Raw genomic sequence first — 250200 nt, 5'->3', positions numbered from 1 at the left:
CTAAAACTCAAAGAGCGCTTGGAGAAGCATCCTGGGTAGTATGACTGCAGAGGCGAGATAGAGAAGGACGTGGCTCTATAAAATGCTGCTCTTTTCTCTTTTCCCCCATCCCTCCATCTGCACCTTGATGTCTGATGAAGGAGAGAACCCCACCCTGAAAACATGTCTTCTTCAAGAGTTTATGAAACGGCGAAATATCAAATTCCCATATTTTGGTTTTTAACTGTTTGTCCGAAATATTCCCAGACTATTTTTACCACTATGAACTTAAAATGGATATATTTTATTAAATTAGGCGATTCAGTGTATTTGTTTTCAAAGGACATAAGTTATCTTATATCTTCCTAGGGCCCAGTCAGTGCTGAGTGGAGACATTGAGACATGTTTTATTGAGAGGAGAGCGGAGCTGAGTCGGTCCACTGGCCAGATTGCAGAACTCTGCTCTAACTGAATCTTACCGCCTTATGGCCGATTGACGTGATAAAAGGTCTGGTCTCGCATGGCTGCGTAGGCGACCATTAAATGATTGCCACTTTAATTGGCTCTGTTAATGCAGTCATTTGTAAGATGGCACCACGGGCCACGGGCCAGCCACAAAATGGCTGCCATCGGCTCCCTCAGCTAATCTCTCCCTCTTCCACAACAATCCATTAATGTATACCTTAATTCCATTCCACTGACCCAAGTCAATGTCCATAGCCCATAGCCCATACACCACCAGAGGTAGTGGTCCCCGTTTGTATTGATATAACTCTCTCTGGCTGGGAAGTTTATTTGCATCGTAAATCATCATTATCTCTCCCATGTAAAGTAACAGAGATGGCTTTTCTCAATGGAATACCAGGTGACAGTATTCTGGTAGATATTATGAAGAGCCACAATGCTAACGTCAAAGGAGCCATGTGGGATCACATTTTTCAAAACTCCACTGTAGGCCTCTCATTGCCGTATCCTTTGAATAAAAAGCCAGACTTGAGGTGCAGATGTTCATGGAATGAGAAATCTGAAATCTCCAGTATGCTTCTTTAGTTTGATTCATTCGATATGTTCATTTGTCATTGTGTGTAGCTAGCTAGATGCAGAGAGCTGAGTCATTTCAATATACAGTACCAGTCAAAAGTTTGGACATACCTACTCATTCAAGGGTTTTTCTTTATTTAAAAAAATGTTCTACATTGTAGAATAATAGTGAAGACATCAAAAGTATGAAATAACACATATGAAATCATGTAGAGTCGTAACCAAAAAAGTGTAAAACAAATCAAAATATATTTTATATTTGAGATTCTTCAAAGTAGCCACCCTATGCCTTGATGACAGCGTTGCACACTCTTGGCATTCTCTCAACCAGCTTCATGAGGTAGTCACCTGGAATGCATTTCAATTAACAGGTGTGCCTTGTTAAAAGTAGTTAATTTGTGGGATTTCTTTCCAACTTAATGCATTTGAGCCAGTCAGTTGTGTTGTTACAAGGTAGGGGTGGTATACAGAAGATAGTCCATATTATGAACAGCTCAAATAAGCAAAGAGAAATGACAGTCCATCATTACTTTAAGACGTGAAGGTCAGTCAATCCGGAAAATTTCAAGAACTTTGAACATTTCTTCAAGTGCAGTCGCAAAAACCATCAAACGCTATGATGAAACTGGCTCTCTCTCCGGCACAGGAAAAGAGGACACAGAGTTACCTCTGCTGCAGAGGGTAAGTTCATTAGAGTTATCAGCCTCAGAAATCGGCAATTAACTGCACATCAGATTGCACCTCACAGAGTTCAAGAACAGACATATCTCAACATCAACTGTTCAGAGGAGACTGCGTGAATCAGGCCTTCATGGTCTAATTATTGCAAAGAAACCACTACTAAAGGACACCAATAAGAAGAAGAGACTTGCTTGGGCCAAGATGAGCAATGGACATTAGACTGGTGGAAATTTGTCCTTTGGTCCTTTGAGATTTTGTCTTTGTGAGACGCAGAGTAGGTGAACGGATGATCTCCTTGTGTGTGGTTCCCACCGTGAAGCATGGAGGAGGAGGTGTGATGGTGTGGGGGTGCTTTGCTGGTGACAATGTTGGTGATTTATTTCAAATTCAAGGCACACTTAAACAGCATGGCTCCCACAGCATTCTGCAGCGATATGCCATCCCATCTGGTTTGCGCTTAGTAGGACTATCATCTGTTTTTCAACAGGACAATGACCCAACACACCTCCAGGCTGTGTAAGGGCCATTTGACCAAAAAGGAGAGTGATGGAGTGCTGCATCAGATGACCTGGCCTCCACAATCACCCTACCTCAACCCAATTAAGATGGTTTGGGATGAGTTGGACCGCAGAGTGAAGGAAAAGCAGCCAACAAGTGCTCAGCATATGTTAGAACTCCTTCAAGACTGTTGGAAAAGCATTCAAGGTGAAGCTGGTTGAGAGAATGCCAAGAGTGTGCAAAGATGTCATCAAGGCCCTTGAATGAGTGGGTGTGTCCAAACGTTTTACTGGTACTGTTTGTCTGTGCGACTTTGTTCTGTTTGAAACAAACTATGTTGCAGTTTTACATGTGAGGGGATTTCTTTAAAAAGTATTTTTTACAAAAACTACAAGCAAAATAAAACTCCAAACACTGTGTTTATGTACACATGTATTGCAAATGATATTTTGTATGTGTATTATATATCTACTCACCTGTGAAGTGGTCATCATCACAGTGTATTTACTTCTGTGTTATTACTGTTCTGTGTTTAAAGTTAGTATTTTCCAGATATGCCCAGAAGCCTTCTTGTATCAGGCTACACTACTGTACTTTATCAATACTCTGTACTGTATGTAACTGTTACTCTGGACAAAAGAGAAGGTTTCTCATTCATCTCGGCCCGATATCAAAGGTTTATATCAAATAAATATATCATATTTAACTGTTGATCCTCAAACTCAATATACTTTGTCTTTAAACAAGTCACCCCCAGGCTTCACGTTCGTCTATTCTTTCAAGGATGCTGATGCCATTAGTAACGCAAGGTGATTCTGCTTTGCTTTTTGAAACATGACGGATGATTCAGCCGACTCTCCCACTTCTACTCACTCTTTCCTCTCTCTCTCTCTCTCTCTCTCATTCTCTCACTTTAAGGAAGAGAGAAGGAGCTGGTGCTCTCAGCTCAAGTCTTCACTGAAGCACACACACACACACACACACACACACACACACACACAGGCAGGTGGGGCGAGCTGAGGAGAGGCAGGGGGTGGGGGGCTGCGGCGAAGGCTTCTCAGTGCATTAACTTCTCTGGGAGTTATTTGCCCGAGGTGATTAATATGTTTGTCAGCGCTGCTCTCTGAGGTAGGGAGGGGGAGCGAGAGAGAGAGAGAGAGAGAGAGAGAGAGAGAGAGACTTGGCCCGGCAGCGTTCACCACAACAACGACCAGGGGGATTCACACCACCGCTCTTCTTCTTTCTCTTCTTCTTCACTCTCCATCCCGCCTTCCCTGTCTCTTTTGTTCCATCCTTCCTCTACAGAAGGCTGTCTTTATTCCTGTGTTTGTTTGTGGAGCAGGGCTTTAAGGGCCCTCCCACGTGAGCCCGGTGGAACGTCCACTACCGGAGACAAGAGGGAGGCATTATTGGGGCTGATTGGTGAGGCCATGGCACAGCTGTGCTGGTTTCTGGGTTCCTCTCTCAGGAGGACCGGGAGGAGCAGGGAGTAGGAGGGGGTGAGGGACTACAAAGTGCTGCTGAAATTAAAGTCGGCCTCTGTGTTCTCCCTCTGAAGATCGACACACCAGAGGCTCATCTCTCTGAAATGAAGGGGTTCTATAGCCCGTCAACAGAACCCCTGCTGTGTGCAGCAGAACACTCTCCCTCTCCAGGAATTTAATGCAGTTTATCCCCATTTCTCTCTCTTTCTCTCTCTCTCCTCTCTCTCTCTCTTAGCTGCTAAACTCTAAAACTGTCTTTTATGACAGCACTTTACATTACCTAGTGGTAACCTATAACCTACAGTATGTAACATTACTAGCCATAGGGTATAACCTCTAATTACAATGTACCTGCTATGTACTGTAAGTACAGGCAATTAAAAGGTACTTACCACTGTTAATTCATTTAATTGTACGAAAATTACAAGAAATTGTGAGCATAAAAAGTTGCAATTGCTCCATTGCTGCATGTAGTAACTCCTAGCCTGTTACAGGTTAATGACACACAGGGTATTTAAGCAATAAGGCACGATGGGGTGTGATATATGGCCAATATACCACGGCTAAGGGCTGTTCTTAGGCACAACGCATCGCGGAGTACCTGGACACAGCCCTTGGCCGTGGTATATTGGCCATATACCACAAACCCCTGCGGTGCCTTATTGCTATTATAAACTGGTTACCAACGTAATTAGAGCAGTAAAAATACATGTTTTGTCATACCCGTGGTATACACCACTGCTGTCAGCCAATCAGCATTCAGGGCTCGAACCACCCAGTTTATAATCCTCTGTTAGTTATTATGTAATGTATTTTTTATTCACAGTCTTAACTCATGATCTCAACGTCAATGTTTTTTTTTATGTTAAACAAGTTAAAACATGACTGATTTTACTGATGTTTATAGTTTTTATATTGTTGTATTGATTTGATTTTTGTTTTTGTATTCATTGTGATTGTGATTGACTTTACACCTGTCCATATAATTTGAAAATATATTAAATGTCTTAGGTGCTCCTGTTTGGAATTTAATATATGAAAAAATATGCTGTTGAAAAAATATTAAATATAAAAGTATACAGTATATGAAAAAAAAGTATCCATTAACATTGACCTGTTTGTTTTTTCTATTATATTCTAGTAAATAAAACCAAAACTAGAAGGATGACAACATGGATGAAGAAAGAACACAAAAAAACAAGATAAACGAAATCAACAAAAATACAAAAAGAGAGGACATTGTCAGGATCCCTTCTATCAAGGCTCAAAAGGGGAGAGTGGATGGAAGATGTTTTGGCCAAGCACCATAACAACGGCCTAAACCACTGCGCCTGGAGTTTTAGGGGCGGAGCGAGATATAGCTTTCCCCTGGGACAAGCCTTGCTGGGCGGACGAGACCAAGAGAAAGGGCACCATAAAACTATTTTATTTTTCTAAACTTTTTTAAGTTTATGATTTCCAAAAAGAGCAAAGAGTAATGTATGTAAATATATTATTATATGTAATGTATAAGTATGCTTAAAAAAATATGAGGGGGAAACAAACAAACTAAAAAAAAGAGATGTATAATGTGTCTTTGGGAAGTTCAGGTGAATGGGAGGTGTGTGGGGGGGGGCAAGATGCTGATGGTAAGGGACTGCTTGTCTGCCTGACATGACTCATATGGACGTCATGGTAATGACATGGTAACACCGTGGTGACGCCGTAGCAACAACCCCAGATGGCAGGCGAATGAGTGCTTGGCTGCGTCTTCCATGGAAAGGGTAAAAAACGGATGACATCACACACAAACTCTGACCACTAATGGGCCACATTTACAGGTCAGCCTCTGCAGTTAACTTGCAGTTTAGAATTAATTACTTTCTGTGGGTCATGGTGAAAGTTAGGGAGTGAAAACAAGAAGTTATGTCATATAATGGGGGACATTTAAACTCTAGTGTGGAGCTAAACTCTCTGAGCTTCCTTCCACTTTAAAAACTGCTCTTCTCTACACGTTGCGCTTCCAGTTCACTTTGTATCTCTGTAGCTTGAACTAAAAGACCCCCTCCAATGTCAATGGAAGAATAAGAAGGTGTGTGTTCAGCAAGGAAGCAGAGAAGCCTGTAAAAAGCCAGGGAACACACACTGAATTGTATTTAGGTGTCCAGGGGGGCATGTGGAGTTAGAGTTAACATGGACAACGGGTTGGAGGTTAAAGGTCAGGGGTTAGTATCAAGAGGTCATGTCTGTTGCCGTCCACAGCAGGCCCCTGAATCATGGCGTCGCTACCAAAACATGTTGTTGTGTAGTTGTGGTTGAGGTGGCTGTGCTGTGTAGTAAACAAATCACTTCTTTTGTACATCGTGTTGGGGTGGGGGGTGGTGGGCAGGTTGGGGATCGAGCTACAAATTAGAAACATGGGAGCTGTCCACTCCCAATCGTCACTTGGGACGCGTCCCAAATGGCACCCTATTCCCTATATACTACTGTTCAAAAGTAGTGCACTATGTGGGAAATAGGGTGCCATTTGGGATGTAGTCTTTGACACCTCCATCCATCTTAGGTATGGGCTCCAGCTCATTCTGAGAGGGAGAGGGAGTGGGAGAGAGAGAGAGAGAGAGAGAGAGAGAGAGAGAGAGAGAGAGAGAGAGAGAGAGAGAGAGAAAAGGTTCTGTCAGAACAACATTTTATTGAAGTCTCTTTAAACCTTTCTATTTATATCAAACTCTACTTGAGTGACATCCTTCTATACTTAAACATTGTACTAATAACATGCTGTCAGACATGGTGGGAAAAAGTCCATTGTAGCCATTTACTAATGTTGTATTTATTGTATTACTGAGTAAGATAAAAAAAAACATTTATAAATGATGAATATAAGTATATCTATTTGTGATCTGCAACCCTTGGAATTAAATTAGCTTTTAATTTTTAATTTTATCAATATTTGATTTCATGACGCAGGACTTAATGCACTGTCGAACATATCGAGAGATTTATACTATAATTGTGTGGCATTATTTCTGTTTGTCTATTTATTGTTCTTCCTTTGGTTCAGCTATTGAATGTAACTTCAAAAACTCTTGGACTTTTTATGTAAATGTTGTTCTTTTTTAAAAACAAACCAACTGTACTCTGTAACAATATGTATGTTGTACATTACACAATGATAATATAGCAAACGATTCTTCTACCATAATGCTGGACTTCGGTCACGTAAAGGCCAAAGTGACTGGGGAAGGTATTATGTGGAACACACCAGTGCCCTGCAGACAGACTCACTCCAGATAAGTGTAATCATTACTGGATCAGTCAGAACGCTTCTCACCAAGGCTTTTAACATTTGATGAGAACAAGAACGCCAGGAGAGGAGAATCGCAGAGCCGCATACTGTCCTGTGTGCCAGATAAAATATGTTTTTCAAATATAGTTTTCTTTCTTTCTTCTTCTCTCTTCTGAGGTGAAAGAGAGAGAGAACGAGGGATTAGCGCTGCAGAGGGGGTGGTGGGGGGGGGGCTGACTGTAATGACACAGTCAGTCCCACAATGACAGCGCTAAGATAAAACCTGAGGTGTGTTCGAGGGGATTTTGGAAGCATATTCCAGAGGGGGGTTGAGGATCCAGTTTTGAGGACAGGGAATGAGGGGACACCCTATCCCTCTCCTCTCTGAGCGGAGGACAGGATGGTACTGGAAAACACTGAGCTCTCTTTCCTTTCTGAGTTCACCACTGCCTCTGCTGCAGATCAAGCTTCTCTATACCACAATGAGCTGCTTGCTCTGACAGGCTGGCCTAAGGATGTTTCCCTGGACTCAGGTGTGACTGTATCTGAGAGGCTAGCCTAAGGACGTTTCCCTGGACTCAGATGTGACTGTATCTGATAGGCAGGCTTAAGGACATTTCCCTGGACTCAGGTGTGACTGTATCTGAGAGGCTAGCCTAAGGACGTTTCCCTGGACTCAGATGTGACTGTATCTGATAGGCAGGCTTAAGGACATTTCCCTGGACTCAGGTGTGACTGTATCTGAGAGGCTAGCCTAAGGATGTTTCCCTGGACTCAGATGTGACTGTATATGAGAGGCTAGCCTAAGGACGTTTCCCTGGACTCAGGTGTGACTGTATCTGATGGGCTGGCCTAAGGACGTTTCCCTGGACTCAGGTGTGACTGTATCTGGTGGGCTGGTCGAAGGACATTTCCCTGGACTCAGATGTGACTGTATCTGACAGGCTAGCCTAAGGATGTTTCCCTGGACTCAGATGTGACTGTATCTGACAGGCTAGCCTAAGGATGTTTCCCTGGACTCAGATGTGACTGTATCTGACAGGCTAGCCTAAGGATGTTTCCCTGGACTCAGATGTGACTGTATCTGACAGGCTAGCCTATGGATGTTTCCCTGGACTCAGATGTGACTGTATCTGACAGGCTAGCCTAAGGATGTTTCCTACAGCTGAATGGATGCAAGGTTCCACAGAAATAAACCTATTTTGCTGCATTATTTGTCTCTGAGACGACAGAACGGGAATCGTAACAAGTGGACAGGGGGACAGCTGTATGTTGACAGGTCGGGGAGGCAGGTAGCCTAGCGTTTAAGAGCAAAGGGCCAGTAATCAAAAGGTCACTGGTTCAAATCCCAGAGTCAACTACATGAAAAGGCAATGTACCCTTGAGCAAGGCACTTAACTGTAATTGCTCTCAATAAGTGTGTCTGATATGAACATATTAGCTGTATGTGGCACAAATGATGAGACCTGAACCAAAAAAGTGTGTGCGTGGTAACACATATGTGTTCTAGAGGAAAATCCCCTGTCAACCTCTCACCACTCTATCAGTTCTTGCAACGCTCAAGGGACTCTTGCTGTCAAGTCTGCACTGGCACTGAGAGAGACTGGGACCTGATGTAATAAAAAAATCAAGCAAACAAATCAAAAAAAATAACTACGATGTCAATCTAACAGAGATCTGGGAGCCGCGACCTCTGGGGTGTCACAGAGACAAATATTCTGGTTCTGTTGTTCTTTGGTCTGTTTGAGACTTTCTGTTCTCATGTCGACCTGTTGTCCATCCCTGATGATAGAGATGTGTGATAAAAGCAGTGTTAAAACTACTCCTGCACACACGTTTGCTTCTGCACCCTTGTAAATATGTAGGTCTATCGGAACTTACACATACAAATAAACAAGCATAAGTGAATGTTATTGCAGGGAGTATTTTTTTGTCTTTGAGCATAGAATATTGGTAAGAATTTGTTTTATTCCCAGCACCACAGAAATAGGTGGTGGTGGTTGTGTGTGTGTGTGTGTGTGTGTGTGTGTGTGTGTGTGTGTGTGTGTGTGTGTGTGTGTGTGTGTGTGTGTGTGTGTGTGTGTGTGTGTGTGTGTGTGTGTGTGTGTGTGTGTGTGTTAATGTTTGCTCTGAAAGGGATGAAAATGTTTTTATTTAAGTGTGTGGATATGCCAAACAGCAGCAGACTTCACTATAGCTCTGTTACAGTCTAAGGCTAACAACTGTACTGTGCCCCCCACCCCCTACTCCTAAACTCACCTATACCCCTTTGCCCTCTAACCCAAAGCCCAGGTCCACCACTTATCTCAATAATATACGGCTTCCCGAAAATCCACATGCTTCCTTACAAAACCCTGATTTGTTTGTAACCTAAACCCTGTCTCATCTAAAATCAGACCCTGACCCTGTCTCATCTGAACCCAGACCCTATCTCATCTAAAACCAGAAACCTCAGTCCTAACCAAACCCAGTTCAGACCCAGTTTATCCTATAGTATCTGATACAACTCTCAACCCACTAAGCCAAACCCACAGACCTACCCCCCCCCCCCCCCCCCCCTTATAGCTTATCTATCACCATGATAGTTCCCTACGCCCTCTGCAGTCCCCCAAAGCACAAAGGTTGGAGTGGGGTAGAAGTAAGCCCTGTGAAAGAGAAACCCTTCCATTCTGTTTGTGTCTGTCTATCTATCTGTTTACGGCTTATGAACTTTGTGCTTTTGTATTCCGAATGTACAGAGCCCCCCCCCCCCCCCCCCCTTCCCTTCTCTGTCTATATCAGAACGTTGTATAACTGTATATTCAAAACAAGGACTCTTCATGTGCAAACACATCTATTTCTTTCTTCTTCTTTTTGGTAATTGTTCCAAGGTCAAATAGTTTAAAAGATGAGTAGGTAAATGAAAAACATAAATAAAGAGATATATTGAACAATTTAAAGAGACCACATTTTCAGCTGTACTCTGTACTCATCTGTACTCTATCTTCTTGTTTTGTCCTACTTTCTGTATGCTTCCAATGTGCTTCAGAGATACAGTACTATTATGATATTGTTAAATTATTATCACAATTATTATTGCAGTTATTATCATGATTACTACAGTTATTAATAAATATTTATTTCCTCGACGAGAGACTGATATCTTGGTCAAATGTGTGTGTGTGTGTGTGTGTCAGAGATAGGCAAAAGATGCATTCAAATCTATAATGTTAAAAATACAAGATACTCTAAAGACCAATGTACCAAACTAAAATAGAACATACTTTTGAGTTGATTTTAGATAAAATACAGATGCATACAGGTAGGTATTTAGTATTTTCAAAATACCAAATAAATATGCAAGTACACACCATTACTACAACGACATTCTCAGTAACAGTAGCAAAAGAACGTTGGGCTCACTTAGACTGTAATACAGTATGGGGTTGTTTATCTACCTTAGTTGAATGCTCTGACTCCGAGGATGTGAGCAGAGTGGAGCTGGAGTGGAGCAAGGAGTAGAGCGTGTGTAATTTGGTTAGAGTGTGGAGCAGATTTCAAAAATGTTTGAGTGTCTCTCACTCCAATGTCACTCCGGTACTGCTCAGCCACATGCTCTGCCCAGCATTTTTTATTTCCTTCATCACTGTTCTTGTAATTAGGCGTATTCTATTCCTATTATTTAGCTTACCCAACCATTAATGCACAGAGATGTTGATATGGGTATACCAAGAAATAGGTCACACAGCCTGTGTAATTGAAAGTAAGACAACGAATGAGCGCATGCTGCAGCACCGAAGATGTTTAGATTTCTATACAGGCTGTTGTTAAGAAAAGAGGAAGTTTGCTACAGTGCTAAAGTTCTCTATCAACTGTAAGAGGTGAGCCCAACAGAACCAGTGACTACTGAAGTATCCGATCCTCAATAGATTAGAGAAAATCAAGTCGTTTTTTAACACAGCGGCCACATATCATCAGGTAGGTCCTGGTTCAATAGCCTACAACGTGGAATGTTGGAATGTTGAAAATGAATAGAGCGAATTTGGAGCGACTGTTATGTTTTTTTCAGAAAGGGAAAACTACAACAGGGGAGGATGTTGACTGATGAATGGGATTTTCGACCACTCACCTCCGCTCACATACTCTGCACTGACTGTAAGTCATTCTGCATAAGAATGTCTGCTAAACTACCAAAATGTATATATAAATGTAAAAATTAACAATTGCAAAGCAGACCGGGTATTATTATTGGCCTTCTTCAGGAGCAGAGTTCATTATAATAATACCCAGCATGCTTTTCACGTGTTCATTTTCACATATACATTAACATTTTGGTCATATAGCAGACACTCTTATCACACCATAGTGCCATCAGACTTCTGATACCGATGCTGGGTGAAAATTATGAACCACTATAATTTAATACAAATACTTATAATATAAACCATTTTTAAAACATACAAATTACAGGTCTCAAACATATCGTGTTACAAAATACATTGGATTCTAGTTCAGGTCAGTGAAATACAAATGACAAAATACTCAAAAGTAATTTAAATACTTCCCATCTCTGGTGTGTGTGTGTGTGTGTGTGTGTGTGTGTGTGTGTGTGTGTGTGTGTGTGTGTGTGTGTGTGTGTGTGTGTGTGTGTGTGTGTGTGTGTGTGTGTGTGTGTGTGTGTGTGTGTGTGTGTGTGTGTGTGTGTGTGTGATTCAATCAGTTCAAGCGTTAACCCATGATAACCCACAACTGCAGGTAACTTAGTGCGGCAGGTAGCTTAGTGGTTAGAGTGTTGGGCCAGTAACCGAAAGGGTTGCTAGATCAAATCCCTGAGCTGACAAGGTAAAAATCTGTTGTTCTGCCTCTGAACAAGGCAGTTAACCCACTGTTCCTAGGGTGTTGTTGTAAATAATAATGTGTTATTTACTGAGTTAAATAAAGTCAGTGAAAAGATTACACCAAAATATAGTTATCTCCCTAATTTTTTGTTCATCCTGTATATCCTTATAAAATATCCACTGTCTCCAAGAATGCAATGCCTTGTCATTTTAAGGACTTAATTGCCTTCAGAATTACAAGTTAACTGTAGCTAAAATTGTTTATTTATAGTTTCTTGGTGACTTATAGCAACTGGTCCCCCATACTAACAAGTGTACACACTACCTTAAAAGACAACGGCAACAAGAGCAGCCGCTCACCGATTTGACACCTCTGACATCGACTAAATATAAATAATAATACTGCTATGCAGTTGTGGGTTATCGCAGGTTAACGCTGAAACTGATTGACTCTAGGGGTTGGATTCAATTCGTATCGGCGTAGTGGCGCAGAAGATCCGCGTTAAAATGTAAGGGTAATTTCCGATTGAGCAGCGTTTACTGTGAATGCAGTATCCGCGACAACGGGAACATTGCCTTTAATTGTCAATTGCGCTATAAAGCGGATCTTCAGCGCTATGGATCGAATAGTTCTAGGCTTTAGATCAGCGTGTTAAAGTATTGTGGTGTACAAACGACCCAGGTTCGAAACCAGTCGGTCACAAAGACAGACAAGGAACCTCATTATATTGATAAACGTCAGTCAGTCTACAGTCTGTTGATGCCAGTGGAGTCACAGCCCAGAACAGTCGATGCCAACTCAAGTCCCAGTCCCACAGACACGGAGAGAGACACTGAGCCTGCGAGAGGGATGATGTGGGTTTGATACCTATTTGTCTTCACTCCCCTCGGGGACGCAAGACGGAGTGCTCCTGTCCATTTCCATGGTGATCATTTACCTAAACAAAACAAACGCTTCATCGATCCCCTCAATCCTTTTTCAACGCAACAACCACGGAACGCACATACACATACACACACACACACACACACACACACACACATATACCGGTACACACGTGTGTACACACACACAGAAACACACACATAAAGAACAAACAGCCCACTCCACCTCACAGCATTGATCCCCCTACACACCACTTTGTCATCCCCTATAAAAAAAATCCACTAAACAAGCTGCTGTCTCACTGCTGCCAGAGAGTACTGTACACCATTACGCTGTTTTAGCAGGTTGTGTTCTTCCACACCAGATTAGAGAACTCTCACTTAGCTAGCGTTCTCTCTCTCCCCACCATCCTCCTTGCTAAACTAACCCAGTGGTCGGGACGGGCGGGCGGGCGGGCGGGCGGATGGCAGAGGCAATAGCGGCGTCATTTAATTACCCAATAATTAAGCACATTAGCTAGCCCTCACTATATAAACCAGCCGCGGGTAACTGCCCTTATGGAAAAACCACATGATTTCATATGTGGAATATCTCATGACTTCACACACGTGAAATCATGTGAAACCATAGCTGTGTTCGAATACTCATACTAACCATACTATTTGTGACGTAAATTGAGTATGTAGTATGCTTATTGGCCATATTATGGATATAGTTAGCATGCCAAAATTTCACGGATGTAGTACTACATTCACCAAAATACGAAGTATTCAAGCAGTGGACACTATTTCCATGCTTTTAGGGCCCATAATGCAATTCTTCAGAAAATTGGTGTGGCTTCACGAAGTGAAACGTGAAAATATGCAGCCGAAGTCCAACGAGAACTTATACAAATTCATTGCTTTAACTAATTATGACAAATGTTAAGAAAATATTGAGCAATGTAGTAAAGTAATGACTTTTCAAATAAGTTACCTTCCACGTTATGTTGGCTGACAATTTGTTCGCTACGCTAGCCTTACGAACTGCATAGCATATCATTACAGCAGTTGCTTGTATGTACCGATATGTTAGCTTTCTACCTAACGATAGTTGGCTACTAATACATCGAAATTGACAGTATATTAACTATATGCTATCTAACCAATTACCCAATGTGGTATAGTCAATGTGCGTTCTCAATGGATATTATTAATGAAGTCGTAAGATGTCTAGCTAGTAAATACTTATGCCAACAAGCTAGCAAATAGTTGGATATCAACAGCATCAACTTCCGGTACACAAGCAATGCACTGGTACACTCATGTGAAAGGACACCGTTTGTTTACAGTATACTAAAATGAACTAATAGTATATAGTATATAATCATTAAGTATGTAGTATACAATATTTTAGTATTGGTATTTGAACAGAGTTCATGTGTTTTTGTAACACTTCACATGTGATGATGTGGATTTTCACATGTAATCACATATCCTTTCACATGTGGATTCACATTTTCATATGGAATTTCACAGGTGATGCTCTGCAAACAAAAACGTATTTATAATACACCCACTGTGCTTTTAAACTTACATATTTGATATGACTACATTGTGTTTTAATGTAAACAGTGCCTGGGATTTGAACTCACAACCTCTTGGTTCACTGCATTGCAATCGTCCTGCTACACAACCATGTCTGTGTCCATAACTGATTCCACCAGTGGAGGTTCCTCAGAGGAGGCCCAACCTCCTCAGTGAATTACAGAAAAAACTGAATCGTGAAACATTAAAAAAGTTATAATTTTTAGATAAAACTATACTATATATATTCACATGTCACCAAATAATTGATTAAAACACACTGTTTTGCAATGAAGGTCTACAGTAGCCTCAACAACACTCTGTAGGGATAGTTTCCGTCATCCTCTGAGTACATTGACTTCAAAACAAAACGTAAGAGGCTCGTGGTTCTCACCCCCTTCCATGTACATAAACAGTCATTATGACAACTTTCGGAGGACGTCCTCCAACCTATCAGAGCTCTTGCAGCATTAAGTGACATGTTGTCAGCCCAATCAAGTATCAGCGAATTAATCTAGTACTGAAAGCATAAGCTACAGCTAGCTAGCACTGAAATGCATAACATGTGGTGAGTAGTTGACACAAAGAGAGAGAAAGAGAATAGTTGAACAGTTTTGAACCAATTAATTTCTTAGAAGCAAGATAGTGGGAATGCTATAATATGTTGTATTTTTTTATTTCACTTACTTAGCTAGCAAATGCAGCTAGCTAGTTTACCCTACTCAAACACCCGGCTCAAATAGAGAGGGATGCTATGTTAGCTAGCTGGCTATGGCTGTCCAACACTGAAATACTTCCAAGTCAAGGTAAGCTTTTGGTTTTATTAATTTATTGCCACCGCGACCTCCGGTGCACCTGCTAAACTGCTTGCTGACTGTATACTGTACTGCATGATTGTTGCGGGTTTACTAATGCGTTAGTTCTAGTGGCTATGTTGACTATAGATAATATGGTGAAAACGATGTAGGCTGTGTGTAGCGGTTAAAAGTTATGACATGAAGGTTTGGCTTAGAAAGATTTTTTCGCCTTGTCACAGGCGGGGAGGCAGTGGAGCAGGTAGACAGCTTGAAGTTCCTCTGTGTCCAAATCACTAAAGACTTAAAATGTTGCCTCTTCCCCCTCAGGAGATTGAAAAAGCATATTGACTGGCTGCATCACTGCTTGGTATGGCAATAGCACCTCCCTCGATCGCATGACGCTACAGAAGGTTGTGCGGACAGCCCAGTACATCGCTGGGGCCGAGCTCCCTACCATCCATGACCTCTATATGAGGCGGTGTGAAAAGAAGGCCCGGAAAATCTTCAAAGACTCCAACCGTGCTGCCGCACAGCAACAGGTACCAGTGAATCAAGTCTGACACCCACAGGCTCTTGAACAGCTTCTATCCCCAAGCAATATGACTGATAAATAGCTAACAAAATAGCTACACAGACTGAGTCAACCTTCTATCTTTATCAACCTTTTATATCAGTCTTTGCACTGTTTCTATACACACTCACAGGGCCCTACACACTCACACATACTGTCACTCCAACACACACACAAACACTCACTCCATCATTTTCTCACTCACACATAATATGCACATACACTTATATTGATTCTACACACCCCTGTTTATCTTAAATCCTGTTACCTAGTCCCCTTACCCCTATACATATCTACCTCCATCACTCCAGTATTCCTGTACATATGGTATTGGTACTAACTTTTAAAATATTTTGTGTATATAGAATGCTTACTTACTTACTTTAATGTGTATTTCATATTTCGTATTCTTATTTCTCATGTGTTTTTTTTCTAGTAATACATTGTTATTGATTATTGTGTTGTTGGGTTTTGAATTTGCAAGAAAGGCATTACACTGTGCACTCAAGTCCACAAGTGAAAGGAAAAGGTGAGGAGAGTGTGTAGAGAAGGAATTACACGAGGATCAAAGGGATCATGCTGTTTGTATGTGGCTGCTATGAAACTTAACTGTGTTTGCGTGTGATCAGGAGTGTATAAATTCTGCCGATTCTGTTGAAAAAATGTCTTAAACAGAAGCAAAAAGAACAAAACTGGGATAAACATACCTGAATTTGTCCAATAGAGACTCTTGTTTGCAACTGTTGGACAAATTAATACACCCTAGATCAGCTAGATGCAGGCAAGAGTGTGCTAATCACTGTGTGCCTGTCACCTTGATTACTCAAATATCTCTCAACCTGTGTACTTATGTTGTAAACTTTCAATCATAAGTTAGGTTGTAGATACCTCATGATGTTAATACGGAAAATTAGACTATGACGCAGTAGCCTAAACCTATCAATGTTACATGTAGCTGGGTGAATGGAATACTGTATGAGTGACAGTTATCCCATATACTGTAATAGAAATAAGGCCCATGCTCATAAAAAGAATGTATCGTCCTCCCTCATCTTAAATGGCACCGAACACCACAGGATTCAATTTATATTCCTACACTTGGGTTTTAAAGAAAATCTCAGCTTTGTCAAAACTACACTCAAGAAAAACAATTATATTTATCACAGTGATTCAGGAGTAACATTAAACCAGAATAATATGCCACACCAACATTGCACAGCTGTACAGAAAACCCTCAAATTGCTGAAATTCGTCAATTCAAATCAACGATAAGAGAATAGTCAGAATAACTGACAACTAAAATAGCAGTGCAGCTGGCAGTCTTTTGCTAAGTGAAGAGATATATTATAGGTAATGAATGTGTAGGGGAATGCTACAGACTGTGGCACAACAGAAAGGTCAGTGTACCTCAAATCCAGAGGTTGTGAGTTCAAATCCCAGGTTGGGTTACACTTTAGCTGAACAGTGATAACACATGCAATTACACATGTGAAAACTTGATCACATGTGAAGTAAAAAAAAAATGTAAAAAGTGTTCAGAAAATACATGTGGTGTTCCAAAAACACTACACTGTAAGCCATTGCTGTTCATTTCGTGCTTTTGTGTTGTTGTAATTTTAAGGTATATTTCTACAGTAAAGGCATTTCACTGTACTTGTGCATGAGACATTGAAACTTGAAGACAGGGGTGAGCCATCAGACCCCAATATAATCAAACACAGCAAAACACACACACACACACACACACACACACACACATACACACACACACACACACACACACACACACCACAACACACACACACACACAACACACACACACACACACACACTCACATTCCTTCAGGGTGGAGCATGAAGCGGCAGACAAAAGCATTGTACCCCACAGGCCAGACTATTAGGGATAATACACCGCAGCCTCCATGTATTGTTCCTCTCACCATGATTACAGAGACCAACATGTAACAACATCTCAGACCCCACTATGTTACAGTCCATGACACAGAGAGAGAGAGAGAGAGAGAGAGAGAGAGAGAGAGAGAGAGAGAGAGCAAAGCAAAGCATTAATACTACTCAGTGATGCAGTAAATTAATTTTCAATTGCTTCTCTGGGTTCGAACAAAATTGTTTTGTTGAGGGGTGAAAAAGAGATTAAGGTTTTAATTATACTTGGTAATTCATTCCACCAAATAAATCTGTGCTAAAACGATCTCTTCTGAGGCGGCCGTGATGTGTCAGGCATATCCCGGGCGCGGTTAATAAGACACGGTTATTAAGACACACACACACACGCATTCGCGCGCACACACACACACACACACGTGTGCACACACACACAGGCACGCACACACACATACACACGCTAGCCCATCAGTCATGTTTAAAGCTGTGCAGCCTCTTCCTCTGTACTGCACTTTAACAACTAATAACACTTCCTGTTTCTAAAGACAACAGATTAATCAAGGAGGCACCCAGGCTGAGGCAGAAGTTGGAGGGGACTGTTAGTCTATCTAAGGCCACTAATTATCTGGAATTTACTTAGTTTAATAACATCATTATTACAAATGAATTGCTTCTCAGTCACACCTTGGGATATCGTGAAAACATATGATATATAGCTGATTGCATTTATATAGTCAATTTCACGAAGCAGTTTTACATTTAAAAATTGGAGCTCACCTAACACCAATTGTCCTATCTGAGGAAAAAAAGTGTTTAAATTATATCAGCCATGTTTGTTCGATAATCAATTGATGTTTTGATCTAACTTGATCGTGATAACTGCTGAAAGTGTTGCTGAGTGTGTGCCCAACAATTAGAGAGGAATTACTGACAATTACCTCAGACACCTTCTGACACCAGTCAGCTATGTTCAGGTGACAAGCAACTCCTATTGGAAAAGGTGTTAGCCTTCAACCCTCAGCCTTTTGCCAAATTGTTTGAATAAATTAAATCGATGTAAATCTTGTTTGGGTTTTTGCACTCTGGAGAGAGGTTCTAAATAGATGAAGGTAAGTGAGAAGAGAGAGAAAGAGGGGGATCGAGAAAGAGAGATAGGGAGAGAGAGAGTCAGAGGGGGGAGAGAGAGAGAGAGAGAGAGAGAGTGGAAGAAAGAGAGGTGATGATCGGGGCTGTCAAACTCTAAAAATAAGTCATCTCGATTTTCTGTATTTAATCGCATTTAAACACAATTTTCGAATTTGCTTAAATTTTGTCCTAAAGAAAGATGTTTCCATTTAACGTGCATTTGATTGTAAGGGAAAACAAAATAATCTGTATTAGAATGTTTTAATAGCAATTATGTCTACTACGGCATTTGTGAAAATGCTATAGCAATACAGTGGTAGAGCAGCCAGCCATAATTCACTTTGAACCTTACTGTGTGCTTACAGGAAGTTGCAACAGCGCGACTTTAGAGCATTAGAACAGCTAAAAGCCACAAAATACACCTGAATGGATTTCTTCAAATATGTAAATGTCACTAAATACTCCTCAGTTTCATCAGCTGTCCGGATGGCTGGTCTCAAACGATCCTGCAGGTGAAGAAGCCAGATGTGGAAGTCCTGGGCTGGCGTGGTTACACATGGTCTGTGAGGCCCAGTTGGACGTACTGTCAAGTGTCTAAAATCACGTTGGAGGCTGCTTATGGGTAGAGAAATTAAGCTTAATTTCTCTGGCAACAGCTCTGGTGGACCTTCCTGCAGTCAGCATGTGAATTGCACGCTTCCTCAAAACTTGAGACATCTGTGGCGTTGTGTTGTGTGACAAAACTGCACATTTTAGAGTGGCATTTTATTGTCCCCAGCACAAGGTAAACCTGTGTAATGATCATGCTGTTTAATCAGCTTCTTGATATGCCACACCTGTCAGGTGGATGGATTATCTTGGCAAATGAGAAATGCTCACTAACAGGGATGTAAACAAATTTGTGCACACAATTTAAGAGAAATACGCATTTTGTGTGTATTGAACATTTCTGGGATCTTTATTTCAGCTGATGAAACATGGGACCAACACTTGACATGTTGGGTTTGTATTTTTATTCAGTGTAAATAAGAGTCTGGTAGCAGCAATTGTGATTGTGTGTGTGTGTGTGTGTGTGTGTGTGTGTGTGTGTGTGTGTGTGTGTGTGTGTGTGTGTGTGTGTGTGTGTGTGTGTGTGTGTGTGTGTGTGTGTGTGTGTGTGTGTGTGTGTGTGTGTGTGTGTGTGTGTGTGCTAAGGTGTGGAAAATCAGAGCAGGTGGTCAGTCCAGTTCAAGTCTTCAGCAGTGTGATGGCTTGTAGATAGAACTGTCTCTGAGCTTGTTGGTATCAGACCTCATGCTCTGATATCGTCTTCCCAACGGTAAAGGAGTGAATAGCTCATATCTGGGGAGTGCTGCGTCCCTGATGATGATGATCCAGAACTTCCACAGGCACCGTTTCAAGTAAATGTTCTGCATGGGTGTAAACCCTGCCCCAGTGATGTACTGGGTCATCTTCACCACCCGCTGGAGTGCCTTGTGGTCGTGTATGGAGCAATTCCCACACTAGGCCGTGATGCAACTGGTCAGGATGCTCTCGATGGTGCAGTGGTAGTATTTGGAGAGGCTGCTTGCCGAATTACTTCAGGCTTCTTAGGAAGTAGAGATGCTGTTGTTCCTCTCTTGACAAGAGTGGTGGTGTTAATGGTTCATGTCAAGTCATCGTGATGTGGACACAGGGGAACGTAAAACTTCTGAGTCTCTCTACTGCAGTCCCGTTAATGTTTCCTTTGTTTTGCTGATGTTGAGGGAGAGGTTGTCCAGGCACCACAATGCCAGTTCACTTATCTCGTCCCTATACTGTAGGCTGAAACTACAACTATTCTGAAACTATTATCTTTTACTACAAAATAAAATAAAAACCATCATAAATTATGTCAAGTTTTGGATTTTTTTCTTCTAAACTTTGGGCAAAAATCAACTGTCTGGCAGGTAAATTCTGCCAGTAGATGTCAATGTTTCAAATAGGCCTAGCTTGTCTATCACTATCACTAGCTAACAGGGAAGACATCCGAGGGAGAGCACGGAGCGTGACTGGGCCAAGCTAGAACAGCCTGTGAAGTTGCTGGAGTTCGCAATCAACACTGACCAACTTCAAACTGACAGCCAGTCACTGACAGCTTGCCAGATGGGCCCAAGTGTGTCTCTGACACTTTGCACAATAGAGATGGAGCTACTGATGAGGGAAGCAGAGTCTTTTGTAGTTCAGCAAATCAGAGCATACAGCCATGGAGCAGCAGGACCCCAGGAAGATTCCAGCACAATGAATCCAGCAAGCATCTCGACCACAGTGCTTCAGAAATATATAGCTTCCTCGCATCGAAGATTGTGTCTGAGGTCACTGTCCAGCCGGAGGGTAAACCTGGCAGGGCATTAAGTGCCCTGTGTGAACCTGGGGGGCATGTTTACAGTCATCTCTCCAATTCTGGCAGGCAACAATGGTTGTTTATCCAAAGCTGTGCCCTGTGGCAGTGGATCTGGTTTCTGCTCCTGCATCCCAAGCGTTCATGGAGAGAATATTCTGTTTGTGGACTACTGTCATCAGGCTTGAGAAACCAGATCACCACCTCTCTGGAATGCAGTCTTCTTGAAAATAAACCAGAAAGTCTTGTTTGGTTGAACAGAAACACACACAAGCTGGCTGGGTGTGAACTGATAGATTTGTTGTATTGTTTTCTTGACTCTATTTAAAGGGCATCGTCAGTGACATATATTAATACTACAGAACTGTGCCATGACTTTTAAAACTTTTATTTAACTAGGCAAGTCAGTTAAGAACAGGGCAAAACAACAGATTCTTACCTTGTCAGCTCAAGGATTCAATCTTGCAACTGTTCAGTTACTAGTCCAACACTCTGACCACTAGGCTACCTGCCACCCCTACTTCATTTGCTGTTTTTTCCCCTCTCTATGTCCGTCAGATAAAGGTAAAGGTACTTGATTATTCTTACATCTACTACTAAAGTTTTAAAAAGCGTTGGATTGGTGTAAACATAGAGAGTTTCCTTCTACCATATTTATTGCACCAGTCTAGGCACTTATCTTTTAAAACCAGTCACATTAAAATTGATTTATCATTTAAAGCTAACCAAACATACTGTATGTCCTGACCATGGAGTTGTATGGAGTCCTCTAGTGGCCAAAAGCCTGTGTTAACATGGGCAGCGCCATTGAGGACTTCCAACTTCATTGGCTGATCCCTCCTGATGACCCGGTTGGCATGTCCTGATGACCCCGTTGGAGGGATCAGCCAATGAATTGTAATTGTGAAAAAGCAAATGTACTATTTCAAGATGGTCTCAAGGGCACTGCCCATGTTCTCACAGACACCAACATGACACAGGTATAGAGATGGTATGTCTATCCAAGTCTATGGTCCTGGCCCATCAACTTATGTATTACTGCCCCCAAGAGGCAAGTAGTGACATCCCTAAAAAACTAACTAGGCCTACAACACATAAATGTTTCCTAGCCTCTCATGCATAAGCTACTTTCTGTCCCTAACACTAAAACAAAATGTTTTTAGCAAACTGAAACTAAATAAAAAATAGTCAATCAAATCTGTTAGCTAACTGAAAATGAACCGAATTTAAAATAAAATTCAAAAAATGTCTAGAATTAAAAACTAACATTAAATCACAAAACTATAATATCCTTGGTGGCCATGTTGCTGGGGATCAGAAATGTCCCATGCGAGTGAAACAGGTTAAAGTTTCCAGGGTGAGAGTAGCGCAGAAAGTGTCGTGCTGAGGCAGGGCAAAGGTTGAGGGAGTCTGAGAGGGTCCCTGTGAGTAGTAGGCCAGCAAAGAGTGTGCTTTAGTAAGGTTGGCTTCTTGGTATTTATTGCTATGGTCATTAATTGTACCTAGAAGAAATCCTAGAAGATTGAATTTGTAGTAGCAGCAGCAGATACAGTTGAAGTCAGAAGTTTACACACACTAAGATTGGAGTCATTAAAACTTGTTTTTCAACCACTCCACAAATGTCTTGTTAACAAACTATAGTTTTGGCAAGTCAGTTAGGACATCTACTGTGTGAATGACACAAGTAATTTTTCCAACAATTGTTTACAGACAGATTATTTCACTTATAATTCACTGTATCACAATTCCAGTGTCAGAAGTTCACATACACTAAGTTGACTGTGCCTTTAAAATTATGTCATGACTTTAGAAGCTTCTGATAGGCTAATTGACATAATTTGATTCAATTGGAGGTGTACCTGTGGATGTATTTCAAGGCCTACCTTCAGTGCCTCTTTGCTTGACATCATGGGAAAATCAAAAGAAATCAACCAAGACCTCAGAAAAAAATGTGTACACCTCCACAAGTCTGGTTCATCCTTGGGAGCAATTTTCAAACGCCTGAAGGTACCACGTTCATCTGTACAAACAATAGTACACAAGTATAAACACCATGGGACCACTTAGCCGTCATACTGCTCAGGAAGGAGACGCGGTCTGTCTATTTGAGATGAACGTACTTTGATGCGAAAAGTGCAAATCAATCCCAGAACAAAAGCAAAGGACCTTGTGAAGATGCTGGAGAAAACAGGTACAAAAGTATCTATATCCACAGTAAAACGAGTCCTATATTGACATAGCCTGAAAGGCCGCACAGCAAGGAAGAAGCCACTGCTCCAAAACCGCCATAAAAAAAGCCAGACTACGGTTTGCAACTGCACAAAGATCGTACTTTTTAGAGAAATGTCCTCTGGTCTGATGAAACAAAAATAGAACTGTTTGGCCATAATGACCATCGTTATGTTTGGAGGAAAAAGGGAGAGGCTTGCGAGCCCAAGAACACCATCTCAGATGTGACGCACAGGGGTGGCAGCATCATGTTGTGGGGGTGCTTTGCTGCAGGAGCGACTGGTGCACTTCACAAAATAGATGGCATCATGAGGGAGGAAAATGACGTGGATATATTGAAGCAACATCTCAAGACATCAGTCAGGAAGTTAAAGCTTGGTCGCAAATGGGTCTTCCAAATGGACATTGACCCCAAGCATACTTCCAAAGTTGTGGCAAAATGGCTTAAGGAAGATATTGGAGTGGCCATCACAAAGCCCTGACCTCAATCCTATAGAAAATGTTGAGGGCAGAACTCAAAAAGCATGTGCGAGCAAGGAGGCCTACAAACCTGACTCAGTTACACCATCTCTGTCAGGAGGAATGGGCCAAAATTCACCCAACTTATTGTGGGAAGCTTGTGGAAGGCTACCCGAAACATTTTACCCAAGTTAAACAATTTAAAGGCAATGCTACCAAATACTAATTGAGTGTATGTAAACTTCTGACCCACTGGGAATGTGATGAAAGAAATAAAAGCTGAAATAAATCATCCTCTATACTATTATTCTGACATTTCACTTTTTTTTTATAAATTGGTGATCCTAACTGACCTAAGACAGGGAATTCTTCACTATGATTAAATGTCAGGAATTGTATTTGGCTAAGGTGCATGTAAACTTCTGACTTCAATTGTATGTATTTTGGTGTCAGAGATTTTAGTGCAGAAGAACAACAGGGGGTTTGAGAGAAGGTGTTCCAGCATCCCAGGCCAACAGCCTTGCGTAGGATCTGTTAGGGCCAAAGTAGTGAGAAGGGGTGATGGGTTTATTGGGGATCGTGTTATAGATCTAGGTTTAGATGCTGGTGCAATGTCTTTTTTTTCCTATTTCCATTTTTTGTGTGCAAAATAAACAATGCACTTTCTGAACTGTGAAAGACAGCAATATGCAACAAAGCGTCTAGTCTGCCGGAGAGCCACACAAACAACAAAAAGAAAAGGATGATGGTTGAGCACATCATTTCTCCACTCCCAGTTCTACAATCTTCGGAATAGCTTGTGACAACCAAGAGCTGCACTGTTAAGAGGTTACTGTGCATTTGTCATTAACTTAATGGCAGTTGGTATCCAGGAAGTTCATGTTTATTTTTGAATAACTTCCTGTCAGCTTGCTGCAATAAATTATTGTAAAATTCACAGTAGCTTACTGTGGCTGATCTATGTCATACTCACTGACCTGATGGTGTGGCAGGAAGGTCAGTTTGCTGCCAACAAAGAGGTTGATGCCAAGTGAGTCCCAAGTGTGCTCACAACAAAGAATGCTCTGTAATGGTCAACTAATGTTAAGCTATCTTGTAATCAGAAAGTTAGGTGAAGGTATGGTAAGTTACTAGCAGCTAGTTGCAGGTAAGTTACCAGCAGTTACTGGCTATTAAGTTACTGTGCATTTTACAATAACTTACAGACAGTTAGGTAAAGCAAAATTCAAAGCAACTTCCAGGCCACTTACTTTCATTAAGTTACTGTGAAATGCACTGTAACCTCTTAACAGTGCAAGTCTTTATTTTCCCATGCTTTTTGTAACCTGTTGTTTAACCTACTTTCACTTCAACCAGTAGCCTGTAGTGTACCATAGAATTACAGGAACTATTTAACAGAGTAACATTTCATGGCATAAAGGAAAACATGGTGGAGAAGTAAAGGACAAGGTGGTTCTTCAAACAAAACTATCACAGCAGTGAAGAACCCTTCCTGGGCAGTAAATAACCTTTCCTGGAGAATTGTTACCCATATCACCCTCACTCCTGACAAAGACCACCACAAGAGCCTTTTTTTGTGTAGCGCTTGCTAGGTAGATATCATGAGTAAAGAAAAGCATGAGCGGAGGAAAGAAGGTGATTCAGAAAAATAATGGAATGAGCAGAGGGAAGGATCAAGGGAGAGAGAGAGAGACAGATAGAGAAAGAGAGAGCAAGAGAGAGAGAGAGAGAGAGATAAAGATCATCTTTAGAGGGAGAGATAATGAAGGTGGTGTGAGTAGCAGTGAGAGTAGAGGTGGATTACTCTGATTACTGTAAATATTTGCTCGAGGCTCAAGAGGCTGTCAGAGAATGAGAGTGCATTCACCTGGTAAACAAACACGAGGACACATATACACAATCACACATGCATACACAGACAAATAGGAACACACAAACACAATAGCTGATTCATAAGAAACAAGTAAGTACTCCTCTCTGACAGCTCTCTGCACACGCACAAAATGCTGGGCTAAAAACAATCCAATTTGGCTTATTTGGTAACCCAACGCTGGGTAAATATTGGACAGAACACACAGAGGGTCATTTTGACCAAGCCAGTTGGGTTGTGTGACTAGCCTAACATGTTGGGTTGTTTGGATTACCAAGACATGGGTTAATTTATACATAAATAGTTTTTTTAACCATCATTTGGTCTTTTTTTAAATGTAATCCATAGGTTACTTTCAGGGGGCATGGCCTATTTGGGGTGTGACTTTCAGATAATTATTTCTGGTCACCTGTAAGAGTAAATGTAATTCCTGTTAATCATATTAAGTTTGTAAAAGGCTAATTTCAAAAAACATTTATGTTCATTACATATTCTATTATAAAAATCATAAACAATTTATTAAAGGTCATGAACAGTCAAAATCATGTTTTTTCATGTAACATTATGATATTTGGATGAAATCTGATTAAAGTATGATGACTGAAGTGTGAATAATGACTGTTGCGTCGACATTGATGTTTGATTATGAAGTTACTGGTCCCCTCCCCCGTGTCAAACACTTATATTCAGGAGGTGGGATTAATAAGGAAATAGGGTGACATCACCATAACTATAATTTTAATACACCAATGGTAACATGATATTCTCTTATCTAATTTAAATAATTACCGCTTTGTAACCAACAACGGCGAAGGTATGTTTGCAGAGGGGCGTGGTTTATATAGCTAGATAGCTAATCTTCTGGTGCCAAAATTGTATTGTTGGATGTCAGCAAATATAATTACAAGTTTACAATATTAATCTATGGCAAAGATACTTATATGTTTCCCCTTTCATCTGTGTCTGGTGTTAGCTAGTTACTGGCTAGCTAGGTCTTCAGCCAGCATGGAACTAAAGGGGGGAAGGGTTATTTAAAACTCTGATGCAGTTTGTCAGTGCTGCTGTGAATCACATCTCAAAATACACTTCTTATGCAATTAAAGTCATACAATATCAAAAATAAATAACAACAGCTGTGATGGAAAAATGAAGTTTCAATAAAATGTTCTAAATGCAGACAGATAATTTGTTTGTTCAATATGGTGGGACTTTTATTGTCTGGAAAATGTATTACATGAGAAATGGTGATGGAAATGTTTTTATGTGCAAATATTGATTTAATAACCATCATATTGAAGTCAACGATGACATGCTGTGTGGTCCTCCCACTATGACCCGGGAAAGCATGCAGTTTATTATGCTACAGATGAAAGAAATTATAATGAATTTCACAGGGTAGTGAAAGTGCAAGGTGATCTTGATGCTCCTGTCCAATAAATATCAATGGTCTTATTATGGTGACATGATGCTAGATACTTGACTAGTGTTTGACAAATTAACATAATCTCGCTCTTATCCATAATAGTCTAATCATGTAGACTAGCCTACTCACACAGACTACCTGCACTGAATCTGCAAGATGTTGGTTAGAGCGCAGGTGCCAAGACTATAGTAGGCATATTTGCTATTTAATGTAACGGTTTTGGTGACAAAACTATCAGTAGAGTTGAAAATGTGATTGAAACACATTCAACTTTAGATCTTTATTCAGTACATGAAAACGTAAGCGAAAAATTACATTTTTTTTTTTTACATGTCATCACGCATAGATTTTTATCCGCAACAAGTCAATTTGGTGGAAACATACCACTGGTGGGGATATTTGCATATTTTCTTTGTACAGATTTTAGAATGTTCGCTTGAAATTATGTCGCCAATTGGTTGGAAACCTAGCTACTGATGCAAATTCATTGTTGTTTGAGTTGCTTTGTGTATCACCAAACTTGCTTGAGAGGATTTTACTGCAGCACTGCATCTAAGTTTCTTGACATAGGTACTTCAAAGAGCTGTCAGTCAAGGCAAGCTCATGAATATAAGCTCCCCGCCCACTCAGCCTGTCTTTTCAAACGTCCTGGTAGTTAGCTGTGAGAGAAAAAGTCATTCTTAAAACATTTTGGGTATTTCTATCCTCAAAACAATATTAGGGGTAATATTTTAGCCACTCAAAAGGCTGTTTTAGATGGGAATCAGAATGACTGTTCGGGACCATTAAGATATGTATCACTAACCTTACCACCATTTTGAAATACTTATCCATACTAACTCTAAGCAGACCTCCAGTTGTCCTCCAATACACCTCCCACAAAAACAAAACAACAATAAAAGAACAGAAGAATAAATCCTTCCCCTTTCCCCTTAGATAATTCCAGCATTAATCTGTCCTGTGCTTTTACATAGTTGAGAGTGCGACCTTATTGGTGCCTCGGTAGTGGCCATTCTCCTTAATGCAGATTATTGGTCAGTGGCTATGTCTCTATGCAATACAAATACAAAATATATTCATAGTCTTGGCCAGACTTGAATCTGCTCTTAATGACTTAATGAGAAACATATTTTATTTTTTACATATGTATACTCTGACAGTAAAGGGGTCTGGTTTGCTACATGTTCAGCTCCCATACCCATCCCCATCCGCTGCGGAGTGAATGTCGGTAATATGTGTCCATGCTATGTGCAGTCAACTTTACTGAACAAAAATATAAACCCAGCATATAATGTGTTGATCCCATGTTTCATGAGATGACATAAAAGATGCCAGAAATTTAACAGATGCACAAAACGCGTATTTCTCTTACATTTTGTGCATACAATTTGTTGATCACCTTGTTAGTAAGCATTTCTCTTTTGCCAAGATAATCCATCCACCTGACAGGTGTGGCATGTCAAGAAGCTGATTAAAAAGTATGATCATTACACAGGTGCACCTTGTACTGGGGACTATAAAAGGCATTCTAAAATGTGCAGTTTTGTCACATAACACAATACCACAAATGTCTCAAGTTTTGAGGGAGCGTGCAATTGGCATGCTGAATGCAGGAATGTTCACCAGAGAAACTAATTGTAATTTCTCTACCATAAGCCACCTCCAACGTCATTTTAAAGAATTTGTCAGTACATCCAACCGGCCTCACAACCGCAGACCACGGCTAAACACACCAGCCAAGGACCTCCACATCTAGCTTCTTCACCTGCGGGACCATCTGAGACCAGCCACCTGGACAGCTGACAAAACTGTCTGTAATAAAGCCCTTTTGTGGGGAAAAACCTATTCTGATTGGCTGGGCCTCGCTCCCAAGTGGGTGGGCCTATGGCCTCCCAGGCCCACCCATGGCTGCGCCTCCTGCCCAGTCATATGAAATGCATAGATTAGGGCCTTATGAATGTATTTTAATTGATTGATTTCCTGATATATGAACTGTAACACTGTAAAACTGTTGAAATTTGTTGCATGTTGCATCTATATTTTTGTTTAGTATAGTAATGTTTAGTATAGTAATTAGTGTTTGTGAAGTAAATATAGTAATTATTATGAATTACTGTCTAAGACTGGTTGTGCCTTGTGAGACAGATGAGACACTTCTAAAGTATACATCAGCGGAGACTCCTCAGACGTGGAAGGGGAGGACCATCCTCCAGGGAATTTCATAAAACGTTGACTTTTTTTTAAAGTTATAATTTTTAGATAAAACTATACTAAATTTAATCACGTCACCAAATAATTGATTAAAACACACTATTTTGCAATGAAGGTCTACATTATCCTCAACAGCACTCTATAGGGCAGCACTATGGTGTTGCCGGGGGAACAGCTAGCTTCTGTCCTCTGAGTACATTGACATCAATACAAATCTAGGAGGCCCATGGTTCTCACCTCCTTCCATAGACTTACACAGTAAGTATGACAAATTCCCGGAGGACGACCTCCAACCTATCAGAGTTCTTGCAGCATGAAGCTAGAGAGAGATTGTCTTTTTTTTTTCATTTTCAGTTTCACTTACTTAGCTAGCAAATACAGCTAGCTTGTTTAGCCTACTGAAACACCCTACTCAAACAGAGGGATGCTATGTTAGCTAGCTGGCTATGACTATCCCACACAACACTGGAACTCTTCCAAGTCAAGGTAAGCTTTTGGTTTTACAAATTTTTTGCGACCGGGCCCGCCGGGGAAACTGTTTACCTTACGGCATGTTTGTAGGGGGTTTACTAACGCGTTAGTTATATTAGCTATGCTGACTGACGTTACTTTAGCTAATATGGTGACAATGATGTAGGCTGTGTGTAGCGGTTTGGCTTGGAAATATTTTTCACATGCAGCTGCACAGGTCTTGTGCATTGAAGGGAAGAGGTGAAAGGAGGAGAGCGCATAACGTAGATTGCGAGAAGGAATACAACATGGCTGCAATGAAATCGTGAGCTGTGTTGACGCGTGATCAGGGGTGTATTCATTCCGCCGATTCTGTTGAAAAACGTTTCTTAAACAAGCAAACGGAACGAAACGGGGATAAACATACCTGAATTTGTCCAATAGAAACTCCCGTTTGCAATTGTTGGACTAATGATTACGCCCACTGTCAGCTAGATGCAGGCAAGAGTGTGCAAGGCGGTATTGAATGTCACTGTCTGTCCATGTGTCACTGTCTGTCACATCAAATCCTTCCTCATCTGAAACGGCACTGACCGCCACTGGTATACATTGATCATTTGTCCTGGCCAGCGTGATAGGCCTACATTTAGTTTCCTTATTTTTTGCCAAAGGAAATGAATAGGTTAGTCCTCTCAGGGTCAATAACAAGAGAAAAACTACATAAAATCACTTCAAATCAAATCCAACTTTATTTGTCACATGCACTGATGTCACGCCCTGACCATAGAGATCCTGTTTTGTGTTTCTATGATTTTCTATTTCTATGATTTGGCCGGGTATGGTTCTCAATCAGGGACAGCTGTCTATCGTTGTTTCTGATTGGGAACCATAAATAGGTACCCTTTTTCCCACCTGTGTTTGTGGGAAGTTAACTTTGTTTGATGGCACATAGCCTTAAGCGTCACGTTTTGTCTGCGTCATTTTTTTAATAAAGTAAAATGTACGCTCACCACGCTGCACCTTGGTCCTCATCCTTCAACAGCCATGACAGCTGAATACAACAAGTGTAGACTTTACCGTTAAATGCTAACTTACAAGCCCTTAGCCAGCAGTGCAGTTCAAGAAGAGTTAAGATAATATTTACCAAGTAGAATAAAATAAAAAAGTAACACAATAAGAATAACACGATTATATACAAGGGGCACCGGTACCGAGTCAGTGTGTGGGGGTACAGGTTAGTTGAGGTAATTTGTACATGTAGGTGGGGGTGAAGTGACTATGCGTAGATAATAAACAGTGAGTAGCAGCAGTGTTCAAAAGGAAGGGGGGGTCAATGTAAATTGTCAGGTGGCGATTTTATTAATTGTTCAGCAGATTTACGGCTTGGGGGTAGAAGCTGTTGAGGAGCTGCTTGGTCCTAGACTTGGCGCCCTGGCACCGCTTGCCGTGCGGTAGCAGAGAAAACAGTCTATACCTTGGGTGACTGGACTAGACTAATTTTATGGGCATTCCTCTGACACCGCCTATTATATAGGTCCTGGATGGCAGTAAGCTTGACCCCAGTGATGCACTTGGTTATTCACACTACCCTCTAATACGCCTTACGGTCAGATGCAGAGCAGTTGCCATACCAGGCGGTAATGCAACCGGTCAGGATGCTCTTGATGGTGCAGCTGTAGAATCTTTTGAGTATCTGGGGACCCATGCCAAATCTTTTCAATCTCCTGAGGGGGAAAATGTTTTGTTGTGCCCTCTTCACGACTGTCTTGGTATATTTGGACCATGATAGTTTGTTGGTGATGTGGACACCAAGGAACTTGAATCTCTCAGTCCGCTACACTACAGCCCCGTCGATGTTAATGGGGGCCTGTTCGGCCTGCGTTTTCCGGTAGTCCACGATCAACTTCTAAGTCTTACTCACATTGAGGGAGCGGTTGTTGTCCTGGCACCACACTGCCAGTTCTCTGACCTCCTCCCTATAGGCTGTCTCATCATTGTCGATGATCAGGCCTACCACTGTTGTGTCGTCAGCAAACTTAATGATGTTGTTGGAGTCGTTTTTGGCCACACAGTCGTGGGTGAACAGGGAGTACAGGAGGGGAATAAGTACTCACCCCTGAGGGGTCCCAGTGTTATGGCTCAGCGTGGCAAATGTGTTGTTGCCTACTCTTACCACCTGGGGGCGGCCCGTCAGGAAGTCTAGGATCCAGTTGCAGAGGGAGGTGTTTAGTCCCAGAGTCCTTAGCTTAGTGATGAGCTTTGTAGGCACTATGGTTTTGAACGCTGAGCTGTGGTCAATGAACAGCATTCGCACAAATGACAGTGTGGAGTGCGATTGAGATTGTATCATATGTGGATCTGTTGAGGCGGTATGCGAATTGGAGTGGATCTAGGGTGTCCGAGAGGATGCTGTTGATGTGAGCCATGACCAGCCTTTCAAAGCACTTCATGGCTACCGACGTGAGTGCCATGGGGCGGTATCATTTAGGCAGGTTACCTTCGCATCCTTGGGCACAGAGACTATGGGGGTCTGCTTGAAACATGTAGTTATCACAGACTCGGTCAGGGAGAGGTTGAAAATGTCAGTGAAGACATTTGCCATTTGGTCCATGCATGCTTTTAGTACACGTCCTGATAATCCGTCTGACCCAGCGGCTTTGTGAATGTTGACCTGTTTAAAGGTTTTGTTCTCATCGACTACCGATAGCGTTATCACACAGTCATCCAGAACAGCTGGTGCTCTCTTGCATGCTTCAGTGTTGCTTGCCTCGAAGCGAGCATAAAAGGCATTTAGCTAGTCTGGTAGGCTCACATCACTGGGCAGCTCGAGTCTGGGTTTCCCTTTGTATTCCATAATAGTTTTCAAGCCCTGACACATCTGACGAGCGTCAGAGCCGGTGTAGAAGGATTCAATCTTAATCCTGTATTGATGCTTTGCTTGTTTGGTGGTTCATCTGAGGGCATAGCTGGATTTCTTATAAGCATCCAGATAAAGCGGTAGCTCTAGCCTTTAGCTTGATGTGGATGTTGCCTGTAATCCATGGCTTCTGGTTGGGATATGTACGTACAGTCACTGTGGGGACGACGTCATCGATGCACTTATTGATGATGCCGATGACTGAGGTGGTGTACTCCTCAATGCCATTGGATGAATCCTGGGACATATTCCAGTCTGTGCTAGCAAAACATTCCTGTAGTGTAGCATCCGCGTCATCTGACCACTTCCGTATTGAGCGAGTCACTGGTACTTCCTGCTTTAGTTTTTGCTTGTAAGCAGGAATCAGGAGGATAGAATTATGATCAGATTTGCCAAATGAAAGGCGGGGGAGAGCTTTGTATGCATCCCTGTATGTGGAGTAAAGGTGGTCTAGGATTTTTTTTTTCTCTGGTTGCACATGTGACATGCTGGTAAAACTTTGTTAGAACTGCCTGCATTAAAGTCTACCTCAGACGAACAATACCTCAAGACTTCACTGTCCTATTTGGAAAATAAATGAATTAATAATTAAATTAATTAAGTAATTTAGGCATTATTATAGTATATTAAAAATATAATTAATTCAACTCTCCACATAATTCTCCAATGAAAAAAAATTCTAACAGTTGCTGCCATATAACCACTGGAGTACCCTACAGTTCTGTTGTACTGCACGCAACCCACATGTGAGTTGCACTCAGGGCGGTATAATGTCTTCTAACCTCAATACAACATCCATCCACTCTGCGCACCGGTAAAGCCAAAGCAAGTGTGTCCATTTATTCACTTGAGTTTATTGACTACATGTTCAGTTGGCCTAGCTACATTTCTTGTACATTCCACCTAGGGATTCAGTTAATAAATTCATTTTGATATAATTGTCCAACAACAAGCTGGAAATAATGATTGAACGGTGCATAATTGTGGGCTTTGCGTACATAGCCTGCCTATTTGTCTGTCTCTTTTACAAACTCGTTAGTTGCCTAAATTCCTTCAACTTTCATTCAACCAATTCATTAACATGAATCATTGTACTTTTTATGGGAGAATAAAAATATTATATAAATCAACGTGATGATATCATGTTGCCAACATAAATAAGAAAACGGAAGGGAGCGAGAAAAAGAGAGAGAGCGTGGAACGGAAATAAAAGTACTGTGAGCTTACAATTTCAGCGTCTTAGGCTGTAAAACATTTGATATTTTCCAGTCTTCGTTCACATATAGGCCACTTAAATTCTTCCCACCTACTCAGGCCTTTATAGCCTATCACTAGAGAGCATTTGGAGAAAAAACATTCATATCATAGCAATCATCATGTTGTCTTGTTCCCTTGTGTCGTGTCTTTGGCATCCTTAAAAGTGAAGACTTATTATATCAAATCAATTCTCTGTAATTATTATTACGTGATTAGTTTAATCATGCAAATGTAATTAACTAGGAAGTCAGGGCATCAAGGACATTATTCAGATTCCAAAGTTATAATTTTCCTAATGTAACTCTTCATATATTTTAATATCTGATCAATAAGTCTAATTCATTAATTATTCTTTACCTCACGTTAGTCTCAATCCAACCATCATAAATTGTTGGTTATCTGCACGAACCCAGCCTTTACTAAGAATCATCCATACTAGAGGTCGACCGATTATGATTTTTCAACACCGATACCGATTATTGGAGGACAAAAAAAGCCGATACCGATTAATCAGCCGATTTTTTTTTATTTTTTATTTTTATTTTTATTTTTTTTATTTTATTTTATTTTTTTTTTTTTTTTTTTAGTTATTTATTTGTAATAATGACAATTACAACAATACTGAATGAACACTTATTTTAACTTGATATAATACATCAATAAAATCCATTTCGCCTCAAATAAATAATGAAACATGTTCAACTTGGTTTAAATAATGCAAAAACAAAGTGTTGGAGAAGAAAGTAAAAGTGCAATATGTGCCATGTAAGAAAGCTAACGTTTAAGTTCCTTGCTCAGATCATGAGAACATATGAAAGCTGGTGGTTCCTTTTAACATGAGTCTTCAATATTCCCAGGTAAGAAGTTTTAGATTGTAGTTATTATAGGACTATTTCTCTCTATACGATTTGTATTTCATATTGGATGTTCTTATAGGCCCTTTAGTATTGCCAGTGTAACAATATAGCTTCCATCCCTCTCCTCGCCGATACCTGGGCTCAAACCAGGAACACATCGACAACAGCCACCCTCGAAGCAGTGTTACCCATGCAGAGCAAGGGGAACAACTACTCCAAGTCTCAGAGCGAGTGACGTTTGAAACACTATTAGCGGGCACCCCGCTAACTAGCTAGCCATTTCACATCGGTTACACCAGCCTAATCTCGGGAGTTGATAGGCTTGAAGTCATAAACAGCGCCATGCTTGAAGCATTGCGAAGAGCTGCTGGCAAAACGCACGACAGTGCTGTTTGAATGAATGCTTACGAGCCTGCTGGTGCCTACCATCGCTCAGTCAGACTGCTCTATCAAATCATAGACTTAGTTATAACATAATAACACACAGAAATATGAGCCTTAGGTCATTAATATAGTCGAATCCGGAAACTATAATTTTGAAAACAAAACGTTTATTATTTCAGTGAACTACGGAACCATTATGTATTTTATCTAACGGGTGGCATCCATAAGTCTAAATATTGCTGTTACATTGCACAACCTTCAATGTTATGTCATAATTACATACAATTCTGGCAAATTAGTTCGCAATGAGCCAGGCGGCCCAAACTGTTGCATATACCCTGACTCTGCATGCAATGAACGCAAGAGAAGTGACACAATTTCACCCGGTTAATATTGCCTGCTAATTTTTCTTTTTTCTTTCAAATATGCAGGTTTAAAAAATATATACTTCTGTATATTGATTTTAAGAAAAGCATTGATGTTTATGGTTAGGTACACGTTGGAGCAACGACAGTCCTTTTTCGCGAATGCACACCGCATCGATTATATGCAACGCAGGACACGCTAGATAAACTAGTATTATCATCAACCATGTGTAGTTATAACTAGTGATTATGATTGATTGATTGTATTTATAAGAAAAGTTTAATGCTAGCTAGCAACTTACCTTGGCTTCTTACTGCATTCACGTAACAGGCAGGCTCCTCGTGAAGTGGGTGGTTAGAGCGTTGGACTAGTTAAACGTAAGGTTGCAAGATTGAATCCCTGAGCTGACAAGGTAAAAATCTGTCGTTCTGCCCCTGAACACCGTTCCTAGGCCATCATTGAAAATAAGAATGTGTTCTTAACTGACTTGCCTCGTTAAATAAAGTTGTAAAAAAAAACATTTAAAAAAATTGGCCAAATCGGTGTCCAAAAATACAGATTTCCAATTGCTATGAAAACTTAAAATCAGCCCTAATTAATCGGCCATTCCGATTAATCGGTCGACCTCTAATCCATACACCAATTATCTTATTCATTTATTTAATAACTCACTAAATAATCACAGAAATGCATGAACACACAAACAGTAGATGTGGTTATATACAAGGAAATGATAGGGGAGGTTCCCTAGTGGGCTAAACCGATATGACGGCTTGGTGGACAAAGGTAAGTGGGTGGGGACTGAAAAGGGCAGGAAAGACAAAAGGAGTCACTACACAGTTGATGATTATATTAATTGAAATGCTGATCCTTTGCACATGAACACTCACTCAATCAGGAAAAATTGCAATCAATATATATTTACGCCCAGTGTGTCGTCGTTATCTCTGTTGGAATCGTTAGTCGTTCTGTTGGAGAGTCAGTTCATCATTGTCGCTCTCTCTCTGCTTTCCTGAAGATCAAAGTCTTTCGTGGTTAGAATGGGTATTTCAGAGTACCATTCAGAATGGTATTCTCATAGAATAGATGTTTCGGCGGTTGTCGATCTTCACATCCCAGGTTGACCTAATTTCTAGCTGCTGACTAGTTATTTATTATTATCTAAGATTTGCTCTTATTCTATAGAGATCGATAGTCTCAGAGTTGAACCATTTCCAGCCGTGTAGCCAATTCTCCACATGGTATGGTTAGGTATTCAACAACCATTTCAACCTTAGCTTATACTGAGGTTTTGTGGTCTAACCTCAACCTGTGCCCCTCGGTGTCCATCGAGGTACGCTTGGTCTGAAGAGGATTTGCTCAGGTGGGTTTTTTATTCGTAACAATAGAAAAGGCAGGTCTTTGACGCCAGATCATGTCTGTGCTCACGGGGGCGGGCCAATGACTTAGTTAAACTTTAAAGGGAATACCATACTTCCACATTAAAGGTTTAACATCACATTATATAATTTCACAAATAGTTTCATCTTTACTCATTCATTTTATACAAGAATTAGATGCAAACCCCATAATTGAGAAATGTACATATTCAGAGATATAGTTATGTGTGTTTCCTGTCCTCTCTGAGGTCACCAAATTAAACACACTTGTCATACCTGTCTCTTAAGTGTCCACTGACCATTCCCACCTTCGCACAAGTGGACATTTTGTATCAAATTTCCATTTTGGGGATTTAGGGGTTCGCCATGTGAAATCCTTTGTTCTCTATATGTGTCTCTCTTTCTGCATGGCCAGGGGGAGAGAATCTCCTCCAGAAATGTACGACCTGAAATAACAGAACCTGGGTGTAGGAGAGAGGGAGAGGGGGATGCCACGATCTATACCCAGAAAGGGCCATGTCATGACAGCCCCCCCCCCCCCCTGGTGGTTTGGATCTTGTGATTATCCTACAAGTTACAAATCAACATAAAAATAATGATCACGTTATGTCCTGTTTGTAGATTATCGTTGCATTTCCCCTCTGGTGGTTGAACTTGGTAGGCTCTCTGAAAGCGGAGCATCCATCACAAGGATGGGCAGTGAATGTCTGGTTGGTGATTGCCATTGCGGTCCCCCTCTAGTGATTTACCTTGGTAGGTTTCCTGGAAGCTGCAAAGTACCACAAGGATAATAATGTAATTATATATATTATATATACCAGGGGATGTCCTGGTTGGTGATCGCCGTTGCGGTCATCCCCCTCTGGTGGTTTACCTTGGTAGGCTCTCTGACAGCGGGGCAGGCCGCCACATGGATGGGCAGTGGGTGTCCGGATTTGGGATTGCCGGTCCGGACTCGTCGTCTGGTCTTCCAGACTGTAAGATCTGTGCAGTAACTTAGACAGATGTTAACAACTCACACACACTCACAAAATATATATAATTACATTAATTCCCCAATGAGTGGCGTTGTGGCACTAAGTGATGGTTGTAGGGGACTTTGTTTGTTTATGGCTCTATCATTTCCTAAGTGTCAAAGAAACTGAAGCAAAAAGGAATGAAAGCATAAACAAAAGATATACAAAATATAGTTCTCACACCAAAATCATCTAATTGGATTGTATGCTATCTATATCCAATGTCCTGGCTAAATGACTATATCTTGGCATTGTCTATAAAGTCACGTCTAGGGTTTTCCTACTTGGTGTGTTGCTTAGGCACTATCCTAAGTTGATAACTATATGATACGTCTACAGCTGTAAGGCACTAGTTCTGGGCAGTCTACAGGGATGACCTATGGACTTCTGGGAAGAAAACTGCTGAGTACTGTAGCTGTAGAGTCAAAGGCCTCAAAGTAAATGTTCAACTTTACTAAGGCTGGTATTTTGCTCAGACCCTTAAGTGATCCTAGCATAAATCCTAATTGGATGTTCCGTTGTACATGTGCGTTTATGCTTACACAGGCGCACATGTCAAGGGAAGAAAACCAAGTATCCTGGCAGACTACAACTTGTTCAGAATGAGTCTGACGTAATCAGGTAATTTTCATGTCAATTCCTGGAGTTTCATAGCTATGTTATCCATGGAGGAGCTAACCTCATGACGGATGTACTCTCTTTAAGTATTGGACCAGTCATACGTGGTGTGAATATGGTTCATGAATATGGTTCATATGGTTCATCAGAAGTTCCTCCTGAATGGAGGGTTCTATTTATTAATGTCATGTGTGTTAACCATTGGAAGAGTGCACTGGAGATTCCCTTCGCCGTGTTGCACTCTGAGTGACTCCTATGTTGCTGTTGTCAAGGGTAAGTTGATTGGTTAGGTCTCTAACCTTCTTACTGATTGTAGCTGGACTGACTGTTGCCCCCCCCCCCCAGCTGGTGGTGTTGGTATCCGAGGCACAAACGAAAAGGTCGGACCATATGTACGAGTTGTGTCAGCGGCCGCGTTGTTATGAGAATGGCTGTAAAAACGCTCAAAACGCTCAGCGGCTGTCGAGGCCTGTCAGTCACCACCGCGTCCACGTGTGGCAACCTCTTCAGTACTTGCGAACTGAGACGAGGATATCGGTCTGTGATATCGCAAAATGTTTACCAGTGGGAGTCATCGGGTCAGTTGCTGGACTGATGCCATTAGTGTCATTGTAAGGGGTGACAGTCCCCCACAGGTGTATATCACCATTTATGTTTTTCTTGCTGAGACGGCCGCAGTGCTTGCGGAAGTGTCCGAAGGGCAAGAGAAGTTAATCTCAACTACCTTATTGCACGACTACAAGGAGGAGGGAAGTTGCTCATTCACAGAGACAGCTGGCTCGAAATCATGAAAATAATGGTCAATCAGGTTGGCTGATGGATTCTGTCGAGATATCGTAATATCTCCTTGGATCGGATTCTGCCTCAAGAGGTTTCTAAACTTCTTTTTCCCAAGGGGTGCTTTTGACAGATACCCCTTGTGAATGACTGCGTTGCAGCTAGCATTAGGGACAAACAGTGTGGTCAGTGGAGAAGGCACTGTGGCCTGTGACCATACCTGGTTGGTTTTCCAATCCATCAGTGGGAGTAACCGATCCATCAAGTCTGCTCCAAGTAGCAGCGGTTCATATTCGAGGCTGGTAACATACACAGGGTGAACGAGCGATACGTCCTGGAAGTGTAGTTTCAGCATGACTCTCAATGTGAGAGGCGAGGTAGTCTGAGACCCCTCGAAGTGTAGTATCGCATCGTTTCACTCTTAACCAACGTTTAGTTGGTTTCAAAGCCCTTTGTTTGAGAGGTGAGCGATATTGTTGCACCCGAATCAATTAGCGCATGACAAGTTAAGCAGTCCTCCAGGACTGTTTCCAGGCATGGGCGTTTAGATTCGTGTTTAGTGGACATATTCCCCACAGAGTGGAGTGGTCGTTCGCAATGACGTGATGTGCCATTTCTGTTCAAGGTGAAAGCAGTTTGACTTTCTGGTTTTGAGTGTGCTTGGCTTTAACGAAGCGTTTGACCTTTTTCTTCACAACCTTTGTATCAGAGTCTGTAGACAAAGCCCATGGGCTTTTTTCTTGATCACTCGGGCCCTGGATAGGGTCTCGAGTGAGAGCGGGAGCGGGAAAGATTTTAATTTTAATGTCCTTGTTAAGGGTGTTAATTCCTGTGGACCTGGTGTCCGGTAATTCCTCATCTAGTCCTTGTGACTTATCTTTTACACTTTTTTTCAAAATGTTCTCACTTTAGTTCTTCACGTAGTGGAACTTCTGGAGAACATTGGTCTATGTTTTGATCATCCTTCAACCCTTTGTTACCCTTGTGCTATGACACTTTTTGTGGGTTGGGTGCAGGACCGTAGGGAACCGGTCGATTGTAGCGGTAGTCGTTTTGATGGCGACGTACTTTACAGTTATTTAGACAGCGGACGTTATTGGAATCGTGGTTTCGATTTTTTGAATTTTACCCCTTTTTCTCCCCAATTTCCTGGTATCCAATTGTTTAGTAGCTACTATATTGTCTCACCGCTACAACTCCCATACAGGCTCGGGAGAGACGAAGGTTGAAAGTCATGCGTCCTCCGATACACAACCCAACCAAGCCACACTGCTTCTTAACACAGCGCGCATCCAACCCGGAAGCCAGCCGCACCAATGTGTCGGAGGAAACACCGTGCACCTGCACCCGGCCCACCACAGGAGTCACTGGTGTGCGATGAGACAAGGATATCCCTACCGGCCAAACCCTCCCTAACCCGGACGACGTTAGGCCAATTGTGCATCGCCCCACGGACCTCCCGGTCGTGGCCGGTTACGACAGAGCCTGGGCACAGCTGATTGCACCACCCGGGAGATGAATAGAATTCTGGTGTTTGATTCTAAAAGAGACCACAAGGTTGTCTTTGGATTACATCTTAAAACTAAGGGCAACCATGGCATCCGTGACAGAGAAGGAGAAAGATCTGATGATTCTTATGTTATTGCACACTGTCAGTGTGAACCAGAGTGACTTGACACAATGGGCCAAGCAAGCTGTGCAAACATAACAGAAACAATACAGGACGTCTTATTTAATGAAAGGGGTTGCAGTCTGCCATGAAGCATTCATCTATGTATGTAAGAGTCTAGCTACAGTTTCAGATATTATACGTTTCTAATGCCAGAAAGTTGTTTTCATTGCAAGTTAAAGCTTGCTGTTAGCTAGCTAGCTGATGTTAGATGGCTGGCTTGCTAGCTAACATTACGTGTAAGATCTGTGTGTAGTGATGTTATCTCAGAATTCCATTTCGCATTGCAAGTTATGGCCTTGAACCTATTTGGTTCACTTTAGCTAGCTATGAAAATTAGTTTGTATTGCTAGTACTCTATGGATTGGGATTATGGTTCATTGTTTAGCTAGCTACATGTCTAAAACACAAGACCCCAAGTTAAAGCTTACTGTTAGCTAGCTAGCTGAAGACCCAGCAAGTTAGCCAGGTCTGTCTGACGGTGATGACAGCTATCTATTGTATAATAATGCAAAAATATTTGTATCTGGAATTTGTCTTTAAGCATCAGTAGAACACACCTGACTCTCCTCCACCATTCATACAAGGATAATGGTCTAATGCCTCCCATCAAAAAGAGAGCTGGCCCAAGCATGGACAAGTTACACCTGAAGCATGTGGACTTGCAGCGAATGGTGAACTTCATCAACAACTACGCAGTAGATAATGCAATAGTATTGCCACGATGCCACCCAGGACACAAACACTTTGGTGGAAAGCTGCTGCCATCCCATGTGACAAAGCAGCAGTCTGGTGTCTCTACAAGGAATTGATGACAACACTTGGTATGTACAGCATAAACAACACGTTTTGATTATTTAATTGACCTCCAACATGATTGCCACTACTTTTATTGAGCTCACATTATTTCTGTATTTTTCAGAGGTATGTGTATTTGGGCTTTCATTCAGGAATCTGTGGAGAGAATTGCTACCCCACATCTTAAGCACTAAGCCCAGGACAGACCTGTATTGGCAGTGCCAGATGATCAACTATTAGGTCTTCAGATCTGCCAATCTGCCAGAAGCTGTTAAATCAGCCAAGCTGAAGAAGCAACAGCAGCATCTCTTGCTTGTTCAGAGTGAGCGGTCTGTCTACCAGAAGATGGTGGCTGACTGCAAGACCACTTGTCAAGGCCTGCAGTTGTCTCTGGTGGCCCCTACTGAACCAGCAAGCAAAGACATCAGGATGCATTACAGCTTTGATGTTTGTATATATATCAGTAGAACACGTAGAAGTAATAACACAGTAGAACACACACACACATATATATATATATATATATATATATATATATATATATATATATATATATATATATATATATATATATACATACAGTGGGGCAAAATAGTATTTAGTCAGCCACCAATTGTGCAAGATCTCCCACTTAAAAAGATGAGAGAGGCCTGTAATTTTCATCATAGGCACACAAAGTATTGAGACAAACTTTTGTTATTGACCAAATACTTATTTTTCACCACAATTTGCAAATAAATTCATTAAAAATCCTACAATGTGATTTTCTGGATTTTTTTAAAAATACTTTTTTCTGTCATAGTTGAAGTGTACATATGATGAAAATTACATGCCTCTCTCATCCTTTTAAGTGGGAGAACTTGCACAATTGGTGGCTGACTAAATACTTTTTTGCCCCACTGTAGTTGTTTAGCTAACTTAGCTAGCTAGCTAGACTAGCTAGCTCCTTAGCTAGTTTCTGTACATAAGTTACCAAACAGAAACTAATTTGATTTCCCCCCTATTGTAACACAGTAGTATTTTAGCCAGCAATACATAATATGGGTTTCAGTAGATAAACTAAAGTTAGCTAGCTAGGTGGCTTGCATGAAAAATAACTTACTTAGCTAGCCACCATATTTGTCATCTACACTAGCTGAGCTTCTGTTCTGGCTAAATACAATGCTTTGTTTCAAATCCTCTTCACTACATTCCAGTTGAAACATGTACGGTTGAATGTAGAGGTTGACCGATTAATCGGAATGGCCGATTAATTAGGGCCGAATTCAAGTTTTCATAACAATCGGTAATCTGCATTTTTGGACACCGATTATGGCCGATTACATTGCACTCCACGAGGAGACTGCGTGGCAGGCTGACTACCTGTTATGCGAGTGCAGCAAGGAGCCAAGGTAAGGTAATAGCTAGCATTAAACTTATCTTATAAAAAACAGTCAATCTTCACATAATCACTAGTTAACTACACATGGTTGATGATATTACTAGTTTATCTAGCTTGTCCTGCGTTGCATATAATCGATGCGGTGCCTGTTAATTTATCATTGAATCACAGACTACTTTGCCAAACTGGTGATTTAACAAGCACATTCACAAAAAAACACTGTCGTTGCATCAATGTGTACCTAACCATAAACATCAATGCCTTTCTTAAAATCAATACACAACTATATATTTTTAAACCTGCATATTTAGTTAATATTGCCTGCTAACATGCATTTATTTTAACTAGGCTAATTGTGTCACTTCTCTTGAGTCCTGTGCAAGCAGAGTCAGGGTATATGAATGGCTCGTTGCAAACTGTGTGAAGACCATTTCTTCCTAACAAAGACCGTAATTAATTTGCCAGAATTGTACATAATTATGGCATAACATTGAAAGTTGTGCAATGTAACAGCAATATTTAGACTTAGGGATGCCACCCGTTAGATAAAATATGGAAAGGTTCCGTAGTTCACTGAAAGAATAAATGTTTTAATTAATGATCTAAGGCTCGTATTTCTGTGTGTTATTATATTATAATTAAGTCTATGACTTGATAGAGCAGTCTGACTGAGTGGTTGTAGGCAGCAGCAGGCTCGTAAGCATTCATCCAAACAGCACTTTCCTGCATTTGCCAGCAGCTCTTCGCTGTGCTTCAAGCATTGCGCTGTTTATGACTTCAAGCCTATCAACTCCCGAGATTAGGATGGCAATACTAAAGTACCTATTAGAACATCCAATAGTCAAAGGTATATGAGATACAAATTGTATAGAGAGAAATAATCCTATCATAACTACAACCTAAAACTTCTTACCTGGGAATATTGAAGACTCATGTTAAAAGGAACCACCTGTATATAGATTTTCTTTAACTGTATTATTGACTGTATGTTTTGTTTATTACATGTGTAACTCTGTTGCATGTGTCGAACTGCTTTACTTTATTCTTGGCCAGGTCGCAGTTGTTAATGAGAACTTGTTCTCAACTTGCCTAATTGGCTAAATAAAGGTGAAAAAAGCATGCATTTGCCAACATAATGTTTCAGTTATTTCTTAACTTAAGAGTGGAATTATTTTCTATCACCTTCACCTGACTACTTCATGGTCACCATTTTGTTTTTTGATCCTTCTCTCCCTTCTCAGGTAAAACTAGGCTTTATGAGACACCCTTTAAGAGCTTTTGTGCACAAACCCCTCAAGTGTTATAAATGCAAAAGATTTGGGCATGTATCAAGTGTATGCAGATGGGAGGAATATTGTATGCCAGTTGAGGTTATATGCTGCAACTATGGTGTCAAACATGCACCCGAGTCCTCAGATTGCCCTAGTGTGAAGGAGACAGAGCTGGCGAGAATAAGGGCTGTCCAGTGTGTCTCCTATTTGGAGGCGGTGAGAAGAGTGGAAGGAGCTAGTGGTGTTGAAAACACAATGGTAATTGAGATTGCACCAATGAATGTTTCTCAGAAATCAATGGATCCTGATATAGTACATGCGAAAAAGGTGGACTTTGTAGCATTTATTGCAATGGTCATACACTGCACAGTACAAACAAAGAAGAAATCTGAGAAAATTAGAATTACTGTGCAGAACGCCGAGGCATTACAAGAAATCCTATTGAAGGAGGGATGTGACTTGTGTATTGATGTGACTTGAAATGGAATGTGACTGAAGGTGTGGGATGTCAATTTTTCCCAGTTTTTTTCCTACAATGGATATTTTTTCTTTAGTTTACCACCCGTACATTAGGTGGTGGCATGCACCTCGAGCAAGAAGAAGAAGAGAAATAATAATAAGAAAGATAATGTTGAACACTGACAGTTTTGTAGTTTTTATTAGGCTTACACAAGAGTATGAGTTCCTCAAGTGCCTATGCATATCCCAATGTTGGGAGAGTTACCACTTAAAAAAATAATGTTATTACATTTACATAAAAATATGTGCAAAAATATGGAAGTAAAATACAAATGGAGGCTAAAGAAGACTGTCTGAAAGCCACGCCTCCTGAAAACAAACAGATGACCCAAACCTAACCATTAGTTAGGTTTTTATTCACTTTATGCTGGGTTGACCAGTGGTGTCCTTTTTTATGTAATGCATAGGTTATTTTCAGGAGATGTGGCCTATTTGAGGCGTGGTTTTCAAATAGTTATTTTTGGCCATTTTAAGAAGTTTATACCCTGCAACTGAAAGTTTTCCATCAATATTTCTGCATGTTATACATTTTAATATATGTTTTGGAATATTATTTTTTATCAAATTTTATTGGTCACACACACACACGTGGTTAGCAGATGTTAATGCAAGTGTAGTGAAGTGCTTGTGCTTCTAGTTCCGACAGTGCAGTAATATCTAACAAGTAATCTTAACAATTTCCCAACAACTACCTAATACACACAAATCTAAGGGGGTGAATGAGAATATGTACATATAAGTATATGGATGAGCAATGGCCGAGCGGCATAGGCAAGGTGCAATAAATTGTGTAAAATACAGTATATACATGTGATATGAATGTATATAACTGGAGTACTTCTCCTGTCCTATCCGGTGTCCTGTATGAATTTAAGTATGCTCTCTCTAATTCTCTCTTTCTTTCTCTCTCTCGGAGGACCTGAGCCCTAGGACCTTGCCTCAGGACTACCTGGCATGTTGACTCCTTGCTGTCCCCAGTCCACCTGGCCGTGCTGCTGCTCCAGTTTCAACTGTTCTGCCTGTTATTATTATTTGACCATGCTGGTCATTTATGAACATCTTGGCCATGTTCTGTTACAAACGACACCCGGCACAGCCAGAAGAGGACTGGCCACCCCACATAGCCTGGTTCCTCTCTAGGTTTCTTCCTAGGTTTTGGCCTTTCTAGAGAGTTTTTCCTAGCCACCGTGCTGTTTGGGGTTTTAGGCTGGGTTTCTGTACAGCACTTTGAGATATCAGCTGATGTACGAAGGGCTATATAAATACATTTGGTTTGATATGAGTAATGTAAGATATGTAAACATTATTAAAGTGGCATTATTTAAAGTGGCATTGTTTAAAGTGACTAGTGATCCATTTATTAAAGTGGCCAGTGATTGGGTCTCAATGTAGGCAGCAGCCTCTCTGAGTTGGTGATTGCTGTTTAGCAGTCTGATGGCCTTGAGATAGAAGCTGTTTTTCAGTCTATCGGTCCCAGCTTTGTTGCACCTATACTGACCTCGCCTTCTGGATCGTGTGAACAGGCAGTGGCTCGGGTGGTTGTTTTCCTTGATGATCCTTTTGGTCTTCCTGTGACATCGGGTGCTGTAGGTGTCATGGAGGGCAGGTAGTTTACCCCCGGTGATGCGTTGTGCAGACCGCAAATATTCTAACAAAGTGGTAACAATCCCAATGTTGGGATAAGCACTTGAGGAACAAAACAGATGAACCAGAATGACCCTTACCCTCATTGATGGTCAAAAATAACTTTCTGAAAGCCATGCCCCTAGTAAGCCACATCTTCAGTCTTCAAAAAAAAAAACGAATCTATGTGACTCATCTGGCTGGCTCAAAATAACCCAACATGTGTTCTGTCCACTATTTACCCAGCATTGGTTTGTTTTTAACCCAGCATTTTTTAGAGTGCAGGGGCCTTTCTCGCTGTGAAGAATAGCTCTATTTACTATCAGCCTTCTATCTCACTCACTAACACACACACACACACGCCTCAGGACAGGCCACGTGCTTTGCAGGAATTTAAAATGGTAGAATGGAATCGAAGAATGATGCCAAAGTTCTGTGGCTGGAGCTGTGGCTGAACAATTTGTTAGGGTAAGGGTTAGTGGATAGTTAGTTTGAACATCTATAAACCATCCGTAGGGGATCCTCCAGATAAAGTGTTACCCTGCATGGTGTTAGTGTCAGACGTAGAGGACAGACTAGACCGTCTGTTACTCTGTCTAAGTCTTTTAATAAGGGAGTCTGACATCGCTGCAGATTGCTCCTCCAGGATCCCTCCTCCTTCAACACACACCCACACACACACAAGCAGAGTGTTTAGTCATTTATATCTGCGCGATTAAGTCCCTCCGAGGAAGAGCCTCAGTGGCAGACAGATTCATTTCACCAAATGAGCCCATATTGTCAGGCATAAGCGACCGCTTAGGGCCCTCGACCTTATTGTTCTGGGCCATCCTGTCGCAGAGCTCTGTGTGTTTATACATGTGTGCAACAAGATCTCATGTTCTCCTTGGTGAAAAATATACATTGATTTATTCAGGCCGCATCACATCCGGCCGTGATTGGGACTCCCATAGGGTGGCGCACAATTGGCCCAGCGTCATCCGGGTTTGGCCGGGGTAGACCGTCATTGTAAATAAGAATTTATTCTTAACTGACTTGCCTAGTAAAATAAAGGATAATTAAATACAATAAAAAATGTCATTGTATAACCCACCAGGGGCAGATCTGGTGTTTTTAGATCAAATTCAAGCTATATTAGATCAAATCCAGACAGGAACTATTATTTTATTTAGCAGGTGAGCTAAATCATACATTAGATAAGGTTGACAGACATAGCAATAAAACATCTTCTGAACCCAAAATGTAAAAAATAAAACCTTTAACCTTCCAAATGTGTCATGCCCTGACCATAGAGAGCTTTTTATTCTCTATGTTGGTTAGGTCGGGGTGTAACTAGGATGGGTCATCTAGGTAATTATATGTCTATGTTGGCCTGGTATGGTTCCCAATCAGAGGCAGCTGTTTATCGTTCTCTCTGATTGGGGATCATATTTAGGCAGCCATTTACCCTTTGTGTTTTGTGGGATCTTGACTATGTATAGTTGCCTGTGAGCACTGTAGCAGCTTCACGTTTCGGTTTGCATTTTTGGTTTTCTTTGAGTTTCACATCACAGGATGGAACCATATTACGCTGCATCTTGGTCCACTCATTATAACGATCGTGATAAAATGTAGACATAGAGGATAGAGAAAATCCAACCCACGATATAAGGCATACATTAGGGGAATGATAATCTCATAATCAACAAAAGCTAAATATAATTTCAAAATTAAAATTAAATAAAACATAATGTAAACTGCTATGTTAGAAAAAGCCCATGAAAAAATATTTACAAGGAAAAGAAGAAAATACACATTTCTGAACTTAAACAGGAATATGATATTTTACTTTTGAAGACAGGTTGAACTAAATAAAGCATACCTCTTAATGGCAAATAAACCTGGTAAATATCTCACAGCTCACACAAAACAAATACACACTAAACCAGTTCTAAATTTAAAAGATAAAGGTACAAATGAGGTCATTGGAAAAAACAACGTGATTAATGACCATTTTAAAAGTGTCTATGAAAATCTGAATTTATTTTACCTTTATTTAACCAGGCAAGTCAGTTAAGAACAAATTCTTATTTTCAATGACGGCCTAGGAACAGTGGGTTAACTGCCTGTTCAGGGGCAGAACGACAGATTTGCAAAATCCTTCCGGTTACTAGTCCAATGCTCTAACCACTAGGCTACCCTGCCGCCCCAATTAAACATCAGTTGGACGGATCATATAGCTTTCTTAGATTCAACAACCCTGAAGCAATTCAATATGTACCCATTGTTCAGCAGAAACCAGAGATCACCCAAAAATAAATATTAAATACTGTTAAATTTATTTATTATTGGAATGGATGGCTTTCCCATAGAACGTATTCAACGTTTTGGGACAAAGTAGCACCCCTACAAATGACAACACACACTCAATTTAGTACTTCCTAGTTCCATGTATCAAACGGCTATTTCAGTTAGAATAAAACCAGGAAAATCTACATAGTCCCCTACAGATTATAGACCCATAAATTTAACAAAGTCTGACAATATAATAATAACAAAGCTTTTATGCAATAGAATGGTAAAAGACTTACCAGATGTGATACATATCAATCAAACAGTGTTTATTAAAATTAGACCGTTACAAACAAATACAAGATCATGTGTCATTTTAACACAATACGCAAAAAAACAAGATCTAGATTTGTCAACAACTGCTGTTGATGCTGAAAAGGCTTTTGACCAGCTTGAATGGCCTTTTCTATTCAAAACTTTGGAAGCTTTCAACTTTCTAGCTGAAATAATAAATACAAAATATTATGTAAATGTCCTAAAGCAAAAATATACACAAATAATACATTACTTGATGAAACTGCTTTAGAAATTTAGATTTATTTAGATTATTTAGAAATAATTAGACAATACCCAAACGTAACAGTATTGGTAAACATGAATATAAATTAAACTTATTTGCAGATGATATCCTGATATACCTGACCAATATTTAAAACTCAATTCCCCCTTTGCTAAAAATATTTTCAGAATACTCTAAAATCTCAGGATATAAAATGTATGTGGGGGAAAAAATGATGGAAAATAATAACTCTACAGCAATCCATTAAGTGGACCACAAAAAATATAAAACACTTAGGATGCACAATAAATGACAACAAACAACAAATGTATAAAGATATCTGTATTTCATAACTTAACTACAGTATATGAATGCAGAAGTAATTAAATGGAACAATCTTCACATAAATCTTACAGGAAGAATAAACCTCTTTAGAAAGGCATGTTATTTATTTTCGGTAATACCAAAGACATTCTTCAATTACAGACTTTATATGGGCAAATAAAATTCACAGAATATAAAGGAAAGTGTGATTTTAACCTTCTAGACTTGGAATTGTATCAACTTGCTAACCAAGGCTTTGTCCTAAAGAGGAACAATGGGTACATATTGAAGATGTGCCTAATCATCCCCAGAAAAACTTTACATGTCTATTTTCAAAGGATAAAGATAAATACATTAACAACTTCAACATTAACAACTTTGGGATTCATGTCAGACCTCGACGGTTGAAAGGTCCCAAACAGTCATTCGGATTCCCATGTAAAATAGCCTTTTGAGCGACTAAAAGGTGACTAAAAGGTTGATGTGACTAAAAGGTTAATGAAATCCGAGCAAGGGTAGCATTCCAGAGAGACATCGAAGATTGTAACGTTCTTTGCTTCACGGAAACATGACTCACTCGAGACACGCATATATTCCCCCCCAAGCAGACACATCGATGGCCCTGAACAAACTTTATTTGACTCTATGTAAACTGGAAACCACATATCCTGAGGCTGCATTCATTGTAGCTGGGGATTTTAACAAGGCTAGTCTGAAAACAAGACTCCCTAAATTCTATTGGCATATCGATTGTGCTACCAGGGCTGGTAAAACCCTGGATCATTGTTATTCTAACTACCGCGACACATATAAGGCCGTCCCCCACCCTCCTTTCGGAAAAGCTGACCACGACTCCATTTTGTTGCTCCCTGCCTATAGACAGAGACTAAAACAGGAAGCTCCCGTGCTCAGGTCTGTTCAACGCTGATCCGACCAATCTGATTCCACACTTCAAGACTGCTTCAATCACGTGGATTGGGATATGTTCTGCATTGCGTCCAACACCCACAACAACTATTAAAACATTCCCAAACCAGAAACCATGGATTGATGGCAGGATTCGCGTGAAACTGAAAGCCGAACCACTGCTTTTAACCAGGGCAAGGTGACCGGAAACATGACCGAATACAAACAGTGTAGCTATTCCCTCCGCAAGGCAATCAAACAAGCTAAGCGTCAGTACAGAGACAAAGTAAAGTTGCAATTCAACGGCTCAGACACAAGAGGTATGTGGCAGGGTCTACAGTCAATCACGGATTACAAAAAGTAAACCAGCCCCGTCGCGGACCAGGATGTCTTGCTCCCAGACAGACTAAATAACTTCTTTGCTCGCTTTGAGGACAATATAGTGCCACTGACACGGCCCGCTACCAAAACCTGCGGCCTCTCCGTCACTGCAGCCGATGTGAGTAAAATATTGAAATGTGTTAACCCTCGCAAGGCTGCAGGGCCAGACGGCATCCCCAGCCACGTCCTCAGAGCATGCGCAGACCAGCTGGCTGGTGTGTTTACGGACATATTCAATCAATCTTTATCCCAGTCTGCTGTCCCCACATGCTTCAAGAGGGCAAACAGTGTTCCTGTTCCCAAGAAAGCTAAGGTAACTGAGCTAAACGACTACCGCCCCGTATCACTCACTTCCGTCATCATGAAGTGCTTTGAGAGACTAGTCAAGGACCATATCACCTCCAGCCTACCTGATACCATAGACCCACTCCAGTTTGCTTACCGCCCCAATAGGTCCACAGACGATGCAATCGCAACCACCCTGCACACTGCCCTAACCCATCTGGACAAGAGGAATACCTATGTGAGAATGCTGTTCATCGACTACAGCTCAGCATTTAACACCATAGTACTGTCATTGCGTTGGCCTGGGGGATAGGTTTATGACAGTCATAAATACCTCTTCCTCCCTTTTTCCTCTCTCTACCCTACTGAGGTTACATTTGCAAAACCCTTGGTTAAAATAGAGATTCTGAGAACGTCAGAAGGTGGGGGGAAATTAACTATATTCTGGTAATCCGACCAATGGAACATATGCGGTGGTACTTAATGAATATGATGTCAGTTCGGTTATCATCAGAGACATTCTCATCAATGATAAGATGACATAAACTCTACAGTGGAAAGTCTACACATCAGAGTTATCGGATTCACATGGAATTGTTGTTCAATTTAAATGTTTGAATATTAAATTATTTGTGATGGGATGAAATGTGATTTTAGCTTCTAAAATGTGAGATTTGGGTTTTCATAAGACAAGTCTCTGCTCAATCAGTGGCCCGCCATTGTGAAGGGACATGAGCTATAAAACATTTCAAACACGCCCTCCTCTCCCTTACTATATAAGCCCTTGACGACAATATAACCTCCTGTTCTGAGGATGTAGGACGACGGTCCTATGTCAGAATGGTTCAGATAATAACTACAGAAAGAAGCCAACATCAGCGTGAGCTTTGGTTGCGAATGGTATGAACTTTGAACTCTTATTCACTACAGAAGTGATACATCATAGCCGTTGAGTTAGCAACAACAGATGCAACGAGCGTTAGGAAGGAACAGACAGTGTCCCGTCTATCACCCAACGACGTTACTACAACGTATTCAATTGACAAACAGAGACATTCTTCAAAGGACTTGGTTTGGCAACACGGCCTTCCATCTACCACCAACCTACCGAAGCACAGCTCAGAGTAAATATTTATTGCATTTTCCCTTTTCCAAATGGGCGGTAATTTAGAATGCATAAGATACTGTAATTACGATAGCACAGCTTCTCCCTGTGTCCCTCAGTCTTCCCGCTCCTTCACTCAAACCCAGACCCTTTTCTTTTGTGTAACAAGCTGTCATATCTGTTCCATCCGCAAGGGCCGTTTTCCTTTATGACGTAATGTGTAATCAAGTTATGATTTTATTGTGTGTATGTGTAATTCTGTGTGATTAGTTAGGTATTTAGTAAATCAATAATTAAACCCAATTTTGTATTGCTGACTCAAATTGTTAGCCAGGGTTCGTGCAGATAACCAAGAATTTACAACTTTCAGATGAGACTGAATTAAGGTGACGATTAATTTTGACTGCTATTGATGTAAAATATTACTAGGTCTTTAAGAGTTTATTCGGAAGATAACAGCTCTATAAATATTATTTTGTGGTGCCCGACTCTCTTGTTAATTAAATTTACAGGATTAGCTCAATCAGGTGATATTAATTACGGAGAAATTATTTTATAGAATAGCATGTCATATCACTTAATCCGGCATTGTCAAAGACACAACAGTTCCCTCCAAACTTGTCATCAAGCTCGAGACCCTGGGTCTCAGCCCTGCCCTGTGCAACTGGGTACAGGACTTCCTGACGGGCCTCCCCCAGGTAGTGAGGGTAGGTAACAACATCTCCACCCCGCTGATCCTCAACACTGGGGCCCCACAAGGGTGCTTTCTGAGCCCTCTCCTGTACACCCTGTTCACCCATGACTGCGTGGCCATGCACGCCTCCATCTCAATCAGCAAGTTTGCAGACCACACTAAAGTGCTAGGCTTGATTACCAACAACGACGAGACGGCCTACAGTGAGGAGGTGAGGGCCCTCAGAGTGTAGTGTCAGGGAAATAACCTCACACTCAACATCAACAAAGCAAAGGAGATGATCGTGGACTTCAGGAAACAGCAGAGGGAGCACCCCCCTATCCACATCGACGGGACAGTAGTGGAGAGGGTAGTAAGTTTTAAGTTCCTCATCATACACATCATGGACAAACTCAATTGGTCCACCCACACAGACAGCATGGTGAAGAAGGCGCAGCAGTGCCTCTTCAACCTCAGGAGGCTGAGGAAATTTGGCTTATCACCAAAAGCACTCACAAACTTTTACAGGTGCACAATCGAGAGTATCCTGTCGGGCTGTATCACTGCCTGTTACGGCAACTGCTCCGCCCACATCCGTAAGTCTCTCCAGAGGGTAGTGAGGTCTGCACAACGCATCACCGGAGGCAAACTACCTGCCCTCCAGGACACCTACACCACCCGATGTCACAGGAAGGCCATAAAGATAATCTTGTACAACAACCACCCGGGCCACTGCCTGTTCACCCCGCTATCATCCAGTAGGCGAGGTCAGTACAGGTGCATTATAGCAGGGACCGAGAGACTGAAAAACAGCTATCTCAAGGCCATCAGACTCTTAAACAGCCACCACTAACATTGAGTGGCTGCTGCCAACATATTGACTCAATATAATGTTTACATACCCTACATTACTCATCTCATATGTATATACTGTACTCGATACCATCTACTGCATCTTGCCTATGCCGTTCTGTACCATCACTCATTCATATATCTTTATGTACATATTCTTTATCCCTTTACACTTGTGTGTATAAGGTAGTTGTTGTGAAATTGTTAGGTTAGCTTTCGCGTTGGTTATTACTGCATTGTCAGAACTAGAAGCACAAGCATTTCGCTACACTCGCATTAACATCTGCTAACCATGTGTATGTGACAAATACAATTTGATTTGATTTAAAACAAAAATGACGTTTTCTCTCATGTCAAACTAACTGGAAGTCTGAAAAGACAGGCAGAGTTGGCGGGGATCTAGTTGGCTAAGGAGGGAGCTTACCTTGACTAGAGGTTCTTTGAAAACGCCTATGTCAAGCAACATGGACGCAGTGATTAGTGTTACAGTGAGATCATCTTTAAAAACCTCTTTAGCTGAGAGACGTTTTGCACTGTTTTGCTATGGCTTTATTCATCAATCTAGAAATAAGGCAATATTTTGAATAGTGTAGTAGTGTTTCACCCCTTCCCTCCTCAAAAAGCTATGGCCTTTGGCTTTCACCTGGAATTGTTTATTTTTGTCTGAGAGAGAAAAAATTCAACCTGTATCATCTAGTACATAATAAATGTATAATAATGAATTAATGACGTGAATGAACAAACCTTTTCATACTTTATAATATGTCTATATATAGTTAAATCAGTTTTAGGAACATCTACCCAAAATATTTCACCTTTATTAATTTACCCAAAATATCATTACATTTTTGAATGTCTAAATCAAACATTTTGGCCATTTAATCAGTGTTTCCCCCCTATTGATAAGTAAAACAAAATTGGACTTCCACACACAATTAGTTATTTACTTATTTTAGGTTTAAGGAAGTGTATAGGTCACATTCTTTATCGTACATCTATGAAAGTTATATACTCAGAGCAACTTGCTCGATAGGAATCATGCCTGAGTTACGAGCGAGCCGCACTAAAGAGATGCTTTTCTAAGGACCTGATGTGGCGAAGAGCTTACAAAATGGATTGTAATGATGCAGCTAACCTCTGGACAGAGCCAGTGACACGTTTATTCCACAGAGAAGCCTCCGAGTGTCCTAGAACTGTCTAGTTGTTTGTGTTCTGACTTACAAAACAGTGGGAAATGAATAAAATCAGCAATGTAAACATATTATCAGTAATTACGAGTAAATCTAGTGCCCCAAAACCAGGCACTGTGGTCTTTGAATCCAATTTGCTGATACAAAAAGCAACTCAAACAACACTTAAATTGCATGCAATATCCAATCCTGTTGTACATCACGGTTCCACAAATGATTTGTTTATCCTGTTTTGTTACTGTTACAGCAAAAATATAGACAAAATGTTGGCTATATAATTTAGTAGCGCAAATGGGATTGGCAGCACTGTTTCTCAAGCTAGCTAGCTGCCTAAAATATAGTTGTAGGTTTCCTCTTTCATCTGTGTCTGGTGTTAGCTAGTTACTGGCTAGCTAGGTCTTCAGCCAGCATGGAACAAAAGAGGGGGAAGGGTTGCCCAAACTCCGACACAGTTGTCATGTCATTAAAGACACATGCCAAACAGGAGATTGTAACAAACTTCTTGACAGTCATGATATATAAACATTGTCATACTGTTAATATATAAATATGTAATGTACTCTGCAAAGTTTCAACTAAAATTGTCTAAAATGTACTTGCTAGCTAGCTTGATAAACAGTGCTGACTATTCAATTTGGGCTAGCTAGCTGAATTATATAGCCAACTTTTCTCTATATTGATTCTGTTGCAATAACCAAACAGGATAAACAAATATTTATTACGAAGCCACTCCTTTGTTGCCCGGGCGATGTGTTTGGGAGCATTGTTATGCTGAAAGACCCAGCCATGTTTCATCTTCAATGCCCTTGCTGATGGAAGGAGGTTTTCATTTAAAATCTCACGATACATGGCCCCATTCATTCTTTCCTTTACACGGATCAGTCGTCCTGGTCCCTTTTCAGAAAAACAGCCCCAAAGCATGATGTTTCCACCCCCATGCTTCACAGTAGGTATGGTGTTCTTTGGATGCAACCAGCATTCTTTGTCCTCCAAACACAACGAGTTGAGTTTTTACCAAAAAGTTATATTTTGGTTTCATATGACCATATGACATTCTCCCAATCTTCTTCTGGATCCTCCAAATGCTCTCTAGCAAACTTCAGACGGGCCTGGACATGTACTGGCTTAAGCAGGGGGACACGTCTGGCACTGCAGGATTTGAGTCCTTGGCGGCGTAGTGTGTTACTGATGGTAGGCTTTGTTACTTTGGTCCCAGCTCTCTGCAGGTCATTCACTAGTGTGGTTCTGGGATTTTTGCTCACCGTTCTTGTGATCATTTTGACCCCACGGGGTGAGATCTTGCGTAGAGCCCCAGATGAAAGGAGATTATCAGTGGTCTTGTATGTCTTCCATTTCCTAATAATTGCTCCCACAGTTGATTTCTTCAAACCAAGCTGCTTACCTATTGCAGATTCAGTCTTCCCAGCCTGGTGCAGGTCTACAATTTTGTTTCTGGTGTCATTTGACAGCTCTTTGGTCTTGGCCATAGTGGAGTTTGGAGTGTGACTGTTTGAGGTTGTGGACAGGTGTCTTTTATACTGATAACAAGTTCAAACAGGTGCCATTAATACAGGTAACGAGTGGAGGACAGAGGAGCCTCTTAAAGAAAAAGTTACAGGTCTGTGAGAGCCAGAAATCTTGCTTGTTTGTAGGTGACCAAATACTTATTTTCCACCATAATTTGCAAATAAATTCATTAAAAATCCTACAATGTGATTTTCTGGATTTTTTTTCTAATTTTGTCTGTCATAGTTAAAGTGTACCTATGATGAAAATTACAGGCCTCTCTCATCTTTTTAAGTGGGAGAACTTGCACAATTGTTGGCTGACTAAATACTTTTTTGTCCCACTGTATGTTAGCTGACATGAGCTAATTGAGTGACTGACAGTGACTGACGCAAGTAAAACTGTAGAAAACAACTGATGCACAACCAAATTTTGAAATTGCACCTTGTCTATTCTACTTTTAAAAAAAACTCTCAACAGTAAGTTGACACCCCGAAAATGTACTAAAATATTTAGCTTATTGGTAGGGCCCTGAATGCATATAAAGAGAACAGAAGCTAACAGCTTTATCAATTTAATTAATTAATTAAATTGTTTATCTAATGTACTTTATTTATTGTAGCTGTCTCTCAGGCCACTCAAGTGACATCATTTAATGTTTTTTGTTTGCCATGGAGATGTGACAATCAGAGGGTACGTCCCAAATGGCAAATGGCAACCTAGTCAAAGTAGTGCACTACATAGGATATAGGGTGCCATTGGGGCATCTGGTTACCTGTACTGTACAACATGATTAATGAGGACATTAACAACATTAATTAGTAGCTTGATTAGAAAACAAGTCTGTTTCATTACTCCAAGTCTGTGTCCAAAATGTTTCCCTATTCTCTACATAGTGCACTAACAGGGTGTATGTGTGTGTGTATGTGTGGTGCTTAGCGTATTTATTTACTTAATTATTTAGTGTTAATTAAGTTGGAAACCTGAAGCATCTGCTGCAGAGGGAACGAGACTGCAGCGAGCAAGGAAAATGTCTGCCTTCCTACCTCTATACACATTCACACACAAATCAAATGACATTATATTCATCACATGCTTCGTAAACAACAGATGTGGACTAACAGTGAAATGCTTACTTACTGACCTTCCCAACAATGCAGAGATAATGAAAATTGAGAAATAATAGAATAGTAAAACACGTAATAATACAAATAACAATAGATACACAATGAGTAATGATAACTTGGCTATATTCAAGGGGTACCAGTACTGAGTCGATGTGCAGTGGTATGAGGTAATTGAGGAAGATATAACTAGGAATAAAGTGACAGATAATGAACAGTAGCAGCAGTGTATGTGAAGAGTCACAGTTAGTGCAAAAAGGGTCAATGCAGGGTAGCTATTTGGTTAATTATTTGACTAACTATTTATCAGTCTTATGGCTTGGGGGTAGAAGCTGTTCAGGGTCCTGTTGGTTCCAGACTTGGCGCATCGGTACCGCTTGCCTTGTAGTAGCAGAGAGAACAGTCTATGACTTGGGTGGCTGGAGTCTTTGACCATTTTTAGAGCCTTCCTCTGACACTGCCTGATGTAGAGTGTGTTTACGGACATATTCAATCAATCCCTATACCAGTCTGCTGTTCCCACATGCTTCAAGAGGGCCACCATTGTTCCTGTTCCCAAGAAAGCTAAGGTAACTGAGCTAAACGACTACCGCCCCGTAGCACTCACTTCCGTCATCATGAAGTGCTTTGAGAGACTAGTCAAGGACCATATCACCTCCACCCTACCTGACACCCTAGACCCACTCCAATTTGCTTACCGCCCAAATAGGTCCACAGACGATGCAATCTCAACCACACTGCACACTGCCCTAACCCATCTGGACAAGAGGAATACCTATGTGAGAATGCTGTTCATTGACTACAGCTCGGCATTCAACACCATAGTACCCTCCAAGCTCGTCATCAAGCTCGAGACCCTGGGTCTCGACCCCGCCCTGTGCAACTGGGTACTGGACTTCCTGACGGGCCGCCCCCAGGTGGTGAGGGTAGGCAACAACATCTCCTCCCCGCTGATCCTCAACACTGGGGCCCCACAAGGGTGCGTTCTGAGCCCTCTCCTGTACTCCCTGTTCACCCACGACTGCGTGGCCACGCACGCCTCCAACTCAATCATCAAGTTTGCGGACGACACAACAGTGGTAGGCTTGATTACCAACAACGACGAGACGGCCTACAGGGAGGAGGTGAGGGCCCTCGGAGTGTGGTGTCAGGAAAATAACCTCACACTCAACGTCAACAAAACTAAGGAGATGATTGTGGACTTCAGGAAACAGCAGAGGGAACACCCCCCTATCCACATCGATGGAACAGTAGTGGAGAGGGTAGCAAGTTTTAAGTTCCTCGGCATACACATCACAGACAAACTGAATTGGTCCACTCACACAGACAGCATTGTGAAGAAGGCGCAGCAGCGCCTCTTCAACCTCAGGAGGCTGAAGAAATTCGGCTTGTCACCAAAAGCACTCACAAACTTCTACAGATGCACAATCGAGAGCATCCTGGCGGGCTGTATCACCGCCTGGTACGGCAACTGCTCCGCCCTCAACCGTAAGGCTCTCCAGAGGGTAGTGAGGTCTGCACAACGCATCACCGGGGGCAAACTACCTGCCCTCCAGGACACCTACACCACCCGATGTCACAGGAAGGCCATAAAGATCATCAAGGACATCAACCACCCGAGCCACTGCCTGTTCACCCCGCTATCATCCAGAAGGCGAGGTCAGTACAGGTGCATCAAAGCTGGGACCGAGAGACTGAAAAACAGCTTCTATCTCAAGGCTATCAGACTGTTAAACAGCCACCACTAACATTGAGTGGCTGCTGCCAACACACTGACACTGACTCAACTCCAGCCACTTTAATAATGGGAATTGATGGGAAATGATGTAAATATATCACTAGCCACTTTAAACAATGCTACCTAATATAATGTTACTTACCCTACATTATTCATCTCATAGGCATACGTATATACTGTACTCTATATCATCGACTGTATCCTTATGTAATACATGTATCACTAGCCACTTTAACTATGCCACTTTGTTTACATACTCATCTCATATGTATATACTGTACTCGATACAATCTACTGTATCTGCCTATGCTGCTCTGTACCATCACTCATTCATATATCCTTATGTACATATTCTTTATCCCCTCACACTGTGTACAAGACAGTAGTTTTGGAATTGTTAGTTAGATTACTTGTTGGTTATTACTGCATTGTCGGAACTAGAAGCACAAGCATTTCGCTACACTCGCATTAACATCTGCTAACCATGTGTATGTGACAAATAAAATTTGATTTGATTTGATTTGATTTGATTTGATTTAGAGGTTGGCCCAAGTGATGTACTGGGCCCTACTCACTATTGTCTGTAGCGCCTTGCGATCGGATGCCAAGAAGTTGCCATACCAAGCGATGAAGCAGCCAGTCAAATTGCTGTCAATGGTGCAGCTGTAGATTTAAATGAGGATCTGAGGGCCCATTCTGCATATTTTCTGCTTCCATAGGGGGAAGAGGCGTTGTCGGGTCCTCTTCACGACTGTGTTTATGTGTTTGGACCATGATAGCTCCTTAGTGATGTGGACACCGAGGAACTTGATGCTCTCGACCCGCTCCACTACAGCCCCGTCAATGTGAATAGAGGCGTGCTCGGCCCTCCGCACACACATATATACACACACACACACACACACACACACACACACACACACACACACACACACACACACACACACACACACACACATATATATACACACACACACACACACATACAGTCCCTCCGCACTACACAGACAGGTGAGGTGGCATCCCGAACCAGTTGATTACAAAATAATACAACAGGAGCTGAAGACAGAATACTCCCTGATAAATATTTTAACGTCCCAATTAATGAAGTCTACAGGGGACTCAGGAGAGGAGAGAGCAAGCCCAAAGTGACGGTGGCATCTGGCCGTGGCGAGCATTAAAAGCCTATTCCGCTGTTTTAACACCCATAAAAGAGGCGTTAAAAATGGGAGGCCCTGCTTTACACCTCCCTGTTGTGTACTTCCTGTCCCCTCGATGAGAACGCGCACACCACACAAACACACACACCCAAATGTGGTGGATCATAAACGCTTTATGGCGCTAAGGCCACTGGAGAGAGTCCCCCCATCCTGCTCACAGCACACACATTCATACACACAAACACACAGACATATACACACCATTATACACACACATTCATACACACAAACACACATTATACACACAAACACATAGATACCATCTTTGTCTCCAAGCCCCATGCCACTAATCGGCCACAATTAAAGTGGAATCAGCCAAAAGTCTGTGTGTGTGTGTGTGCATCTGTGCGTCCGTGCGTGCGTGCGCCAAAATAAACCTCAGGGACCGTACCAACCTCATAAGCCTGTAGAATATTACAAATAGATAGACAGAGACTGACTGATCTCCTTCATTCTCTCTCAACATGTGATACCATTAAATAACGTGCAAACATTTGAGCACATGTGAAAGCCGAAATGTCAAGTTTCATTTAGAATACTTAACTTTACATTTACATTCATTCATTTTTTTTGTTTCCTGCAGGTTTGATCTAGTTTATGGTTTTATCCAGGGACAACCCAAGGACATTTTAAGGACTTTCTCAGAACATTGTGTCATGGTGCCCTGGAGTTTTTTGTCAAGTTATGGTGAAAATACAGTAACTCTACAACTAGTTACTGTAATTTCACAGCTAAATCAATGTGTTAACATTTATGGACAGTACGCTGATTACTTTTGGAAGAGTAACCTCTTAACAGTGCAGTTCGTAAGTTCTTACAAAGATTGCAGAAATGACAGTGTCAAAATAGGTTCTAAATCCATCAAGGTAGCAATAAAATCACTTAAACTGGTAAAACATTTCCACTGATGGGTGGCACAAATACATATTTTAGACCATGCCCCGAAATATGCTAATGAGTCCCCTACAAGCACATTGCCCCACCCACATTTCAAAGTGCAGTAATGATTGTACCTAATCAATCCTGGGTTAGTAACCAAGTGGGAAATAGAAATGTATCACATACGGTTGGGAAAAATCCACTAGAACAGCCCTCAAAAAGTAATTACTTGTGGGAAATGAGGCTATAATCCCTGAGCTCCGTCAGGCATTTATAACTTAAAAACGGATAAATTCCCACCGCCCACATAGTTACGAATGTAGCATTATATTGAATATATTGAGTAGAAAAATGTACCATTATACTAGATTGTCTGCACTGGTACCCTAAAAAGTTATTTGTTTCTGGCCATTTTGAGCCTGTATTCCAACCCACAAATGCTGATGCTCCAAATACTCAACTAGTCTAAAGAAGTTTTATTACTTCATTAATTAGCACAACAGCTGTGCTAACATAATTGAAAACGTGTTTTGTAATGATCAACTATCCATTTAAAATGTCACGTGTGCTCTCCGGCCTCTAGGTCACCAGGCTGCTCATTACGCCACCTGCACATCATCAGACTCACCTGGACTCCATCACTTCCCTGATTACCTTCCCGATATATGTTACTCCCTTTGGTTCTTTCCCCAGGTGTTATTGTTTATGGTTTGTGTGCTGTTAGTGTCTCATGTTTTGTATTATGTTTATTTTATTAAAACACTCACTCCCTGAACTTGCTTCCCGACTCTCAACGCACATCATTACATAAAATTATAAACTTGGATTAGCTAACACAACGTGCCATTGGAACACAGGATTGATGGTTGCTGATAATGGGCCTCTGACTATGTAGATATTCCATAACAAATCTGTCGTTTCCAGCTACAAAAGTCATTTGAAACATTAACAATGTCTACACTGTATATCTGATCAATTTGATGTTATTTTAATGTACAAAAAATTTGCTTTTCTTTCAAAAACAAGGACATTTCTAAGTGACCCCAAAATGTTGAACGGTAGTGTATATAGCAAAACACTATTACTGTAGAAATGTACTGTAAAATGACAAATATTTACCGCAAAATTAACAGCAATGGCCAACAGTGTAGTTTTATGTTATCACATGTTTAACCACATGATTTCACTTGAAAACATGTTTTTGGATGACTTCACATGACATTTGAAATGTGAAAATGTGTTCATGGAATACTTCATGTGTCATTTCAGGTGATAATTAACATGTGAAATCATGTGAAAACGTGTTTTTGGAACACGTGGCATTTCACACTTGAAAACATGTGTTTTTGGAACACTTCACGTGACATTTCACGCAAACACGTGTTTGTGGAACACTTCACTTAACATTTTCATGTGAAAACGTGTTTTTCAACCACCATACAGTGCATTCGGAAAGTATTCAGACCCCTTGACTTTTTCCACATGTTGTTACGTTACAGCCTCATACGAAAATGTATTAAATTCATGTTTTTCCTCATCAATCTACACACAATATCCCATAATGAAAAAGTGAAAACAGGTTTTTATACATTTTTGCAAATTTATAAGAAATAAAAAACAAATACCTTATTTACATAATTATTCAGACCCTTTGCTATGAGACTTGAAATTGAGCTCAGGTGCATCCTGTTTGCATTGATCATCTTTGAGATGTTTCTGCAACTTGATTGGATTCAATTGATGGGACATGATTAGGAAAGGCACACACCTGTCTATAGAAGGTCCCACAGTTGACAGTGCATGTCAGAGCAAAAACCAAGCTATGGGGTTGAAGGAATTGTTCGTAGAGCTCCGAGACAGGATTATGTTGAGGCACAGATCTGGGGAAGGGTACCAAAAAATGTCTTCAGCATTGAAGGTCCACAAGAACACAGTGGCCTCCATCATTCTTAAATGGAAGAACTTTGGAATGACAAAGAGTCTTCCTAGAGCTGGCCACCCAGCCAAACTGAGCAATCAGGAGAGAAGGGCCTTGGACAGGGAGGTGACCAAGAACCCGATGGTCACTCTGACAGAGCACCAGAGTTCCTCTGTGGAGATGGGAGAAGCTTCCAGATGGACAACCATCTCTGCAGCACCATAAAGGCACCAATCAGGCCTTTCTGGTTGAGACGGAAGCCACAATGTACATGACAGCCTGCTTGGTGTTTGCCAAAAGACACCTAAAGCACTTTCAGACCATGAGAAACAAGATTCTCTGGTCTGATGAAACCAAGATTGAACTCTTCGTCCTGAAGGCCAAGTGTCACGTCTGGAGGAAACCTGGCACCATCCCTACAGTGAAGCATGGTGGTGGAAGCATCATGCTGTGGGGATGTTTTTCAGTGGTCGGGATCGAGGGAAAGGTGAACGGAGCAAAGTGCAGGTTCACCTACCAACAGGACAACGACCCTAAGCAGTCTCTGAATTTCCTTGAGTGGCCCAGCCAGAACCCGGACTTGAACCCAATCGAACATCTCTGGAGAGACCTTGTACTGAGTAAAGGGTCTGAATACTTATGTAAATGTGATAGCCCTGTTTTTTATTTAATAAATTTTCAAACATTTCTAAAAAAACAATTTTTGCTTTGTCATTATGGGGTATTGTGTGTAGATTGATCAGGGGGAAAAAAACAATTTAATCAATTTTAGAATAAGGCTGTAACGTAACAAAATGTGGAAAAAGTCAAGGGGTCTGAATACCTTCCCGAATACACTGTAGGTGACATTTTACATATGAAAACGTGTTTTTGGAACACTTCACATGTGAACATGTTTTTGGAATACTTCACGTGACATTTCACATTTGAAAATATGTGTTTCTGGAAGACTTCATAGCTGACATTTCACTTTTGAAAATAAGTTTTTGTAACACTTCACATTTTACATGTGAACACGTGTTTTTGGAATGCTTCACGTGACATTTAACATGTGGAAATATGTGTTTTTGTAACACTTCACATGTGAAAAGTAGACCCAACCTGGGATTTGAAATCACAACCTTTTCAGTGATGGTACACTGACCTCTCAGCTGCACCGGAAAGTCTGTAGCATTACCATACAATTCATTACCTATACTCTTTTGCCCAGAGTGCCATCTGTACTGCAATCGGTTATTCTGACTATTCTCTCATCATTGATTTAATTGAATTATTTCAGCTATTTTAGGGTTCTGTATAGTTGTCTAATGTTGGTGGGCCATATTATTCTGTTTTAATGAGTGTATTTTTAACAAAGCTGAGATTTACTTTGAAGTCCAAAGTGTAGGAATACAGGTGAAATCAGTTATTGACACAGACATAGTGGCGTAGCAGGAAGATTGGAATGCAGTGAACTAAGAGGTTGTGAGTTCCAATCCTAGGTAAAGACATGTTGAATAATAATTACTGCATTATTAAACATACAATGAAGCCATGTGTGTTAAATATGTAAGTTGAAAACACTGTTTGTTAAAAGCACTGTGTGTATCATAAAGACTCATTGAGGGCATCATCACATGTGAGAATTTTCATCCACATGGTTATACGATCACATGTTAGGTGTTCCAAAAACACATGGTTTCACATGTAAATATCCACATAATCATGTTTTGCATTCCAAAAACACGTGCAAAACGTGTGGAAATGTCACGTGAAATCATGTCGTTTTTCCGTTAGTCTCTCTCTCTGTCTCTTTCCCCGCTATCTCTCTCCGGTTTAATATTTTTCTTGCATAACTGAAACTTTTAATCATTCAGGCATTTTTGTTCCTTGTTATTAATTTTTTTCTGAAAAAGGACAGAGAGAAAAGAAGGGATGTGTACCAGGCAGGAAGGCAGACAGCGAGAGAGAGAGAGAGAGAGAGAGAGGGAGGGAGGGAGAGAGAAACGAAGGGATGTGTACCAGGCAGGAAGGCAGGCAGCGAGAGAGAGAGAGAGAGAGAGAGGGAGGGAGAGAGAAACGAAGGGATGTGTACCAGGCAGGAAGGCAGGCAGTGAGAGAGAGAGAGAGAAGGAGGGAGAGAGAGAGAGAGAAAGAAGGCTTTTGTCTGGAAGCTCTGTGGATGGTAATTGACCAGTGCTGCTATCACCATCAGGGCCCGGAGACGCTGTGTCTTACATGGAATGGTGACATACTGAACAAAAGGGGTCAAAGGTGAACCCAGCCTCAGCCAATGGCTATAAAGCTTAAAATCACTGTTTCTGTAACTACATCGCTGTCAACTGGCACATAATCCTGAGGAATATTACAAAAAATTATGACTGATCACATTAAACCTCACCTCTCTCTCTCTCTCTCTCTCTCTCTGTCACAAACTCCCTGACTGATGTAGAGACATTAAAGAGAAAGGGAGTGGATCTTTTACCTGCGCTGATTGCTGTTGCATAATTAACAACAATGCTCACATCTGCAGACGAAGAGTGGAGAACAGCACTGCACTGCACTCTCTCCCTTTCTTTCTTTGTCAACATACCATTTCTACCCCTGATATAAATACACAGATGCACACAAACACTCACACACACGCTCACACACCTGACAAGCGGCATTGATGTCGTCTAGTGCACACAGGGTGCTTTCCGTGGAGCTGACACAGCTGCCGCTGTCCCTGTATCGATTGACCAGAGAGAGAGATAGGGAGAGAGAAATAGGGAGAGAGAGAGAGATTGGGACTGAAGGAATAGCCTGGTTGGTGTGCGCTGTATTGATTCTGCATTAATATGACTTAAATAGTCACTGTCCCCAGGATTTAAATGGGAGAAATGCGGTGACCAACCAGACCCGCTGGAGCAGAGAGTGTCTCTCCAGTAAAGAGTGGTCTTGTCCGGCGAATTGACGTCTCATCCCCATGTGAATCATAGGCGAGCAGGAGTTCAATCTTTAATATAACATAAACCATAATGAAAAATAAACCCACAAGAATATATGTTTAAAAATGCAGGGATACATTGAGGTAGAGCCTACTTCTCACATAAAATATTAATGTTGCGCTGCCTGCCTTGGGAGGTAGATTATTTATTAGGCTATGTCGGCATATGCTAATACATATACTGCGATGTGTGGGTATTCAAAGTGAACTCTGAATTAAAAATGTATATTGCTTGTGGCCCTCATATATATACTCCTTCGTATCCAGCGCCTTGATAGCCCCCCGTACTTCACCATCGAACAGAACCCCCCCTGGGGACCTGTTGTTATGTTCCCCGGTGTGAACGTCACAGCCGTTTTGATCATAGGTGTGCGTGATATATTTTAACTGCCTGGTTGAGTTGCGCACTAGTAACTAGTAACTATAGGCCTACAGAGGCTAGGGATGTGACAAATTGAAAAAAAGGTTTTCCATAAAAACAATAAGGACATTTTATAAAATTCCATGTCAAATCCTATTGCGTGGTACGACCGCTAGGGTGCAATTAAGTTTTACTGCAGTCATACAGTAGGCGGCATCTGGAATCTGCTCGGGTAGGTTACATTTTGTTCTGAACACAACAGTTAACACTTCTTAAGGTTCCTCCCCTTTTTTTCAAATTTTTGCCTAAAATGACATACCCAAATTTAATTGCATGTATCTCAGGACCTGAAGCAAGGATATGCATATTATTGATAACATTTGAAAGGAAAAACATTGAAGTTTGTGGAAATGTGAAATTAATATTGGAGAATATAACACATTAGATCTGGTAAAAGATAATACAAAGAAAAAAACGTGTTTTTTTTTGTACCTTCATCTTTGAAATGCAAGAGAAAGGCCATAATGTATTATTCCAGCCCACGCACAATTTAGATTTGGTCCACTAGATGGCAGCAGTGTATGTGCAAAGTTTTAGACTGATCCAATGAATCATTGCATTTATGTTCAAAATGTTGTATCAAGACTGCCCAAATGTGCCTCATTGGGTTATTAATAACTTTTCAAGTTCATAACTGTGCACTCTCCTCAAATAGCATGATATTATTTTACTGTAACAGCTACTGTAAATTGGACAGTGCAGTTTTATTAACAAGAATTTAAGCTTTCTGCCAATATCAGATATGTCTATGTCCTGGGAAATGTTTTTGTTACTTAAACCGTCATGCTAATCAGATTAGCGCACATTAGCTCAACCGTCCCGAGGGTGGGACACCGATCTGTAGAGATCCTTAAGAGGTTTTAATTAATGTGATTACCATCTTGTGGGTTGACAGAAATACTAAGTGTTAACTGAGAAGTAGGCTTACAGTTGAAGTCGGAAATGTACATACACTTCAGTTGGAGTCATTAAAACTTGTTTTTCAACCACTCCACAAATGTACTGTTAACAAACTATAGTTTTGGCAAGTCAGTTAGGACATCTACTTTGTGCATGACACAAGTAATTTTTCCAACAATTGTTTACAGACAGATTATTTCACTTATAATTCACTGTATCCCAATTCCAGTGTGTCAGAAGTTCACATAAACTAAGTTGACTGTGCCTTTAAACAGCTTGGAAAATTCCAGAAAACGATGTCATGGCTTTAGAAGCTTCTGATAGGCTAATTGACATCATTTGAGTCAATTGGAGGTGTGCCTGTGGATGTATTTCAAGGCCTACCTTCAAACTCAGTGTCTCTTTGCTTGACATCATGGGACAATCAGCCAAGACCTCAGAAAAAAAATTGTAGCCCTTCACAAGTCTGGTTCATCCTTGGGAGCAACTTCCAAACGCCTGAAGGTACCACGTTCATCTGTAACAACAATAGTACGCAAGTGTAAACACCATGGGAACACGCAGCTGTCATACCGCTCAGGAAGGAGACACATTCTGTCTCCTAAAGATGAGCTTACTTTGATGCGAAAAGTGCAAATCAATCCCATAACAACAACACAGGACCTTGTGAAGCTGTTGGAGGAAACCGGTACAAAAGTATCTATATCCACAGTAAAACAAGTCCTATTTCGACATAACCTGAAAGGCCGCTGAACAAGGTAGAAGCCACTGCTCCAAAACTGCCATAAAAAAGCCAGACTTCGGTTTGCAACTGCACATGGGGACAAAGATTGTACTTTTTGTAGAAATGTCTGATGAAACCAAAATAGAACTGTTTGGCCATAATGATCATTGTTATGTTTGGAAGAAAAAAGGGGAGGCTTGCAAGCCAAAGAACACCATCCTAACCGTGAAGCAAGGCAGCATCATGTTGTGGGGGTGCTTTGCTGCAGGAGGGACTGGTGCACTTCACAAAATGGATGGCATCTTGAGGAAGAAAAATTATGTGGATATATTGACGCAACATCTCAAGACATCAGTCCGGAAGTTAAAGCTTGGTCGCAAATGGGTCTTCCAAATGGACAATGACTCCAAGCATACTTCCAAAGTTGTGGCAAAATGGCTTAAGGACAACAAAGTCAAGGTATTGGAGTGGCCATCACAAAGCCCTGACCCTGTAGAAGATTTGTGGGCAGAACTGAAAAAGTGTATGTGTGCAAGGAGGCCTACAAACCTGACTCAGTTACACCAGCTCTGTCAGGAGGAATGGGCCAAAAATCACCCAACTTATTGTGAGAAGCTTGTGGAAGGCTACCCAAAACGTTTGACCCAAGTTAAACAATTTAAAGGCAATGCTACCAAATACTAATTGAGAGTATGTAAACTTCTGACCCACTGGGAATGTGAAGAAAGAAATAAAAGCTGAAATAATTCTCTCTACTATTATTATTATTTCACATTCTTAAAATAAAGTGGTGATCCTAACTGACCTAAGACAGCGAATTATTACTAGGATTAAATGTCAGGACTTGTGAAAAACGAAAAGGTGTATGTAAACTTTCAACTTCAACTGTACCTGGCAGTACAGTATATCATGAGTAAGTATTTCATTTGTACCTACATTGAACAAAAATATAAATTCCCCATGTAAAGTGTTGGTCCCGTGTTTCCTGAGCCCAAATAAAAGATCACAGAAATGTTCCATATGTACAAAAAGCGTATTTCTCTCAAATGTTGAGCTTTTCTTTTTTTGCCAAGATAATCCATCCACCTGACAGTTGTGGCATATCAAGAAGCTAATTAAATAGCATGGTCATTACAAAGGTGCACCTTGTGCTGGCAACAATAAAAGGTCACTCTAAAATGTGCAATTTTGTCACACAACACAATGCCACAGATGTCTCAAGTTTTGAGTGAGTGTGCAATTGGCAAGCTGCCTCCAAAGTTGTTTTAGAGAATTGTGTATTGCGTCGTGTGGGCAAGCTGTTTGCTGATGTCAACGTTGTGAACAGAGTGTCCCATGGTGGCGGTGGGGTTATGGTATGGGCAGGCATAAGCTACGGACAACAAACACAATTGCATTTTATCGAGAGCAATTTTAATGCACAGAGATACCGTGACAAGATACTGAGGCCCATTGTTGTTCCATTCATCTGCAGCGATCACCTCATGTACAAGGACCTGTACACAATTCCTGGAAGCAGAACATTTCCCAGTTCTTCCATGGCCTGCATTCTCAGACATGTCACCCATTGAGCATGTTTGGAAAGCTCTGGATCAACGTGCATGACAGCGTGTTCCAGTTCCCGCCAATATCCAGCAAGTCTATGCTAAGGAGATGTGTTGTACTGCATGAGCAAGTAGTGGTCACACCAGATACTGACTGGCTTTCTGATCCATGCCCCTTCTTTTTTTGAATGAATCTGTGACCAACAGATAAATGTATCTGTATTCCCAGTCATGTGAAATCCATAGATTAGGGCCTAATGAAGTTATACATTGTTAAAACAAAAATGTTATTTTTGGTCTGAATGGAAAGCTAAGGTGAGCAGTGAGGTAAAGGTTAGGGTTAGAATCACATCTCAAGAAAAGGAATTGTAGAAATAGACGGGGTTTATGACTTTGTGACTGAGGTAACTAGTGACGACTAGGCACAACTCCAATATAAAATGTTTTTTCTCCAAGTTGCCAGTATGTCACGGGTCCTACTTATATCAGAACACTTGTAACAGCCTAATCATTACGAAACTTCTATTCGATCAAATAAGCTACACTTAGGAAATAAGCCAATTGACTCTCTCATTGACCTCCCAGTTACAATATCCCTCTTGCTTTGCCTTTTCCTTTCTGGATCAACGATAATGGGTCATACGAAAGTGACTCACCTTTAGACAGGCATATTTCTATGGCAACGAATCCTTCAGAACTACCCTGTTCCAGGGCAGGCTAACTCACAGCTACCTCCACTTACCCTGCATGAAATCACTGAGCCGTGATTTAAGGAACGTGAAGCTGGTTAGAAAACCCTGAATAGATCTAGCTTGTTTCGTAGAATACTCCTCGGCACTGGTACCAGGCTGTATCAACTAGCTACGTTTGCTCTAAGTACATTTAGCTAGCTAGCCAGCTGGCTAGCTATCAAGCTAACTATAGATTAACATTAGTGGTTACCACAATTTATTTTAGCTACAACTTGCTAAGAAAATCCAAACTAGCTAGGTGTTTGCAGACAGTAAGATACAGAAATGAATTGTGTAATTATAGAATGCTCATGGATATATATATTAATAAGCAAAGTGGAAAGCAGCATTGTTGTCACCAACATATTGTTGCATCTGCGGCATTGACCATGCAGACTATCACTGCAAGTGGTTGTGACCGGTTGAGTGAAAGGGGGCGGGGCTCGGTGTGTGTGGAAGGAGATAGGAGAGAGATGACTCAAGTAGCAAACAAATCAAATATAAAAACAGACATTACACACGGCAGAGTAGCGTAACACGTTTAACAAATCAAACTTTGACACACACTTATACAAGGTGGAGTAAAAACCCAAACTGGTCCGTGCATCAATACCGGTATATAGTAAAATACGGTATACCACCTGAAGTGAGAGTGTGGTTATGATTATTTAAAAGTCATGGATTTCTCTATATGATAGCTTGAGAGGAGAGGATTACCATAAGGGTTGAGGGTCAGGGTTGAACTGGGAGGTGGACATGACGCTAGTGTTGAGGCTTGGGTTTTGGTTGAACACTAAACCTAGCATTTGAAGCTCATTACAACACCCAACACTGCCACTCAGAGGGAAAAACGTTTCTTATACTCTTCACTCTGCATTGTCAGAGAATCTTCCAACCACAACTTCAGCATTTCACCTGTAAGTAAATACAGGACCATTTTACTCCAATAGAAAAAGATTAGAGTAAATTCAGAGAGTTAAAGCTAACAGCTCTACTGGTTGGTAGTACAAAACGTAGACCCCATTGCTAACCACCCCGTACAGACAGTGATATCTCCCTGTGTGACTGATGTGGTCAGCTAAAATGGTGTCAGCCATTTTAGCTGCCATCTTTCTCTATGCATTTATGCTGTGCTTGGGAGATTCCCTGGCTCCGGCATCTGCTGATTACCCCTACACACTAATCTATTCTCATAGCTTATTTATACTCGGTTCACTCTACCCCCACGGGTAAAAGCTTTTTAAATCACTTATCTTCATCAAGGGAAGAGAGAAGGAGAGAGTGAGACAAGGAGGAGGGGAGCAAAAAAAGACTACTGGTGTTTCCTTTTCTTCCAGTTTTTTGATGCTTGTATTTTGCAGCTCATTCTTGCTAGTGGCTAAATGGCTGGAGGCCAGAGATACTGAGGCGAGGGTGTACGGGGTGTGTGTGTATGGGGGGTGGGGGGGTAGTGTAGTGCTGACAGTGTGTTTGTGAAGTGTGTGTGTGTTGAACAGGAGGAGTGCTGGGATTGAGCCAAGACAGGCCAGGATAGGACAGGGAATTGGTCAGGATCAAACACAGAGCTGCTTTACCAATCCAAGCCACAAGAGGGCAGATGAAGACCTCAGCAAAACCAGGAGCCTATAGAAATGATTCAATGGTTTTACTGTCGCAAAACAGTTATGACATTTCAGAATTGCTCTTATTTCTGTGTGTGTGTGTGTGTGTGTGTGTGTGCATGACTACTGCATGCATATGTGCCTATGTGGGCATAGAGAATGAGAGAGAGGGACAGAGAGAGGGACAGAGAGAGGAAGTAGTAACTAAGAAAGACAGAGACATAATATTTGCTGTCTACAGGTTGGGTCTGGGTTTGGGTTGGTGTGCTTTGTTCTCCCAAGCACATTCCTCTGTGTCCACCGAGAAAGTTTGGCAGGTACACACCATCAAATAGCCAGGAGAAATAGAGACACACCCTATATAATACAGGCACACACACACACACACAACTAAACAAGCATGCAAAACCACCATATATCTCATGCACCCTATCACTCAAACAACAGAACATTATTTATTTGTCTTTTTAATGAATATGGTCCATATACATACTCAACTTGATCGTATCAAAACTACTTTTAAACAATGCATAGTGGCTGAACAGCCTTAGTCAAACAGTCTACTATAGAAAACATGTATGTCTGCAGGCACTAAAACATTTTCTGGCAATTCTGGTCTCGGCTAAGTATTTCCTGGGATCTAATTCCAGACCAAATTCAATGTCTGGCCTTTCTCCCTAGATCATCTTTTCATGTGATGGTTTGGTTTGAAAAGAGGCCCTTCAGAACCATGAGGGACAGTCAACTAAGACCCATGGATCGTTGGTAGAGCATGAAAGCGTTGTGGGTTTGACTCCCACGGTGGACCAGTATGAAAATGCATGCACTCATTAAGTAGCTCTGGATAAGATCGTCTACTAAAATATAAATGTTAAAAATGTGTGAGGGTTTGGTTTGCACAAGGACCGAACTAGGACCCATTGATTGGGTATAAGGGTTTGGTTTGGAACGGGGCCCAACTAGGACATAGGTTGTGAGGGTTTGTTTTGGTTTGGAACAAGGACCATCTAGGACACAGGGATAGGGTGTGGGGGTTTGGTTTTGAACAGGGCCCAACTAAGACGCAGTGATAGGGTGTGGAGGTTTGGTTTGGAATGGGGCCTTGGCAGTTAACAGTGAGCTCTAGGGACGTCAACTCGTATAAAAATATAATATTTCTGAAATCACCCTGGACATTTTCAATGACTCAAGGTTTCATGGAAAGTGAATACTGGCTTGTGGAAAAATATTTTGTTTAAGATATTCATATTTTGGTAGATATTTTCTACACCACTGAGGTCTAACACGTTTTTATTGACAATAGTAGTATATATCAAATACTTTGCACAACTCAATAATATACATATTGATTGTTGCTCAAATCTAAACAGCACCATTGAACAGTTAAAGCACCATGTAGTATTATTATTGAATATGTAACTGATTTAGCCCTATGCGATTATCATTTCCATTTTTGCTAAACCGATATTGTATCTTCAGTAAATCTGAGTCTATTGTTGTATTATGGAGACTGGGTTACATCCACACTGGACCAATGTTGTCAATATTGGCGCTGGGTTTTTTATTCAAATAATCAAAGGGCAACCCCACCCTAGTACAATAACTCCACAGACAGGGCTGACTACAGTCTACAAATGTCAGACAGACAACACTGCAGAAATGGAGTGACCTTTTCTATCTGAATGGAGAGGTTTGCTTCCAGGTTTTGAATGTCCACAGTCACTGAACAACCAGAATGCAGCTATGTGAATGAATGTACAGCTATGCCATGCTTTGTCTCATTCACTTCTAGCACCTGTTGCTTTATCTAGTCCAGGTTGTATGAAATGTTTTATGATATATGAAGTATACCTGTGTAGTTCATCCAGTCAGTGAATAAAGCCTGAATAACAAGATATAAAGTGCTCCATCTCCTGTTCACTGTGAATTGGTCCTTTATGGAAGTTTTTCCTGGGTAAGCCCTATCAATACTTGTTTTAGGATATGTTTACAGTGTAATTTAATAGCAATCTTGGTGTAACTCAAAAATATGATTTATCGCTACATCTGCATTTGAAAGCTATGAGGGGTGCTCTTAACCTAACATATGGTTTATCTGAGTGCAAACTTGGTAAGAATTATAATACTTTCCATCACACAAAATACATAATTCATAAAATGGTCTTCATCCCAAATGGCACCCTATTCCCTATTTAGTGCACTAATTTTCATCAGGCTCCATAGGGTTCTGGTCAAAGGTAGTGCAAAATATAGGGAATAGGGTGCCATTTGGGATGTACACTTAGTGCTGCCAGGGGACATGGAGTACTTTTTAAGGTTTACTGGCCAAAGGGACATCCGTACAGCTATGTGATGGCTGCAGATGTAGGACACTTCTTCACACCCTCAAGGCACTTTAAACTCAACAACACAACAGTGAGAATCTTGAATTCTTTTTGTTTGGTTCCTGACAAAACATCCAAAAGATCCTCAATCTTTATTGGACTGTGTGTGCAACATGTTTTTGCTAGATTAAGACTTGGCTTGGTTTACTTCTCAAAATATATATTTTGCCATCTGGATTATGTTATATAAAATACATTTATTAAAAGACACAATAAGAAAATTAAGGAGATATTCTACTATGAACTGTGAACCAATCACTCTTCTGATTGTGTCTCCATCTCGTTTCACACATGTCCATAATATCGCACAAGCCCACAACCCTGTCTGCATCTCAAATAGCACCCTATTCTCCCCTATATAGTACACTACTTTTGACCAGGGCCCATATGGCTCTGCTCAAAAGTAGTGCACTATATAGGGAAAAGGGTGCCACCTGGGACATAGACGCAACCATCCCCCTCCTCCTACCCCTCACTCTTTGGCTTGATGAGGTGTCCATTGAAAGTGACGTAGGTATCAAAGTCATCGCTGAAGATGGCGTTCTCTCTCTCCCCTTTGAACAGCCTGACCCACACCTGGTCCTCTCTCTCCAGCTCTAGCATCAGGCTCTGGCTCTGCATGATACTCCGGTCACTGGGCTGAGCGTACAGGATCACCACCTCCCTCTCGTTATGCATCACGTGCACATACGTCTCCTTCTGGTTCCACGTGTGCACGTTCAGGCTGAAGTAGTAGATCCCTGGCACGTAGCAGTAGAACTTGCCGGTGAACATGTTGAAGTGGCCGTAGAGGTTGACGAGCTCGGTGTCGAACACTAAGGTCTGGTAGTAGTCGTTGGAGTGGATGGCCTTCTTGCGGCCCACGGAGAAAGCAGCGTACTGCGCCTTGCAGGGTTCACCCGGGGTCCCTATGCTCCCTTTGGTTCCCCTGATGCCATTGGGCCCTCGGGGACCGGACTGGCCAGACTTACCGGATTTACCGTACGGTCCTCGCTGGCCGCTGTCCCCCTTCTCACCTGGAGGAGGAAGAAGTAGAAATGTTAGTAAAACTTCAGTACATGCAACTTTTCAAGGCAATAAGAAGAGGTTACCTCAGGTCAGTGAATGCAGTCAAAGGTCGTGGTTTAAGGTAAGACTACAGATAAATTATTGTGTTTGTGTCTGACACAGATTTGCCCACTGCTTTGCATAGCTAGTGGTCATTCACCATAACAGTTACAGTACCACATCTGTTTTCACATTCTCAGCATCCAAGATGTACAACATGGCAGATACAAATACCCACAGCTGTTGTCCCCTCTCCTAACCCAGTGGTTCCCAAACATGTTTTCGCCCAAAGCCTTTAATCGCCTCATCCTTATCCCCCAAGACACAACTTGAGTCCCAAATTACACCTTATTCCTTATATAGTGCACTTATTTTGACCAGGGCCCATAGGCACTATGTATGCAATAGGGTGCCATTTGGAATGCAGACACAGTCCAGTTTCACAGCCCACCAGTGAGTCCTAACCCACTACTTTTCCTAACCCTGGGGAACAATTTACTTACCCACAAACCCAAAGCGTTTGTCCACTCTCATCTTTGTGGAGAGTCACCAAGCTCATCCTGCTTGCCAAAGACCCTGCATGCCTGTGTGGTTTAGCCTGACCCTGAACTGATCTTGGCAGAGACATTATTCTGGTTAGAAAGGTATGAGAGGCTCGCTGACTCTCGAAAGCCTTGTGTGTAGTTGCTAGTTGCGAGCTTCAGTTGCTAACTTTAGACCCATTTGCTATTCGGCCCTTTACCTTTAAGGCAAATTAACCAATCTGCTTTCTGCTACACTGGACCACTAATTTGATGTTCTTGCAACTCTTTAAATGGAAAGTGCTGTCCCCCAGTGATTCAGGTTCTCCAAACGGTTGAAGTTAAGTTCAAGTTAATTGCGTCCACCAACCATCTCTCCTCAGAAATTGAGCCTGGGAACAAGGTAAAGTTTAAGTACGTAAATTCACTTAACTTAATGTGGTTGTCAGTAGTAGTGCAGGTGACCAACCTACCTTTGAGGATGGTGATGTTGATCTGTGGCACCGCTTGGTACTGTGGGTACTGTTGTGGGTAGTGGGGGTTGGAATAATGAGGAGGGGGCTGCTCTCCAGGGTCACAACACCGCCGACAGTCTTTACCCCTCACTTCACTACCAGGGGCAATAGAAAACAACGTCAATGGATACATCCCAAATGGCAACCTATTCCCTATTTTGTGCAATACTTTTGGCCCATATAGGGACCCTGGTCAATAGTAGTGCACTATATAGAGAATGGGGTGCCACTCAGAGGGGTAGTATATAGGAGTAGTATGCAGTAGTACCTGACATCTCTGTGGTAGACCCTGGTGTTTGTCCTGGGGTCTGTCCTAGGGTCTGTCCTGAGGTCTGTTGTCTCACTGTCCCTGTCTCTGTTCTGGTCTTGTTCCTGGTCGTAGGGGGTCCGGTAGGGTTCACCTGAGACCACCAACAGGAGCAGTACCACCCACGCACACAGGGCAGAGGGCGTATGCCCACCCCGCACTGTCATCTTCGGGAAACAGGAAGTGACATCAGTCATAATCAGGAAGTGATTGAGCTCATATGGTAATTAACTCCATATCTTCTCCAATGTACTTTGAGAAGGAGATGAGGAGAGAGGACACAGGAAATCAAGGAGATACAATTGAGATTCATCCATAAAAAAAATGTATGGTTGTTCTGCACTTTAGTTTTGCCATGAATGGACCTCTTTCTTTCTTTCTTTAGGACAGTGATTACTACATAATCGGTGAAGTTGGGGACAGACCCAGTGTCTCTGGAGACAGAGTGGTTGGCCTGCTACATAATGTGTTTGTGGGATAAACCAAACTCATATATTCTCATCTGTTTTCACTTGGATGGCTATGACACCTCAATATGACAAACAACAACAGTGTGCGTCCCAAATGTCACTATATAGTGCATTACGTTTTACAAGGGCTCTGGTCAAAAGTGGTGCACTATATAGGGAATATGGTATCATTTGAGACGGAGACAGACTGTACTCTCAGAGGGTGAGCAAGCTCTGTACTGGTGGTGCCCCGATCCCGCAGCTGAATCAACTTTAGGAGACGCTCCTGGCACTTGCTGGACTTTCTTGGGCGCCCTGAAGCCTTCTTCACAACAATTGAACCGCTCTCCTTGAAGTTCTTGATGATCCGATAAATGGTTGATTTATGTGCAATTTTCCTGCCAGCAATATCCTTGCCCGTGAAGCCCTTTTTGTGCAAAGCAATGATGACGGCACATGTTTCCTTGCAGGCAACCATGTTTGACAGAGGAAGAACAATGATTCCAAGCACCACCCTCCTTTTGAAGCTTCCAGTCTGTTATTCGAACTCAATCAGCATGACAGAGTGATCTCCAGCCCTGTCCTCGTCAACACTCACACCTGTGTTAACGAGAAAATCACTGACATGATGTCAGCTGGTCCTTTTGTGGCAGGGCAGAAATGCAGGGGAAATGTTTTGGGGGATTCAGTTCATTTGCATGGCAAAGAGGGACTTTTTCAATCCTATAGAAAATTTGTGGGCAGAACTGAAAAAGTGTGTGCGAGCAAGGGGGCCTATAAACCTTACTCAGTTACACCAGCTCTGTCAGGAGGACTGTGCCAAAATTCACCCAACTTATTGTGGGAAGCTTGTGGAAGGCTACCCGAAACATTTGACCCAAGTTAAACAATTGAAAGGCAATGTTACCAAATACTAATTGAGTGTATGTAAACTTCTGACCCACTGGGAATGTGATGAAAGATTAAATAAATCATTCTCTCTACTATTATTCTGACATTTCACATTCTTAAAATAAAGTGGTGATCCTAACTGGCCTAAGACAGGGAATTTTTACTAGGATTAAATGTCAGGAATTGTGAAAAAGTGAGTTTAAATGTATTTGACTAAGGTGTATGTAAACCTCTGACTTCAACTGTATACACTACCGGTCAAAAGTTTTAGAACACCTTCTCATTCAAGGGTTTTTCTTTCATTTTAATATTTTTACATTATAGAATAATAGTGAAGACATCAAAACTATGAAATAACACATAAGGAATCATGTAGTAACCAAAAAAGTGTTAAACAAATCAAAATAGATATTATATTTGAGATTCTTCAAATAGCCACCCTTTGCCTTGATGACAGCTTTGCACAACATTTGCAATTTACAAATTAGGCTATTTGGCAGTCTTATTGGTTAGGGGTAGAAGCTGTCTCGGAGCTTTTTGGTCCAAGAGCCGATGCTCCGGTATCGTTTTGCAGAGGGCACCAGATTGAGCAGTCTATGGTTTCGGTGGCTGGATTCTTTGGCAGTTTTTTGGGCCTTCCTCTGACACTGCCTGGTGTAAAGGTCCTAGATGGCAGGGAGCTTGGTGCCAGTGATGTACTGGGCTGTCTGCACTACCGTTTGTAGCGCTTTGCAGTCAAGGGCGGTGATGCATCCAGTTAAAATGCTCTTGATGGTGAAGCTGTATAACTTTTTGAGGATCTGAGGGCCCATGCCAAATCTTTTCAGCCTCCTGAGGGGGAAGAGGCCCTCCCATGTCCTCTTCATAACTGTGTGGGTGTGGGTGGACCATGTTAAGTCCTTAGTGATATAGACGCCAAGGAACTTGAAGCTCTCAACCTACTCCACAAGAGCCCCGTCGATGTGGATGGGGTGTTCGCTCCCCTCTTTCTCCAATAGTCCACAATCAGCTCCTTGGTCTTACTGATGTTGAGAGGGAGGTTGTTGTCCTGGTACCTCACGGCTAAGTCTCTGACCTTCTCCCTGTAGGCTGACTCATCGCAGTTGGTGATCACGCCTACCAATGTCGTATCGTCAGAAAACTTGATGGTGTTGGAATCATGCACAGCCACACAGTCATGGGTGAACAGGGAGTACAGAAGGGGACTAAGTACACACCCCTGAGGGACACCTGTGTTGAGGGTCAGCGGATGAGCTTGGAGGGTACTATGGTGTTGAATACTGAGCTGTAGTCTATGAACAGCATTCTCACATAGTTATTTCCTGTCTTGTCCAGGAAGGAGAGGGCAGTGTGAAGTGCAATTGAAATGGCGTATTCTGTGGATCTGTTGGAGTGGTATGTGAATTGGAGTGAGTCTAGGGTGTCTGGGATGATGGTGTAGATGTGTGCCATGATCAGCTTTTCAAAGCACTTCATAAATACAGAAGTGAGTGCTACAGGGCGATAGTCATTTAGGCAAGTTACCTTGGAGATCTTGGGAACAGGGACAATGGTGGTTAGCTTAAAACATGTTGGGATTACAGACTGGGACAAGGAGAGATTGAAAATGTCTGGGAAGACATCTGCCAGCTGGCCTGTGCATGCTTTGAGAACGTGCCCTGGGATTCCATCTGTGATTCTTAACCTGTTTAAATTATTGTTATCATGCCAGAGTTGGGAAGACTAAATAACACTGGAGAATTTGCTATATATAATCAGAAGGATAGAATTATGGTCAGATTTGCCAAACAGGGGGTGGGGGAGAGCTTTGTATGCATCTCTTTGTGTGGAGTAAAGGTGGTCTAGGATTTAATTTTTAATTAAGTTTGCCTGCATTAAAGTCCCCGGCCACTAGGAGGGCTGCTTCTGGGTGAGCATTTTCTTCTTTGCTTATGGCCTTACAGAGTTGGTTGAGAGGGGTTTTAGTGCCAGCTTCATTCTGTGGTGTTAAATAGACGACTACGAATAATTTGGATGAGAACTCTCTTGTTAGATAGTGTGGTCTACAGCATGTCATAAGCTACCCTACCTCAGGTGAAAAATACCTTGAGACTTCTTTAATATTAGACATCGCACACCAGCTGTTATTGACAAATAGACACACACCCCCTCCCCTAGTCTTACCAGAGGTAGCATTTCTGTTCTGCCGGTGCATGGAAAATCCCGCTACCTCTATATTGTCCGTGTCGTCGTTCAGCCACGTCTTGGTGAAACATTTGATGTTACAGTTTTTGATGGCCCTTTGGTAGGATAATCTTAATCGTAGGCCATACATTTTATTTTCCAATGATTGCACAATAGCAAGAAGAATGGATGGCAGTGTGAGTTTACTCGCTCGCCTACGGATTCTCAGACGGCTGCCCGATCTGCGGCCCCTTTTCCTGTGTCTTTTCTTCACGCAAAAGGTGTGAATCTGGGCCTGTTCCAGTGAAAGCAGGATATCCTTCTTGTCGGACTCGTTAAAGGAAAAAGTTTCTTCCAGTCCACGGTGAGTAATCACTGTTCTGATGTCCAGATGTTATTTTTGGTCATAAGAGACGTTAGAGGCAACATTGTGTACACAATAAGTTAACAAATAAGTTACACAAAATTCTCACCCAGAACAAAATAACAAAATATCACAATTGGTTGGGAGAATGTAAAAAGTCAGCCATGTTCTTCGGCGCCATCTTGACATACATACAGTGGGGCAAAAAAGTATTTAGTCAGCCACCAATTGTGCAAGTTCTCCCACTTAAAAAGATGAGAGAGGCCTGTAATTTTCATCATAGGTACACTTCAACTATGACAGACAAAAATCACATTGTAGGATTTTTTATGAATTAATTTGCAAATTATGGTGGAAAATGGAAGTATTTGGTCACCTACAAACAAGCAAGATTTCTGGCTCTCACAGACCTGTAACTTCTTCTTTAAGAGGCTCCCCTGTCCTCCACTCGTTACCTGTATTAATGGCACCCGTTTGAACTTGTTATCAGTATAAAAGACACCTGTCCACAACCTCAAACAGTCACACTCCAAACTCCAGTATAGCCAAGACCAAAGAGCTGTCAAAGGACACCAGAAACAAAACTGTAGACCTGCACCAGGCTGGGAAGACTGAATCTGCAATAGGTAAGCAGCTTGGTTTGAAGAAATCAACCGTGGGAGCAATTATTAGGAAATGGAAGACATACAAGACCACTGATAATCTCCCTCGATCTTGGGCTCCACGCAAGATCTCACCCCGTGGGGTCAAGATGATCACAAGAACGGTGAGCAAAAATCCCAGAACCACACTGGAGGACCTAGTGAATGACCTGCAGAGAGCTGGGACCAAAGTAGCAAAGCCTACCATCAGTAACACACTATGCCGCCAAGGACTCAAATCCTGCAGTGCCAGACGTGTCCCCTGCTTAAGCCAGTACATGTCCAGGCCCGTCTGAAGTTTGCTAGAGAGCATTTGGATGATCCAGAAGAAGATTGGGAGAATGTCATATGGTCAGATGAAACCAAAATATAACTTTTTGGTAAAAACTCAACTCGTCGTGTTTGGAGGACAAAGAATGCTGAGTTGCATCCAAAGAACACCATACCTACTGTGAAGCATGGGGGTGGAAACATCATGCTTTGGGGCTGTTTTTCTGCAAAGGATGACTGATCCGTGTAAAGGAAAGAATGTATGGGGCCATGTATTGTGAGATTTTGAGTGAGAACCTCATTCCATCAGCAAGGGCATTGAAGATGAAACGTGGCTGGGTCTTTCAGCATGACAATGATCCCAAACACACCGCCTGGGCAACGAAGGAGTGGATTCGTAAGAAGCATTTCAAGGTCCTGCAGTGGCCTAGCCAGTCTCCAGATCTCAACCCCATAGAAAATCTTTGGAGGGAGTTTAAAGTCCGTGTTGCCCAGCAACAGCCCCAAAACATCACTGCTCTTGAGGAGATCTGCATGGCGGAATGGGCCAAAATACCAGCAACAATGTGTGAAAACCTTGTGAAGACTTACAGAAAACGTTTGACCTCTGTCATTGCCAACAAAGGGTATATAACAAAGTCTTGAGATAAACTTTTGTTATTGACCAAATACTTATTTTTCCATCATAATTTGCAAAAAAATGCATTAAAAATTTGATTTTCTCATTTTGTGTCATAGTTGAAGTGTACCTATGATAAAAATTACAGGCCTCTCATCTTTTTAAGTGGGAGAACTTGCACAATTGGTGGCTGACTAAATACTTTTTTGCCCCACTGTATATACATACATACAAATGCATATATTTTAAAAATATATATTTTTCCTTTATTACTCTCCAAACCCACCACCCCTCCCCCAATTGGAGCAAACTAGTGAACAACAACGCTGAGGCCTGTATTTCCAGCGTATACATACTATACACATTTTATGGACACAACCTATTACAATAGTTATGTTTTGTTTGTTTTTACTCTTGTCCTTCCTCTACGCTCAACCTCTCCTATCCATGTCTGATGTCCATCCAGTTTGATTTCTATTAGCCATAGCTTTCAAACTGTGTTCTTTCACAAAAGTTCTTAACCTATATACGTTTTACAGACACAGTATGTTTTACATTAGTTATCTTGTTGTTATTAGTTATTAGTCCCAACCTTCAGCTCCATTCAACCCCTCCCGTCTATCTCTTAACACCATTCATATTGGATTTCTATTTGCCATATATTTTTCAACTGTGCTGTGATGTTTCACAAAAGTTCTGAACCTTTCTATTCTCATTGTTTCGACAGATTGTAAATTGAAAACAAAAGTTTTCGCAAAAAGTATTATTATATTATTGATCGATTGACTATGACTTTTGAGATCACCCAGTAGTGCTATCTGCAAGGTAAGCTCCAGGTAAATATTGCAATTCTTCAGGCTTTCCTGGACCTGTGATCAAAAACAAGCTACAAATGGACAGTACCAAAACAAATTATCTAATGAATCTGCCTATTTGCAGCAAAATCTGCAGAGCTTGGAAGATTGTATCCCCCATATAAATACATCTATTGGTTGCAAGAATTTAGTATAATAATTTAAATAGAAAAATTCTAAGTTTTGAATCCGGTGTCATTTTGCGTATCAGTTCATAAACCATGTGCCATGGAATCGGCACGTCAAAAATCTCTTCCCAACTACTTTGCAATCTATATGGCACGGCTGTCAATTTTTGGGGTCCTTAAATGAAACTGGTAAACTTTTTTATTTATCACAATTGTCTTTAACCAATTATGGTCTTTAATGCAGGTTTGACAGACAAGTTCCTTACTTTTTCCCCCTTCCACTTTCCTCTTCCATTTTTGCGGTAATGCTACAATTAGTTGGCTGTAATTTTGGGTATTGCAGACATTTCCATGTTTTTGTTGTCTGCATGTGTGACATAACTCACCAGTCGTATTTATGATATAATTTACAAAGATTATACCTTTTTTAAACATATCATAAAATTTGTATATTTGAGTTTAACCACAATATTTGTTGTATTACTTGTTCTGTCTTTTCTGGTTGTCACGGCTGTTGAAAGGAGAGGACCAAGGTGCAGCGTTGTGAGCGTACATTTTCTTTTATTTAATCTAAATAACGCCGAACAAAACAATAAACACTACAAAAACAAACTGTGAAGCTCAACGGCTATGTGCCCTAAACAAAGTCAACTTCCCACCAAGACAGGTGGAAAAAAAGGCTACCTAAGTATGGTTCTCAATCAGAGACAACGATAGACAGCTGCCTCTGATTGAGAACCACACCCGGCCAAACACAACGAAATAGAAAACATATAAATAAAGAAACTAGAATGCCCACGCTAGTCACACCCTGGCCTAACCAAAATAGAAAATTAAAGCCTCTCTATGGCCAGGGCATGACACTGGTGGATTACATTGAAATTGCAACCAACTTTCTAAGGCTTGTCTTAAAAAATAGCAATATTTGGGAGATGATTTCCTTTTCAAATAACTGAAAGTGAGAGATTGTAATCTGAATAAAGGGAAAAGGGCCTTTCTTGAATATAGGGTGAGACATTCTTACTAATTTGCTAGAGATCCAGTTCCGATTTAAGTATAACTTTTGTATGACTGAAGCCTTTAGTGAGAAGTCTAATGCTTTAATATTTAATCATTTCTGCCCTCCTCCTATTCATTATATAAATATGCCCGTTTAATTTTGTTATTTGTTAAACATATTTCCTTTCTCACGAACAAGCATTTTCTCTTTCCCCAAGTAGGCATCCTTTTGTATTTCCCAGTAAGAGTAACACTCAGTCTTTCTCTCCACATGTTGAACACAATATACGTGTGTGCTTTCTGCAGATGTATTTATTGCATTCTACACAAGTGGTGCTGGTTTTATTGTCTCTTCGACAATGGCATCTTTTCCATTTCTTGTCAACACATGTATCCACTGCATCCATCAGAGATCTGTTGCTCTCGCATTGAGATGAAGCTTGGGAAAGCTCCTTTTCACCCAAACATAATTCTAAAAGTGCAACCAGAACCATTCAAAACAAAACACATCAAAGACACTTGTTTATTTTGGACCTGCGCAAATATCTATACACACGAAAGCCTCCTGGTCAAAATGACCCACAACATCATGTTCGTATACAAAATCTACACAGATATTCCACAACACATCAGTGTGTCCACCTTTTGAAGTTAGGTTCATGACCATAAATTAGGAAAAGTAATTTAATTTCATGAAGAAAAGGAGAGGTTAACTAGTATTTTAGACAACTCAAAGGTGGAAATGGGTCAAATTGACCCGCAACATAATAGGAGGGTTAAAAAACTAAAAGAGCATATAAGCAAATAGGTAAACTGGGATATTACTCAAGAGTTAATAAGGGTGATTTTTCCACAAATAGAAAGGTATTTAACCTTTTCATGGTGGCAAGATCTTATTTATTTTTGCCAACTTTCTATTAAAATGTATTGGAGTGAGATCCTTTCTTTCTTTCGGGATATGTATACCGAGTATATCCACATCACCATCAGACCATTTTATTGGTAAACTACACGGTAATGTAAAATGTATATTTTTTTGTGATCCAATACGTAATACAGTACATTTGATACTATATTAATTTGGTTGTAATCCAGAGAGGTTAAAAAAATGATCTAGATCCCTATGGAGGGATCCAGGTTGTGGATTTAAAAGAAAACATGAATCATCAGCGTACAATGACATCTTCGTTTTTAAATCCTGTATTTCTAATCCCTTGATATTACAGTTGGATCTGTTTTTGATGGCCATAATAAATAGATATGCCGATAGTGGACAACCTTGTTTTACTAGTTTAAAACTTTCTGAGAAGTAGCCATCATTTACTATTTTACACCTAGGGTTATTATACATCATTTTAACCCATTGTAGAAGAGATTCTCCAAAATTTAAATGTTCCAGGCATTTCTATATAAACTCCAGTCGTACTATATAAAAAGCCTTTTCAAAGTCAGCAATGAATAGCAGTCCTGGTTTCCCAGATTTTTCAGTGTTCTATTGTTTCCAGTTTTTGACTTATATTATCTCCAACGTATCCTCCATGTAAAAAACCTGTCTGGTTAGAATGAATAATGTCCAACAATATACATTTTGCAAGAATTTCTGCATCACGACACTGAAGTGTAACGGGCCTCCAATTTTTATATTTCCCACTTGTATCCTGTTTCAGTAATAATTCATTCATACATTCTTGTTGAGTGTCTGATAATCTACCATTTACATAGAAGTTGTTATAACATGCTAATAACGGTCCTCTGAGTATATCAAAAAAGGTTTGGTATACCTCAACTGGTATGCCATCCAGCCCTTGAGTTTTCCCAGACTTAAAGGCTTTAATTGCGTCGATAAATTCCTCCTCTGTAATTTCACCTTCACATGAGTCTTTCTGTATGGCTGTTAATTTTATATTATTAATTGAAACAAATCTATATAATTAGCTTCATTTAGAGGAGATGGAGGAGACTGAAATGAAAACATATGCTTAAAGTACTTTGCTTCCTCTTTCAAAATATAATTTGGTGAATCATGGGTAACTCCATCGTTTGTAACAAGTTTCAGTAAATTATTTTTGGTAGCATTTCTATGTTGAAGATTAAAAAATAATTTGGTGCATTTTTCCCCATATTCCATCCAGTTTGCTTTAATATTATAATATATTACCATTTATTTTAGTTTTTCCTCTAACCTATTCTGAGCCTCTATGGTACAGTTTTTATTGCTCTCCATCTGTTATGTTAGACCTGTTTCCTTTGTTAGTATGGACTCCTTTGACCTACATTGCTTTTGTTTTAGAAATGAATACTGAACACTTTAAAAGTGTCCCATACACTAAGGGGATTTGCTGTACCTATGTAATGTCGGAAAAATTAAGTTATAAATTCCTCTGTCCTAGTTAAAAACAAGTTATCCGATAGGCTTTGATTACATTTCCAATATCATTGGTTTATTGGTTTGACTTGATTTTGTACACTTGGGGCCTGTTCAGGAGAATGGAAATTTACAGAATGTTCAGATAAAAATGTATTGTGTACATCAGATATGATCGTTATTATTACATATATATTTATGTTTATTTAACTAGGCAAGTCAGTTAAGAACAAATTCCTATTTACAATGACTGCCTACCAAAAGGCAAAAGGCCTCCTGTGGGGACGGGGGCTGGGATTAAAAATATAGGACAAAACACACATCACGACAAGAAAGACACCACAACACTACATAAAAAAAGACCTAGCACAGGCAGGAATATGTTCCAGGATTCTTCCGATGGCATTGAGGAGTACACCACATCAGTCACTGGCTTCATCAATAAGTGCATCGATGACATCATCCCCACAGTGACTGTACGTACATACCCCAACCAGAAGCCATGGATTACAGGCAACATTTGCACTCAGCTAAAGGGTAGAGCTGCCGCTTTCAAAGAGCGGGACTCTAACCCGGAAGCTTATAAGAAATCCCGCTATGCCCTCCGACGACCCATCAAACAGGCAAAGCATGAATACAGGACTAAGATCGAATCGTACTACACCAGCTCCGATGCTCGTCAGATGTGGCAGGGCTTGCAAACTATTGCAGACTACAAAGGGAAGCACACCCGAGAGCTGCCCAGTAACACAAGCCTACCAGACAAGCTAAATTACTTCTATGCTCGCTTCTTCTGCAAGTAACACTGAAACAAGCATGAGAGGATCAGCTGTTCCGGATGACTGTGTGATTACGCTCGCCGCAGCCGATGTGAGTAAGAACTTTAAACAGGTCAACATTCACAAGGCCGCAAGGCCAGACGGATTACCAGGACGTGTACTCCGAGCATGCGCTGACCAAATGGCAAGTGTCTTCACTGACAACTTCAACCTCTCCCTGTCGGAGTCTGTAATACCAACATGTTTCAAGTAGACCATCATAGTCCCTGTGCCCAAAAACACTAAGATAACCTGCCTAAATGACTACCGACCCGTAGCACTCACGTCTGTAGCCACGGAGTGCTTTGAAAGGCTGGTCATGGCTCAAATCAACACCATTTTCCCAGAAACCCTAGACCCACTCCAATTTGCATACCGCCCCAACAGATCCACAGATGATGCAATCTCTATTTCACTCCACATGGCCCTTTCACACTTGGACAAAAGGAACACCTATGTGAGAATGCTATTCATTGATTACAGCTCTGCGTTCAACACCATAGTGCCTTCAAAGCTCATCACCAAGCTAAGGACCCTGGGACTAAACACCTCCCTCTGCAACTGGATCCTGGACTTCCTGACGGGCCACCCCCAGGTGGTAAGGGCAGGTAACAACACATCCGCAACGCTGATCCTCAACTCGGGAGCCCCTTAGGGGTGCGTGCTCAGTCCCCTTCTGTACTCCCTGTTCACTCATGACTGCACGGCCAGGCACGACTCCAACACCATCATTAAGTTTGCCGATGACACAACAGTGTAGGCCTGATCACCGACAATGATGATACAGCCTATAGGGAGGAGGTCAGAGACGGGGCCGTGTGGTACCAGGACAACAACCTCTCCCTAAATGTGATCAAGACAAAGGAGATGATCGTGGAGTACAGGAAAGCAGGTTGAGAGCTTCAAGTTTCTTGGTGTCCTCATCACCAACAACCTAACATGGTCCAAACACACCAAGACAGTCGTGAAGATGGCACAACAAAATCTATTCCCCCTCAGGAGACTGAAGAAATGTGTGATGGGTCCTCAGATCCTCAGAAGATTCTACAGCTGTACCATCGAGAGCATCCTGACTGGTTGCATCACTGCCTGGTATGGAAACTGCTCGGCCTCCGACTGCAAGGCACTACAGAGGATAATGTGTACGGCCCAATACATCACCTGGGCCAAGCTTCCTGCCATCCAGCCTCTCTAGTCATAGACTTGTCTCTGCTACCGTACGGCAAGCGGTACCAAAGCCCCAAGTCTAGGTCCAAGAGGCTTCTAAACAACTTCTACCCCCAAGCCATAAGGCTCCTGAACATCTAATCAAATGGCTACCCAAACTATTTGCATTGCCCCCCCCCCCCCCTCTCTCTTTACACTGCTGCTACTCTCTGTTATTATCTATGCATAGTCACTTTAATAACTCTATCTACATGTACATATTACCTCAATTACCTCGGCTAACCGGTGTCCCCGCACATTAACTCTGTACTGGTAAACCCTGTATATATACTCAATATTGTTATTTTACTGCTGCTCTCTAATCATTTGTTACTTTTATTTAAATCTTTGACCAGAGTCTGCAGTGTGTGTGTAAGTGCATGAGTGCTGGAGGCGAGCAAAGGCTCAGGAGAGAGGAGGGAGTGTGGCGGGGGTACCTGTACCAGACAGGGGTAGACAGGCTAGACGGTGAACCGATCGCCAGGTGGAATCCAAGCAGCAGTGCAGCAGGCAACGGGAGTCGGTGTCACAGCCACTTGGGAGAAGCTTTTTTTAGGAGGCAGATTCCTTGTAGAAAACCCCAGCTAGCTAGCCAGACTCTGTCCACCGTTTTTCTTCCACGTGAAAAAGGAGGTCGTTAGCTAGCTATATCACTTCAGTTTCGGCGAATGGTCCTTTTAAAACGTCCAAACAAAGTTGTCCTGTGGCTGTTGTATTTTGGAGATTTGCGAGGAGGATATCTTCTGATGTGATCAACGCAACAATATTGTTTCTTATTGAGGTAGCTTACAATTTTAGTGTCCTGGCTGCATGTCAGTTCAAGTTGGAATTGATATGATGATGATTGTAATAAATTAATATAGCCAAAGATTATCATGCTTCGCATCTTTCTCTGATAAATCTACTGTCAGATAGATTGACATATTTATTAGAAGACGTGTGTGCTCTATTGATGCTCTATTCAAGTCACGTCCTTTGCAGTTTCTTTCTCAGATTTGTATTCAAAAAGTTTTAACAAGTAGTCACCTGAGATCTGTACTCAAATATATTTTTTTACGTAGTTGCTTTCGCAGAGTTGTATTTAAAGTTTTGGGGATCTGCATTCAAATAGTTATAGTCACCTCCAACATAACTAGAATTTCGATATCATGGATGGTCAGTCCTTGCATCCATAGCGTTGTCTATGCATTTGACAGTGGTTACATTTCTCCAGGCCCATCCCTCACCTTTTTACCAAAACAGCGGCAGGTTGGCCACTTTGTTTTTGTTTCATTAAGGATTCTAGCTTTAAGGTAGTGATAACCTAACTCCCTCGGACCGCCCTGAAGATCAGATACAGTGTGTTTGAAGATTACCTGAATCCAAAGGTCAAGTTAAGGGTCACTGCTCTCTTATCCTTGATAGGAATGTGATGTTACTCTTTGGATCAGGACTATGGGATGAGAGAAAGGGTAGAATCCACGCCCCAACGAGGGCAAGGTGGATACAACTCAATATTAGGAAGGTGTTCTTAATGTTTTGTACACTCAGTGTATATTTGATGTAGACATAACAAGAAATATTGCAACGTCATACAATAAGTTGTAATACAATGCAATACAATGCAATATATGATATTTAGACTGCGATGCATCTACAAATATAATGACGAGAGGACATAACCCTAACCTTAAAAATCCACTTTAAAACAGCCACTCACTTAAATGGCCACTGATCTTTTTTATCCTCAATCAAATAATGACTTCCTCTGCAATTTGACAGAAAGTTTCACTGCGTTTTACCAGAGAGTGAGTACCAAATGGCACCCTATTCCCTATGTACAGTAGTGGCCCCTGGTCAAAAGTAGTGCTCTATAAATGCAATAGAGTGCCATTTGGGACTAGACTGCGGTCCATTATCAAAGGAAGTGGTCAATTGCCTGTGATCCATTCAGTGAAATACAGGGTAGAGCATTACCTTTCAGTGTAATGGTAGGGCTTGATTGTTTTTCTTATCCAATTAGGAGATCGTATCCCTCTAAAGTCTGGAATTACAACACACACACATATGCATGCACGCACACACAAACACACTCTCCTCTCTCCGTAACAAGGTTATTGCTAGCATCACAGCCGCTTTTAACCCGGGGGTCACTGTTTCAGGGTTTGATTTTGTTTCCTGTGATGCGATGTGGTTGAAATGGTTTTCCAAAACGAAGCCATGCGGTCAGCTTTTAAAGCAACCACTTTAGAAAACATAGCATCACACACAACCACATCAACACACACAAATATGTGGCACAGACACACGCACACACGCACCCACCCACACACACACACACACATGTACACATTCAGTAAGTAGAGCTGTGCTTTTGAAGTCAACAGGCCAGACAGAACACTACTACCAATTAACCATTGAACAAAATATCTGTGAACCACTGTGGTAGTAAATCAGACAGAGGTTGCGTCCCAAATGGTGCCCTATTCCCTATATGGTGAACTACTTTTAACCCCTATGGGCCCTGGTTAACATAAGTGTACTAAAAAGGGAATAGGGTGCCAGACAATCAACACAAATAGAAGGGACTGTTTGTACTGGCCGAGGAGGTATATTCACGGTCTGATAAGGTACAAGTCTAAGAATAGATAAACAGTAGCTACGTTGTTAACAAAGGATGGAAGAAGAAAGAAAAGACACCAGCGAATGAAACAAGACAGAAGATATCAAAAGTATAATCAGTTTGTGTGTGTGTGTGTGTTTTCATGCATGGGTGTGAGACTGGATCTCCTCAAGAGCACAATAATCTTGCTGGTGCGTCTGGAGAAGTTCAAAGCAGCGGCATCATGCACCTATGATTTTAGAGAGGGCACGAGGTATGTGAGGATGGAGGGGGGCTGGTCCGGAAGCATTTTTCAAACCCCTGAAACAGCTCTAAATCCAAAGCCATATTCATTATGCCTAATTCTATGTAAAAACATGTATAATTTTCTACATAGGTTATCTAAGCATATCTCTTTACCTGTTCAGTTGTCATTTGAATGAATGATGCACATTGATTCTGTAAGAACTTTTACGCCTTAGAAGAGTTTATTACAACTGCCACACTGGTATATAGCAACATAACCCCATAATTAAAGAAATGTTTGTATTTTCTAAAGTCTAGCAACCTTGCAAGAATGCGTGCCAGCGAAGATAGTTAAACAAGATACTCTAACTGGTAGCACAGTAGCCTTTAGGCAGCACAGAAGCCAGTAAATGACTGTAGATTTACAGGACCTTTAATGTAACACAAATTTACAACATATTACTGGAACACCTGACTGCTGTATTTCTAGAATTAGTGTAGTGGAATGCCATTGAGCCCGCATAATGCATTGCACTTTACAGTACTGTACTGTAATATATAATTACAGTAGCTATCTGTAAAATAAAATGCTGTAAATCTACAACAATTTGTTACAGTGTGAGGTTGGGAGTTTGGGAACCTCTCTAGCTAGCTAGCTAAAGTCAACTTCATAAAATTGCTATGTGGCTAGTATTACAGTGAAACAACAAAACGTTTTGGTTTTATTTATTCATCAAGAAGGAATCAATAGAGATAAATAGTAATGGCGTCTTTTTGTAGGCACTATCTCCACCATGGTTCGTTGGACAAAGGCTATGGGAAAATGTATTGAGTTTTTGTAGGGTTTTTGGATAAACGCTGAAAATTAGGTCTGTGGTAAACACAGGCTTAGGAGATCTTATATGTTTTGTGAGATAATCTTCACCAGCTAATGTAACCTTTTGTGAATTTTGAAGTATTTCTGTAATACAAAAAATCACAAAGCACATAAAATGATTCGTATTTCATAAATGTCATGTTAACTGACTGATATTATCTCATAGAACAAAACGTATAAGATTTCCTAAGCCTGTGTTAACCTCAGACCTTATTTTCGGCATTTATCGCAAAAACCTATTCTTTCCCCATTGTTTTTCCTGAACGAACTAGAGGTAACTCATTTCCGTTTTTTTAGGACAACAAGCTGGTGAGCTCTGTATGCTACATAAATTGATCAAATTCATTTACAAACACACCTCCTGCGAGTCCTGCCCATCACTGGCAGTTAAAATCAAATCAAATAATGTGTGTGTCACTTGACACTCTCTCCTCCCCTGACGACACTGTCTGCATGCATTAGATTATCTAGCTCGCTGCCTAGCATATCTTTGCTCCATGGTGCACCTTAGAAGGAACCACTTACTGGGAGAATAGGGAGGGGGTACACTTTGCCTGGTCCGGAAACAGTGGTTGTGAGTGACTATTTACAGCAAACCAGACATCACTTTATGCCTCTCCTAAATCATGTTAGCAATATAGATCTGTAATATTCAAAGCTGATATCTAACAAAACCAGTGTTCAAATACTAAAGTATGCACTTTCTGAGTTTTCTCATAAGACAGACATGATTTTGAACAAAGGACGATTCCTCATTTTGTGTTTGAGTTGGTGTTCCTCTTCAAGCCCCTATCATGTTTACAATCCCACTTCCGATATCTTCCTAACCATCCCCCCTCTTTCCTCCGGATCCCCTCCAGAGATGTTTACACTACAGTGGCAGACACACAAACATGCTGTATATATGCACAAACACTGTATATATGCACGCACGCACGCACACACACACACTGTACATACACACACACACACACATGCATACACACACGGACATACGCTTCGGACCAGCAAGTTTAGGGAACATGAGAAAAATGGTAAATCTCCAACCACAGTCCTGACCTTACTGTAAACTGTGTTGCATAACCCATAGTGTTATTACTTCCCATATCTCCAGGGAACTCCGGCTGTGTGTGTGTGTGTGTGTGTGTGTGTGTGTGTGTGTGTGTGTGTGTGTGTGTGTGTGTGTGTGTGTGTGTGTGTGTGTGTGTGTGTGTGTGTGTGTGTGTGTTAAGCATTTATAACAGATTAGTAAATAGTTTGTTTATATTTTATTAATCCAGTCATAAGATGTTTGATATAGGTCCTTATAAACCATTTATTAAACAGTAGTTAAATATTTTGGGGGGGCCTCATCTAAAGTTTGGGATACTTACACTTTACAAATGTTTTGGGTGACCAATGTAATTTCTAACAAAAATATGGAAAGATTAAATCGTCTGTGACAGTAGAAGAGTCACGTTGTCGTTTTGAGATAGGTTCCCCTGTCTTACTCTCTGTCATGTTTGGGTGTTGCTTGTTATCATTACTTCATGTCTTAAAGTAATGATGGACTGTCGTTTCTTTGCTTATTTGAGCTGTTCGTGCCATAATATGGACTTGGTCTTTAACTTCTTGGTGACAGGGGGGTAGTATTTTCACGTCCGGATGAAATGCATGCCCAAATTCAACTGCCTGCTACTCATCCCCAGAAGATAGGATATGCATATTATTAGATTTGGATAGAAAACACTCTGAAGTTTCTAAAACTGTTTGAATCATGTCTGTGAGTATAACAGAACTTATTTAGCAGACGAAACTCTGAGGACAAACCATTCAGATTTTATTTTTTTGAGGTCACTCTCTTTTCAATGAGGTTTCATTGGGAATACAGATTTCTAAGGGTCCTTCTTGCAGTTCCTATCGCTTCCACTGGATGTCAACAGTCTTTAGAAATTGGTTGAGGTTAATCCTTTGTGTAATGAAGAAGTACGGACATCTTGAACGAGGGTCACTTGAAGTGTACTGTTAGATAGAGACGGGTGACCAGAAAGCTAGCTACAGTTTGTTTTCCTCCTGTATTGAACACAGATCATCCCGCCTTAAATTTTATCAATTATTTACGTAAAAAAATACCTAAAGTTGTATTACAAAAGTAGTTTGAAATGTTTTGGCAAAGTTTACAGGTAACTTTTGAGATATTGTAGTCACGTTGGTCAAGTTGGAACCGGTGTTTTTCTGGATCACCGCTCCGAATAAATGGACATTTTGGATATATATCGACGGAATTAATCGAACAAAAGGACCATTTGTGATGTTTATGGGACATATTGGAGTGCCTACAAAAGAAGCTCGTCAAAGGTAAGGCATGAATTATATTTTTATTTCTGCGTTTTGTGTCGCGCCTGCAGGGTTGAAATATGGTTTCTCTCTTTGTTTACAGAGGTGCTATCCTCAGATAATAGCATCGTTTGCTTTCGCCGAAAAGCCTTTTTGAAATGTGAAATGTTGGCTGGATTCACAACAAGTGTAGCTTTAATTTGCTATCTTGCATGTGTGATTTAATGAAAGTTTGATTTTTATAGTAATTTATTTTTGGCTCTTTCTGCATTTTCTTTTGGTGCTCTGAATTTGGCTCTCTGCATTTTCCCTGGCTTTTGGTGAGCGTCCCACATATCCCAGAGAGGTTAACGGGCATCCCACATATCCCAGAGAGGTTAACGAGCGTCCCACATATCCCAGACAAACCGCGGACCCAGCTTCCGGCAGAGAAGGCGAAGGGGCAGGTTTCGGGTCGAGAGCCAGACCCTGTCCCCTGGTGCGAACACTGGGGCCTCACTGCGGCGACGGTCTGCGCCAATTTTCTGGCGCCTTATGGCACGCTGAAGGTGGACGTGGGCTGCCTCCCAGGTCTCCTCAGCGTGCCGAAACCAATTGTCCACCGCAGGGGCCTCGGTCTGGCTCTGATGCCAAGGAGCCAGAACCGGCTGATACCCTAATACACATTGAAAGGGAGTAAGGTTAGTGGAGGAGTGACGTAGCGAGTTCTGAGCCATCTCTGCCCAGGGCACGAACTTCGCCCACTCCCCCGGCCGATCCTGGCAATAAGACCGCAGAAACCTACCCACATCCTGGTTAACTCTCTCCACCTGCCCATTACTCTCGGGGTGAAAACCTGAGGTAAAACTAACCGAGATCCCCAGACGCTCCATGAACGCCTTCCAGACCCTTGATGTGAACTGGGGACCCCGATCAGACACTATATCCTCAGGCACCCCATAGTGCCGGAAAACGTGTGTAAACAGGGCCTCTGCAGTTTGTAAGGCCGTAGGGAGACCGGGCAAAGGGAGGAGACGACAGGACTTAGAAAACCGATCCACAACGACCAGGATCGTGGTGTAACCCTGTAAAGGTGGAAGATCGGTCAAAAAATCCACCGACAGGTGCGACCACGGCCGTTGAGGAACGGGTAGAGGTTGTAGCTTACCTCTGGGCAGGTGTCTAGGAGCCTTGCACTGGGCGCACACCGAGCAGGAAGAAACATAAATCCTCACGTCCTTAGCTAAAGTGGGCCACCAGTATCTCCCGTCAAGACAGCGCATCGTCCGACCTATCCCAGGATGACCAGAGGAGGGTGACGTGTGAGCCCAATATATCAATCGGTCGCGGACAGCAGACGGAACGTACAGACGACCAGCTGGACACTCAGGGGGAGAAGGCTCTGCACGTGACGCCCGCTCAATGTCCGCGTCCAGCTCCCACACTACTGGCGCCACCAAACACGAAGCTATCCCTCCGGTAGTAATTGGAAAACCCCAAAAAACGCTGCAACTCCTTTACCGTGGTTGGAGTCGGCCAATTACGCACGGCTGTAATGCGGTCGCTCTCCATCTCCACTCCTGAAGTGGAAATCCGATGCCCTAGGAAGGAGATGGATTGTTGGAAAAACAAGCATTTCTCAGACTTGACATATAGAGGTTAACGAAATAGGACTATCTTCTGTATATCCTCCCTACATTGTCACAATACAACTGATTGGCTCAAACGCATTAAGAAGGAAAGATATTCCACAAATTTACTTTTAACAAGGCACGCCTGTTAATTGAAAAAAGTGACTACCCCAAGAGTGTGCAATGCTGTCATCAAGGCAAAGGGTGGCTACTTTGAAGAATCTAAAATCTAAAATATATTTTGATTTGTTTAACACTTTTTTGGTTCCTACATGATTACATATGTGTTAATTCATAATGTTGATGTCTTCACTATTATTCTACAATGTAGAAAATAGATTTTTTTTTAAATAAGAAAAACTCTTGAATGAGTAGGTGTGTCCAAACTTTTGACTGGTACTGTAGACGGACGGACAGACAGACAGGCAGGCAGGCAGACAGGCAGGCAGGCAGACAGACAGACAGACAGACAGACAAGCAGACAGACAGGCAGACAGACAGGCAGACGAAAACAAAAACACAGTCATGGTAAGCACAAATCACCCAGAAAAAAATGTTATATTCATCCACAAATTAATCCCGAATCAATACTTTAAATTGCCTGAATGGCACCAGGCATTTTTTTTCAGTAATGAGGCCAGTGTTTGAATTCATTTGTTGTTGTAGAGAGGAGGAAGTAGAACCCTTCAGGAATTTCACAGTTTCCCATAATTTAGCCGGGTTCCCATTACAATATGGAAGAGCGGTTACATAATAATCAGATTTAGCCTTTTTGATTGGTTTTACACAATGATTCCTCAATTGCTTAAAAGCTTGCCAGTCTGGGCCAAGCATGTGCTCCTGGCCTTTACCCATGCATCATCTCGTTTTACAAATCAAATTGTATTGGTCACATACACGTGTTTAGCAGATGTTATTGTGGGTGTAGCGAAATGCTTGTGTTTCTAGCTCCGACAGTGCAGTAAAATCTAAAAAGTAATATCTAACAATTTCACAACATATACCCAATACACACAAATCTAAGTAAAGGAATGGAATTAAGAATATATAAATATATGGATGAGCAATGTAGACTAAGATACAGTAGAATAGTATAGAATACAGTATATGCATATGAGATGAGTAATGCAAGATATGTAAACATTATTTAAGTGACTAGTGTTCCATTAATTAAAGTGGCCAGAGATTTCAAGTCTATGTACATAGTCAGCAGCCTCTAATGTGCTAGTGATGTCTATTTAACAGTCTGATGGCCTTGAGATAGATGCTGTTTTTCAGTCTCTTGGTCCCAGCTTTGATGCACCTTTTGATGCAGGCAGTGGCTCGGGTGGCGGTTGTCCTTGATGATCTTTTTGGCCTTCCTGTGACATCGGTGCTGGAGGTGTCCTAGAGGGTAGGTTGTTTGCCCCCGGTGATGCGTTGGGCTGTAAAAGTTTGTGAGGGTTTCAGGTGCCAAGCCAAAATTCCTCAGCCTCCTGAGGTTGAAGAGGCGCTTTTGCGCCTTCTTCACCACACTGTCTGTGTGGGTGGACCATTTCAGTTTGTCAGTGATGTATACACCAACGTACTTGAAGCTTTCCACATTCTCCACTGTGGTCCTGTCAATGTTGATAGGGTGGTGCTCCCTCTGCTGATTCCTGAAGTCCACAATCATCTCCTTTGTTTTGTTGACGTTGAGTGAGAGGCTATTTTCCTAGCACCTCGCTCCCAGAGGCCTCAACTCCTCCCTGTAGGCTGTCTCGCCTACTACTGTTGTGTCGTCTGCAAACTTGATGATTGAGTTGGAGATGTGCTTGGCCATGCAGTCATGTGTGAACAGGGAGTTCAGGAGGGGGCTGAGCACGCACCCTTCTGGGGACCCAGTGTTGAGGATCAGCGAAGTGGAGATGTTGTTTCCTACCTTCACCACCTGGGGGAGGCCCGTCATGAAGTCCAGAACCCAGTTGCACAGGGCGGGGTTCAGTCCCAGGGCCTCGAGCTTAATGATGAGCTTGGAGGGTACTATGGTGTTCAATGCTGAGCTATAGTCAATGAACTACATTCTTAAGTATTCTCCTTGTCCAGATGGGATAGGGCAGTGTGCAGTGTGATGGTGATTGCATCGTCTGTGGATATATTGGGGTGGTAAGCAAAGTGAAATGAGTCTAGGGTGATAGGTAAGTTAGAAGTGATATGATCCTTGATTAGTCTCTCAAAGCACTTCATGATGACAGAATTGAGTGCTACGGGGCGATAGTCATTTAGTTCAGTTATCTTTGCTTTCTTGGGTACAGGAACAATGGTGGCCATCTTGAAGCATGTGGGGATAGCAGACTGGGATAGGGAGAGATTGAAAATGTCCGTAAACACACCATCAAGCTGGTCTGTGCATGCTCTGAGGACTCCTGGGCCGGCAGCCTTGCGAGGGTTAACACGCTTAAATGTCTTACTCACGTCGGCCACGGTGAAGGATAGCCCACAGTCCTTGGTAGCGGGCCGTGTCGGTGGCACTGTGCTATCCTCCAAGTGGGCGAAGAAGGTGTTTAGCTTGTCCAGAAGCAAGAAGTCGCTGTCCGCGACGTGGCTGGTTTTCCTTTTGTAGTCCATGATTGTCTGTAGACCCTGCCACATACGTCTTGTGTCTGAGCCCTTGAATTGCGATTTAACTTTGTCTCTGTACTGGTGTTTTGCCTGTTTCATTGCCTTGCGGAGGGAATAACTACAGTGTTTGTATTCTGCCATATTCCTAGTCACCTTGCCATGGTTACATGCGGTGGTTTGCGCGTTCAGTTTTGCGCGAATGCTGCCATCTAGCCACAGTTTCTGATTAGGGTAGGTTTTAATAGTCACAGTGGGTACAACATCTCTGTTGTTAAATTCAGTCACCGTATCAGTATATTCGTCGAGATTATTCTCGAATGCTGCCCGGAACATATCCCAGTTCGAGTGATCAAAACAATCTTGAAGTGTGGATTCCGATTGGTCAGACCAGCGTTGAATAGTCCTTAGCACGGATACTTCCTGTTTTAGTTTCGCCTATAGGAAGGGAGGAGCAAAATGGAGTCATGGTCAGATTTGCCGAAAGGAGGGCGGGGGAGGGCCTTGTAGGCATCCCAGAAGTTGGAGTAGCAGTGGTCGAGTGTTTTAGCAGCACGAGTACTACAGTCAATGTGTTGATAGAACTTCGGCAGCCTTATCCTCAAATTTTCTTTGTTAAAATCTCCAGCTACATTAACAGCAGCCTCAGGATATGTGGTTTCCAGTTTGCACAAAGTCCAGTGAAGTTCTTTGATGGCCGTCGTGGTATCGGCTTGAGGGGGGATATACACAGCCGTGACTATAACCGAAGAAAATTATATTGGGAGATAATACGGTTGGCATTTGATTGTGAGGTATTCTAGGTCAGGTGAACAAAAGGACTTGAGTTCCTGTATGTTATCACAAGTACACCATGAGTTGTTAATCATGATACTTACACCCCGCCCTTCTTCCTGGAGAGATATTTATTCCTGTCTACGCGATGAACTTAACCTGTTGGATCTCTAGGGGCGCTATTTCATTTTTGGATAAAAAAACGTTCCCGTTTTAAGCGCGATATTTTGTCACGAAAAGATGCTCGACTATGCATATTCTTGACAGTTTTTGAAAGAAAACACTCTGAAGTTTCAGAATCTGCAAAGATATTGTCTGTAAGTGCCCTAGAACTCATTCTACGGGCGAAACCAAGATGATACGTCAACCAGGAAATGAGCAGAATCTCTGAAGCTCTGTTTTCCATTGTCTCCTTATATGGCTGTGATTGCGCAAGGAAAGAGCCTACACTTTCTGTCGTTTTCCCAAGGTGTTTACAGCATTGTGACGTATTTGTAGGCATATCATTGGAAGATTGACCATAAGAGACTACATTTTCCAAGTGTCCGCCTGGTGTCCTGCGTGGAATTCGGTGCGCAAACGCCAGCTGCTTGTACTTTTCCATTTGATTGAGGGGAGAAACCATGCTTCCACGAACGATATATCATTGAAGAGATATGTGAAAAACACCTTGAGGATTGATTCTAAACAACGTTTGCCATGTTTTCAGTCGATATTATGGAGTTAATTTGGAAAAAAGTTCGCGTTTTGAGGACTGAATTTTCGTTTTTTTTTTGGTAGCCAAATGTGATGTGCAAAACGGAGCTATTTCTAATACACAAATAATCTTTTTGGGAAAAACTGAGCATCTGCTATCTAACTGAGAGTCTCCTCATTGAAAACATCCGAAGTTCTTCAAAGGTAAATTATTTTATTTGAAGGCTTTTATGTTTTTGTTGAAATCTTGCGTGCTGGATGCTAACGCTAATGCTAACGCTAAATGCTACGCTAGCTAGCCACTTTTACACAAATGATTGTTTTCCTATGGTTGAGAAGCATATTTTGAAAATCTGAGATGACAGTGTTGTTTACAAAAGGCTAAGCTTGAGAGATGGCATATTTATTTCATTTCATTTGCGATTTTCATGAATAGTTAACGTTGCGTTATGGTAATGAGCTTAGGTCTGTAAATAGAATCCCGGATCCGGGTTTGGTCGACGCAACAGGTTAAAATCCAACTTGCTGGACCGACTTAGACAGTATATCCCAAGAGAGCCTTGTTTCCATGAAACAGAGTATGTTACAATCCCTGATGTCTCTCTGGAAAGAGACCCTCGCCCTGAGCTCATCAACTTTATTATCCAGAGACTGAACATTAGCGAGTAATATACTCTGAAGCGGTGGGTGGTGTGCGTGCCTCCTAAGTTGGACTAGAAGACCACTCCGAGTACCTCTCCTCCGCGGCGTTGTTTTGGGTTGGCCTCTGGAATCAGTTCAATTGCCCTGGGGGGTGCGAACAAAAGATCCGCTTTGGGAAAGTCATATACCTGGTTGTAACGCAAGTAGTGCTGGTGAGTTACCACTGCTCTGATATCCAATAGTTCTTCTCGGCTGTATGTAATAACACAAAAAAAATCTGGGCTAATAATGTTTCCTAAGAGCTAGAAGCAAGGCAGCCCTCTAATGTCGGCGCCATTTTAGGATCTCTAGGGTTGGGCCGCGTAGGCTTTGTCACCAGCTGGGTTAGTTTTAGATCATTAGACATGTTTTTTAGATTGTCTGAAGCCTGTATTTCCCAATCATAATTTAGGTCACCACGGATGATAACTGCTGATTTAGTAAAAGAAGACAACAAACTAATTATTTCCTTTAGTGCAAAAAAGGTTAGCCGAGGGAGGACGGTAGACCCCACCAGAGATTCTGGGTTCAAGCCCAGGCTCTGCCGCAGCCGGCCGTGACCGGGAGGCTCATGGCGCGACGCACAATTGGCCCAGCGTCGCCCGGGTTTGGCCGGCAGGGATATCCTTGTCTCATCACGCACTAGTGACTCCTGTGGCGGGCCAGCCGCAGTGCACGCTGACCAGGTGTACGGTGTTTCCTTCGACACATCTGGCTTCCGCGTTGGATGTGAGTTGTGTCAAGAAGCAGTGCGGCTTGGTTGGGTTGTGTTTCAGAGGACGTGTGGCCTTCGCCTCTCCCAGGAGTTGCAGCAATGAGACAAGACAGTAACTGCTACTAATTGGATACCACGAAATTGGGGAGAAAAAGGGGGTAAAAAATAATAAGAAAAGGGAAATATGAACACAGGGTTCAGGTCCTAGATTGTATGGGTGGAGCCCATCATCCCTGTAGAGCATCTTTTATTTCCAAAAGGTGTCAAAAATTGAGGCTTATCCTCTCAAGCTCTGTCAGTTTGGATGGGGAGGGTCGATGCACAGCTATTTTCAGGTCTCTCCAGAGTTGTTCGATTGGGTTCAAGTCCGGGCTCTGGCTGGGCCACTCAAGGACATTCAGAGACTTGTCCCGAAGCCACTCCCACATTGTCTTGGCTGTGTGCTTAAGGATGTTGTCCTCTTGGAAGGTGAACCTTTGCCCCAGTCTGAGGTCCTGAGCCCCCTGGAGCAGGTTTTCATCAAGGATCTCTCTGTACTTTGCTCTGTTCATCTTTCACTCCATCCTGACTAGTCTCCCAGTCCCTGAAAAACCTCCCCACAGCATGATGCTGCCACCACCATGCTTCACTGTAGGGATGGTGCCAGGTTTCCTCCATACGTGACACTTGGCTTACAGGCCAAAGAGTTCAATCTTAGTTTCATCAAACCAGATAATCTTGTTTCCCATGGTCTGAGAGTCCTTTAGTTGCCCTTTGCCAAACTCCAAGCGGGCTGTCATGTGGCTTATGAGTGGCTTCCGTCTGACCACTACCATAAAGGCCTGATTTGTGGAGGGCTTCAGAGATGGTTGTCCTTCTGGAAAGTTCTCCCATCTCCACCGAGGAACTCTGGAGCTCTGTCAGAGTGACCATCTGGTTCTTGGTCACCTCCCTGAACAAAAATCCATTCTCCCCCGATTGCTCAGTTTGGCCGCCCGGCCAGCTCTAGGTAGAGTCTTGGTGGTTCCAAACTTGATGAAACGTTCTTTGTAATCTCTGAAGGTAGTTGCTGCCAATCTGGGGAAAACTCAGTTTCCCCTTATGGCGGAAAATGGTAGACATCATTTTCGAAAAATTCTGTTAAACTCCACTCAAATAAAATATGTTGTTGAGGAATCAGCTAAAAGTCAATCACTCCACACAGTGTGATAGTTAGTTAGATTGAATCTCACAGTTCGTAGGATCACCACAGTTATAGGCAGCAAGCCAGAACACAACCACAGACTAAACTCCAGCCAGCACTAGGACCCACAATAAACACAACCAAGGCACAAAACTGGCAAAGAAATCTACAGCAGGGAGAGAGTGGCAATTAAATGCTGGGGTCCATCAAAGAAGCAATGCAACGGAGGCCATGTTACCAGAATGATAGCCAAAAGAGAAGCACCTTGGAGGGGATGTATTTTCCAGTACAGGACGGTGGAAAGCCGGGAGGGTGGCAAGTACTACACTGGGCCGAGGAGAGTCCAAAAAGTGTAAATCCAAGTGGATTTCAAGTTTGGAAGTAGTCCAAAAACATTGAAGACACAATGTCAAGTGGAAGGATGGAATATGTCCATATATAGTTATAATCTGTTGTTGGATCATCTACCCAAAATATGTAATCTTCTTAATTACTTTGCCAAACATATCATGACGATAGTGGTACTCAAAATGTGTTACATTTGTGAACGTCTAAATCAACATTTGGACCAGTTTAACAGCGCTGGTCCCTCCTATAGACAAGGGAAGAATAGCTCTGTAAAGGGCTCAATTATATAATTCTAACCATACATACAATGTTTCTGCCTCCAACGTAAAACAAGTGTTTGACTTCCACACAAAATTACTTCTTTACTTATTTTAAGTTTTAGGAAGTGTGTAGGTTTTATTCTTTATCGTAGAACTATGAAAGTTATGTATTTAGATCTGCATGCTTGAGACAAATTCAGCAATTGTCTGTGCTGTGAAGCAGTCAAGCTGGATAAATGTTTTTCTATGGACCGCCCCTTTGACATAATGTTGCAGTATATAAATGGATGTAATTATGCAGTCAACCACCAGAGGGAGGCAAATACAAGTTTATTCGATAGAGGACATTTACATGGTCCTAGGAAGGTCTGGACCTAGGATCACGGGAGACACTCAAGTTTCTGAATACTATATCTCTTGACACATTGATGAAAATAGTAATGGCCTCTAAACCTTCAAGCTGTATACTGGACCCTATTCCAACTAAACTACTGAAAGAGCTGCTTCCTGTGCTTGGCCCTCCTATGTTGAACATAATATACGGCTCCCTATCCACCGGATGTGTACCAAACTCACTAAAAGTGGCAGTAATAAAGCCTCTCTTGAAAAAGCCAAACCTTGACCCAGAAAATATAAAAAACTAAATTGGCCTATATCGAATCTCCCATTCCTCTCAAACATTTTTGAAAAAGCTGCTTGCGCAGCAACTCACTGCCTTCCTGAAGACAAACAATGTATACGGAACGCTTCACTCTGGTTTTAGACCCCATCATGGGACTGAGACTGCACTTGTGAAGGTGGTAAATTATATTTTAATGGCGTCAGACCGAAGCTCTGCATCTGTCCTCGTGCTCTTAAACCTTAGTGCTGCTTTTGATACCATCGATCACCACATTTTTTTGGAGAGATTGGAAACCTAAATTGGTCAACACGGACAAGTTCTGGCCTGGTTTAGATATTATCTGTCGGAAGATATCAGTTTGTCTCTGTAGATGGTTTGTCCTCTGACAAATCAACTGTAAATGTTGGTGTTCCTCAAGGCTCCGTTTTAGGACCACTATTGTTTTCACTATATATTTTACCTCTTGGTGATGTCATTCGGAAACTTAATGTTAACTTTCACTGCTATGCGGACAACACACAGCTGCACATTTTGATGAAACATGGTGAAGCCCCAAAATTGCCCTCCCTGGAAACCTGTGTTTCAGACATAAGGAAGTGGATGGCGGCAAATGTTCTACATTTAAACTCGGACAAAACAGAGATGCTAGTTCTAGGACCCAAGAAACAAAGAAATCTTCTGTTGACTCTGACAATTAATCTTGATGGTTGTACAGTCGTCTCAAATAAAACTGAAGGACCTCGCCGTTACTCTGGACCCTGATCTCTTTTTTGACAAACTTATAAAGACTGTTTCAAGGACAGCTTTTTCCATCTACATAACATTGCAAAAATTAGAAACTTTCTGTCCAAAATCATGCATAAAAATGTATCTATGCTTTTGTCACTTCTAGATTAGACTACTGCAATTCTCTACTTTCCGGCTACCCGGATAAAGAACTAAATACACTTCAGTTAGTGCTAAACATGGCTACTAGAATCTTGACTAGAACCAAAAAATGTTATCATATTATTCCAGTGCTAGCCTCTCTACACTGGCTTCCTGTTAAGGCTAGGGCTGATTTCAAGGTTTTACTGCTAACCTACAAAGCATTACATGGGCATGCTCCTACCTATCTTTACGTTTTGGTCCTGCCGTACATACCTACACATACGCTACGGTCACAAGACACAGGCCTCCTTACTGTCCCTAGAATTTCTAAGCAAACAGCTGGAATCAGGGCTTTCTCCTATAGAGCTCAATTTTTATGGAATGGTCTGCCAATCCATGTGAGAGATGCAGACTCGGTTTCACCCTTTAAGTCTTTATAGAAGACTCCTCTCTTCAGTAGGTCCTATGATTGAGTGTAGTCTGACCCAGGAGTGTGAAGGTGAATGGAAAGGCACTGGAGCAATGAACCGCCCTTGCTGTCTCTGCCTGAACTGTTCCCCTCGCTCCACTGGGATTCTCTGCCTCAAACCCTATTAATGGCGGCTGAGTCACTGGCTTACTGGTGCTCTTCCATGCCATCCCTAGGAAGGGTGCGTCACTTGAGTGGGTTGAGTTACTGACTTGATCTTCCTGTCCGGGTTGGCGCGCCACCTTGGGTTCGTGCCGTGGGGGAGATCTTCGTGGGCTATGCTCGGCTTTATCTCCGGATAGTAAATTGGTGGTTGAAGATATCCCTCTAGTGGTGTGGGGACTGTGCTTTGGCAAAGTGGGTGGGGTTATGTCCTGCCTGTTTGGCCCTGCCCGGGGGTATCGTCGGGCCACAGTGTCTCCCGACCCCTCCTGTCTCAGCCTCCAGTATTTATGCTGCAATAGTTTATGTGTCGGGGGGCTAGGGTCACTCTGTTATATCTGGAGTATTCCTCCTGTCTTATCCGGTGTCCTGTGTGAATTTAAGTATACTCTCCATAATTCTCTCTTTTACTCTCTTTTTTCTCTCTCTCGCTCGCGCTCTCTCGGAGGACCTGAGCCCTAGGACCATGCCTCAGGACTACCTGGCCTGATGACTCCTTGCTGTTCCCAGTTCACCTGTGAGTACAGGCCTGTATACTCTACCAGTGAGTACAGGCCTGTATACTCTACCAGTGAGTACAGGGCTGTATACTCTACCAGTGAGTACAGGGCTGTATAGTACAGGCAGGCTGTATACTCTACCAGTGAGTACAGGCCTGTATACTCTACCAGTGAGTACAGGCCTGTATAATCTACCAGTGAGTACAGGCCTGTATACTCTACCAGTGAGTACAAGCCTGTATACTCTACCAGTGAGTACAGGCCTGTATACTCTACCAGTGAGTACAGGCCTGTATACTCTACCAGTGAGTACAGGCCTGTATAATCTACCAGTGAGTACAGGCCTGTATACTCTACCAGTGAGTACAGGCTTGTATACTCTACCAGTGAGTACAGGCCTGTATACTCTACAAGGTGAGTACAGGTCTGTATACTCTACAAGGTGAGTACAGGTAGAGTACACAAGCCTGTACTCATTGGTAGACTGTACTTACAGTCAGTGCATTCAACCAAGGTTGATAAAGAAAACACATATCAGTCATAGCAAGTAAAAAGCTTCTGTAACTGGTACTGAAGATGTTGTTGTAGTTAACAATACATTGGTCTTCAAAATAATTGTAATTACAACAAGATAGCTTATGATATATCCTGATAGCTCAGTATTGTATTGGCACTATTCATGGGAACTCGATGTCAGAGCAATGAAACACAGTGCAATACAGTGAAAGGGACTGTTAAACTGTAAGAAAATTATTTTTACAGTATTTTACTGTAATTACAAGGGATTAGAGGAAGCAGGTTGGCTGTAGGCATTTGCATATTACATAATATTATTGAATACTAGAGGCCTAATCAAATGCTTCCAAACTGGTTGTGATTACAGTGCAAAACAGATTAAAAGGACATGGGTAAATTGTGAAGCATTAAAAGGTTTAACACCCACTACCACTATAGTGATGTTACATTTGATACCGCCGCTCTGAGGCATGCGTCGGAATCGCTTAATTTATTTCGTAGCAGTGTGCTGATGCCTGTCTCGCTTTATCAGAAGCACGTGATCAATGACGTTCAAAGCTTTGTTTCGTCGAACAACCACCTGATTGGTTTGGCATTGGTTTCCGTGGAAGACAAAAAGGCTACACTGCCCATGCGCTACAACATGTGCGACATTATCTCTAATAATTTGACTATTCTAAATTCTTATGACCAGCAGGTGCCACTAATGTACACTGTGTTGATCAATGCCTCAAGTACTTAACCTATTTTTGACACAATTGGCTGGAAAGCCTCAATGGTTAAGGAAGTTTTGTTTCCCCATCACTAGAGACCTATTTCTTGTACACAATATATTTAGGGAACTACTGCCACATATCACTTAAATTGGTACAGGCCACGCAGTAACAGATGCAACAAAGACAGCCACTTACAAGGCAAGCCTTAAAATGTGTTAATGAGTCAATATCTTCCCAAAGCACATGAAACCCGACCTCTTCAAAGAGTATCTTAAATAATCCTCCACCTCACCTTGACACCCCCCCATTTGTATTTTTTTGATAAAATAATAATCCTGAACCTGCACTTGACCCCCCCTTGCTAGCTCTGACTTTACTGATAGTTACTGTATTGAGGAACGTGTAGTTACTATGCCGTGACGTGCTTGTCCCACCTAGCTATCTTACGATGAATGCACTAACTGTAAGTCACTCTAGATAAGAGCATATGCTAAATGACAAACATGTAATACCATGCACCCACTAGTGTTGAAAAAAATTGGGCTCTCATGGTATGGTACTGTATTCTAAATTTCAGTAAATTACTAGCAGCAATTAGCCAATAGATGATAGAGTATCAGAACAAAGTGCATAAAATGACTAAAGTGCACTATATTACCATATTCTGTGTGGGTACAGCATTCTTACTCATGGGTGCAACAAATATAGCCTCTTACAAGGCTCGCCTTAAAATATGTTAATGAGCCAGATACTTTCCCCGCTCACAACATTTCCCCACAATGTACCATAATGAATACTGTAAAACACATTTTACTGTATTTTACAGTGCATTCTACTGTGTACTGCCGTTGAAATTACAGAAAGGTTGTACAGTGTGCTGTAAAACAAATGTGCAGTATTTTACTGTGCATTCTACAGTAATTTATTGCATTCAGTTTATACAGTATCGTACTGTTGACTAATACAGTAGGTTACTGGTAAAATTACAAAAACGGTGTAGAGTATGCAGACAAGTTTTGAACAAGTGCAGTGCCTTTTGACGGCAGCAATATTTTTGGTTAGGGAACTACTGTAGAATAACATTATTGTGTTTTGTTATGTAAGGTATGATGTTTAGACATTGCTTCCTGTATTCTCTGACACTCCCTCTCTCTCAAGGCAGGACATGACCAGTGCAGAAGCAGTAAATTCAGCTGCAGCCTACAGGCTTTGTGATGGTATGCCCAAAGAATTCCTGTCCCACATTCATTTCACTTTGCCTCTTCGGGACACCCAGATGCCTATCCCTCTCCAACCAGCTCTACTTCTGCTCTCTGATTATATCCCTGTCTTTATACTATCACCATTGTTACTGTCAAACAGAGAGACAAGGATTGAGTCCCAAATGGCACCCTATTCCCTATACTGCATTACTTTTGACCAGGGCCTGCACTACAATATAAATAGGATGTTATTTGGGGCCAATTCAAGTATTTACGTATCTGACTACACTGTCACGGGAGACAAAGGCAAAAACCATGCAGTCATCTCAGAACAAAACAAACACAGAAATGATCAACAAGTATCCAACGACAACAGAAAATAAAAGTTTAAAACGTATCAGCCCCTTGCTGTCAGCTAGCACAGTTCAATGAGGTGCTGAAATCATTCATGATTTATCTCAAATGCATTCAGTCCCAGAATTGAATATAGGCCAGATGACACCACTACAGTACTTACTCAGTTCATGGTGACAGTTTTTGCTTTCCAAACAAAAAATTCAACACTTTGCTGAGTGTTAGAGTGGTTAACTCTTACCACTGACCCTGCAGCTGCTGTAAATCCTCAGAGAGATGTATTCCTGTATTCTGACATGGGGTAGAGGGCATTTTAGTACGACATCTGGAAACGGTTTGTCACAACTCCACAGAAGCTGTGTGTGTGTCTGTTTGGACAGGCTTTGTTAACACATTTCATAAGGAATAGTGTCCAGTGGCAAAGACTATAGAAACTGGATCTGAGCAGAATGTGTTAATTCAAGTTTAATAGATATCTACACGTTTTTTCTGACATTTAGATTTAATTCAACAAAATGAGCATTCTAGATAACATGACAACACTTACTGCTTCTATGATTTTGGATCCACAAGGCTATATGGAAAGGATCCTGCTTGCTTCTTTGACTTGGTTTTAGCCTGGTTTAGCCCACGTTTATCACACCGTCAGCCTTAGTTTGTCCTGGTTTTCTCCAGGTTAGTCTTCCTCAGATCCCTGCAGTCAGTCAGTGTGTGAGTGTCATCTTCCTCCAACTCTCCCCCTAACACTGAACACTGCTGCCTGCCTGCTGTCTGCAGAGAGACTAGGTCTTCAAAACAAGTGGAGTGGAGAGAGGGAGGGAGGAAGAGAGGGAGGGTTGGAGAAATAAAGGGAGGAGCACAGATTGTGACCTATAGGGATGAAAGAAAAATAACAACAACACGAGAGAGAAAGGGCAGATACAAGGAGAGAGAGAGCAACTTGAGGGGACTAGAGGGGAGAGCGGGGAGAGAGAGAAAAGAGACAGAGAGATAAGGCGAGAGAGCAATGAAGGGACCCAGAGAGAGAGAGAAAGGGGGGGGGGGGGGTAAAGTAGCTGAAAAAAGATTTAACAGTTTGTCTGGACAAATTAAACAAATTGTTCTCCCAGCGTTTTGTGCATGTTGTAAAGTGCATGTTTAGGTAATCCAACTTTAACCGACGGTGTTAGCCGTTATTGTAATTTTATCAGTAATTTACTGTATTAATCAACAGTATGGTACTGTATAAACTGAATACAGTAGATTACCATAGAATGCACAGTAAAATACTGTACATTTGTTTTACAGCACACTGTAAGAGCTTCCTGTAATTTCAAGAGTTATACAATGTAGAATGCACAGTAAATGCACAACAACATCACAGTGCTACATTAGCTGTACCAATTATTTTACCTTATGTAACCAGGTAGGCAAGTTGAGAACAAGTTCTCATTTACAACTGCGACCTGGCCAAGATAAAGCAAAGCATTTCGACACATACAACAACACAGAGTTACACATGGAGTAAACATACAGTCAATAATACAGTAGAAAAATAAGACTATATACAATGTGAGCAAATGAGGTGAGATAAGGGAGGTAAAGGCAACACAAAAAAAGGCCATGGTGGCAAAGTAAATACAATATAGCAAGTAAAACACTGGAATGGTAGATTTGCAGTGGAAGAATGTGCAAGGTAGAGATAGAAATAATGGGGTGCAAAGGAGCAAAATAAATAAATACAGTAGGGGGAGAGGTAGTTGTTTGGGCTAAATTAGAGATGGGCTATGTACATGTACATGGATTGGAGATGTTTGATGTGAGTCTGGAAGGAGAGTTTACAGTCTAACCAGACACCTAGGTATTTGTAGTTGTCCACATATTCTAAGTCAGAACTGTCCAGAGTAGTGATGTTGGACAGGTGGGCAGGTGCAGGCAGCGATTGGTTTAGTTTGACTTGTATTTAAGAGCAGTTGGAGGCCACGGAAGGAGAGTAGTATGGCATTGAAGCTCGTCTGGAGGTTAGTTAACACAGTGTCCAAAGACGGGCCAGAAGTATATAGAATGGTGTTGTCTGCGTAGAGGTGGATCAGAGACTCACCAGCAGCAAGAGCAACATCATTGATGTATACAGAGAAGAGAGTCGGTCCAAGAATTGAACGCTGTGGCACCCCCATAGAGACTGCCAGAGGCCTGGACAACAGGCCCTCCGATTTGACACACTGAACTCTATCAGAGAAGTAGTTGGTGAACCAGGCGAGGCAATCATTTAACAAACCAAGGCTATCGAGTCTGCCGATGAGGATGTGGTGATTGACAGAGTCGAAATCCTTGGCCAGGTCAATGAATACAGCTGCACAGTATTGTTTCTTTTCGATGGCGGTTAAGATATCGTTTAAGACCTTGAGTGTGGCTGAGGTGCACCCATGACCAGCTCTGAAACCAGATTGCATCGCAGAGAAGGTATGGTGGGATTCAAAATGGTCGGTAATCTGTTTGTTGACTTGGCTTTCGAAGACCTTAGAAAGGCAGGGTAGGATAGATTTAGGTCTGTAGCAGTTTGGGTCAAGAGTGTCCCCCCCTTTGAAGAGGGGGATGACCGCAGCTGCTTTCCAATCTTTGGGAACCTCAGACGACCAATAGAGATCCTGGTTCAAGTCCAGGCTCTGTCACAGCCAGCCGCAACCGAGAGACTCATGGGGCGGCGCATAATTGGCCCAGCGTTGTCCGGGTTAAGGGAGGGTATGGCCGGCAGGGATGTCCTTTCCCCATTGCGCTGTAGTGACGCCTGTGGCAGACCGGGTGCATGCCCGCTGACACGGTCGCCAGGTGTACAGTGTTTCTTCCGACACATTGGTGTGGCTGGTTTCCGGGTTAAGTGGGCATTGTATCAAGAAGCAGTGCGGCTTGGTTGGGTTGTGTTTCAAAAGATGCACGGCTCTCAACCTTCACCTCTCCCAAGTCCGTACGGGAGTTGCAGCGATGGGACAAGACTGTAACTACCAATTGGGGAGAAAAAGGGTTAAAAAAAAAGAAAAGAAAAAGAATGCACAGTAAAATACCATAAATATGTTTTACAGTATTAATGATGGTGCATTGTGGGAAAACGTTGTAGGCAGGGAGTCTCTGGCTCATTAGAATATTTTAAGGCGAGCCTTGTAAGAGGCTATATTTGTTGCACCCATGAGTGAGAATCCTGTACCCCCACACAATACACTAACATACTGTATTTTATTAATTTTATAGAATTTGTCCTGAAACTCTACAGTAACTTACTGGCCAATTGCTACATGTAATTTAATATAATTCAGAATACAGTGTCTTACCACATTTTTGGAGAACAAAAGATGATTTTGAACTCTAGTGGGTGCATGGTATTGTTGTTTCTCACTCATTAACATACTTTGAGGCCTGTCTTGTAAGAGGCTATATTTGTTACAGCTGTTAGTGAGAGTCCTGTACCAATTGAAGTGATATGTGGTAGAAGTTGCCTAACAATTAAATGTATATAGGGAACAGGTCAGAGTGGTAGTGGGTCTTAAATGTTTTACTGTTACCCATGTCCATTTTATCTGTTTTGCTCTGTGATTACAGCCAGTTAGGAAGCTTTTGTTTTGGCCTCTAGAAGTGCAAGTGATACACAACACCGATTATGAATTAATATGCTGTAATATGCAAATTACTGCAGCCAACCTGCTTGCTGTAATGCCTTGTAATTACAGTAAAATACTGTAGAAATAATTTTGTTAGAACTTTAAAGTCACTTTTAATGTTCTGTGTGTTATTGCTCTGGCTTCAAATTACCATTAATATCTCAGTATATGATTGGATTGGATCTAGTCAGAGATACATCGTAAGATATCTTGCTGTAATTCCAATTACACTGAAGACCAACGTATCCTTAACCACAACATTTTCAGTAACAGTTGATATGACTGTGAAATGTGTTTTCTTTATCAACCTTGGTTGAATGCACTGACTGTAAGTTGATAAGTACAAGAGTGTCCGCTAAATGGCCAAAATGTAAATCGAAAAATTAAAACTTGCAAAGAAGACTGGGTAATATGTCACTGGGTCGGTAATTCCAGTAATATACTGTAAATTAGATTACAGCAATGGTTCCCAAACTTTTTATAGTCCTGTACCACTTCAAACATTCAACCTCCAGTTGCGTACCCCATCTAGCACCAGGATCAGCACACTCTCAGGTACAGTTAAAGTGACTATGCATCGATGATAAACATAGAGTAGCAGCAGCGTAAAAGAGTGGGTTGGCGGGTACGGGGTGGCGGGACACAATGCAAATAGTCCGGGTAGCCATTCCGAGGAGGCACCGGTTAGTCTGGCTAATTGAGGTAATATGTACGTGAATGTATAGTTAAAGTGACTATGTATAGATGATAAACAGAGAGTAGCAGCAGCGTAAAATAGTGGTTGGCGGGGTGCTGGGACACAATGCAAATAGTCAGGGTAGCCATTTGATTACCTGTTCAGGGTCTTATGGCTTGGGGGTAAAAGCTGTTGTAAGCCTTTTTGTCCTAGACTTGGCGCTCCGCTACCGCTTGCCATGCGGTAGCAGAGAGAACAGTCTATGACTGGGGTGGCTGGGGTCTTTGACAATTTTTAGGGCCTTCCTCTGACACCACCTGGTATAGAGGTCCTGGACGGCAGGCAGTTTAGCCCCAGTGATGTACTGGGCCATACGCACTACCCTCTGTAGCAGTTGCCGTACCAGGCAGTGATGCAACCTGTCAGGATGCTCTCCATGTTGCAGCTGAAGAACCTTTTGAGGATCTGAGGACCCATGCCAAATCTTTTCAGTCTTCTGAGGGGGAATATGTTTTTTCGTGCCCTCTTCACAACTGTCTTGGTGTGTTTGGACCATGTTAGTTTGTTGGTGATGTGGACGCCAAGGAACTTGAAAGTCTCAACCTGCTCCACTACAGCGCCGTCGATGAGAATGGGGGCGTGCTCGGTCCTCCTTTTCCTGTAGTCCACAATCATCTCCTTTGTCTTGGTTATGTTGAGGGATAGGTTGTTATTCTGGCACCACCCGGCCAGGTCTCTGACCTCCTCCCTATAGGCTGTCTCGTCATTGTCGGTGATATTGCCTACCACTGTTGTGTCATCTGCAAACTTTATGATGGTGTTGGAGACGTGCCTCGCCATGCAGTCATGGGTGAACAGGGAGTACAGGAGCGGACTGAGCACGCACCCCTGAGGGGCTCCAGTATTGAGGATCAGCGTGGCAGATGTGTTGCTACCTACCCTCACCACCTGGGGGCGGCCCATCAGGAAGGGTCCTTAACTTAGGAAGGGTCCTTAACACAGGGTCCTTAACTTAGTGATGAGCTTTGAGGGCACAATGGTGATGAACGCTGAGCTGTAGTCAATGAATAGCGTTCTTATGTAGGTGTTACTTTTGTCCAGGTGGGAAAGGGCAGTGCAATAGAGATTGCATCATCTGTTTGAGCGGTATGCAAATTGGATAGTGCATTTCATGTTAAAAAAAAATGTAAAATTGAAATCGAAAACCTTGATTTTTTTTTTTTTAAATCTTACTTAAACCGAACTGATTTCAAAAAGCACAAATTGCTCAGCATTCGGTACTGTACAATGGATTACTGTCAAATGGATTACAGTAGCTGTGCTCTAAAATAAATTAAAGTAACTTTCTGGCCAATTGCTGCCAGTAAATTACAAGAAATTTGACAGGAAATGTTTTACAGTGTGATGCCACAAAAGGTTTTATTGAACACTGTGATGATAATAATAGTGTGATGTGAGAAGGATTTCAACAGGACTGATATTTCAATTTTCGACTTGGAAAGAAGCCAAAATAGTCAAGACGTTGTCAGTGAACAATACCACTCATACTGCTACATGTATATTAATATAACTGTAGGTATAGGGGTGTTAAATTATGCTTACATATCAAACTAAAACCATGCCTTTCTGCTTACGTGCAAATAAAGTTGGAGTCGTCACACTCCCAACAACATCATGTGCAGTCTGCTGTTGGATGGGAATCCCAACTTCACTCACTTACCTTAGACCTACACACACACACACACACACACACACACACACACACACACACACACACACACACATCTGTAACTAGCTCCTTAACGTGATGAATGACTGAATCCCTTCATGGAGGGAGCTGTAAAGGCTCAGTGATTTCTGTCAATCAACTCACTCCATTCTAAAGATTGAAGAGATGAATGATCGACAGATTGCTGCCCCATAGTGCTCTGGTCAAAAGTAGTGCACTATATATGCAATAGGGTGCCATTTGGGACACACCCAGAGACTAAAGCACGGGTAGGCAACTATATTCAGCCGTGGAATGATTTTTGTTGGAGCAGATGGTCGGCGGGCCAGAACATAACAAATAAACCACAACTAAGCCCCAAAAGAAATTGTATTTTCAAATATAATCATTTCATACCTTGATTGCACTACATTATTTTGTTTTGTAATTTAAAACAGGACTTTGTTACGAGAGGCGTATCTAGACAGCTGCTGTTGTCACCAACTCTGTTTTGTGGTAGGCTAGTTGACACACATGGCTTTGATACTGGTGTTGAGTGGCAAAACCATTCCCTGAATCCCCAAGGCCCTACTAACTCTCTGACACACACACACACACACACACACACACACACACCTATATTGGTCTATTTTCTGTAGATTAAGTTTGGATTAGCAGGTTCCCATACCTCTTTCACACTGAGGGCTTTTCTCTATGTCTCCTGAGATCAACCAACACAATGTTAGTATCAGTTGGTTATTGTGGTTATTATTATGAACCATGTGGATTCATTAATGTGTGTGTGTGTGTGTGTGTGTGTGTGTGTGTGTGTGTGTGTGTGTGTGTGTGTGTGTGTGTGTGTGTGTGTGTGTGTGTGTGTGTGTGTGTGTGTGTGTGTGTGTGTGTGTGTGTGTAAGTGTAAGTGTAAGTGTAAGTGCACTACTGACAAACTGACACTCGCTAAACTTGGTTCTGACATGCACGTTATTTATTTTTCTGACATTCACTCTACCTACTCAGTTGATGAAGGGGTGAACTGCAGGGTTTACATACAGTAACAAACATGATCAAGATTAAATAAATGATATACATAAAAGGTTATGCCATCATCTCACATCACGCCCATAGGAATGTCAGTCAAGACACAATCAAGTGAGACGACAAAAATACATAAAATCAAATCAAACGTTATTTGCCACATGTGCCGTGAAATGCACAAGTGAATGAGTGAATGAAATGACACTGGGGAATAAATAAATATTATTCCGCAGTACTATCAAATCACCACTAGATGCCACTCTTATCCTATGTACAATTAATTTACATACTATCAACAGAACAGAGCCATGGAACAGGTAGGCAAACTTAACAAGGTCTACGGCTGTGTGTGTGTCACAGGAGGTTGGGGGCACCTTAATTGGGGAGGACAGCTCATGGTAATGGCTGGAGCGTTTTAGGTGGAATGGTATCAAATATATTAAACACGTGGTTTCCATGTGTTTGATGCCATTCCATTTGCTCCATTACAGCCATTATTATGAGCCGTCCTCCCCTCAGAAGAAATGTCTATGATTCTTTCAGATTTGTATCTGGTCCACACTGCCTAAATGTGTACTTATTTGTGTAAATGCATTTGATGTCAATGTCTGGAAAAGACGTCTAAAAGACGTATTTTCAATGTCATTTTGCTTACTGGGAAAGAACAGATAGAAAGGTCAACAAGAACCAGAGGCCGGTGGGAGGAGCTATAGCAGGACTGGCTCATTGTAATGGCTGGAATGGAATCAATGGAACGATATCAAACACATCAAACATATGGACCCTGTCATCCTATAGCTCCTCCCACCAGCCGCCACTGAGAAGAACATATAGGAAGATAGAAAGTGCCATTCTCTCCAACAGAAACCTTACAGGCAGCGGTGAGTAGCTCACACACGCATTCAGTGATTTGGCAAGAGTACAAATCACCTGGGACCAGGCTAGGAGGGAGGGGATTAGGAGACAGATTAGTTAATACCCTAATAGACTAACTTTCATAGCTAATGTTACTTCCAAAGATTTAAAAAAGTATATTTGTTACCATGACTAGCTAACTAGTGGTAAACAAAAGTCTAGCGTAGGTGAAGGCTAAAAGCTATACTTAGCTAGGTAGATATTTAGCAGTAACGTGCCTCGAACACTCCATCTAGTTCCTCAGTTATATCATCTGCATTAAGTTTCAGCGCCACCCCAGAGATAACCCCCTTGATAGGTGTCCTGCTTTGAAGACCCACACACTACACATTCCATTCAGATAACTGTTTAAAGGGCACAAAGCTCCGCAGACACCAAACAAAAAAAAGAAAACACTTGTTATTCTAACTGACGCCGCATTACTCAACGCATCCATGATTTTTATAGAGATTTCCTCCAACCCCCATGTTATCCAGCTTGATGAGTAGGCCTCCCTTCCACATCATATCATAAGCCTACATCAAAGAAAACGGCTACCACCACCTCCTTATTTGCCTGTGCCTTCCGTTTGACTGACTCAATGCACAGTTCAGGATCAATCGTTCCCCTGCCTTTCCTGAACCCACGTTGATCTGGTGACATTAGTCCTCTACTCTCCAGAAAGTACATTATCATCCTTTCCATAAGTTTATATACATGAGATGTCATCGCTATCGGCCCATAGCTTGAAGGATTATTAGGGTCTTTCCCTGGTTTCCATATTGGCACCACTACAGTCTGCTTCCAACTTCCAGGCGGTTTCCCTTCCTGCCACACCTTATTGTAAAGGCCCAATACTTTCCCCATTGCAGTGTCACTGAGATGAGCCATCATGATGTAACACATCCCATCCATCCCAGGAGATGTTGCTCCAGCTTTAGCTAATGCTCTCTTCATCTCATTCAATGTAAAAGGGCCATTCAATGTATCCCCACTTTCGCTCACTGATCCAGGACCCTCTGATGTTCTCCTCTGGCCCTCTCTCTCCCACGCTTCTGTCAGATTATTTGAGCTGAGCACCTTCACAAATGCCTGGGCTAACATCTCTGCCTTCTCCATGTCTCTCACTGCAACAGTCTCCCCACTTTACAGCACAGGGAGATCCCAATCTATTCTGACCCCACTCATCCTCTTAATCATCCCCTATACAGTACCTTTCCCACAGAAGTGGTCCTGCCTATGTTTCCACAGAACCGGCACCAATATCCTCTCTTAACTGTCCTAATGATTGTTCTTACTACTGCTTGTTTATAATGAATCAGGTGCTGGTAATTATGGGACCTTTTCAACATTCTGAAAGCCCTGTTCCTACACTTCACTATTTCTCTACACTCTTCAATCCACATTTTATATATTTTTTATCCCACCCTTCAGCTACCCTTAACCCCTCCCATCTATCTCTAAAAACCATCCAGTCTTGACTTCTACTTGCCATATATTTTTCACTGTGCTGTGATGTTTCACAAAAGTTCTGAACCTACCTATTCTTATAGTTTCCACAGATTCTACATTAAAGACGAACACCTTTACTAAAAGTACTATTATATTATTGTTCGACTGACCATGGCTTTTCAAGTCACCCAGCAATGCTATTTGCAAAGATAGCTTTAAGTGAATGTTGGGATTTTTCAGCCATTCCTGAACCTGCGAACCTGCGAACAAACTACACATGGGCAATACCAAAACAAGTGATCTAATGATTATATATCTTTGCAACAAAATATGCAGAGCTGGGATGTTTGTATCCCCCATATACATAACATTCTATTGGAAAACAAACTGGATGATCTCCGTTCGAGATTGTCCTACCAACTGTAATATCTCATGTTAATAGAGTTGTGGCTGAACGATGACACGGAGAATATAGAACTGGCAGGGTTTTCCGTGCATCGGCAGGACAGAACAGCTACGTCGGGTAAGACTAGGGGTGGGGGTGTGTGTCTATTTGTCAATAACAGGTGAAGCGATGTCTAATATTAAAGAAGTCTCAAGGTATTGCTTGCCTGAGGTAGAGTACATTATGATAAGCTGCAGACCACACGATCTACCAAGAGAGTTCTTATCTATATTATTCGTAGCCTTCTATTTACCTCCAAAGAACGAAGCTGGCACTAAGACCGCACTCAACAAGCTGTATAAGGCCATAAGCAAACAAGAAAATGCTCATCCAGAAGCTCCTAGTGGCCCGGGGACTTTAATGCAGGCAAACTGAAATCTGAGTTACCTCATTTCTACCAGCATGTCACATGTGCAACCAGAGGGGAAAAAATCTGGACCACATTTACTCAACACACAGAGACGCATACATAGCTCTCCCTCGCCCTCCATTTGGAAAATCTGACCATAAGTCTATCCTCCTGATTCCTGCTTACAAGCACAAACTAAAGCAGGAAGTACCAGTGACTCGCTCAATACGGAAGTGGTCAGATGACGTGGATGCTACGCCTCCTGTACTCCCTGTTCACTCATGACTGCATGGCCAGGCACGACTCCAACACCATCATCAAGTTTGCCGATGACACAACCTTGGTACGCCTGATCAACGACAATGATGACACAGCCTACAGGGAGGTCAGAGACCTGGAGTTGTGGTGCCAGGACAACAACCTCTCCCTCAATGTGAGAAAGACAAAGGAGCTGATGATAGGCTGAGAGAAATTCATGATAAAAAGATTGTGGGAGCTATTTTGTTAGACTTTAGTGTGGCTTTTGACATCGATCATAGTCTGCTGCTGGAAAAACGTGTCATGGCTTTACAGCCCCTACTATATTGTGGATAAAGAGTTACCTGTCTAACAGAACACACATTGTAATATTATTGTATGGTGGTTTTATACATTTTGTATTGTAGATATGTAGTGGTGTAATAATGTTATGATATACTCTTTTATCTTTTGTTTTATGTGTGATAAGTAGTTGCTGCCTTAGCAGAAGCTAATGGGGATCGATAATAAATACAAATACAAATTATATTATTTACAAAGATTATACAATTTTTAAACATTTATTTTAACATATTTTTTTATCAATTATTATTGTTCTGGTGGATTAAACTGAAATTGCAACCAGCTTTCTATGGCTTGTTTTAAAAAATATTAATATTTCTGAGATTATTTAATTTTTAAATGACTGAAAGTGAGAGGTTGTAATCTGAATTCATGGAAAGGGCTATTTTTGAACAGAAGGTAAGCCATTCCTAATCATCTGTTGCAGAACCAGTTCGGATTCAAGTATAACTTGTATGACTGAAGCCTTTAGTCAAATCAAACTTTATTGCCACATGCGCCGAATACAACAAGTGTAGACTTTACTGTGAAATGCTTACTTACAAGCCCGTAACCAACAGTGCAGTTCAAGAAGAAGAAAATATTTACCAAGTAGGCTAAAATAAAACGTAATAATAAAAAGTAACACAATAAGAATAACGAGGCTATATACAGGGAGCACCGGTACCGAGTCCATGTGCAGGGGTACAGGCTAGTTGAAGACTATGCGTAGGTAACAAACAAACAGCGAGTAGCAGCAGTGTACAAAAGGGAGGGGGTGTCAATGTAAATTGTGCAGTGCAATTTTTATGAATTGTTCAGCAGTCTAATGGCTTGGGGGTAGAAGCTGTTGAGGAGCCTCTTGGTCCTAGACTTGCCACTCTGGTACCGCTTGCCGTGCGGTAGCAGAGGAAACAGTCTATAACTTGGGTGACCGGAGTCTCTGACAATTTTATGGGCTTTCCTCTGACACCGCCTATTATATAGGTCTTGGATGGCAGGAAGCTTAGCCCCAGTGATGTACTGGGCCGTACACACTACCCTCTGTAGCGCCTTACGGTCAGATGCCGAGCAGTTGCCATACCAGGTGGTGACGCAACCGGTCAGGATGCTCTCAATGCAGATTTCAATATTGCAGATTTATTGTTGGATCTGATTTTACTAGCTAACATTTCCATGGCCATAATAAATAGATACAGTATGCTGATAGTGGACAAACTTGTTTTACTACTCTTTTACAGTTGAATACTTTGAGATGTAGACATTATTTACTATTTTACACCTGGGGTTACTATACATTCTGTAACTTTAACCCATTGCATAAGAGATTCTCCTAAATTAAAATAGTCCATGCATTTCTGTATACATTATAGCTGTTCTTTATCAAAGGCCTGGTTCTATTGTTTTCAGTTATAGTCTTACATTATCTCCAATGTATCTCCTATGTAAAAAATCTGATTAGGATTAATAATATTCGACAACACCTTTTTAATTCTAAGTGCTATACATTTTGCTAAAATGTTGGCATCACAACACTGAAGTGTAAGGGTTCTCCATTTTTATAGGAGTGGTTAAAACATGTTAATAATGGACATTTGAGTACATCTACAAATATTTGATATACCTCAACTGCAATCCAGCCTTGCCATTAAAGGCTTTAATTACAGTGCCTTGCGAAAGTATTCGGCCCCCTTGAACTTTGCGACCTTTTGCCACATTTCAGGCTTCAAACAAAGATATAAAACTGTAAAATCAACTAGAATCAACAACAAGTGGGACTCAATCATGAAGTGGAACGACATTTATTGGATATTTCAAACTTTTTTAACAAATCAAAAACTGAAAAATTGGGCGTGCAAAATTATTCAGCCCCCTTAAGTTAATACTTTGTAGCGCCACCTTTTGCTGCGATTACAGCTGTAAGTCGCTTGGGGTATGTCTATCAGTTTTGCACATCGAGAGACTGAAATGTTTTCCCATTCCTCCTTGCAAAACAGCTCGAGCTCAGTGAGGTTGGATGGAGAGCATTTGTGAACAGCAGTTTTCAGTTCTTTCCACAGATTCTCGATTGGATTCAGGTCTGGACTTTGACTTGGCCATTCTAACCCCTGGATATGTTTATTTTTGAACCATTCCATTGTAGATTTTGCTTTATGTTTTGGATCATTGTCTTGTTGGAAGACAAATCTCCGTCCCAGTCTCAGGTCTTTTGCAGACTCCATCAGGTTTTCTTCCAGAATGGTCCTGTATTTGGCTCCATCCATCTTCCCATCAATTTTAACCATCTTCCCTGTCCCTGCTGAAGAAAAGCAGGCCCAAACCATGATGCTGCCACCACCATGTTTGACAGTGGGGATGGTGTGTTCAGGGTGATGAGCTGTGTTGCTTTTACGCCAAACATAACGTTTTGCATTGTTGCCAAAAAGTTCAATTTTGGTTTCATCTGACCAGAGCACCTTCTTCCACATGTTTGGTGTGTCTCCCAGGTGGCTTGTGGCAAACTTTAAACAACACTTTTTATGGATATCTTTAAGAAATGGCTTTCTTCTTGCCACTCTTCCATAAAGGCCAGATTTGTGCAATATATGACTGATTGTTGTCCTATGGACAGAGTCTCCCACCTCAGCTGTAGATCTCTGCAGTTCATCCAGAGTGATCATGGGCCTCTTGGCTGCATCTCTGATCAGTCTTCTCCTTGTATGAGCTGAAAGTTTAGAGGGACGGCCAGGTCTTGGTAGATTTGCAGTGGTCTGATACTCCTTCCATTTCAATATTATCGCTTGCACAGTGCTCCCTGGGATGTTTAAAGCTTGGGAAATATTTTTGTATCCAAATCCGGCTTTAAACTTCTTCACAACAGTATCTCGGACCTGCCTGGTTTGTTCCTTGTTCTTCATGATGCTCTCTGCGCTTTTAACGGACCTCTGAGACTATCACAGTGCAGGTGCATTTATACGGAGACTTGATTACACACAGGTGGATTGTATTTATCATCATTAGTCATTTAGGTCAACATTGGATCATTCAGAGATCCTCACTGAACTTCTGGAGAGAGTTTGCTGCACTGAAAGTAAAGGGGCTGAATAATTTTGCACGCCCAATTTTTCAGTTTTTGGTTTGTTAAAAAAGTTTGAAATATCCAATAAATGTCGTTCCACTTCATGATTGTGTCCCACTTGTTGTTGATTCTTCACAAAAAAATACAGTTTTATATCTTTATGTTTGAAGCCTGAAATGTGGCAAAAGGTCGCAAAGTTCAAGGGGGCCGAATACTTTCGCAAGGCACTGTACATCTAGAAATTCACCCTCTGTATTCAGGCCTTCACACAAGTCTTTCTGTACTTCTGTTCATTTTACACTACTAATAGAAAAAAATTCCTCACAATTAACTTCAGTTAGTAGAGATGGACTAGACTGAAATGAAACATAAGCTTAAAGTACTTTGCTTCCTCTCAAAATATTGTTTGGTGAATCATGGATGACACCATCATTTGTAACAAGTTTCTGTATATTATTTTTGGTAGCATTTCTATGTTGAAGATTAAAAAAGAATTTGGTGCATTTTTCCCAATATTCCATCCAGTTTGCTTTATTTTGTTAATATATTACACTTGATCTTTCTTGAATAAGCAACTCCATTTCTTTGTTTTTCTTCTAATTTCTTCTGTTCATGAAAATAAAAATGTGGTTTTGGTATTAATTTAAGGTTAGGGTTATGCTTAGTAGTGTGTTTAAGGTTATTGTTAGGTTTAAAATTACATTTTAAGAAGAGAAATTGTAGAAATCGGCAGGGTTTATAACGTTCTGTTTGTGGTAACTAATGACGACCCTGAACTGGAACTGTTGTCTGCGCATGCGTAAATGCTGTTTTGGCGAAATTTAGACTATCCGGTTAAGTGAAAGAAAATGTTCTATTTGGTTAGCAGCTTTTTGACTTGTAATTTCAAACGTGTCATTCCAGACATCAATGCTGTAGTTTAACAGCGGAATGAAGCATATTCTCTCAGCGAAACAATCAGAAAGTAGTGGGTACAATATTACCCAGCATTCCCTTCGCCCGTGTATATGGAAACGGTATTTGATCATTTGCTGAAATTCCACCAAAACCACATAAAGCTACATTAAATTCCCTACTGGACCATATTATTGTGCACGGACTCAACATGCAATATGTTTATTGTAGGTTTACCCAATGTGCGTTCAGTATTTTTGTCTACATAAAGAAACTTCTTGATGAGTAACTATAGAGCCATAGTGTTGCTGAAATTGCTACTACTATTCCTACTGTCTGTCTTGGTTGGCACCGAGTTTTTATCTCAGTCTATTTTCTTCTATGAAAGTTACAGTTGTGCAATACATTTACGAACGGACAAGCTGACTGCGCTATGAATTTACCATCCGCCCAGAGCACAATACAGCTTCAATAACTCTTGATTGGTCAACGTCACACTCTGTGGTCCCGCATTCTATGGCAGAGACGAAGTACGACAGAAAACACAATTTCTAGTAGTTACCATAGCCACAAAGTCAATTTTGACAATATCGTAAAAAATCATGAAAACAAAAATTAGCTTTTTGGTCTTAATTTAGGGTTATGCATAAGGTTAACAGTGTGGTTATGGTTAGGCTTAAGGTTAGTGTTAGGTTTAAAATATCATTTTAAGAAGATAGATTGTAGAAATAGGCGGGGTGTATGACTTTGTGACTGTTGTAACTAGTAACGACCAGGAACGGCGATTTTGGTTTGTTTACATAAAACGGACCTAAACCTAGAGCACAAGGGCCACAAAGGAACAAATTAGACAAAAAGACATGTCTTAATGTATTTCATACGTGAGTAGCTAAAACGTTTATATTTTATTTAATTGCAGAGCTATTTTTGTGTTAGCTTTCTTTCCTTTCTAGCATCACTCATTGTGCTCTCAGTTAGCTCACTACGATACGCGTTAACGTTAGCTACATAAAAACCGACCTGAATTTATTTTAAATTGCGATATTTGTGTCTATCCACTACATAATATTTCGTCTTATATCTAACATTCCCACGCCAGGCATTCCACTTGTCTGGTATTGCTAGCTAATCTTCGCTATCTAACATAAACTGTAGTTAATCGGTAACGTTAGTTAGCTAGGTAGCTAGCAACTGTAGCTAGCTAGCTAACGTGTACAACAGGGTTATTTATTGATCCATGGCCACAGCTCCGTTGGCGTTTTTCCTCATGTTGCATGTTGTATAAATCATTGAACTATGTGTTATACGAACGTTGTAGAATAATATGCCGATTCCACACCAGCGGGAGCGGAAAATATTTTTGGTATGTCATTGTTCTGGCAATTCTCAAAAACTTCATTGTTCATGCTTTTTACATTTGTATCACAAATAATTTTTGAGAAAATCATTATTAAAGTGTTCCTTTTTAGACCTATATGCCTCCTGTAAGACCCTATAATCGGTGAACAATAACGCTCAGTTGCGGTCAGTGCCATTTAAGATGAGGGAAGACGATGATTTTTCATGAGCATGACCTTATTTTTATTAAAGCATATTGGATGACTGTCATCCATATTCCATTCACCCTGTTCAATGTAACAGCGATAGGTTTAGACTACTACATGATAGTAACATTTTCCCTATACCTATCATGAGGTTGCTACAACCTAGCCTATGAATGAAAATTTACAACTTAGGCGCACAGGTCTAGAGACAAATTTGAAGTGACAGCCCTTGACATATGGACTGATGGTGACATTCAGTACCACCTTGCACACTCTTGCCTGCATCAAGCTGATGGCTAGCTGTGAAACTGAAAGTGAAAAAAATTGCTCTTCTCCTTCATTTTGGAAGAAATTAATTTAACTGTTCAACTATTGTATCTTTTTTTTAAATATATTTTTTTACCTTTATTTTACTAGGCAAGTCAGTTAAGAACTAATTCTTATTTTCAATGACGGCCTAGGAACTGCCTGTTCAGGGGCAGAACGACAGATTTTGTACCTTGTCAGCTCGGGGATTTGAACTTGCAACCTTTCGGTTACTAGTCCAATGCTCTAACCACTAGGCTACCCTGCCGCCCTCTGAGTCAACTACTGATTGATCTACTGACTGATCTGATTCTTTGATTGGACAACGTGTCAGTCCATGCTGCAAGAGCTCTGATAGGTTGGAGGATGTCCTCCGGAAGTTGTCATAATTACTGTGTAAGTCTATGGAAGGGGGTGAGAACCATGAGCCTCCTAGGTTTTGTATTGAAGTCAATGTACCCAGAGGAAGACGGAATATTTCTTCCAGCTATACCATGGTGCTACCCTACAGATGCTGTGGAGGCTAATGTAGACCTTTGCAAAATGAGGATGGTCCTCCCCTTCCTCTGAGGTGCCTCCACTGATAACGTTACATGATACAGACAGCATTTTGGTGTCATTCCATTATAGCTACTCCTTACAGTGTGCTCTAAAATGTGACCATCGACTCGATTCGGTCTTATGTAGCAACATTTGAAATTGTGTTTTTACGTAGGATAAAAGTAGATTGGGAAAGTAATTCTGCTTTAAAAGTTGATATAATTTTTTAACACCACATTTGAGAAAATGGCCCATGAATGTTTTGGTACACCTACTGGAGAACTCTTCCTTGTCTACACCCATTCAGCATCGTTCACACCCTCTTAAGCCTTACTTGCTGACCAAACCGGACACATCGCGTGCGCGAGCGTCGCAAAATAAATGTAGAAATCCATGTTATTCAATTATTGCACCCTCACTGCTCGCATGCACCAACGAGCGTCTACAATGCCAGGAGCTAAAATAGAACTCCTTTCTATTTCTGACGCAGATTGCGCTGAAAGTCCTGCCTCTTCCATCTCCTCATTTGTTTATAGAAGCAGATACCCATTGAAAGATAAAAATGTTTTACCGGTTGTCGTGGTAAAAGTGTAGATGCCAATCACCATATAAGTTCAAAGATGAAAAAGCCTGGAAGGAGGAGAATTGACTAGAAACGATTCGGTTGGCCGTTTTATGTGTGGATTAATTGTCGGAGTAGAAGACCTTGTGCATTTCAGGTAAAATAACAACTCAATGTTTATATCCCAGGACCTATTAGCTAGCAACTGCAAGCTAGCTAAATAGGACAAATTAGCTAGCAAGTGCAAGCTAACTAGCTAAATTGCCATACATGTTTAATGCTTTTCGACCTGTCCCCAAATTAATGTCATTGGTTCAGAGTTTGTTTTGATTTTTTAATCGGCATGTCGTGATCGTGTTTGGTGTAGTGGGACAAAATACATTTATGAACGATGGCGCACACGCACAAACAGTTTGGGTTCCGTGTTAGCCCCACTTATCTCTTTAAATCAAATTTTATTTGTCACACATGGTTAGAAGATGTTAATGCAAGTGTAGCGAAATGCTTGTGCTTCAAGTTCCGACAATGCAGTAATAACTAGAGGTCGACCGATTATGATTTTTCAATACCGATTATTGGAGGACCAAAACGGCCGATGCCGATTTTTAAAATGTAAAAATAAAAAAATGATTTGTAATAATGACAATTGCAACAATACTGTATTAACACTTTCACTTAATATAATACATCAATAAAATAAATTTAGCCTCAAGTAGATAATGAAACATGTTCAATTTGGTTTAAATAATGCAAAAACAAAGTGTTGGAGAAGAACGTAAAAGTGCAATATTTGCTATGTAAGAAAGCTAACGTTTCAGTTTCTTGCTCAGAACATGAGAACATATGAAAGCTGGTGGTTCCTTTTAACATGAGTCTTCAATATTCCCAGGTAAGACGTTTTAGGTTGTAGTTATTATAGGACTATTTCCCTCTATATCATTTGTATTTCATTAACCTTTGACTATTGGATGTTCTTATAGGCACTTTAGTATTGCCAGTGTAACAGTATAGCTTCCGTCCCTCTCCTCGCTCCTCCCTGGGCTCGAACCAGCAACACAACGACAACAGCCACCACATCGAAGCGTTACCCATGCAGAGCAAGGGAAACAACCACCCCAAGGCTCAGAGCGAGTGAAGTTTGAAACACTATTAGCGTTAACTAGCCAGCCATTTCACTTCAGTCACACCAGGTCACACCAGCCTCATCTCGGGAGTTGATAGGTTTGAAGTCAGCGCAATGCTTGACGCACAAGGAAGAGCTGCTGACAAAACACACGAAAGTGCTGTTTGAATGAATGTTTACGTGCCTGCTTCTGCCTACCACCGCTCAGTCAGATACTTGTATGCTCAGTCAGATTATATGCAACACAGGACAAGCAATATCTAATAATATCATCAACCATGTGTAGTTAACTAGTGATTATGATTAATTGTTTTATAAGATAAGTTTAATGCTAGCTAGCAACTTACCCTGGCTTACTGCATTTGCGTAACAGGCAGTCTTATGCCTTATGATTAACGAGACGTGGTGTGATCATAACAACATACAGGAACTCAAGTCCTTCTGTTCACCTGACTTAGAAGTCCTCACAATCAAATGTCGACCGCATTATCTACCAAGAGAATTCTCTTCGATTATAATCACAGCCGTATATATTCCCTCCCAAGCTGACCCATCGATGGCCCTGAACTAACTTTATTTGACTCTATGTAAACTGGAAACCACATATCCTGAGGCTGCATTCATTGTAGCTGGGGATTTTAACAAGGCTAATCTGAAAACAAGACTCCCTAAATTCTATCAGCATATCGATTGTGCTACCAGGGCTGGTAAAACCCTGGATCATTGTTATTCTAACTTCCGCGATGCATATAAGGCCCTCCCCCGCCCTCCTTTCGGAAAAGCTGTCCACGACTCTATTTTGTTGCTTCCAGCCTACAGACAGAAACTAAAACAAGAAGCTCCAGCGCTCGGGTCTGTTCAATGCTGGTCCGACCAATCTGATTCCACGCTTCAAGACTGCTTCAATCCCGTGGATTGGGATATGTTGTTTTGGACGCAATGCGGAACATTTAGGAATATGCTAATTCGGTGAGCGAGTTCATTAGAAAGTGCATTGGCGATGCTATACCCACAGCAACGATTAAAACATTCCCAAACCAGAAACCGTGGATTGAGGGCAGCATTCGCACGAAACTGAAAGCGCGAACCACTGCTTTTAACCAGGGCAAGGTGACCGGAAACATGACCGAATACATACAGTGTAACAGTGTCTACAGTCAATCACGGATTACAATCCTTATCCCAGTCTGCTGTTCCCAGAAAACCAGCCCCGTCGCGGACCAGGATGTCTTGCTCCCAGACAGACTAAATAACTTTTTTGCTTGCTTTGAGGACAATACAGTGCCACTGACAAGGCCCACTACCAAAACCTGCGGGCTCTCCTTCACTGCAGCCGACGTGAGTAAAACATTTTAAACGTGTTAACCCTCGCAGGGCTGCAGGCTTAAATTCACACAGGACACCAACTTACCATCCTGAGACAAGGCCGAGTATAGCCCACAAAGATCTCCGCCACGGCACAACCCAAGGGGTGGGCGCCAACCCAGACAGGAAGATCACATCACTGACTCAACCCACTCAAGTGACGCACCCCGCCTAGGGACGGTATGAAAGAGCCCTAGTAAGCCAGTGACTCAGCCCCTGTAATAGGCAGAGAATCCCAGTGGAAAGCGGGGAACCGGCCAGGCAGAGACAGCAAGGGCGGTTCGTTGCTCCAGGTTCGTTTCTCTTTCTATAGGAGAAAGCCCTGCCTCCAGCTGTTTGCTTAGAAATTCTAGGGACTATTAGGAGGCCTGCGTCTTGTGACCGTAGCATACGTGTAGGTATGTACGGCAGGACCAAATCAGAGAGATAGGTAAAGCAAGCCCATGTAATGCTTTGTAGGTTAGCAGTAAAACCTTGAAATCAGCCCTTGCCTTGACAGGAAGCCAGTGTAGGGAGGCTAGCACTGGAGTAATATGATCACATTTTTTTGGTTTTAGTCAGGATTCTAGCAGCCGTATTTAGCACTAACTGAAGTTTATTTAGTGCTTTATCCGGGTAGCCGGAAAGTAGAGCATTGCAGTAGTCTAACCTAGAAGTGACAAAAGCATGGATTCATTTTTCTGCATTTTTGGACAGAAAGTTTCAGATTTTTGCAGTGTTACGTAGATGGGGAAAAGCTGTCCTTGAAACAGTCTTGCTATGTTCTTCAAAAGAGAGATCAGGGTCCAGAGTAACGCTGAGGTCCTTCATAGTTTTATTTGAGACGACTGTACAACCATTAAGATGAATTGTCAGATTCAACAGAAGATCTCTTTAGGTCCACAGACGACGCAATCGCAACCACACTGCCCTAACCCATCTGGACAAGAGGAATACCTATGTGAGAATGCTGTTAATCTACTACAGCTCAGCATTCAACACCATAGTACCCTCCAAACTCGTCATCAAGCTCGAGACCCTGGGTCTCGACCCCGCCCTGTGCAACTGGGTACTGGACTTCCTGACGGGCCGCCCCCAGGTGGTGAGGGTAGGTAACAACATCTCCACCCAGCTGATCCTCAACACTGGGGCCCCACAAGGGTGCGTTCTGAGCCCTCTCCTGTACTCCCTGTTCACCCACGACTGCATGGCCATGCACGCCTCCAACTCAATCAGCAAGTTTGCGGAGGACACTACAGTGGTAGGCTTGATTACCAACAACGACGAGACGGCCTACAGGGAGGAGGTGAGGGCCCTCGGAGTGTGGTGTCAGGAAAATAACCTCACACTCAACGTCAACAAAACAAAGGAGATGATTGGACTTCAGGAAACAGCAGAGGGAGCACCCCCCTATCCACATCGACGGGACAGTAGTGGAGAGGGGGGCGACAGGGTAGCCTAGTGGACTAGTAACCGGAAGGTTGCAAGTTCAAACCCCCAAGCTGACATGGTAAAAATCTGTCGTTCTGCCCCTGAACAATGCAGTTAACCCACTGTTCCTAGGCCGTCATTGAAAATACGAATTTGTTCTTAACTGACTTGCCTAGTTAAATAAAGGTAAAATAAAAAAATAAGAGGGTAGTAAGTTATAAGTTCCTCGGCGTACACATCACAGACAAACTGAATTGGTCCAGCCACACAGACAGCGTTGTGAAGAAGGCGCAGCAGTGCCATAATTCCACCATAATTTGCAAATAAATCCATGAAAAATCCTACAATGTGATTTTCTGAAAATTTTGTCTGCCATAGTTGAAGTGTACCTATGATGAAAATTACAGGCCTCATCTTTTTAAGTGGGAGAACTTGCACAATTGGTGGCTGACTAAATACTTTTTTGCCCCACTATATTGACACCAAGATGATATCTGTATCATGTAAGGTTCACAGATCATATGGTCTTGCAGGAGGCATGTATAGGTCTATATATGGCCTAAAATGGCTAATTTCATCATGATTTTCTACAAAATGATTTGTGATACAAATGTAAAAAACATGTTAAACATCCTTCCTCCCAATGAAGTTTCAATGTGAGAATTTCAAGAACAATCTGAGATGCCAAAAATATTTTCTGCTGTCATGGAATCGCCCAATTAGCCTTGCTTGCTTAAATTATTGACCCATGCGTTTAATAATTTAGCTAGCCAGCCAGCTAGCTAGCTACTTCCCTTGAGATCCCTTCCATCATCAAATTAATGCCAATAATTTATCAATCTAGTAGTTAGTGAGCCATCTAAATAAAGTTGCTCAAAACAAGGAGGATGCTTTATTTCTTGTTTTGCAGCTATTGCGCCCAGCTGTGGAGAACGTCCTCATTCATGCCCCAGACAGTTGAAGCATGCTGGTAGTAACGTTAGTATGCAGCCCAACATAATCAGAAGAGATGCCGGAGTCTGGCATCAAACGAAAAGCCTGCTTTACAAGAATCTTCTCATCAAATGGAGGACTAAACAACAGAGTCTGCAGGTGGGTTACTTGCTGCACCTTGTCCTTTGTCTGCCTGATTTGAATCACTTTGGGGCAGTTTCACGGACACAGATAAAGCCTATTATGTTTTGCATCTGAGAAATGTAGCTAGCTGTATAGTTAACTATATAACTCATCTGTATCTAACCCATGCTGCCATCATCATTTCCTTCTGCCAGGAGAATGGTAGTACCTTCCTTTCTCTTGTTTTACCTCCCTCCAGAGCATTTTGGCTCTAGCATTTTATTGTGCCCACCCGCCCGCAAGCTTTAACTTCTTCGCCTCGCCAACAGCCAGTGAAATTGCAGGGCGCCAAATTCAAAACAACAGAAATCCCATAATTAAAATTCCTCAAACATACAAGTATTTTACATAATTTTAAAGATAAACTTCTTGTAAATCCAGCCAGTGTCCGATTTCACACCAAACACACCAAACGATTACGTTAGGTCAGCACCTAGTCACAGAGAACCATAAAGCCATTTTCCAGCCAAGGAGAGCCCTCACAAAAGTCAGAAATAGCGATTAAATTAATCACTAACCTTTGATGATCTTCATCAGGTGGCACTCACAGGACTTCATGTTATACAATAAATGTGTGTTTTGTTTGATAAAGTTAATCTTTATGTCCAAAAACCTCTTGAAATTGGTGTTTTATGATCAGAAATGCATTGTCTCAAACAAACATCTGGTGAAAGTGCAGAGAGCCACATGAAATGACAGAAATACTCATAATAAACATTGATAAAAGATACAAGTCTTATGTATGGAAATATAGATAAACTTCTCCTTAATGCAACCGCTGTGTCAGATTTCAAAAAGGCTTTACGGCGAAAGCACACCTTGCGATTATGTTAGGTCAGCACCTAGCCACAGAAAAACATCAGCCATTTTCCAAAGAAGGAGAGGTGTCAAAAAGTCAGAAATAGATTTGTAAATATTCACTTACCTAAGATGATCTTCATCAGAATGCACTCCCAGGAATCCCAGTTCCACAATAACTGTTTGTTTTGTTCGATAAAGTCCATAATTTATGTCCAAATACCTCCTTTTTGTTCGCACGTTTAGTTCACAAATCCAAACTCACGAGGCGCGGGCAAGTCCAGGCGAAAAGTCCAAAATGTTATATTGCAGTTCGTAGAAACATGTCAAACGATGTATATAATCAATCTTTAGGATGTTTTTATCATAAATCTTCAATAATGTTTCAACTGGACAATTCCTTTGTCTTTAGAAATGCAATGGAACACAGCTAACTCTCATGGGCTACCACGAGACTGAGCTCATGGCACTCTGCCAGACACCTGGTTGAAACAGCTCTCATTCAGCCCCGCTTCACAGTAGAAGCCTCAAACAAGGTTCTAAAGACTGTTGACATCTAGTGGACGCCTTAGGAAGTGCAATATGATATATATTGATAGGCAATGACTTGAAAAACTACAAACCTCAGATTTCCCACTTCCTTCTCAGGTTTTTGCCTGCCATATGAGTTCTGTTATACTCACAGACCTCATTCAAACAGTTTTAGAAACTTCAGAGTGTTTTCTATCCAAACCTACTAATTATACGCATATTCTAGCTTTTGGGCCTGAGTAGCAGGCAGTTTTCTCTGGGCACCTTATTATCCAAGCTACTCAATACTGCCCCCCAGTCCCAAAGAAGTTAAACTTGTTGTGACTAGTGATGCACCGGTATGACCTTTTTGGCCGATACCGATATCCAATATTTTCCTTGCCCCCACAAAACAATACAGATAACCAATATTTAATATTTTAGCGGCCTTTTAAGCATTCTTGTACAGTTTATAGTTCACACATGGACGCAGCGGTCTAAGGCACTGCATCTCAGTGCAAGAGGCGTCACTACAGTCTGGTTCGAATCCAGGCTGTATCACATCCAGCTGTGAGCCCCATAGGGCGGCGTACAATTGGCCCAGCGTCGTCCGGGTTTGACCGGGGTAGGCCCTCATTGTAAATAATAATTTGTTCTTAAAACTGACATGCCTAGTTAAATAAAGGTTACACACACCACATTGACCAAAAAGTTATTCTCTTGGCATTTACTTATGTTCCCATTACCAGTAAAACATCAAAACCTATTTCTTTCACTTACTTGCTGTGCTGTTTCGTTGTTAATTTGTTCAGTCGTTTCATTCTTAACCAGGATTTCTATAGAATGCCGTTTGCGTCTTTGTGTGTCAAAAATATATACTATTTAACGTGTCAAATAAGCTTGTTGACCAATCAGGACCTGAATAGGACTGCTCGTCACATAATAATTTACCCATTTACATATTTTTTACGTAGTTATTACACATTGATTACACTCAATCGTATTTCATGTGTCACAACGATTCATCAATACGTATGCTATGATGCTGGTAAAGTCTTGTGCACCTACAGTGCTCGTCATGCGCTAGCTAGCGCATGGATGCAAACAATGTTCTTCCCCAAAAACATAGCAAAACGACATCTGTTTCAGTAGCTGTAGTTAGCAAGCTAACTATATAGCTAGGTGTCATTGTCTAAAATAACCAGTTATTTGATTAATGGTGGTCGGACCCATGTATGTGAAGCTAGCCACAATAAGGTTTAGCCACAATAGTAGACTTTGGTTAGCCTTCAAAATAAAAGTATGGCATAATTCTACTATTTGTATTCAATTGCATCACATCAATTACTTTATTTTGAAGGCAAACGCAAATTCCACTATTGTGCCTAATTCTTAGCTGGCTGCTTATAACGTTAGCTTTGGCCAACAGGGTTAAGTAACTGGCTAGCTATTTATTTTCATGAACTGAAGTTCAATTTCAATAGGCGAACAACAAGTGGCAACATAGCTAATACTTACTCACAAGGATTCCTAAATCATTGCTAAGAACAATGAAAATGACTGCAGTTTTTTACTGGTTATTGTTTTCAGGCTACCCCAGAAGTTGAACAAATGATGCTTTATTACCAATGCAGTATTTTAAACACATCGTTCGTGGTCAGTGTTTGCTTGTTTGCTGACTTTTTTTGTACAGCTTTGACAGTGCTACTGTATATTTTTTGACATGCAAAGACCCTAACGGCATTCCATAGAATGTATGTCGTGAAGCTAATAGCAGTGACGGTATTACTGTGTAACTCCGGTAGGGCAACATCGGAAAAATAGCGCACTTGGTAGTGTTACCTGGTGCTCGACCAGTCTGCGAATGCCAACATTACCCACAACAGAGAATGGTTGATTGTCAAGGGCAATGAATTCCATTATCTTGGCTTTAATGGATTTCACCTTTGAGTTGTCTCACTGAAATTTTGTTACTCTTTCAAATGACTGCTTGACTTGTTGACTGTTAGATCCGCACAGCAGACATTGTGGGCTAGTTTAGGAATGCTGTGTTGCACGTATAGAGTAACATTTTACGTGGCGTCATTATGTCATGTATCTTCGTTATATAGGTATGCACGTCAGCTTTGACATCGGTTTTGCACATCGGCCGATACCGGCATTTTTAGCTAATATTGGCCGATTCTGATATGTTCACCAATATATCTACCTCACCGGGTTCACTAACTACTTCTCAGAGTTCAGTGTGTCAACTCGGAGGGCTTGTTGTCCGGACCTCTGGCAGTCTATGGGGGTGCCACAGTGTTCAATTCTCGGGCCGACTTTTTTTTCTGTATGTGTATATATATATATATATATATATATATATATATATATATATATATATCAATGATGTCGCTTTTGCTGCGGGTCATTCTTTGATCCACCTTTACGCAGACGACACCATTCTGTATACATCTGGCCCTTCTTTGGACACTGTTAACAAATTTCCAAACAAACTTCAATGCCATATAACTCTCCTTCCGTGGCCTCCAACTGCTCTTAAATGCTAATAAAAACGAAATGCATGCTCTTCAAATGATCGCTGCCCGCTTCCACCCGCCCGACCTAGTATCACTACTCTGGACGGTCCTGACTTAGAATATGTGGACAACTATAAATACCTAGGTGTCTGGCTAGACTGTAAACTCTCCTTCCAGATTCACATTAAGCATCTCCAATCCAAAATTCAATCTAGAATCGGCTTCCTATTTCTCAACAAAGCCACCTTCACTCATACTGCCAAACATACCCGTGTAAAACTGACTATCCTACCGATCCTTGACATCGGTGAAGTTATTTACAAAATAGCCTCCAACACTCTACTCATCAAATTGGATGCAGTCTATCACAGTGCCATCCGATTTGTCACCAAAGCCCCATATACTACCCACCACTGTGACCTGTATGCTCTCGTTGGCTGGTCTTCGCTACATATTCATTGCCAAACCCACTGGCTCCAGGTCATCTGTAAGTCTTTGCTCTGTAAAGCTCCGCCTTATCTCACCTTACTGGTCACCATAGCAGCACCCACCCGTAGCATGCGCTCCACTGGTCATCCCCAAAGCCAACACCTCCTTGGTCCGCCTTTCCCTCCAGTTCTCTGCTGCCAATGACTGGAACGAATGGCAAAAATCACTGAAGTTGGAGACTTATCTCCCTCACTAACTTTAAGCATCAGCTGTCAGAGGAGTTTACCAAATGCTGCAGCTGTACACAGCCCATCTGTAAATAGCCCATCCAATACTACCTCATCCCCATATTTGTTTTTCTGCTCTTTTGCACACCAATATTTTTGGTGTAATTACTTCAACTATGGCCTATTTATTGCCTTACCACCTTACTTCATTTGCACACACTGTATACAGATTTTTCTATTGTGTTATTGACTGTACGTTTGTTTATCCCATGTGTAACTCTGTTGTTTTTGTCGCACTGCTTTGCTTTATCTTGGCCAGGTCGCAGTTGTAAATGATAACTTGTCCTCAACTGGCCTACCTGGTTAAATAAAAACAAAATATCGTACATCCCTAGTTGTGACCAGTGAAAATATGACTGCCTTCTGCTTCGCAACTCAGCTGTTCTCCACAATTTTTATTTGGAATTGAACAAAATAAGAAACTTTTTCCTCTTTTTTTGTGCATTTTCTTTCTTTTGTATCAGCTTTAATATTTTGGATTGTTGCTTCCATCAATTTAATTGTCTGCATCATTTCCAGTACCCCATATATTTTTGGAATGAATACATACATACATACATACATACATATATATATACATACATACATACATACATACAGTGCCTTGCGAAAGTATTCGGCCCCCTTGAACTTTGCGACCTTTTGCCACATTTCAGGCTTCAAACATAAAGATATAAAACTGTATTTTTTTGTGAAGAATCAACAACAAGTGGGACACAATCATGAAGTGGAACGACATTTATTGGATATTTCAAAACTTTTTTAACAAATCAAAAACTGAAAAATTGGGCGTGCAAAATCATTCTCTCTACTAATATTCTGACATTTCACATTCTTTAAATAAAGTAGTGATCCTAACTGACCTAAGACGGAAATTTTACTTGGATTAAATGTCAGCATTTGTGAAAAACTGAGTTTACATACACCTTAGCCAAATACATTAAAACTTCTGACTTCAACTGTATATCCAATGCATTAAACATTACATTTAAATGGTGTTAATATTAGTTTGCATATATTTCCGTTAATTCCCACAAAATTTCCAGCTCTGAATATTCCCCAAAATGTGCAACCCTAGTACCACCCCAACCTTGTCACGACACAAATGATTTGCTCAAACGCATTAAGAAGGAAAGAATTTCCACAAATGAACTTTCAACAAGGCACACCTGTTAATTGAAACGCATTCCAGGTGACTACCTGAGTTGAGAGAATGCCAAGAGTGTGCAAAGCTGTCATCAAGGCAAAGGGTGGCTACATAAAATAAAATATAAAATGTATTTAGATTTGTTTCACACTTCTTACTACATGATTCCTTGTGTTATTTTATTGTTTTTATATATTCACTATTATAGAAAAATACAGAATAACCCTGGAATGAGTTGTTGTGTCCAAACTCTTGACTGGTACTGTGTGTGTGTGCAATGTGAAGAGTCAACTCATTTTATTAAAATTGTCTACCTATGAGGTAAAAGTTTTTATGTTTCTGTCTCCATATGATATGGTAAACATATCCAACACTCAAAACATCGACATTTAAATGGTATTCATTTGCATATATTTCTGTTAATTCCCATTTTTCCCCGTTAATTCCCACGAAAAGTTCCCACCTCTGAATATTCCCTAAAATGTGCAAACCAACTGACGACTCAAACTGAATTCTTCCGCTGCTCTATTGTTCGCTACATACAATACTTTAGTCTGAAACTGCCATCATTTAAGTAGTTTTTTGTGAAAATTAGGTCTGTTGTACAGAACGAAGTCATCAGTGATCATCTCTAACCGATCGGAGTATCAAAGACAATGGCGTATCGGTTTCTATGACCAATCAGAACTGTTAGAATGTTTATCCGTTTTAGAATCGGCGGGGAGGTACTACGACCCAGACTCATTGGTAGAACAAACGTCCATGGGTGTAGCATTTCGCCAAAGCAAGGAGTTTGGATAGCCGGGCAATGAAGTTATAGCCTATCTACTGCAGTCATATATCCTTGAAAGTGCATTGGCTAGGCCTATCTGCAATTAAAAGCTGTATCTCGCAATGGAATGCTGAATTTCAATTTCTTGGCTTGCAGTGTCTCACAACTTCAGTAAAGCAGGGCCTATCATCAATGAATAGGCTAGGATATTCTACGTGCAACAGACCGAAGAGTGAACACCCACTTGCATCATTAGCAAAGCGAAAGAGCAGGCAAGCCAGTTGCACTGTGATAAACATTTTGTGGGGGGAAAAGAGAATTTCCCTGAAGGATTTTTCTTAATATTAAAGATCCCAATTTTGTTTAAACATTTTAGCTTTTAAATGTTCACACCCCTATTCTAAATATAGTAACAATGAAATTCTAAAGTACTTGCTGTAAGATTTCACCTTATAACTGTCAAATAAATATCATTGTAGTGACTACAATATTTGCACAATTTCATAAAACGGACAGACTTTTCTGTCGGATGTCTTCTGAGCGAAATGCCATTCAAATGTGTGCAGACTCATTACAACTACAGCTTTAAGCACAAATCAACTTAGTCTGTGACCAAGAGAAAGTGGTCTTGTTTCAATTCTACAAAATTATTTTGTATTTTTTCCTGTTGAGAGCTATAAATCCAGCTGAGAACATCGCAGCGAGATGAAACTGCTATTGTTGCATCCGATAGACTCCCGTTTCATATTCAAGCTCAGCTATGAGGTTCACAGGCACAGGAAGTCCTTTGTCCGGATAGGCCAGAAAATGTGACGTGTCGCTCCCTATGCAAATGAACAGTTTCCCGTGTTTGTGAACCTCACAGCTGCGCTTGCAATAGCGCACATGAATCGGGACAACCAGCACTTTTTTTAGAGAGTGTAAAGCAATTGATGTGCTGTTCACATGGTACGTTCTACACAGAAATATTGGTCAGAACCGCTCTAAGTTTCGTAAATAGGGGACTTAACGTTTGAGGTTTTAATACCCCCTTCATAATGTGTGTTTTTTGCTCTGGAAAACCAACCCACAGTGTGTTTTATATGGACTTAATCGGCATAGGCCCTGCAATAGACTAGCATCCTGTCCAGTGGGTGTACTTGTATAGTACATCAAGCTGCCTCACACTACTTACCTAATAGGCATAGGACTAGGCATGTCATAGGAGTAGCTAACACATCTGTTTTATCCATGGCTGTTCGAAAGATATACCAGCCTCCAGCTGAGGGCATGACATGCCAAACACAACAATTAAGTGTTTCAATTAATCTCATTGCTCCCCAATAGCACTGTTTGTCGCCAACCTTGATGGTAGTGAGAATTTGAGACTGTGGAAAAACTAAAGACAGTGGGCTTGTTCGACATTGTAGCCGACAGTGTAAGCAACTGCCGACTGACTGACAAATCACTTTGCATCATTAATAACTACTCAGTCATTATTATTTGTAGATCAGTCAGTCAATCACAATGCGTCACAGATTTGTTCCGCTCAAACCAGGCCACCGAGTGGTTATGGGGGAGGAGTAGTGTCTACGGTAGTAGGATGTTTACGGTAGTGTCACTGTGCTGTTTATTAGAATGACAAGGCTGATATGTTAATTCAACCTCAGTTTTGTGTCCTTCCATCTAGGCCGAGTTACTGTCAAGCACTTTGATAAATGCTGATATAAAAGGGCTTTATCAATACATTTGTGTTTCATTGTATTATTGATTAATTGATGCCCTTTATAAATCAATTTGATTTATTGAGGTAGTGAGTGGTTGATTAATTCCCTTTCCCTCCAGGAGATGATTTGATTGATTGGTGCCTTTTCTCCTCTAGGAGTTGATCCTGCCGCTGCTGCTGCTGTGCCTGCTGATTCTGATCAGCACCCTGAACCCACATGTCTACTACGGAGGCATCAGTACCATGCAGCTGGAGAGGGAGGACTACCACTTACTCAAGGGCCTGGGATACACCCCCATTAACAATGCCACCAATCACATCATGGAGGAGGTGGCCCAGGAAATGCGTAAGTAGGAGGATGGACATGAAATGCGTAAAATGCTAATATAGGGGATATTGACTTGCTTTGGATTTGTCGCACAAATGCTAAAACTTTAGCATTTGGCGACTGTGACCAGATTAACAAAACAAAGGCATGGATTAAGCCCTCCCCGTCCCGTCATGGATTTAGTCTAAAAGCATTGCCTTGGTGTAGGCTAAGCATTGATTGGAGCCTGGAGGGAATTTATATGGGCCCTTGTCAAAAGTTGTGCGCTCTAACAGGAATACTGTGCTATTGGGGACACAGACAGTGTATTTATGTCTGCCTTATTTCTTGTGATTTCCTGATTGCACTGTAGACTTGCAGGATCGCCTGGAGATGTTCTCTAGTGAAGAGGATCTGGAGAATGCCAGTCTTTATGAGCCCTCAGGCTACGTTGGGGTGGTCTTCATGGGAAGCACACCCACCTCTTACAGGTTGCGCTTCCCTTACAACCATCTGCCCCTGCCCAGCGACTACACTGAATCTATTGGTGAGAGATGATTTTAATTTTGCTATAAATAAAGTATTTATCAATGTCTTAATTAGAGGTCGACCGATTAATCGGAATGGCCGATTAATTAGGGCCGTTTTCATAACAATCGGAAATCGTTATTCTTTAAAAATATATATATATATATATATATATATCAAAACAAGTATACCTTTCATTTACCTAGGCTAGTCAGTTAAGAACACATTCTTATTTTCAATGACGGCCTATGAACGGTGGGTTAACTGCCTTGTTCAGGGGCAGAATGACAGATTTTCACCTTGTCAGCTCGGGGGATCCAATTTTGCAACCTTACAGTTAACTAGTCCAACGCTCTAACCACCTGCCTCTCATTGCACTCCACGAGGAGCCTGCCTGTTACGCGAATGCAGTAGAAGCCAAGGTAAGTTGCTAGCTAGCATTAAACTTATCTTACAAAAAACAATCAGTAAATCATAATCACTAGTTATAACTAACTACACATGGTTGATGATATTACTTGTTTATCTAGCGCGTCCTGCGTTGCATATAATCAATGCAACGCTGGGGGATGATTTAACAAAAGCGCATTTGCGAAAAAAGCACAATCGTTGGACGACTGTACCTAACCATAAACACCAATGCCTTTCTTGAAATTAATACACAGAAGTATATATTTTTAAACCTGCATATTTAGCTAAAAGAGATCCAGGTTAGCAGGCAATATTAACCAGGTGAAATTGTGTCATTTCTCTTGCGTTCATTGCACGCAGAGTCAGGGTATATGCAACAGTTTGGGCAGCCTGGCTCATTGTGAACTAATTTGCCAGAATTTTACGTAATTATGACAACATTGAAGGTTGTGCAATGTAACAAGAATATTTAGACTTAGGGATGCCATCCATTAGATTCACTGAAATAATAAACGTTTTGTTTTCGAAATGATAGTTTCCGGATTCGACCACATTAATGACCAAAGGCTCGTAATTCTGTGTGTTATAACTAAGTCTATGATTTGATAGAGCAGTCTGACTGAGCGATGGTCGGCAACAGCAGGCTCGTAAGCATTCATTCAAACAGCACTTTCATGCGTTTTGCCAGCAGCTCTTCGCAAGCACAGCGCTATTTATGACTTCAAGCCTATCAGCCTAATGGCTGGTGTAACCGATGTGAAATGGCTAGCTAGTTAGCTGGGTGTGCGCTAATAGCGTTTCAAACGTCACTCGCTCTGAGACTTGGAGTAGTTATTCCCCTTGCTCTGCCAGGGCCGCCGCTTTTGTGGAGCGATGGGTAACGCTGCTTCGAGGGTGGCTGTTGTCGATGTGCTCCTGGTTCGAGCCCAGGTAAGGGCGAGGAGAGGGACGGGAGCTATACTGTTACACTGGCAATACTATAGTGCCTATAAGAACATCCAATAGTCATATTGGTAGTCACAAGGTATATGAAATACAAATGGTATAGAGAGAAATAGTCCTATAAATACTATATTAACTACAACCTAAAACCTCTTACCTTGGAATATTGAAGTCTCATGTTAAAAGGAACCACCAACTTTCATATGTTCTGAGCAAGGAACTTAAACGTTAGCTTTTTTACCAGGCACATATTGCACTTTTACTTCTCCAACACTTTGTTTTGGCATGATTTAAACCAAATTGAACATGTTTCATTATTTATTTGAGGCTAAATTGATGTATTATATTAAGTTAAAATAAGTGTTCATTCAGTATCTTTGTAATTGTCAATATTACAAATAAATAAATAGAAATTGTCCGATTAATCGGTATCGGCTTTTTTGGTCCTCCATTAATCGGTATCGGTGTTGAAAGATCATAATCGGTCGACCTCTAGTCTTAATGTCAATATGCCTTGTCCATTGCTGTTCTGGTTAGTGTTTATTGGCTTATTTCACTGTAGAGCCTTTAGACCTGCTCATTATACCTTATCCAACCTTTCAGTTCCACCCCCCACACATGAGATGACATCACCTGGTTTCAATTATGAGATTGACAATATAGACAATATAGACAATATCTCTCTCGTCATCACTCAATACCTAGGTTTACCTCCACTGTAGTCACATCCTGCCATACCTTTGTCTGTACATTATACCTTGAAGCTATTTTATCGCCCCCAGAAACCTCCTTTTACCCTCTGTTCTGGACGTTCTAGACAACCAATTCTCATAGCTTTTAGCCATACCCTTATCCTACTCCTCCTCTGTTCATCTGGTGATGTAGAGGTGAATCCAGGCCCTGCAGTGCCTAGCTCCACTCCTATTCCCCAGGCATTCTCTTTTGAGGACTTCTGTAACCGTAATAGCCTTGGTTTCATGCATGTTAACATTAGAAGCCTCCTCCCTAAGTTTGTTTTATTCACTGCTTTGGCACACTCTGCCAACCCGGATGTTCTAGCTGTGTCTGAATGCTGGCTTAGGAAGACCACCAAAAATTATGAAATCTCCATCCCTAACTACAACATTTTCAGGCAAGATAGATTGCCCAAAGGGGTCGTTGTTGCAATCTACTGCAAAGATAGCCTGCAGAGTTCTGTCCTACTATCCAGGTCTGTACCCAAACAACTTCTACTTTTAGAAATCCACCTCTCTAAAAACAAGTTTCTCACCGTTGCTGCCTGCTATAGACCACCCTCTGCCCCCAACTGTGCTCTGGACACCATATGTGAACTGATTGCCCCCCATCTATCTTCAGAGCTCATGCTGCTAGGCAACCTAAACTGGAACATGCTTAACACCCCAGCCATCCTACAATCTAAGCTTGATGCCCTCAATCTCACACAAATTATCAATGAACCTACCAGGTACCACCCCAAAGCCGTAAACACGGGCACCCTCATAGATATCATCCTAACCAACTTGACCTCTAAATATACCTCTGCTGTTTTCAACTAAGATCTCAGTGATCACTGCCTCATTGCCTGCATCCGAAATGGGTCAGCGGTCAAACGACCTCCACTCATCACTGTCAAATGCTCCCTGAAACACTTCAGCGAGTAAGCCTTTCTAATCGACCTGGCCGGGGTATCCTGGAAGGATATTTATCTTACCCCGTCAGTAGAGGATGCCTGGTTATTTTTTTTAAAATGCCTTCCTCACCATCTTAAATAAGCATGCCCCATTCAAGAAATTTAGATCCAGGAACAGATATAGCCCTTGGTTCTCTCCAGACCTGACTGCCCAGAACCAACACAAAAACATCCTAACATCCTATGGCGTTCTGCATTAGCATCGAACAGCCCCCGTGATATGCAACTTTTCAGGGAAGCTAGAAACCAATATACACAGGCAGTTAGAAAAGCCAAGGCTAGCTTTTTCAAGCATACATTTGCTTCCTTCAACACAAACTCAAAAAGGTTCTGGGACACTGTAAAGTCCATGGAGAATAAGAAATCCTCCTCCCAGCTGCCCACTGCACTGAGGATAGGAAACACTGTCACCACCGATAAATCCATTATAATAGATCATTTCAATAAGCATTTTTCTGCGGCTAGCCATGCTTTCCACCTGTCTACCCCTACCCTGTTCAACAGCACTGCACCCCCCACAGCAACTCGCCCAAGCCTTCCCCATTTCTCCAGTCAGCTGATGTTCTGAAAGAGCTGCAAAATCTGGACCCCTACAAATCAGCCAGGCTAGACAATCTGGACCCTTTCTTTCTAAAATTATCTGCCGAAATTGTTGCAACCCCTATTACTAGCCCGTTCAACCTCGCTTTCGTGTCGTCTGAGATTCCCAAAGATTGGAAAGCAGCTGCGGTCATCCCCCTCTTCAAAGGGGGACACACTCTTGATCCAAACTGCTACAGACCTATATCTATCCTGCCTTTTCTAAGGTCTTCGAAAGCCAAGTCAACAAACAGATTACCGACCATTCTGAATCCCACCATACCTTCTCCGCTATGCAATCTGGTTTCAGAGCTGGTCATGGGTGCACCTCAGCCATGCTCAAGGTCCTAAACGATATCTTTACTGCCATCGATAAGAAACAATACTGTGCAGCCGTATTCATTGACCTGGCCAAGGCTTTCGACTCTGTCAATCACCACATCCTCATCGGCAGACTCGATAGCCTTGGTTTGTCAAATGATTGCCTCGCCTGGTTCACCAACTACTTCTCTGATAGAGTTCAGTGTGTCAAATCGGAGGGCCTGATGTCCGGGCCTCTGGCAGTATCTATGGGGATGCCACAGGGTTCAATTCTTGGACCGACTCTCTTCTCTGTATACATCAATGATGTCGCTCTTGCTGCTGGTGAGTCTCTGATCCACCTCTACGCAGACGACACCATTCTGTATACTTCTGGCCCTTCTTTGGACACTGTGTTAACAACCCTCCAGATGAGCTTTAATGCCATACAACTCTCCTTCCGTGGCCTCCAATTGCTCTTAAATACAAGTAAAACTAAATGCATGCTCTTCAACCGATCGCTGCCTGCACCTTCCCGCCTGTCCAACATCACTACTCTGGAAGGTTCTGACTTAGAATATGTGGACAACTACAAATACCTAGGTGTCTGGTTAGACTGTAAGCTCTCCTTCCAGACTCACATCAAACATCTCCAATCCAAAGTTAAATCTAGAATTGGCTTCCTATTTTGCAACAAAGCATCCTTCACTCATGCTGCCTAACATACCCTTGTAAAACTGACCATCCTACCGATCCTCGACTCACAGATTACTGCACCTGTACATAGCCCATCTATAATTTAGCCCAAACAACTACCTCTCCCCCTACTGTATTTATTGATTTATTTATTTTGCTCCTTTGCACCCCATTTTTTCTACCTCTATCTTGCACATTCTTCCACTGCAAATCTACCATTCCAGTGTTTTACTTGCTGTATTGTATTTACTTCGCCACCATGGCCTTTTTTTGCCTTTACCTCCCTTATCTCACCTCATTTGCTCACATTGTATATAGACATATTTTTCTACTGTATTATTGACTGTATGTTTACTCCATGTGTAACTCTGTGTTGTTGTATGTGTCAAACTGCTTTGCTTTATCTTGGCCAGCTCGCAATTGTAAATGAGAACATGTTCTCAACTTGCCTACCTGGTTAAATAAAGGTGAAAAAAAATATTTTTTAATTGTGAGCGAGAGTTGAGCCTATGCCTTCCTAATGTCCATTAGTGTGAGAGACAAAGTTTGACCCTACCCTCTTTTTTCAAGCAGAACATCCCCAATACAATAGATAGCCTTCCGCTTGGAGATATATTGTTTGCATACTGCTAGATGATTTTAAATTCCAAGATTATTCAAAGGATTTGTCACTAGTCCATGTACAGATGTGAGTTATGAAGGCATTAACGGAGTGTGTCTGTCTGTTTCTTTGTTTGTTCCTCCGTCCCTCAGCCAACTGTTTTGCCAGCTCAGTGAACTGCAGAGCAGCTAATTACTGGTACTCTGGCTTCATCCGCCTCCAGACTCTCATCGACGCCGCCATCATACAGGTGAGATCAAATGTTATTTGTCACATGTGCCGAATACAACAGGTGTAGTAGACCTTACAGTGAAATGCTTACTTATAAGCCCTTAACCAACAATGCAGTTTTAAGAAAATACCTTTTTAAAAACGTATGAGATAAGAATAACAAATAATTAAAGTGCAGCAGTAAATAACAATAGCGGGGATATATACGGGGGGTACCTGTGCGGGGGGCACCGGTGTCGAGGTAATTGAGGTAATTATGTACACGTAGTTAGTTATTAAAGTGGCTATGCATAGATATTATTAACAGAGAGTAGCAGCAGCGTGAGGGGGGGCAATGCAAATAGTATGGGTAGCCATTTGATGAGCTTTTCAGGATAGAGGTCGACCAATTATGATTTTTCAACTCCGATATCGATTATTGGAGATCCAAAAAAAGCAGATACTAATTAATTGGCCAATTTTTATATATACATTTGTAATAATGACAATTACAGCAATACTGAATGAACACTTTTATTTTAACTTAATATATAAATAAAAATACATTTAGTCTCAAATAAATAATGGCATGTTCTATTTGGTTTAAAGTAAAAGTGCAATATATGCCATGTAAAAAAGCTCACGTTTAAGTTCCTTGCTCTGAGCATAAGAACATATGAGAGCTGGTGGTTTCTTTTAACATGAGTCTTCAATATTCCCAGTTAAGAAGTTTTAGGTTGTAGTTATTATAGGAACTATAGGACTATTTCTCTCTAACATTTGTATTTCATATACCTTTGACTATTGGATGTTCTTATAGGCACTATAGTATTGCCAGCCTAATCTCGGGAGTTGATAGGCTTAAAGTCATAAACAGTGCTGTGCTTCAATCATTGCGAAGAGCTGCTGGCAAACGCAGTAAAGTGCTGTTTGAATGAATGCTTACAAGCCTGCTGCTGCCTACCACTGCTCAATCAGACTGCTATATCAAATCATTGACTCTATTGTAATATAATATAATAGTCGTTAATATGGTCGAATCCGGAAACTATAATTTCGAAAACAAAACTTTTATTCTTTCAGTGAAATACGAAACCGTTACGTATTTTACAGAACGGGTGGCATCCAGGAATCAGGAGGATTTGCCAAATGGAGGGCGAGGGAGAGCTTTGTACGCGTCTGTGTGTGGAGTAAAGGTGGTCTAGAATTTTTTTCCCTCTGGTTGCACTTTTAACATGCTTATAGAAATGAGGTAAAACTGATTTAAGATTTCCTGCATTAATTAAAGTCCCCGGCCACTTGGAGCGCCACCTCTGGATTAGCGTTTTCCTGTTTGCTTATGGAGGAATACAGCTCATTGAGTGTGGTTTTTGTGCCAGTCTCAGTCTGTGGTGATATGTAGACAGCTACAAATAATAAAGATAAAATCTCTAGGTAGATAGTGTGGTTTACAGCTTACCATGAGATACTCTACCTCAGGGGAGCAAAACCTTGAGACTTGAGCACCAGCTATTGTTTAGAAATATGCATTGGCCCTCGCCCTGTTTCTTACCAGAGGCTGCTGTTCTGTCCTGCCGATGGAGTGTATAACCCGCCAGCTGTTTGTTCTTAATGTCGTCGTTCAGCCACGGCTCTGTGAAACATAAGATATTACAGTTTTTAATGTCCCGTTGGTAGGATATACCGTGGGGCAAAACAATATTTAGTCAGCCACCAATTGTGCAAGTTCTCCCACTTAAAAAGATGAGAGGCCTGTAATTGTCATCATAGGTACACTTCAACTATGACAGACAAAATGAGAAAAAAAAATCCAGAAAATCACATTGTAGGATTTTGAATGAATTTATTTGCAAATTATGGTGGAAAATAAGTATTTGGTCACCTACAAACAAGCAAGATTTCTGGCTCTCACAGACCTGTAACTTCTTCTTTAACTTCTTCGATATAGGGGGCGATCTTTTAATTTTTGGATGTAAAACGTTCCCGTTTTAAACAAGATATTTTGTCACGAAAAGATGCTCGACTATGCATATAATTGACAGCTTTGGAAAGAAAACACTCTGACGTTTCCAAAACTGCAAAGATATTGTCTGTGAGTGCCACAGAACTGATGTTACAGAAAAAACCCAGATAAAAATACAATCAGGAAGTGCCGCATTTTTTTAAACTGCCTCATGGCAATGACTCCTTATATGGCTGTGGAGGAGCTAGGAGTCAGCTTACCCTTTCCACGTTTTCCCCAAGGTGTCTGCAGCATTGTGACGTAGTTGTAGGCAAATCATTGGAAGATTGACCATAAGAGACTACATTTACCAGGTGGTCGCTTGGTGTCCTCCGTCGCAATTATTGCGTAATCTCCAGCTGCAGTATTTTTCAGTTTGCCTCTGATGACAAACCGACTGCCAGGAATGATTTTTCATCGAATAGAATTGTGAAAAACACCTTGAGGATTGATTCTAAACAACGTTTGCCATGTTTCTGTCGATATTATGGAGCTAATTTGGAAAAAAGTTTGGCCTTGTAAGTGACTGCATTTTCGGGGGGGTTTTCTTAGCCAAACGTGATGAACAAAACGGAGCTATTTCTCTTACACAAATAATATTTTTGGAAAAAATGAACATTTGCTATCTGAGAGTCTCGTCATTGAAAACGTCCGAAGTTCTTCAAAGGTAAATTATTTTATTTGAATGCTTTTCTTGTTTTTGTGAAAATGTTGCCTGCTGAATGCTAGGCTTAATGCTATGCTAGGCTATCAATACTCTTACACAAATGCTTGTGTAGGTTTGGTTAAAGCATATATAAAATCTGAGATGACAGTGTTGTTAACAAAAGGCTAAGCTTGTGTTTCAATTTATTTCATTTCATTTGCGATTTTCATGAATAGGAAACGTTGCGTTATGGTAATGAGCTTGAGGCTATGATTACGCTCCCGGATACGGGATTGCTCGACGCTAGAGGTTAAGAGGCTCCTCTGTCCTCCACTCGTTACCTGTATTAATGGCACCTGTTTGAACTTGTTATCAGTATAAATCTCTAACAGTCACACTCCAAACTCCACTATGGCCAAGACCAAAGAGCTGTCAAAGGACACCAGAAACAAAATTGTAGACCTGCACCAGGCTGGGAAGACTGAATCTGCAATAGGTAAGCAGCTTGGTTTGAGGAAATCAACCGTGGGAGCAATTATTAGGAAATGGAAGACATACAAGATCACTGATAATCTCCCTCGATCTGGGGCTCCACGCAAGATCTCACCCCGTGGGGTCAAAATGATCACAAGAACGGTGAGCAAAAATCCCAGAACCACACGGGGGGACCTAGTGAATGACCTGCAGAGAGCTGGGACCAAAGTAACAAAGCCTACCATCAGTAACACACTACGCTGCCAGGGACTCAAATCCTGCAGTGCCAGACGTGTCCCCCTGCTTAAGCCAGTACATGTCCAGGCCCGTCTGAAGTTTGCTAGAGAGCATTTGGACAATCCAGAAGAAGATTGGGAGAATGTCATATGGTCAGATGAAACCAAAATATAACTTTTTGGTAAAAACTCAACTTGTCGTGTTTGGAGGACAAAGAATGCTGAGTTGCATCCAAAGAACACCATACCTACTGTGAAGCATGGGGGTGGAAACATCATGCTTTGTGGCTGTTTTTCTGCAAAGGGACTAGGACAACTGATCCGTGTAAAGGAATAATGAATAGGGCCATGTATCGTGAGATTTTGAGTGAAAACCTCCTTCCATCAGCAAGGGCATTGAAGATGAAACGTGGCTGGGTCTTTCAGCATGACATTGATCCCAAACACACCGCCCGGGCAACAAAGGGGTGGCTTCGTAAGAAGCAAATACTTATTTTCCACCATAATTTGAAAATAAATTCATAAAAAATCCTAAAATGTGATTTTCTGGATTTTTTTCTCATTTTGTCTGTCATAGTTGAAGTGTACCTATGATGAAAATTACAGGCCTCTCTCATCTTTTTAAGTGGGAGAACTTGCACAATTGGTGGCTGACTAAATACTTTTTTTGCCTCACTGTAGGTGAATATACTGCCAAATTCTCTAAAATGACGTTGGAGGTGATTTATGTTTGAGAAATTAACATTCAACTCTCTGGCAACAGCTCTGGTGGACATTCCTGCAGTCAGCATGCCAATTGCATGCTCCCTCGACTTGAGACACCTGTGGAATTGCGTTGTGTGACAAAACTGCAAATGTTAGTGGCCTTTTATTGTGTGTATGGAATTTCTGGGATATTTCATGAAACCTGGGACCAACACTTTACATGTTACGTTTATATTTTTGTTCAGTGTATATTAATGCTTGATCCCTGCCTATGTCCTGTGTTCAGATGCAGACCAAGCGGTCAGTATGGAGTGAGATGGACCACCTGCGTGTGGTGATGATGGGCCAGCCAGGGTCAGTGGAGGTCCAAAAGTTTCCCCACGCTCTCATCTCCATCTACCTGGTGCTGGCTTTCACACCCTTCATCACCTTCCTCATCGTCAACGTGGCAGCAGAGAAGGAACACAGGCTCAAAGACACCATGACCATGATGGGCCTCTACGACTCTGCTTTCTGGTCAGTAGGATGATTTGTGTTTAAAGTAAATGCTGTATACATTTATACTATATTGCCATAAAGAACCTCCAACAGTTAACTGACTCAATGATGGAGGCTGGCGTACCATGTGCAAAGCTAGGTTGTTAAAGAAATAACATTATTAAGGCTTTTTACATCATCCCACGTAAGGGCGGCAGGTAGCCTAGTGGTTAGAGCATAACCGAAAGGTTGCAAGATCGAATCCCAGAGCTGACAAGGTAAAAATCTGTCGTTCTGCCCCTGAACAAGGCAGTTAACCCACTGTTCCTAGGCCGTCATTGAAAATAAGAATTTGTTCTTAACTGACTTGCCTAGTTAAATAAAGGTAAAATAAAAAAAATGAGAGTGAGGGGAGGATTTTTACATAATTTATGTTATGATATCTGATTTTTTTTTCTCTACAAAGGTGTGTGTGTGTGTGTTGATGTTTCAACAGGCTTTCGTGGGGCCTGCTGTATGCAGCTCTGGTCACCACCATGTCCATCCTCATGTCCATCATCGCTACCTATACAGCTCTCTTCCCCAACAGTGACTTCATCGTCATCTTCCTCCTCATCTTCCTCTACGGCATCTCCTCTGTGAGTACCTCTAATGAGCCCTGGTTCGTTCATGACATGCCATTTACTGTGTGTTCAATTAAATCCCTGAAACAGAAGAACAGAGTTGAAGTTCAGACTGTTCTAAAAGATAATATACAGTACCAGTCAAACGTTTGGACACCTACTAATTTCAGGGTTTTTCTTTATTTTTACTATTTTCTACATTGTAGAATTATAGTAAAGACATCAAATAACACACATGTAATCATGTAGTAACCAAAAAAGTGTTAAACAAATCCAAATATATTTATTGCATCACTGCCTGGTATGGCAACTGCTCGTCCTCCGACCGCAAGGCACTACAGAGGGTAGTGCGTACGGCCCAGTACATCACTGGGGCCAAGCTTCCTGCCTTCCAGGACCTCTATACACGAGCAATGGACAGTAGACCAGTGGAAATGTTTTCCTTGCGTGCGCTGCAGTCTCAAAGAAAACCATTAGTAACACACTATGCCGTCATTGGTTAAAATCCTGCAGTGCACCCAAGGTCCCCCTGCTCAAGCCAGCGTATGTCCAGGCCCGTCTGAAGTTTGCCAATGACCATCTGGATGATCCAGAGGAGGAATGGGCGAAGGTCATGAGGTCTCATGAGACAAAAATAGAGCTTTTTGGTCTAAACTCAACTCGCCGTGTTTGGAGGAAGAAGAAGGTTGAGTACAACCCCAAGAACACCATCCCAACCGTGAAGCATGGAGGTAGAAACATCATTCTTTGGGGATGCTTTTCTGCAAAGGGGATTGGACGACTGCACCGTATTAAGGGGAGGATGGATGGGGCCATGTATCACGAGATCTTGGCCAACAACCGCCTTCCCTCAGTAAGAGCATTGAAGATGGGTCGTGGCTGGGTCTTCCAGCATGACAACGACCCGAAACACACAGCCAGGGCAACTAAGGAGTGGCTCCGTAAGAAGCATCTCAAGGTCCTGGAGTGGCCTAGCCAGTCTCCAGACCTGAACCCAATATAAAATCTTTGGAGGGAGCTGAAAGTCCGTATTTTCCAGCAACAGCCCCGAAACCTGAAGGACCTGGAGAAGGTCTGTATGGAGGAGTGGGCCAAAATCCCTGCTTCAGTGTGTGCAAACCTGGTCAAGAACTACAGGAAACGTATGATCTCTGTAATTGCAACAAAGGTTTCTGTACCAAATATTAAGTTCTGTTTTTCTGATGTATCAAATACTTATGTCATGCAATAAAATGCAAATTAATTACTTTAAAATCATACAATGTGATTTTCTGGATTTTTGTTTTAAATTCTCTCTCACAGTTGAAGTGTACCTATGATAAAAAATTACAGACCTTCCATGCTTTGTAAGTAGGGAAACACTGCTGATTTTGCAGGTTATCAAATACTTGTTCTCCCCACTGTATATACTGTATTTTTGTCAATTCCACTACAGCATTGCTCGTCCTAATATTTATATTTCTTCATTCCATTATTTTACTTTGAGATTTGTGTGTATTGTTGTGAATTGTTATATATTACTCCACTGTTGGAGCAATGAACAAACATTTCTCTACACTCGCAATAACATCTGCTAAATATGTGTATGTAACCAATACAATTTGATTTGATTTACATTTAACTGGGTGAATGGAATATGAATGACAGTCATCCAATATGCTGTAATAGATATAAGGCCATGTTCATGAAAAAAAAATATATTTGAAGTCAAAAGTTTACGTACACTTAAGTTGGAGTCATTAAATTCGTATTTCAACCACTCCACACATTTCTTGTTAACCAACTATAGTTTTGGCAAGTCGGTTAGGACATCTACTTTGTGCATGACACAAGTAATTTTTCCAACAATTGTTTACAGACTAATTGTTTCACTTATAATTCACTGTATCACAATTCCATTGGGTCAGACGTTTACATACACTATATCGACTGTTCCTTTAAACAGCTTGGAAAATTCCAGAAAATGATGTCATGTCTCTAGAAGCTTCTGATGGGCTAATTTACGTGCCTCTTTTCTTTTGATTTTCCCATGATGTCAAGCAATCAGCCAAGACCTCAGGAAAAAAAATGTAGACCTCCGCAAGTCTGGTTCATTCTTGGGAGCAATTTCCAAACGCCTGAAGGTACCACGTTAATCTACACAAACAATAGTACGCAAGTATAAACACTATGGGACCATGCAGCCGTCACACCGCTCAGGAAGGAGACGCGTTCTGTCTCCTAGCGATAAACGTACTTTGGTGCGAAAAGTGCAAATCAATCCCAGAACAACAGCAAAGGACCTTGTGAAGATGCTGGAAGAAACGGGTAAAAAAGTATCTATATCCAGAGTACAACGAGTCCTATATCGACATAACCTGAAAGGCCGCTCAGCCAGGAAGAAACCGCTGCTCCAAAACCCTCCATAAAAAAGCCAGACTACGGTTTGCAATTGCACATGGGGACAAAGATGGTACTTTTTGGAGAAATGTCCTCTGATCTGATGAAACAAAAATAGAACTGTTTGGCCATAATGACCATCGTTATGTTTGGAGGAAAAAAGAGGGAGGCTTGCAAGCCGAAGAACACCATCCCAACCGTGAAGCACGGGGGTGGCAGCATCATGTTGTGGGGGTGCTTTGCTGCAGGAGGGACTGGTGCACTTCACAAAATAGATGGCATCGTGAGGAAGGAAAATGATGTGGATATATTGAAGCAAAATCTCAAGACATCGGTCAGGAAGTTAAAGCTTGGGCGCAAATGGGTCTTCCAAATTAACAATGACCCCAAGAATACTTCCAAAGTTGTGGCAAAATGGCTTAAGGACAACAAAGTCAAGGTATTGGAGTGGCCATCACAAAGCCCTGACCTCAATCCCATAGAACATTTGTGGGCAGAACTGAAAAAGTGTGTGTGAGCAAGGAGGCCTACAAACCTGACTCAGTTATACCAGCTCTGGAATGGCCAAAATTCACCCAATTTATTGTGGGAAGCTTGTGGAAGGCTACAAGAAACGTTTGACCCAAGTTAAACAATTTAAAGGCAATGCTACCAAATACTATTTGAGTGTATGTAAACGTCTGACCCACTGGTAATGTGATGCAAGAAATAAAAGCTGAAATAAATCATTCTCTCTACTATTATTGTGACATTTCACATTCTTAAAATAAAGTGGTGATCCTAACTGACCTAATACAGGGATTTTTTACTAGGATTAAATGTCAGGAATGTTGAAAACTGAGTTTAAATGTATTTGCCTAAGGTGTATGTGAACTTCTGACTTCAACTGTAATCTTTCCTCAGCTTATACGGCACCGACCGCCACTGGTGTGGGTGGGTGTGTGTATGTGTGACACCGACTGGCTCGATTCGGTGCTTTGTAGCAAGATTTTAAATAGTGTTTTTTACATTGGATAAAAGTAGAGACTCAGAGCTGGACAATGGTATATCATACACTGCAGTTACGCTTTGAAAGTTTATAACTTGTAACTCCACTTATGAGAAAATGGCCCTTGAATGTTTGGGTACACCTACTGGAGAGCTCTTCTTTGTCTATACCCATTCATCATTGTTCACACCCTCTTAAGCCTTAGCCCCACCCATCTTTTTAAGGATTCACATGTGAGGCCATGTGCTAAACATAGTGAGAAATTTGTAAACAACCAAAGATTTAAATACTAAAAGTGATAAGTAGTAGCAAAAATACATTATTTAGTCCTTGGCCTATACCCTATTCTGACTTTTGGACAGGTCATGTTCTTCACCTTACCATCTCTGGTAAACACACAACATATCAACCAAAATCTAAATTTATTTTTCACATGCAAAAGGTGTAAATGATACAGTGAAATGGTTACTTGCATATTTGCATAGTAGCAATATCAAAAATAGAAAGTGTCCATGTAAATATTTTATATTTATTAGATGATTCTTACCCAGACACACTTGTCTAAATTGATGGGTCATGTGAAATAAGTGCAATAACCACCCCCCAGCCACATCTAGTTAAGTGTATGGGTCACTATATTGTCTAGACATGTTCATGAAATACAATAGATGACCGTGATCACACCTGGCTAACTTGGTGGGTCATGTCATCTGGCGAGGTAGAGTCTTTTGTTTAGACATGTAACTAGATAAACAATGGACCTAATGGTGCTTTCAAGACATCTGGGAACTTGGAAAAAATACGAGGTGAAATCATGACATCAGTGCTCTCTCTTCAGGTCGGAAGGTCGGGACTCTATAAAGAGGCCCGAGATTCCGAGTTGGATGACCGAAAAAAAACTATTTTTCCCAGTCGGAGGTCGTTTTTTTTTGTGAGTTCCCAGTTGTTTTGAATGTGGCAATAATCCCAACCATAACTACTGGCAATACAAACTGATTGTCATAGCTAGCTACTATGCAATCTGCAGGTAGCTAAAGCTAACTAGGTTCAGTGTTAGCTAGCTAGCTAACATTAGGCTATGACTAGCAATGCAAATGGCTTTGTGAGATACAAATAATATTACTACACAGATCATACACCCAGACAGGATGACTACATGTTTCCAGGATGACCACAACAGTACTCTTTAACTTGCAATGAAAATGACTTTCTGACTAAATTAGAAATGTATAGTATTTGAAAATGTAGCTAGCTAGACTATATTCCCCGTATACATGGATGAACGCTTCTCCCTCTGTCATGGATGCCATGGTTGCCATTAAATTGAAGCTGTAATCCAGAGACAGTTGTTTTATACAACAGTGTGTTCTCTTTTCGACTCACTCTGCATATTTGCTATCAAAAGCCAGAATTTTCTCCATCTCCTTAGCTAGCATACTCTGCTTTCACTGGGCATTCCACTGATTTCAAAACTCTGTCAACTTCTTCTGTGACAACAACAATGTTGATTACCGTTTGAGAAGACTCCAATGTCTGGTTCAATGAAAATGTTTTAACTTAAATCAGGGATTTCCCCATAGTCTGATTCATTTTCAGAGTCCGAGAAGAGTCTGCATGGCACAATCGTACTCCAGAAAGTGAGAGCAGTACAGTAGCAACACTTTTGCAGTTCTTCATGATACCTTTCAAAAAAGCCACAGTAGTAAGGATTACCAAAACACATACTGAGCAGCTCATGTTAAAGACAAGCATGCTACATGGCAGACCAATCTGAACTCCTCTCTCAGCATGTCCAGATCATCCATTATCATAGCCAATCATTGCTAGCGGGAAGGTTCCTGTCTGGCTAAACCAACTAAACTTATAATTGTATTTATTTATTCAAATTTACAGATGGCATAAAATGTAGTTATTAAGGCACATGAAAGTTCACATGTTCCAGAAGGCATTTCTGGCAAAAAAAAAGCATTTTGATGGGGGGAAAAAAATGCCTCTCCCGTGAAGTAGTTATGTGCGACATATGCCTAGTTTCCTAGGTTTGGACACACCTTCTCATTCCAGGGTTTTTATTTATTTTTTACTATTTTCTACATTGCAAAATAATCAATATATTTTTGATTCTTGAAAGTAACTACCCTTTGCATGATGACAGCTTTGCACACACTTGGCATTCTCTCAACCAGCTTCACCTGGAATGCTTTTCCAAACATCTTGAAGGAGTTTGCTGAGCACTTGTTGGCTGCTTTTCCTTCACTCTGCGGTCCAACTCATACCAAACCATCTCAATTGGGGTGAGGTCGGGTGATTGAGGAGGCCAGGTCATCTGATGCAGTACTCCATCACTCTCCTTCTTGGTCAAATAGCCCATACACAGCCTGGAGGCGTGTTGGGTCCTTGTCCTGTTGAAAAACAAATGATAGTACCACTAAGTGCAAACCAGATGGGATGGTGTATCACTGTGGTAGCCATGCTGGTTAAGTGTGCCTTAAATTGTAAATAAATCACCAACAGTGTCACCAGCAAAGCACCATCACAACACCTCCATGCTTCACGGTGGGATCCACACATGCGGAGATCATCCGTTCACCTACTCTGCGTTTCATAAAAGATTTGGACTCATCAGACAGATTTCCACAGTCTCATGTCCATTGCACGTGAAGAAACTTTCAAGTTCTTGACATTTTCCAGATTGACTGACCTTCATGTCTTAAAGTAATGATGGACTGTTGTTTCTCTTTGTTTATTTGAGCTGTTCTTGCCATAATTTGGACTTGGTCTTTTACCAAGTAGCCCTATCTTCTACATATCACCCCTACCTTGTCACAACACAACTGATTGTCTCAAACGCATTAAGAAGGAAGGAAATTCTACAAATGAACTTTTAACATGGCACACCTGTTATTTGAAATGCATTCCCGGTGACTACCTGAGTTGAGAGAATGCCAAGAGTATGCAAAGTTGTTGTCAAGGCAAAGGGTGGCTACTTTGAAGAATCTCAAATATAAAATATATTTTGATTTAACACTTCTTACTAAATGATTCCATATGTGTTATTTCATAGTTTTGATGTATTCACTATTATAAAAATACAGAAAGAAGTCCTGCAACAAGTAGATGTGTCCAAACTTTGTGTGTGTGTGTGTGTGTGTGTGTGTGTGTGTGTGTGTGTGTGTGTGTGTGTGTGTGTGTGTGTGTATATATATTAAAAACAGAAATACCTTATTTACATAAGAGTTCAGACCCTTTGCTATGAGACTTGAAATTGAGCACTGGTGCATCCTGTTTCCATTGATCATCCTTGAGATGTTTGTACAGCTTGATTGGAGTCCACCTGTGGTAAATTTCAATTGACTGGACATGATTTGGAAAGGCACACCTGTCTATATATGGTCCCACTGTTGACAGTGCATGTCAGAGAAAAAAACAAGCCATGGGGTTTGGAATTGTTCGTAGAGCTCTGAGACAGGATTCTGTTGAGGAACAGATCTGGGGAAGGGTATCAATTCATTTATGCAGCATTGAGGGTCCCCAAGAACACAGTGGCCTCCATCATTCTTAAATGGAAGAAGTTTGGAACCACCCAGACTATTCCTAGAGCTGGCTGCCCGGCCAAACTGAGCAGTCGGGGAGAAGGGCCTTGGTCGGGGAAGTGACCAAGAACCCAATGGTCAATCTGACAGAACTCCGTAGTTCCTCTGTGGAGATGGGAGAACCTTCTAGAAGTGGGGTGGGCAACTCCAGTCCTCGAGTGCCTGATTGGTGTCACATTTTTTCTCCATCCCTAGCGAACACAGCTGATTAATCAAATATCCTTCTAAACTGAAGATCATGATTAGGTGATTATTGGAGTCAGGTGTGTTAGCTGGGGCTGGGGCAAAACTGTGACACCAATCAGGACTGGAATTGCCCAACCCTGTTCTAGAAGGACAACTGTTTTTGCAGCACTCCACTAATCAGGCCTTTATGGTAGAGTGACTCGATGGATGCCACTCCTCAATAAAAGTACAAGAGACATGCCTCTTGGAGTTTGCCAAAAGGCACTTAAAGACTCTGAGAAGCAAGATTCTCTGGTCTGATGAAACCAATATTTAACTCTTTGGCCTGTATTCCAAGCGTCACGTGTAGAGGAAACCTGGCACCATCCCTACGGTGAAGCACGGTGGTGGCAGTATCATGCTGTGGGGATGTTTTTCAGAGGCAGGGACTGGGAGACTAGACTAGGGGATTGAGGGAAAGATGAACAGAGCAAAGTACAGAGATATCCTTGATGAAAACCTGCTACAGAGCTCTCCGAACCTCAGACTGAGGTGAAGGTTCACCTTCCAAAAGGACAACAACCCTAAACACACAGCGAAGACAACGCAGGAGTGACTTCAGGACAAGTCTCAATGCCCTTGAGTGGCCCAGCCAGAGCCCGGACTTCATCCTAATCTAACATTTCTGGGGAGACCTGAAAATAGCTGTGCAGCAACCCTCTCCATCCAACCTGACATAGCTTGAGAGGATCTAGAGAGAAGAATGGGAGAAACTCCCCAAATAAAGGTGTGTGCCAAGCTGGTGGCATCATACCCAAGAAGACTTGAGGCTGTAATCGCTGCCAATGGCGCTTCAACAAAGTACTGAGTAAAGGGTCTGAATACTTAATTATTTCAGTTCTTTATTTTTAATAAATTGGTATAATTGGTATAATTTCTAAACATGTTTTTGCTTTGTTGTTATTGGGGTATTGGTTGTAGATTGATGAGTGAAAAAACAACAGGGCACCTCATGGCAAGGAACTCTCTGAGGATCTGAAAAAAAGAATTGTTGCTCTACATAAAGATGGCCTGGGCTATAAGAAGATTGCCAAGAGCCTGAAACTGAGCTGCAGCACGGTGGCCAAGACCATACAGCGGTTTAACTGGACAGGTTTCACTCAGAACAGGCCTCGCCATGGTCGACCAAAGAAGTTGAGTGCACATGCTCAGCATCATATCCAGAGGTTGTCTTTGGGAAATAGACGTATGAGTGCTGCCAGCATTGCTGCAGAGGTTGAAGGGGTGGGGGGTCAGCCTGTCAGTGCTCAGACCATACGCCGTACACTGCATCAAATTGGTCTGCATGGCTGTCGTCCCAGAAGGAAGCCTCTTCTAAAGATGATGCACAAGAAAGCCTGCAAACAGTTTGCTGAAGACAAGCAGACAAACAACATGGATTACTGGAATCATGTCCTGTGGTCTGATGAGACCAAGATAAACTTATTTGGTTCAGATGGTGTCAAGCATGTGTGGCGGCAACCAGGTGAGGAGTACAAAGACAAGTGTGTCTTGCCTACAGTCAAGCATGGTGGTGGGAGTGTCATGGTCTGGGGCTGCATGAGTGCTGCCGGCACTGGGGAGCTACAGTTCATTGAGGGAACCATGAATGCCAACATGGACTGTGACATACTGAAGCAGAGCATGATCCTCTCCCTTCGGAGACTGGGCCGCAGGTGAGTATTCCAACATGATAACGAACCCAAACACACCTCCAAGACGACCACTGCCTCGCTGCCTTGCTAAAGAAGCTGAGGGTAAAGGTGATGGACTGGCCAAGCATGTCTCCAGACCTAAACTCTATTGAGCATCTGTGGGGCATCCTCAAATGGAAGGTGGAGGAGTGCAAGGTCTCTAACATCCACAGGTCCGTGATGTCGTCATGGAGGAGTGGAAGAGGACTACAGTGGCAACCTGTGAAGCTCTGGTGAACTCCATGCCCAAGAGGGTTAAGGAAGTGCTGGAAAATGATGGTGGCCACACAAAATATTGACACTTTGGGCCCAATTTGGACATTTTCACCTAGGGATATAAAAAAAGAAACGTCCTCTCACTGTCAACTGTGTTTATTTTCAGCATCTTAACATGTGCAGATATTTGTATGAACATAACAAGATTGAACAAGTGCCACAGACATGTGACTAACAGAAATGTAATATTATGTCCCTGAACAAAGGGGGGAGGCAGAGAAGTAACAGTCAGTTTATGGTGTGGCCACCTCATGGACTATACCAGATTTGCCAGTTCTTGCTGTGAGATGTTACCCCACTCTTCTACCAAGGCACCTGCAAGTTCCCGGACATTTATGGGGGGAATGACCCTAGCCCTTACCCTCCGATCCAACAGGTCCCAGACGTGCTCAATGGGATTGAGATCCGGGCTCTTCGCTGGCCATGGCAGAACACTGACATTCCTGTCTTGCAGGAAATCACGCACAGACCGAGCAGTATGGCTGGTGGCATTGTCATGCTGGAGGGTCATGTCAGGATGAGCCTGCAGGAAGGGTACCACATGAGGGAGGAGGATGTCTTCCCTGTAACGCACAGCGTTGAGATTGCCTGCAATGACAACAAGCTCAGTCCAATGATGCTGTGACACACCGCCCCAGACCATGATGGACCCTCCACCCCCAAATCCATCCCGCTCCAGAGTACAGGCCTCGGTGTAACGCTCATTCCTTCAACAACAATCGCAAATTCAACCATCACCTCTGGTGAGACAAAACCACGACTTGTCAGTGAAGAGCACTTGTTGCCAGTCCTGTCTGGTCCAGCGACGGTGGGTTTGTGCCCATAGGCGACGTTGTTGCCGGTGATGTCTGGTGAGGACCTGCCTTACAACAGGCCTACAATGATGTACCGATCCTGTGCAGGTGTTGTTACACGTGATCTGCCACTGCGAGGACGATCAGCTGTCTGTCCTTTCTCCCTGTAGCGCTGTCTTAGGCATCTCACAGTACGGACATTGCAATTTATTGCCCTGGCCACATCTGCAGTCCTCATGCCCTCTTCAGCATGCCTAAGGCACGTTCACGCAGATAAGCAGGGACCCTGGGCATCTTTCTTTTGGTGTTTTTCAGGGTCAATAGAAAGGCTTCCCTAGTGTCCTAAGTTTTCATAACTGTGACCTTAATTGCCTACCATCTGTAAGCTGTTAGTGTCTTAACGACCGTTCCACAGGTGCATGTTCATTAATTGTTTATGATTCATTGAACACGCATGGGAAACAGTGTTTAAACCCTTTACAATGAAGATCTGTGAAGTTATTTGGATTTTAATTAATTCTCTTTGAAAGAGAGGGTCCTGATAAAGGGACAATTCTTTTTTCGCTGAGTTTATTTATATTTAGCAGATGCTTTTATGTGCGTGTCAGAGGAAAGATGTCTGAAAATGTTTTAAGGCCAAGATTTCTATTCAATGTGCCATGTGTGTCACGGATTTGACCTGAAATTGACTTCTTAATTTCAGTTACCATAGGATGCTGTTAGCTTTTAACTCCCCTCTACCAATAGATTTGACACTGCATTTGGTTGACTCGTATTGGTTGTGACAGGCCATAACAAAGGGATTGTTCACTTTTTTAAAGTGTAGGTTATTTTTTACTTACCTAGAATGTTCCATCCGATTTTCAAACCTCAGTGAACTACCTCTTTAAACTCTTGTATTTTATCCTTCCCCAGATCTTCTTCTCCTTCATGCTGACCCCTCTGTTTAAGAAGCCTAAGTTTGCCAGTACGGTGGGCTCAATGCTGACTGTGGTGTTCGGCTGCCTGTCCCTGTTCACTGTCCTGATGAAGGACTTCCCCCAGCCGCTGGTCTGGGTTCTTTGTCTGCTGTCCCCCAGCGCATTCTCCATCGGCATTGCCCAGGTAACCAACACAGTCAACGCCCGTGTCTGTTCATTAAGCACCAAATGGGATTAAACAGACCGAAACAGGGAGCGACTACCTGGACTTGGAGAATAGAAGCGCACATTTTCTGTGGTGATACGGTGCAAAGTTTAGTAACAGAATAAACAGCACAAACCATCATTCTGTTACCAAACTTTGCATCTGCAAATCTGTTCAAGTAAATGTGTTTTTGTAAAATGTTCTGTGGAAATTAAGTTATTCTTGTGCATAAAGCTGTATTGTTTGTTTAACTTTGCAATCATTGTTTTTTGTTTGACATACATTTTAAAATGAAAAACCGGACTCACAGCATCAGCCTGTTACCATGGAATTGCCCAACATTTTATTGTCAAGGTTGTCCAAGACAGTGTGCAATGTTTACGGAGACCACCCCCCATGTAATAGAGCTATTATGTTCTATTCTCTGTGAGTCTAGGTGGTGTACCTGGAGGCCCAGGGGGACGGAGCTGTGTTCGCTACCCTGGCCAACGGCCCCCATCCCCTCTACGCCCCCCTTCTCATGCTCGTCCTGGACTGTATACTCTACCTGCTGCTGGCTGTCTACCTGGACCAGGTCCTACCAGGTACTGTTTTGACTTCTCCTCTCTTCTCAACACATCAAGGAAGTATTGATTTCATTCAACATTTACTCATACAGTTTGGTTTTAATTGAGTAAATTTTTTAAACGGCGACCTGTCTATTTATCTCAAATGGCCTTCCGTATTCCTGTGTCCTTTGTGCAGGTGAGTTTGGCATGCGGCGCTCCCTGGTATACTTCATGAAGCCATCCTATTGGTCCAAGCGCAGTAAGCGCTACGTCGAGGTGAGCTCTGTGTACGAGACGGAGGTGAACGGGGCCCCAGGAGTGAATGAGTCTGTGGAGCCCGTCTCTCCGGAATTCAGGGGGAAAGAGGCCATCCGGTAAGAGCCTCCCCTTTATACCCTTTCCACACTACTGATCTAAGCCAAGCTGCACTGGGCTGGCCTGGTTATGCATCCACCATAGTTGCTTGATGCGTCCTGTCCAATGGGTGTAGTTCAGTGGACGCTCCTCAGAGGAGGAAGGGGTTGACCATCCTCAGTGAATTTCATAAGAACAAAAATGGTAAAACATTAAAGTTATGTTTTTTAGATAAAACTATACTAAATATTATCAAATCAAATGTTATTTGTCATATTCGCCAATACAACAGGTGTAGACCTTAAAGTGAAATGCTTACTTACAAGCCCTTGACCCTGGGACTAAACACCTCCCTCTGCAACTGGATCCTGGACTTCCTGACAGGCCGCCCCCAGGTGGTAAGGGTAGGTAACAACACGCCACGCTGATCCTCAACACAGGGGCCCCTCGGGTGTGTGCTCAGTCTCGTCCTGTACTCCCTTTTCACTCATGACTGCATGGCCAGGCACAACTCCAACACCATCATCAAGTTTGCCGATAGCACAACTGTGGTAGGCCTGATCACTGACAACGATGGTGCCAGGACAACAACCTCCCCCTCAATGTGAGCAAGACAAAGGAGCTGATTTCTGGACTACAGGAAAACGAGGACCGACCACGCCCCCATTCTCATTGACGGGCTGTAGTGGAGCAGGTTGAGAGCTGGTATGGCAACTGCTCGGCCTCCGGCCGCAAGGCACTACTTAGGGTAGTGCGTACGGCCCAGTACATCACCAGGCAGTGTCAGAGGAAGGCCCTAAAAATGGTCAAAGACTCCAGCCACCCTAGTCATAGACTGTTCTCTCTGCTATCGCACGGCAAGCGGTACCAGTGCCAAGTCTAGGTCCAAAAGGCTTCTTAACAGCTTCTAACCCCAAGCCATAAGACTCCTGAACTGCTAATCAAATGGCTACCCAGACCTCTCTTTTACGCTGCTGCTACTCTGTTTATAATCTATGCATAGTCACTTTAACTCTACCTACATGTACATATTACCTCCACTAACCGGTGCCCCCGCACATTGACTCTTTACCGATACCCCTGTATATAGCCTCACTATTGTTATTTTACTGCTTACTGTTATTTTACAGTTTTAAGAACAATAAGTGATAAGGGCTTGTAAGTACACTTAAGTACTTAATACACCTGTTGTATTCGGTGCATGTGACAAACAAAATATGATTTGATTTGATGAGAAACTTTAAGAGTTTTAATGAGCAGGCTTTCTTTCATGATTTGTTTTATTTTGACTGGAGCAAGATTGAGCTTTTTCCTGATGTGGAAACTGCCTGGAAATTCTTTCATAATTGTTTTTTCCAAATAGTAAAAAACATGCCCCATTCCACAGGTTCAGAGTTAAAGGGAGGGATAATCCATGGTTTTCTTCTGAGCTGTCTTGTATTATTCACTAACGTAATCTAGCCTGGGCTAAAGCAAAGAAATCATGTTCTTATGCTGATTGGCTTCTTTTTTCACAGCTATGAAGCAAGTGTTCTTCTCTTTTCAGGAAGGCCAAGTCTGAATATTTTATGTCTGTTACTACTAATAACCTGAATGACCCTAGGAAGTTTTGGAGGGCTATTAAGTCTGTCTGGTAACAGTACAGTTAATGAATTACCTTCATGTTTATTGAAGGACTCTGTTGCTCTTCATGACGAAACTGAAATGCTGAATTGTTTCAATGAACACTTTGTGTCATCTGATAGGCTGTTTGATTTAGTATCTTCTGTCTCTATACAGCCCTGTGTGGATGAACCGGTGAGAGCTGGTCAAACGTTTAGCTTTTTGCCATTCTCAGTGCAGGAGGTACATAAAGCCCTGACATCCTTAGATCAGAGAAATCCTGCAGGTCCTGATCGTCTTAATCCCTGCTTTTTAAAACTGGCAGTTGATTTCATAGCTGAACCACTAATATATCTGTTCAATATAACCCTGGCATGTAATGACATTCCAAGGATCTGGAAATCAGCATTTGTCCTACAACTTTTAGAACTGGGAGATCCAACTCTATTATAGGCCAATCTCAAAGCTGTCACCCCTAGCAAAAATACTAGAAACCAGCTAAAATAGTATATCAAAATGAACTCTATTTTATCAATGCACCAATCGGGCTTCAAGTAGAAGCATATCACAATTACAGCAGCCATGAAGGTTTTAAATGATATCACTGAAGCCCTTGACAAAAAAACAGCACTATCTCACTTTTTATTGATCTCTCTAATACAATTGATCATGCTGTACTGAGGCAGAGATTATCGAGCATAGGTCTTTCCGAGCATGTGTTGCTAACTATCTGTCTGATAGAACTCGGTGCACTCAATTTGATGTGCTCATGTCTGCTAAATTGTCTGTCTGTAATGGTGTGCCCCAGGGCTCGGGACTTGGTCCACTCTTATTCACTATTTATATAAATAATTCACTTTTATGCTGATTATACTTTTATTTATTGTTTATTGTTGTCTCCTCAATGCTGACTAAACTAATTGTGTTTTCTAAAGCAAGAAATAGACCTCTGAACTGTTCACCTACTACTACCTGTCAGGGAAATGAGATTGAGGCTGTAACCTCGTAAATATCTTAGTTATCTTATTAGTAGCCTAACCATATTGCTGTTACATTGAACTGGGTGAATGGAATATGAATGACAATCATCCAATATGCTGCAATAGAAATAAGGCCATGCTCATAAAAAAAAGAATTGTCCTCCCTCATCTTAAACAACACTGGCCGCCACTGGTGTGGTTGTACATGAAGCTGCCTCGCACTCGGACAAGGCTACTGACTTTACCTTCATAGTTGCTTGAACCATGCTGTAAAGGACAATGTGAAGGGAACACTGTAAGGTTTCGGCTGCCCCTATAGTGTGAATCAGCAACTTTCCATTGACATCAGTTCTGATGTTTTGGTGCAGATCTTCTTATCATAATGCTCCTGTCCCTGGCTGGAAGAGGACACTTGTGTCTCTCTGTAACAAGTGGCTTTGAAAATAGACTCTGTGGCTGCCTCAGCTCAACAGCTCCGGATCAGGCTGATATCCTCTTACATTTTAGAGAAACCTGGTCCCATTATTGACTTTCCAGGACAGAAATACAGGCTTTTAGAGTTACCAGTTGAAACAATAACCTTAGCCGAGCTGTATCGATATAGATGAGCACCTGATAGGAACCCACTGGCTTGGTCTGCTTCCAGCCTGCAAACGTCCATTAGCTTTGATCCAGAAAGAATGAGTGCCAGATTGAAACCTGTTGTTTACCCTCTTCTCTGTCTCCCCACCCTGGCAGCATTAACAACATCCGCAAGGTGTACAAAGAGAAGGACAGCATCGTGGAAGCTCTGAGGGGTGAGGCTCATTCCTCTAAGTATTTCTCTTGTCACTCTTGTGTCTATGTCTATGTGGAGCCTCTTTTCTAGTTGCCGTATCTAACAGACAAATTGGAAATCGTCAGAGTTCCGAACTTCCTTAACCTCTCTAGGCTTGATGGGACGCTACTGTCCCATCTGACCAACATCCAGTGAAAGTGCAGGGTGCCAAATTCAAACTACAGAATTGTAAATATTTAACATTCTTGAAAATACACATGTAATATGTCAAAATAAAGCTTAACTTCTTGTTAATCCAGCCCAGTGTCAGCCCGGTGTCAGATTTGAAAAAGGCTTTACGGCAAAAGCAAACCATGCGATTATCTGAGGACAGCACCCCATCAAACAAACACAGACAATCATATTTCATCCCGCCAGGCGCGACACAAAACTCGGAAATAACGATATAATTCATGCCTTACCTTTGAAGCGCTTCTTCTGTTGGCACTCCAATATGTCCCATAAACATCACAAATGGTCCCTTTGTTCGACTAATTCCGTCGTTATATCTCCAAAATGTCCATTTATTTGGCGCGTTTGATCCAGAAAAACACCGGTTCCAACTCGCGCAACATGACTACAAAATATCTAATAAATTACCTGTAATCTTTGTCCAAACATTTCAAGCAACTTTCCTTATAAAACTTTAGGTATTTTTTTACGTAAATAATCGATAAAATTGAAGACGGGATAAACTGCGTTCAATAGAGGATAAAAACAAAGTGGAGCGAGCTTTCAGGCCGCGCGCCCCAACCACAACACTACACTAGACTCGACCCTCGTTCTGAACAGCCCTACTTCTTCATTACACAAAACATCAACCAATTTCAAACATCAACCAATTTCTAAAGACTGTTGACATCCAGTAGAAGCGATAGGAACTGCAAGCCAGTGCCTTAGAAATCTAGATCCACATAGAAAACTCATTGAAAACACTGTCACCTCAACAACAAAAAAGAATCCTGGATGGTTTGTCCTCGGGGTTTCACCTGCCAAATAAGTTACGTTATACTCAGACATCATTCAAACAGTTTTAGAAACTTCAGAGTGTTTTCTATCCAAATCTACTAATAATATCCATATCCTAGCTTCTGGGCCTGAGTAGCAGGCAGTTTACTTTGGGCACGCTTTTCATCCGGACATGAAAATACCGCCCCCTAGCCTAGAGAGGTTAACAGATCCTGACGTTGTCTTACCTTTCTCTGTTTATTCTCGTCCATGACCATGATTAGGCTTAATCTGTGTCCACGAAACCGCCCCATATGAGGCTCTTCGTAGACCCTAATGTCTTCATGTTCCGCCCCCTTCCCTTCTATCCAGGCTTGACCTTTGACATCTATGAAGGTCAGATCACAGCCCTCCTGGGCCACAGCGGAGCAGGGAAGTCCACTCTGATGAACATCCTGTGTGGGATCTGTCCTCCGACTGACGGCCACGCCTCCATCTATGGCTCCCCTGTGGCAGAGATCGCTGAGGGGGTAGAGATGAGGCAGCTGGTGGGCATCTGCCCTCAGTTCAACATAATCTTTGACGTGCTCACTGTAGAAGAGCACCTGAGGATATTTGCTGCCATTAAAGGGATTCTGCCCTCTGACATTGACAATGAGGTGAGGGAATTTTTATTGCCAGTACAGATACTGATAGCGGCTATTTTAAAGAAGGATTTACTTGAGATGTTGTGATACTGAATGCTGTTTCAAATCGCTCTGGATAAGATCGTCTGCTAAAATAGTAAAATGTAAATGTAAAATGCATCATATATGATCACTCGGTCACTCTAGCATGGCTGGTTGGTAACTGGCAGGCCTCTATGTTGCTTCCGTATTTCTGAATTCAGCTTCAACTCACAAGATGGATAATATTGAGTCATGTTTGGGATCACATCCTTTTCTCTCCCTCCCTCCTGTGTGTTGGATCTGTATGTTAGGTGTCCAAGGTGCTGAAGGATCTAGACCTGGAGAAGATCATGGACGCCCAGGCTAAGAACCTAAGTGGAGGCCAGAAGAGGAAATTGTCTGTGGGCATAGCCATCCTGGGAGACCCCAAGGTAGCTGGATCCTTGATCATCCACCCTCACAACACAACAGAAATGGCCTTCTGTCTGTCTGTCTGTCTTTCTGTCTCTCGCTGTCTGTCTCTCGCTGTCTGTCTGTCTCTCGCTGTCTGTCTGTCTCTCGCTGTCTGTCTCTCGCTGTCTGTCTGTCTGTCTGTCTCTCTCGCTGTCTGTCTCTCGCTGTCTGTCTGTCTGTCTCTCGCTGTCTGTCTGTCTGTCTCTCGCTGTCTGTCTGTCTGTCTCTCGCTGTCTGTCTGTCTCTCGCTGTCTGTCTGTCTCTCGCTGTCTGTCTGTCTCTCGCTGTCTGTCTGTCTCTCGCTGTCTGTCTGTCTCTCGCTGTCTGTCTGTCTCTCGCTGTCTGTCTCTCTCGCTGTCTGTCTGTCTGTCTCTCGCTGTCTGTCTGTCTCTCGCTCTCTCGCTCTCTGTCTCTCTCTCGCTCTCTGTTTCTCTCTCGCTCTCTGTCTCTCTCTCGCTCTCTGTCTCTCTCTCGCTCTCTGTCTCTCTCTCGCTCTCTGTCTCTCTCTCGCTCTCTGTCTCTCTCTCGCTCTCTGTCTCTCTCTCGCACTCTGTCTCTCTCGCTCTCTGTCTGTCTCTCGCTCGCTGTCTGTCGCTCGCTCGCTGTCTGTCTCTCGCTCGCTGTCTCGCTCTCTGTCTGTCTCTCGCTCTCTGTCTATCACTCTGTCTGTCTCTCGCTCTCTGTCTGTCGCTCTCTGTCTGTCTGTCTGTCGCTCTCTGTCTGTCTGTCGCTCTCTGTCTGTCTGTCTGTTGCTCTCTGTCTCTCGCTCTCTGTCTGTCTCTCGCTCTGTCTGTCTGTCTCTCGCTCTCTGTCTGTCTGTCTCTCGCTCTCTGTCTGTCTGTCTCTCGCTCTCTGTCTGTCTCTCTCTCGCTCTCTGTCTGTCTCTCTCTCGCTCTCTGTCTGTCTGTCTCTCGCTCTCTGTCTGTCTGTCTCTCGCTCTCTGTCTGTCTGTCTCTCGCTCTCTGTCTGTCTGTCTCTCGCTCTCTGTCTGTCTGTCTCTCGCTCTCTGTCTGTCTGTCTCTCGCTCTCTGTCTGTCTGTCTCTCGCTCTCTGTCTGTCTGTCTCTCGCTCTCTGTCTGTCTGTCTCTCGCTCTCTGTCTGTCTGTCTCTCGCTCTCTGTCTGTCTGTCTCTCGCTCTCTGTCTGTCTGTCTCTCGCTCTCTGTCTGTCTGTCTCTCGCTCTCTGTCTGTCTGTCTCTCGCTCTCTGTCTGTCTGTCTCTCGCTCTCTGTCTGTCTGTCTCTCGCTCTCTGTCTGTCTGTCTCTCGCTCTCTGTCTGTCTGTCTCTCGCTCTCTGTCTGTCTGTCTCTCGCTCTCTGTCTGTCTGTCTCTCGCTCTCTGTCTGTCTGTCTCTCGCTCTCTGTCTGTCTGTCTCTCGCTCTCTGTCTGTCTGTCTCTCGCTCTCTGTCTGTCTGTCTCTCGCTCTCTGTCTGTCTGTCTCTCGCTCTCTGTCTGTCTGTCTCTCGCTCTCTGTCTGTCTGTCTCTCGCTCTCTGTCTGTCTGTCTCTCGCTCTCTGTCTGTCTGTCTCTCGCTCTCTGTCTGTCTGTCTCTCGCTCTCTGTCTGTCTGTCTCTCGCTCTCTGTCTGTCTGTCTCTCGCTCTCTGTCTGTCTGTCTCTCGCTCTCTGTCTGTCTGTCTCTCGCTCTCTGTCTGTCTGTCTCTCGCTCTCTGTCTGTCTGTCTCTCGCTCTCTGTCTGTCTGTCTCTCGCTCTCTGTCTGTCTGTCTCTCGCTCTCTGTCTGTCTGTCTCTGTCTCTGTCTGTCTGTCTCTGTCTGTCTGTCTCTCTGTCTGTCTGTCTGTCTGTCTCTCGCTCTCTGTCTGTCTCTCGCTCTCTGTCTGTCTCTCGCTCTCTGTCTGTCTGTCTCGCTCTCTGTCTCTCTGTCTGTCTCTGTCTCTCTGTCTGTCTCTGTCTGTCTGTCTGTCTGTCTCTCTGTCTGTCTGTCTGTCTGACTCTCGCTCTCTGTCTGTCTGACTCTCGCTCTCTGTCTGTCTGACTCTCGCTCTCTGTCTGTCTGACTCTCGCTCTCTGTCTGTCTGACTCTCGCTCTCTGTCTGTCTGTCTCTCGCTCTCTGTCTGTCTGTCTCGCTCTCTGTCTCTCTGTCTGTCTCTGTCTCTCTGTCTGTCTCTGTCTGTCTGTCTGTCTGTCTCTCTGTCTGTCTGTCTGTCTGACTCTCGCTCTCTGTCTGTCTGACTCTCGCTCTCTGTCTGTCTGACTCTCGCTCTCTGTCTGTCTGACTCTCGCTCTCTGTCTGTCTGACTCTCGCTCTCTGTCTGTCTGACTCTCGCTCTCTGTCTGTCTGACTCTCGCTCTCTGTCTGTCTGTCTCTCGCTCTCTGTCTGTCTCTCTCGCTCGCTCTCTGTCTGTCTGTCTGTCTCTCTCGCTCTCTGTCTGTCTCTCTGCTACCGCACTGCAAGCGGTACCGATGCACCAATTCTGGAACCAACAGGAGCCTGAACAGCTTTTACCACCGAGCCATAAGACTGATAAATAGTTCATTAAAAAAAAATATATATTTAGAGGGTAGATCATAAAAGTTTGGTGTCACTTAGAAATGTCCTTGTTTTTTAAAGAAAAGCAAAGAAAAACGTCTGTTAAAATAACATCAAATTGATCAGAAACACGGTGTAGACATTGTTAATATTGTAAATGGCTATGGTAGATGGAAACAGCTGATTATTTTAATGGAATATCTACATAGGTGTACAGAAGCCCATTATCAGCAACCATCACCCTGTGTTCCAAAGGCACGTTGTGTTAGCTAATCCAAGTTTCTCATTTTAAAAGGCTAATTGATCATTAGAAAACCCTTTTGCAATTTCAGCCATTTCCAACTACAATAGTCATTTACAACATTAACAATGTCTACACTGTATTTCTGATCAATTTTATGTTATTTTAATGGACAAGATATTTGCTTTTCTTTCAAAAACAAGGACACAACTTTTGAACGTGTGTGCGTGCGTGTGTGTGTGTCATTGCTTTAGAAGCTTCTGATTGGCATCATTTGAGTCAATTGGAGGTGTACCTGTGGATGTATTTCAAGGCCTACCTTCAAACTTAGTGCCTCTGCTTGACATAATGGGAAAATCAAAAGAAATCAGCCAAGACCTCAGAAAGAAATTGTAGACCTTCACAAGTCTGGTTCATACTTGGGAGCAATTTCCAAACGCCTAAAGGTAGAACGTTCATCTGTACAAACAATAGTAGCAAGTATAAACACCATGGGACCACGCAGCCGTCATACCGCTCAGGAAGGAGACGTGTTCTGTCTCCTGGAGACGAACGTACTTTGGTGCGAAAAGTGCAAATCAATCCCAGAACAACAAAAGTATCTATATCCACAGTAAAACGAGTCCTATATCAATATAACCTGAAAGGCTGCTCAGCCAGGAAGAAGCCACTGCTCCAAAACCGCCATAAAAAAAGCCAGACTACGGTTGGCAACTGTACATGGGGGCAAAGATCATACTTTTTGGAGAAATATCCTCTGGTCTGACAAAACAAAAATAGAACTGTTTGGCCATAATGACCATTGTTATGTTTGGAGGAAAAAGGGGGAGGCTTGCAAGCCGAAGAACACCATCCCAACCGTGAAGCACGGGGGTGGCAGCATCATGTTGTGGGGGTGCTTTGCTGCAGTAGGGACTGGTGCACTTCACAAACTAGATGGCATCATCAGGGAGGAAAATTATGTGGATATATTGAAGCAACATCTCAAGACATCAGTCAGGAAGTTAAAGCTTGGTTGCAAATGGGTCTTCCAAATGGACAGTGATCCCAAGCATACTTCCAAAGTTGTGGCAAAATTGATTAATGAAAACAAAGTCAAGGTATTGGAGTGGTCATTACAAAGCCCTGACCTCTACCCTGTAGAAAATCTGTGGGCAGAACTGAAAAGCGTGTGCTAGCAAGGTGGCCTACAAACCTGACTCAGTTACACCAGCTCTGTCATGAGGAATGTGCCAACATTCACCCAACTTATTGTGGGAAGCTTGTGGAAGGCTACCCGAAACATTTGACCCAAGTTAAACAATTTAAAGGCAATGCTACCAAATATGAATTGAGTGTATGTAAACTTCTGACCCACTGGTAATGTGATACAAGAAATAAAAGCTGAAATAAATCGTTCTCTCTACTGTTATTGTGACATTTCACGTTCTTAAAATAAAGTGGTGATCCTAACTGACCTAAGACAGGGGAATTTTACTAAGATTAAATGTCAAGAATTGTGAAAAACTGAGTATAAATGTATTTGGCTAAGGTATATGTAAACTTCCGACTTCAACTGTATGTATACACACATACAAACACAAACTACCGTTCAAACGTTTGGGGTCACTTAGAAATGTCCTTGTTTTTGAAAGAAAAGCACATTTTTGGACAGTTTGGACACACCTACTCATTGCAGGGTTTTTCTTTATTTTTACTATTTTCTACATTGTAGAATAAAAGTGACAACATATACTATGAAATAACACATGAAATCATGTATTAAGCAAAAAAGAGTTAAACAAATCAAAGTAGCCGCCCCAGCTCTGCACACTTGGCATTCTCTCAACCAGCTTCACGAGGTAGTCACCTGGAATGCATTTCAATTAACTGGTGTGCCTTGTTAAAAGTTAATTTGTGGAATTCCTTTCCTTAATGTGTTTGAGCCAATCAGTTGTGTTTCAAGGTGAGTGGGTATACAGAAGATAGCCCTATTTGGTAAAATATCAAGTCCATATTATGACAAGAACAGCTCAAATAAGCAAAGAGAAAGGACAGTCCATCATTACTTCAAGGTCAGTCATTCTGGAACATTTCAATAACTTTTAAAGTTTCTTCAAGTGCAGTCGCAAAAACAATCAAGCGCTATGATGAAACTGGCTCATGAAGACCGCCACAGGAAAGGAAGACCCAGAGTTACCTCTGCTGCAGAGGATAAGTTACTTTGAGTTACTAGCCTCAGAAATTGCAGCCCAAATAAATACTTCAGAGTTCAAGTAACAGACACATCTCAACATCAACTGTTCAGAGGAGAATGCATAAATCAGGCTTTCATGGTCGAATTCCTGTGAAGAAACCACTACTAAAGGACACCAATAATAGGAGACTTGCTTGGGCCAAGAAACATGAACAATGGACATTAGACCGGTGGAAACCTGTCCTTTTGGTGTGATGAATCCATTTGAGATTTTTGGTTCCAACCGCCGTGTCTTTGTGAGACGCAGAGTAGGTGAACGGATGATCTCCGCATGTGTGGTTCCCACCGTGACGCATGGAGGAGGTGGTGTGGGGGTGCTTTGCTGGTGACACTGTTGGTGATTTATTTAGAATTCAAGGCACACTTAACCAGCATGGCTACCACAGCATGCTGCAGCAATACACCATCCCATGTGGTTTGCGCTTAGTAGGACTGTCATTTGTTTTTCAACAGGACAATGACCCAACACACCTCCAGGCTGTGTAAGGGCTATTTGACCAAGGAGAGTGATGGAGTGCTGTATCAGATGACCTGGCCTCCACTATCCCCTGACTTCAACCCAACTGAGATGGTTTGGGATGAGTCAGACTGCAGTGTGAAGGAAAATCAGCCAACAAGTGCTCAGCATATGTGGGAACTTTCAAGACAGTTGGAAAAGCATTCCAGGTGAAGCTGGTTGAAAGAATGACAAAAGTGTGCAAAGCTGTGATCAAGGCAAATTATGGCTACTTTGAAGAATCAATATAAAATACACTTTTTTGGTTACTGCATGATTCCATATGTGTTATTTCATAGTTTTGATGTCTTCAAGTATTATTCTACAATGTAGAAAATAGTAAAAATAAAGAAAAACCCTTGAATGAGTAGGTGTGTTCAAATTTTTGACTGACTAGTACTGTACATATTTACCCCAATTACCTCGTGCACATCGACTCGGTACTTGTACCCCTTGTACAGTGTATATATCCAAGTTATTGTTACTCATTGTGTATCTATTGTTACTTTTATTATTACATGTTTTACTTTTCTATTATTTCTCTATTTTCTTTCTCTCTGCATTTTTGGGAAGTTCCTATGAGTAAGTATTTCACTGTTAGTCCACATCTGTTGTTTACGAAGCATGTGACAAATAAAATTTGATTAGATTTTGCGTTTGTGTATATGTTTAGATCCTGCTCCTGGATGAGCCTACTGCTGGTATGGACCCCTGTTCCAGACACCAGGTGTGGTCTCTGCTGAAGAGTCGCAGAGCAGGCAGAGTCACAGTGCTCAGCACACATTACATGGACGAGGCAGACATACTCGCTGGTACACCCATCTTTTCCCTATCTATCTCTAACAATGTGTTCATCTATAGCAGGGTTCTCTCTATCCCTCAATACACTTACGTCTTTCACTCGCCATCTCAATTTCTCTTTTTCTCTCTTTCATTTTCCCGTTCCCTTCTAGACCGCAAAGCTGTGATCTCTCAGGGCCAACTTAAGTGTGTTGGTTCTTCCCTATATCTCAAGACCAAGTGTGGAGTAGGATACCACCTCAGGTAATTTCGGCAGACAGCTCTCTAAATGTCACAAAAAAATACACTATAAAACATATCTCGACCTAAAGCGTTTTGACCTATTTAAGCCATCCAGCAGATTGTTTCTTCATAAATCATGTTGTTTGATGACAGTAAGACTGATGCTTACATACCACAGCTAAATAATGTTTTTTTTCCCCTTCCTATAGAATGTCTATTGGTGGACGGTGTGAGGTGGATGGTGTCACATCATTGGTCAAGCACCACGTCCCCAAGGCACAGTTGTCACGGCAACAAGAGGCTGAGCTGACATTCACCCTCCCTTTCGAAAGCATGGACACCTTTTCAGGTCAGAAACTAATCTCTGTGCTACGGCTCAGTTGATCGCGCCTATCATAGAAATATAATTCCTATTGAGTGTACCCATGACGGGGAAGTCAAATTGCTATAGTCCGAGGGGCTATTCACTTTCGAGGAATTCTATTTCTATTCATATGTAGCAGGTAGAGTTTTAGATCTGTGGTTCTGTACTTACTGTACCTTGACTTCACTCTCTCAGGATTGTTCTCAGAACTAGACTGCAGGCCAGACCTGGGCATCATCAACTACGGGGTGTCCATGACAACGCTGGAGGATGTGTTTCTTCGTCTGGAGGCTGAGGCTGAGGTGGACCAGGCTGGTGAGACTTCTTTTCTCTCCTTCTGTACTAAGCAGGGCTCTACATTCACATGCGCTGGTGCTCCCAACTTGTTAGGAGCACCACATTATATTTTGGAGCACCAGAAAACATTATACATTTTATTTATTGAGATACGGCCTACATGAATTCTAGCTATGTGGTGATCTGGATTTTCACATGTGAAACCATATGTTCTTAGAACACTTCACCTATGATATTTCAAGTGGGTTTTCACGTGATCGCATATGCTCAAGAAAAAGTATTATATTTGTCATAGTGATTCAGGAGTACCATTAAAACAGAATTATATGCCACACCAACATTAGACAACTGTACAGAAAACCCTGAAATTGCTGAAATAAGTAAATGTAAATAAATAATGAGAGAATAGTCAGAATAACTGACAACTAAAATAGCAGTGCAGCTGGCAGTCTTTTGCTAAGTGAAGAGATATATTATAGGTAATGAATGTGTAGGGGAATGCTACAGACTGTGGCACAGCAGAAAGGTCAGTGTACCTCAAATCCAAAGGTTGTGCAATCAAATCCCAGGTTGGGTCATACTTTTGCTGAAGGAGCAATAACACATGCAATTCCACATGTGAAGTTTTGGAAAAACATGTTTTCATATAATTCCAAAAACACGTTTTGACATGTATTGTGAAGTCATGTGATTTTCCACATTTGAAATCATGTGTTTCAATATGTGATAACTTGAAATTACACTGTTGGCCATTGCTGTTAATTTTGAGATAGATTTTTGTAATTTTACTGTACATTTCTACAGTAATAGTGTTTTGCTATATTTACTGTGAATAACAATGCACTTTTTGATCCTTACTGCAAATTAACTTGGCACGCTTCACTTGTAATTGCATTTTAACTTATAGGATACTTGTTTTATGACAAACTGTTATTTTTTTTATTCTGTAAGTTATCAGCTACTGAGTTGTGGTGAAAATAGTGCAAACAAGTTTTAAAGTATTTCTACAGTAAATCTACTGTGAAACAACTAACTGTATTCAGAAGGTACACATACATTCTAATTAGTTATTTTCAATACCGAAAATGTGGAATTGGTATTTGGTTCACTTTCTGAATTGAATGGAACTTGAATGGAATTGACCGGAACTTGAATGGAATTGACCTCAACATTGGTTAGCGCACTTGGGATGCAACCACACCTAGGATTTGAACTCCCAACCACTTGGATGCCAGCAACCTGAATTTCCTTATTTCCTGATCTGATAGAATCTAGCCCTAAGTCTGCATAAATGCTCTCTGGATTTAAACTGGAGTGCCACAAGATTCTACATAAAAAACATCCAGTCAGCAGCAGTCCTGTGGGGGAAAACGGCTTGTTACCAAGAACATACACTCACCGGACAGTTTGAGGTACACCATACCTTTCACAACAATGTATCACTCCTACAGACAGTCACGTGGCCCTGGCTTGTTATATGAAGCAGACATCGAGGCATTCAGTTTCTGTTCGATTGAACGTTAGAATGGGCAAAATTAGTGACCTAAGCGACTGAGCTTGGTATGATCGTCAGTGCCAGGTGTGCCGGATACAGTATCTCAGAAACAGCCACACTCCTGGGCTTTTGACAACAGTTTCTAGGGTTCAGGGCATAGCATTGTATTTTTGGTCCACCAGCCTCTGTGGCAGGTAGATTTAAAAATCTACCAGCCACTCAGATTTTTTTTTACCACAGAAAAATATTCTTGGGTGCTCAAATTACACCAACAAAACACAAAAAATGCATGAGCATGCTTTGTCATGTTTCTAAAACAAATGTATTACTAGTAAGAAGTAATGAGGTATATTGTTTAAGAGTATTTTAACCAAAATATCACAGATATTTTGACAAATTCACCTGCCCCTTTAAATCAAATCAAATGTATTTATAAAGCCCTTTTTACATCAGCAGATGTCACAAAGTGCTTATACAAAAACCCAGCCCAAAACCACAAACAGCAAGCAATGCAGATGTAGAAGCACAGTGGCTTGGAAAAACTCCCTAGGAAACTCTGACGTAGCCTAGAGGAACCAGGCTCTGAGGGGTGGCCAGGTGGAGATTATTAGAGTACATGACCATTAAGGCCAGATCGTTCTTCAAGATGGCGGGAGGTTGCCGTGGTAGTGCGCCTCGAGTCATGTTTGTGCCTGTGAGATTGAGTCTGAATAGGAGAAGGGTTGTCTTCTCTTCCCTAGCCGTTGAAACTGAAACATAGAAAAACAAAGTAAATAGCCAAGAAAGACAAGGACAGAGTCTCACTTCACTAGACTTTAGTTTTAAGTAAAGACAATCTTTTATGCCTGTGTGCAGCGCTTCGAAAAATGAATTTACGTGCGGACAGCCCCCAGCCAGGCAGCGTTGCAGCACGAGGTGGAATAGGTTATTTACGATTCGTAGTTCTTTGACTTTGTACGATTTAATTTACCAGCTATGATACAAAAAGTCAGAAATACTTTGAAAACCGCTACAGCAGCATTTATTTTACTTTAAAAGTGATCATACTTTTTATTCACAAATGCCAGTAAAATACTCCCACTGTGGAGCCCTGACCATGTGGCTGGTGAAATAAACATTTTACCCGCCAATGCCAAAATCTACCTGCATTTGGAAGGGAGTGTGTGTTAACTTTAGGCCCTGTTAGAGTTTACCGAGAATGGTGCGACAAACAAAAACATCCAGTCAGCAGCAGTCCTTTGGGCAAAAAGCTAAAATAATAAGTGGCTCCAATGGGCAAGTGATCACCAACACTGGACAATTGAGGAGTGGAAAAACATCACCTGGAACATGACAGCAAGTTAAATTTACTTGAATGGCCTACGCAGTCCCCAGACCTCAACCCAATAGAGCATCTTTGGAATGAGATGGAACAGGCTGTTCGCAGCATGAATGTACCGCTGTCCATCGCGTGATGCCATCGCGTGATGACACCTTGTAGAATGCCCCATAGAATTCTGGCTGTTCTGGATGCAAAGGGGGTCTTCAAATTCATTTTTCACAGTCGTGGTAATTTCCCACTTCCCACTTGATTACAAACGCAGGATTAGGTACTGCACTTATACTGAGATGTAGATGGGGGCAATGTGCTGAGGGGAGGGTGCATTAGCATATTTGAGGTCAAAAATATGTTTCAGTGGAAATGTTGTAACAGTTTTATCTTTTGACAATGTTAGTTCTGCAATCTTTGTAAGAACTTGTGACAACCAAGAGCTGCACTGTTAGCTTCTTGGTGACAGGGGGGCATTATTTTCACGTCCGGATGAAATGCATGCCCAAATTCAACTGCCTGCTACTCATCCCCAGAAGATAAGATGTGCATATTATTAGTAGATTTGGATAGAAAACACTGAGTTTCTAAAACAGTTTGAATCATGTCTGTGAGTATAACAGAACATATTTAGTAGGCGAAACCCCAAGGACAAACCATTCAGATTTTTTGAGGTCACTCTCTTTTAAACGGGTTTTCATTGGGAATCCAGATTTCTAAGGGACCTTCTTGCAGTTCCTATTGCTTCCACTGGATGTCAACAGTCTTTAGAAATTGGTTGAGGTTATTCCTTTGTGTAATGAAGAAGTACGGCCATCTTGAACGAGGGTCACTTGAAGTGTACTGTTAGATAGAGGCGTGTGACCAGAAAGCATGCTTCAGTTTGTTTTCTTCCTGTATTGAACACCGATCATCCGTCTTCAATTTTATTGATTATTTATGTTAAAAAATACCTGAAGTTGTATTACAAAAGTAGTTTGAAATGTTTTACAAAATCCGCAGGGGATCAAATACTTTTTTCCCTCACTGTAGCTTAGAAAAGCACCAACATAACATGTTCCATCACAGGACGAATTTGGGTTTGGTGGATGCTACCTACCCGACTGCATAGTGCCAACTGTAAAGTTTAGTGGAGGAGAAATAATGGTCTGGGGCTGTTTTCCATGGTTCAGGCTAGGACCCTTACTTCCAGTGAAGGGAAATCTTAACGCTACAGCAAACAATGAATTCAAGACAATTCTGTGCTTCCAACTTTGTGGCAACAGTTTGGGGAAGGCCCTTTCCCATTTCAGCATGACAATGCGCCTGTGCACAAAGCAATGTCCATACAGAAATGGTTTGTTGAGATCGGTGTGGAAGAACTTGACTGGCCTGCACACTTTTGGGATGAATTGGAACACAACGACTATGAGCCAGGCCTAATTGTGTCCCAACTCACTAATGCTTTTGTGATTGAATGTAAGCATGTCCCCGCAGCAATGTTCCAACGTCTAGTGGAAAGCCTTCCCAGAAGAGTGGAGGTTGTTATAGCAGCAAAGGGGGCACCTACTCCATATTAATGACCATAATTTTGGAATGAGATGTTCGACGAGCAGGTGTCCACATACTATTGGTCATGTAGTGTATTTAACCACGCCCCCAAATATGCGAATGAGACCCAACCAGTACATTGCCCCCACCTATATTTTAAAGTGCGGTGATGATCATTCCTTATGTTCAAAATGGTGGGAAAATCTGGGTGGGAAAATCTGACATACCTATGAGGTACACCGAACTGTTCCATGTGAGTTTACAGTATGTATAGCTGTGAAGTGTATCTTTGACCTTTTTGTTCCCCGGGGAACAACACTACACTAACCATACCCTTGTTTTTTGAGTGTGTTAATATACCGTATGTTCCGAGCACTGCAGAAACATTGTTGCACTCCCAACAAAGGGGTTGCACGTTCAAATCCTCAAATAATTGTTGTATATTCTCTCAAGTGTCATTGAGCACTGCTAGTTTTACACTTACGTTACTTGATTCTGTGCAGCTTTTAGCAAAGTGCAGAAATGGCCAATTATTGCCAATTAGTCTGTAGAACGCATTGTTCACAGTACAAAATTATATTTTACAGTAATTGAAATCAGAATATAGCAGTATACTGTCATGTTTATAGAAATAAGAAGTTGTACGTTTTTACTTAATTTTTACTGCAACTTTAGATAAATTGCAAACGTATTCTTGGCAAAAATATATAGCCAATATATCTCCATTATGCCCATAGATCTGGTGGTGCAGCAGCAACATCCGGTAGCTAGCAACCAAGATGTTGTGCGTTCAAATCCCAAGTGAGGTTGAGTCCCAAGTAATCAGCATACAGCCGCATACTGTCCATTAACATCAACTATTCATTTTAAAGTAGTATTCTAAATGATATTGGACATCTCAGCTTTCACATGTGCTCACATGTTGTCACGTGTAGTTTCATATTCTCACATTTACATTTTGAATCCCATGTCACATTTATTTCACATTGTCACGTGTAGTTTTATGTTCGCACATGTTATCACATTAACTTCACATGTGATCATAAGATGCAATCTACTGACAACTATGTTACTAGGTCGTATTCATTAGGCACCGAACTGAAGAAAATTGACAAACAGGGAGATGACTTGTCCAATTAGAAATATAATTTTTCGTTTTCTGTTCAAAAAAATTGTTGTAATTTTTTTTGAATTTTACCCCGTTTTCTCCCCAATTTCGTGGTATCCAATTGTTTAGTAGCTACTATCTTGTCTCATCGCTACAACTCCCTTACGGGCTCGGGAGAGACGAAGGTTGAAAGTCATGCGTCCTCCGATACACAACTCAACCAAGCCACACTGCTTTTTTACACAGTGCGCATCCAACCCGGAAGCCAGCCGCACCAATGTGTCGGAGGAAACACAGTGCACCTGGCAACCTTGGTTAGCATGCACTGCGCCCAGACCGCCACAGGAGTCGCTGGTGCGCGATGAGACAAGGATATCCCTACCGGCCAACCCCTCCCTAACCCGGATGACGCTAGGCCAAATGTGCGTCGCCCCACGGACCTCCCGGTCGCGGCCGGTTACGACAGAGCCTGGGCGCGAACCCAGAGTCTCTGGTGGCACAGCTGGCGCTGTAGTACAGCGCCCTTAACCACTGCGCCACCTGGGAGGCCCTTCAAAAACATTTTAAACAGTGAGCCCGAAAAGTACAACCCTGTTGAGTAGCCTAATAACATATTCCTCTCTCCCACCCCTCCCGTCTCCAGACTACAGTGTGTTCAACCAGGAGCAGGTTGAGGATGAAGGTGATGCATCCTCTCTGGACGACACTGACCAAAGACTACTGACCTTCTCTGACAGCAAGCCAGAGGCGGTCCAGGGCCATGCTCTGTGGAGACAGCAGTTCAGCACCGTGGCCTGGCTACACATGCTCAACATGCAGAGAGAGAGGAAGGCCTTTGTCTACACGTGAGTCTGGGGAGGGAACTGCTTACCTCTCTATTACCTAACCTAATATGATGTTATTGACCTTATACACTGTGTTGTTGTACTAAGGCTATAGGCAAGATAATAGGGAGGTAAGCAGTTCCCTCCCCACATGCTCAACATGTAGAGAGAGAGGAAGGCCTTTGGCTACACGGGCTAGTCTGGGTTGAGAAGGACAGGGAACTGTTCTGGGTGTGAGTGTGAACCCCAACACAGTGTCAGTGTGGGTCAAAGGTCCATTTGATACATTTGGTGGCAGGGGAGACAGTTACTCAATGTATTTGTTTGTGTCTCACTCCCTCCCCCTCTCAGTCTGGCATTGTTCCTGGTCTTCCTAGCTGCTGTGCTAGTATTGTCTCTGGCTACGGGGAACATCCAGATCCACGCTCCAGAACGGCAGTTTCTCCCCATCTACCTGCTGAGACCGAACCAGGTTCCCCGGAAATACACCACCAGTCTACTGGTCCAGAACTCATCAGGTACGTCAGCCAATCAATCAAGAAATACACCACCAGTCTACTGGTCCAGAACTCATCAGGTTAGTCCATACTCTCTTCTATACTGTGAACTGATACTCTTGAATACTGTGTTCTCCTCCCATCACTACAGCTCTGAAATACTTTATGTTCTCTATCTAGCTCTTCCCAAGCAGTAGAGTTCCTAGCAGCATCTGTTCACAGAATATGAATGGCTGAATACGAGAGTAGAAACACTCTGGTTAGAAACACACACAAAAAAACTGTGGTCTGTTTCTCTGTGCAGGCTCGGATATCTCCGACTTCATCCGTAACCTGGAATCTCAGGACATCAAGGTGGAGATGATGAAGAACACAGACTACATGTCCTGTGCTCCTCACAGTGCAGCCATCAACGTCACCGGATCCAACAAGGTGAAAAATAATAACCCCTCTTCTACAGAAGGGTGACATTCTTTCTTTCTCTCTGTGAGTGTGTATGTGTGTGGGCGGGTTACCCTCTGATTATATGCATGATGTGGATGGTTCTAAATTAGATGCTATATGGAGTGCTCTTAGGCTGAGGCTAGTTATGCAGCAAGTGCCCTAATTGGTAGTAGGGTGCTTCAGTAGAGTGGTTCAGGTTTACCCTGGCTGTCTGTCTATGTAGGATGTGTCTACACAGGCAGCCCAATTCTGATTTCCCCCCTCTGACTATTTTGACCAATCAAAATCAAATCAGCTCTTCTGCCAATAATTGGGGCATAAGATCAGAAGACATAGAGAGGCCACTAATGCCACTTTAAATGCCCAGTCCTTGATTGACTCTTCTGTCTGGTTATAGGGTTTCAGTTAAGCATAGCTTTACACAAGCGCGCCTGCGCACACACACACAGACAACCATTGACACCATACACTTTTTTCTTTCTCTGCTTTGCAGGGTTTCAGATACAGTGTAGCATTCAACAGTACTACCGTCCACTCTTTGCCCATGACAGTCAACGTCCTCAGTAACGCCATCCTACGAGGTCTCAACGGCACACAACACATCCACACCTGGACCAAGCCCTTCGACTATGTAAGTCAAGTCCAATAAAACTAATGATTGGAATAACACTGTGATGGTTTAGTTAGAATAGCACGTACAGCAATAGTCTAGAAAAATGAAGTTATATTCTAAAACTTGTTACAGACATACACAAGCAATAAATTATATTTGTCCATGTATCTATCGAATTAACAAAAGGTGCCTGAAAAAGTGAGCGTCATGCTACAATAATTTTACGTTCCCTATGTTCTTCTCCTTAGCAAATTCCCGACGCCACGTCATATGCTCTGGTCTACATTGAGGCTATCATACTGGGGATGCTAGCTGCAGGCATGCCTGCCTACTTCGCCATGGACCACACCCGAGACAGAGAGGTAAGCACTAAGCGGTCGATTCACCCGAGACGGAGAGGGTAAGCACTAACCAGTCGATTCACCCGAGACGAGAGGGTAAGCATTAACCAGTCGATTCACCCGAGACGGAGAGGGTAAGCATTAACCAGTCGATTCACCCGAGACGGAGAGGGTAAGCATTAACCAGTCGATTCACCCGAGACGGAGAGGGTAAGCATTAACCTGTTGGATCTCTGGGGACGCTATTTCATTTTTGGATAAAAAACGTTCCCGTTTTAAGCGCGATATTTTGTCACGAAAAGATGCTCGACTATGCATATTCTTGACCGTTTTGGAAAGAAAACACTCTGAAGTTTCAGAATCTGCAAAGATTTTGTCTGTAAGTGCCCCAGAACTCATTCTACAGGCGAAACCAAGATGATGCATCACCCAGGAATTAGCAGAATTTCTGAAGCTCTGTTTTCCATTGTCTCCTTATATGGCTGTGATTGCGCAAGGAATGAGCCTACACTTTCTGTCGTTCGCCCAAGGTCTTAGCAGCATTGTGACGTATTTGTAGGCATATCATTGGAAGATTGACCATAAGAGACTACATTTTCCAAGTGTCCGCCTGGTGTCCTGCGTCGAATTCGGTGCGCAATTGCCAGCTGCTTCCACTTTACCATTTGATTCAGGGGAGAAAGCATGTGTCCAAGAACGATGTATCAATGAAGAGATATGTGAAAAACACCTTGATGATTGATTCTAAACAGCGTTTGCCATGTTTTCAGTCGATATTATGGAGTTAATTTGGAAAAAAGTTCGCGTTTTGAGGACTGAATTTTCGGGTTTTTTTTGGTAGCCAAATGTGATGTATAAAACGGAGCTATTTCTAATACACAAAGAATCTTTTTGGAAAAACTGAGCATCTGCTATCCAACTGAGAGTATCCTCATTGAAAACATCAGAAGTTCTTCAAAGGTAAATGATTTTATTTGAAGGCTTTTATGTTTTTGTTGAAATGTTGCGTGCTGGATGCTAACGCTAATGCTAACGCTAAATCCTTTGTTTGCTAGCTACTGTTACACAAATTATTGTTTTCCTATGGTTGAGAAGCATATTTTGAAAATCTGAGATGACAGTTTTGTTTACAAAAGGCTAAGCTTGCGAGATGGCATATTTATTTCATTTCATTTGCGATTTTCATGAATAGTTAACGTTGCGTTATGGTAATGAGCTTGAGTCTGTATTCCTGATACCGGATCCGGTATGGGGAGTTCCAAGAGGTTAACCAGTCGATTCACCCGAGACGGAGAGGGTAAGCATTAACCAGTCGATTCACCCGAGACGGGGAGGGTAAGCACTAAGCAGTCGATTCACCTGAGACGGGGAGGGTAAGCACTAAGCAGTCGATTCACCCGAGACGGAGAGGGTAAGCATTAACCAGTCGATTCACCTGAGACGGGGAGGGTAAGCACTAAGGAGTCGATTCACCTGAGACGGGGAGGGTAAGCACTAAGGAGTCGATTCACCTGAGACGGGGAGGGTAAGCACTAAGGAGTCGATTCACCTGAGACGGGGAGGGTAAGCACTAAGCAGTCGATTCACCCGAGACGGGGAGGGTAAGCACTAAGCAGTCGATTCACCTGAGACGGGGAGGGTAAGCACTAAGGAGTCGATTCACCTGAGACGGGGAGGGTAAGCACTAAGCAGTCGATTCACCTGAGACGGGGAGGGTAAGCACTAAGCAGTCGATTCACCTGAGACGGGGAGGGTAAGCACTAAGCAGTCGATTCACCTGAGACGGGGAGGGTAAGCACTAAGCAGTCGATTCACCTGAGACGGGGAGGGTAAGCACTAAGCAGTCGATTCACCTGAGACGGGGAGGGTAAGCACTAAGCAGTCGATTCACCTGAGACGGGGAGGGTAAGCACTAAGCAGTCGATTCACCTGAGACGGGGAGGGTAAGCACTAAGCAGTCGATTCACCTGAGACGGGGAGGGTAAGCACTAAGCAGTCGATTCACCTGAGACGGGGAGGGTAAGCACTAAGCAGTCGATTCACCTGAGACGGGGAGTGTAAGCACTAAGCAGTCGATTCACCTGAGACGGGGAGGGTAAGCACTAAGGAGTCGATTCACCTGAGACGGGGAGGGTAAGCACTAAGCAGTCGATTCACCTGAGACGGGGAGGGTAAGCACTAAGGAGTCGATTCACCTGAGACGGGGAGGGTAAGCACTAAGCAGTCGATTCACCTGAGACGGGGAGGGTAAGCACTAAGGAGTCGATTCACCTGAGACGGGGAGGGTAAGCACTAAGCAGTCGATTCACCTGAGACGGGGAGGGTAAGCACTAAGCAGTCGATTCACCTGAGACGGGGAGGGTAAGCACTAAGCAGTCGATTCACCTGAGACGGGGAGGGTAAGCACTAAGGAGTCGATTCACCTGAGACGGGGAGGGTAAGCACTAAGCAGTCGATTCACCTGAGACGGGGAGGGTAAGCACTAAGCAGTCGATTCACCTGAGACGGGGAGGGTAAGCACTAAGCAGTCGATTCACAGAATAGTAGACATTCCATGAATACTGTCTGGGACTGCTCTAATGCAGAACTGTCTGGAGCTTTCAGTTTTCTCCCGATTCAGAAATGACGTCATTGGTGATTGATTGAACAACAATAGCGGTGAAACTGAAAGCCTACAATACAACAAAAAAGGCACTCCTTTCGTGATCTACATTCAAAAACATGCATTTGGTGTGCTTTCCATATTGACTGATAACTCTTTCCTTTCTCTTCTCAATCCTAGATAAAGTGCCGTTCAACGCTGCGTATCTCTGGCCTGGTCCCGTCTGCGTACTGGTGTGGTCAGGCTGCAGTGGACATCCCCTTCTACTACCTCATACTGACCACCATGACCAGCATCCTCTTCTCCTTCCATACTGCCAACCTGCTTACCTCTAGCAACGTCACCGCAGTGGTCAGTTAGTTAGACTCGCGTGTCTAGTACAGTACACATGCACACTTCCGTGGTCAGTCAGAAACAACACACACATACAGTGGAAAGAAAAAGTATGTGAACATTTTGGAATTACCTGGATTACTGCATAAATTGGTCATACAATTTGATCTGATTTTTATCGAAGTCACGGCAATGGACAAACACAGTGTGCTTGAACTAATAACACACAAATTGTTGTATTTTTCTTGTCTATATTGAATATAGCATTTAAACATTCACAGTGTTGGGAAAAGTATGTGAACCCCTAGGCTAATCACTTCTCCAAAAGCTAATTGGAGTCAGGGGTCAGCTACCCTGGAGTCTAATCAATGAGACAAGATTGGAGATGTTGGTTAGAGCTGCCCTATAAAAAACACTCACAAAATTTGAGTTTGCTATTCACAAGAAGCATTGTCTGATGTGAACCATGCCTCGAACAAAAGAGCGCTCAGAAGACCTAAGATTAGGAATTGTTTACTTGCATGAAGCTGGAAAGGGTTACGAAAGTATCTCTAAAAGCCTTGATGTTCATCAGTCCACAGTAAGACAAAGTGTCTATAAATGGAGAAAGTTCAGCACTGTTGCTACTCTCCCTAGGAGTGGCCGTCCTGCAAAGATGACTGCAAGAGCACAGCGCAGAGTGCTCAGTGAGGTTAAGAAGAATCCTAGAGTGTCAGCTAAAGACATAGAGAAACTGGAACATTCTAACATCTCTGTTGACGAGTCTACGATGCGTAAAACACTAAACAAGAATGGTGTTTGTGGGAGGACACCACGGAAGAAGCCACTGCTGTCCAAAAAAACCCATTGCTGCTCGTCTGAAGTTTGCAGAAGTGCACCTGGATGTTCCACAGCGCTACTGGCAAAATATGTTGTGAACAGATTAAACTACAGTTGAGTTGTAGGGAAGGAACACACAACACTATGTGTCGAGAGAAAAAAAGACACACCAACGTCAAAACCTCATCCAAACCCTAAAGTATGGTGGAGAGAGCATCATGGTTTTGGCTGTTTTGCTGCCTCAAGGACTGGACAGCTTGCTATCATCAACAGGAAAAATGAATTTCCAAGTTTATCAAGACATTTTGCAGGAGAATGTTAGGCTATCTGTCCGCCAATTGAAGCTCAACAGAAGTTGGGTGGTGCAACAGGACAACGACCCAAAACACAGAAGTAAATCAACAACAGAATGGATTCAACAGAAGAAAATACGCCTTCTGGAGTGGCCCAGTCAGAGTCCTGACTTCAACCCGATTGAGATGATGTGGCATGACCTCAAGAGAGCAGTTCACACCAGACATCCCAAGAATATTGCTGAACTGAAAGTTTTGTAAAGAGGAATGGTCCTAAATTTCTCCTGACTGTTGTGCAGGTCTGATCCGCAACAACAGAAGGTTATTGCTGCTTTAAGAACATTTTGAAGATAAATACACAACGCAGAGTACTAGAATACTAATGGTCAATAGCAAATTGTAAATAGGAGTTGGGTTTCAGTTCAACATCTAGTTTAGAATCTGTGGAATGTCGCTCCTGAACTCAGAGCGACGTGTGCCACGTTTTCATTAGTCTGTACATTGAGTCGGGGACAGGATACTTGTTACTGGCTATTGGCCAAGTTGTACTGCACTGACTTCTGATTAGTCAACCCCAGTTTAGGGTGGGGGGTTATAAATGGCAGCCTGTTCCTTTGTTCGGTGGAGAAAAGCTGAGGAGAGGGGAGACTGAACATCTACCTACCAGCATAACATCCTGATTTGTCCTTCTCAGATAAACCTATTTTTCTCCCCCTGATTTGCTTTGGAGTTTGTGTTCACATACTTTTTCCACCCTGCACTGTGAATGTTTACATGGTGTGTTCAATAAAGACAGGAAAACATATAATTGTGTGTTATTAGTTTAAGCAGACTGTTTGTCTATTGTTGTGACACATACTCTTTCATGCCACTGTACACTCCCTCAGACTGACTCTCTCTCCATCTTATTTTCTATAGATCCTGTGTCTGATAGGTTTTGGTCCAGCTATGATCCTGTTCGCCTATGTGGTGTCTTTCATGTTCACACGCGTCCAGAGTAACAGAGACTTCTTCTCTGTGGTCTCCATGATGGTGAGAACAACAATCTTCCCTCCCTCCCTGTCACACAACATTTATATAACATTCACACACAACATTACAACGTTCACACAACATTCTTACAATATTAACAAAACCGTGATTTGTTTTTATTATGAAGTTTCATCTATAGTGAAAACAATATAAGAAGATTAATGATTTGTGTCAATGTGGGAGCAGCTGTAGTACTCTGTTTGGTTATTTTGTGTGTGTGTGTCGTTCTGTTGCATACTAGGTGTGTGTGGTGTCTGCCTCCATCGTCCAGCTGTCATTTGTGAACGACAACCCCGGGCTGACGAGGATCCTCCACAATACACTATGTTTCTTCAACCCTCTCTACCCCTTAATGGGCTGCCTTAATTCTATCACCAAGGCCACCTTTCTGCCCTCCCTCTATGAAGAGGACTTCCTCTGGAAGAACCTGCTCATAGCTGTCCTATCTGTAAGTAGCAGGAAATGCCCTGGACATTACAGTAGGAATAGGAGTCAGAGTACAGAGATGTTGAGGTCTAACATGGATTGGGTTTGTTGTTGTTGCTTACTTTGTGTATGGTAGGAAATTATTTCTGTTTCATACAGCATGCTAGCATATCAATATTTTTTGTAGACAGACATCACACACATTGTTTCTCCCCAGCCCTATCTGCAGTGCATCCTGCTGCTGTTCATGCTGCGCTGGTTGGAGATCCGCTACGGAGGGAGGACTATGAAGAATGACCAGTTCTGCAGGTAAGGGATGAGAAAAGAAGAAGAGGGGCATGGCTACTCAGAGGGAAGAGGTGGTGGTCAATGGATAGGGGGAGTATGTTGATAAAAATGTTGTTAAAGTCCCAGTGCAATCGAAAAGGACTCCTATACAGTAGAATAGAAAACCATTTGTACAAACTAGCGGAAATTATTAACACAACTGGTCACAAAGGTTTACTTGGAAGGGATATAAATACAGCGCTAATTTTGCTTTTATAATTTTTTTTAAAAAAAAGATAAGGACGCCACCCAGTGCTCTCACTATCACCCCCTATCTTTGATAAAAAAACAGATATTAAACCATTTTGTAAAATCCTGTCGTCCTGTCTCGGAACCTACTTACCCAAATTGGTACATCCTCAGATAGCCGCCATTGTCTATTACTTACATGCTCATCAGAAACCAAAGCTCATTGGGCAGTTATATCTCTCGACGCAGAAAAAAGCTTTTGATGACTAAATGGTCATATCTTTGGTTGGTTATTATTAAAATACTATGTGCCAATTCCTCAGCCATAGTAATAACAGGCAATACCTGCTCTGTTCTGGTCAGAATAAGTAGCAGGCAAGGTGATCCCATCTCACCTCAGCTATTTTTATTGTCTATGGAGGCCCTGACCCAGGGACTTCAACAATCAAAAGAAATTACAATCATATCTCTCAATTCTACGGGTCATGCCATCTCATTATACTCAGATAATATCAAACTTTATCTAGACAATGTACACTACTGGTTAAAAGTTTGGACACACCTACTCATTCAAGGGTTGTTCTTTATTATTACTATTTTCTACATTGTAGAATAATAGTGAAGACATCAAAACTATGAAATAATACATATGGAATCATGTAGTAACCAAAGTGTGTTATGTTAAACAAATCAACATATATTTTATATTTGAGATTCTTCAAATAGCCACCCTTTGCCTTGATGAGTTCTGGAGCGTGGATCTGGATGTTCCCCGTAGCCAGAGACAATACTAGCACAGCAGCTAGGAAGACCAGAAACAATGCCATACTGAGAGGGGGAGGGAGTGAGACACACATACATTGAGTAACTGTCTCCTCTGCCACCAAATGTATCAAATGGACCTTTGACCCAAACCGACACTGTGTTGGAGTTCACACCCAATTCCCTGTCCTTCTCAACTCAGACTAGGGGGAAGGGAGAGAAAGAAAGAGGGAGAGAGAAGAGAGAAAGAAAGGGAGAGTGCATGGGAGAGATCATTTGAATTACAGTGAGAGAGACAAATGCATAGAGTAATTGTCTCTGACACAATGTCGAAAGTTCCTCTGCCACCACGAGTATCAAATGGACCTTTGACCCAAACAGTTCTTTAGAACACCCACAGGCCTCACAAGACTTGTCTGAAGGTCCCCTGGTACCAGTTGAAAAAAATGTATGGAAGTATATATGGAGACTGTTTAATGACAAAAAAGAAGGTTTTAAATACGTTTAAATATAATAATAATAAAAAATGTTTCCTGATCTTTCTTATATCTCAAGATATAAGTGTCTCTCTAGAGACACTTCAGAACAAACATCATTTTTATATTTTGGGGGGACTGTCCATGTAGATAGTCTGTTATTCAATGCATTTGTATTGGCTAATAGCAGTAAGGCCCAAAACATTTTTTCATAATTATTATATATATATTTTTATACTTTATACTTATTTTTATACTAAAATTCAATATCAAATAACTAAATTATCCTTGGTGTGACCTTCTTAAAGCAATTCCATATACACTACCAGTCCAAAGTTTAGACACACCTACTCATTCCATGGTTTTTCTTGAATTTTTACTATTTTCTACATTGTAGAATAATAGTGAAGACATCAAAACGATGACTTAACACATATGTAGTAACCAAAAAAGTGTTAAACAAATCTAAATATATTTGGTGTCAGGTTTCCTCCAGACACGACGCTTGGCATTCAGACCAGTTCAAGTTCAATCTTAGTTTCATCAGACCAGAGAATCTTGTTTTTCATGCTCTGAGGGTGCCTTTTTTGAAAACTCCAAGCGGGTTGTCATGTGCCTTTTACTGAGGAGTGGCTTCCGTCTGGCCACTCCACCATAAAGGCCTGATTGGTGGAGTGCTGCAGAGATGGTTGTCCTTCTGGAAGGTTCTGCCATCTCCACAGAAGAACTCTGGAACTCTGTCAGAGTGACCATCGGGTTCCTGGTCACCTCCCTGACCAAGGCGCTTCTCCCCCGATTGCTCAGTTAGGCGGCGCGGCCAGCTCTAGGAAGAGTCTTGACTGTTTCAAACGTATTCTATTTAAGAATGATGGAGGCCACTTAGTTCTCGGGGACCTTCAATGCTGCGAAATGTTTTGGTACAATTCCCCAGATCGGTGCCTCGACACAATCCTGTCTCGGAGCTCTACGGACAATTCCGTCGACCTCATGGCTTTGTTTTTGCTCTGACATGCACTGTCAACTGTGGGACCTTATATAGACAGGTGTGCCTTTCCAAATCATGTCCAATCAATTGAATTTACCACAGGTGGACTCCAATAAAGTTGTAGAAACATCTCAAGGATGATCAATGGAACAGGATGCACCTGAGCTCAATTTCCAGTCTCATAGCAAAGGGTCTGAACACTTATGTAAAGGTTTCTAAAAACAAATTCTAAAAACCTGTTTTCGCTTTGTCATTATTGGGTATTGTGTGTAGATTACTGAGGAATTGTTTTTATTTAATCCGTTTTAGAATAGGGCTGTAACGTAACAATGTGGAAAAAGTCAAGGGGTCTGAATACTTTCTGAAGGCACTGTATTTAGCGAACTCCATGACAGTAGCTCACACAAGGGCATAAGTAGACTACAAATGCATGCTGGGGCAGGCATGCCCTGCTCGTGAAGTGAGCGCTATTGTAGCGAAGTTTGGAGCGGGCGAGAAACCCGACTCTCTAGCCTTTAGGAATATTTCTCCACGTTCCAGCTCTGACAGGTTGTGCAGAAATTATTTGGTTGTGCAAACCCACAGTTTCATCAGCTGTCCGGGTGGCTGGTCTCAGACGATCCCGCAATTGAAGAAGCCCGGATGTGGAGGTCTTGTGCTGGCGTGCTTACACGTGGTCTGCAGTGTTGGACGTACTGCCAAATTCTCTAAAATGATGTTGGAGGTGGCTTTTGCTAAAGAAATGAACACTAAATTCTCTGCCAACAGCTCTGGTGGACATTCCTGCAGTCAGCATGCCAATTGCACGCTCCCTCAACTTGAGACTTCTGGAGGCCCACCTCTTTTTTTGTTTGTCTTTTCTTTACCTACCAATTTTATTACAAAATGCTGTGTGGTTAATATGAATATTTTCTTTTACTGTAGAGGGGCAGCTTACGGTAGTATAAACTAAAAGTGTGTAAATGCACATCAATATTGTTTTTTTAATGAAAAAAACAAACAGTAAAAATAAATCATTGTTTTTGTTTCTTTCTGACCTTTTCAATTGAAAACAATCCCAGTGTGGTACTTGATATTGAGATAACAATGGCTGCATTGGATCTTTATGTCGTCATAATAATCCACCTAGCTTCGATTCCAATGTTCCTTGATTTGAATGAGACTTGAAAGTATGGTAACGTGAGACTATGAAACTGAATATTACCATTCTTTCTCCTGAAGGATCTCTTCCAATACTAAGGCTAAAGTGGAGCGTAACCCAGAGGAGGGGATCAACGAGGATGAAGATGTTCAGATGGAAAAGGCTCGGGTGAAGGAGGCCCTCACCTGCCAGTGCTGTGAGGAGGTGTGTGTGTTAAGTGCTTTTTTATTCACACCTTGATCTCTGTGGAAGATTAGTCCCATCTTTGAAAGGGGATTTGCCATGTTTTGACGGTTTCCTCAGATCTATTAACTGTCATCTAATAATATTTTTTTTGTGCCCCCCCTTCAGAAACCAGTAGTGGTGGTGAGTAACTTGAGGAAGCAGTTTAAATGTCCAAGGGAAGGAATCTCTCTCAAGAAGAGGAGGACGGTAGCCACCAAGAACATCTCCTTCTGTGTACGCAAAGGTCAGCCGAGTTTACTACTCTCCAACTGTAAACTGTACATTTGATCAGTCAAACACTAAACAATTCCATTGCTTGACATTTATCACATGAAGTTATGAATGCAATGATTTATGTCCAGGGCAATGGAGGCTGCTGAAGGGAGGATGGCTCGTAGTAATGGATGGACCGGAATAAATAGAATGGTATCGAACACATGGTTTCCATGTACTTCATTCCAGCCATTATTATAAGCCGTCCTCCCCTCAGCAGCCTCAACTGGATTTAAATGAGGCTTAGGTGGTGGGCGTGGTAAGGGATGTGGCAGGGGCGCAGTTGTTCTGCCTGCACAGTAAAAAAAAAAAAAATTTGTGGCCCCAATCTTGGCGGTGTCAGGAAATTATAGACAAGCCATTTTCCCCCAATTCTACACTTTCCATGCAGCTGCTATTATTTTTGTTTTAAAGCAGATTTCCTGCAATTCTATGCATTTTGCCATGGCTAATGCTGTGTTCTTTTGCCCAAACATAACAAAATATATACTGCTAAATTAATTGTTTTGGGATTTTTCTATTCTCCCTGACTGTCTATTTTTTATTTTGGTGATTGTTAGTTAAAAAAAAAAAAAAAAACATTGTTTGAATTTAAGCAACCCATCCAAGGATATTAATGGTAGCGAAATCCCTAAGGTCTGCACTGTGAGGCTTGGGTTTTTGAACAATGTCAATGGTCTCATAACAGATAACCAGTATATCAACTGTATGTGTGTTCAGGTGAGGTGCTTGGACTGCTGGGGCCCAACGGAGCAGGGAAAAGCACCATCATGCATATGTTATCTGGAGACACAGTCCCAACCGCTGGACAGGTACATACCATTCACCCTCTCTGTCTTTTGACTGGACCCTATATGGAATTTTTAGGGCCAGTTTCCTGGACTTAAACGTCATTTAAATTGAAAATGCCTTTTAAGCTGGGTGTACATTACACAATTTTGGTCCCGATTTAGCTGTCCCAGACAAGTTTGAGATCAGAGACAAAATCCCCATGTTGTTGCCTACTTGGGGTGCGCGGCAGTAACCAACGCTTGTTTAATGGGAGTGGGCCAGAGACTCAATCTGAGGGCTAACGATCAATCTTTGAGCAGTCCCAGACGTCACGATATTTTCAAACAATTCTCGTTGTGTGAGATGTGCAACGACAAGTTTTGAGAACGGTGATGCGCAATAGCCAATGAGAGCACGTTGCTTCACGTCACCCATAATGTGTAGACTCGAGAAGGAGCGATGACTACTGCTAGTATGCATTTGTACTTGCCTTTAAATCAAAGCCAACGTGTCAAATTGTTACAGCTCTGAAGTTCACAATCAATCTTATTAATTTCCAATTGTTGGCTAGATATTTCAACTCTGAATGGCAAGCGTGAATGTCTGACTGAAAACATTTAGGACTGCTTTGAGCCACAGCTTGTTGTAGCTACGTTAAATCTAATCCCATCATTGTTTTCGTGCGACACCGTGGTATTGGCAATCCTCAAGACCCAGTGAAGGATCTTGTAGTCTGTACCACCATCGTTTAGTGTGCGCACAACTACAGGAAAGATGGTTGTTTAATGTGAGGTTTAGCCTTAAAGGCCCAGTGCAGTCAAAAACTAGATTTTCCTTGACTTTTTCCACATTTTGTTACGTTAGCCTTATTCTAAAATGTATGAAATTGTTTTTTCCTCAATCTACACAATACCCCATGACAAAGGAAAAAAATATTTTAATACAGTTTTGCAAATTAAACGATTACATTTGTGTAAGTATTCAGACCCTTTACTCAGGTTCTGTCAGGTTGGATGGGGAGTGTCACTGCATAGCTATTTTCAGGTCTCTCCAAAGATGTTCAAATCGGGTTCAAGTCCGGGCTCTGGCTGGGCCACTCAAGGATATTCAGAGACTTGTCCCGAAGCCACTTTTGCGTTGTCTTGGCTGTGTGCTTAGTGTCTTGATGCTGCCACCACCATATAGGGCTGGGCAATATGGTCAAAATCTCATAACGCTAAGCGTTTTCCAATTGACAAAAAATATTGCTGTAAAGAGTGATTTGCAACAATTAAATATTATGTTCTATCGTCACACGATCTATATATCGCCCAGCCCTACCAGCATGCTTCACCATAGGGATGGTGCCAGGTTTCCTCCAGATGTGACACTTTGCTGTCAAGCCAAAGAGTTCAATCTTGGTTTCATCTGACCAGAGAATCTAGTTTCTCATGGTCTGAGTCCTTCAGGTGCCTTTTGGCAAACTCCAAGCGCCTTTCGTCTGTCCATTCTACCATAAAGGCCTGATTGGTTGAGTATTGCAGAGATGGTTGTCCCAACTCCACAGAGGAACTCTGGGGTTCTTCGTCAACTCCCTGACCAAGGTGCTTCTCTCCCGATTGCTCAGTTTAAGATGAGTCTAGGTGGTTCCAAACTTCTTCCATTTAAGAATGGAGGCCACTGTGTTCTTGTGCACCTTCATTGCTGCAGAAATGTTTTGGTGCCTTGACACAATCCCGTCTCGGAGCTCTCCAGACAAACTCATGGCTTGGTTTTTGCTCTGACATGCACCGTCAACTGTGGGACCTTGTATAGTAACTTTCCAAATCATGTCCAATGAAGTTGTAGAAACATCAAGGATGATCAATGGAACAGGATACACCTGATGAGCTCAAGTCATGTAAATGTTTATTTGCAAACCTGTTTTTGCTTTGTCATTAAGCGGTATCGTGTAGATTGAGATTTCTTTTAATCAATTTTAGAATAAGGCTTTCAATATGATGAAAGGGGTCTGAATACTTATTATTATTCTAACCTCAGTGGAAACAATACATACAGTCAAAATTGGGATGCTGTCCAGTCCAAACAATTCTTGCTTGAGAAATTGCTCTTTCCTAAGGTTGGTTTTCAATCAAAATTGTATAAAACAATCACAAATAAAAGGTACTTAATTATTGCCCAGAAATGGTTTAATATTGAGACAAAAAAAACAGCTGCTTTTAAGGTCCAATCTGATCCTATGATTGAATATAACAGTGTTTTTCTTGCCTCAGGTCCTGATGGGGGACTACAGTACAGAGTTCCGTCCAGTAGACAACCCCCTGGAGCATATAGGCTACTGTCCCCAGGTCAGCCCTTTGTGGCCCCGCATCACCCTGGAGGAACACCTGGAGATCTACGCTGCCATCAAGGGCCTCCGCGGACAGGACGTCCCTGGCATCATCACACGGTAACTATCCACTATCATGTTAACACTTGTCATTTAGCAGATGCTCTTTTCCAGTGTGACTGCATTCATGTTAACTAGGAAGGACAACCACATCACTGGCAACGAAAGTGTGGTGGGTGGGGGCAGTTGCTGTTCCGATCGTGAGGAGGAGCGGGGTGATATAGGAGAACTTGAAAACCAGGCAGGCGGCAGCGTTCTGGATAAGTTTCAGGGGTTTGATGGCACAAGCGGGTAACCCAGCCAACAGCAAGTTGCAGTGGTCCAGACCGGAGATGACAAGTGCCTGGATTGACCTTCACCACTTCCTGTGTATTATAGGGTCGTACTCTACAGGTGTTGTAGAGCACGAACGGGTCACTGCTTTGATGTTTGCAGAGAACAATAGTGTCACGCCAAGGTTCTTCGCACTCTGGGAGGGCGACACTGGAGTTGTCAACCGTGATGGAGATTTCTTTGAGCGGTCAGGCCTTCCCCCAGGGGAAGAGCAGTTATGTCTTATTGAGCTTGAGGTGGTGGGCCGGGCACCTGGGTGTCAGAAGGGAAAGTAGTTGCGTGTCATCTGCAGAGCAATGATAGGAGAAACCATGTGAGGATATGACGGAGCCGAGTGACTTGGTGTATAGAGGCCCTAGAACCGAGCGCTGGGGGACACCAGTAAATCTGTGTCCGACGCAGATCCTCTCCATGTCATCTGGTAGGAGCGGCCTGCCAGGTAGGATGCAATCCAAGAGTGTGCAGAGCCCGAGATGCCCTGCCCTGAGAGGGTGGAGAGGAGGATCTGATGGTTCATGGTGTCAAAGGCAGTGGATAGATCTAGGAGGATGAGAACAGAGGAGAGAGTCAGCTTTGGCAGTGCAGAGAGCCTCTGACACAGAAGAGCAGTCACGGTTGGGTGACCCATCTTGAAGCCTGACTAGTTAGGGTCAAGATCATAGAGAGCCATAACGATGAAGTTGATCATAGACAGCACACTCAGGTGTTTTGGAAAGAAAAGGCTATAGGTCTATAGTTTGATGTCAGATGAGTCGAGTGTTGGTTTCTTGAGGGGAGAAACCATTTTGAAGTTAGAGGGGACGCAGCCAGTGGTCAGGGATAAGTTGATGGGAGAAGGTCTCCAAGATGGTCTGGGGTCGAGCCGGCAGGTTGTCCAGTGGCCAGACGTCATCTGGAAAAGGGGAGAAAGAGGTCAAGGTGTAGGGTAGTTCTGAGTGAGACCAGTGGACTCAATAGGCTGAGTGAAGGAGTAGCAGATGTCGTCAATCGTTTTTTTCCCCCCAAAGTTGTTGACAAAGTCGTCCGGAGGGGGGGGGGGGGGGGGGGGGGGGGGGGGGGTAAAGGATTAAGGAGGGAGAAGGTGGAAGAGTTTCCTAGGGTAAGAGGCAGAAGCATGAAATGTAGTGGTTGAAAGTGGCTTTAGAAGCAGATACAGAGGAAGAGTAGGTAGAGAGGAGGGAGTGAAAGGATGATGGGTTCTCTGGAAGTTTGTTCCTCCATTTTCCTCTCAGCCCTGTTTTGTAAACTCACAATGAGTCACTCAGCCACGGAGCAGGAGGAGAGGGCCGAGCCGGCCGGGAGGAAAGGACTGTGCAGGATCATAGAATGTGGAAAGGGAGGGGAGGGGAGTAGAGTCGAAGAGGCAGAGTCGGGATAAGTATTTAGCAGAAGGGAGAGGAGATGGACAGGTGAGAATAGAAATTAGTAGACCTGTGTCACCACCACCAAAGACCAGGTGCTCTCGGACTATGAGAGAAACAGTCAGATGTAGAGTAGCTGGAGTAGCAGTGTTCTCTGGGGTGATACATGTCTTTTGTCAGGGCCAGAAAGTCGAGGAACTGAAGGGCAGCATAGAGTGAGATGAACTAGGCATTCTTGACCGCAGAGTGGCAGTTCCAAATGCTGCCAGAGACCAGGAATTCCACATGGATTGTCCGTGCAGGGTGCACTAAATTAGGAGGGTTGCAACCAAGTTGTGGGGAACGTCTGTAAATCCTACAGGGGTAGGTGCAAACAGGTATAGAAAACACACAGGGTTCACAAAGCTGCAAAATCAGAAAGTAAATAACTAGGTAAGATATACTCAAGTGAGAGTGTGGAGCCTTCCTCCAACAACTCCACAGAACCGTCTTTGTTTCGGCGTTGGTCTTAGTTATGAGACCGAACTGACACAACCGCTGCTTACAGCTATCGCTGAGAAACCAGGGAAGACTGAAGAACTAACACTAATTGCTAATTGCTTATCAGAGGTGGAGAGCACGCATCCCTGTACTAATTGCTGATTGCCTAGGAGAAGCGAAAGCACTCCCCCTCCAACATAGCCACTGATTACCCAAAAGAAGTCACAAATGGCCCTGTACCTTCATCCTGATTGATGAACTATCTGCAAATTATGAACAGTCAGCAGACACCAAGTAGGTCACTGTGAAGACAGGGAGCACTTAAAGTAGATGACCCTAGCTAGCTTACAGACAGTACTAGACATTTGTAGATAAAGACAACAAAAAAAATGATACTATCAGGAGTCCTCAAGCTATAGAATGAAGCACACTGAGATGGTGCCTGAGAAGCTGGTTATATGCAGTACACTCAGAAAAGAGATGTTAACCACTGTGCCACAAAGAGGGACTTAGGGTAATTACAATTGGCTCAGAACAGGGCAGCACGGCTGGCCCTTTAAAGTAAACTGAGAGCTAACAATGATATGAATGTAAATCTCTCATGGCTCAAAGTGGAAGAGAGATTGACTTCATCACTACTTGTTTCTGTAAGAGGTGTTGACATGCTGAATGCACCGAGGTGTCTGTTTAAACTACTAGCACACAGCTCAGACACCCATGCATACCCCACAAGACATGTCACCAGAGGTCTCTTCACAATGCTCAAGTCCAGATTTAAAATTTAAATAAAAAAATAATAATAAAAAAAGCTAAAAATACACCTTATGGAACAGCAGGGACTGTAAAGAGACACACAAAGGTGCAGACACAACCATACGCACACAAGCGTTAGCACACACACTCTACACACACGTACATTATAATATTGTTGTATGGTGGTTTTATACAGTTTGTATTGTAGATATGTAGTGGTGTAATAATGTTATATGATGTCCTGTTTTCTCTGTTTTTATATGTAATGTAAGTGCTTTAATGTGTTTGGACCCCGTAATAGATATACAGTGCCTTGCGAAAGTATTCGGCCCCCTTGAACTTTGCGACCTTTTGCCACATTTCAGGCTTCAAACATAAAGATATAAAACTGTATTTTTTTGTGAAGAATCAACAACAAGTGGGACACAATCATGAAGTGGAACGACATTTATTGGATATTTCAAACTTTTTTAACAAATCAAAAACTGAAAAATTGGGCGTGCAAAATTATTCAGCCACCTTAAGTTAATACTTTGTAGCGCCACCTTTTGCTGCGATTACAGCTGTAAGTCGCTTGGGGTATGTCTCTATCAGTTTTGCACATCGAGAGACTGAAATGTTTTCCCATTCCTCCTTGCAAAACAGCTCGAGCTCAGTGAGGTTGGATGGAGAGCATTTGTGAACAGCAGTTTTCAGTTCTTTCCACAGATTCTCGATTGGATTCAGGTCTGGACTTTGACTTGGCCATTCTAACACCTGGATATGTTTATTTTTGAACCATTCCATTGTAGATTTTGCTTTATGTTTTGGATCATTGTCTTGTTGGAAGACAAATCTCCGTCCCAGTCTCGGGTCTTTTGCAGACTCCATCAGGTTTTCTTCCAGAATGGTCCTGTATTTGGCTCCATCCATCTTCCCATCAATTTTAACCATCTTCCCTGTCCCTGCTGAAGAAAAGCAGGCCCAAACCATGATGCTGCCACCACCATGTTTGACAGTGGGGATGGTGTGTTCAGGGTGATGAGCTGTGTTGCTTTTACGCCAAACATAACGTTTTGAATTGTTGCCAAAAAGTTCAATTTTGGTTTCATCTGACCAGAGCACATTCTTCCACATGTTTGGTGTGTTTCCCAGGTGGCTTGTGGCAAACTTTAACCGACACTTTTTATGGATATCTTTAAGAAATGGCTTTCTTCTTGCCACTCTTCCATAAAGGCCAGATTTGTGCAATATACGACTGATTGTTGTCCTATGGACAGAGTCTCCCACCTCAGCTGTAGATCTCTGCAGTTCATCCAGAGTGATCATGGGCCTCTTGGCTGCATCTCTGTTCAGTCTTCTCCTTGTATGAGCTGAAAGTTTAGAGGGACGGCCAGGCCTTGGTAGATTTGCAGTGGTCTGATACTCCTTCCATTTCAATATTATCGCTTGCACAGTGCTCCTTGGGATGTTTAAAGCTTGGGAAATCTTTTTGTATCCAAATCCGGCTTTAAACTTCTTCACAACAGTATCTCGGACCTGCCTGGTGTGTTCCTTGTTCTTCATGATGCTCTCTGCGCTTTTAACGGACCTCTGAGACTATCACAGTGCAGGTGCATTTATACGGAGACTTGATTACACACAGGTGGATTGTATTTATCATCATTAGTAATTTAGGTCAACATTGGATCATTCAGAGATCCTCACTGAACTTCTGGAGAGAGTTTTCTGCACTGAAAGTAAAGGGGCTAAATAATTTTGCACGCCCAATTCTTCAGTTTTTGGTTTGTTAAAAAAGTTTGAAATATCCAATAAATGTCATTCCATTTCATGATTGTGTCCCACTTGTTGTTGATTCTTCACAAAAAAATACAGTTTTATATCTATGTTTGAAGCCTGAAATGTGGCAAAAGGTCGCAAAGTTCAAGGGGGCCGAATACTTTCGCAAGGCACTGTAAATACCCTTATGACAACTGTCTTGTGGTAGTAACAGGTGGTGCCTGATGTAGTCAGAGATGTGCTGTTGACAACTAAGCATTGATTGGATTGTTTATCTGGAGTTCATTTTAATCCTAAAAAATGAATAATGTATCTAACATTTGCGTCTTATCTAACCTACCTTTTAGACTTGGCACTCTTTATTTTTCTGTTATGTACCTTTTTGCTGTGGTCTCCTGTGGAATAGACTTTGTGTGAACTTTGTGTTTGTCTCTCTCTGTGTTCCTATCAGTGTGGTGAATGCTCTGGAGCTGAAGGGCCACCTCCACAAGCAGGCCAAAAACCTCTCAGCTGGGATCAAGAGGAAGGTGAGACAGAAAGAGGGAGAGCAAGAGAGAGTTCCACTTTACACTCTGTCTACTCTCCACACACCTTTACATAACACTGTGGAAAGGGAGACTTTTAGTTTGAAACTGCCTGCCAGGGAGACCTTTGGAGAGCTGAAATGGGCCTAGCAGTACCATCCATCATTTAATTTGACGTTTGATAATAGAGAGAGGAAATGAGGTGAGTATTTCCTCCCTCTGCCAGCTCAAACAACCCTACAATGTTAGCTGGTGTGTGTGTAAAATAACCACCAAGCTTAGCCCATAAACATTAACCAAATCCTAAAACCTTACTTTGCTCACTTGTTTAATTTGTATATCTGTGTCACAGTATGTTGACTGCTGTCTCAATCTCTGAATGCTCAGCTATGAGAAGCCAATTGACGTTTACTCCTGAGGTGCTGACATATTGTACCCCCTACAACTGCTGTGATTATTATTTGACCCTGCTGGTCATCTATGAACGTTTGAACATCTTGAAGAATGATCTGGCCTTCATGGACAATTTTATAATCTCCACTTGGGAAAGCCAGAAGAGGACTGTCAACCCCTCAGAGCCTGGTTCCTCTCTAGGTTTCTTCCTGACTTACTAGGGAGTTTTTCCTAGCCAACCTTGCTTCTATATCTGCATTGCTTGCTGTTTAGAGTTTTAGGTTGGGTTTCTGTATAAGCACTTTGGGACATCTGCTGATGTAAAAAGTGCTTTATAAATACATTTGATTTGATTGTTGCGTTTTCTTTGTGCATTTTAGGCTAGCCCAAACATTCAAATCCTTTTGCCCTCACTAATTCTCATTTGCCTGTTTAATTTGTATCTGTGCCACACGTTGTTGACTGTATTCCTTTGTGTTTCCTGTTTATGTGTTTCAGTTGTGCTTTGCTCTCAGCATGTTGGGAAACCCTCAGATAGTTCTGCTGGACGAGCCTTCTACAGGGATGGACCCCAAGTCCAAACAACGCATGTGGTGAGACCCATGCTCCTCTCCCTGGGACAGGCACAATCAGACCAAAACAATGTTGTTGACAAGAAGTAGTTGTGCGGTACAAGGCTGAGAAATTACAGCAAAATCACACTGCAATCAATAGAAACCAGAATGTATTGTGTTTCATTGTGTAATTTGTACATGTACACTATATATACAAAAGCATGTGGACACACCTTCAGTGGATTCAGCTATTTCAGCCACACCCATTGCTAACAGGTGAATAAAATTGAGCACACAGCCATGCAATCTCCATAGACAAACATTGGCAGTAGAATGGCCTTACTGATTAGCTCAGTGACTTTCAAAGTGGCACCGTCATAGGATGCCACCTTTCCAACAAGTCAGTTTGTCAAACTTCTGCCTTGCTAGAGCTGCCCTTATTGTGAAGTGGAAACGTTTAGGAGCAACGGCTCAGCTGCAAAGTGGTAGGCCACACAAGCTCACAGAATGGGACCACCGAGTGCTGAAGCGTGTAGCGCATAAAAATGGTCTGTCCTCGGTTGCAACACTCACTAACAAGTTCCAAACTGCCTTTGGAAGCAACGTCAGCATAAGAACTGTTCGTCTGGAGATTCATGAAATGTTGTTCCATGGCTGAGCAGTCGCTCACAAGCCTAAGATCACCATACGCAATGCCAAGCGTCGGCTCGAGTGATGTAAAGCTCGCCGCCATTGGACTCTGGAGCAGTGGAAACGCTTTCTCTGGAGTGATGAATCACGCTTCACTATCTGGCAGTCCGACGGACAAATCTGGGTTTGGCAGATGCCAGGAAAACGCTACCTCACCGAATGCAAAGTGCCAACTGTAAAGGGGGGAATAATGGTCTGGAGCTGTTTTCCATGGTTCGGGCTAGTCCCCTTAGTTCCAGTGAAGGGAAATCTTAACGCTACAGCATACAATGACATTCTAGATGATTCTGCGCTTCCAACTTTGTGGCAACAGTTTGAGGAAGGCCCATTCCAGTTTCAGCATAAGAATACCCCCGTGCACAAAGCGAGGTTCATATAGAAAATGTTTGTCAAGATCAGTGTGGAAGAACTTGACTGGCCTGCACAGAGCCCTGACCTCGACCCCATCGAACACCTTTGGAATGAATTGGAACGCCGACTAACCCAACAGGCCTAATAGCCCAACATCAGTGTCCCACCTCACTAATGCTCTTGTGTCTGAATGGTAACAAGTCCCTGCAGCAATGTTCTAACATCTAGTGGAAAGCCTTCCAAGAAGAGTGGAGGCTGTTATAGCAGTAAAACAGGGACCAACTCCATATTAATGTCCATGATTTTGGAATGAGATGGTTGACGAGCAGGTGTCCATACACTACATAACCAAAAGTATATGTCAACTTCAGTTTCAAAGGTTTTCAGTTAGTTTTAGATTTTCATTGTTCTACTCTGTTAAGTAGCCAGTAAAGTGCTAAGGCTGTGGTCCTTCTGTCCCTCTGGTTCGTCCTGTCTCCAGGAGGGCTATCCGGGCAGCGTTTAAGAACCGCCAGCGTGGGGCCATTCTGACCACTCACTACATGGAGGAGGCTGAGGCTGTGTGTGACCGCGTGGCCATCATGGTGTCAGGGCAGCTCAGGTGAGTGTTGGGGTATCAGAGTAGGGGTGAAGATGGATAGAGAATGCACTTGCCACTGGCTGTTTGTGGTCTGCCCTCTATCCAACTCAATGAGGGGGACAGGGGGACGTCCAGAAGCTCTGACATTGGGGCTGGCTTTGGGGAAAAGGTGTGATATGTTGCAATTACATTGCTTTAGCTAATAATCTATGTCGCAGTAACTAGGTTATAAATAACTTTGTTGCAATGACTTTGTTACAAGTACTTTGTCTTTTTATCATACTGTGGGTACGTTTTTAGTGTTTAGATTTTTTGTTTGGTGTTGAGATCAGGTGGTGTATCGGGGAGTTGATTTGTGGTAGTTGTGATTAGTATGATGGTGATGAAGACAAGGATGTGTTATATCTCAGGTGTATTGGGTCTATCTAGTTGTGATGATGATTATGTGTCTCAGGTGTATTGAGTTTATCTAGTTATGATGATGATGTGTCTCAGGTGTATTGAGTTTATCTAGTTATGATGATGATGTGTCTCAGGTGTATTGGGTTTATCTAGTTGTGATGATGATGATGTGTCTCAGGTGTATTGGGTTTATCTAGTTGTGATGATGATGATGTGTCTCAGGTGTATTGGGTTTATCTAGTTATGATGATGTGTCTCAGGTGTATTGGGTTTATCTAGTTGTGGTGATGATGATGTGTCTCAGGTGTATTGAGTTGATCTAGTTATGATGATGATGTGTCTCAGGTGTATTGGGTTTATCTAGTTGTGGTGATGATGATGTGTCTCAGGTGTATTGAGTTGATCTAGTTATGATGATGATGTGTCTCAGGTGTATTGGGTTTATCTAGTTGTGATGATGATGATGTGTTTCAGGTGTATTGGGTTTATCTAGTTGTGATGATGATGATGATGTGTCTTAGGTGTATTGGGTTTATCTAGTTGTGATGATGATGATGTGTCTCAGGTGTATTGGGTTTATCTAGTTGTGATGATGATGATGTGTCTCAGGTGTATTGGGTTTATCTAGTTATGATGATGATGATGATGTTTCAGGTCTATTGGGTTTATCTAGTTGTGATGATGATGATTTGTCTTAGGTGTATTGGGTTTATCTAATTGTGATGATGTTGATGATGTGTCTCAGGTGTATTGGGGAGTTGATTTGTGGTCGTTGTGATTAGGATGATGATGATGTGTCTCAGGTGTTTTGGGTTTATCTAGTTATGATGATGATGTGTCTCAGGTGTATTGGGTTTATCTAGTTGTGATGATTTTATTAAATTTTTATTTCACCTTTATTTAACCAGGTAAGCTAGTTGAGAACATGTTCTCGTTTACAACTGCGACCTGGCCAAGATAAAGCATAGCAGTGTGAACAGACAACAACACAGAGTTACACATGGAGTAAACAATAAACAAGTCAATAACACAGTAGAAAAAAAGAGTCTATATACATTGTGTGCAAAAGGCATGAGGAGGTAGGCGAATAATTTCAATTTTGCAGAATAACACTGGAGTGATAAATGATCAGATGGTCATGTGCAGGTAGAGATACTGGTGTGCAAAAGAGCAGAAAAGTAAATAAATAAAAACAGTATGGGGATGAGGTAGGTAAATTAGGTGGGCTATTTACCGATGGACTAAGTACAGCTGCAGCGATCGGTTAGCTACTCAGATAGCAGATGTTTAAAGTTGGTGAGGGAGATAAGTCTCCAACTTCAGCGATTTTTGCAATTCGTTCGAGTCACAGGCAGCAGAGAACTGGAAGGAAAGGCAGCCAAATGAGGTGTTGGCTTTAGGGATGATCAGTGAGATACAGCGTGTGCTACGGGTGGGTGTCGCCATCGTGACCAGTGAACTGAGATAAGGTGGAGCTTTACCTATCATGGACTTGTAGATGACCTGGAGCCAGTGGGTCTGGCGACGAATATGTAGCGAGGGCCAGCCGACTAGAGCATACAGGTCGCAGTGGTGGGTGGTATAAGGTGCTTTAGTAACAAAACGGATGGCACTGTGATAAACTGCATCCAGTTTGCTGAGTAGAGTATTGGAAGCTAATTTGTAGATGACATCGCCGAAGTCGAGAATCGGTAGGATAGTCAGTTTTACTAGGGTAAGTTTGGCGGTGTGAGTGAAGGAGCCTTTATTTGCGGATTAGAAAGCCGACTCTAGATTTGATTTTAGATTGGAGATGTTTGATATGAGTCTGGAAGGAGAGTTTACAGTCTAGCCAGACACCTAGGTACTTATAGATGTCCACATATTCTAGGTCGGAACCATCCAGGGTGGTGATGCTAGTCGGGCGTGCAGGTGCAGGCAGCGAACGGTTGTAAAGCATGCATTTGGTTTTTACTAGTGTTTAAGAGCAGTTGGAGGCCACGGAAGGAGTGTTATATGGCATTGAAGTTCGTTTGGAGGTTAGATAGCACAGTGTCCACGGAAGGGCCAGAAGTATACAGAATGGTGTCGTCTGCGTAGAGGTAGATCAGGGAATCGCCCGCAGCAAGAGCAACATCATTGATATATACAGAGAAAAGAGTCGGCCCGAGAATTGAACCCTGTGGCACCCACATAGAGACTGCCAGAGGACCGGACAACATGCCCTCCGATTTGACACACTGAACTCTATCTGCAAAGTAGTTGGTGAACCAGGCAAGGCAGTCATTAGAAAAACCGAGGCTACCGAGTCTGCCGATAAGAATATGGTGATTGACAGAGTCGAAAGCCTTGGCCAGGTCGATGAAGACGGCTGCACAGTACTGTCTTTTATCGATGGCGGTTATGATATCGTTTAGTACCTTGAGCGTGGTTGAGGTGCACCCGTGACCGGCTCGGAAACCAGATTGCACAGCGGAGAAGGTACGATGGGATTCGAGATGGTCAGTGATCTGTTTGTTGACTTGGCTTTCGAAGACCTTAGATAGGTAGGGCAGGATGGATATAGGTCTGTAACAGTTTGGGTCCAAGGTGTCTCCCCCTTTGAAGAGGGGGATGACTGCGGCAGCTTTCCAATCCTTGGGGATCTCAGACGATATGAAAGAGAGGTTGAACAGGCTGGTAATAGGGGTTGCGACAATGGCGGCGTATAGTTTCAGAAATAGAGGGCCCAGATTGTCAAGCCCAGCTGATTTGTACGGGTCCAGGTTTTGCAGCTCTTTCAGAACATCTGCTATCTGGATTTGGGTAAATGAGAAGCTGTTGGCCGAGGTTGGAGATGCCAGGAGGAAGGCATGGCCAGCCGTTGAGAAATGCTTGTTGAAGTTTTCGATTATCATGGATTTATCGATGGTGACCGTGTTACCTAGCCTCAGTGCAGCGGGCAGCTGGGAGGAGGTGCTCTTGTTCTCCATGGACTTTACAGTGTCCCAGAACTTTTTCGAGTTAGAGCTACAGGATGCAAATTTCTGCTTGAAAAAGCTAGCCTTTGCTTTCCTGACTGACTGCGTGTATTGGTTCCTGACTTCCCTGTACAGATGCATATCGCGGGGACTATTCGATGCTATTGCAGTCCGCCACAGGATGTTTTTGTGCTGGTCGAGGGCAGTCAGGTCTGGAGTGAACCAAGGGCTATATCTGTTCTTAGTTCTGCATTTTTTGAATGGAGCATGCTTATCTAAGATGGTGAGGAATTTACTTTTAAAGAATGACCAGGCATCTTCTACTGAAGGTATGAGGTCAATATCCTTCCAGGATACCCGGGCCAGGTCGATGAGAAAGGCCTGCTCGCAGAAGTGTTTTAGGGAGCGTTTGACAGTGATGAGGGGTGATCGTTTGACTGCGGACCCGTAGCGGATACAGGCAATGAGGCATTGATCGCTGAGATCCTAGTTGAAGACAGCGGAGGTGTATTTGGAGGGCCAGTTGGTCAGGATGACGTCTATGAGGGTGCCCTTGTTTACAGATTTAGGGTTGTACCTGGTGAGTTCCTTGATGATTTGTGTGAGATTGAGGGCATCTAGCTTAGATTGTAAGACTGCCGGGGTGTTAAGCATATCCCAGTTTAGGTCACCTAACAGAACAAACTCTGAAGCTAGATGGGGGGGCGATCAATTCACAAATGGTGTCCAGGGCACAGCTGGGAGCTGAGGGGGATCGGTAGCAGGCGGCAACAGTGAGACTTATTTCTGGAGAGAGTCATTTTTAAAATTAGTAGTTTGAACTGTTTGGGTATGGACCTGGAAAGTATGACATTACTTTGCAGGCTATCTCTGCAGTAGACTGCAACTCCTCCCCCTTTGGCAGTTCTATCTTGATGGAAAATGTTTTAGTTGGGTATGGAAATCTCAGAATTTTTGGTGGCCTTCCTAAGCCAGGATTCAGACACGGCAAGGACATCAGGGTTGGCAGAGTGTGCTAAAGCAGTGAGTAAAACAAACTTCGGGAGGAGGCTTCTGATGTTGACATGCATGAAACCAAGGCTTTTTCGATCACAGAAGTAAACAAATGAGGGTGCCTGAAAACATGCGGGGCCTGGGCTTATCTCTACATCACCCGCGGAACAGAGGAGGAGTAGTATGAGGGTGCGGCTAAAGGCTATCAAAACTTGTCGCCTAGAGCGTTGGGGACAAAGAATAAAAGGAGCAGATTTCTGGGCATGGTAGAACATATTCAGGGCATAATGCGCAGACAGGGGTATGGTGGGGTGCGGGTACAGCGGAGGTAAGCCCAGGCACATGATGATGTGTCTCTGTCTCTCAGGTGTATTGGGTCTATCCAGCACCTGAAGGGGAAGTATGGGCGTGGCTACAGCCTGGAATTGAAGCTGAGAGAGGAGCTGACGGGGCTCCAACAAGTGGCACTGCTCCACAAGGAGATCCGTCGAATCTTCCCTCACGCTGCAAGACAGGAGAGGTGAGTCAGAGCAAAGGTGTGTGTGTGTGTGTGTGTGTGTGTGTGTGTGTGTGTGTGTGTGTGTGTGTGTGTGTGTGTGTGTGTGTGTGTGTGTGTGTGTGTGTGTGTGTGTGTGTGTGTGTGTGTGTGTGTGTGTGTGTGTGTGTGTGTGTAATGAAATGCTTAAGCCTGCTGCCTCTGTCTTGCAGCTTTGCCACCCTGATGGTTTACAAGATCCCCATGGAGGATGTCAAGTCACTGGCCAAGTCCTTCTCTCAGCTAGAGAGTGGTGAGTGTGTGTGATCACACTCTGACCATCTGCCTCATGTTTCATTGATCCGTTACAATTTAGGCAAAATGCATTGTGTTCTAATGTTTTCTGCTCTCCGCTTCCTCCAGCTAAGCAAGCCTTCAACTTTGAAGAGTACAACTTTTCACAATCAACCTTAGAGCAGGTAATTACTCATTTGTGAACCTTACCTTGAATATCATGTGATGTTACATCAACTGCAATGCAAACTCCATCCACTTCCTGACTATTTGTCTTAGCTAGTCTCTCTCTTGCTCTCTCTCACCCCATCTCTCAGGTCTTCATGGAGTTTGCTAAGGAGCAGGAGAACGAGGAGGAAGAGGTGGGTTCCCTCAGCACCACGTTCCAGTGGCAGCGGCTCCGCCAGGACGGCCCTGTGCCTGTCAACCACACAGACAGCATTGTGCACCAGCTCTGAGCTCCACTGGGGGGGGGGGGGGGGTGTGTCTGTGTCTGTGGCCGGCACAGTCTCTGGGCTCCCATTCTCCCTGCCTACATGGCACTAACCTCGTCCCCAGCCTAAAGAGGCTGGAATCGAGTTTACTATGGCACAGGCTATGCCAGCCCTAGCAATGCACTCACCCCTCACCTCACGGCTAACACCAACACCCACCACCAGCCCAAACTAATAGGACAAGATGGGCGTCACAGGACGGATGGATGCCCCTATGGACATGGCCCTGGAGGGCTAGCAACTATACACTCACACCGGAACTGTGTGTGTTTGGGATGGGAAGTCTCTCTGGGGCTGAGGTGTGTGAGTTGTCCGAACTACTGTGTGTTTTCTGACCTTTGCACTGACTAACCAAGGGGCCTGCTCCACTCCACCCAACCAGAATCTCCCTCCTCTGATGACGCACTGATACGACTAATACCTACTACGGTTTTTTAATAGGTTTTATTTTATTTTTTATCTGAATTCACAGCAAGTTCGTATATATGGATATATATATTTAAGCAATAAGGCCCGAGGAGGTGTGGTATATGGCCAATATACCACGGCTAAGGGCTATTCTTATGCATGACCCATCTCGGAGTACCTGGACACAGCCCTTAGCCATGGTATAATTGCCATTTACCACAAAACCCGAGGCGCCTTATTGCTATTATAAACTGGTTACCAACATAATTAGAGCAGTAAAAAATAAATGTTTTGTCATGCCTGTGGTATACGGTCTGATATACCACAGCTGTCAGCCAGTCAGCATTCAGGGCTCGAACCACCCAGTTTATAAATATAGATCTTCTTTTATATATATATATATATATATATATATATATATATACTACAGTTCAAAAGTTTGGGGTCACTGAGAAATGTCCTTGTTTTTGAAAGAAAACCTAGGCAGAGTTCCTCTGTCGAGTGTCTGTGTTCTTTTGCCCATCTTAATCTTTTATTTTTATTGGCCAGTCTGAGATATGGCTTTTTCTTTGCAACTCTGCCTAGAAGCCAGGATCCCGGGGTCGCCTCTTCACTGTTGACGTTGAGACTGGTGTTTTGCGGGTACTATTTAATGAAGCTGCTAGTTGAGGACTTGTGAGTCGTCTGTTTCTCAACTAGGGGCGGCAGGGTAGCCTACTGGTTAGAGTGTTGGACTAGTAACCGTAAGGTTGCAAGTTCAAACCCCCGAGCTGACAAGGTACAAATCTGTCGTTCTGCCCCTGAACAGGCAGTACAGCCACTGTTCCTAGGCCGTCATTGAAAATAAGAATTTGTTCTTAACTGACTTGCCTAGTTAAATAAAGGTAAAAAAATAAATAAATTAAAAGACACTCTAATGTGCTTGTCTTCTTGCTCAGTTATGCACCGGGGCCTCCCACTCCTCTTTCTGTTCTGGGTAGAGCCAGTTTGCGCTGTTCTGTGAAGGGAGCGTTGTATGAGATCTTCAGCAATTTCTCGCATAGCCTTTCTCGCATAGCCTTCTTTTCAGAAGTGATTTGTTTCTGGCCATTTTGAGTCTGTAATTGAACCCAGAAATGCTGATGCTCCAGATACTCAACTAGTCTAAAGGCCGGTTTTATTGCTTCCTTAATCAGCACAACCGTTTTCAGCTGTGCTAAAATAATTGCAAAAGGGTTTTCTAATGATCAATTAGCCTTTCAAAATGATAAACTTGGATTAGCTAACACAATGTGCCATTGGAACACAGGAGTGATTGTTGCTGATAATGGGTCTCTGTACGCCTATGTAGATATTCCATAAAAAATCTGCCGTTCCCAGCTACAATACTCATTTACAACATTAACAATGTCTACACTGTATTTCTGATCAATTTGATGTTATTTTATGGGACAAAATATTTGCTTTTCCTTCAAAAACAAGGACATTTCTAAGTGACCCCAAACTTTTGAACTGTTATTTATATATATATAGTATTTATTGATTCCTTTTACTTTCCATCCATTTCCCTACCTGGGGTACCCTCGTCCCTAGGCAAATTGGAAGTGTCTAGTGAACAAGATTATCCATGGGGAATCAGTGCAGTAAGTGTGTTTGCTCGTGTCTTCCACTGTGTTTGTGAAACTTTGTGTGTTTTATAACAACACCAGTCCAGTTCTGGCTCTAGATCCACTAGAACCAAAGCAGTACATCCCTATTTACTCATACACTCCTAACCTAACACGTTGACACTAAGGTGCTTTTAGCGTCTGTAGCATGATATGGACTATTTGTGTCGTAGTTGTGTCGGTTGCTTGTTCTGGACGTGTGAGTACAGATAAACTACTGACATATCAACTGGCAGATCTCCAGTACAGACAGAGTTACTGGCAGATGGAGTGGCCTTTTTTTGTTGCAAAAGAGGAAACCCAGCCGAACTGGAGCTCCAGTCCCTCTCCTCCCCTGCATCGCCCTCTGGTGGGTGTGAAGAAAATCACACCTCACTCTGCCTCTACCTCTTCTGCACTAAGGGTTTGCTGCTGTTACTGTATGTTTCTCTCTGGCTGCATCTGAAATGGCACAATATTCACTACTTGCTCTGGTCAAAAGTAGTGCACTATATAGGGACTAGGGTGCCATTTCCTCTGTGTTTCTGTGGGGCACTGTGAGTGCTGTATCTCCTCTACACCAGCATGCATTTTAGTGTTGTTCAGGCCCATTGTATACTATAAACACAGCTCTCCCCAGTTCTCATAGACAAGGAGAAAGAGGCCTGCTTTTCAGTGACTTAACATGCTTGTCTGAGAGGAAGAATTATGGATAAATAAGGAGAAGATGGTCAGTATTGTAGTGATGTTATAAAAGGCACAAGTGTAAGGTTTAGTATGGAGGGTTTAGGGTGGAGAGTTTAGGACATGTGCACACACTTCCCAGTGGCCTTCCACTCCTACAATACTTTAGTGTCTAAATAGGAATGATAGGTTGGTAATGTAGTATCTTAAATTGACATCAGTACATGTAGCACTCTGGCTTCATCAAACATTTGGTATGGGAACCAAGTCACCAACCCTAGAGAATCAGTCAATTTGAAAAAATATTGTTTGGAAGAGTAGTTCTTGTTTTTATTTTATTATTATGATATATTTGGATTATTTTATCTTGGCCAGGTGTGCTCAAATTGGTATTTTGTGACAAAGTGAATCTTGAATGTATGAAAAAAATCATGCCTCCAAAAAGAGGCTTCTTATTTTATCTAGGTGACTTAGTTTTTGAAGTTCTGTTGGACTGAAAGGAGCTCAGTTTTCACTCTGTCACTCTGGTGCCGCTTTTAACCACAGATATATTTTATTATTTGTATTTTGTGTGTGTGTGCGCGTGCGTGCGTGATTTATGTTTGGCTACTGTTATAAGACTGCTACAGTACTAATATAACCCTCTCCAGGGAAGCACACTAATAAGTGTTGGTGCAATACTTAAACAATTTTAACAGTAAAAATGTTAACTTTTTTCTTGTGACATTCAGGTGAGCTTTGAAAGAGCAAATAAGAGATGAACAGAAGGGAGTTGAGAAGAGAATTCTTAGTATGTGAGGATGGAGGAACTGAGAGAATATGTTGGTTTCCTTGGTTTCCAAATTGAGAGTTCATGGAATTGAACTAATGTTTTCAGATGACACTTTTGACCCTATTTGTGATGCAGGCGTATGCTCGGCATGGTAGATTCTTGATTGCTTGACACGCATGATCCCTCTGGTTGCAAGTTGCATCACATACTTACAAAGATGCAAACACAATTTCAGGATGCCCTAAAAAGTGTCTACAATACCTAACTGTCTATATGTCTCACTAAAGGTAAATATATTGTACAGTGCGGCATAATATTATGTCTAATTTGATATATTTTCCTGTAGCATAAATCACGAGTGCTTGCATTTTCTACAGAAGTGTGTTCTTCATCGTTCCGTAGAAGATGTGTCGTAGTAGAGAATATCATTCTGCCGTAGAAGATGTGTCGTAGTAGAGAATATCATCCTGCCGTAGAAGACGTGTCGTAGTAGAGAATATCATCCTGCCGTAGAAGATGTGTTGTAGTAGAGAATATCATCCTGCCGTAGAAGATGTCGTAGTAGAGAATATCATCCTGCCGTAGAAGATGTGTCGTAGTAGAGAATATCATCCTGCCGTAGAAGACGTTTCGTAGTAGAGAATATGACAGTGAGTCAGATTTGTTGATGTCTCGCCAGCCTCTCTCTGATACTGAGACTTAATATCAGTCTGTTGGCCATGAGTCTGAATTAAGAAACATTCACAGAGAACAGGAGGCCTTCACTTATTGTTTACGGGTGGTGTGGCCATAGAAATATACTGTTGGCCTGAGGGGCGCTGTCCCTTCTAGCGATTATATTTCTGAGTGTAGCGCCTATTTTGGGCAGTGATAATCATTGAGCAAAATGCCTCTTGTCCCTTTTTGCCTTCTAACATAAACCCACCTCCCCTCCCTCTCTGTGAACTAGATACAGTGGGGCAAAAAAGTATTTAGTCAGCCACCAATTGTGCAAGTTCTCCCACTTAAAAAGATGAGAGGCCTGTAATTTTCATCATAGGTACACTTCAACTATGACAGACAAAATGAGAAGACAAATCCAGAAAATCACATTGTAGGATTTTTAATGAATTTATTTGCAAATTATGGTAGAAAATAAGTCGTCCTGGTCCCTTTGCAGAAAAACAGCCCCAAAGCTTCACAGTAGGTATGGTGTTCTTTGGATGCAACTCAGCATTCTTTGTCCTCCAAACACGACGAGTTGAGTTTTTACCAAAAAGTTATATTTTGGTTTCATCTGACCATACGACATTCTCCCGATCTTCTTCTGGATCATCCAAATGCTCTCTAGCAAACTTCAGACGGCCTGGACATGTACTGGCTTAAGCAGGGGGACACGTCTGGCACTGCAGGATTTGAGTCCCTGGCGGCGTAGTGTGTTACTGATGGTAGGCTTTGTTACTTTGGTCCCAGCTCTCTGCAGGTCATTCACTAGGTCCCCCCGTGTGGTTCTGGGATTTTTGCTCACCGTTCTTGTGATCATTTTGACCCCACGGGGTGAGATCTTGCGTGGAGCCCCAGATCGAGGGAGATTATCAGTGGTCTTGTATGTCTTCCATTTCCTAATAATTGCTCCCACAGTTGATTTCTTCAAACCAAGCTGCTTACCTATTGCAGATTCAGTCTTCCCAGCCTGGTGCAGGTCTACAATTTTGTTTCTGGTGTCCTTTGACAGCTCTTTGGTCTTGGCCATAGTGGAGTTTGGAGTGTGACTGTTTGAGGTTGTGGACAAGTGTCTTTTATACTGATAACAAGTTCAAACAGGTGCCATTAATAGAGGTAACGAGTGGAGGACAGAGGAGCCTCTTAAAGAAGAAGTTGCAGGTCAGGGAGCCAGAAATCTTGCTTATTTGTAGGTGACCAAATACTTATTTTCTACCATAATTTGCAAATAAATTCATTAAAAATCCTACAATGTGATTTTCTTGATTTTTCTTTCTCATTTTGTCTGTCATAGTTGAAGTGTACCTATGATGAAAATTACAGGCCTCATATTTTTAAGTGGGAGAATTTGCACAATTGGTGGCTGACTAAATACTTTTTTGCCGCACTGTATTTTCTCACGTCTCATCTCCAACCTGGGGTGCAGAAGCTTTATAGTCGTCATCTCAACTTTTTAAGGGAGATTTTTTATTACAACATTGTTTATTTTAATGGGGAGCTGTGTGACTTAGTTTTGTAATGTGGTGGTTGGGTTATTGAGGTGTTGGATAATGTTGGAGCAAGTTACTTGAAGTGGTTGTTCATAGCTTCCTTTGTCTCTCTACCATGTCATGTGTGTGGTTTAGTTTATCATTATGCTTATTGTGTTGTCTTTTAAACTGATAAAAAAGTAATTAAAGGAGAGGTTGAAGCCCAAGAAATAGGATGCAGTAGCATCTCAGATTCCTGTTTTGCCACCATTGACCTTCATTTGATGGAACATATGTTTTGTGTTTTCTATTCATATATATTTTTTTTAAGAAAGGGATCTGAAAATGTATGTTGGTATAGGACCGGTCTGTTGGGTTTCTGTTAATTTGCCCTCTGAAATTAATTACAATTGGTTTTATTTTAAATTTGTAAAGCATGTTTTCTACTTTACTCTCTTGAAGGATATTTGCTACTGAGCATTGTTGGTGAAAATTCAGTGTATGGTTCTGTGATTCCTGGTATTTTTATGATGATACGGTACAACCTCTCACATGCAGCATTTGTTGTCTGATAATCCTTCTTTCTAGAATACCCCACTGGCTGTGTATGTTTAAAGATATTGCTTTGTTCTATTGACATACTCTAACACTATCGTGTGAGTGGAGAGAGCATTTTTTATTTTCAACTCTGAACATTGTTTTTGCACATGTGTAGCCTTGTGCTATCGTCGCCACTATAATAGAGCGAAAATAGAATGTCTGTTATGTTTCATTCTGTATGAGTTGTGTGTGGGGTGAGATTGACTACATTCACTGAATTCTTATCTATTTCAAAGTAACTGCCCAGATGTTCCAGATTTCTATAATTACTTACAATATGAGTGAAGTGGTTTTCCTTCCAATTATTATTTTTAAATTACCTTAAAAATCTGCTTTCCTGTGTCGGAATGATGTGGGTGTATTAACAACAACAAAATGGTGTGTGCGTATACCGGTCAAAAATATTCTTGCAAGTCGACCGCTGGTATGCCAGCTCAGCCTCCTCTAGACCTCTGATTGGCCAGCTCATCCTCGGGGAGATGACATGTTCTATGAGGAAATAGCAAGCATTTTTGAAAAGGTCTGTTTGAGATCGTTTGAGGTGGGGTTGTTGTGTTTTTTTCCCAATGTATGCTCCGGCCACAAACGAGTATAGGACGAGTCAACATGAGTTGGATACGAGTTTACTAAATTGTAACTTTTAAGTGAGATTTTCACTTGGCAGTTACTTTAAGATGTTTTTCCCAAGTGCAATATTTAGATGTGTGTTGTCACAAGCGTTCTATTATAAAGGCTATCATGGTTAACTAAAATATCAATGCATCCTTTATTCTGTGGACTTTAGTGTCACTTGCAGTAAAATGTTAATAACATTAGATTACTTTCCTTTTGCTCTTTTTTGGTGCCCATTCCCTGAGCAGGTAAGCATTTTGTTTTTACTCCCTTCCATATGTATTTGGACAGCAAAGTGAAAACATTTTATTTGTCTCTATACTCCAGCATTTTAGATTTGAGCTAGAATGTCAGATTTTATTTGAGGGTATTTTCATACATATCTGTTTTACCATTTAGACATCAAATAACTTTATGTATCTAGTCCCCACATTTGAAGAAGTCATAAGTATTTGGACAAATTCACTTAGTGTATCAAAGTAGTCAACCCGTTAAGTATTTGGTCCCATATTCCTTGCACGCAATAATTACATCAAGCTTGTGACTCTACAAACTTGTTGGATGCAATTGCGGTTGGTTTTGCTTGTGTTTTGGTTTATGTTGTGCCCAATAGGGACTGAATAGGAAGAGTCACGTCATCAAAAAACTCTGCAGCTGGAATGACCCGCAGCAAACTCAGTCTGCCTAGTAATGCCATGACAGCCCGATCTAGCCTGCTACAGTAGCAGGGCAAATGTCATTTAAATTCTAATACAAATATACAATACAAATAAACATAGGATATCAATACAAATATATGTTCAATATATGAACATTTTGGAAAGAAGTAGGAGGTGCAACCTAAAAATGTGTTGACATCATTGGACAGGAAAAGGCGCAGCGCTCACTCACCATAGTTTTTTTTATTAGACAAGTTTAAGACATTGACGTTTCATCCTTCATTGGCCTTCAGAATCAATAATAAATCTCAAGAAGGCCGAAACGTCAATCTTTTAAACTTGTCTAATAAAACGACGCATTTTTCCTCTCCAACAATATATGACAAATAAAACGGTCACACTTTTATTTGGATAGTCCCATATACAAATACAATCAATAAACAGGTAGGATATCAACACATCTTGTAAACATGATTAGAGAGTGTTACATGTAAACTGAATAGAAAACGAACTAAAATCAGTTACCAGCTAAATATTTTTAACTTGGATTACTTTTAAATTTAGAAAGGATGTTTGCAAAAAAAAACAGACACCTTTCTGTTTTCTCAATGACATCCTTTCCAACGGCTCCTCCAAAAACCACTCTGCGCTCTGTATTTTTTTATTTTGTGCTTTCAGGAAGTATTCAGACCCCTTGACTTTTTACACATTTTGTTACAGCCTTATTCTAAAATGTATTAAATTGTTTTTTCCCTCCATCAATCTACTCACAATACCCCTTAATGACAAAGGAAAAGCAGGTTTTTAGAAATTGTTGGAAATGCATAAAACAAACTGCTATCACAATTACATACTGGTCAAAAGTTTTTTAAAAACCTACTCATTCAAGAGTTTTTCTTTATTTTTACTATTTTCTACATTGTAGAATAATGGTGAAGACATCAAAACTATGAAATAACACACGTGGAATAATGTAGTAACCAAAAAGGTGTTAAGCAAATCAAAATATATTTTAGATTCTTCAAAGTAGCCACCCTTTGCCTTGACATCTTTGCACGCTCTTGGCATTCTCTCAACCAGAAATTGAATGCTTTTCCAACAGCCTTGAAGGAGTTCCCACATATGCTGAGCACTTGTTGGCTGCTTTTCCGTCACTCTACAGTCCGACTCATCCCAAACCATCTCAATTTGGTTGAAAATAGTAAAAAAATTAATAAAAACCTTTGAATGAGTAGGTTTTCTAAAACTTTTGACCGGTAGTATTCAGACCCTTTACTTTGTTGAAGAACCTTTTGGCTGTGATTACAGCCTTGAGTCTTCTGGGGTGTGATGCTTCAAGCTTGGCCCACCTGTAATTGGGTAGGTTCTCCCATTTTTCTCTGTAAATCCTCTCAACCTCTGTCAGGTTGGATGGGGAGGGTCGCTGCTCAGCTATTTTCAGGTTTCTCCAGAGATGAGGTTCAAGTCCGGGCTCTGGCTAGGCCACTCAAGGACATTCAGAGACTTGTCCCGAAGCCACTCCTGGGTTGTCTTGGCTGTGTGCTTAGGGTTGTTGTCCTGTTGAACCTTCACCCCAGTCAGGTCCCGAGTGGTCTGGAGCAGGTTTAGTCAAGGATCTCTCTGTACTTTGCCCCGTTCATCTTTCCCTCCATCCTGACTCGTTTCCCATTCCCTGCCGCTGAAAAACATCCCCACAGCATGATGCTGCCACCACCATGCTTCACCGTAGGGATGGTGCCAGGTTTCTTCCAGATGTGACACTTGGCATTCAGGACAAATAGTTCAATCTTGGTTTCATCAGACCAGGGAATCTTGTTTCTCATGGTCTGAGAGTCCTTTAGGTGCCTTTTGGAAATCTCCAAGCGGGCTGTTATGTGCCTTTTACATAGGAGTGGCTTCTGTCTTGTCACTCTACCATAAAGGCATGTATGGTGAAGTTCTGCAGAGATGGTTGTCCTTCTAGAAGTTTCTCCCATCACCACAGAGGAACTCTGGAGCTCTGTCAGATTTACAATTGAGTTCTTGGTCACCTTCTTGACCAAGGCCCTTCTCCCCCGATTGCTCAGTTTGGCTGGGTGACCAGCTCTAGGAAGAGTATTGACGGTTCCAAACTTCTTTCATTTAAGAATGATGGAGGCCACTGTGTTTTTGGGAACCTTCAATGCTGCAGACATTTTTGCTTCCCTTTCCCAGATCTGTGACTCGACACAATCCTGTCTCGGAGCTCTACAGACAATTCCTTCGACCTCATGGCTTGGTTTTTCCTCTGACATGCACGGTCAACTGTGCGACCTTATATAGACAGGTGTGTGCCTTTCCAAATCACGTCCAATTGAATTTACCACAGGTGGACTCAAATCAAGTTATAGAAACATCTCAAGGATGATCAATGGAAACAGGATGCACATGAGCTCAATTTTGAGTCTCATAGCAAAGGGTCTGAATACTTATGTAATTAAGGTATTTATGTTTATTTTTAATACATTTACAAAATTGCAATAAAACCTGTTTTCGCTTTGTCATTATGGGGAATTTTGTGTAGATTGACACGGGATTTTTTTTATTTAATCCATTTTAAAATAAGGCTGTAATGTAATAATATGGGAAAAGTCAAGGGGTCTGAATACTTTCCGAAGGCATTGTATTTACTACTGTGATGTGGTTCCAATTTAAAGGAGAGATGGGACGATTGGTATCCTTGTTGTAGGCCTATGCTACCTCATGAGTATGAAACATCACAGAAAAGGTGAGGAATTTATTATGCAATGATCATGTAAATTAAATAAAAAATAGCCTAGAAAATGCTTACTTCTAATTATTTTAAAATGCAAAGATAATATATTTAGTTTCTCTCACTATTGGCAGATGCCAGCAGCATACCACTCTGCCAGGAGCATACGACCTATCCCATTACTGACTTGCCACTGACTCTTAGCAGGGTTGGTCCTTGTCATCCCTAAATGGGAGACCAGATGCTGCAGGAAGTGGTGTTGGAGGGCCAGTAGCAGGCTCTTTCTTTCCTCTGATCTAAAAAAAAAAAAAAATGCCTCAGGGCAGTGATTGGAGACGTCTATTGGATGGGACGTTAAACAGGTGTCCTGACTCTGTTCACTAAAGATCCAATGGCGTTTATCATAAGAGTATGGGTTTTAACCCCGTGTCCTGGCTAAATTCCCAAATCTGGCCATCATAGGCACCCAATCATCCCCAGCTTCCAATTGGCTCATTAATCCCCCCTCCTCTCCCCTGTAACTATTCCCCGGTCGTTGCTGTAAATGGGAAGTGTTCTCAGTCAATTTACCTAGTAAAATTTGGGATAAAAAAGATTGCATCTTGTTATTAATCTGTTTATTCTTATGAATAAGCTTTTCTATCATATAACCCATGTGCACAAATGACTAATCTATTTGCCTGCTTGCAATGCTTCAACCACTAGAAGTTGTGCGTACACATGGTATAAAGTTTACGGGAAGGTGAGTACATTTTCACGTCAAGTTCAGTTTTTGTAAATGCCCACTTTTGCGTGAAAACTGGCACACGCATGTTTTGGTCTATTTTTGTATTTATACACGATTTATTAATGAGGCCCCTTCTGTCAGGAGAATAATACTTCTACTTGTCCTGACATGGTTTTGAAACCTGTTCGGAAGTCTTGCTCCCATACGTGTGTTGTGTCAAAGGCATACCTGGCTCCACAAGGGGGTAAAAGAGTGCTTAACCCCCTAATTTGAAACCTTTGCCCCCTCAATTTCAGTTTTATGTCCCAATATAAAAATAGCAAAGAAATTGAGTGACAGGTTGGCGCAAAATCTGTATCTCCGCTGCGTCAGCACAATGGACAGAGCGCGCCAAGGTATGTGAAGGGGGGCTTTGGAAAGCCACTGGGGCTGTTAGGTATGAATCCTTTGGTCTTCCATAAAAAGCGGGGGGAAACGGTTCTCTGTGGTAGGCGAAGTGAATAACAACATACGCCTCTGCCTGTAATATTTGTTTTTGGGCGGGGTCAATTTTACAATTAGAGCTGCTTCACTCAACTCTGCCTCACGCCCCACACCACTACAGAGCTAGCTTCTTAGCTAGCAGTAAAACGCGTTAGTGTTATTAGCCTTAGCCTATTTAGCTAGCAGGAACCAGCTAATCTGCAACTGCCATGTTGGATATCAGAAAAGGGCCTTGCCACACTACCCAAACAAAGCCAAAGAAGAGCATTGAGTAGCAGCAGGATCAAACCACTGAGGCTGTCACAAAGCTCTAGCTAGCTCCGCGTGCAGAGCGTTCACCCTCTTCCACAAGTGCTGCCAGAATAATGGCTGCACAGCCCCCTCCACCTATGATCCTTATGATCAACCTATGTTCCTTATGATCTTGGAAAAGAGGAGCCAGCCTCTAGAATCCTACCCTAGTCCCAGGTTTCCTGTCCAAAAACGTTAATTTAATAGCAATTGGTTCAGAGGAAGAGAGTGGCTGGAGTACTCGGTTACTGAAAATGCTGCATTTTGTATCCCATGTCGAAACACTTTTTAATGATGGGTAGCTGGCAAGAAATCACATGTATTTGTCGGCGATTGTGGACATTATTGAGTTACTTGTTTCAAACCAGCAACCACTGAGGTGGACATTGGACATGATAGAGTCGGTGGGGGAGGGGGGGCAGTGGACTTTTCCTGTCTGACGGAATACACTTTCCGAAAAGACAAGGAACTTGCCAAGGGGTTTAGCATCATACCCCACAGTGCCACATACATGTCACGCGATATTCAAAATGAAATCATAGGGCTCATTGGTGAGATTGTCACTGAGGAAGCTACATGCGAAAAGTAATTTTCCACTTTGACAAACGTGTTCAGTCAGCACAGAAGAAGCATACTACACCCGAGGATAGCTCAACTAATCCAACTGGGGGGGTTCTTACAAGAAGATTTTGGGGATAATGGAATGATCGATTCCTCAGGAAGTTCCACAGAGCATCAAGGAGGCTTCAACTGTTCTGAAGGGTAAGAAACAATCTAGCTGGTTGTTTTTCATAAAGAATCTTGCTTTACTGTATAGGGCGCTGTTCACTTTTATGTTTGTGGTACAGCGTGATATAAGCAGAATTCAATATGATTCCAATGCAAGAACCCAAATGATGCTCCTGGGTATAGTAGCTACAGTACATATCAGTAAGTTTCATCATAGAAATCGATACATTCCATTATGGTTTTCTTGGTAGCCGATTGGTTTTCGTGGTTGTAAATGGAACCGTACATATTGGAAATGTGTTTACGGTAGGTTGGCATTGCTTAATTGATTACGTGGGTCAAATTTGATTCACAGAAGTATATTGCGCCATATCACAACTTGTTATAGGACTATTTATTTGGCAAGACAGCTGTACATGGCTGCATTGCACTGTAGTAGGCTTTAGGCTATTTGGATCTCCATTCACTTTTGTTTAATGTGTTTGTTGACGGTTAATGTAACTAGCCTAGATATAGATTGTTGATCTGATATTTAGTTTACTCGGCCTACTACTGTACTTGGTACCGCTGTTTTGTTCTCATTCATTCATTTGGTAGAGCAAGGCCGTTTTAGTAATGAATATAGGCTACAAGATATAGTAGATAGGTGAATTACCCTACTGCAAACAGCCTATGTGAATTCAGCCTTACACACAGCTGTCTTGCCAAAATAATGCAAACTAAATGCTTTAAGTAGTAGCCTAGTTATTCATGTATGGAAACAAAAATACTGAATAGCATTTTGGTGTAGGGTGCTGTCTATTGTACTGATACAGCGCAGCGGTGATAGGCTACATATTTCGCACCAACCTGACTGTCACTTCAAAAGCACTCAATGATCTCAGTCTCTGCATTTTAACTTTGTTTATTGTGATATAGCTTGATATAAGCCGAATTCAATATAATTCCAATGCAAGAACCCCTCAATTGTGCCCCTTTGCCGATTTCAACTCTCCCCTCGCTTTATCCTGACGCCCCCTTAGTCACTTTATCCTGCCGCACCCTTAGCCACTTTATTCTGGCGCCGGGTCTGGTCAAAGGACCCTTTGATAGTAAATAAAATTGATTTCATAGCTTTCATTGGAAAGGTTATCAACATGACTCGGATTGTGAAAAGAAGAAATGCCATGTTGAAGATTATTGTGGATATGGCAACAGAGTTATTAGTGGCAACAGATGTTAACAGAATGTAGCAGCATACCACCCTGCATCCTACTGCTGGCTTGCTTCTGAAGCTGGTTGGTCCTGGTCAGTCCCTGGATGGGAGACCAGATGCTGCTGGAAGTGGTGTTGTGGGGCCAGTAGGAGGCACCCTTTCCTCTGGTCTAAAACAAATATCCCAATGCCCCAGTGCAGAGATTGGGGACATTGCCTTGTGTAGGGTGCCGTCTTTAGGATGGGATGTTAAGCGGATGTCCTGACTCTCTGGTCACTAAAGATCCCATGGCACTTATTGTAAGAGTAGGGTGTTAACCCTGGTGTCCTGGCCAAATTTCCCAATCTGTCCTTCATACCATCATGGCCACCTAATCATCCCCAGTTTACAATTGGCTAATTCCTCCTCTCTCCTGTAACTATTCCCCAGGTCGTTGCTGTAAATAAGAATGTGTTCTCAGTCAACTTACCTGGTTAAATAAATATGTTACTGGCCACATTATTTTTTAAATGATGAGTAACCCTAAGGATGGATTGTCTCAACATTACAGAGCAAAAGTTTGAAAAGGTTTGATGTGTTTTGGGGACGGGAGGGTTTGTCAGAAGTTAATATGGGTTTTTGTAGTATAGAATTATACAAACCATGATCAATCGCACATTCCAGCACAGTAGGTGGCGGCAGGCATGCACCTTAAACGTGTGTGCGGACGGCCATTATACCATAGAAGAAGAAACAATGAAGCCAAGGATTTTTTTTAAACGAATTGAGCGCACCCCAATCGGTGGGGCGAAACAGAAACTGTCAGCTGAAGAATAGAGGATGCGTGTTGGTAAGTTTGTAGGCTGTACAATGCAAGGCTTTCCATATTTGATCATACTGTACACTAACTTTTCTCGTAAACATAGGTCGCACGTTTATTGCAAGTGTTCGTTTGAAGTCACTTGTTTAATTGTCGTTCGTCCGTCACAATTTTTTGCCAGTCTTGGGCGGCCAAATTCAATGTCGTAGAAAACAACTATGTACACTAGGACACTTCAACTGATGACTATCCTGGAGATAAAAAATGTAATAACATTGCGTAAATCTGACATGTATTGACGGGACAAACAATATTAGCTTACGTTTCGGTATGAATCGCCTTAATCAGAGCCTCTGATTAAATGTGTTTCTTCCTTCAATAAATCGATCAGATTTACGCCGCAACCGATTACTCCTTGTTTTTATTCTCCCGGATAATTTTCAATAGAAGTGTTCTGGGGTTAATTCATTTTGGCAGGATTTTAAAGTCCCATCAGTCAAGCACCAGCTGATTCCCTTTTTGTTTCAACTGGGCAGGGCTGAAACTGGGGTAGGTTATACTTTTTTCCAAAGTTCTATGTCGTGTTTGAAAGTGCAATTTTTGTTTAACTATATGGATTTACATGTGGTTACCATCGGGAAAGATGATATCGCGGCTACCAGTGTCCCAGTTTAGAGTTTATATATTGGGAAGAGTGGATTTGGTCAGTTTAGAGTGGAGTTGTTTATTTGTCGATGTGTGGTGACGTCATCAAGCAGCTGGTTAGGTTCTGAGCGCTGGGGAGTCCTGAGTAATTAGATGAAAGGTGACTTGTTTTTTTAAATTTTGTATCTTAATTTAACTACTCAAGTTAAGAACAAATGCTAATTTACAATGATGGCCTACACCGACCAAACGTTAAGCCGGACGACGCTGGCCAATTGTGCGCACTATGGGACTCCCAATCACGACCGGTTGGGATAGAGCCTGGAATCGAACCAGGGTCTGTAGTGACTCCTTTAGCACTGATATGCAGTGCTAAAGGAGTCACTAGGATCAGTACTCTGGGAATCTGGTAGTTTGAGCGGGTGAAGGACGCACCGACAATGGCTGTTCTGTTCTCCATACACCTGTCAGATGTCAGTAAATGTTGGTCGTGCATATTGTTGTATGGCGAAGAGGAAATTAACAACACGCACCATGCGGACTGCGGTGATAGAATACAGATTGGTGGAATTGTGGAGAGAACCCAATGCCTTTTCAATGGGCGAGTTCGTTTTACATGGCCCGGTGCCCCGGTTTAGTGGATTTGTTGTTTTAGACCGTTTCAAGTGCAAAACGAACTGTACCAATATTGCATCTGCTTCCCTACCATGACAAAAAAAACAAAAGGTAATACAATTATTATTATTGCATATTGCGTCTATATTCTGGGCCTCCGTCTCTTTAAAACAAATATTTCTGCACAGAAAGTGCACACTAATAAAGCAGCTCACTGTTTGTGTGTCGGATTTTTTTCCTACGACAACCGAGAAATGCAGGGTATGATCAATTAGGGAATCATCGTAATATGTGAGCACCCACGTCCTGGGGTTGGGGATGGACGGAAATATTTGGGAGCACGTCCGTAAGTCGTGTAGTGTTTTAACGATGCATACTTCCTACAACGGCCGAATATGACGGCTAACATACGTTTCCCAAAACACCACAACGAGAGAACGTTCGCTATGCATTAATAACTTGGGCTAGGATCAGTACGACAGGACTCGCGGGTCAAAGGATGCACCGATGATGGCTGTTCCGTTCTCCAGAACCCTGTCTGATGCACTAGTGTTCAACTGCAATTCCGGGGTTCCTGCATGAACACCCCATTGGCCCCCCTCCCCCTCTAGCACAATATGTTCATGCTTGTGTGACACTTGTTTAAATTTTAAATCCATGTTTTGTATCGAGTGACAAATACCTTTTGCATGTGTGTCAATCTTTGTTTTGGTCGCACTGTGTGACGCGCGTCAACTACGTCTACACGTGGCGGCGTCGCATAGAAACGACTAGTTCCTGCAAAGATGCTGGAAAATGCTAGATGCGGGGCAGCAAGGGTGCGTTCGTAAATTTACTCTGGCCATCTACACCTATTTCAGACGACACTCATCTGAGTGTGCCAGAGCGAAGAATAACTGACGAATTTACGAACGCTCAACACCCGTTGAATATGACCGGTTTCGGCAAAAACGCGTAATTAAATTGTTGACAGCAGCACAGTGACAGTCACCAGCGCTCTGGATAACATGAACAGCCTAACCAGCTCTGCTAGTATGTCTGGAAGTAGCTAGCCAACGTTAGCGTGGATGCTTGACTGCCGTTGTGAGGTCAGAACGCTCGTATAAACCCTTCTCCCCGATTAGAGCGACCCCAGAGCGCACCTCTGGCAATCCAGATTGAATTTACGAACACACCCTAAAATGGCTAGGAACCTCCTCGTGACGTACAAAACATGAATTTAATAAAAAAAATATTTTCTGTTTTTTGTAGAACCCCCTGCAACTGGATACTGACATTTTATAAGGCACCCTTTCCCCGAATCTAGAACGAAGACGTTGTCGCAAGAGCAGGTTAGTTGAATAATCAATTTCAACATTTGTATAAGCTAACGTTAACCTGTAATGGAAACATGACATGGTTATTACATATCTGGCGTACAAGCATATAGCCTACATAACTTGTCAGTTATATATACCAGAACAAGGTTGGTTTGATTTGTTGATTCTTAGTAGCCTAGTCTTCTATTGACTAGGCCTATAAATTAAGGCTTTAGGACAATATTTAGTGTACATTTTGATAAATGTTGTCAACAGCCTTTTATTTTTTTATTTTTTGCTAAGTCAGTTTGTAAGAGGAGTCCTGTGCTAGTTGCATCTTTTAATCTTTGACCTTTGGCACACACAACCAAAGCAGTCATTTTAAAGAGGTTAGTCCGATGTAATGATTTTTATATCTCCTTATTTAAACTTTCAAAGCTCAGATATAGTGTGATTATTCAGAAATAAAATAATGTTTTTGGTCTAGGTTTGGTTTATATTTCTGTATGTGTGCGCTCTAGTGTCTCAGGTATGGATTGGATAGCTGTGTTCACATCCTTGGAGGCGGTGTGTAAGGAAAACATCACTGCTCTGTCTGGGCCTCCTGACTTGCCATATAGCGACGTGTCCAGGCGCTTGGTGACATGCATGAGAAAGATTCAGGACCATGGTCGTGCCCTGGAACCTGTGGTTTCTGGCATCACTGCAGTCTACCACCACTATGACTTTGACTCTGATACCCCTGGGAATGGGTATCGCACACTGGTCAAGGTAGGGTAGAATTATCACTCTGTGATTGCCTCTCATTCTCTTGCCACAGAGGGGAAAATAGGAGGGAGCAGGGCTGGTCCTGGACGTTCTGCCGTCGTAGGCGAGACCATAATATGCTACAAATTTTAGCACAGCTGGTTTTTAGGCCATATAGTCAGTACAATGTCAATAACATAGTCTAATATTTTCAATCGGATTACATTGATAAAATCACCAATACCCTAGAGGTTCTGCCGCCCTAGGTGAGACAAAAATGATTACATCTTAGACATCCTATAGAATCTAAGCATGGCACTTTCAAAAGTTACCTTTCCACCCAGAAACAGTTTTCTGCGTCAGTAGAGCCTATAAGCTTCAACTGCTGGCTACTCGTCCGTTATATAACCCAACAACATAAGTGCTTCCCTAAAAGCTGCTTGGGTTTAAACAAACATCTTGTCTTTTCAGAAAGAGAAAAGACAGAATAGCAAAGTATATTTTTTTGATCTCCTCGAATATTATAGGCTGCAGTTTAGCTTCAGACTGTCATGGAGAGGAATCAATATATCACCACATGGGTCAGAGTCACTTCTTTCAAAGACATTTCAGAGCTTGTTTCTACCATAAGGCATCAGAGTTAAGCATTGTTCTAGAACGCTTGATATAATCTGGATACATTTTATGTATTTATTTCAAAATGTAAAGCAAACCAATAGATACCCTTTGTTAAAGAAAAGGGCAAAAGAATACGTGATACCCTCAGTCAATTCGAGCCCTGGTTTTAGTCAAACACACCAAGCCCTTCCCAGGCACGGAGGTATTTAGATAATTGTGTCTGTCAAACAGGTAGGCTTACCACTTATTTTTTTGAAAGATTAAAAAATCATCTCCAATTATATATGTTTATGCCCATAGAAAATGTTGGTGCATGCGTGCACATATAGAAGGTCCCTTTCCAGGCAGAAGGGAATTTTACTTGAACCCCTTCATCAGAGAGTTACAATGTTGCTATCACTATGCAACCTACTACCTATAGGAGGAAAATAAGTTACATTTTTTTTATCCAATTGGTAGTTACAGTCTTGTCTCATCGCTGCAACTCCCGTATGGACTCGGGAGAGGCGAAGGTCGAAAGCCATGCGTCCTCCGAAACACACCCCAACCAAGCCGCACTGCGTCTTAACACAATGCCCACTTAACCCGGAAGCCAGGCACACCAATGTGTCGGAGGAAACGCAGTACACCTGGCAACCGTGTAAGCGTGCACTGCGCCCAGCCCGCCACAGGAGTCGCTAGTGTGCGGTGGGACAAGGACATCCCTGCCGGCCAAACCCTCACCTAACCCAGACGATGCTGTGTGCGCCGCCCCATGGGTCTCCCGGTCGCGGCCGGCTGCGATAGAGCCTGAACTCGAACCCAGAATCTCTAGTGGCACAGCTACCACTGTGATGCAGTGCCTTAGACCACTGTGCCACTCAGGTGGCCGGAAAACAAGTTTCTTATTAATAATATCCCACCTGTTATCACACATGGCACGACCACATCATTGTTACAATTACAATAAAAATAACACTTTTATATAACATATTTAACATGTTTTTATATTCCTGTGGAACTGTAAAACAGAGTAAGATCATTTGAGCTTCAGAAACAACTGCGTTCATAAATGCATGACAGGCCTCGTTTCACTGGAGCAGTGTAAAATAAGCTTCATGTCAATGACCTAGCCTTAATGAATTGTTTTTATTTACATATTGAATTTATTTAATCTCCACCTAGTGGCCTCTCCTCTGCTGTGGCGCTGCATTACAGTCAGCAACGTTTTCTCTTGGTAGCGGTCCATGGTCCTGAAATCAAATCATCTGAGTTTAATTGGACCCCAGCCTGATCTCCAGCTCCTTCCACCTCTGGAAACTATCTAGGTGGTCATGCGACTTCTCATGCGAGCTGAGGAGGTGGCACAGATTCTTCCACTCCCTGATTCCATCCCTGACCAGCACAGATTTGCACTCATGTGAAAAAAGTTTGCAGCAAAAACAGAGAAGGCTGCATCGTTTTTGTTGGAATAGACAAGCCTTGGTCTCTCCCCTCTCTCCCCATTCGCCATCCTCCTATTGTAGTGGGCCACTGAACACTTTTGTTGCCCCTCATCTCTTGGGAAATTCCCCTCCTTATCCTGATGTGGCCCAGCCTGCACTAGCATCTCGTAAAGATCCAATTATATATTTTGGCCACTCACTGGGATCTTTTTTGTTGTTGTATGGGAGTCGGATTTAACAGCACCACCACCACTGTCATCCGGGATGGGGAGCGACTAGTCTGGGTCAATAATAGTAGGATCTTCGCCGGCATTGTTTGGAGGTGTGGCTAGGCCTGGTGCGACCACCTGTACTTGTCCAGCCAGAGAGCTGCCATCACCAGGGGCTTGTCGTTCTTTCCGAATAAATGGCCGGTCCTCGTAGGCTTGTCATTCTCCCCAACGGCTGATGGACATTGCTGCACGCGGATAAATTTCACCAGCAAATTTCTTTGGTTTAGAGATTATGCCTCTTTTCTCATTGTTTTTATTTTATTTTTTTAAATATTCGATTCCTGATTAGTTTTTGTCTCTTTGACATGGTAGAAAATTGTTTCAGATCTCTATAGATTACTTTTAGCTAAAATAATATCCACTAGTAGTAGCTAGCCAAAGTTAACAGGATAGGTTAGGCTACTGCCTTAATCACTAATCGTCTTCGTCACATAAAAATGAAAAAATAACTGGCAGATTCAATGTTTCACAATTGGATAATCTCATATAAACACACACATCACCATAGCTACCAAGGATAGTGGGAGTGAACTTCGGGAGAAGTGGGAATGGGGTGCCGCGGGTAGTGAAGCAGCCGATCAGGGGTGCCCGGATGTCGGCAGCCAATTGTCAAAATGCAGCCCCAAATTCAAGAATCTTGCCTAATGGGAGGGCCGGCCCTGGGAGGGAGTGATGGAGCTCCTTCGATTATTAAAACAAATTTATATTTTACATCTTTGTATTCATATTTCAGAACAAACAAAATATAATCTAATTTCACAGGTGTTGCAGTCTTGCCTTCTGCACATCATCCACAACGGCCGCTACATTGCCTCTAACTGCCACAGGGCCTTCTTCAGGGCCGACCACAATGCCTCAGAGATGGAAGCCTATGGCAGTGTCCTGTGTCAGCTACGGGCCCTCCTCTACATTGCCCAGGGAATGCTCCACGACAACAGTCCCGGGCAGCTGTACGGAGAGCAAGACGGAGAGCTGAGCAGGTGGTTGGTGAGGGAGTATGCCTCCATGCACAAGGCCTGCTTCTACGGCCGCTGCCTAGGCTTTCAGGTCAGTCACCACCAGGGGGAGATGCTATAGAGCAGTGGTTCTCAACCGGGGGTACTAGAGATATATTCCCTCTGTAAATTGTATATCCTCACTGTAAATCAGCTTTTCTCCACAGAGTTTTATGTTCACTATGTTTATATTGTATATCCTGTATGTTGACTTACTGTCTGTATTCTGTATGTACGTTGTTTATTGCTGGCAGAAACTATTCGCTAAGTCAAATTCCAGGTAAGTGTAAATGTACTTGGTGAATGAATAGATTCTGAAATATTTTTTCCCCCTCTGCTTCCACAGTTCTCATCTTCCCTTCGTCCGATCCTGCAGTCATTAATCATAAGCATGGTCTCGTTTGGAGAGAGCTACGAAAAACAGCATTCCGGGTTAGGTCAGTCTCTGAGTTCTTTGGGCTGTATCAAGTTGTAAAACTATACATGTTAGTTGTCATAACAACTGACTGATTATCTACCTTGTAGGGCCTATTGCAAGATTTATGGTAATCCTTTGTCATTTTACAAAGTTAGTGTGCAGTGCTATACTGACTTCCCATTTGCTCTCCTCCATATCCCTTAGGCATGGCAGCATTCTCCCTCCTTACCTCTGGGAAGTATGTCATCGATCCAGAGCTGAGAGGAGAAGAATATGAGAGGATCACCCAGAACTTGGACATGAAGTTCTGGAAGTCCTTCTGGAACCTCACCGAATCAGAGCTTGTATCGGTGAGGGGAGGAGGCTCCTAACTAATTCTACTGATAGGTGTTGTATGCTTCCTGAAGTCTTTGCGCATCTCGTTGGTCTTATTGGTATTGAGGACCAAGTGTGATTCATCACACCACTCTACAAAGGGGGAGCTGTGTTTCTCCTACTTACTCAGTCTCTCCTTGCTTACTCCATCTTCCTGTTTGTTTCCTTTTCTGACTGTTTGCAATGTCCTCCATCTTTTTTGTCCATCCATTCCACAGGGCTTTGCCAGTTTAACCTCTACCCTAGTGCAGGTGAACCTCACCCTGACCATACCCCCTGAACCACTACTCCTCCCCCTGGTCTCAGACCCCCGTCTCTCTACCCCTGTGTCCCCGCCAGTGGCCCACTGGGGCCCTGGACCTGTCAACATGCGCCTCATCTCCTATGAGCTTCGAGAAGGACAGGTGAGAACTCAGCTTTTACCTTGTGCTTATTATCTGATGATTTTATCACAGGTCTACACTGTTTTATCAATCATATTACTGTAAAAAGGGTTCAGTTATGATGCATACATCTTACCCTCTCTCTTTCTTCAGGACAGTAAAGAGCTGCTAGCCTTCACTCGTACAGAAGCTCCACCCATTTCCCTGTCTTTAGTACCGTTTGGTGCCCAGAAGCAACCTCCTTCCCCCTGGCTGTTGATCCACTTCCATGGAGGAGGCTTCGTGTCCCAGACCTCCAAATCCCATGAGGTACATAGGCATGGGGTAGTGGTGTGTCGCCTGAAATTACTTATGCTAAAACAAAACCCTAGTTTCAAAATAATTTCATATTGTTGAACCTTGCTGTTTAATTTTCCTGTCACATCTCCATCTGTCCTCCATCTCCCAGAACTATCTGAAGAGCTGGTCCAAGGATCTGAATGTCCCCATCCTGTCTGTGGATTACTCCTTGGCACCTGAGGCCCCCTTTCCCAGAGCCCTGGAGGAGTGCTTCTACGCCTACTGTTGGGCCCTCAAGAACTGCCATCTTCTGGGTCAGTGTCATTACCACTGTGTTAGAGCTAAGAGCCAAAGGCAATGGTTTCTTAGCTCGACAGAGGACCCTCGGCTCAATCATATTGGTACATCTTATATTGCAGTATTACAACAAAACGTCTGTCGGACCCGCTGGTACTGATTGGTCTGTTCCTCTGCCCTAGGCTCCACTGCTGAGCGTGTGTGTCTGGCTGGGGACAGTGCTGGGGGGAACCTCTGCATCACTGTGTCCATGAGGGCCATTGCCTGCGGTGTGCGCATCCCTGATGGAATTATGGCTGCATATCCTGCTACCCTGCTCACCATTGAAGCCTCGCCCTCCCGCCTTCTCACCAGCTTTGACCTACTGCTGCCCTTAGGGGTGCTCTCCAAGTGTATCAACGCCTACACAGGTGAGGAAGTGAAAGGCATGAGAGGGTATTAGTCCAAGGTTATGTAAAAGGTAGTTAAAGTCACACTCCAGTCTTATTTTACTTTTTTTTAAACATTTGTCATTTAGCAGATGCTCTTATCCACAGCGACTAGTTAAATATCTAGGTGGGACAACCACATATCACAGGCATAGAAAGTAAATTTTTCCTCAGAGTAGCTATCACTACCTTACTGTATTTATATATGTGGTATTGTTTTTCAATAGGAAAAGTTAAGTTACTTTATTTCTCCTTTTTTCCAAATGACCTTGTCTTTCTCTTTTTCACCCCCTCCAGGTGTAGACTCTGATACAGTTCAGCCTACAGAGGGGATCAGCACGTTGAGCGCTCTAGGTAGAGACACAGCCTCGCTGATCAGTGACCTCTCACACGGGGCGTCCAAATGGATCCAGTCCTTCATTCCCGCAGAGGTCCTAGGGTCATGGTCATCGTCTCACCGGAGGTCCTTGGACAACAAGGCCCACCAGAGATCAGTGTTGCCATGTTCACCCGACTCCTCCTCAGGCCCCAGGGACTACCCAGAAGGCTTTGCGCCCCTGCGATCCGAGCGCCTGTCTGTGATCCAGCCGCGTAGCTGTCCCTCCGTCAAGAACCCATTTGTGTCACCCCTGCTAGCCTCTGACGACCTACTGCGTGGACTACCACATGTACACTTAGTGGTGAGAGAGGAGGGATGGGGAGGGGGCGAGTCAATGCATTTAAGACAGGGTTTTCCAAACTCCGTCCTCGAGACACAAGGGGTGCACGTTTTGGTTTTTGCTCTAGCACTACACAGCCAATTCAAATAATCAATTAATCATCAAGTTTTGATCATTTGAATCAGCTGTGAAGTGTTAGGGTGAAAACCAAAACGTGCACCCCTTGTGGTCCTGAGGACCGAGTTAGGGAAATGCTGATTTAGGAAGACGGGTTTGTAGGTTGAGAGGGATGGAAAAGATAAAGAAAGAAAAACCAAGACACATTTTAAGGCTTATTTTGTCACTGGTCTCTATCTCACTCCACAATTGATGGTCTTTCCACTTTAATCTCTGAGTTTTCTGTAGTTTTTACTCCCCTGTCTGTCCCCACAGGCCTCTGCACTGGATGCTTTGCTGGATGACTCTGTGATGTTCGCCAGGAAACTGCGGAATATGGGCCAACCAGTGACCCTAAGGGTAGTGGAAGACCTCCCACATGGCTTCCTTAGCCTATCGGGATACGCAGAGGAGATAAAGGTGGCCTCCGACATCTGCGTAGAGCGAATCAGGGAGGTCTTCCAGCAGACAACTCTGCCTTCCTGTACTCGCAAGTGACCAATGTTTGAAAGGAATAATAATGGGGCTGACCATCTGGCTAATAAAACCAAGGGGAAAACTAGTTGTTGTCCTCACGAAAGTGAAAGATAACACCCTTGCCTTTCTTGCACTTTTCTGACTAGCACTGACTGAATGCTGCTTTGAGGAAAACATTTTCTAATTATGAGTGATATTTGAAGTTACTGGTTAAAGAGCATCTGCTGAGGGTGATGTCAGTGTTCACAGTTTAGTGTTTTTTAGTCCAGGAAAGGGGCATGTCATTTTTAATCAATTAAATGTCATATTGCTTAAGGTTTGAGAACAATACTGACACACAAATGCAATTTCACACATTTTTATTGAGTTAAAAAAAAAAAAAAACACTTGCGTGTCAGAGGGTGAGAGAGACGTTGAGTGTCCTGGGAGGCTGTGGCTTTAGCAAGGGGCTTTGTGTGGGCTTAACAACCGTGTCTCCCTGTGGCAGAAGAGACGCCACGCTAGACACCTTCACCTCAGGATCATGGGGTAAACCTTCCCATACCTGTGAGCCTCAGACAACAATAACACAATGCTGGGATGTCCTGTATACCCAACCGTATACCCTACCAAAAAAAGCAGATACCAATTCATCGGCAGATTTAAATTTAAAAAAAATACAAATACAAATGTATACATATATTTGTAATAATGACAATTACAACAATACTGAATGAACACTTTTATTTTAACTTAATATAATACATAAAATCAATTCAAATCAAAGTTTATTTGTCACGTGCGCCGAATACAACAGGTGTAGACCTTACAGTGAAATGCTTAAGCAATTTAGTGTCAAATAAATAATGAAACCTGTTCAATTTGGTTTAAATAATGCAAAAACAGTGTTGGAGAAGAAAGTAAAAGTGCAATATGTGCCATGTAAAAAAGCTAACGTTTAAGTTCCTTGCTCAGAACGAAAGTTGGTGGTTCCTTTTAACATGACTCTTCAATATTCCCATTTAAGAAGATTTAGGTTGTAGTTATTATAGGAATTATGACACGTCGACTATTTCTCTCTATACCATTTGTATTTCATATACCTTTGACAATTGGATGTTCTTATAGGCACTATAGTATTGACCGCCTAATCTCGGGAGTTGATAGGCTTGAAGTCATAAACAGCGCTGTGCTTCAAGCATTGCTAAGAGCTGCTGGCAAACGCAGTAAAGTGCTGTTTGAATGAATGCTTACGAGCCTGCTGCTGCCTACCACCGCTCAGTCAGACTGCTATATCAAATCATAGACATAATTATAATATAATAAACACAGAACTACGAGCCTTTGATCATTAATATGGTCAAATCCGGATACTATAATTTCGAAAACAAAACGTTTATTATTTCAATCAAATACGGAACCGTTCTGTATTTTATCTAATGGGTGGTAACCCTAAGACTAAATATTGCTGTTACATTGTACAACCTTCAATGTTATGTCATAATTGTGTGAAATTCTGGCAAATTAATTACGCTCTTTGTTAGGAAGAAATGGTCTTCACACAGTTCGCAACGACCCAGGCAGCCCAAACTGCTGCATATACCCTGACTCTGCTTGCACTGAATGCAAGAGAAGTGACGCAATTTCCCTAGTTAATATTGCCTGCTAACATGCATCTATTTTAACTAAATACTCAGGTTTAAAAATGATTTTAAGTAAGGTATTGATGTTTATGGTTAGGTGCATTTGTGCAACAATTGTGCTTTTTTTTGCGAATGTGCTTTTGTTAAATCACCTGTTTGGTGAAGTTGAAGTAGGCTGTGATTCGATGGTACATTTAACAGGCAACGCTTTGATTATATGCAACGCAGGACAAGCTAGTTAACTTCACATGGTTGATGATATTAGTAGGTTATGTGAAGATTGTTTTTTATGAGATAAGTTTCATGCTAGCTAGCAACTTAGCTTGGCTCCTTGCAGCCACAAGGTCCTTTTGATGCTCCACTCGCGTAACAGGTGGTCAGCCTGCCACACAGTCTCCTCGTGGATTGCAATGTAATCAGCCACAATCGACATAAAAAAGGCTGATTACCGATTTGTTATGAACTTGAAATCGGCCATAATTAATCAGCCATGCCGATTAATCGGTCGACCGCTAATCTCTTGGTCACAGATACCTAAAAAAAAAAAATCGGCCTCGTGATCTCTTTACGGTATTCTTGTTCATTCAAATTGCCATCGATAAAATGCAATTGTTTGTTGTCTGTACCTTATGCCTGAACATACCATAACCCAATTGCTGCCATGGGGCACTCTGTTGTGAGGCCGGTTGGACGTACTGCCAAATTCTCTAAAATGATGGGAGGTGGCTTATGGTAGAGAAATTAACATTAATTTCTGGCAACAGCTCTAGTGAGCATTCCTGCAGTCAACATGCCAATTGCACACTCAACTTGAGACATCTGTGGCATTGTGTTGTGAGTGGCCCTTTTGTCTTATTGTCCCCAGCACAAGGTGCACCTGTGTAATGATCATGCTGTTTAATTTTATTCTGATATGCCACACATGTCAGGTGGATGGATTATCTTGGCAAAGGAGAAATGCTCACTAACAGGAATGTAAACAAATTTGTGCACAAAATGAGAGAATTAAGCTTTTTGTGGGTATAGAAACTTTTTGGGATCTTTTATTTCAGCTGTTTTATATTTTAGTTCAGTGTAGTTGCTTATATCTTGTGTGCCTGATGATGCCCCTCATCCCTTATTCTGTACTGGGCTTGCAATATCAAGTGTGCCAAGTGTGATCTCAATAAAATGATTCATTGTCTAGTCTTTCTCAAACCCACGCCGGTCCATGGAGGAATGCATGCTGGTCTAGAGTGTATTTGTATTGAATATGATTTAGTTGGCTTTTTTGTGGTCTGTGGCATATTTGACTCATATAAATACTTGCCTTGGGCCTACTTGCACAATGCACTGAACTAAGCACTTGCCGCACTAAAAAAATTGTGTTGGCATGACTGTGTTTAGCTACACCACACAAGCTAGCTCTGCTGTGCTGCCTGCATTCTTATAAAAAACAAATTGTACCTTCAACTAGGCAAGTCAGTTAAGAACAAATTCTTATTTACAATGACGGCCTACCCCGGCCAACGCTTTGCCAATTGTGCGCCGGCCTATGGGACTCCCAATCACGGCCGGCCGGATGTGATACAGCCTGGATTCGAACCAGGGACTGTAGTGCCTCTTACAATGAGATACAGTGCCTTAGACTGCTGCGTCACTCGGGATCCCAAATAACAGCTGCCTGACAAAACCGTTCTGTGTGATGTGTCAAGATGCTATTGTAAAGAACCTGTAAGGCCACAGAAGCCACAGTTGTTTGTTGACTAGCGTTAACACTGATTTCCCATTAAATAATCACATTTATTTTATTTGAATGAACATACAGTGCACACCAAAACTGACCAGCCGCACACCAAGCCTTCCCAAAAACTCCAACATGCCTTCCGCATCATAACATACAGCAACTAATTTGCTTAACATTGTGTGATAGGCTGAGAGACTTTCGAATGTATAAAACATTACATTACCCCCTCATGCTCGGAAACAACGCCAAAGGAAGGTTTGATTCGGTTGTAGTGTATCACGGCATGATAAGATCCATTACAATGTACTACTTCATACAGCACCTCTGACAGTTTATTTGATATTTTGAAAGGACCCTTCTTTCTCAGTTTGAGTGACAACCCCTTTTTCCTCTGGTAGTCTAAGCCACACATTAATTTTCCTCATACCTCTGGGGTGTCACCTTTAGAATCCAAGTATTGCTTTTGTTTACCTGTGGCTTTTATATGATTTCTCTTTACAGATTCCCTTACAGTGCTTAAATACCCTTCTACCTTTTGCACATACTGAGAAAAATACTGTTCCCCTTCATTTTGTGTTCCCATAACCACATCAACCAATAAAGTAATTTCAGCACCAAGATTGAAGACTACTCCTGTATGACATCATCACATATGGGAGTATCTCATCCCAATTTCTTTGATTGTCAGCATGTTGATCAGAGTTCTGTTCACTCTATCCATTAAACCATCTGATTGTGGTTCGTGTTTTATTCATTTGTAAAAGATTGCACATCTCTCTAAAAAGAGTAGATTCAAAATGTTGCCCCTGGTCGCTATGTGTAGAACGAGGAAGGCCTAGCTTCAACACAAATTCCTCTACCAGTTTCTTGGCCACTGTTACTGCTTCCTGATTGGGTATGGCATATGCCTCTGACCACGTAGTAAAGTAATCTGACACTACCATAATGTGTTTGTTACCGTGTCCCGTCTCTGTTAACGGACCCATTAAGTCTACAGCTATCCTCTCAAAAGGGCAGCCTGGGACAGAACTTGTCATGGTTGTTCTGAGGACTGGACCCTGTATGCAGTGCACACCACACTGTCCTTACACCACTGCTTAATGGCTCTCTGCCAGCCTGGTCAATAAAAGCTTGCTCTAATTTTACTGGTGAGTTTTTCAACTCCTAAATGGCCTCCTGTTCTATCATTGTGGATTAAGGTAAGTATCTCATGTACGAGCTCATCTGGTACAACCCCTCTCCAGATGGTGCCATCTGTCTCATAGTTTTGACTCTCAAGGCATAACACTCCATTCTTCACATGTAATGTCCCCCAGACTTGTTTGAAAGGCCTGAACTTTGGCTCCGATTGCAACTCCACAGGGAGCTCTGCTCTACCCTCTTTTTCTGCATTTATTAAACTGGGAGTCTCTATCCTGTGCTTCCAACAGGAAAGCTGCATTTTTGGGTACTGCCTGGCTTGTTTGAGCTCCAACTACAGGCTCAATAGTGACATCTTGAGGATTGTTTAAGATGGCTCTCAGATTGACAGTAGCCTCCTGTGAGACGGCTGTGTCCACACTCTGTCTGTGTATGTTGTGACACACCATCTGCATTATTGTGCAGTCTCCCTGGCCTGTGGACAATATCATAGTCAAACTGATCCAGGTTCCCTAACCATTTAGCCAACTGTCCCTCAGGTTGTTTGAAGTTACTCCACCACCTCAGTGAGCTGTGATCAGTTCTCAGTAGAAAATTCCTCCCCAGCAAAAATTGTCTGAAATGTTTAAGAAACACTACCACAGCAAGAAGCTCCTTCTTGGTAGTTGAATTCTTCTTTGTTTTGACAGTGGCATATGCTACTACTCTCACTCTACCCTCGTGTTTCTGGGAGAGGACTGCCCCTATGCCTGTGTCACATGCGTCGGTATCCATTATGAAAAGTAGATTTGGGTCCGGGAAAGCCAGTATGGGGGATGTGATAAGCTTGGACTTCAATGAATTAAAGGCCAATTCACACGCTGCGTTCCACTCAAACATTTCCCCTTATCTGTCAATCTGTACAAATGCTCCGCCATAGCTGCAAAACCTGGTATGAACCTCCTGTAGTATGATGCCAGACCTAAAAAGCTTCTTGCCTCTGTCAATGACTTGGGGCTAAGCCATAACCTGACTGTCTCTGTCAATGTCTTGGGGCTAGGCCATAACCTGACTGTCTCTGTCAATGACTTGGGGCTAAGCCATAACCTGACTGTCTCTGTCAATGTCTTGGGGCTAGGCCATAAGCTGACTGTCTCTGTCAATGACTTGGGGCTAGGCCATAACCTGACTGTCTCTGTCAATGACTTGGGGCTAGGCCATAAGCTGACTGTCTCTGTCAATGACTTGGGGCTAGGCCATAACCTGACTGTCTCTGTCAATGACTTGGGGCTAGGCCATAACCTGACTGTCTCTGTCAATGTCTTGAGGCTAGGCCATAACCTGACTGTCTCTGTCAATGACTTGGGGCTAGGCCATGACCTGACTGTCCCTGTCAATGACTTGGGGCTAGGCCATGACCTGTTTTCATGGGGTCAGTGGACACTCCACCAGCTGAGATGATGTGTCCCAGGTAACTCACCTGCGACCTGACCAAATGGCACTTAGATGGCTTCACCTTAAATCCTGCCTGCTCCAATCTGCTGAAAACCTTGTCTAAACGCTTCACATGCTCTTGGAATGTACGACCAAACACTATGATGTCATCTAAGTACACCAAACATGTTGTCCACTATAAATCAGCCAAAACCAGGTCCATGAGATGCTGGAAGCTGCTTGGAGCATTTGTCAGCCCAAACCCCATTACCTGGAATTCAAAATGTCCTCTGTCACAAAAGCAGTTTTGCAACGATCAGGAAGTGGATAAACATCTTTAACAGTGTTCTCGTTTAACCTTCTGTAATCCGCACAGAACCTGATTGAACCGTCCTTATTTCTTACAAACACAACTGGTGCTGCCCATAGACTGCTGGATGGGTTAACTATTCCCCTTTCTAACATGTCCTGCACGTGCTTGTCAAACTCTGCTTGCAGATGAACAGGAACCCACCTCAATGCTTGTTTGATCGGCCTGTTGTCTCCTGTGTCAAACCTATGCTGGACTAGTTTTGTGCAGGCCAAGTCAAAATCACCAGTGCTAAACACTCCCACATCCCTCCCCACTATTTCCTTTACAGCTCTCAGCTGCACCTCAGTTAGCTGGCTGCAATCTATGTCCCATTAACTGTTCTACATCCCACTTTGCTGTGGTAGGAGAGTACGGTGGCTTGTTAGAATCCTGTAGGCTAGCAACGATAGTGTCTTCACTATCCTTCTCCCAGATAGAGAAAACCCCCAGTTCAGTGCCTCCCTCAGTAACTGTGATTCCAGAGTTACATTCATCACACACACTGGCAGTTTCCCCTTCACTGAGCTGCACACACTACATGCTACCAACATGTTAGCTGTATCAGTGACATTAACTCAGGGCTCAGAAGACCCTCCGTTTACTGTACCCTCAACTTTACCAGTTGTAAACATTTCACTTCTGGAGGGGATAGTCGTGTCATTCATCACCACCACTTTACTCACTCCCCCTGCCCCTCCCCTGAAAATCAACAGAATATGCTTCCCCAAAAGGGAAGCAAATCAAGTACAGCCCCATATTTTACCAGGAAGTCTGTCCCTATCAGTGCACACTGGTCTGATTCATTAGAGACCACAAAATCCCAGGTCAGATTCAAACTGTCCATGTTCATGACTGTGGACCAGCTCCCCTGGACTGTGAGAAACTGTCCATGTTCATGACTGTGGACCAGCTCCCCTGGACTGTGAGAAACTGTCCATGTTCATGACTGTGGACCAGCTCCCCTGGACTGTGAGAAACTGTCCATGTTCATGACTGTGGACCAGCTCCCCTGGACTGTGAGAAACTGTCCATGTTCATGACTGTGGACCAGCTCCCCTGGACTGTGAGAAACTGTCCATGTTCATGACTGTGGACCAGCTCCCCTGGACTGTGAGAAACTGTCCATGTTCATGACTGTGGACCAGCTCCCCTGGACTGTGAGAAACTGTCCATGTTCATGACTGTGGACCAGCTCCCCTGGACTGTGAGAAACTGTCCATGTTCATGACTGTGGACCAGCTCCCCTGGACTGTGAGAAACTGTCCATTTGCCACTTTAACCGTGCTGTGGTATGGTTGCAGTGTACCACTCTTACCTCCAGTAGCATTTCTCCATACCTGTTTGTGTACCATGGAAACCTGAGCCCACCATGACCTCACACTCAATGTCAGCAATTTTGCACTCCAAGTAAACCCCACTCCCCACAGCACTTGAAGTAATCTTCGCTATGGGCTGGTCAGCTGTGCATGTAGTTGCTGCACTGTCCTTTTCCATGTAAGGACAGTTATTTTTTTCCATGAGCAATGTGCAACAACAGTGCCAGCAGGCCCTGCTATTGGTCAATGTAGGTCGTCCTCTGTCGTTCCCGGGGAACCTAGATCTCCCTTGGTCCGGTCTGTATCCTTCCGCGGCGTCAACCGTTGCTACTGTAGAAGATCCTGGAAATGCTCTGCTATTTTGGTATGTCTCCCTCTGATGTGGCTGCCAGATACTGCACCTCGGTCCGCAACTGTGCAACGCTCTCACACAATGACTCGAACATCTCTTTTGGAACTCTGAAATTGTCTCCAACTGGAGGCAGAGTAACCTTGCTTGTCCCACACATGCCAAAATCAAATGTTATTGGTCACATACACATGGTTAGCAGATGTTTAGCAAAATGCTTATGCTTCTTGATCCGACAGTGCAGCATTATCTAACAGGTAATATCTAACAATTCCACAACAAAACCTAATACACACAATCTAGTAAAGGAATGGGATGACAATATATAAAATATATGGATGAGCAGTGACAGAGCGGCTAAGATGCAATAGATAGTATAGAATAGATAGTGAAAGATACACAGTATATACATATGAGATAAGTAATGCGAGATATGTAAGCATTCTTAAAGTGGCATTATTAAAGTGACTAGTGTTCCATTTATTAAAGTGACCAATGATATCAAGTCTGTAGGTAGGCAGCCGCCTCTGCTAGTGATGGCTGTTTAACAATCTGATGGCCTTTGTTCAATTTGCATTGTGCAGTGTCTTTGCTTTCCAGCAATTCTAGCTGGCTTATCTGATCAAGCTCTGTAGCTATGCTAATTGCCTCTTCCCACATTTTTGATACTGCCTTGTGCAGGTGCATACAAAGATCACTTCACCCAATGTGTATAATAAAATGATTGCAAATCACGTGTGCTTGTGCAGGTAGCCTAGTGGTTAGAGTGTTGGGCCAGTAACCAAAAGGTTGCTGGATCGAATCCCTGAGCTGACAAGGTTGTTCTGTGGGTTAACTGAGCAAGGCAGTTAACCCACTGTTACCCAGTACCTCTGATTCAGAGGGTTTGTGTTAAATGTCAACATTTCAGTTGAATGCATTTAGTTGTACAACTGACTAGATACCCCTTTCCCTTAATAATCTGGATAAGCCTTTGAAGCTTTGCCCAGGCACGATTTCTGTCAGCATGTTCCGGTGGCTCAAAATGCCTCTGCAAAGCCACTTTCACGCTGTTGTAATCCTTCTTTGTATCTTGAGGTAAAGTACAACAAAATCTCCAAGCATTTCCCCTCAGCAACAGCCTGAGAAAATTCAAACGATCTACCACGGGCCATCCATTCACTTGCGCTGCTAACTCAAATTGTTCAATCCAAACAATCCATTCGCCTTCTTTCCCCTCGAAAGATTCTGGCATGAACACCGGACGGTCAATCTGCCTGTCCATGGCACCTGGGTGATCCACCACCAGCTGTCGGTCAGTCGGTGGTTGTTAATTGATGTTCCCGGGTTGTTCGACTTCTCCCTCCATTTTCCCACGCAGCTAACCAGCTAAAGTTAGCCAAGCTTGCGAGTTGATGTTAGTTGACGTGCTGATCCCACCGCTGTCACCAATTTGTAACGAACCTGTAAGGCCACCGAAACTCGCATGTTGTTTGTTGACTAGCGTAAACAGTCTAGGACACTGATTTCCCATGGAATAATCAAATTGTATTTTATTTGAATGAATAGACAGTTCACACCAAGCCTTCCCAAAAACTCTCGCTCAATATGCCTTCCGCATCCTAACATAGAGCAACTCATTTGCATAATGTGTGTGATAGGCTGAGAGACTTTTGACTGTATAAAACATTACACTATGAATCCATCAAATGCTAAAATGCACAGACATTTAGAAACAAAGCATCCACATTTCAAGGACATACCAGAGATGACCGACCAAACAAAAATGCTGCACAATAATTTCACAGACGAGAGTTTACTGAAAGATTCATACTCTCATTTTTTTTAAAGTTGGTCATGCCCTGGATGCTTGCCGAAAGGTTTTAGGCCCAACTACTGCTACAAAGATCAGTGAAATCCCACTTTCCAATGACAGTGTCATATGTAGAATCCAGGATATGGCAGATGATATTGAATCACATGCAGGTTTTAGGCAGAGCCTGCACAACAAATTGTTTTTTTGTAATCCAATTAGATGAGCCGACTGACATTTCAAATGCCTACGTCTTGTATATAATCGCTACATATATGAAGAATACATTTTTTTGCAGAGTTGCCTCAACTGCAGTTGAAATATTCCGTATTCTGAACGAGTGCATAATGGAACATGGATTACGATGGGACCGTTGTATCGGGGTCTGTAGGCCTACCGATGAGACTGCTGCTCAACCATGCTCCCTCTAATTATTTTCAGCACTGAGCAAATGTCAGATCTGCTGAGCGCAAACTTGAAAGTTGTAGAAATTCAGTGCAACTTCCATCGCGCATTTACTGTGAACACGGAGGCTATACCCGCTTTAAATTAGTTTTAACAGTGGCCATGTAGGTTACTGTGGCTATTTGATCATAATGTAGGCCTACCAGAGTAGCCTATCATCATAAACAATGGAGAACATGCATCCCATAACATTTTAACATGGAAATAGCTGTTCTATCATTCAGCCTACAGTAGCAGCCAATGTGTGGTGTTCAATGTAGGCCAACATTCCATGAGGCTTTTGAAGAGAAAAACATGCAGGGCTTGAAATTAACCTGTTCATCCACTTGTCCTTCAGACAAGGTGACTTAAAATGTTGTATTGTTTGATGCAAGAAACCACTTTACAAAATAAAATGCATTATTATTCCCATACCATTATTGCAGAGAATCAGACAAATTATGCTACCCTTTGCCTATTGGCTACTTAGCTTAGTCAAGCCTGCCTCAAAAACAACACTGCCCCTTTAAGACAAAAGCCTGCATGTGATGGTCAGTCTCAGCGGAGGGAGAGAGCAGCAGTCTGAGGGTCCACCTCTCAACATCCCCCAGCTCTCCCTTTCCTCCACTGACACGGACAAAAAAACTTAAACATGAACCGTCTTCCAGATGACGGCGAAACTCGAGTCGCACCGCATTATTTCTGCATGATGAACAAATTCATGTTGTTACTCCTATGAACATAGAAATTAAAAAAGACCTAAGCCACTAATAATAACAGCACAAGCCTATATATGCACTTTCATTCATTACTGCTGCAGTGCTTGTAGCTCTGAGTAGAAATGGGAAGAAAGCGCATTTTATGGCTCATAAAAGTGTTGACAGTGCTGAGTAAGAACTTAAACATGAACTCACTCACTGTATTCGTTAATGAACAGTCTCTCTCTAGTCATCTCTCTATAGTCATGATTTTAAACGTTTTGAAATCTCACAGTATCAATTTTGCTGTACCTTTCTTGTGTGCCTGCTACGTCACTGCAGACGCCGTCATCTAAGCCATCCGGTGGGCGTTTAGTACACTTGATTTGCTCTCTGGGCCCGCCGGGAAGGCAGAGTTTGTACCTTCAGACACATGAAATGGTTCAAAAGGGCAACAGTTCGACTACCCCGCGCGCAGGGCAGCTTAATAGGGTGCACCTACCTGAAACAGCCCGAGACAAATAGAAAAAATAGAAGGGTATATTAGACATGTGGCAGTGGAATATGGGCCTGAGGGCGCACACGTCTTGTGAATTCTGTAATTAATGTATTGTATTGTTTTTAAAATTGTATAGCTACCTTAATTCTGCCGGACCCCAGGATGAGTAATACATGCAAATACAAATACAAAATATCGTTGGGTTTTTTACATAAATGTTTGGCTATGGACTATGAATGCTTGGAGATCCGACAGTCTTGGTGACCACTGCTCTAGAAAGTTAAATCTAGCCCATCGCTCTGTGGGCTGATATTTCTGCAAGGCGGTCTCTGGGCTACTGTGTGCGCGCAGTTTAAAGGGAACATTGCTCTCCAACCTATCCATGCAGGACGCATAAGTGTCATTTATCAAGCAAACGACAAAATTGCCGATTTCAAGAAAAACTGGGCGCCTGGATAGCCCGAGTGGATAGATACATTTTCAATATGTTCCCACTATTCTCAGCACTGGCTGACGTGGGTGATGTAAACATGGATAACGTGCCTAAATTGATGTGGTCACATCTGAGCAAAACTCTGCTCAAATTCGAAGATTGTAAAGGGAACTAATCTGATCCACGGCCGGGAAAGTAGTGCATGCCAACACAAAAGAGACGCACAACTTGTCACCGGTTCTTGATGATCAACTATTGGAGCTGTTCTGTGACCAAGGCCTGCGCGCTCGTTTTAACGAGATGTGCCTGTCCACATTCCGGTGTTAAGGTGCAGAGAATACGCGAGGCAATTTCTCCTCTCTTACTGCAAAAAAAATCTAAATATCGCAACAGACTGGCTGAAACACATTGACACCTCTGGGGTGTCCCTGGCACAAAAAAAGTTTGAGAAATCCTGGCCTGGGTCATTCCTACAATGCAGTGTCTTTTGGACCACATAACTTTTGTGGGAAAAAAGTATAGAGTACAAGTCAAAAGTTTGGACACAGTACTCATTCAATGGTTCTTCTTTATTTATACTATTTTCTACATTGTATAATAATACTGAAGACATCAAAGCTATGACATAACACATATTGAATCATGTAGTAACCAAAAAAAGGTTAAACAATATATTTATATTTGAGATTCTTCAAAGTAGCATTGACAGCTTTGCACACTCTTGGTATTCTCTCAACCAGCTTCACCTGCAATGCTTTTCCAACAGTCTTGAAAGAGTTACCACATTGTTGGCTGCTTTTTCCTTCACTCTGTGGTCTGACTCAGCCCAAACCATCTCAATTTGGTTGAGGTCAGGGGATTGTGGAGACCAGGTCATCTGATGCAGCACTCAATCACTCTCCTTCTTGGTCGAATAGCCCTTACACAGCCTGGAGGTGTGTTGGGTCATTGTCCTTTTGAAAAACAAATGATAGTCCCACCAAGTGCAAACCAGATGGGATGGCATATCACTGCAGAATGCTGTAGTAGCCATGCTGGTTAAGTGTGCCTTGAACTCTAAATAAATCATAGACAGTGTAACCAACAAAGCACCCCCACACCATAACACCACCACCTCCATGCTTTACAGTGGGAAATATACATACGGAGATCATCCGTTCACCCACACCGCGTCTCACTAACACAAATGGAACCAAAAATCTCAAATTTGGACTCCAGACCAAAGGACACATTTCCACTGGTCTAATGTCCATTGCTCGTGTTTCTTGGCCTAAGCAAGTCTCTTCTTATTATTGGTGTCCTTTTAGCAATGGTTTCTTTGAAGCAATTTGACCCTGAAGGCCTGATTCGCAGTCTCCTCTGAACAGTTGATATTGATATGTGTCTTACTTGAACTCTGTGAAGCATTTATTTGGGCTGCAATTTCTGAGGCTGGTAACTCCTCTGCAGCAGAGGTAAGTCTGGATCTTCTGTTCCTGTGGCGGTCCTCATGAGAGCCAGTTTCATCACAGCGCTTGATGGTTTTTGCAACTGCACTTGAATAAACTTTCAAAGCTCTTGAAATGTTCTGTATTGACTGACCTTCACGTGTTAAAGTAATGATGGACTGTTGTTTCTCTTTGCTTATTTGAGCTGTTCTTGCCATAATATGGACTTGGTATTTTACCAAATAGGGCTATCTTCTGTATACCCCCCTACCTTGTCACAACACCACTGATTGACTCAAATGCATTAAGAAGGAAATACATTTAATCCACGATCACATGGATTGGGATATGTTCCGCATTGCATCAAACAACAACATTGACGAATACGCTGATTCGGGGAGCGAGTTCATAAGCAAGTGCATTGGTGATGTCGTACCCACAGCAACTATTAAAACATTCCCAAACCAGAAACCGTGGATTGATGGCAGCATTCGCAAAACTGAAAGCGCAAACCACTGCTTTTAACCAGAGCAAGGTGACCGGAAACATGACCGAATACAAACAGTGTAGATATTCCCCCCGCAAGGCAATCAAACAAGCTAAGCGTCAGTATAGAGACAAAGTAGAGTCGCAATTCAACGGATCAGACACGAGAGGTGTGGCAGGGTCTACAGTCAATCACGGATTACAAAAAGAAAACCAGCCCCGTCGCGGACCAGGTTGTCTTGCTCCCAGACAGACTAAACAACTTATTTGCTCGCTTTTAGGACAATACAGTGCCACTGACACGGCCCTCTACCAAAACCTGAGGGACTCTCCTTCACTGCAGCCGACATGAGTAAAACATTTAAACGTGTTAACCCTCACAAGGCTGCAGGATCAGACGGCATCCCCAGCCGCGTCCTCAGAGCATGCGCAGACCAGCTGGCTGGTGTGTTTACGGACATATTCAATCAATCCTTATCCCAGTCTGCTGTTACCACATGCTTCAAGTGGGCCACCATTGTTCCTGTTCCCAAGAAAGCTAAGGAAACTGAGCTAAACAACTAGCAATCACTTCCGTCATCATGAAGTGCTTTGAGAGACTAGTCAAGGACCATATCACCTCCACCCTACCTGACACCCTAGACCCACTCCAATTTGCTTACCGCCCAAATAGGTCCACAGACGACGCAACCACACTGCACACGGCCCTAACCCATCTGGACAAGAGGAAAACCTATGTGAGAATGCTGTTCATCGACTACAGCTCAGCATTTAACACCATAGTACCCTCCAAACTCGTCATCAACCTCGAGACCCTGGGTCTCGACCACGCCCTGTGCAACTGGACTTCCTGACGGGCCACACCCAGGTGGTGAGGGTAGGTAACAACATCTCCACCTCGCTGATCCTCAACACTGGGGACCCACAAGGGTGCATTCTGAGCCCTCTCCTGTACTGCCTCCAACTCAATCATCAAGTTTGCAGACGACACTACAGTGGTAGGCTTGATCACCAATAATGACGAGACGGCCTACAGGGAGGAGGTGAGGGCCCTCGGAGTGTGGTGTCAGGACAATAACCTCACACTCAACGTCAACAAAACAAAGGAGATGATCGTGGACTTCAGGAAAGAGCAGAGGGAGCACCCCCCTATCCACATCGACGGGACAGTAGTTGAGAGGGTAGAAAAATGTAAGTTTCTCGGCGTGCACATCACGGACAAACTGATTTGGTCCACCCACACAGACAGCGTGGTGAAGAAGGTGCAGCAGCGCCTCTTCAACCTCAGGAGGCTGAAGAAATTCAGCTTGTCACCAAAAGCACTCACAAACTTTTACAGATGCACAATCGAGAGCATCCTGTCGGGCTGTATCACTGCCTGGTACGGCAGCTGCTCCGCCCACAACCGTAAGGCTCTCCAGAGGGTAGTGAGGTCTGTACAATGCATCACTGGGGGCAAACTAC

General features: G+C 42.3%; 4 protein-coding genes across 12 annotated transcripts in view; 3 read left to right on the top strand and 1 right to left on the bottom strand.

Annotated features, from left to right (window-relative positions):
* Window positions 1-5204, top strand: part of LOC139381353 (RNA binding protein fox-1 homolog 3-like) — a 753561-nt gene extending 748357 nt beyond the window's left edge. The window contains exon 16 of the mRNA XM_071124817.1: window positions 4825-5204. Coding sequence (XP_070980918.1) covers window positions 4825-4827 — 3 coding nt within the window. The 3' untranslated portion in view covers window positions 4828-5204. The remainder of the gene's footprint in view (window positions 1-4824) is intronic.
* Window positions 5205-72715: 67511 nt separating this feature from the next.
* LOC139381683 (C1q and TNF related 1) lies at window positions 72716-109841 on the bottom strand. 6 transcript variants are annotated; one of them, XM_071125379.1, is made up of 6 exons: window positions 109604-109840; window positions 109298-109347; window positions 90158-90234; window positions 76997-77202; window positions 76687-76823; window positions 72716-75661 (listed from the first exon to the last, which is right to left on the bottom strand). In XM_071125379.1, the coding sequence occupies exons 4-6, from the start codon at window positions 77200-77202 to the stop codon at window positions 75111-75113; spliced, it is 894 nt and encodes a 297-aa protein (XP_070981480.1). In that variant the 5' UTR covers window positions 90158-90234; window positions 109298-109347; window positions 109604-109840; the 3' UTR covers window positions 72716-75110. The 6 variants fall into 6 exon arrangements, with proteins under 6 accessions (XP_070981480.1, XP_070981479.1, XP_070981477.1 ...); XM_071125378.1 differs by having other exon boundaries at window positions 109220-109347; window positions 109604-109817; XM_071125376.1 differs by lacking the exon at window positions 90158-90234.
* Window positions 109842-124539: 14698 nt separating this feature from the next.
* LOC139381100 (ATP-binding cassette, sub-family A (ABC1), member 5) lies at window positions 124540-211776 on the top strand. The gene is made up of 37 exons (XM_071124380.1): window positions 124540-124662; window positions 131542-131723; window positions 140074-140263; window positions 140598-140771; window positions 146124-146221; window positions 150531-150760; window positions 151218-151359; window positions 162185-162373; window positions 162831-162978; window positions 163139-163316; window positions 166617-166675; window positions 168016-168302; window positions 168623-168742; window positions 174900-175038; window positions 175180-175270; window positions 175459-175598; window positions 175809-175928; window positions 181996-182197; window positions 182528-182694; window positions 182978-183105; window positions 183611-183748; window positions 183979-184092; window positions 186854-187024; window positions 189037-189150; window positions 189392-189598; window positions 189794-189885; window positions 193537-193660; window positions 193808-193925; window positions 194675-194766; window positions 196978-197153; window positions 202230-202305; window positions 203194-203288; window positions 204772-204891; window positions 209572-209724; window positions 209913-209992; window positions 210103-210158; window positions 210291-211776. Exons 1-37 carry the CDS (start codon window positions 124650-124652, stop codon window positions 210429-210431), a joined length of 5064 nt encoding a protein of 1687 aa, XP_070980481.1. The 5' UTR covers window positions 124540-124649; the 3' UTR covers window positions 210432-211776.
* Window positions 211777-222959: 11183 nt separating this feature from the next.
* Window positions 222960-237846, top strand: LOC139382045 (hormone-sensitive lipase-like). Of its 4 annotated transcripts, none has more exons than XM_071125998.1 (12): window positions 222960-222992; window positions 227465-227544; window positions 228033-228282; window positions 231335-231619; window positions 231914-232004; window positions 232190-232335; window positions 232579-232764; window positions 232897-233052; window positions 233192-233336; window positions 233502-233729; window positions 234045-234427; window positions 234839-237846. In XM_071125998.1, exons 3-12 carry the CDS (start codon window positions 228043-228045, stop codon window positions 235058-235060), a joined length of 2082 nt encoding a protein of 693 aa, XP_070982099.1. In that variant the 5' UTR covers window positions 222960-222992; window positions 227465-227544; window positions 228033-228042; the 3' UTR covers window positions 235061-237846. The 4 variants fall into 4 exon arrangements, with proteins under 4 accessions (XP_070982099.1, XP_070982096.1, XP_070982097.1 ...); XM_071125995.1 differs by lacking the exon at window positions 222960-222992 and adding an exon at window positions 224903-224983; XM_071125996.1 differs by lacking the exon at window positions 222960-222992 and adding an exon at window positions 225467-225502.
* Window positions 237847-250200: the final 12354 nt, after the last annotated feature.

The sequence above is a fragment of the Oncorhynchus clarkii genome, chromosome 23 (assembly GCF_045791955.1).
Source record: "Oncorhynchus clarkii lewisi isolate Uvic-CL-2024 chromosome 23, UVic_Ocla_1.0, whole genome shotgun sequence".
Classification (NCBI taxonomy): domain Eukaryota; kingdom Metazoa; phylum Chordata; class Actinopteri; order Salmoniformes; family Salmonidae; genus Oncorhynchus; species Oncorhynchus clarkii.
The sequence above is the reverse complement of the archived record's forward strand: the minus strand, read 5'-3'. Positions and strand labels throughout refer to the sequence as shown.

Bases quoted from the DNA above. Each gene is read 5' to 3' on its own strand.
- LOC139381683 (XM_071125377.1), bottom strand. From the start codon at position 77,202: ATGACAGTGCGGGGTGGGCATACGCCCTCTGCCCTGTGTGCGTGGGTG. The intron at 76,824-76,996 runs GTACTACTGCAT...TGCCCCTGGTAG, and splicing joins GTCTACCACAGAGATGTCAG to TGAAGTGAGGGGTAAAGACT. The intron at 75,662-76,686 runs GTAGGTTGGTCA...TTCCTCCTCCAG, and splicing joins CAACATCACCATCCTCAAAG to GTGAGAAGGGGGACAGCGGC.
- LOC139381100 (XM_071124380.1), top strand. The intron at 163,317-166,616 runs GTAAGAGCCTCC...CCACCCTGGCAG, and splicing joins AGGGGGAAAGAGGCCATCCG to CATTAACAACATCCGCAAGG. The intron at 187,025-189,036 runs GTCAGTTAGTTA...TATTTTCTATAG, and splicing joins CTAGCAACGTCACCGCAGTG to ATCCTGTGTCTGATAGGTTT.
- LOC139382045 (XM_071125998.1), top strand. From the start codon at position 228,043: ATGGATTGGATAGCTGTGTTCACATCCTTGGAGGCGGTGTGTAAGGAA. The intron at 232,336-232,578 runs GTGAGGGGAGGA...TCCATTCCACAG, and splicing joins CCGAATCAGAGCTTGTATCG to GGCTTTGCCAGTTTAACCTC. The intron at 233,337-233,501 runs GTCAGTGTCATT...CCTCTGCCCTAG, and splicing joins CAAGAACTGCCATCTTCTGG to GCTCCACTGCTGAGCGTGTG.